This window comes from Scyliorhinus canicula, chromosome 9 (genome assembly GCF_902713615.1).
Source record: "Scyliorhinus canicula chromosome 9, sScyCan1.1, whole genome shotgun sequence".
Taxonomy (NCBI): domain Eukaryota; kingdom Metazoa; phylum Chordata; class Chondrichthyes; order Carcharhiniformes; family Scyliorhinidae; genus Scyliorhinus; species Scyliorhinus canicula.
The window spans coordinates 26,312,170-26,600,527 of NC_052154.1; positions in this window are offsets into that span (position 1 = coordinate 26,312,170).

Here is a 288,358-nt window from a genome sequence, read left to right on the forward strand (position 1 = left end):
GGCTTTGCATCACAGTTGCGTGTGCCAAAGGCACTTAATACATAGAAAATAAGAGAAGGAGGAGGCCAGCTGGCTCTTCAAACCTGCTCTGCCATTCATTATGATCATGGCTGATCATCCAAATCAATAGCCTGATCCTACCTTCCCCCCCTTATCCTTTGAGCCCCTTCACTCCAAGTGCTAACTGCTTCTTGAAAAGAGATGGGCCAGGATTCACCAAAATCGCAGCTAAGTGTTGACCCCGGCGTAATCACCGGAGTGTTTCACGCCGGCATCAATGGGCCTCTTGGCCCAGCGATTCTGTAGCCCACAGGGGGCCAGCACGGCACCAGAGTGCTCCATGCTGCTCCAGCTGCCGTACGCGGCTCTGCGTCAGCACAGTGCAACATGAGGGAGCCACTCAGCAGTCCGGCAGGGAAGTAGGTAGGCCCCCCAGATCGCGCGCTCCCACCGATCGGTAACCCCCGATCGTGGGCCTGGCCATCGTGGAGGCCCACCCCGGAGTCTGATCCCCCGCCCCCCCACCAGGACGGACACCATGGCCGTGGGTCCGAGCTCCAGCGCGGTGGAACTATGTTAGAACCATGCTGGCGGGAACTCGGCTGGTTGGCTGCGGAGAATCTCTGCAGACGCCTCTTTCAACGGCCCCAACCGGCACCGTGTCAACCGTGCGCACGCGACTGGCACTGATTCTCCGGTGGCCGGAGAATCGCGTCCCGGTGTTGGACCCGATCGCGGGTCTGACGCCCCATTCTCTGCCCCGTGCCGAGCGCCATTTCGGTGTAGAGGCTCGGAGAATCCTGGCCATGTTTTGGCCTCAACTCCTTTATGTGGTACTTCCTTAACTCTGTTCTCCTCAATGTCCAACATTGCTTGATGACAGAGACTTCTTCATTTGGATCTGTGCAACGTTGTTTTTCCTCATGTATTGGGATCCAGTTTGCAAACCCTGAAGTTGGCTATCAGATTATCTTTATATCTAAGCTTGGACGGTTCTGTGGTGTGGGCTTCCATGCTCAGCTGGCTACAGAACACTGATTTAGGTATGCAGGACTGCTCCATGTGAACCACATGACTGGCCCAATGAAGCTGAGCATGCTCTCAACATCAGGTATGCAGCACTAGTAGCTCGGTTTGCGGGATTTTGCAGATTGATCTCGGACAGCAAAGACACAGGCTGAATTCTCCAAGTCAGTGGCTAAGTGCCTGCACTAGCGGAGCATGTGTGGTCTTTGATGACCGAAAAATCGGCATGCATCCCTCACCGGCACCGGTGAAGAGCTAGCACTGGCGCTGACAGAAACCCCCGCTGCCCACGCCGGAAACGGTCAGACAATGGCCAGGTCCCGGACCGTGCAAGCTGACGACCTGCACTGGTCACATCGCACAGCATGGCACCAGCAATGCGTGACCCCCCCCACCCACCAACCGCAGCCCCACAGCCCGCACCCTGGCCACACCCCACCACTCCCCCTAGCCCTTGCAGAAGCCCCCCCCCCCCGCCCCGACCAGCGGCACAGATCCCAGCCAAGTGTGGTGGCACTGGACACAGACCACAGCTGGCACGCCGGATTCCAGCACGATTGGGACCACACGTGTCCCGTGCCGGAACTCGGCCCATCGGGAGCGGAGCATCACGGGTGAGTAACACCGCAATGACGCACCACTGCTATTGAAATGGCGCACGGCGCGTGTTACGATGACGCCAGTTTAGAGGGGGCGGGGAATGGCAGACCAGCGTCAAACCAGTGCCAGCCCCGGTTTCAGCATGAAAATCCATTCTCCGCCCAATCGCCAAACACGATTTCGGCTCGGGCTACAGAGCATCCAGCGCAACATGTTTCTCGTTGTTTAATGTGATGCCAGTCCAACCTCGCACCCATAAAGAAGAACCACCACAGAAATTAGGGTTAGGGTTAGGGTTAGGGTTAACCTGGATCTTTGTTGTAAGGCAAGTTACAAGTCTGTGAGCAAGCCTTCCAAACGCTGAGTTTGTTTTTGCCAGCAGTGGGTGATTTAATAATAATAATAATTTTTAAAAATAATTTTTATACATGTTGCAAATAGCTTTACAGTAACACCGCAATAAAGTTACTACGAAAATTCCCTAGTCACCACACTCAGGCGCTTTTTCGGTACACTGTCACCTTCCAGCGTTGTATCCTTGGAGAGAATATTCCCAAGGTAGAAGGATTTCTGTACTGAACAGGGAGGTGTGTGTTGCTGATGGTGACTGTGGGGTCATAGAATATGTGGCCAGATCTCTGTCCTCTTAGGCTTATTGTCAAACCTAAGTGTTCTGAGGCACGGGCAAAATGATCAACAAGCAGCTGAATGTTCTCCGGGGTATGTGCTGTGGGAGCACAGTTGCCTGAAGGGTTTTCAAGTATCTGTCAGTAACCTTTGTACAAGCCGTTGCAAGTTGAAGGGGTTGCCGTCCAACCCGAATTGAGTGTGTACTCCTGTGTCAAGACTTTTGAGTGCAACCTGGAACATGGTGGAGAAGTAAATGGCAAACAGCTGAAGCCAATACAGGGTCCTGCTTGGTGCAGTTGCTGACGGGAAAGTCATCTGATGATGATACGATTACACAGCAAAATAGCTCTGAAGACTCACCCAGCCCCATAATCTCTGACATCGAAAGTATTTTCATGATTTATTTGTTCCCCCCCAAAAAAACAAATGTTTTGCACCCCTGAAATCAGAAATCAATTTACTGGCAACCCCCCTGCCCATGTACTTTTCTCAGGAACAAATAGCATTGTGTGAAAGGAGTTTATCATTTGGACATTGTTAGGTATATCTTCAACCAGTGTGTATAAAGTCAGATAACCAAGAGAACATGCTCCTCAGCATGGCAGTAACAAAAGCATCCCAAGAAGTTGTCCAGGAAGAGGAAACGCAATTGACCTACAGGCAGGTGTACTGCCCCAGGCTGATATTCCTGAATCAGTCAGAGGCTCAGATCTTGCAGAGATTATCAACAAGCTAAGCAATCTGTGCTTGGCTTGCGCACAGCACTCTGAGTGGATTTGAAGAGAGCCCCACAGTCAAGAGCAGTGTACAACATCCGGTAATTCACCTTCTGCAGTACCGACTTCTTCAACATATTAAACAGCAACAGAAATGTTCTAAATCCAAATGAACCACAACGTGGTTTAGAAAAAAAATTTGTTTTACGCTCTAGATGGATTTTCCAATGTTTCTTGGAGAAATTGAACATTATCCACATTCCAGTGAATATTTATTTAGCTGGTTCTGTTGTTGTCACTGGAACAGCAAATTTCAGAATGCAAGGTTGCTGAACACAGCAGTATGGAGTCAATAAAATCCTACCCAATTTCCATGTTTCAAATTGTATCCTCTTGCCTGTAGTCTGTACAGATGTGGGCGGAATCTTACAAAAAATAGCAGTGTCAGTTCCGGTGAGAAAAATGGTGTCAATGCTGCTGACGACGTTGGCGTGGAAACGCAAGGAATATTGAGCCTCTTAAACAAAACCCTTTTTCTTCCCGTGAATCGCGCTGCGCTTGAGGCAGCCTCCCACTTATTCATTCGCCCTGGGGAAACGTAATCACTGCAATCACTGGGGAAATCCATTTAGTGCCTCTTCAGCACTGCCCGCCACTTGTTCAAGACCCAATGAAGGGGATGGCTGCCAGGAAGTCGGCTCCACAATTCTTGGAGGGAGACTCCTGGCTGGAGTTCAGCAGAAGCGGGACTTCCTGGACAGGATAATCCGATCCCCCCGCCGGGTTGGGGAATCCTCGGGGCGGCGCGAATCCCGCCCCGCCCCGACGACGCCGGCTGCTGTATTCTCCGGCGCCATTTTTCGGGCGGAGTCGGGATTCACGCCACGGCAGTTGGAGGCCGTTGTCTGCGACCCCTGCCCCCCCCCCCCCTCCCCCGCCCCCAGCAGTTTTCCGGTCCCCGATGGGCCAAGCCGTCCGTTCTGGCCTTCCCGCTAGTGTGGGTTACCCATGGTCCGACATGGCGGGACCTGGCAGGTACGTTGGTGGGGACAGTCCTCGGGGGGGTGGATCCAACCCGGGCGAGCGGATCCAACCCGGGCGAGCCCCCACGGTGGCCTGGCCTGCGATCGGGGTCACCGATCTGCGGGCGGGCCTGTGCCGTGGGGGCACTTCTTCTTTCCGCGCCGGCCCCTGCAGGGCTCCACCATGGCTGGCGCAGAGAAGAGAACCCCATGCATGTGGCAAAATGTAGTCTACTCAGAATGTAGTCGTGCTTCCCTAAGTGAGAAGGTCTTCGCTCCTCATGAGGCAGGGATACAACCCATTCCTGAGTCGTCTGCTCTGCCCTTACAACCTGGCCTCACATGTAACCTCATCCAGGAAACTCCTAGTCACTCCCAGCCCTGACCCTCTGTGTTCACCTCCTTCCACCCACTTTCTGATGTGTTATATACTCTGGGATAACACAGGCTGCAACTGGATGCAGCTTTGACCAGAAGATACTCCAGACATTGAAGTTAGTTCAATCTGATTTATTGAACCAGTAGCACAGTTCTCTGAGTTCGACTCTCTGCTAACCTAAGTGTGGTTACGCTGTCTGACTGAACCAGACTAGCTCTTAGCCAGGTGCTGGAGGTGTGATACTGTACATACACCCTGACTCACTCTGTAGATGTTCATCAGTGGAAAGAGGCGGAGTGTGAATGCCTCATGCCTTTTATAGTGAGATGCCACCCCTGAGTGTCCTGCCTGCTCATTGGTCAAGTCTTGTTCTCTGTGTTCATTAGCTGCCTGTCTGTATATCATTATCTACATGTTTGCATATCATGACACTTTCCAGCTCCCACTAAAGATGGGCACTCGCTCAGCAGCATTTGAGCAAATGCCCAGCAGGGACACACAGGCAGCGATGCCTGCATGCCGGCCACTCTTGAAGCAAGGGGAACACCAAAACTAAGGGACGGTAAGGTCTGCTGGCAACCTTCCCCCCAAATTGAGAGACTGAACGCCAGTCCCGGCCCCGAGTTGAACTTACATGTGTCCCCCACGTCCTCTCTGATGCATCCTGATCATTGACGATCCTGGGGAATCATGGCTGCCTTAGTGCTCAACCCTGATACCCCTCCCTGCGCTGAGGTGGCCAGTTTCACGATTATGTAGCCCTGTTGTAAATGGTGCCAGCGTGAAATCAGTCCAGTGGCCCAATAAATATTCCATGAGGGAGTAAGGTCATACTAATGGCAAAAAATGAGATGACCGCATCGTAGTTCGTAGTAATCCACCAGAGGGGGGGGGGGGGGGGGGGGGTGCAAATTGCAAATCCTAATCATGCTGGAGAGAATCACATTTTTCCATTCTCTCCGGATTTGAACCTGCATTGGTCTCTCACCAATGGCTAATGTGGGCTTCAAATCACTCCCGTAGCATTTCTCATATATTTCTTTTTTTTGTCTGAGTCTTTCAAGCCCAAAGTGATTCTCTCCCCAGGTACCCCAGGTGAAACTGAAACTTGGGTGGAAAGTGAAAAAGGAAAGTCTGCCTTCTCTGCATGGGGAGCATGCAATAAGACTTCTGGGGCTGGGAGCATTCTGATTGCAGTTTTTGGACGATCAGGAATTCCTCGTCCGTGCTCCCCCCCCCCCCCCCCCCCCCCCCCCCGCCCCGCCGCCCACCAGAGTCGAGAGACAATACATTTCCTCTCTGAAGCTGGTTAAATTCACACCCTCATTTTCAGGAACAAACCTCTATCTGTAGGATGGCCCGCAATTCGGGTTTCCAACTGTGATTAAATGTATTGCTGGAGGTTTCATGACATGACTAGCCTCCAAGCTGCAACTATTAGTCGGTCAACATATCTATTCTTGTGACATGCTACCTTCCTGAGCTATTTGGAAAACAACAAGATCCTTTACCCAATTGGATGATGCTTGGCTGTCAGCCAATCTCTCTCCCCCCCCCCCCCCATTTTTAATATTTTTATGTCTGTTCAAGAGAAAAGCTCAAAGAAAATTAAAACAAAAACAATCTTTTTTAATGTCCCGGTGCTTTTTTTTTCGAGGGTTGCACACAGCAGTGTCCTGGAGGTTGATCTTTAATTCCTGGAAACTCCAGGCCAATCCTGCAGGGTTGGCATCCTTACTCGCAGTGGAGGACTTCAGATTATTTCAAGTGATCTAAAATCCAGAAATACAAGCTGGTTCAGTTCACGTATAGGAGGGGTGCACTTTGCATGCCTTGTTTTACTTTTTGGGGTTAGATTAACAAGTTGTCTCATGTGAGCACAGCATGTCCCTTGCTTCTGAATCATTACTACATTTGTTGCTTCAGGGTTAACTTTGTCCTCCCTTCACTGCACAGCTCAACCTTGTGATTTCCTCAGGCATTTCTGAGGAGATACCATCATAATGAGGCATAGTAGCAAAAGCTCATCTGTCACAGAAAATAACAAGTAATTGGAAAAGGTAAGTATCTGTACATTTTGGTACACTTCCCAATTACTATCACTGGAGCTCAGGAAATGCTTTACCTCCATGAGATATGTAAAGAAGAATGAATATAACTGCAACATTTCTTTATATTTCACTCATAACTTAGGAGTAGCAAAATTGCAAGCTTAAATGTAAATGCCAATTGCTTATGGAATGTAAATTCTTGGAATATGTGTGCTGGAAATACTAATGGAAACTGTACCTTCATGGGATATAAAGGAAAACAGCAAATATGACATTAAACCAAAGATTCTTGCAAATATACGCGACTAATAAGGTATAGATAGACTGACATAGGTGTTACCCTTCTGTTCTGCTGATGCCACATGCCTGAAACAATTTAATATACCTGCACAAAGATGTCTTTGGATTTAGGAGAGAATTGGGCTGGAAGCTTTTTTCTTACCCAAATGCGCCAACTCACATTTACTGACCTTGAATTCCATCTGTCACTTTTTAACTCAGATTCCCCATTCCTTTGCAGTTTGCTTTGGTCTTTGAAAGAATTAACAATGCTTCCAATTTTGCGATTGTCTGCAAATTTTGCAGCCACTCCCTCCAGGCCGATATCCACACCCTGGCTAGTTTCCAGAATTGAAGTCTGAAGGAATACCACTGCCCATTTCCAACCACACTGAAACAAAAATACCTTGTGCTTCCCCTATGCACGGTTGTCTCCCTTATAATCAATTTTCAGCCAGTTTGCTATCCGCTCCCTGATTCTATAATTGTTAATCTTCTTAAGTAACCTCCGTTTTAATACCTTGTGAAAGGTTTTCCCAAAGTCCAAATACAGTACATCCACTGTGTATCTTCCATGTACCATATACTTGCCTCCTCAAGGATGAGGTTTGTTAAGCGATTGTACCATTTGAAATTTATATTGGTCACCTCCCTACCTCAACATGTAGCAACGCCAACGCCAACGCAGGGGCTGTTTAGCACAGGGCTAAATCGCTGGCTTTGAAAGCAGACTAAAGCAGGCCAGCAGCACGGTTCGATTCCCGTAACAGCCTCCCCGAACAGGCGCCGGAATGTGGCGACTAGGGGCTTTTCACAGTAACTTCATTTGAAGCCTACCTGTGACAATAAGCGATTTTCATTTCATTCATTTCAATTAAAGAGTCAAATTCTGCCAACCATGAATGTTAAACTAACTAACCTGGGATTATTTGGTTGAGTTTTGTCTCCCTCGACAAAAATCCCTAAAATACTATTTCCAGGACCTCTGGAATTTCCTCCCTCAATTTCTTCATCATTCTGGAACGCCCTGTAAGGCCCTGATGCCTTCGGTGCCTTCAGCTTTACTAATTTATCTATATTTTCCTTTGACCCATCCCCATTTTGCTTATCGTTCCCTCAACACTTCCTGGCTCACTTTCCCTCTGAACTCCTCTGGACCCTGAAGGGAAGAACTTATTAAATATCACTTTTTGATCATCCTCCACAAACTGACAATCCTTGCCTTTCTGCAATCCCACCTGGGGCCTTTAGCAATTCTCTTTTTACGTATGTATGCACCAGCAAAATTAGATTGTAAGGATTCCAAAGTTCTTTTGGAACCGTGGTACACATTCTTCGGAGCTTAAGAAAAGGCCAAAGAATATAACTACGTTTTTAAGAAAAATAACAGTTGCTAAAAAAACATATTGAATAGAATTGGTGACATTAATTATTTCGAAGGCCACATTATATTGATATAATTGTCAGTCTTGGTAGAGCAAAGGTTCCAAAAGCTTGAAGAAAAGGTGGAAAATTTAACAGACTTCTGTACAAATGATGGAACAACACACATTAGCTTAGGAATGATTGTATGCGATGGCAATAGACAAATACTTGACAGGTTAGAATGATACTCGCCTATCTGCTGTTTCAACTGAGGAGTTAGGCCATTTGACACCCATCATACAAACTCATTCAACATTCATTTTCTAATATTGTGAACAATAATTTCTGCTGTTATCTCATTTAAACTGGTATTCATGCACACGCACACATATATATGTGAATGTATATCCAGTATCGTGGCAAAAGTTCTGTATCTCCTGCTTTATTTTGTTCTGTGAAAATTAGCATAATTTTCCAATGACCTTTCACAAATTTTAGTACTTGGTATAAATTGAAGGATGTCTGATCAAGTGAAGATCAACTTTTTTTTAATGATCTTCATAACAGCTTAAAAGTGTAACATTGTTCCACCAATTGATTTAATTTTATTTTAAATTTACCAAATCTGAGTCTAACCCCTTGAGCTATCATATGTGGAATTAAGACCTGTTTCCTGGAAAAAAAGAAACCGTGTTCAATGAATGGAGTCATGTGTGGATACTCCCCCGGCACTTGCTGCTTATAGCAATCAATTTTATATGTAATCCCAAAAGATGTAAACAGTCAGTTCCTCACAAAACACGGCTGTAAATATTTGTATCTCTTCCACTTAGGTTTAGAGAACTTTGCTTTTTCTTTTAATAAGTGGGGCGGTCAATTTTGAAAGCATTGAAATTGCACATAGAGGGGAGGACTTGCTATATTCTGATGTTATTTTGCATCTTCAAACATCATTTTCATATTTTTTCTCCATACTTCAAAATCCTCAAGAGTAGTCATCTGCAACCTTGCCATCTTCCTCAGCTCATAATGTACAGATTCCTGTCTATTTCTTAACTTCCCAACATTGCAGCCAACATTGGCATCCCTTAACCACTATATAAACCCACTGAGCCTGATGAGGAGTGGGTGGAATATATGTTGGGTTTGGCTGGGGAGTGGGGGGCAGTTGCGAGGCTGTTAAAATAGGGGTGACAGCTTGCTTCAACATCAGTGTTGCACTCCCTCCGGCCAATATTGCTACTCCAAATGTTATTAAAACATAGAAACTAGGAGCAGGAGTAGATGATTCGAACCTTTGAGCCTGCTCCACCATTCAATATGATCATGACTGATCCTTGATCTCGATGCAAAATTCTCCCTTTCTCCCCATACCCTTTGATGCCATTAAAATCAAAAAAGATGACCTATCTCTTTCTTGAATACATTCAGTGACTTGGCCTGCAGCACCTTCTGTGATCGAGAGTTCCACAAGTTCACCAACCTTTGACTGAAGACATTTTACATGGAAATGTTACATTTGGTTCCCTCATCCAGGTCATTGCAGTACCCCTTTGTCACTGCCTGGGACTCTGACGAAGACTCATTTATTCCCACTCTCTGTTTCCTGTCTGGCAAACAATTCTCCATCCTGCCAATACTTTACCCCTATCCTATGTGCTTAGATTTTGCCCACTAACCTCTTATTTTGGACCTAGTTGAAAGCCTTCTGAAAGACCAAATACACCATTTCCACTGGTTCTCCCTTATCTATTCTACTCGTTACATCCTCAAAAAACTGCAGTAGACTTGGTAAGCATGATTTGCTTTTCATAAACCCATGCTGGCTTTGTCCAATCCCGCGAGTATCACATATTTTACAATAGCTTCCAGCATCTTCCCCACCACTGTTGTCATTCACATTCTGACAAAAATGTAACCACGGGATGCATGCACAATGCACAATGCCAAACTTGTTGATGAAAGCTGAAGCCAGTTGGCCAGCATTGTAAGTGTTATTACATTTTTATAACAGCGTCCTTGTCGGTCAGGAGGTGTACACCCACCTGACCACAAGCAGTATAACGTAATACTGGAGGCTATTTTCTCTATTCCAGGATACTACTCCTGCTCACTTGTCACCCCATGTCTCCACACCAAACCATAATGGTGTTCCCAAATTGAATTGAAGCTTGTAAATAAAAAAGTCCAGGCATCGTGCAGTTACGCTCACTCCTCCTGCCACATGCCCTCAGTTAACACACAAGACTTGGCGTGTTAAGGAAAGCCTTCCAAATGTGGGGAGTTTTTTACTTGAGCCACCACTGACTTAATTGAGAAGGAAATACCCGTTGCTTGTGCGGGTTTATCTGTTGAATCCCGTGCTCAGATACAAGTCTTATGCACCGCAGCAATGTTGCCGTTCAAGCATTCTTTACAATTGGGGCCACTTTAGCTCAGGTGGTTGGACAGCCGGTTCTTGATGGAGAACGAGACCAGCAGCGTAGATTAAATTCCCATACCGGATGAGATTATTCATGAGATTATTCTCCTCAACCTTGCCCCTCGCCTGAGGTGTGGTGATCTTCAGGTTAAATCACCACCAGTCAGCTCTCCCCTTCACAGGAGAAATAAGCCTATGGTCATGTTGGACTAAGGCGACTTTGCTTACTTACAACTGGGAAGAATGCTTGGGACAGAGCACGTCAGGTTTTCATCGACAAAAACCTGGCTTGAATCGAGTACAGCAATCTCAGCTTGAGTGAATCGTACAGATTTCACTTGCACCTTTTACACTCAGTTCTCTGATGTGTTTTCTTCCCCCTCATCTTTCTGATTATTTTCTATCAACTGGTAGAGATGTCATTACTTTATGTCATTTTCTTCTGATGTTTTACTGGTTTTCTTCATATGAAGGTACTCTCATGTGAAGAAATAAGAAATCTGATTAAATTGCCGCAAGACACTGCTCCTTCTGCTGTAGTGAGAACATTCAGATAGATAAAGAGGGAGGGGGGAATACATCAAAGGAATTGAGACGAAAGGTACTGTACAAATTAATTCTGAACGGTTTTGATGGGCTTTGCTCATCCCTAATCACATCATCCCAACTTGGAGGATGACCAGGGCCTTAAATATTTCTGGGATTCAGCAGAATAGGAGTTAATATTGTGAGCATAAGGTTTGAATGGATAGTTATTGTTTGGTCCAGCTCTTTGAGGTATCACACTTAACACTGAGCTATGACTGTGATTATTGTACAGGGTTTACAGGGTTTGATTTGATTTATTATTGTCACATGTATTAGTATACAGTGAAAAGTATTGTTTCTTACATGCTGTGCAAACAATGCATACCGTACATGGGGAGGAAGGAGAAACTGCAGAATATAATGTTACAGTTATAGCAAGGTGTAGAGAAAAGATCAACTTAATACGAGGTAGGTCCATTCAAACGTCTGATGGCAGCAGGGAAGAAGCTGTTCTTGAGTCGGTTGGTATGTGACCTCAAACTTTAGTATCTTTTTCCTGATGGAAGAAGGTGGAAGAGAGTATGTCCGGGGTGCGTGGGGTCCTTAATTATGCTGGCTGCCTTTCTGAGGCAGCGGGAATTGTAGACAGAGTCAATGGATGGGAGGCTGGATTGCGTGATGGACTGGGCTACATTCAGGGCCTTTTGTAGTTTCCTGCAGTCTTGGGCAGAGCAGGCTCCATACCAAGCTGTGATACAACCAGAAAGAATGCTTTCTATGGTACATCTGGAGAAGCTGGTGAGGGTTGTAGCTGACATGCCAAATTTCCTTCGTCTGCTGAGAAAGTAGAGTCGTTGGTTGGCTTTTTTAGCTATAGTGTCGGCATGGGGGGACCAGGACAGGCTGTTGGTGATCTGTACTCCTAAAAACTTGAAGCTCTCTACCCTTTCTACTTCATTCCCATTGATGTAGGCAGGGGCATGTTCTCCACTACGCTTCCTGAAGTCGATGACAATCTCCTTCGTTTTGTTGACATTGAGGGAGAGATTATTGTCGTTGCACCAGTTCACCAGATTCTCTATCTCATTCCTGTACTCTGTCTCATCATTGTTTGAAATCTGACCCACTACGGTGGTGTCATCAGCAAATTTTAAAATCGAGTTGGAGGGGAATTTGGCCACACAATCATAGTGTATAAAGAGTATAGTAGGGGGCTGAGGACACAGTCTTGTGGGGCACCGGTGTTGAGAATGATCGTGGAGGAGGTGTTGTTGCCTATCTTTACTGATTGTGGCCTGTGGGTTAGAAAGTTCAGGATCCAGTCACAGAGGGAGGAGCTGAGGACAAGGCCATGGAATTTGGAGATGAGTTTCGTAGGAATGATGGTGTCGAAGGCTGAACTGTAGTCAATAAATTGGACTCTAACATAGGCGTCTTTGTTATCTAGGTGTTCCAGCGTAGAGTGCAGGGCCATGGAGATGGCATCTGCTGTGGACCTGTTGCAGCGGTAGGCGAACTGTAGTGGATCAAGGCAATCCGGGAGGCTGGAGTTGATTTGTGCAATGACTAACCTTTCGAAGCACTTCATGATGATGGATGCCAGAGCCACTGGACGATAGTCATTAAGGCATGCCGCTTGACTTTTTTGGTACATGGATGATGGTCGTCTTATTGGAGCAGATAGGGACCTCAGATTGTTGCAAAGAGAGGTTGAAGATGTCTGCGAATACCTCCGCCATCTGATCCGCGCAAGACCTTTGTGATCGTCCAGGTACCCCACCCGGGCCAGTGGCTTTCCATGGGTTGACCTTCGAGAAGGCTGCTCTGACATCTGCAATGGTGATCTCAGATACAAGTTCATCCGTGCTTCTGGGGTGGAGGGTTTGCTCTTGCTGACCTCTTGCTCAAAGCGGGTATAGAATGCGTGAGCTCATCAGGGAGGGGTGCGTTGGAGCCGACGAGTTTACATGCCTTCATCTTGTAGCCCATTATGTCTTGCAGACCTTGCCATAGCCGGCGGGGATCCGTGTGGCTAGGCTGGGACTCGAGCTTGGTCCAGTACTGTCTTTTGGCATCTTTGATGGATTTCTTCAGATCATATCTGGCTTTCTTGTCAGGATCGCCGCAGACCTAGACATCAGCAAGCAGTGGATATCCCTGTTCATCCAGGGTTTCCAGTTCGGAAACACGCGGATTTGCTTCTTTGGCACACACTTACTAATGAAGTCAGTTACTGTAGTAACGTACTCGTTCAGGCTGGTCGCAGAGTTTTTAAATACTGACCAGTCCACTGACTCGAAGCAGTCCTGTAGGAGATCATCCGCTTCCTCAGACCAACACTGCATGACATTCTTTGACGGATTCTTCCGCTTCAGTTTTTGCTTATAAGCCGGAAGCAGGAGCACAGCCTTGAGGTCAGATTTGCCGAAGTGTGGGCGGGCGATAGAGCGGTCGGCATGTTTGATATTTGTGTAGCAGTGGCCCAGGATATTTGGGCCTCTGGTGGAACAGGTGACGTGTTGGTGGTAATTTGGTAGTATGCTCTTGAGCTTGTCCTGATTGAAGTTCTCAGCTGCAAGGCCTCGGGATGTTTTGTTTCAAGGCTTTTTGCGGTGGTGAATATTTTGTCCAGTGCGATTTTCATGTTCACATGGGGTGGGATGTAAACTGCCGTCAGGATAACGGAGCTGAACTCCCGCGGAAGGTAGTAGAATCGGCATTTTAGCGCTAGGTATTCTAGGTCTGGGGAGCAGAAACGTGCCAGTGTTGCTACATCTAGGCACCAGGAGGTGTTGATTAGGAGGCAGACCCCACCTCCCCTTGCCTTGACTAAGGCCCCCAGTCGGTCAATTCGCTGGATTGAGAAGCCCTCTAGTTGTAGGGCACAGTCCGGTGAAGCAGGAGTGAGCCATGTCTCCGTGAAACAGAGCACACAGCAGTCCCTTAGTTCTCTTTGAAAAGTGAGTCTGGCTTTAAGTTCGTCTAGCTTGTTTTCTAGAGATTGGACATTAGCTAGGAGTAACGACCTTCAGGGGGCCTCACGGTTGCATGGTGGTTAGCATCAATGCTTCACAGCTCCAGGGTCCCAGGTTCGATTCCCGGCTGGGTCACTGTCTGTGTGGAGTCTGCACGTCCTCCCCGTGTGTGCGTGGGTTTCCTCCGGGTGCTCCGGTTTCCTCCCACAGTCCAAAGATGTGCGGGTTAGGTGGATTGGCCATGCTAAATTGCCCGTAGTGTAAGGTTAATGGGGGGATTGTTGGGTTACGGGTATACGGGTTACGTGGGTTTAAAGTAGGGTGATCATTGCTCGGCACAACATCGAGGGCCGAAGGGCCTGTTCTGTGCTGTACTGTTCTATGTCTATGTCTAAGCTAGGCAGAAGGGCTTTGGGGCCGCGTTGTTTATCTCTGACCTGCAGGTCTGCACGTTTTCCACACTTCCTGGAGTGACTGCCTCTTTTCGAGCCTGGGAGACGGTGAGAGTATGCAGTGTTAAGGGGAATAGCTGTGTCCAATGAGGTTCTTCACTCTGGTCGGTGTGTGGATGGAGGATTTGTTGCCTTGCTTGCGGTTCCTGCGTTGGTAGGTGGGTCTGCGCGATCGAGCGTTCCGGGTTGCTGTTGGGCTGTGGTTTGTCTTCACAGGTTGGTGGATGGGGTGAAGGCCAGTACGTGTATGACGTCTCTGGGATCGTGGTTGCGGACGAGGTGATGGCCGGGTCCCTGTGTTGGGTCCTTTCCAGATTGCGGTCTTCCTTCAGAGGACGGAGGATTTTGAGACCTGCAATTAAATTTAAAAGAGCAGCATTAGTGATTGTTAGGCTGTGGGAGTTGATTTTTAGAAGTGTGGGGAGACTGTCGAGGGGAGGAGTGGAAGGAGTGCTTGGGGCCTGCAGGGGGTCGCAGCTCTCCAGGTCAGTGGGGGTGGAAGCTGGGGGAAGGGGGGGCGGCCGGGTTGGGGGGGGGGGTTGCTGCAGCTTCTGCAATGGGGGTCTGGTCGTTGGAGAGCAGCAGAGTGCACGTCCCGGCTTCTGTGGTGTTTTCCAGGTCTCTGGGAGCCTGTAGAGTGAAGGCCCTGGCTTCTAGGGTGTTTTCCTGGTCTCTGGCAGCCGCTGTAGGGGAATTCACAGGCCTGGGACTGCAGCTCCAGCAGCCGCTCACATGTGGTCGGCTGGTCCGGGTCGATTTCAGGTCGTCAGTTTCAGGTGTCTCCAGGATCCTAAAGATCGCTACATGAAATGAAAAACGCTTATTGTCACGAGTAGGCTTCAATGAAGTTACTGTGAAAAGCCCCTAGTCGCCACATTCTGGCGCCTGTTCGGGGAGGCTGGTACGGGCTGTAACTAGCTGTAACTAATTGAATTAGAACATTGTTGGAGAGTTTAAAAGAGTTAGAATGAAGTTTTAGAACGAGAGTAAAAGATAGAATTAGAGGGTATGCTGGGCTCACCCGCGCCATATTTCTTGCCGAAGCGCTAGCATTTTAGCTGATTTGCTGGATGCAGCTACAACCATCTTTTAAAAGTGGTGGACAAACCAAATCAATATTCATTGAAAGAGAAGGAACTGTCAGAAGCAGATTTTGTGGCATCTGTAAATAAATTGGTTAGTTTTGCTATGTTCTGTCAGAGAGGAAACATTAGCCTGAGATTTTTGCTTTTTAGATGCTGACTGATTTGGCACGCATTCCCAACAATTTCTCTTCTGATTTCAAAATTCTAGTATTTCCAATTTCTTTTATCACTTTTGTCTGTTTTATAACGTTTTGAAATTCGTTCTTTTGCTAAACAATGAAGTGGACTTCAAAGTTTCGACTAAAAATGTGTTGATATCACCTTTTTCTTTGTTTGTTATGAGTTTTGCAAGACACCTTAGCAAGCTAGCTGAACATCAGATTTTAGCATTTCAATCAAAATGACTGCAGGAAAGAAATGCAAATTCCGAGAACTAATTCCTGTTGGGATAAGCGTTCATAATAATCTGAGTAACGGAGGGGTGGTAGTGGTATAAGAACAGCTACCAGTACTTAACCTGGAGGCTTGGCCTGTCTCCTGCGTGACATTTCCCTTCTGATCCATAGCTCGCAATGGAGCACAGGGCCACACCAGATAGGAAAACAATAACATAATTGCTGAGAGGCCAAGGTAAATCAAAAGATGCTAAAATATAAATTTAACTCATGACTCAGTACAGACGCGAACAGTGAATCTAAATTGAGTCTCAGGGCGCAATTTAAATAAAGGAGAACAAAGTCCCATAATGAGCTCGTTTAGCTGTGTGTTTCCTGGCACTCGCACAGCTGAGAAACACATGGCTATACCACGCCACACACGTTAAATGAAGGGCATCAGCGGGGAATGTACGGCTGAGGCGCACACAGTCCCGTTTTCTACACCAAGGAACTCAGCTCGCTGGAACGCCTCAGTACGGTGAGAGATTGGGACGCCATTTTTAAATGGCATCCTGATCTCCGAGACCCCAATGTGACCCCCCCCCCCGCCCCCCCACACACACACACACCAGCCCCATTTCACCGTGGGAGGGTCCCCAGCTGGCTCCCAACACCTGGGTACCCTCAGCCCAATCACCAGCACACAAAGAAATCCCAGCTTGGCAGTGCCCTTGCCAGCACCACCTGGGTACCTTGGCAATGCCAGACTAGCACCCATGTGGTATTGTCAGGGTGCCAGGCTGGCATTGCAAGGGTGTTTGGGTTGAACCAGTGTCAGGGTACCACCCTGCCCAAAAGACATGCACCTGGGAGCCTCTGATCCCTTGGAGATGCCCACAAGTGCCATTCTATCTGGTCCCTGCTTGAAATTCTCCCCTACCCTGCGGGGCGGGGGGTCCCGGCGTGTTGGAGTGGCGTGAACCATTCCGGTGCCGGGCCGCCCCAAAGGTACGGAATTCTCCACACATTTAGGGGCCAAGCCCTCACATTGAGGGGCTAGGCCCGCGCTGGAGTGGTTCCCACTCCGCCGGCTGGCGTGAATGGCCTTTGGCGCCATGCCACCTGGGGCCGAAAGGACTTTGGCGGCCGGCGTAAGTCCGCGCATGCGCCGGAGCGTCACCGGCTGCTGACATCATACCGGCGCATGCGCAGGGAAGTGGGTCTCTTCCGCCTCCGCCATGGTGAAGACCATGGCGAAGGCAGAAGAAAAAGAGTGCCACCACGGCACAGGCCCGCCCGCCGATTGGTGGGCCCCGATCGCGGGCCAACCCACCGTGGGGGCACCCCCCGGGGTCAGATCGCCCCGCGACCTCCGCCCCCCCCCGCAGGACCCTGGAGCCCGCCTACACCGCCAGTCCCACCGGTCAGGTGGGTGGTTTAATCCACGCCGGCGGGAGAGGCCTGTCAGCGGCAGGACTTAGGCCCATTGCGTTCCGGAGAATCGCCGCGGGGGCCCGCCGAATCTCGGGGGGCGGAGAATTCGGGACACGGCGGGGGCGGGATTGACGCCGGCCCGAGCGATTCTCTGACCCAGCGGGGGGTCGGAGAATCCCCCCCCAGTTTTTTTTTCAAAAAATATACTTTATTCATTAAATCTATAATAAACATGACAGAACATTTTGAATTGTCTTGACTGTACATTTCCATCAAAGTTCACATTCACTTGACTTTCTTCCATTCAATTGGGATGACATTACACACATATCAATCTTTACGTTACAATTTAAAAAAAAATATTTACATCGTCATGTTTCTTTTATACATTGGAGTGTTAATGACCCAGACCGAGGGGTTTTACACTGTTACTCACCCCTCGGTGTACATTTCCTGGGAAGACCTTACACAGTGGTCTTTCCCCATTGCGCCTTGGCGGCAGCTGCCCCAAGCTTGAGTGCGTCCCTCAGCACGTAGTCCTGGATCTTGGAATGTGCCAGTCTGCAACACTCGGTCGAGGACAATTCTTTGCACTGGAAGATCAGCAATTTACGGGCAGACCAAAGAGCGTCTTTCACCGAGTTGATGACCTTCCAGCAGCAGTTGATGTTTGTTTCGGTGTGTGTCCCTGGAAACAGTCCGTAGAGCAGAGACCTGTGTCACAGAGCTTCCCGGGATGAACCTTGACAAATACCACTGCATCTCTCTCCAGACCTTCTTTGCAAAGGCACATTCCACAAGGAGGTGGGTAACCGTCTCATTTCCTCCACAGCCACTCCGAGGGCAGCGTGCAACGGGGCTGAGCCTTCGGGTGTACATGAAAACTCTGACGGGGAGGGCCCTTCTCACCACCAGCTAAGCTAGGTCTTGGTGCTTATTTGTAAGTTCTCGAGATAAGGGTTTCTGCCAGATGACTCTGACAGTCTGATCAGGGAACCATCCAACGTCCTCCACAGTCTCCTTTTCCCTGAGGGCCTCGAGGACTGTGGTAGTATGACTAGGGGTATTACAGTACCTGGGAGTGTGAGCTGCCATTGGTGCAGAGGACTCGCTGCCCATTCGCCCAGGTATCGGGTGCCTCTTAGCCCAATTGGCTAAGAGGAAGGTAGCTCCGCCTACGAGGTGGGGTATAAGAACCCGTGTACCCCGGCAGCCAGCCATTCTCCTTTACGTCTGCTGCCGGGTTCACTTCTTGCTCATTAAAGCCTTTCGTTTGGACTTCACCTACGTTTCGTGTCCATTGATTGTGCATCAATTTAATTAGCAAGATTTTAAAGGATGGAGCTTCGCATCGAGCCAGAGTGTCTTCGACTCAGCCCGCACGCAGCAGATGCAACAGCCGCATTTAAGCATTGGCTGGCTTGCTTCAATAGTTACCTGAGCACAGCCGAAAACGTCCCGACGAGGGAATAGATATTGCACATCCTCCACTCGTGCGTCGGCCCCGCGATGTACAAGCTCATACAGGACACGACAGACTACGACACGGCTATGGACTTACTTAAAGGACATTTCATACGGCCGGTGAACCAAGTCTACGCTTGGCAGTTACTAGCCACGAGGCAGCAGGTACCTGGTGAGTCCCTGGACGGATTTTACCGTGCCCTCCTCGTGCTGGGGAGGAACTGCGGCTGCCCACAGGTGTCTGCTGCTCAGCATACTGAACTTCTGATCCAAGACGCCTTCGTTGCAGGTATGCAGTCCTCGCAGATCCACCAAAGACTGTTGGAGAGAGAGACTTTAAGCCTCATGGAGGCACGGGCCCTCGCCTCCTCCCTAGACGTTGCAAATCGTAATGCTCACGTGTACGCCCCCGACCACGCGGCAGCCCCCTGGGCAGCGTGGAACGCGACCTCTCTCACCCCCACGGACTCGGACACCCCCCAGGCCTGCACCACAGGGCGCCCCGAAAAACCCGCGGGGCCCCGCTGCTATTTCTGCAGCCAGGCAAAGCACCCCCATCAGCGCTGCCCGGCCCATTCCGCAACCTGCAAGGGCTGTGGCAAGAAGGGCCACTTTGTGGCTGTTTGCCAGTCTAAAGCGGTCGCTGCGGTCCCGAGGCCACGTGTGATCCCCGGGCGGCGCCATTTTTGACCCCCGAATCCACGTGCGGGGAACGGGCGCCACCATTTTGTCCACCCCCCACCATGTGCGGCCAACGGGTGCTGCCATCTTGGATCGGCACCGAGGACCCCGCAGGTGTCTACTCCCTGCCTGATGATGACTCTGAGTTTCTGCCACGACTCTCCTCAGTCACATTGGACTAGTCGCGGCCTCGCACCCTATCCACAGCGACCACGAAGATCCTCCTCAACGGCCACGAGACAAGCTGCCTGCTGGACTCCGGGAGCACAGAGAGTTTTGTCCACCCCACCACAGTAAGACGCTGCGCTCTTCCTGTTTACCCGGTTAAACAAAAAATCGCTCTGGCCTCCGGGAGTTCTCACTCAGTACAGACCACGGGGTGGTGCATAGCGGACCTCACGGTGCAGGGGAGGGAGTTTAAAAACTACAAGCTATTCAACCTCCCTCACCTCTGCGTGGCAGCACTCCTGGGGTTAGACTTCCCGTGTTCCCCGGCAGCCAGCCATTCTCCTGTACGTGTGCTGCCGGGTTCACGTCTTGCTAATTAAAGCCTTTCGTTCGGACTTCACCTACGTTTCGTGTCCATTGATTGTGCATCAAGGACATTATGTGCTGACCACTGCTTCATTGCCTTGTGGTCAAAGGTGTTTTTCTTCGAAAATGTTTCTACGAGGGACAGGTGGTACGGCACGGTCGAACTACTTGGAGCGTTTTTTAGAACAGTACAGCACAGAACAGGCCCTTCGGCCCTCGATGTTGTGCCGAGCAATGATCACCCTACTCAATCCCACGTATCCACCCTATACCCATAACCCAACCACCCCTTAACCTTACTTTTTAGGACACTACGGGTAATTTAGCATGGCCAATCCACCTAACCCGCACATCTTTGGACTGTGGGAGGAAACCGGAGCACCCGGAGGAAACCCACGCACACACGGGGAGGACATGCAGACTCCGCACAGACAGTGACCCAGCCGGGAATCGAACCTGGGACCCTGTAGCTGTGAAGCATTTATGCTAACCACCATGCTACCGTGCCTGTGACCAGTTCAAACTGGTCACAGGCATTCAACAGCCTGCGTACATACGCGGGATCCGAGCAGAAGACGGCGACATCGTCCATGTACAGGGAGGCCTTGACTTGCACGCCTCCGCTGCCTGGGATCGTCACTCCTCTTATACCCGGATCCTTGCTGATGGACTCGGCAAAAGGTTCTATGCAGCACACAAACAGGGCCGAGGAGAATGGGTGATGTACCATCAATTGAACGCGAGACGAGTTGCTGAACAAAAGTATGTCTTTAATCTACTAGATGTTAGCCCTGCGGTCGATTACAGTAGAAGGACGACCACCGGGCATACTGGGTATTTATTCCCGGCCTTGGAGGCGGGGTTAACTCAGCCTCTCGACCAATCGGGGAGCCGGCACATGACTGGTCTCAACCAACCGGTTGAGAGGCACATGACCGACCAGGGCCAATGGTAAGCCGGTGTTCTGCACCAATGGCAGGCAGCTATGCTAATCATACCACCACAGTGGGCAGCCCTGCCTGACTCCAGATTTGATCTGGAACTTTTCTGATTCCCACCCATTGATTGAGACTGCGCTATAGATGTTTGTATAGAGCAGTTTGATCCAATTGCGAATTCCCTCCCCAAACCCCATTTTGGAGAGCACATCCATCATATAGGTCAAAAGTCAAAAGCCTTCTCCTGGTCAAGGCTGATGAGGCAGGTGTCCACCCTCCTGTCCTGCACTTAGGCGATCGTATCCCTGAGCAGCGCGAGGCTATGAGAGATCTTCCTGCCGGGTACAGCACAGGTCTGGTCAGGGTGGATCACCGACTCCAGGGCAGACCTGACCCGATTGGCGATGACCGTGGCGAGAATTTTACAATCCACATTCAACAGTGAAATGGGTCGCCAATTTCAAATTTCTTCCCTTTCCCCCTTCTGCTTGTAGATGAGGATGATAATGCCTTCCCTCATGGATTCTGACATGCTGCCATCCCGAAGCATACTTGTAGGGACCAGCACTGAACAGTGCTCGTCTGAGGTCTCCAAGGTGAAGGAGATGAATCCAAAGCCTTGGGTACCTCGGGAATTTGCACATTAAAGTGAGACTAGCTACCTGGCTCTAATATGCAAATTGGCTAAAAAGTGATCCCGCCCACAATGGGCAAGAGATACATTGCAACGTCTCGTGAGATCGCGTTAGACCTTGCGAGGCGTTTCGAGCTGTGTAGACCCCGGGAGAATGTGAATCGCATTGGATCACAGCCATATATGCACAACAACAGTTTGGTTATGTATAAACATTAAGTTAATGCACGCATATCCCTGTGACCTTCGGATAAACATTTCCCTGATCATTATTTGTAATAAAACCATAAATGTGATTCTTAGAAATGTGATCCATTTACAATTGTTTCAGGAATACTGAACAAAGGAAATCCTTTCCCTTTAACTCTGGAGCAATTCAGGATAAGATTCTGTGACAACCCCATCGGCGAACATTCATCTGGAGAATACCCCTTATTTAACTGACTATTTATTTATTGATAAATCACGAGTGAAAGTCTTAAGGCGCGATTCAACAAAAACCTTTCAGAGGTTGGTTTTGGGCATCTTTCGCGGGGTGTTCCCCAATGGCACGTTGCTGGGTTTCTTTGGCCTCAACGAGGAATGCCCCTTCAAGGCCGCACTTTAATCATTTCCTGCACTGCTCAGCTCGCCAGTGCAAGATGATTACTCGCAGATCAATGCCTCATTTTTATAGGCAGCGCCGATCCTTCGTCATTCCTCAGTGACCCCACCGACCCCATCAAAGCACCACTTCACCCAATTTACCTCTTCCGAGGAGCTTGGGCCTCTCTGACCCCACTTCTTAGGGCTTATTTTGTGTCCCCACTACCATTTTGCTCGTGTCAAAGCATCCCTCCCCCGCATGTCGCGGCCTTGCAGCACATTTGAGGCAACCTCCCTGCATGGGAGGCTGGGAAAGTTCATCATGATATTATCATGCAGGGTTAGTGAGGAGGGCTGTGGTAATGGGATGAAAGTCCTTTTCCTGCTTTTTTACTTTCTTAAGTTTTCAGTCAAAGTCCAATCACTTAAATGTGACTTACTGTCAACTGATCCCAGATAAAAATGCCGGATAGGGTGGGGTTTGGGGGGGTTGCGGATGGGCACAATCAGAGCTGGAACCCAACTGCCGTAAAGGGGGTGGGGGGGGGGGGGGGGGGGCATAGAAAGCCATGGCCCTAGCCGACACCAGTCGAATGAAAAGGTTTCTCCTCCATCCATAGGATCCGACCAATTTGAGTTCAGTCATGGAGGCCACCAAGTCTCGAAGAGCTGTATGGTCTCTGACCATCTCCCTCTGATTGTGTCAGCAGCACCATGAGCCTGCCAGTCCACTGTGCTTAATAGGATAGAAAGCACGCAGATAGCCAGTTACTGGGCCATCTTCAGGAAGATTGCCGAATTAGTCTCACTGCCAGAAAAGACGGACTCAGCAGGGCCTCCATTTCCTCCTGGCCTCAATGTCCCTAAGCTTGAAGAAAAATCCAAACCGTGGCCTCCAAACAACCCTTCTATGACACCACCCCCATGTCATCAGGTGGAAACCAATGATCAACAGAAGTTGCTGAGAGCCATGCTTGCATGACAGGATGTAGTCGTTAGCCAATGACCTCAGAATTTTAATGAAGGTGTCAGTGCCCCACATTCAATGTCCCATTACTTCAAACAATTTTTAACCTTGTTTTTGTAAGGCTGTCAACACAGGACTAGATTTCAGAAAGTAGAGGATAAACAAGTAGCTTGGCCGGAGAGAGCTCTTTGTCAATATTTTATACAGGGGTGGTGAATAGGGCTGTCTTGATAGACTGAATGCCCTTTTCTCGATTTCTGACTTCCTCGTGCCTTCACTTGAATTCCAATCAGCGGCCACTCGAATAGGACCTCCTGTCAGCTGATCCCAGTGTGGTGAATCACAGTCCGTGTTATTCACACTGTTATTATATATGATGTACTGTATCTGTGTAAGCTCGGTATACGAGCAGTTGGCCGGCTCTGCCCGGTTAGTGGGCGGAGCCAAGGGTGGAGCCCAGTACAAACTCCTCATCTCCCCCTAGGGGCAGAGCTGCGCAACTGCTCATATACCGAGCTTACACAGACACAGTACATCATATATAATAACAGTGTGAATAACACGGACTGTGATTCACCACACCCAGATAAAATGCTGATTGGCCAGAACTATTTGTATAGGAACGAACAAGCTCACTGAACACGTTAGCCTTCGTACAGACATTATGGTGAAAAGTCATAAAATGTGAGGAAAATACCATTTTCATTGAGCAAGAAGCAGAAAGTTCTTACCGGCAGTAAATTCGTTTCTCATCAGTACAGAAAGGATTTTGTTTAGCTTATCTGTTCCATTGCTATTTTCATCTCACGCTGAAGAACTCTGCAATGACATGGGAGCTTATTCTGCTCACCATACAAGTGTTAATTAGAAGTAAATTACCAAGCAACAGTTCAATCAACTGCATTAATTCAACATAAAGTGAATTATTGTGGCAGAAAATTTTAAAATGTGACTGAATTTTCAATACATACCTCTAATTTTAAATAAGCACCAAGCCGCATTATGCAGAGAAATCATTTACACCCATGGTTTGAGAGGGTTTTTAAAATGTATTCGGTCACAGGATGTGGGTGTCACTGGCTCGGCCATCATTTATTCCCCATCGCTAATTGCTCTTGAGAAGGTGGTGGTGAGCTGCCTCCTTGAACCGCTGCAGTCCGTGGTGCTGTAGGTACACTCATGGTGCTGATAGCAAGGGAATTCCAAGATTTTGACCCAGCAACAGTGAAGGAATGGCGATATAGTTCCAACTGAGGAATGTGTGGGACTTGGAGGGGAACATGCAGGTGGTGGTGTTCCCATGCACCTACCATCCTTGTTCCTCCAGGTGGTAGAGGTTGTGGGTTTGGAAGGTGCTGCTTAAGCAGCCTTGGTGAACTGCTGCAGTTTATCTTGTAGTGGTACACATTTCTGCCGCAGTAAGATCAGTGCTGAAGGGAATTAATACTGAAGGTGGTGGTGGATGGGGTGCCAGTCAAGTGGACTGCTTTGTCCTGGATCGTATTGAGCTTCTTGAGTGTTTTTGGAGCTGCACTCATCCGGCAAGTGAAGAGTATTCTATCACACTCCTGACATGTGTCTCGAAGATGGTGGATAACATTTGGAGTATCAGGAGATAAGTTGCACATTACAGCATTCCTAACCTCTAACCTGTTCTTGTAGCCACAGGATTTAAATGGCTGGTCCAGTTCAGTTTCTGGCCAATGATAACCCTCAGCATGTTGTTTGTGGGGGATTCAGCAATGGTAGTGCCATTGAATGTCAAGGAAAGATGCTCAGATTTTCTCTTGTTGGAGATGGCCCTTGTGTGATACTTGTGTGGCATGAACACTGCTTGTTACTTATTAACTCAAGCCTAAATGTTGTACAAGTCTTGCTGCATATGGACATAGGATGTTCCGGAACTGAGGAGTTGGGAATGGTGCTGAACATTATGGAGGGAAGTTGTTTGATGAAGTGCTGAAGATGGTTGGGCCTAGAACACTACCCCGAGGAACTCCTGCTGTGATGTCCTGGGACTGATATGATTGACTTTCAACAGCCACAACCATCTTCCGTTGTGCTACGTATGACTACAATCAATGGAGAACTTTCCCTCTGATTCACATTAACTTCAGTTTGCTAGGGCTCCTTGATGCTGCATTTGGTCAAATGTTGCCTTGATGTCAAGGGCTGTCACTCTCACCTTATGGTTTCAGTTTTTTTTTCCATATTTGGACCAAGGTCAGGAGATGAGTGTTCCCGATGGAACCCAAACTGAATATCACTGATCGGGTTATTACTGAACAAGTGCTTAGAAGGGTTGTGCAGAGGTCACTCCTACCAATACTGTCACAGACAGATATATCTGCAAAAGATTGGTAAGGCTGAGGTCAAGTTGATTTGTCCCTCTTGTTTATTCCCTTATCATCTGCCGAAGACCCAGTCTAGCAGCCATGACCTTCAGGACCCGGCCAGCTCGGCCAGCAGTAGGTGGTTTTAAAATTAAGTCTGCAAGCCTCAGAGGCTTAAACAAACAAAGAGCTTTATTCAGGCGATGATAACACTACAGGCTGCTATGTTACTGTGGTGGCTCAAGGCAATATCAGGGAGACGGTAGTAATGAAGAACAAAATGTTTATTGCCAACTAACAAGGGTAACTTATGTACAGGCACAGAGTCTCTGTGGTGGGTGTTAATGCTCTGCCTCCTGGGTTCACTTTGACCAGAACCCTGCTCTATGGTCCCAGTACTTTATCCTAATTGGTTGGGGTTCATGCGCTCCCGCATGATAGGCCCCGAGTCCGTCACATGGACCACGAGTGCAGGCACCTTAAAGGGGCCGAGCTACCACATCCTTCCCCCCTTAAGTCCCTCAATAACATTTGTTCAATGATTATATACAATATAAGGCTGAGGAACAAAATAAAAGAGCATCCAAACACTCCATCACAGCATTAAGCTCACCAGGAGACTTCCTGCATCCCGTGGACTGCCTTAATCCCCCAACTGCCTCCTTCAACTCTGAGGTAACGATGTCGTCACTCTTAGCACAATGTTTTCTGAGAGTCAGCCAACCCCACGGGGTTATTTCCTTCTGTAGCTTGTTCCTGGATCATCGACGATACTTGATTGCGTATGTGGGTGCCGACAAGAGCAATGCCCACCTCTGCTCCTGCCCTCTGTCATTGATAAAATCCGAGTATGAAGTCCAAGAATCATTGTTAATGGACGATGGTCCATCACTAAAGTCAATTTCTTTCCTTACAGGTATTGGGTGAACTGTTTAATGTCAAAAAATGATTCCTGGAGCATCTTTCTCCCTCTGTGCATAATTGCTTTTGGCCTTATTCAAAGCCCTGGATGCAAAGGCCATCAACTTCTCGTCACCTGTGAGCATAATATGAGAAACCACTACCTTAACTCCATAAGGTGATGTGTCACAGTTGCAGGGGGAAATTTGGATCAAATTGTGTCAGGATTTCATATTTGAGTAGGGCCTCCTTGGCTTTCATGAATGCTGTCACATTGATCCACCCAAATACACTTTATATTTTGACAGAATAAATTGTAAATTGTGTAAGGGTTTTAGAATAATAGCCAGGTTAGGGACAAGCCTTCTGGAGTGATTTAATAAGCATTCTGAGCTGTGGATGCCTCCATGATGGATTTGACTTTTGAAGACGACTTTTGCAGTCTCCTGGTGTCAATGACATGTCCCAGATATTCAACTGAAGATTCAAAAAATACACTTTAAAGATTCCTAATCCATAATGTTCTAATCTCTGGAATGTGGCATCTAGAGTGTGGAGATGTTCTGTTTTGGCAGACATCCTGTGAATTCTTGTTTTTGAACTCAACTGTTGAGTTTCTTTGGCTGCTAATTCCATGGATACAACAACTTGCAAAGTTTTCTTTCAAGTCAGGTTGCTTTCGGTTAACAATCGCTTTTGAATAGCTTTGCTCCTTAAACCACAGACTAATCTATCCCTGATGGTATCATTTAACACATCCCCAAATTTGCAGTGTTTAGTCAGTCTTTTCAGGGTAGCTGCAAACTGTGCAATTGGTTTACCTTCTTTGTTGTGCTTATGAAACCAAAACAATTCTGCAATGACTAAAGGTTTTGTTGAATCTTGGTCCTGCAATATTTCCACTATTTCATCATAGGTTTTTGTGCTTGGCCTTTCTGGCCGTACCAAACTCCTCAGGAGCTCAAATGTTTTCCCTCCATTACGCTCAGGAAAGTTGGAACTGTTACATCTGCCTCTATCTAGTTCGCTTGAACAAAATAATCAAATTGCTCTGTAAGTGAGCTCCAGAGCAAGGCTAGCAACATGGGTTCAATTCCTGTACCGGCTGAGGTTATCCATAACGCCCCCACCCCCCCCCCCCCCTTTCTCAACCTTGCCCCTAGCCTGAGGTGTGGTGACCCTCAGGTTAAATCACCACCAGTCAGCTCTCTCCCTCAAAGGAGAAAGCTGCCTATGGTCATCTGGGACTATGGTGATAAAGAACAAAGAACAAGCAATAAAGAAAAGTACAGCACAGGAACAGGCCCTTCAGCCCTCCAAGCTTGCGCAGACCATGCTGCCCGTCTAAACTAAAATCTTCTACACTTCCGGGGTCCATATCCCTCTATTCCCATCCTATTCATATATTTGTCAAGACGCCCTTTAAACGCCACTATTGTCCCTGCTTCCACCACCTCCTCCGGCAGCGAGTTCTAGGCATCCACTACCCTGTGTTTAAAAACTTGCCTCGTACATCTCCTCCAAACCTAGCACATTACAGCTATGCCCCCTAATAATTGACCCCTCTCCCCTGGGAAAAAGCCTATGACTGTCCACTCTGTCTATGCCCCTCATAATTTTGTAAACCTCGATCAAGTCGCCCATCAACCTCCGACGTTCCCGTGAGAACACACCGAGTTTATTCAACCTCCCCTCATAGCTAATAAAAGTGACTTTCCCTTTATTCTCATCAAACGGTCCTACAGCACCAACCACCCCCCCCTGTACAGATACAGATACTGCCTGTATCTCACCCTTGGGTTGAGGGTGAGCACGATTTAACATAAACATTTCCAAGTGGCATTTCGGCTGGGTTTGGCGGGGTGTTTTACGCCAGCTCTTTCGGTGAGATCCACACTGGTATTTACCCACAAACTTTAACACAAAATAAACAGGGTCCTGTTTTGGGCCGGTTTAGCGGGGATGTTCCTGGGTTTGTAGTGCCGTGAATTATCCTGCTATCAGCAGGGAATGCACCGTCGAGGCTGCACTTTGTTGCATTTCTGGCACTGAGGAGCTCCGTTTGCTAGTGCAGGAAGAGAATGGCATCCCTATCTCTCAGCCCTCGCTGACACGACCTCTGGACACCCCCAACTTAACTGTCGGGGGTCCTCAAGCCCCCCTCTGCATCCCCCCCTCACACAGGCAGGGCACCCCCAGGCCCGATCCCTAGCATGGACAAAATGCCACCTGGGCACCTTGACACTGTCAGCCTGCCACCCTGGAGGTGCCCCTGTCAGCCTGACAGTGCCACGGTGTCCAGGTAGCATCACCAGTGCAAGGGTACACCTTGCTCAGAGGCCAACCACCCGCAGGCCTCTGATTGTCTGGGGGGCCCCTTCCCCCACATCTGCCATTCTGCTTTGTCCCAGTTTTTTTTTTCTTTGTTTTTAAATTTAGAGTACCCAATTAATTTTTTCCAATTAAGGGGCAATTTAGCGTGTTCAATCCACCTACCCTTCACATTTTGGGTTGTGGGGGCGAAACCCATGTAAACATGGGGAGAATGTGCAAACTCCACACGGACAGTGACCCAGAGCCAGGATCGAACCTGGGACCTCGGTGCTGTGAGACTGCAGTGCTACCACTGCGCCACCGTGCTGCCCTGCTTTGTCCCAGTTTTGTGGAGAATGGTGCTAAACGGTGCCTGGGCTGGGGTCTCCTCAGCAAAGCTGGTTAGATCAGGTGTAGACATAGGTAAGTGAGCAGTTAAGCTCACTTAAATATGCAAGTCTGGATCGTCGCATTTTGCGAGGTCCCGTCACATCTCACAGGGCATAATGACCATTGGGTATATCAGAAGAGGCCTCTCGCGGGATTTACTGGCCAAGTCCCATCCCAATTCAGGCGGGATGCGGCCAGTAAATCGCACCCTTACTTATTTTATTGGGCCCGGTCTAGCCCACACTTCGGGCACAATCCACCGGCTGTTTTTTTCACCGGAATGGGAGTAGGATGCTACAGATAAATGCTAAGGACCAAGTCTTACACGGTTAAGTGGGTTTAAATAGGTGTCAGACTGGCACTTTGCCCACATCAGGATCGGACCCAAGGTGCTCTGCCCGTGTGAGGTAGGGTTCAGCGGGCTTGCAGATCCCCTTATAGGTGATTTGGGGGCATTAGGGGCACCTGGGGTTGCATTAGGGCTATTAAAAAAAACAAGGGCTGGTAGATAGTGGGGTAGCACCGGAAAAAAAAACACTAACCTTGTCCAGAAGGGACACTAGTTTTTTTATCAAGATCACTTTTTCTAAGTGTGGGCTAGCCTGGACAAAACCTCTCCAGGGCTTGAAAAAGTGACTGTCTGGTTGGATAGTGGCGGGGAATTTGCCTTCAGAGCCGGGGAGATACTCCCAGTCAAACCCGCCTGCAATGACACTCAGTAACATTTCCAATAAAGATTTTTTCAGCAGTAGGGAGCTGAACTCTCCGCCGAGACTGTTTCCTCAGAGATCAGGCCGCCATTTGCACTCTCTAAGTGGGTTTTGAGGGTCTCCCAGAATCCTCACCCATGGACAATGTCAGCCCCCGCACATACGCATTACCCCACACCACCCAAGTGACGACACCCCACTAAGGGGTCGCTGAGGGGTGCCCCATTTCAGGCCTGTCCACCCCCTCTTTTGGACCCTCCCCTTTCAGGACCCCCACACTTCACCCGACTAACCTTTAGGAGGCCCCATCATAGCCCCGCCCATTTACCATCCCCACCCCTCATAATGCCCTCATTCCCCCCTTTCTGAGGCATCCCCCCCATAAGTCCCGGCCCGTGGCTTTGCCACCCTGGTATTGTCACTCTGGCAGTGCCACTGGGGCATCCTGGCAGTGTCAGGGTGGCAGTGCCAAGGTGCCACCCTGGCCGTGCCCAGGTGCCAGATGGAGAGCCAGTATGCCACCCTGCCCTGTCCTTGACCACCCAGGTGTATTCAGTGGCCTAGAAGACCCCCCTGCCCAGGTGCCGTTACGTCTGGTCTACATTTGTGTGGAGCAGTGCTAAACGGCACCAAGCCGATGTCTCCCAGACACGGGCGTTAGTTCCTGGGCACTGGGATGATCTGGCGTAGAGATATTTAAATGAGCCTGATGGCTCAGTTAAATATATATATCTGGATCTCGTCCAGCGAGGGTGAAATCCAGATCGCGACGTCTCCCGAGATCCATTAGATCTCACAAGGCGTTCTGAGTGTCCCACATCTCGTGAGAGGCCTCCCGTGAGATTTAACGACCCTCATCGCGTCACTGAATCGGGCTGAACAAGGCTGTTTGATCGCACCCTATGTTTTTCCCTGTGTGGTTCTGGAGAAAACCATTAATATTCTGAAATGGCTAGTTCACATGCTGTGAGAATTGGTCTGTTTTGGTTGCTGTATCATTGTTACTATGCCATACTATATTCAGTTGTTGTAGTACATCTTCAGCTACAATATGTGTATCATTATTTTCTCCCAAATCAATAAAGAATGTTTAAATATGTGCTGCAGACCTTTTTTCAATATATTTTATAGAATAACAAGCAGACAGCTTATTCAAAGGTGAAATTGCATCACAGGCATTTATTAAACTCCTCATTTGCAAGGTTTATGACATCATAGGAATCGTTGGATTGAATTGCCACCTTCAAATTCTCAGCCAGCCATCCATTATCCTGTATTTAAACATTCCAGATATATATATTTCAAAATCCAATTTATTGATATTGACCAGTATTTACAGCCCCTTTAGAAAGAGGCAGCAGATGTAAGCGTAAACATTCAAAGTGGCTTCATTCATTCACAGCGATGGTAAAGTCAATAACCATCACGGAATGTTTCAGGAGCTTGGGTTGCATTTAGGAAGAGTTCCCTAAATCGGAACAAATACTGTTGCTCGACCCAAACCACAAAAGAACCTTGCGGTAGATGCAATAAAGCAATCTCCCCACTACAATTGCATCAACCTTATTTAATTTGTGTGGAACAAAACGTGACATATCATCAGAATCGGCACAGAAATGTGTTGAAGTCCTCTATAACTTTTAATGTGCTTCAGTTTATTCTTGAAATGACAAACACGTTTCCGGGCAAGAAAGATAGCAAAATACATGCTGCTCAAACAACAGAAGAACTGCTTCAAAACTGTGAGGCTTGAAAAACATATTAAAATAGGTGCATTATTTGAAAAAATAATGAAACTCTCTGAAAAATTCTAATCTGCTAATGGTTCGAGCTGCTAATCTGTAAATGTATGCAGTCGTTGATGCTATTCCGTAAAAAGGTGACCTTGGGGATTAAAATGGCTTCAGGACAGTAGTTCTAGCTGCAAGTCTTATGAAAAGAATGATAATGCCAGAGAGACAGTCAGGTCTATTGTGGATAAAATGGAGGGTTAAACGGGTGACCTCATAGACAGGTGCGGTGAAAACAATAAGTTAGTCCTGTAATATTCCTGTAACAAAACTGGGTTTTGCTTACGTACAATATTATCTAGCTGCCGCAGGGATTTTTTTAAAAAATGAGTAAATAGATAAATGAGCTTATACCATAATAAAACATGAGACGTGAGAGTGAGAAAATAGTGCAAGCACTAGTGAAATCAGCACATATATTTCTGACAAGGTGGACCATATTGTGGCACAGGCTCATGCTGCTGAGGCCTGTGACACAGAGAAAATGCACAGCATTCTGAGAATATAGAACAGGTGTGAGACACTGCATGGCCTCGCTCCTGTTTCCACCCACTGAACTTGTGCTTGAATCCGTCCCAGACGATGACACTGTCGCTGTGATTATTTTCAAGGAGGGGCAAGTTAAATACATTTTGTCAAGCTTAATCATGCTCCCAGTGGACGTAAGTGCACAACACAGCGCTGTTCCGAATTTTGACATTAATTGGTATTAATTCAACAGACGTGCTATGAGAGGCCCGAGAACAGAAAGAATGCAAAATTGTGCATCATTGTCAAGACAAAAGAGAGGAAGCCTGGTGCTGCAATCAGCATGTGTCACACCCAGCGCCATCTGAAATCCAACAACATTTGAGACAAAATCCTTGGAGAGTCTACCCCAAAATCCATGGAGATCTGAGTGGCATTTGAATACTAGTTTTACTGATAATCAAGTTGTTTTCATTGCATCTCTCCAAAAGAAATATGTGCTTGGGGAATTGGCGTAAAGGAAACAATTTTTTTTAACGAGTTTTCAAACTTCAGACGCAAACGTTAATGTCATTGGTATGAGTGCACGAGCCAGTCGGAGACACCAATCAAGTGTAACTAATTTACAAAAGTAGAGAAAGAAACACAATAATGTTTGTGCAAGAAACACTTGCAGCACATTCATTTTGGGATCGAACCACCCACCTTCACTTCTAATTGTACCAATCAGAGGAGGTTTGGCCCTCTCAGGGAAGTTCTCTGAGGGAGGTATCAAGTGACCCGCTGAACCAATCATGGGCAAGAGTTGGGATTTCACTGGGATATGTTGGGACTTGTCCCAGTAGTTGGACCCTAGAGCTGAGTATGGAAAGACCATTTTAAAGCATTCTGTAAATAGTTGTTCGTAGTCGGAATAAAAAGTTTTTTCTTATAAATTAACTGGTGGAGCCAATTCTTGAAGTTATTACAGTAGGTGTTCCAGATGAGGATACTGGAATTTATAGCTGCAATGAAAATCACCACGGATTTATATGTCAACTAGGATTACAGACTACAGTATCTACTATGCAAAACAGACCATTTGGCTGGTGCCGATTCCCCATGCAAGCTCTCTCCCATTCCTTCACATTTAGCTATCTATATCACTGTATCCTTCTGTTCACAACTGAATTCTCAGCATTTAGCCTACTCTTGTACCCACAGTATTAATGTGGCTTTTCCAGTTAAGTTTCTGGTCAATGGTAAGCCCCCAGAATGTTGATAGTGGGGGATTTAAAGATTGTAATGCTTTTGAATGTCAAGAGGAAATGGCTAGATTCTCTCTTATTGGCTACGGTCATTGACATTTTTATGTCACACATATTACTCACCACTTATCGGCACAAGCCTGACTGTTGTTCTGATGGGTTCTGAGGTGGTGGGGACATATAAAATAGCAAGGACCAATTCCCTCCGGAACCCACCGGCCCCGATCCAGACATGATTTTATGAAAGCCTGTTCCCAGGTTTTGTTTTTTGAGAGGAGAAGCCAGACTCCTTGGCACCAGGTAGGCCTTAGGAACCATGTTTGTTGGTTCTTGCGTGATGCTGTCTGAGGGAACTGGGCAGAATTGCTTAGACCTTAGAAGTGAAAGAAATGCTCTCTTTCTCTCTCTCTCTCCTGCTTGCTAAAGTGAAAGAACTGCTTTGTTGTTCTAAAAGCAGAGAGTACCTTGCACATTTTTGCTGTGAACTTGAAATGATACTGAGTCTGCAGAGAAGGTAGACAACCTTGCCAGAGAAACCCATCTCAAGCATAGAAGGAAGAAGTACCAAAACGAAAGCTGAACCTCGGAGACACTAACTGGAAATCAACCCAGTTCATCAAGATCTTTATCTTATTGTTTTGTGTGTATATAGAGAGTAGGGGCAGTTAGGAACAGGGGGTTGGGAAAGGGGTATTAGATAGTCAGTTACATTTTCTGTCAGTTTAATTATAATGCTGTACATAATAAAAGTTTATTTGTTTTAAAGCTATAAACCTGGTGACTGTAGTTTATAGGGCTCAACCAATGACCTTGGGTATTTTAAATAAAATCTAATTTCACCAGGTCATGTGTGGCTGGAATTGACCGCGCACTAGCCCAGGGTGTCGTGACAGTACATAATGTTCATAACATTCAATCAGGGTTCGAAGATATGTGTTCAACGCGCTCAAAATCTCTGCCATCTGTTTTCTTTGTTTATCAGTTAGATTTAGGGCAGTATACTCTTTGTAGTAGTCCCTCTCCAGCAGTGTTAGGAATGTGGCTACTTTTAAATGAAAATGAAATGAAAATCGCTTATTGTCATGAGTAGGCTTCAATTAAGTTACTGTGAAAATCCCCTAGTCACCACATTCCGGCGCCTGCTCGGGGAGGCTGGTACGGGAATTGAACCGTGCTGCTGGCCTGCCTTGGTCTGCTTTAAAAGCCAACGATTTAGCCCAGTGTGCTAAACCAGCCCCTTAAAATAGCTTATTGTTACAAGTAGGCTTCAAACGAAGTTACTGTGAAAAGCCCCTAGTCGCCACATTCCGGCGCCTGCTCGGGGAAGTTGGTATGTGAATTGAACCGTGCTGCTGGCCTGCCTTGGTCTGCTTTCAAAGCCAGTGATTTAGCCCTGTGCTAAACCATCAGCTTATCCATTCAGGCTTGTTAATTAAGTTTATTGCGAACTCATTGTTTTGCCACTGGAAGTGGAATAACTCCGGCGAGGGACTCACCTCCTGACCCTGAAAGGCCTGTCCAAGGCAGCAGTGCCATGGAATATTTTCCTGGATGAGTGCAGCTCCAAAAACACTCAAGGTGCTCGTCACCATCCAGAACAAAGCAGCCTACTTGATTGGCGTCCCTTCCACAATCAATCCCCCCACCACTGACGAACAGTGGCAGCCATGTTTACCATCTGCAAGATGCACTGCAGGAACTCACCAAGGTTCTTTAGGCAGCACCTTCCAATCCACCACCACTACCATCTAGAGGAAAAAAGGCAGCAGATACATGGGAACGCCACCACCTGGAGGTTTCCCTTCAAGTCACTCACCATCCTGACTTGGAAATATATCACCATTCCCTCAACGTCGCTGGGTTAAAATCCTCGAATTCCCTCCCTAACAGCCCTCTGGGCATACCTGCACCTCAGGAACTGCAACAGTTCAAAAAGGCAGCTCACCACCACCATTTCAAGGGCAACTAGGAATGGGCTATAAAAGCTGGTCAAACCAGCAAAGCCCACATTCTGTAAATTAATTTTAAAAATATTTTGATGTACAAGAAAAGCAGATGGCAGTCTGCAGTGAGCTTGCCTCATAGCAGTCACATGACTACAGCAAGCCAGATAGAACATGTAGTACTGCTGCATTTCAAAACCCCAACACACCACCAGCTTCTTAACAGCAACTACGGAAGGGCAATGAATGGCAACTTTTCCAGCAACGCCCATATCCCATGAAAAAATTAACAAAAAGGAAAATAACTCCTGTGCTCATCAAACTTCTCACAGAGCTTTCAATTGGGGACTTATATTTTCAATTGATGTAAATCATAGAACAATTACTGTGTACAGCACTGAGGACTTAAAATGTCAACCGCTACAGTGGTCAGGTTTGATTTAAGGGATTGTTCTATTTCCGGTATACCAGCCAAAACAGGATCATAATTAGCACTGCTGCCTCACAGCCCCAGGGACCTGGGTTCGATTCCGGCCTTGGGTGACTGTGTAGAGTTTGCACATTCTCTCCGTGTTTGCGTGGGTTTCCTCCAAGTGCGCCAGTTTCCTCCCACAGTCCAAAGATGTAAAGGTTAGGTGGACTGGCCATGCTACATTGCCCCTAAGTGGCCAAAGGTTAGGTGGGGTTACAGGGATAGAGCGGGGATTGGGTCTGTGTAGGATGGTCTTTCAAATGGTCGGTGCAGACCCGATGGGCTGAATGGCCACCTTCTGCATTGCAGGGATTATATGATTCTTCTATGATAATAGTGCAAAGATAGTGGTATTTTCCATCCTATTCTCATCTGCCACACTTTTCCCGAAGCCTCCATAAGGATACAAATATTTCCATACTGCTGACAAATCCTAACTAGGGCAGCACGGTAGCATGGTGGTTAGCATAAATGCTTCACAGCTCCAGGGTCCCAGGTTCGATTCCTGGCTGGGTCACTGTCTGTGCGGAGTCTGCACGTCCTCCCCGTGTGTGCGTGGGTTTCCTCCGGGTGCTCCGGTTTCCTCCCACAGTCCAAAGATGTGCGGGTTAGGTGGATTGGCCATGCTAAATTGCCCGTAGTGTCCTAAAAAGTAAGGTTAAGGAGGGGGTTGTTGGGTTACGGGTATAGGGTGGATACGTGGGTTTGAGTAGGGTGATCATGGCTCGGCACAACATCGAGGGCCGAAGAGCCTGTTCTGTGCTGTACTGTTCTATGTTCTATGTGTTCTATTAACAGCCATGAATGGGGTGAATTAATCCATGATTAGTTTGCCAAATGTTACCTATCTCTGTTGTGAGGGAATAGAGTCAGCCTCATGCTACATCTCTAAACTCACTCCTGGGGACCTTGAGACCGTACTTTTAAAACAGATTGATGTGACTATTGATCAGTTAGTTTGTTAAGACCCTCCATATCTTACAAACTTACAGGTGAAGATCTGCACTTGTCGATGTCATTTTGCAGTTGGCTGCAAGGAAAACACATGTTAGCTGGCCAGTGGGAGTGACCATCTGATTTCCCTCACCCCTCTGTGGAGCAGTGTTTGGTGTGTGCTCAATGCATCCTTACAGTGCGATGATTGAAGACAGAATTTAATGTATGGAGAATTGCTTGTACTACTCTGTTTTATATTATTCCGTTGCACCTAATTACCGAAGAACTGTATAAATTTAGAGAAAAGTTCTTGGTGATTGCCAATTAGTTCCTGTAAATAATTAATTCCATCTCCATACTCTGCTAAGGGTCTCAGATTTAAAATGTACTATCTGGAATAGCCATTGGACTGACTAATGAGGATAATGAATGGTACTGCCACTTTTGACTAAGCACCACAACAAGATGTGAGTCCAGAAGAAGACTTTTAGTGGCAATTGCATTCTATATTGTATACTCGACACTACAGAGTGATCAACACACCTGGAGGAGATCCTGCAGGTGACATTCTATTTACATGAGATAAAACCTGCAGTAGGAGAATTGGTATTCCAATGGGAGTAGACCTTTGACCTGCCCTAAGCAACCCCTATTAGACGACTGGTCACTGCTGACATGAATCCAGAATAAGTGACTTGAAGTGTGTGCTGGTTGTACAGGACCACAACATCACTCGTTAATAATTGTGCCACATGAAACAGAAGGAAATATCAACATATTAGCCGCCCTGCTAATGACTTGACATAGTGGAAGTCATTTAAAGTGAACTTTAATTTAGTGAAACTCTGCTCAGAACGAAAATATTACTGTCCTATCTAACTGAAGAGAATGGCACTCTGCAGTTGGGAAAATGCTTTTCACTTATAAGGATAATCGAGCTATTAACATTTCATCATTAAGTCCTTGTGGACCAAAATGCACTCATAGATCAGTGAAAACTGATCCAATCATAAATTGTTTTCTTTGTGCCTGAGTGTTCTGTTCGTTACAATATTAAGGTAGCTTGAATTGAAAAACCTCCAGGATCCCTGCCAGTTTCCAGTATTTTATGTTTTAATTTTAGATTCCCAGCATTTGTATGGATGACCCACCGTTCCTGCAAAGAATATAGAGCGTTTCAGGTAAACGCCCATTCTGAGAATCAATGGATGCAGTGTCTGCATTGAATTGCCTTTTGGTCACCCTTTTGCATCAATGTTCAAATTGCAGCTTTTTCAAACTTGCAGCGTTCTCCAGGAATGCTCCGTTAAAGAAGGTGCCACTGGAAAATAGTTATCACAATAAACACAAGTTGGCAACAAATCAGTTGTTGCTTTTTAAATCAACATTACAAGTCTAGTCACTAATCTAGTGGTTTGTTGTCAGCATTTTGTTCTCTTTCTCCTTCGCTCCCAAAGTCAGGAACTTAGATTTTCAGACTATGATGCTCATGGTAATTAATTTATTTTAATGGATTGCCGTTGGCGTTGTGATTGGAAAACCTCACCCTTTGACATATTTTTGAGGTAAAGTTCTGCAGTTGCTGGTTATGGTATCTCACCCAACTGGATTTCCTGCACAGCGAGAGTTGGGCTATTAACAGTGAGCCTATTAACAGCAGATACATCAACCAAATTTGTGTCTGCGTTCACCCGATCTTCATATAGGTGCACTTCCCTGTTTGGTCACTGAATCACAACAAGGAACTGGAAGTTTAATTGTTTATCCAATCCTTAACTCGGATCAATGAGATTTGTCACATGTTATTGCCACTCCAGCTGAATTTAGAAAACTCATAAGACCTTCCTTACATGCATGATTCAGTTTTTCACACTTATGGGAAGAGGATGAGTCATTTATTTTCCATCTCTGCCTCTCACTTGTAGTGCACTGTAAATCACTTTGTGCTGAAAGCAATATACCAATCATTGTCAGGAATTTTAATTTCGATCTAATAAACACTTGGAACAAAATTTGGATCTGTAACAGCTGTTTATTGGTGTTACCAGCGGCCTCAGAAGTACAAAATGGCATACACAGCACACACACTTCTGCTGTATCATGCCAGCCATCACTGTAATCTTCTTCTTCAATGTAAATGTACTCATCGTAGGGCAGCACGGTGGCACAGTGGGTTAGCCCTGCTGCGTCACGGCGCCAAGGTCCCACTTTCGCTCCCAGCTCTGGGTCACTGTCCGTGTGGAGTTTGCACATTCTCCCCGTGTCTGTGTGGGTTTCGCCCTCACAACCCAAAGATGTGCAGGGTAGGTGGATTGGCCACGCTAAATTGCCCCTTAATTGGAATAAAATGAATTGGGTACTCAAAATGTATATTTTTTTTTAATGTACTAATAATATACAAGGATTTGTGAAATATTGATGTGGGTTCTTTATTGTGAAGGGAAGACTATCTGCAGATAAAGTTAACTGGGATACTGTAATAACCCTCACAAAACCCACGGGGATGACCCGATGATCTCCACGTGGGGCTCGTGGAATACGAGATCCCCCGCTGATGGTCAGAGGCCTATCAGCTGGGACTCATGGAATCAACTCTTAAAAGTCGTCCTGGATTGGGACCGGCATGACCAGCAGTCCCGGTTGTGACCCATGTGCTGTGCAATGTGTTGAGGCCTCTTCGTTTGGTTGGAAATAAACTTCCATTTTGAATCACGTTCTCGGGTCTATTGAGCTTACAGATAATAAGCAGAGTACATCTGATTCCCACCCTGCTGCTTGCAAATTGACGACAAGTCATGTGGCTACTACATCATATCCTGTCAAGGTGGTAATGATTGTCAGCAATTTAAGATACCTTTCTTAAAAGTACATGCATATCATATCACAACGACCATAATGCCGAGGGTGCTTACACTTGTGCAGTGAGCAACTGCTGGAGGTATGCAATGTGGATTGATCATAGCATCAGTCATTACGTCAAGCAACATGTGAAGCAAACTTGATGCAAGTGCTTCTTTTTGGAGGTCAACTCTCCATCTAATGCCCCCTCATGATCGCACATGGCTGAACAGGCATTCAACGGCAGGAAGGACCCATCCCCCTCCCCCTCTCCTCAGCAGTGTTATTTAAAGGAATTGGCAATTACTTAAAGGTTTGTTGCAAATTAATTTCTACTGTCTACTGCTGTAATTGTACAAGTGCTTGGCCATTTATAGAGCTGTTTAATGATGCTAAAGTCAATAGGGAGTGGTATGTCAGATGCTGAAGAATTCTGTCCTGAATTCAAGGCTTCTGTACAAATCTGCTGCTACCAGCCATGGGAGCTGTAGTAGGCATATCTGCCTTTGGAATACCACATGACTGAGCCAATGAATCGAGGACAGGCAGATCAGGGCAGGTTGCTAGTACTGCGAGGAGGAGCAGAGGGAGAAGGATTCTCAGAAAGCAGCTTGGGTGTTCAGGAAATAAATCTTCTACTTGAGCCTCTGTGAGGAACAATGTGTGAGGCATCTGCACTACTCAGGAAGGCCTCATTGACTGCACTGACTGCTGTGGTAACTGCAACCTCAGGGTAGGGCAAGGACCATATTGTCAGTGACAGTGCAGGTGGCTATTGTGGTGATATGCATCACTGTATATACACAAGGGGTTCATATAAATACACTACAACTAAGTAAACACTAGAGGGAGCACCAGAGATGTCATGACACGCAGACATACAGCCAATGGTCCTTGGACAATATGGTCCTTGCCCTACCCTGAGGTTGCAGTTACCACAGCAGTCAGTGCAGTCAATGAGGCCTTCCTGAGTAAAGTGCAGATGCCTCACACATTGTTCCTCACAGAAGCTCAAGTAGAAGATTGTGGCAGCACGGTAGCATTGTGGATAGCACAATCGCTTCACAGCTCCAGGGTCCCAGGCTCGATTCCGGCTTGTGTCACTGTCTGCACATCCTCCCCATGTGTGCGTGGGTTTCCTCCGGGTGCTCCGGTTTCCTCCCACAGTCCAAAGATGTGCAGGTTAGGTGGATTGGCCATGATAAATTGCCCTTAGTGTCCAAAATTGCCCTTAGTGTTGGGTGGGGTTACTGGGTTATGGGGATAGGGTGGAGTTGTTGACCTTGGGTAGGGTGCTCTTTCCAAGAGCCGGTGCAGACTCGATGGGCTGAATGGCCTCCTTCTGCACTGTAAATTCTATGATCAATGGGTCATTACAACAGGACACAACCAATGCGTAATCAGGACACTCAGAGGTGGCATTACCACAAGGGGGCACTTCCAGCGCCGGCCCTAGGGTTGCTGGCGCCCTGGGCAATGGCGCCCTTCGGGGGGGGGGGGGGGCGGGGGGGGGGGGAGGAGGGGGCCGGGGGGGGGGAGGAGGGGGCCGGGGGGGGAGGGCCAGAGGGGGGGAGGCGGGGGGCCGGAGGGGGGGAGGCGGGGGGCCGGAGGGGGGGGGGGCGGGGGGGGGGGCAGAGGGGGGAGGCGGGGGGCCTGAGGGGGGGAGGCGGGGGGCCGGAGGGGGGGGGCGGGGGGGGGGGGCAGGAGGGGGGGGAGGCGGGGGGCCGGAGAGGGGGAGGCGGGGGGCCGGAGGGGGGGGAGGCGGGGGGCCAGAGGGGGGGAGGCAGACATCTAGAGAGTACATCAGGGTTGATCAACAGCATCACACCCAGCACGTGGCTTAGAGCAGGCTGGTAAAGATAGACTGAGTTACTACAGCTAGATTAGCAGAGAGCCAAACTCATTTAAGAACTGTGTTGATAGTTCGATAAACAAGTTGAACTCATTTCATAGTCTGGAGCTTCCTTTGTCAAAGCATACATCAAGGAAGTAGCTTATGTTACACGAAGCAGCATAACACAACAGCCATATCATGAATCTTTGTTACAGGCTCTATCCAGGCTGGAGCTGGCGGTATTTACAACATCACATTGATTGCCACCAACTGTTGCAACAGTTGATGGCAAACCTTACCAAGCCACACCTCACCTTCTCTCTGTTACCGACCATCGCAGCATCCTTTGGTCACAAAAAAAGCATTCCAAACCAACTTTATAAAGCAAACCATCCAATATTCTATCCAAAATCACACAAATCACACAATCATTCTGTGCATTCTGTGCATCCATGTCTGTCCCTGTGCTCCGACACAGTGCAATGTCAGAGTCTGCAGGATGGATATTTGAAAGCTGTTGGTAAGAAAACTCTCTGACCTTGACCACGTGTGTGAAGCACTTCATCCAAGTCCTTGTGACTATTTTACTTGCCGTGACTACCACAGCCAGCTGCTCCCATTGCCTTCAGAGAGTTTATGCGGACGGTTTACTTACCCCTGTGAAGATAGCTCACCTCCCCTTCAGCCCCTGCACCAAGGCCTCCGGTGCTGTGTCAGGGAACCTTGGAACATGCTCATTGCTTAGTTTTGCCATTTAACCTTCCTGCTCAGAACATCTTCCCCAATCACCTTAAGCTCCTGCTCTGGCTAGAATAAACGTGTCCATTTAAAAATTGCAAGCTGGCATTAAGTAGGGCAGCTTAGTTTTAAGTATGCTTGCTTCGAGCAAACTTGGGCCCCTGCTAAGGCTTACTCAATAGCACGTTTAACACTGGGCTGCACGCGGGAATCGTGTAACTTCGTTGCCAGCAGCAAGTTCATGTCTTGCCTGCATTTGAAGGAACAAGAATGGGTTTGTCTGCATTTTTGGATGCTAGCAGATTTTGTTCTGGGTGTTGAATCTCTGTAAATTGAAGTCCAGCACCCCCAAAACAAGGGCTATAACCCCAATTTTAACTCTGAACTCAAGGTGGATGGGCACTGAGATTGGTATTAAACTGCCTGGCTTTGTGTCCCTGAACGGAAGAGCTCGTATCGTAGATCAATCAGGTTATCCCCGTGGGTTTCATGGGGGTTATTACATCCCTTCCCTCCAAAATCCGCAAGCCCCATAGAGGGTGCAGGAACCAATCCTCATCAGCAGTATTATAATCACAGGAGTCCCGACTGAGAAGGATTTAAACTCAGTGGTTTATTTGGCAAATAAATGCAAAGCAGCAGGCAGTACATCCAGTCCCAGCCAGGACCATCCCAATACCCTGGCTTTATTGTTGCTCAATAAAGTCCAAAGATGTGCAGGTTAACCTGGGTAGCAGGGTAGCATGGTGGTTAGCATAAATGCTTCACAGCTCCAGGGTCCCAGGTTCGATTCCCGGCTGGGTCACTGTCTGTGTGGAGTCTGCACGTCCTCCCCCTGTGTGCGTGGGTTTCCTCCGGGTGCTCCGGTTTCCTCCCACAGTCCAAAGATGTGCGGGTTAGGTGGATTGGCCATGCTAAATTGCCCGTAGTGTCCTAATAAAAGTAAGGTTAAGGGGGGGGGGTTGTTGGGTTACGGGTATAGGGTGGATACGTGGGTTTGAGTAGGGTGATCATGGCTCGGCACAACATTGAGGGCCGCAGGGCCTGTTCTGTGCTGTACTGTTCTATGTTCTATGTTAGGTGGATTGGCTATGCTAACTTTCCCTTCATGTCCAAAAAACGGTTAGGTGGGTTACGGGGATAGGGTAGAGGTGTGGGCTTGGGTGGGGTGCTCTTTCCAAGGGCTGGTGCAGACTCGATGGGCCGAATGGCCTCCTTCTGCACTGTAAATTCTATGATGATTCTATGATAAAATTTGCCCGTGATACAAAATTGGTGGGGTGGGAATTAGTGAGGAGCATTGCCTTCGATTACAAGGGGATGTAAACGGGCTGGTCAGATGGGCTGATCAGTGACAAATGAAATTTAATTTGTATATGTGTGAGGTGATGCACTTGAGCAGGACAAATAAGGCAAGGGGCATATATGATAAACGACAGGACCCTGGGAAGCACCGAAAATCAGAAGGACATTGTACAGTGCATGTGCACTGGTCCCTTAAGGTAGCAGGGCAGGTCGATACAATGGTTAAGAAAGCATATGGTATACTTGCCTTCATTAGTCGAGGTATAGAGTTTAAGAGCAGTGTGGTTATGCTTTAACTGTATAAAACATTGGTTAGGCCACAGTTAGAGTATTGTGTGCAGTTCTGGAATCCACATTAGAGGAGGGATGTGATAGCACTGGAAAGGTACAGAGGAGATTTACCAGGATGTTACCTGGGCTGGAGGGTTTTAGTTATGAAGAGAGATTGGATAGACTGAGGTGGTTTGCTTAGAGCAGAGGAGACTGAGGGGGTATATGATTTTGAGGGGCATAGATAAAATAGAGAGGACGAAATCTTTCCCCTTGGTGGAAAGATAAATGACCAGGGGGCACAGGTTTAAGGTAAGGGGCAGAGGGGATTTCAGGGAAGACCTTTTCATCCAGATTGTGGTGGGAGTTTGCAACTCGCTGCCTGACAGGGTGGTGGAGGCAGAGACCCTCATAACATTTAAGAAGTATTTAGAGGTGTACTTCCGATGCCAAGTCATACAAGGCCATGAGCCAAGTGCTGAAAATGTGATTTGAATACTTAGGTGGCTGTTTTTGACCAGCACAGATGTGATGGGCTGAAGGGTATTTTCAGTGCTGAAGACCTCTGTGACCCTATGAATCTATGACCTCCAACAACTACACCCCCCCCCCCCCTCCCCCCCCCTCGATCTCTCAACACAAGGCTCATGTAATTGTAACGCTCAGGTCTGATAGGTATATTTGCCGTGAGTGTCCTGCCTGAATCCAGTTGATAACCGTGGCTGACTGGAGGGCGAGAATGAGGTTTTGGGTGACCTAAATGAACAGTCCTTGGTTGAGAAGAAGAGAAGAAATAGTGACCGAGGATTTGGAGAAGAAACTCAGAGTTTCTTTCAGGGGCTCGGTGGAGCATTCCTGCTTCTCCGGGTTCTTCAAGCGAACCAATGAAACATTAAAATCATTTACTTTATTGGGTTCCTAAAGTCGCCTTAGAATGGTATCTGCATTCACATAGAATCCTTAAAGTGGAGAAAGAGGCCATTCGGCCCAACGGGTCAGCACCGACCCTCCAAAAGAGCACCCTATCTAGGCCCACTCACCCACCCTATCCCCATAACACCAACTACCCTTTTGGACTAAGGGGCAATTTAACATGGCCAATCCAACTAACCTGCACATTTTATGGACTGCGAGGGGAAACCGGAGCAGTCGGAGGAAACCCACGCAGACATGGGGAGAAAGTGCAAACTTCACACAGATAGTCACCCAAGGTTGAAATTGAACCCGGTCTCTGGCACTGTGAGGCAGCAGTACTAACCACCGTTCCACTGTGCTGCCCAAATCTGGGGTTAAAATTTCAGGTGAGCCCTGATGTTGCCAGTGAAGTCCAATATGCCTATCTAAAGCAGCATACTGCTTCCTTCAGGTAAGTGTCCTGTGTGCCAGATCAAAATGACACCTTGTAAAGCAGCACGATTGACAAGCATCAGTCACTGCCCCGGTTTTAACCACCCTGAAAATGGGTTTCCACCAGACAAGTAAAAATAATAACATCTCGAAGATTCATTTTTTTTTCAAGAATCTGCGTGTTAGCAACTTATGGAAACAAGGAAAGAAACACATGGAAATTAAGGACAATCTGCTGTTTTAAAAAAAAAACATATAGACCATGATTGAAGAAGATTATTCTTGTCAACTCACCGCAGGATTTGTTGGCGTTTCCTCTGGGAGTGTGTTTGATTTTTGTATTACATATTAAAGCTGCCATCCACATGACATCTCAGGTGAAACACTGGTTTAATTTAATGCTTAACTTTGACATTAAAGAGTGTCTGATTTTTTTTATTAGCTGTGAGGATATTCAGCTTCTGTGTGTAGCAAAGCAGATAAAATACATGCAGGCAAGCAACTTCAGAAAGGTCAAATTGTTTTCCCCATCTCAATGCCATCTTAGTACTTTTTGTAATTTAAGGCCCACTAATACATGGACATTTTTCACTCAGACCTTGAAATGCTTTTACGTATTACAATCCCAGACCAGACCCCAACAGTTGCTAGGACACTGGATTGAAATTCTAGTATTTTAGTTTATTTGTGGGACTATGCAGAGAGAATGATTCCTCCAGACGTGATTGCATGAAGTAATTGGTATTTTAAAACTAAACTTCATTATGAATACAATATTAAACTCCTTAACTTCAGACCTGAAAATAATAGCTTACAATTACCCCTTAAACACTATTACTCAATTCCCCATTGAACAATAAATGAAGCATACCGCTCTCAATCCATCTTCAAATCAGCACGGCATAGAGTAATACATGTCTTACAGAACAGATTTGGCTCCGGTTAGAATCTCTTCAGACTCTGGCTGAATATCTTCAAAAAGCTAGTTCACTTGGCGTGTTCCAATGTCTTCCTTGTCAGACTGCTCTGCTTTAAATAAGATTACCCTTTTTCAAAATATCCTACTGTGAGAGAATTATGTTAGACGGATCAGTCATCAATTCCTCTCCAAAGCTTTTCCAAAACGTCTCTCTGCATCCCTTGCTCCACCCAGCAATGATATCAACTCCCCAAGCTGAAAAACAAATGAACTCTGCAGACTGAAGGCACATTAACTCCCCAGGGATTTACCCCAGTCTAATCAATGTGCATTGGTCCAGGTTGAAAACCACATTCCTCTGGTCAATTTCATCTTGTGGCTCCTAAAGGTCCCCCGGGCCTGCAAAACAAAATCCTTTCTCTAACAAAATGCAGTCAAACACACTATAAACACAGGCTTTTAACCCTTAGTACCGGGAGAAATTTTATGTAATTGCTGGTTGAAGCCAAGGGATGCAGAAAGACAATGGGCGAGATTCTCCCATACCCGGCGGGGCGGGGGGGGGGGGGGGGTCCCAGTGGGATGGAGTGGCGTGAACCACTCCTGCGTCGGGCCGTCCAAAGGTGCGGAATCCTCTGCACCTTTAGGGGCTAGGCCCGCCCCGGTGTAGTTAGCGCCACGCCGGCCTGCGGGATAGGGGCCTGGCCTCACGCCAACCGCCGCCGAAGGGCCTCCGCGAGTCGGCGCATGCGCGGGAGCATCAGCGTGTGCTGGCGTCATCCCCGCACATGCACACAGGGATTTACTTCCACATCAGCCATCGCGGAGGCCCACAATGGCCAATGCGGAAGGAATAGAGTGCCCCCAGGGCACAGACCCGCCCACGGATCGGTGGGCCCCAACCATGGGCCAGGCCACCGTGGGAGCACCTCCTGGTGCAAGATCCCCTCGCGACCCCCCCCCCCCCCCCAGGAACCCGGAGCCCGCCCGCGCCGCCAGGTCCCGCCGGTAAGGGACGTACTCTGATTTACGCCGGCTACAGGCGGGTGGGATGTCTGCCCATCGGGGGTCGGAGAATTCGGGGGCCCTGGCGCCCATTGAGTCGCACCGGACCCCGCCATTCTCCGAGGCGGGCGGCGCGACTCACGCTGGGCAGGTTTTTGGGGGGCAGGAGAATTGGGAGGACAGCGGGGGCGTGATTCATGTCGACCCCCGGCGATTCTCCCACCCAGCGGGGGGTCGGAGAATCCCGCCCAAAATATAGAAGCCAAAATTCCTAAAAATATTCGATTTGTCACATTTGCTCTATGCACAGTGCTATTTTAATACATTTAGAGGAAAGGTGATCATATGTGATACCCAAATACACTGGGAGAGATTGAAACTTTCAGGTAGCCAATGATAGAGTATCTCAGCAGCTCCTCTCAGGAGCAAGGTGGTTGGAACCATTTTGACGCCTGGTCCTTGCTTAAAAAGGAAGTGGGCCAGCTGCTCACACCAAATCCGCCAGATTTGGACTGGCCGGTTTGGCGGCCCGGTAGCTGCCCAGCATTGTAGCAAGGCTAAGACTTCGGATTCCTGATGGGGCGACTTCTGAACTTGTGACCACCTGGGAGGTTGGAAGAGCCTGGGTTGATAGCTGGCAATTTAGTTTGATCAGGCCCAATAGAACACTCCCACTCTTCCTGGCTCCAGATATATGATTTAAACTTTAACTGGCGGGGGCCGGGTGGAAGAGGGGGTTGGGGTTGTGTGGTGGTGGGCCTCTTCTCCTGAATTTCCATAAAACTAGACAAAACTCCCCCCCCCCCCCCCCCCACCGGCACTGGTTGTCTCTGAAAACGGCAGTCACGGTCCTGTGTACATCATAGCAAAAGGATCTATGATTCATACCCCAGCCAGATTTAAAAATGGGATGTAATTGTCTCAGGAAATGTAAAGACCTTCGAGTAATCAGAGCTGCCATCCTACACTAACACTGCAAAGTCATCCATTACTACCCAAAATCACCAGGCTAATGATTTAATGCCCGTTACTATGGTACGCACACCATTGGTGTTTGGTTTGTTTTCGCAGTGTAATCAAGTTAGATTGTTTTTTTCACTGAACACTTTACCACAGAGTGTCCAAGCATTATTTGCACCAACAGCTGCTGAGTGCTTACCATGGAGCTTTGTAGGCCACACGTATGCATATACCTGAGGCCGAAAATTCCAGCAGAACTCAGGTATATGGTATATCCATCAAAGGTGTAATTGTTGAAGAACACCCCCTTTCCAAGCCTGAGTACCATGAGATCCATCCAAGATAAACCACCAGTGAGAAGTATAAGATAAAATAGAATTGAATAGGCACTGGAAACCTGGAAATCCAACTTTAACTGCATCGGCCAAACTGGCAGGTTGTTCAGTCGAATGAGGCCCACAGGTTGTAATTCGTGTTACCAACTCTCCAGGGCTGTCCTGGAGCAATACCTGGATTTTCCTTCTCTTTTCTTTGAACATTAGTTAGCAAAATCTTGGCGATTTGGACTAAAGGTTCTTTAACTGGATTGGGAGGAAGTTTTGTGATAAACCTCCAGGAATAGTCCAACCAAAGTTGACAGCCCCAGCTGTATTACGGAATCCTCTGTTTCAAGAGTTTAGCGAAAGCGTGCCACTACAGATGCTTGATACTCTGCTAAAACCCTTTCCAATCTGTGCACTTTCCTTTACAGTAAGAAGTCTTACAACACCAAGGTTAAAGTCCAACAGGTTTGTTTCAAATCACTAGTTTTCGGAGCACTGCTCCTTCCTCAGGTGAAAGGAGCATAGAACATAGAACAGTACAGCACAGAACAGGCCCTTCGGCCCTCGATGTTGTGCCGAGCAATGATCACCCTACTTAAACCCACGTAACCCGTATACCCGTAACCCAACAATCCCCCCATTAACCTTACACTACTGGCAATTTAACATGGCCAATCCACCTAACCCGCACATCTTTGGACTGTGGGAGGAAACCGGAGCACCCGGAGGAAACCCATGCACACACAGGGAGGACGTGCAGACTCCACACAGACAGTGACCCAGCCGGGAATCGAACCTGGGACCCTGGAGCTGTGAAGCATTGATGCTAACCACCATGCTACCGTGAGGCCCCTAAGGAGCAGTGCTCTGAAAGCTAGTGATTTGAAACAAACCTGTTGGGCTTTAACCTGGTGTTGTAAGACTTCTTACTGTGCTCACCCCAGTCCAACGCCGGCATCTCCACATCGCACTTTCTTTTAGTCATTGGAGGCAAAGGCGCTCCATGTTTTGACTCACTCTGCTTTTCTCCGTCCAACCTGCACACTCAATCCAGTCAACCTGTTCAATTAGAATGCATTTTGACCATATGTAAGATGGAAACTTACCAATATGAACTTGTCTTGCAATTCTGCCCTCTTTGTCAATGAAGCCACTTCAATGTCATTACTGGAAGGAAGATGCAATCATAGCAAGACAAGTTTACATTGGCAGTTTCGATTATGTTAATATAGCAGGCTAGAAATTAGTCTATTTTTTGTGAGCAGGAGTGATGATCCGTGGTCTACATACACTCATTGATGTTGACATAGGCAATGTGCTTAAGTTTAACTATAAAGTATGACTTTCAGTCACATCTTCCATCTTCCGATGTACATTCAACTTTGGAAAATTCTAGAGTCTAGGTACACATTACATTAATGTTTGATGAGTCAGCTCCGAGAAGTCAAATAGAAACTGAGATCCAATATGTGAGGAATGGAGCTAACTTCTTTCCTCATGCAGCAAATAAACGTTTTGATATTCTCATTAAGATGAAGTCCATCACCAGGGGCTGGTTTAGCTCACTGGGCTAAAACGTTGGCTTTTAAAGCACACCAAGCAGGTCAGCAGCACGGTTCGATTCCCGTACCAACCTTCCCGGACAGGCGCCGGTATGTGGCGACTTGGGGCTTTTCAAGTAACTTCATTGAAGCCTACTCGTGACAATAAGGGTTTTCATTTTTCATTTTCAATGAACAAATCATCACCTTCATTTATTCTAATCCAAAGAAAAGAATGAATAGCAATAACTTACAAAGTACAAAGAAGATTGACAAGATCTCATGGAGATGATGAGGGAAGATAAATTTGCTCTTGTGCGAATGGGGCTGAACGAGGCTGGGGAGGAAGAGGAAAGGAAAGGCTCCCTATTCTGTGGGAATGGAGGAGGAGCAAAATTATTTTGAGCAGGGGATTGATAAATTGAGAGAAAGAACCTACCTTGGATCAGAAAATAAAGCTTCTCCATGGTGGAGAAAGAAAGCCTCTGGAAAGGAGTTAAAAACAGGATACTTCTGATTTATTGAGTCACCTAATAGGATAGATCAACTAGTTTGAGGAATAGCTGTACGACATGGCGGAGAATCAACATTTGGGAAAGTAGATTGGTAGATGTGGACCCTATTCAGAAATGAGGGCCGGGATTCTCACCCAACCGGCGGTGCGGGCTGTACCGGCGCCAAAGAGTGGCGTGAACCACTCCGGCGTTGGACTGCCTGGAAGTTGAAAAACACTTCCACACTTCGGCTAGGCCGGCGTTGGAGTGGTTGGCGCCGCGCCAACTGGCGCCGAAGAGCCTCCGCCGGCCGGTGCGAGTTGATGCATACGCAGGAGTGCCAGCGTGTTCTGGCGCATGTGCAGAACTGCTGCCGTGATTCCTGCGCATGCACAGCGGGTTTCTTCTCCGCGCCGGCCATTGCGGAGCTTTACACAGGCCGGCGCGGAGGGAAAGAGTGACCCCACAGCACAGGCCCGCCCACAGGTCGGTGGGCCCCGATCGCGGACCAGGCACTGTGTTGATCCCCCCGCACCCCCCCCACACACCCCCCCTCCCCCCCCCCCCCCCCCACACCCCCGAGGACTCCGCAGGCCGCCCTCAAAGCCAGGTCCTGCCAGTATGGACCTTGTCCATTTCATCCAGCGGGAGTGGCTGAAAACGGGTGGCCGCTCAGCCCATTGCCCATTGGGGCAAAGAGAATTGCCGGGGAGGCCAACTGGCCCCCGACTGGCACGGCGCAATCCCCGCCCCTGGCAAAAAAACGGCACCGGAGAATTCGGCAGCTGGCGTCGGAGCAGCGGGGCGGGATTCACGCCACCCCCCGGCGAGTATCCGACCCAGCGGGTATCCGACCCGGCGGGGGGGTCAGAGAATCCCGCCCGAGGAGCCTCTATTGACCAATGATAAGTGAGAAGAGAAGAGAGAATTAACTTGCTTTGTGAGCGAGACAGAAAGAAACCTTGTCATTTAAAAAAATTATGGGGATATGGACTTCACTGGGAAGTCAGCATTTGATTCCCATCCCAAGTTGCTCTTGAACTGAATAGCTTTCTTGGTCATTTCAGAGACCAGTTATAAGTCAACACATTGCTGTGGGCCTGGATGGTAAGGGCATTGGTGCTTAACCTAATGCCGAAAGGGTATTGTTTTTGTTGTTTGATATATTCATGTTCAAAATTTCGGAGACTAGCTCTTGATTCCTGTGGGGCGATACTCTAAAATGGAGCGTAAGTGTTCGTGCCGTCAAGGGGACGACCGATTCTGTCCCGGACAGGGGCCAGCACAGCGCTGGAGCGGTTCACGCTGCACCAGCCTCCCTCCCTGGCGCCAAATGGGTGCCACGCCAACCCGTGCTTGCACAGTTGGGTGCGCAAACCTGCGCATGCGCGGGGGACTTCTGCACGCCGGACCTGACTCAACATGGCGTCAGTGTTCAGGGACTGGCCACGCAGGAAAGTAGGCCTGGGGAGGGTGGGGAGAGGACGGCCCGCCGATCAGTGGGCCCCGATCGTGGGCCAGACCGCATCAGAGGCCTCCCTCGGTGAAGGATCATTTTCCCTGCCCCACAGGCCGCCCCCCCCCCCCCCCCCCCCTTCGTGCAGAGTTCCCGCCGGCAGCGACTAGGGGTGAACAGCGCCAGTGGGACTCTGTTGTATCCGCGCCCCGCCGATTCCAGCGGCCTGCGGCCGGCGCCACATCAAATGCGCCGGCGCAAATGGCGCCGATTCTCCACACCTCGGAGAATCGCACGCCGGTGTTGTGGCATCGTGGCGCGGTTGTGGCGATTCTCCGGCCCGGCGCTGGGTTCGGAGAATCGCCCCCCCAGATTTATTCATTGAATTTAAATTCCACCAGCTGCCGTGATAGGATTTGAACCCATGGTCACAGGTCCTCTGGATTACTGGTCCAGTGACATTTACCACTACAGCACCAGCTCCCTTTGGCTTCACATGACTTTGGGGCAGAAGCTGCCATAACAGCTTTAATGTCAAGTTCCCTAATGAGTCCAATGTTCTACTCAACAGTAAGTATAATTCCAGGGTATCACCCTCAAACTTGAGTCAGGGCAAAATATTATTAAGTACTCTGTGATTTGGTCTGAGTTTTCACGGTCACACACAGGCAATGGTTTGAGGTGCCATTTGTACATCAGGGGGCCATCGGCCATCGCCAATCCATATACTACTGAGGGTTGTCCACATGCTCTGGGGAGACAGAAGTCTGGTTGTTGAGATAGATCTTGGTTCGAAGGCAATGGGCAATCTTCTGATGTCACCGATGGCGACCCTCCGCCCAATGTGTTTATTTAAGAGTATGCTTTTTGTCCAAGCTTTCCTCCAAGTTTCATCTGAGTTATGGAGTAAGTGAGATTCAATTCATATTCAGAAGAGTTTCGTAGAGCCATGTGGTGAGATCATGGGGGGCTTGAATGTCTCTATGGATAGGAGGGTCCAGGTTACTGCAGCTACGAGTTATTTCTCTGCATGTTCTTGTGTCCTGTTCAATGGAGGGAGGGGCAACATTGAGGGCTTGAGGTCCATACATGGCTGTCGAGAAGACCAGAGCTATAACAGAAGTATAAATGATGTTGGTTTTGAACCTGAGCTTCTGCTGGTAAGATAACGCAAGATGTCCACTTGTGCCTTAGTCTTATTAATGATCTTTTAGAGGTGGTGATGGAAGCTAGAGAATGGTCAAGGGTAACTCCAAGATAGGCGTGTATTTTTCTCCACCGCGGGTGACATTTCGGGTATTGCATGTCTTGCGATTTTCAAGTTGGATTGCAGAGATGATGGACCTGGTTGGGTTTATTCACACCTTTAACAGCAATATCTGCCTAATGTGAGCAGAGCATTAGTGTGGCTTACTGGACCCATGTCATTAACGATCCCATTGTCTGTCCAGAGAAACACCACCGGGAATGCATTAGTATTTTTAGTTTTGAAAGCAGTGTCAGTAAGGAGATAGGCATGTAGGAAGGTGTTTGTTTCATATTTCGAACATTTATCTTCAATTCAACACACTGAAATAGATGAACAATGTACAGAAATACTAACGCAGGTATCAAGGAATTACAAGAGTGAGATCCACAGACAAGAATATTTGAATACAGCGTTTATTAGGACAGGCAATATTTTCCAAAATATTCATATTTTTTGGATACCTCGGGAATAGTTGTACAGAAGCAATAAAAAAATGCTTTAATTGATTCTGAACTTTAAATGATTTTTTGATTGGATGGTGATTGTACTCACTCCACTATAATTCATGTTTTGTGATGCAGTTGGCCGAGACTGGATCATACTTTAAAAGCTGATCTTGACAGCATTTAAAGGCTTTATTTAATTTTTGCAATCAATCACAGTTTGCAGACTTGAGGCTAAGCGCCATTTAGGGTCCCTGGGGAGAGTCTACACAGAGGACATGACATTTTTTGGCGCCTCTTCTTACCTGAATGATACTGTTGTCTCAATGCCAAAAATCCTGGGACAAGTAATGAACGAGTTAAAGAGTGAGAATAACAAATCAGATTTTTATTACTGCTTTATATATTGCACCATTGCTCCAATGGGTGCAATATAAAATGTGCCTATACAGCTGTGCAGCTCATTATAAGATCGTTTTACATCACTCAGAGAGAGTGCTAGCAGTAACACGGGTAGACATAGGTTCCTGAGTCACGCAGTAAAGGAGCTAAACATCTTGTCTTACCATTGCCTTCAGAAGCTTCTTTTATGTTGAATCAGTGCTTTGTAAATAGGATAGATTAGAGCAGTCTGGAATACATCCAGCATTAAAACTCGCCACTCCATCTGCTTACCCAATCCAAATAGAATATGTTTTCAATTTCAATTGTGTCTGTTTATTACCTGAACACATGCCTAAACTTGTGAATTAAACAACAGCCTGGCCATGTATATTTATAATTAACCGTTGCCAATATATATCACACACTTATCACCCATTATCAATCTGATGCCACAGTCAAAAACAAAGTTAGAGATTGATTTTGAAGACTGTTTCAGGTTTTCTAGCACAGTATAAATTGCTGCTGTTTGCTGGCTGCTACACATCTGGTCACTGTTGGGGGCTGGGAGGGGTGGGGGGTTGATTTTGAGCCCACACTAACCATCCGTGAGAAATGTGGCGCGGGCCCAAGTCTGGAGAGAATCGGAAAACGCGATTCCTTCCGACGTAATTGTGACTTGTGACTTCCGTTCCCCCCTCTCCTATGTGGAGTTCGAATCATGTCGTGGGAGCCCAGGAACCCATCAGCATGTGATTAGCGAGTACTCACTCCACCGGACCTCCCCCGCATGGAATATTCACGCCGCCGCCTTTTACAACAAGTTTACATAAACGTGAACCTGGCTGCCTCACCTCAACCGAGGGGGATAACAGAGGTGAGAGCGCAGGCAGCCATGAATCTCCAGTGCCTTCAATTCTCAGGGTGCACCAGAGAGGAGGTGGGAGACACAGCTAGGTTCAACTCGGGGCTGGAGTTCAGTCCCTCAATCTTGGGGGAAGGGGTCGCTAGCAGGTTGCACATTCCCTTCATTTCGGGGGGACCCCTTGCTGTAAGCTGGCATGCAGGCATTGCGTCCTGTGCCTTTCTTACTGGGTTTGTGCTCACATTGCCACTGAGAGTGTGCCCATTCTTAGTGGGAGCTGGAAAGTGAGTGGGAGGAGGAGAATACAGAGGTTCAGCCCTGGGGTTTGACTGTGAGGTTCTTGGGTGAGGTTCCATGAGAGGTCGGAGTGCAAGGGCAGAGTGGAGGACTCAGGAATAGGTTATATCCTTGCCTCATGAGGAATGAAGACTGTCTCACTTGGGGAAGCATGACTGCAGTGTGAGTAGAACCAAACACTCAGGCAGCACTGTGAGGACAAGCGAGATGAGTTGTATGGAATTTCAGTTCCACTTGTCTGGCAAATGTGACTGTCAGGAATTAGTGTTGGGCTGTGAACTAGGAGAATGAGGGTGCCCTCCAGGCATGTGCTTGTAATGCTCGCTTCAGGTTTAATTTTAATATGCTGTGTCTTGTCTCCCAGAAGAAGCAATCATTTTCCTGATATTCCATTCCTGATATTCCATTCATTGACCAGTCAAATGTGCCAATGAAATCTAAAGATTAAAAAGAAGTGTCACTGATTGGAGTCCCAAGCATGGAACTCCAATGCTCATACAAGTGTTAACCTTACACATATTACAGTGAAATGTACTCCAATGCAAGGATTCATGGTTAAGTCTGTCATCACTCACTCTGTTCTATGTCATGATGGTAGGTGTCGGGCAGTACGGTGGCGCAGTGGTTAGCACTCTGCCTCACGACGCCGAGGTCCCAGGTTCGGTCCTGGCTCTGGGTCACTGTCCATGTGGAGTTTGCTCATTCTCCCCGTGTTTGCGTGGGATTCACCCCCACAATCCAAAGATGTGCAGGCTAGGTGGATTGGTCATGCTAAATTGCCCCTTCATTGGAAAAAATGAATTGGGTACTCTAAGTTTATTTTTAAAAAATGATGGGGGGTGTCTTTGAGGTAACCCGGGTGGATGCTGATGCTGGTCTCATGCGTCCACTCAACTGCCCTGTCATCTAACGCAAAGTCTGGAGGGGGGGGGGGGGGGGGGGGGGGGGGGGGGGAGGGGGGGAGTGTTGGGAAAAGGTCAGGAGAAATGTGCCATTGAAACTCTAGAGGATCCGGGCCCCTAGTCCTGGTGGAGTTGAGAGTGACAGCTGTGAGGATTTTCCAGTGTGACAGGAGGATGTGAGACCAGGCAGAGAGGCACTCATGAAGGATGAAGCGCATGGGTGGAGGTCCCAATGGAATGGAGGGCTGAGGGACAGGGAACTGTCAGGAATGCTCACTGCTCACTTTAGCGTTCTCTTCTTTTCAGTGCATGATTCTGGAGAATCATGGTGCCTGTCAAGTATTTCTACACATAGCGATCGAGCAGCAGCAGAGATATTAACGAGCCGCTGCACATGGCAGGGACCAGTGCCCTGTAGAGTAGGGGGCGGCTGGGCCTGTAGCTATTCTGGGAGCAGCACCATATTTGGTGGAGCCTCATAGTAGACACTACCGGCAAAGGGACCTCCGACGGCAGACATCCTATCTACAGATGTCAGAGAAGATTGCATCTATAGTCCATTCCAGCAGACGGTGGACCACCTTTGCCATGTCTGCAACAGCTGTCAGCACATGGGATGGGAGGACACCCACTGCCCTTGGCCGTTAAAGTTACCACCATTTTTAACTTCTATGCAAGCGGTTCGTTTTAGGGCAGCACCGATGATCTTTGTGACATTTCCCAGTCAGCCACACACAAATGCAATAGGGGGGCAACAGATGCCCTTTATGTGTGAGGGCCCACATGCATTTAAACTTGGACCAGGACCAGGAAAGCCAGGACGCCTGGGCCATGGGCATCACCTGATAGCAGGCATGCCTCAGATGCAGGGTATGATTGACTGCAACCATACGGCCCTGCAGTCTCCAAGGCTTGACAAGGCACCATTCATGAACCACAAGGGATGCCACTCCCTCAATGTCCAACTCATTTGTGACCACACAATGCACACAATGTAGGCGTGTGCCTGTTCCCTGGGAGCGTCCATGGCAGTTACATCTTAGAGCACTCTCAGATCCCAGATATTTTTGAGGGAGAGTAGAGGCTCCTCGGGACAGGGGGGTACCCAATTAGGAAATGGCTGATGTCACCAGTGCAGAGGCCACAGACACCTGTGGAGGTTTGCGACAGTGAGGTTCATGCATCAAAATGCGTGCTGGTGGAGCAGGCGATAGAACCGTTCAAGATGTGGTTCTGGTACCTCGACTAGTTGGCGGGGGTGTGTGCCCTCCAGTACAGCCTCCAAAGGGTATCTTGCATAATTGTGATTTGAAGAGCCCCCACAACTTGTTGCTGCAGAGCAGAGAGCAGCTGGACCAGGAGATGGAGGAGTGCCACATCTTCTCAGTTGAGTCAGGGAGGGCAGCGAGGCACTTCTCATGGAGGACGAGGAAGGACCTCGGGCGAATGAGCTAAGTACACCTTCATAGCCTCACGGTTTGGGGACAAGTAGAACTGGGGAGTGAGGATCTCTCCCAGTGTAGGGAATGACACTCATCATAGCTGTGGTGTCAGCAGTAGGTTTTCGTGATGGTGCCCAAGTTCATGGGCAGGGCGCTAAAACCATGGGCTGGACTCTGCGGGAGAATGATGAGGACAGAATGCTGCTCTTCTCATTCTCAGTGATATGTCTGACTCCTGCCTGACAGGGAGCTGAACCCGTCTTGCCAATGAACAGGCTTATTATGGAGTCTTGAAATGCTGGGTGAGCTTTCATCTGCTACAGCCCCCTTTGAAGTCAGGGGTCCTAGTGTGTTCCTTCAACTAACCTCCAGGGTAGGTTAGCCTCTCTGCACTTTCTCAGCAATGGCCACCTCATCACTGGAAATGAGAGGCCTTAGTATTGATGCGGGAGTGGGGTGTGGCAGGGAGGGGCACATGGGAGCACGACAAGCTGCAGTGCATCTTTACTAAGCCATCATTGTGGGGGGTGGGAGAGACATTGCGCTGCCATTCGCACACTACACTTAGTCAAGCACAGAGTGTGCATGGGGGCTTGTGGAGCATGGTGCCAGGAAATAACAGGGAGGAGGATCTGCTGGTGAACAAATGCTGTTTATTCACAAGTGCTATATTACAGTGGTGATCTATCTTAACTAGTGCCTATGTTCACTATGCCCACTAGGTGCCTCCAGTTTCCTACTCTTCCTCACCCTCCCGCTATGTTCAGGTGTATCCCTGAGATCCACAGCTGAGCTTGAGGCAGTCTGCTTTCTTCCATGCCCTGTTGCCTGAGATGAACTTGGAGGGCGAACCCTGTGGGGTCTGGACCAAGAGGGTCTGGGCCCATTTTTGGGCAGCACGGATGTTGCGCTGCTACCCTGTGCAATATGCGGGACTGGAGTTGTGTCGCATTCAGGGAGGAGGGTGTCAGATGGGCTGTACACCCTAGGATCTGCTGTGTGGAAGGCCCCGGGCAGCGTTCCTGACAATCCTCTTCTCTTCGAGTACCCGGGGCCCATGGTGCCCCTCCTCTGGGATAGAGGGCCAGCTAGAGTGAGGTCCAGAAACCCTGCTACCCTCTGGCGCTGACACTCGTGGTTTCCCACCAGTGCTTGCACGATGCAGTTGGAGCATGGCACCATGAAACTCATTCCCTCAGCCATCGGGGTCATGAACTGAATCATGGAGCAGACATTCCCCGCCACAGGGTGCACGTCCTGCACCAAACTCTCCACTACTGATACCACCGTTGCAATGTTGGCTTTGTTGTGTTGGAGTAATGACACCATCTCCTCAGACAGAAGGCGATGGGACTCCTCCAGTTGGCCTTGCACTTCGAGGCGGGATGCTGCCATCCCTTCCTGATTCTATCAGCACTGGGAAGACTGGACCAAGGGGCACATCATTGGCCTGGAGCTCTGCAGTGTCCTGGGCTCCAGCATCCCTCTATGTGCCAGATCCTGGGGACGTCCCTGTTCTGCCTCCTATAGGTCGTCAGCTGTGAAATGCCCGCCAGTAAGAGACCCAGAAGCCTACCTATTGCTTAATCCCACCGAGATGTGAGAATCTGCGCTGGTGGAGTGATGCCTCTTTAATGTGATGTCTGAGAATTTCTCCTTTGAGCGTCTCTGGTCTGTGGTACCCAGGGGACGCGAGGATGGTACAAGCTGCTCTTTTGTTGCCTTGCAAGGGAAGGGAGATGTCATCAGTACATCACGAGAATAAATGAAGCGAGCTGTTTAGTCACATGAGACTAAAGGAATGCCTGTGTGTTCTTAGCGTTCTCACTTTTGCTCACTGCCCTGACTTCGCCATCCGCACAGACGAGGTCCCGCTCCACCCCAGCCAGCTCAAGTGCGATTTCCTCAGCGCTGGGTGGTTGTGCCCTCTCACACCTGTTGTGCTCTATTTTGTCCTGCAGAGAGACAGATGGGGGACTGTAGGCTTGAGTCCTGCCATTTCAGATCGTTGAGGAGTGGCAAGTGTGGGACTGGCATTGGTGTGGGGATGTGAGGAGCAGAGTACAGGCGGGGGTGGAAGAGGTGACAGGTGGGCAACCCACTATGTGGCTGGGTGAGAGGTTACTTTGGAGGTGGAAGGGATGGGTGAGGGGGTGGAGTGAGAAACTGGAGGTGGCAGACTTACACTGGCTGCACAAAGAAGGTCATTCTTTTTTCCCCCCACGCTGCTGCCTTGTCCACTTCTGGAGGAAGCTGGCACTTGCTAATGCAGCCATAGCTTCCCAGAAAGGTGTGGTCACCTTGCGAGGGGAACGCTTTCTGGAATACGAGCACAGGAGGTCCCGCCTCTGCTGGACTCTATCCAGTAGTCTGGAGAGGGCCCCCGCCGAGAATTTTGGTGCAGGGTTTCTGGCTGGCAAACCCTCTCATAGATCTGAAATAAGTGCTGGTGAGTGTGTGGGGGGGGGGGGGGGGGGGGGGGTTTCAATGGAGCTCCCAGTGATTGCAGTCATTAAGTTTCCGAAGGGCGAGTGAATCAGTGTGAAGGACCGGGAGCGCGGCGTGATTCACGGGAAGAAAAAAACATTTGCTTGAGAGGCTCAAAATTCCACGAGTATTCCCGTCAACATGGTAGCATGGTGGTTAGCATAAATGCTTCACAGCTCCAGGGTCCCAGGTTTGATTCCCAGCTTGGGTCACTGTCTGTGCGGAGTCGGCACGTCCTCCCCGTGTGTGCGTGGGTTTCCTCCGGATGCTCCGGTTTCCTACCACAGTCCAAAGATGTGCGGGTTAGGTGGATTGGCCATGGTAAATTGCCCGTAGTAAGGTTAAGGGGGGGGGGGGTTGTTGGGTTATGGGTATAGGGTGGATACGTGGGTTTGAGTAGGGTGATCATTGCTTGGCACAACATGAAGGGCCTGTGCTGTGCTGTACTGTTCTATGTTCTAACACCGCCAGCAGGATTCACACCGTTTTTCTCACCGGAACTGATACTTCTGCCATTTTTTAGTCAGATTCCATCCTGGGCCCAACTAATTTGTTAACCTGTTGCAATGGTCTATTTACATTTGAACAAAGAAATTGTGATCACCATTTTCAATTTACTTATTGGCTTACTTTGTATCCTTATTTATCTTTGGATCACATGGGCCATAACAGATTTTTTTCTTAATATAATGCCTTTTATATAGATGTTTCTCATTTCTTCCCACCTTCCTCCTATTCTTTAATCAGCTGAACCAGTTAACATTTTGGAACGAAGATTGCATAAGATTACATAGAATGTGCAACATCAGTTGTGGGTTCAACTTCCACACCAGCATAGAAATCTAGGTTTACACTCCAGTGCGATACTGAGGGAGTGCTGCACCGTCAGAGGCACTGCTTTTCAGAAGAGCCATGAAATCGAGGCCCCTTTCTCCCCAAGTGCATTTAAAAGCTCTCATGGCACTATTACGGGGTTATGGGGATAGGGTGGAGATGTGGGCCTCAGTAGGGTGCTCTTTCAGGGGCCGATGCAGACTTGATGGGCCGAATGGCCTCCTTCTGCACTGTAAATTCTATGATTCTATAATTCTGAAAAAGGGCTGTGAACTTATACCTGATGTCTTGGCCAATATTCATCCCTCAATCAACACATGAAAACAGATTATCTGCTTATTATAATGTTAATATTTGTGGGAGTTTACAGCACGCACATTAGGCTTCTGCTTTTCTTACATTGCAAAAGTAGCTATATTCCAAAAGTACTTCACCTGCTTAAAGTGCTTTAGGATATCTGCTAGTTGCAAAAGGCATTATATAGCTGCAAGTCTTTTTTCAAAGAAATAGGCCATTCAGCTCAATAGTTTTATGGCAGTATTTATACTCCAAATGAGCTGCTTCATCTGACCAAATCAGCATATCCCTCATTCCTTTCTGCCTTGTTTTTGGCCAGCTTCCCCTTTAATGCACCTATGCTGTTCACCTCGACTATTTCTTGTGGAGTTGAGTTCCACCTCCTCACCACTCTATGAGTAAAGTAGTTTCTCCAATTGGATTTAATTGTGAGTATCTTAGACTTACAACCTCTTTCTTGAGAGACAACGCACTGTTCATGCTCCCGACCCTCCTCCCCAGTGACCCCCATCTTGCAACACTCCCTCCTACCAGTACTCACCTGAGGCCCAGGATCCAGTGCTGATTCTCAGTCTCAAGCGGATGCGGTACTGTCAGCAGCCACTGCCCCCTATGATTGGTCAGCAGTTCTCAGTGGGTGGGACATATTCTCTTGATGTCCAATGCCAGTTAATATCTGAGTGGCCCTTATGTCAGCAGGCCTTTTTCAAAGGAGTAGATGTGAGACTCATATCCACTCTTTAGCTGAAGGGCAAGAACCCCTTCATCCCTATTAAATCCAGCCCAATTACAGTTATATAGTAAGCTGAATGATGCCTGTTTAGGTTTTTGCTTAGCTTCGGAAAGTACTGCTAGGTGGCTGGTGATCCATTGAATTTGCAACCTGATGAGGTGGAAGGAGTTTATGAGAATTGCTACAGAAAACAGACATGCTGTCAAAGCTTTTCATCTTACACTTACCAGGACAGATGCATGAATGCCAAATTTCAAACAGAGCAACAATTTATACTGCATGAGATGCATTCTACTTCACAGCCCAATCAGAGGGGGACAGTCCCATTGAACAGCAGCACCACCAGGGAGGCAGTGGCTGATGATGTTATGACACCCATCTGACACCTAGAATTGGTGCTGGGACCCAGGCCAGAGGTGAGTGATGGCAGGAGGAGTGAATCATTGGCTGGGGGTCATGACAAAGGGTTGTCACAAGCAGGAACAGGGATTGGGCCCTCCTTTAATTAAACAGGAGAGTGGGAGACAAAATGCCTCGGTGCATTCACTCCGGCAACATCTCAACCAACAAGAGTCCACTTGTCAACCACAGCACCCTTTTCTCGTGCTGCATAAATTGTTGCTCCCCCAGAAATTTGGCATTTTTGCATCAGTCCTGTTGAGTCAATGACAAAAAGCTTTGACAGCAGGTTCTGTTGTCAAGTGACAATTAGTTTATGAACATGCATACCCATGTTTAGTCCAGTTATTCTGCCTCCCATCTTTCAGTTTCATCAGGAAAGAGCATTTGGGGACCTGCAGGATGGCAAAGGGAGGAAAATAAACTTTAACTCTCGTCAGTTCTGATGAAAGATCATCAACCTGAAATGTTATCACTGCTTAACTTTCTATAGATGTTGGCAGACTTGTTGAGTATTCCTCGTATTTTCTGTTTTCATTTCAGATTTCCAGCATCTGCAGCATTTTGCTTTTTTACGCAAAGGAAGATGGTTTGTTCAGGAAGTTTACAGCAATTATCATTAAATTCCAGACATCCAGTTGGGAAGTAGGAGACCAGAAACCAGGCTTTACTCAGTTCAGGATTTAATCCCATTACACATGTATAACCCCTACCTTGACTCCCACCCCAGTGTTAGTAAGCATCTCTTTATATTATTTTGAGGAGATGAGGTAATTAACAAATTAACTAACAAACAAATTAACAGCCCCTTAAAGGGGGGGGGGGGGGGAGTGGCAAGGTGTCCCTTTAAATGTACTCGAGAAGCATCCAATCAGTGCCCTCTACCTGCACATATTTAACCTTAATTTGTACAGTTAACAATTATGGTTGATTAGGTGTATTTAAGATGATATTAATGGCTAAGGAAATAGTTGGTGAGATAGGAAATCAAAGATAATCATTGGCTAATACTTGTTGCTTGGAGAGACAACCAACTGAAATGTATGTCTGAGAAATCCCTTGTTGGGAATTTTATTGATATTTGATTAGTGAGGTATGCCTTTGGAAAGCTAAAGCTGTGCAGATAGATTTGTTGTTTGAGAAAATACTCATTAAGAACACCATTAAGGTTGGGAAGGAATAGTGAGAGAGGGAATGTACGTAAAACTATTCGGATGATGTTCAGTTTGTGAATGATATTGCTGGCACTTATACTGCACATTATCATGGTAAAATCTTTCCAAACATTTCCAACAAACCCATGTTTGAAGTGCAATGGCTGTAATTATGTGAACATCACAGGTGGTGACCTGTGTCAACAAAACCACACTGGTAAAATCCAGAAGCAGCTCATCTTTTTTTTTGTTTGAAAATAGAAAAAAGTATAGCCAGGGCACAGGAATAAGATTTGAATGACATCAAAAATGCCATAGGAATTATCAGAAGGGACAGGTGGGCTTAATGTCTCATTCTGGGAACACCCTTTCCCACACCCGCAATGCAGCGGCAGTGCTAAGCATGAGTGCAAACCTCCAGACATTTGATCCAGATGTGACAAAGGAAATACGGTTGCAGAAACAGGCTTTGAGGCCTAACCAGCCCAGGCTGGGTTCGGTGTAGGTATCCCAACAAAACAGCCTCGCTGCATCTCTAGAAGAAAAATCTTTCAATTCACAGGTTCTAATTTGCACAATAACTTCAACTCATTTTTCGATAACCTGCCGTGCTCCAAATTGGTGCCTTTTGGTTCATCGTGAAATTGTGAAGTTATTTCGGATACCAGTGACAATTCTTTCCCTTACTTAGCTTCCTCATCCCGTCCTTTGGTGTGTTGTTTGAGCAAAATAAAAAGTCAAAAAATGCGCTGAGTTCAGCCTCAGTTTAGAGTTTTATTTGTACACTAACTTGACATTTTTGGGCCAGCAACATGCATGCTTGAGTTATCTTATTTGCGTGGATCTACATCTTCAGACACCTCAGCTAAATAGTTATTGTATGAGCTCGATCATGTTTGACATTTTCTGTGTCAGCTCTCCAGAAAGTCTGAACCGTTCTTTGAAGACAACTGCAGTTTTCCTGACTATTAAGCTACTTTTTTTTTAGCTTATTCAAAACACACATTTTAAACAAAACATATAGAACTCAAATAAAATACATTCAGAACAGTTACGTGTTTCTCCAAAGGCCAACATTTTATTTACAACAGCAAAGTACGTGTTGTAATTGTTCTAATACCAGAGAAATCCCCAATTTCTAAACAAGTGACAAGCCTTGGACCCTGCTTAACTGACGTCATGGCGTTGACTTTTGTTTTTAGGGCAGCTAATGGGAAAATTGATGGGACATCCACCCTGCCCACCTGATAACATCAGTGAGGGGCCTGATTCAGTTTGGTAATCGGGCCCCATTTACATAGAGTGGAGCATAGGTGTGAGTGTTGATTTTTTAAGGCGTAAGGCGGAGAATTATTTAACACATTTCCTGTGAGGATTTTGGAGCTAGCTCTAGCCAGTTCCCGTTAGAACCATTAGTTAGGCCGCTCCATCCATTGATACTTCTAGTTTTCATATTGATGTCACAGCAGAACCCGGGTTGCCAGAAGGGAAAAGACAGTTGAAACTTGGGAATGACTGGTACTGGTCTGAACTGGCATTTCATTTTGAGGTATACCAGACCAAACCGGACCAGAACCAAGGTTACTGACCACAGATGGGTCTGAGGCAAGTGGGTAAAGAGAAACTAGTTTTACCAAAAAGTAATAATGTGTGCAATGTTCATCAGATTCCAGCCGGGTCTGAGATGTCGGTTCCAAGTCTGGCTGACTTTTCAACCAAAGTCTACTATCCTGTCCAAGGGCTTCCCACCCCTCAGTGGGGGAGCCCTTACTCAGCAATTTGCACAGGGAGACTAATTGTTTTAACCCCGTGTGTCTCTTGTGATGTTATAACATCCCTCCCCTCCAAAATTCGAAGACTCTTTTGATGACGATGGAGTTGGAGGATGTTTGAATCGTTTCACCTTCTGGGTCACCTGCTGGACTGGGCCAGGTGGCATAGACCTGGACGGCCGTTTCCACACTGAACACCCCAGAGGAGGAACTGTTAGAGGCTGCTGAATAGCTTGTTCCCCATTGGAAACTTCCGAAGCCTGGGTCTTCATGTTGGAATCCGAATCAACGACCTCTCTCATCTCGTTATCCTAATCCTTTGCGGAAATGTTTTCGAATCCAGGGGAGTCAGAGTTGGCTGGGCAGTAACTGGCTCCTCCCAAGGAGCTCAGTGCATCACTGGTCCCCTGTTCCTGACATGGTCAACATATTTTTTCATGATGCGACCCTGTGCTTGAACCGGTACGATATCGGCCATGTCTGGCGAAGAACAGTCCTGTGATCCACTGGGTGTCATCTGTGAAGTTCCTAATGTAGGTCGCGTCACCTGGTACAAAGTGTCTGGTCTGCTTATGCTGTTTGGACTACGCCCTTGCTGTTCTTGACTGCATTGTACTTTCCTGCAATATCTGGGAACGCGAGACTGACATTCAACGGCCCATTAACAATTCTGTTGGTGCTACCCCGGTCATGGCATGTGGTTTGGTTCGATAACAGAATACTAATCTGACCAGCTGAGTGTCCATTGACCCTGAGCTTGCTTTTTCAGCCCTCTCTTAAATGTTTGCACCACCTTTCTGTCAATCCATTGGAAGCCGGTGATATGGGGCAATACGGATGTGCCATACTCAGTTTGTCTTCATAAATCCCATGAATTCCTCGGTGGTAAAGGGTGTCACATTGTTGGTGACCAACACCTTTGGAATACCGTGCATGCTGAATGACAGCCGCAATTTTTTACTGGTTGCATTTGAGGTAGGACGTTTAGCCTTTACTTTAATCCAGCCATCTACTTTAATCAAGAAAATAGATCCCAGGAAAGGGCCGGCAAAGTCAACATGTAGCCACACACAAGGCCGCCCGGCCAGTCCCAAGGGTGAGGCGATGTAGCGGGCAGAAGTTTTGGCTGCTCTTGACAAACCCTGCATTGTTGGGCCAGAATGGAACATAGCTGCGGGCGAGGATCTTTATTTTTGACACCTCTGTGTGTCCGTTATGCAGAACACGCAAGATAGAGTCCTGGCCTTTGTTTAGGATAGCGACGCACAACCCCCACGGAAGGATGCCGCCTTCAACATTTGGATATTTTGGTTAAAAATGTTTGTAAGTCATTGGGGGTAGTTTCCGATGCTGGTCACCGTGCAGTACAATGTGGTGGAGTTTGGACAGTATAGGATCCATCTGCATCCACTCCCTTATCTGGGACACTGTAACCAGCAGTGTGGCCATAACATTTAGAATGGTTAGTACTTCCTTGGACCTGGGAGGAGACAGAGGGTGCATCGGCAATGTCAGTCCGCTTGACGCATCCGAGTTCGTGATTTGAGTACCTGATCGATGCTCGACTGAATACTCATATACCGCCAGCAAAAGGGCCAATCTGTGTATCCTTGCAGAGGTGATAGTGGGATTGCTTTATCCTCTTTGAAAAGTCCCAGTAGCTGTATGTGGTCCATAAGGATCATGAACCGATGAATTTACAGATACGGGAGAATTTTTTTATGGCAAATGTGACAGCCAACCCCTTTTCCTCGATCTGCGCATAATTGCGCTCTGACATGGCCAATGTTCTTCAGGCAAAGGCGATCGACCTCTCTCCACCATCATCCATGCACTGTGACAATATGGAGCCACTGTCATATGGCAAGGTGTCACATGTGACTAGGAGTGGTTTGGCGGGGTCGTAACGCATGAGCAAGTCTGATGAGGTCAACTGCTGTTTGACTTGAGTAAACGTCCTTTTGTGCTCTCCATACCCACACCTGTTTTTTTTTCAGTAAGAGGTGTGGGGGGGGGGGGGTTCAATATAGTTGCGAGATCAGGGATGAACTTCCCATAGTAGGTTACTAACCCTAGGAAGGAACGCAGCTCAGTCATGTTCTCTGGTGTAGGTACCTGTTAAATAGACCACACTTTCTCCACGGCAGGGTGCAGTCCCTCCCGATCTACACGGTAATCTAGATAAACCACCTCCTAAACATGGAACACACATTTTTCCCTTTTGAGTCAAACGCCCACTTCCGATAAATAGCAGAGAACCTCGTCCAAATATCTCGAGTGTTCCAGTTCTCATGCCCAGTGACCAAAACATCGTTGAGTTAAACTGCCACACGCGGCAATCCATTCAACATATTCTCCATGACTCTCTGGAAAATTGCACAAGCCGACAATACTCCAAAGGGCAGCCTTGCATATTCATAGAAGCCCCTGTGCGTATTGGTAATGACATATTGCCGCGATTCAGGGTCCTGATTGAGCTGTAGGTATGCATGGCTCATGTTGAGTTTTGTGAATTGATGACCAACAGCTAGCTTTGCATATAAGTCGTCGATGTGTGTCATTGGGTATGTGTACAGTCTGGAAGCTCTATATTTACTGTCAGCTTGTAGTCACCACAAGAATCTAACTGTTGTGTCCTGTTTAAGCATGGGAACCACTGGTGTCACCCATTCAGCGAACAACACTGGCCTGATAATCCTGAGGCCCTCCAGCCAGCTTAATTCAGCTTTGAACTTTTCCAATAGCAGGCCCTCAAATATTTTGGCTGCACGTCTGGATCCACCTGTATCTTCATCATGGCCTCCTTAATTTTTCCTAATCATGGCTGGAAGACCTCTGGGTAATTCCCCAACACCTCATGAAGGCCTCCAGTCCCCATCAGAAAAATCTGTTGCCAGTTCAGGTGGAGGTGCTTCAACCAGTCACGGCCTGATAAGCTGGGGCCGCCTCCCTTTACTCCAATCAGTGGGAGTCTTACCAACTGCTGCACATAAATCAATAGGGTTATTGTGGTCCCCGCAATGGCGAGTGGTTCACTCATATATGTTGCCACCCTCGCCTCTAGATTCTGCAGATTCAGTTGTTGTACCTCAGTTTTTATGTTATCTGTTGGTCTGTCTTCCAATGACTGAAAATGTGGCTTCCGTGCCCAGTTCCATCTCTAAAGGGTGATCGTTGACTCATACAGGAATCCTGCTCAGGGCCACTCTGGGACCGCGATGCAACTTAATTTCATGCATTCCTCATCCTGTTGGTCTATGTGAAAGGCATTGGCTCTGGGCTGGCGCATGCCTCTGTTGGGGTGGCAGGGTTGTTGGCTACATTGGGATTTGCATTCCCTGCAGTTTCTACGTCCGCATGTCCCACATCGCCCAGGCTCCCCTTCTATAGACTTAGGGGAGGTGTCATGTCTGGCTGACTCCGCCCACACCAACGGACAGGGCCTCTACTGTATTCGGTCCAGGGAAGGGGTTTCCATTCCAGGGGTGCTGCTCCCCGGGAGGGGGCGCGTCCTACAGTGTGCACCTCCGTTCATTGGAGTTCTTTCAACCCCTATTCTGCGCTTTCTCTCGAGGGCAAAATCGGTACGGCCTGTTGAAGGTCTAAAGATGGCTTGGCCAACAACTTTCTTTGGGTTACTATAGTATTAACACCGCAGACCAACAGTCCAATTGCATCTGAGAGAGTGAATTGCCATACTCACAAAACCTGGCTAGTTTTCTCAACCGTGTTAGGAATTTGGTCAGAGAGTCTCCTGGGGTCGTCTTAGCCATGTTTAAATTGTATCCCTGCATAATTACTGATGTTCTGGGGTTATAATGCTGTGCTACCAGGGTCACCAGCTCATCAAAGGACTTGGTGTCTGGGGCTGCGGGATACGGCAGGCTCATTATCACCCCATACGTGTTGGCCCCACACGTAGTTAAAAATATTACCATCTGTTGGTCTTCAACAGTGATAGCAATTTGCCTGAAAAAAGTAATGCCTACATCCTGCACATTGCATTCAATCCTCGATGCTCACATCGAACGTGTCTAGTCTGCCGAATAGTGGCCTTGTGGAAAAGAAAATTCCAACCGTAGTCTAGTAGTGCAGAGAAGTTCATCCAACTGTCAGCAGCATCGACTGTAGCTTCACTTTTATTCTCGTCGCCAGTTCTGTGACCACAGGTGAGTCCGAGGCAGGTGGATAAAGAGAAACTAGTTTTATTGCAAAATAATAAAATGTACAATACTCATCAGATCCCAGCTGGGTCTGAGGTGTCGGTTCCATGTCTGGCCGACTTTTCTATCAATGACTATTTCCCTGTCCCTGTGCTCCCTGCCCCTCAACGGGGGAGCATGTACTCAACGAGGTTCACGGGGAGAGTAATTGCTCTAACCCCATAGGTCTCATGAGGGTTATAACACCAGGTTTCACAGGTTTTTTTCTTCTGGGAAAAACATTCTTCTAATTAACTTGCCCTACCCTAGACTTCCATTTGAACAGGCTACTTCCATTAGTAGCCTCACGGTAGCATGGTGGTTAGCATCAATGCTTCACAGCTCCAGGGTCCCAGGTTCGATTCCCGGCTGGGTCACTGTCTGTGTGGAGTCTGCATGTCCTCCCCGTGTGTGCGTGGGTTTCCTCCGGGTGCTCCGGTTTCCTCCCACAGTCCAAAGATGTGCGGGTTAGGTGGATTGGCCATGCTAAATTGCCCGTAGTGTAAGGTTAATGGGGGGATTGTTGGGTTACGGGGTTACGGGTATACGGGTTACGTGGGTTTAAGTAGGGTGATCATTGCTCGGCACAACATCGAGGGCCGAAGGGCCTGTTCTGTGCTGTACTGTTCTATGTTCTATGTTCTAATACCTAACCAATATAGCACCAGCTGGAGCAGGAGCACAGTGGTAAGAGCTAAGTGCCGTATCTTGCAACATATCTGCTGTCAGATTCCTGCCCAAGACTGAATCTGGCCCTAATGATTCAGGAAATTCCATAAATCCAGTCGATAAATGTGGTTCCCACATGTTTAATCTGCACTCTAGTGTACTTGGACATTCATGTCAAACCAATAATCAAATCTATTTTCTAATCAAAACCATTATGGGCCAAGTGGCATGAACACTATTTATGCATGGACAAATTCAATTTGTAACCAATAGAAGCCCAACGTATTTCCTTCTATTTCAATCACATAGATCTACTGCGGAGAACTGGATTCTGGGCAAGCACCCAACTATTTTCCTCTATTGGACGTTTAGAAAACAAATGGCAATTTGTGGAGGAAACATTCTAGTTGAAGATTTTTGTGAGAGTGAAAACCATTCTACCTGTGAAATTCTTGAGGATAGATACCATGAAACAAAAAAAACAGGCCACTTCTAAACATAGCTTCTCTGTTTTCACCATGAAACGCTTTCTCCCATTAGAGTATAAGAAATAGGAGCAGGAGTGGGCCAATTGGCCTATCAAGCCTTCTGCATCATTCAGTAAGATCACGACTTATCTGATCCTGGCCTCAACTCCACTTTCCTGCCGCGCCATAACCCTTAACTCACTCGTAGATCAAAAACCTGTCTAACTCGGCTTTGAATATACTCAATGACCCAACCTCCACAGCTCTCTGGGGTAAAGAATTCCAAAGAAGCTTCTGGGTGAAGAAATTTCTCATCACCTCAGTCTTAAATGGGAGACCCTTTATTATGAAACTGTGCCCGCTAGTTCTAGATTCCCCACGAGAGGAAACATTCTCTCAGCACCTACCCTGTCAAATTCCCTCAGATTCTTATATGTTTCAATAAGATCACCTTTCATTCTTCTAACCTCTACTGAGTATGGGCCCAACTTGCTCAACCTTTTTTTTCATTAGATGACCCCTTCATCCCACTGATAAATCTAGTGAACTTCTCTGAACTTTCTCCGATGCAAGTATATCTGTCTGAAGTAAGGAGACCAAAACTTTATATAGTACCTTACATGCTGTCCCACACAATGCCCTTTGTCGTTGTGTAAGACTTCCCTACTTTATACTCCATCCTCCTTGCAATACAGGCCAACATTCCATTTGCTTTCCTAATCACTTGATTTGCCTGCATGGTAATTTTTTTGTGATCCATGTACAAGGACAACCTGATACTTCTGTACTGCAGGATTCTGCAAGCTCTCTTAATTTAAATAATATTCTGAGTTTCTATTTTTCCCATCAAAATGGACAACCTTACATTTTCCCACATTCTCCACCTGCCAGATTGTGCCCAATCACTTACCTACCTATATATTTTTGCAGACTGAGGATTATGATTGACCAGAAACTGAATTGGACTAGCCATATAAATACTATGGCTACAAGAGCAGGTCAGAGGCTAGGAATCCTGAAGCGAGGAACTCACCTCCTGACTCCCCAAAGCCTGTTTACCATCTACATGGCACAGGTCCGGAGTACAATGAAATAATCTGCACTTGCTTGGATGAGAGCTGTTCCAACAATGCTCAAGAAGCTTGTCACCATCCAGGACAAAGCAGCTTGGTATCCGTTCCACAACATTCATTCCCTCCACCACCGATGCGCAGTGGCAGTAGTGTGTGCCATCTACAAAGTGCACTGCTGGAACTCGCCAAGGCTCCTTAGGCAGCAACTTAAACCCATGACTTCAACCATCTAGACGGACAGGGGCAGCAGAGACATGGGACCACATGGAGGTTCCCCTCCAAGTTACTCACCATGTTGACTTGGAAATATATCCCAACTGTCGCTGAGTCAAAATACTGGAATTCCCTTCCTAACAGCACTGTGGGTGTACTATCCCTCAGGAATTGCAATGGTTCAAGAAGGCCCCTCACCACAACTTTCTCAAGGGCAACTAGAGATGGGCAATAAGGTCTGGCATTGACAGTGATGCTCACATGCTGTAAATACATTTTCAAAACCTCTTTGTGTTCTTCTCACAACTTGCTTCCCTACCTTTGTTCATATTGTCAGCAGATTTGGCTGCAATTCATTAAGTCCCTTGATCTAAGGCATTAACATAGATTGTAAATCGTTGATGCCTCAGCACACATCACTGTGACACTCCATTACTTACAGTTTGCCTACTTGAATAACATCAATTTATCCTGACTCTGTCTCCTGTCCATTAGCCTATCCTCTATCCATGCTAATATATGAGCTCTTGGGCTGGATTCCCCAGACCCCAGCTGTGTGTTTCTCAGTGGCACGCTGGGGGAGAGATTCTCCACTCCTGCCCCTTGTCAATGGGATTTCCCATTGATGCCATCCCACGCCATTGGGAAACCCATGGGTGGGGGTGCGTTGCCGGCGGGAACAGGGAATTCCAATGGAGAATTCCGGCCCTTATCTTTATGTGGCACCTCATCAAATGCCTTTTTTACAATCAAATACATATATCTGCTGGTTCTCCTTTATCTACTTGGCTTATTACATCCTCAAAGAACTCTAGCAAATTTGTCAAACAATTTTTATTTCATAAAAGCATGTTGACTCTGCCTGATTGTTTGTGACTTTATAAATATCTGGGCACTGCTTCTTAATCATCAATTCCACCATATTGTCAACAACACTTACTAACTGGCCTGTAGTTTCCTGCTTTCTGTCTCCCTCCCTTCTTGAATAGAGTATTGCAGTTGCAGGTTTCCAATCCGCTGGGACATCTTCCTTTTCCTCTTCCTTTTAGAATTTTGTATGAAGGCTGCGATGGGAGTTAGTTTCATGGTATTGTAAAATTGTGGTAAAGCCTAGCCATTATTTATGGATTCATTTTGTTCTCGAACTTCCTTTATTCGGTAGGAATGGTCGGGTGGTGAAAAAACATATTTTCTGAAGATTAATAAGCAACAAAATATTGAAGTCTATCCCGGTGCACATTTTTATAGTTTCGAAACTTGCAATTCCCAATCGATATTGTATACTTCTCTATAGTTATGTTTTGAAATATTGATCCCATATGCCATTTGAATTATTACATTCAAATTAATCAACCATGAAAAGTAAGGCACTGTTACAAATTGACACGAGACATTGAAAAAAAGCCTTTTTTGGTCAAGAAATTTGCTTTGAAATTCTACTGTGTGTGCAAGCGAAGTTTCCAAGTCACACCTTTGTGCCTTCAAATTGTAAAAATCCAGCTAGTGGAAAGCACATTTTGCCAGTTCTCAATAAAGGATTTCATGAGACTTAGTCGGCTAAGTTAAATGATGCGGTTTCACCAAAGATTCCAGGAAATATGCAGAGTAGTTGCACTGAACAATGATTGGGTGTCAAGCGCTATTGCCTTGATGTATCCCATTTGCTGAAGCTAGCTCACTTGCCTAATTTTAGTCTGTCTTCTGTGGATGTCTGATTGATGGTTTTACATCTCACAGGATGCATGTCTTTGTTAGGCAGAATGCTTCTGTGTGCACATGTATGTGTGTATTTGTTTGTGTGCATTCATGTGTGTGTGCATGCATGTGTGTGCATACATGTGTGTGTGTATGCATGTGCGTGTGTGTAAGAGACCTGATAACATTGGAGAAAGTGGATTCCTCAGTAGCAATCCTGTCATTTTTCAATTGGACAAAGAAGCCACCATTAGGAATAACACACCTGCTATCCTTCTCACTACTGAGAAACCTTTGTGAATCAAATAATATTATGAAGTGTTTCAGTGCAACAAAAATCAAATGTAAGAATGAGAAATATCATCTACAATAGTTTTTGATTAATTTAATTGCAACGTATAAGGGAAGATTCATCTAAGATTAAAACTGCAGCTTCTTTTCCAGCTAAGGCACCATAAGACTTCATTATTTATTTTCCCTATGCTTTCACTTTATTGTAATCTAGACCTTTTTCAAAGAAGTTTTGTGATGCAGGTTTGCATCTGACTTTCCAGCTAGCTATTCTCTGTTCAATTTGCCCTCTCATAGTCAAAGGTCTCCGAGGCACAGTAACTCTAGACCAAGTCATTACGTTCCCTGCAGTTTGTGCCTAACTGGCCAATTTTCACTCACCACAGATTTATAATTATTTGTCATCAAAATGACTAAGGGAGCTTGATTAACAGTATGCAACAGCATTGGTAATAGTCCTAAGTTGGTCCTGCATAATATAGAAACTAGACGGCAAAAAAATCAATAAGTTCTAATATGATCAGGAACAATCACTTACAAGAGAACATCAATCAGACAAAATAATAGCATCTAGATGTGACAGGTTTCAGTATGGGCCCCAGAATTTCATAACTGATGTCTGTCAGTCAGCTGCTGCTACTAGGATTTTATCAATTTTGCTTTGCGTCCGATTAGCTGAACCTGTAATTAGATGCCTCTGGAGCGGTAATAACTGGGGTTACTATATGTGCTGATAGTCGGCGAGTGATCAGCTTTTCCATTAGGTGAACAGCAACCATGCGGATTCTGCTTTATCGTTTAAGCCAATGCCGGCTCGTGTTGAATACTAATGAAGGCAGTGCAGACACATGAAGGTGCACACTGTATGACTGTCTATTCTAGTGTGCAAAACTAATGCAGTATGACACTGCATCAAAGTTTATGTAGTCTGAGGCTTTTTCTGTTGCAATGCGGTACCTTGTACCATTTCAGCGGCAGAACTGAGGTATACAAAAACCCATTTAAATGCATTGAGTTACTGGTCTATGTTTCTGAATGGTGGTGAAAGCATTGAGCAATGCATGTACCGCATGTGACTGGAAAGCCCACCATATATTTTAATTATTTTATTAGATACATGTAAGGTGCTCTTTAAAAAAAAAATTATGACGCTGAACAATTTTTTGAAACTTCACATAAAAAAAATCAACAGAGAAGCAGAGTCCAGTGCATTTTTCATATATGTCCTTGTCTAATTCAGATATATAGCAATCCGCCCAGCAGCTTTGTCATACTTGACTGCAATGTCATGACTGCGACAGGTAATGTACTAAGACAAACCATTCGCCGGCAACCCGTCCTTTTTTTTTCTTGTGGTGGCATGATGAAAATTGAATTAAGACTTAAAACACAAACTTGTAGCTTTGTCACGTTGATGTATTTAGGGGACTTGATTCCAAACTCAACTGAAGCATCAGTTTGGCTCATTGTTCCTATTATTTACAGGTGTGATGGTTTAAATAGTGTCCATTGAATCGCAACATTTCCTCCCAAGATTATTGGAGAGGTGCTCTAATTAATTAGCTCTAATGGAACTGGGGTCTTCTTTCCCTCTCAGTAAAGCGCCGTGTGTAATTAATACGGCTGCAAGAAAGCAAAACGCCAGGCAAATAGTTCAAGGTCAGCATGTGTGCCAATGACCCGGGGTCAGTGGGGAGTGGGAAGCTGGAATTTATATGGGTCCCTGAAGGCCTACATTACACCCACAGGATTAGACTCGCCATATTCCCCATGATTAAATCACTTCACTTGTATATTAAAAAAAATCACCTTTAACAAATAAAATGTTGGGAACTGTCCTGCAGCGTCATTACTTTTATTTATTGTGTTTTACTTTCTTTGCTTTTTAATTTTAATGAAAAAAGTCACCACAGCCCTTGAATTCAAGCTTGCATTGTGCAGGATTATTAGCTCACCCATGGACAGTTAAGGTTATGTTACAGCCTCATACTCCAAGGTCATAGATGGCAAGGCATACATATGCAGAGTGATAAGCATTATTTGATTAATGTGGGGGACAGATTGCAAGCACAGCTTTAACTGCATGATGGTGTGGGTTTTGCCCCGAGAAGTCTTAATGTCCTGGCTAATGCATAACATGGTGCAGACCTGCTGTCACACACTATTCATGCTTGGTGTAAGCCATCGTACACCAGTTAATTTATAGCAAAATTGGCTCTGGAATCAGAATGAAAATGCCAAAAAATATTTATCCCATCTTGTCTGTAGTTTACCTCAAAATAATTACAATGTCTCTTATTCCACACATTTCAAGATACGAAAACAGTCCTGTAAGGGTTTGAAGTATGCTTACAGGAATCTATTACATTTTGTGGTAAAAATCCTGCTCAGTTTATATTTGTTTTGTCGGTGAAAATGTGGGAATATTTCAATTGGATATCACAGAGGAATTTTTAGTAAGTATTAAAAAATCCACAAACTATGAGAATCAAATTGAACTACGCTCTAGATCTCTACACTTTTAGTTTTATAAATAATTCATATTATTCATAATATCTTAAGTGAACTGGAGCATAATTGTGATTTGGGTATTAATAGCAAGTATTGTCCCAGAAACAGGAAAACAGATTTTTTGCAGAAACTAGGAAAGCTGAGAAGCATGTATCTTATAGTCACACCATTGCGACAGTTTCCACTGGCCTCATTTGGTCTGGCTGAGACAGTCTTTGCCCATCTGACAGACCTGGTGTCATTATTATCCAGAAATGACTTGCCTGACCTCTAAAAGCATCCATACATTTTACATGGGTTTGGTTCCGTTTATATGCATGTCCCTTCATCCCTAGGTAGCCCAGGAGCTCAAAGGGTTCAGTGCATGACTACCAACAAGAAGATTCTGAGTGCAAGTCCCAAAGCGACCTGTCACTCAAACTGGTTTGAATACGGTTTTGTCAGTTCTCAAACAAGCTGTTAAATGGCGTACCATATCATGATCAGTTGTCCCATCTCAAGGGGGAGGAGGAATTAAGACTATCCAGCTCACCTTTCTTGAATTATATCTCTGATGTCAATGCAGTGATTATGGTGAAGTCCAAAGTGTGTTACGTTTTAGCTGGAGGAGGTTGTGTGGGAATAAAACATATATGGTCTGGAAGACTCAAGGGCATTTTGAATGAAATGCTGTCTACTTGTTTCCTGCCTTATAATGAGAATATTAAAAGAACACCTGAATGTGAAATGCACCCAGAGTAGTTCAGTGCTTATAATAGCCTCAAAAAAGGTTTAAAAGAAGACAGTGAGACTGTGGACCTTGCTACCACAGCGGGGGTACTTTAGGAAAATAGTACAGTTAAGAGGAAGCTAAATGTGAGTGAGGAAAAGAAATAGAGAATTATACTGATAAACTTAGATGAGGATGGATGGAAGAGTGCTAGAGTGGAGCATCAACACCACTGTGGTCCAGCTGGGCCAATGATTGGTTTTAGTGCCGTATATTCTATGTAGCTCTGTGTCTAAACCGATTGACTCCCATCTTTTCTCTCTGGTGGATTATGCACTTTCCGCAATTTCTGTTTTTCTTTTGGACATTCAGAATTCATAGATTTAATCATTTTTGATTTGTTGAACCAACTTGTAATGGGGGGGGGGGGGGGGGGGGTCTGGTGGGAAGGAGCGGAGGTACTAAAGCCAGGGAATCTAGATCCAGCAAGCAACTAGAGATTGACCTTTCATCTCTGACACCTGAGGTAAAATCAGCTCAGGTTGTCTGACTAAAGTAGCTGTAAGGATCATGTGCGAAATGAGTTCAGGCAGTTTCTGATAGACATGCACACTAGCTTGGGCTGTTGACTCTGAATGGAGCCAATTTCTTGTCTCACACACACTTAAACCTTTATAATATTGCCACCTGCATCCAGACTGACAATGAAAATTTGTTTAAAAAATATCCAGATATAATTGTGAAAAATATCTCGAAGGATTACCGTAGAAGAGGCAAATAATTAAATATTGAGAGATACAGCAATTAAAAGGTAACAAAATTACAGAATTGTTAAAGCATAGATGGAGGCCATTCAGCCCACCAAATCTGCTCCCGTTCTCTGAATGAGCAATTCATCTAGTGCCATTCCCCGGCCTTCTCCTATATCCCCCCCACACCCTGCACATTTTTCCTTTTCAGATAAGAAATCAATTCCCTCTTGAATGTCTCGATTGAGCCTGCCTCCACCACGCCCTCAGGCAGCACACGCTGAGTGAAAAAAAACTCTTCTCATTTGTCCATTGCTTTTTTTACAAATTACTTTCAATCTGTGCCCTCGCATTCTCTTTTATTTTTGAAAATGTTTTTATTGAGTTGTCATATTTTGCATCCAACAATTTACAAATTGCAAAACAGCAGCAAGAAGCCAATGCATATATTCACAAGTGAGTATCTTCACAACAACTGGGGCCGTGACCCGCCTTTAGTCGGCAAACATATTTAACATTTCCCATTATGGCCAGTGCCCTCTCATTCTCGATCCTTCCACCAGTGGGAACAGATTTTCACTACCTTTTCTGTCCAGCCCCCTCATGACTTTGAATACTTGTATCAAATCCACTCTCAGTCTTCTCTTCTCCAAGAAAAACAATCCATCTACATAACTGAAGTTCCTCATTTCTGGAGCCATTCCAGTGAATCTTTTCTACATTCTCTCTCATACCTTCACATCTTTCCCAAAGAGTAGCATCCAGAACTGGACACAATATTCCAGCGGAGGTCAATTCAATGTTTTAATATAAGTTTAATATTACTTCCTTGCTCTTGTATTCTATGCCTCTGTTAAGAAAGTTGAAGATACCGTATGCTTCAGTAACAGGTCTCTCAACCTGTCCCGCCATCTTGAATTATTCATGCACATATGCAAAGAGGTCCCTCTGTTTCTCCAGTCCCTTTACAATTGTACCCTTTATTTTATGTTCTCTTTCCACATTTTTCTGACCAAAGTGAATCACTTCGCATTTATTTGCATTGAATTTCATCTACTACTTGATTGCCCGTTCCACCTATTTGTCTATATCCTTTTGGAGTTCTATACCATCCCCCTCACAGTTCACAATACTTCCAAGTTCTGTATCCACCTGCAACTTTGAAATTGTGTCTTGTACATCAAGCTCAAAGTCAAGCTTCTTCGTCTTCTTAGGCAGTTCCTCAGCAGTGAAGAATATTTTCTTCCATTCCATTTCAATGGGCTCTGGAATGGCTGAGAAGTTAAATATGTAATCTCTGCTACACGTAGGGCAGGTGGCGCTCGAAGGGTTGAGTAAATGGTCCGTTGAGCCGTTTATGTGTTCCCTTCAATGCCTTGACTTTGCATCTCCACATTCCTGGTGAAATCGCTCGATATGTTTGGAGTCTTCTCCATTTTGGTCAGTCATAAGCCAATCGGTCATGAGCCGGTGGTTACTGATTGATTTCTTCAGGGATGGATTGAGAATATCTCTAAAGTATTTCCACTGCCCTGCTGGGAGTCTGCAGCTATGACCGAGATCCATGCAGAGCAATTGCTTCGGGAGTTTGGTGTCAGACATACCCGAGGTCATTTATATATGCCAGGAAGAGCAAGGGTCCCAACAACGCCTGGGGAAATCCGCTACAAACCTTCTTCCAGCCTGAAAAACATCTGTTAACCATTATTCTCTGTTTCCTACCACTCAGTTAATTTTGTAGGTTGCTGCAGTCCATTATATTTCATGAACTATAACGTTGCTCACAAGTCTGTTGTGTGACACTGTATAAAATGTGTTTTGGAAGTCTATGTACACCACATCAACAGCATTGCCCTCATCCACTCTCTCTGTTACCTCTTCAAATAACTCTTCCCTTAACATGCTGGCTTTCGTTAATTAACCCACATTTGCCCAAGTGACTATTATTTTTTTCCTGAATGATTGTTCTTAGAAACATCCCCATCACTAAAGTAAAATTGTCAGGCCTCTAGTTCCTGGCCTTATCTTTAATTGATTGATATTTATTGTCACATGTATTGAAGTACAGTGAAAAGTATTTTTCTGCAGCCAAGGGAACGTACATAGTACGAACATAGTAGACAAAAGATAATCGACAGATAGCATCAACAAATAGTGATTGGTTACAGTGCGGAACAAGGCCAAGCAAGAGCAGCATAGGGTGTCGTGAATAGTGTTCTTACAGGGAACAGACACAATTACACCCAATTTTGAACAAGGTTGTAACAGCTGGTCAGTAAGTATTTTCTTCCATGATAATGTACAGAAATCTGGGGCTGGATTCTCCGACTCCCTGCCGGGTCAAAGAATCGGCGGGGGCCGGCGTGAATCCCGCCCCCGGCGTCTCCCGAAGTCTCCAGCACCAGAGATTCGGTGGGGGTGGGAATCGCGCCGCGCCTGTCGGTGAGCCACCCCCCCCCCAGCGATTCTCAGGCCCACGATGGGCCGAAGTCCCGCTGCTGTCATGCCGGTCCTGCTGGCGGGAATCAAAACACCTACCTTACCGGCGGGACTGGTGGTGTGGGTGGGCTCCGGGGTCCTGGGGGGGTGGCGCGGGGCGGTCTGGCCCTGGGGGTTGCCCCCACAGTGGCCTGGCCCACGATCGGGACCCACCGATCGGCGGGCGGGCCTGCGCCCTGGGGGCACTCTTTTCCTTCTGCGTTGACCATAGCATTCACGATGGCGGACGCGGAAGTGACCCCCTCCCCAGCGCATGCGCGGGGATGACGTCAGCAGCCACTGACGCTCCGGCGCATGCACAGACTTCCGCCGGCCGGCAAAGTCCCTTCGGCCCCGGCTGGCATGGCACCAAAGACCTTTCTCGCCAGCCGGCAAGGCGCCAACCACTCCGGCGTGGGCCCAGCCCCTCAAAGTTAGGGCTTGGCCCCTAAAGGTGCGGAGAAATCCGCACCTTTGGGGCGGCCCGACGCCGGAGAAGGTTCACGCCACTCCATCCCGCCGAGACCCCCCGCCCCGCCGGGTAGAGGAGAATCCCGGCCCTGATCTGCCACTGTTTAGCACAGTAAGGTAAAGCACTCCGAATTATTTTATTTCATTTTATTTTTTAATTATTGTAATTTGTGATATTCTCCTCAGCAGGAGGGGAATATGAATACAAAATATTAAGCAAGATCTAGACAAATGATCTGGGTGGCACAGTGGCACACGGTTAGCACTGCTGCCTCACAGTGCCAGGGACCCAGGTTCAATTCCGGCCTTGTCAGTGCGGAGTTTGCACATTCTCCACGTGTTTGCGTGGGTTCGCTCCGAGTGCTTCCGGTTTCCTACCACAGTCCAAAGATGTGCAAGTTATCTGGATTGGCCCTGCTAAATTGCCCCTTGGTGTCCAGGGATGTGATGGTTAGGTTAAGGAACAGGATGGGGTGGGCAGGGGAGTGGGCCTATGTAGAGTGCTTGTTTGGAGGGTCGGTGCAGACTCGATGGGCCGGATGGCATCCTTCTGTACTGCAGGGATTCTATGAAAACCATCTCCCCTCCAAAATAAATCCATCATACCTGAACAATTTGAGACAACGTTAACAGTTGCTTGGGCAAATGTTGATTAATTAAGGGTAAATCCAGGACACATTTGTTAACATTAGTTAAGCAAGTCATGCTTAACTAACTTGCTTGAGTTTGTTGATGATGTAACAGAAAGGGTTAATGAGGGTAATGCAGTTGGTGTGATGTACATGGACTTCCAAAACGCGTTTGATTAATTGCCATATAACAGGCTTGTCAGTTGGGCTTGAGGCCATGAAATAAAAAGGAGGACAGCAGCATGGATACAAAATTGGCAAGGAACAAAATGTAGTTTCAAACAGTTGTTTATTAAACTGGAGCGAGGTTGAGAGTAGAGTTTCCCAGGCTATGATGTTACTGCTAGTAACAACTCCAGTTAGGTGATCCACTGTCATGATATAACACACTTGTCTGGCTTGCACCATCCTCAAACATCCACTTTTGCTCATCTGCAACCATTCTGTGATGTCCATCACCTAACTAAACTCAAGTTGATCCATCTTTCTGCTACCCTTGGTGTTGTTTTTCAGCTCTGATAAAGTGGCCAAAGTACTGACCCTTCTATTCTGGATGCCACTTTTTAAGACTACTTGTGCTCTTGCTATTTCATGCACCTCTTCATTGGTATTATGGCCGAGATATGGAATTTTTAACAAATGTCTTCGCATCCACATTTCAAAGGTCTCTATTTTCTTCCACAGAACTTAATTTATCATCCAGGTTTCTGAGGAAAATGGATGGAATGTAGCATCTTATGAGTTTTCTCTTTGTTACAAGCATGAGTTTATTTGTTGTTGACACATCCTTCATCTTCACAAAATTACTTTTGGCTATCTCTACCATTTTATTCTTGTCTCAACACTTGTTCCAGTGTGACTCCATCTTCATTTTAGTTTCTTATAATGTGTTAATTCTAACTACCATTGTTTTTGCGCTTTTGATATTCATGCTCAACCATGCGTGATGTCTGGATCACTTCTTTTCTTAATTTTTATAATGACAAAGACTTGGGTATGCAGAGCACATTTTCACAATTTGTGGACGATTTATGGAAGTATTGTGAACTGCAAAGCAGCCAGTACTAAACTTCTAAAGAACATCAGCAGGCTGGTAGAAAGGATTAGCAAGAGGTCGATAACATTTAATGCAGCGAAATGTGAAGTAATTCATTTTAGTAGGAAGAATGAGGATAAACATTACAATATATAGCATACAATTCTAAAAGGGGTGCAAGAGCAGAGGAAAATGGGGGTACATATACACTATCATTGAAGATGCCAGGGCAGGTTAATAAAGCATACAGGATCCTGGGCTTTATAAATAGTATACTTAAAAAAGTCAAGGAAGTTATGCTAAACCTGGATGAGCAGGGATTCGGCCTTAGTTGAAACATTGTATTCATTTCTGCGCAACACACTTTCGGAATGATGTTAAGGCATTAAAGAGGGTTGAGAAAGGATCAATTGGAATGATTCCAGAGAGGAGGAACTTCAGTTACGTGGAAAGATTGGAGAAGCTGGGGCCGTTCTCCTTGAAGAGAAGATTGAGAGAAGATTTGATGGCATTGTACAAAACCATGAGGGGTCTGAACAGAGTAGATAGGGAGAAACCTGTTTCCACTGATGGAAGGATTGAGAACCAGAGTTTAACGATAAAGGTGATTGGCAAAAGAGGCAACAACAGCATGAGAAAGTTATTATTGTGGTTAGGGTCTACAATGCACTGCTTGAGGGCGTGGTGGAGGTAGATTCAATTGAGGCCTTCAAAAATGAATTGGATAATTATCCGAATAGAAAGCATTTGCAGGGATAGAGGGAAAAGGTACCAGAGCGGAACTAGATGAGCGTCTACTGCAGAGCGCTGGCTCAGAACTCAGGGCTCAATGGCCTCCTTCTGAGCTGCAAGCATTCATTATTCTACAGTTCCCACACCGGCCAACGCAGCATCAACCAAGGTCATTGATGGACACTTTACAAGCCTTGGCACGGGGACAATTCCTACTTGAGTCTTCATCTAGCCGATTTAATGCTGGAGAACTGTTAGAGGATTCAGAGAGAACTTGCATTTATGGAAGCACTTTTACAGTATGCCCTCAGCATTTTACAGTGTGACAACACCTTGGCAAGTGCACGGTCAATTTCCCAAAAGAGTCTTTGTTCCAGATGATGGTTCTTAGCAGACGTTTCTCCAGTAAATTTGCAGATTAAAGTCTTTGGTTTGCAGGCTGCAATGGCCTTCTCTGTAGATTCTTCCATTCACATTCTCGGTGGTTTAGAGATGCAGTACTCACAACTTCCCTGGAGAGGCAGCTTACTTATCTTCAAACCTTGCTTTCAGTTTGTGGTTTGTATTCAGGTCTCTGTAGTTTCAGGAATACAGCCCCCACAGACTTTCTGGAGAGAGAGTTTGTGCTCGCAGCAGAGCTCTGGAGAGAGTTAGCGGGATCTTTTCTCCATGCTGTCAGAATCATAACTGAAACCTTGGGACTCTGAATTGCATACCAGTGGGATAAGATCCAATCATCCCTCTGTTACTGGGCAGAGCACAGCTTTTTGGGTCAATTCATTGGCCACCAGCCAATCAATCAAATTGAGTCCCAACCCATCTCTTGCACTGGTGCCTAAAAGTTTGTAGCTTCAGTTTAAACCAAGAAGTGATCTCTCCTTAAACCTCTGGATTCTTCTGCTTGAATTAAAGAAACAGGCTGACTGCGTTAAAGAGTCCATTAATCATCCATGGATCAAAAATTAAAGAAAGGGGAAATAAGGGAAATAAACAGGAAGGACCCTTACAACAGCCAATGAATTAATTTGAAGTGTAGTCACTTAATATTAAAAAATGCAGCATTTGATTGCATGTAACAATGTGCCACAAACGGCAATTAAATTATCGACTGGCTAATTTGAGTTCAGAACTATTGGTTGAGATATCATCCAGGAAACCAGATAAACCAGAGAAATTCTCCTCTCTTCCTTAACTAGACAGTGCCAAAATTAAGGATTTCAACTGAAAAACATCACCTCCAATAATACTGTGGCACACAGAAGTATTGGCCTAGATTATATGTTGGAAGACCTGTCATGGCGTTTAAATCCATGACTTTTTGTTTCTAAGGCAAAACTGCTACCTCTGAGCCAAGCTCATAACACAATATTCTCGGCAGCATCTAAGCCAAGGACTCTTCTTTGTAGTTTTTGCCAACCTACTTAAACAATTTCCATGACAAATGAACCAACAAAAAATGTCATATTGTAGTACCTGCATATCATGAGAGTTGGTCATTGCCATACCAAAAGCATGGCATTAATAATAGGGACGACTGGAGTCTTGGCTGGTGTTATCTTCTCTTCCAGAGGCACAGGAGCCAACTGGGTTCTGCACATTGATGTCCCATTGAGATAAGAAAAACCCAGGGCAATATGAGAATTGACCCAGAAGTTGCCTGCCCTGTGTGTTTCAGTTACAACCCAAATAAACTTTCTGAACGAGGGATTGCCTTGAGTTTTACTGCTAAGTTAGACAAGGGGCTAGAGTCTCCGCTCCCACATGTTTCTCGGCAGCGCACCATTCACTAGTGGCGGGGTTCTACACTCCTTCCGCTAGTCAATGGGATTTCCCATTGAAACCACCCCACACCGCTGGGAAACCCATGGGCGGGGGTGCTCTGCTGGCGAGAAAAGTGGCCGGAGAGGTCTGGCCCAGATGCTCCAGCCTCCAGGTTGTTCGAGACAAACAGGCCCCGGAACAGTTGCGTGAATGGCTCCCATGTTCTGTGGAAGCCGTCGTCTGACCCTCGGATGGCAAATTTGATTTTCTCCATTTGGAGAGATTCCGAGAGGTCGGACAGCCAGTTTGCAGCTCTGGGTGGTGCTGCTGACTGCCAGCCAAACAGGATTCTACGGTGGGCGATCAGGGAGGCAAAGGCAAGGGCGTCCGCCCTCCTCCCCAGGAATAGATCTGGCTGGTCCGAGACCTCGAAGACCGCCACTTTCGGGCATGGCTCCACCCTCACCCCCACCACTTTGGACATGGCCTCGAAGAAGGCTGTCCAGTACTCCACGAGTCTGGGGCAAGACCAGAACATGTGGGCGTGGTTGGCCGGGCCTCTTTGGCACCGTTCACATCTGTCCTCCATCTCCGGGAAGAACGTACTCATACGGGTTCTTGTTAAATAGGCTCTATGTACCACTTTTAGCTGCGTCAGGCTGAGCCTTGCGCACGTGGCGGTGGAGTTGACCCTATGCAGTGCCTCGTTCCAGAGTCCCCACCCTATCTCAATCCCCAGGTCCTCCTCCCATTTCTTTATTGTTGCGTCCAGTACGGTGTTGGCCCTTTCTACCAGTCAGTCATACATGTTGCTACAGTTCCCTTTATCTAGGATACTTGCGTCCAGTAGGTCTTGTCTGTTGTGGCGGTTGTGGGTACGTCCTTGTCTCCTTTCGTAAGACGTTTTTGAGCTTCAGATACCTTAGCTCGTTCCCCCTGGCTAGCCGAAATTCCTCTGTCAGTTCGTCCAGTGTTGCGATCCTGCCGTCCGTGTATAGGTCCCTGACTGTCAGTGTCCCTCCATCCTGCCTCCACCTTTTGAAGGTGGCGTCAGTCAGTGCTGGTGTGAACCTATGGTTGTTGCAGATGGGAGCTTTGTCCAACATTTTGGTCAGGCCAAATTGCCGCCGCAGTTGGTTCCAGGATTGGAGGGTGGCTGTCACCACTGGGCTGCTGGAGTGTTTTTTGGGTGGGGATCGGAGTGCTGCCGTGGCGAGGGCCCGGAGGGAGGTCCCCACACAGGAGGCCTTCTCTGCGCGCACCCATTCGGCCTCTGGCTCCTGGATCCATCCCCTTACTCGCTCGGCTGTTGCCGCCCAGTGGTAGAATTGTAGGTTTGGGAGGGCTAGCCCCCCCCTGGATTTTGTTTTTTGTAGGACCTTCTTTGGGATCCTAGCATTTTTACCCCCCCCCATACGAATGCCATGATTAGTTTGTCCAGCGCTTTGAAAAAGGCCTTGGGGATGTCGATCGGGATGGATCTAAACAGGAAGAGGAACCTGGGCAGTACGTTCATTTTGATCATCTGGACTCTCCCCGCGAGGGAGAGTGGGAGTGTGTTCCATCTTTGCTGGTCCTTTTTTACTTCCTCCGTCAGACTAGTGAGGTTCCATTTGTGGATCCCTTTCCAGTCATGGGCTATTTGGATCCCCAGGTAGCGGAATTTTTGTCGGGCTTGTTTGAACGGCAGCCCCTTTAGTGCTGCCACCCCCCTTGCGGGTGTACTGGGAAGATCTCGCTTTTGCTCATGTTGAGTTTGTAGCCCGAGAAGGCTCCAAACTCTTTCAGGAGCGCAATGATTCCGTCCATGCTGCTCTGTGGGTCCGAAATGTAGAGTAGCAGGTTTTCTGAATAGCACAGAGTGAGACTCGGTGCACTCTGCCTCCCCTTCGGATCCCCCTCCAACGTTTTGCTGCCCTGAGCGCGATTGCTAGTGGTTCGATCGTTAGGGCAAACAGCAGTGGGGACAGTGGGCATCCTTGTCTGGTGCCCCTGTGCAGCTAGAAGTATTGGGAGTTGGTATTATTGGTCCATACGCTAGCCATGGGAGCGTTGTATAGGAGCTTTACCCAGGAGGTGAACCCTGTTCCAAGCCCAAACCGCTCCAGTACCTCTATGAGGTATTTCCATTCGACTCTGTCGAAGGACTTTTCTGCGTCCAGGGAGACGATCACCTCTTGTGTTCTCTCCCCGGAGGGGATCATTATCATGTTCAGCTGGCGCCTGATGTTCGAGGTAAGCTGTCTACCTTTGACGAAGCCTGTCTGGTCCTCTGTGACCACCTCAGGTACACAGTCTTCTAGCCTTTTGGCTAGGATTTTGGCCAGTATTTTAGCCTCGGCGTTCAGCAGTGAGATGGGTCTGTATGACCCACATTCCGTTGGGTCTTTCTCTTTCTTAGGTATCAGCGAGATTGAGGCCTGTGCTAGCGTGGGTGGCAGTGTGCCCCTAGCTAGCGAGTCTGTGAACATCTCCCGCAGGTGCGGGGCCAGCGCTGTCGCAAATTTTTTGTAGAAGTCCGCCGGGAATCCGTCCGGTCCCGGCGCTTTCCCCGTCTGCATGGAGCTAATGCTGTCCATGATCTCTCCCAGTGCTAGTGGTGCTTCCAGGGCCGGTTTTCTGCCCTCCCTCACGACTGGAATGTCCAGTCCATCAAGGAACCGTTTCATCCCAGCATCCCCCCTTGGGGGCTCTGAGGTGTACAGCTCTTGGTAGAAGGCCTTGAAGGTTTTGTTAATCTTCTCTGGTTCTGTTTCCAATGTGCCTCCGGTACCCCTGATTTGCGCAATTTCTCAGGTGGCTGCCTGCTTTCTCAGCTGGTGTGCCAATAGGCGGCTGGCTTTGTCTCCGTGTTCGTACAGGGTCCCGCGCGCCTGGCAGAGTTGGTGCACTGCTTTCCTGGTGGAGAGCGGGTCAAAGTTCCTTTGTAGTTCTTTCCTCTCCGCCAGGTGCTCTACGGTCGGGGCCTCGGAGTATTTACGGTCTACCTCCAGTATGGAGTCGATCAGCTGCTGCCTTGCCACTCTTTCCTCCCTATCTCTTTGCGCTTTGAAGGCGATGATTTCCCCTCTTAGTACGGCCTTTAGCGCTTCCCAGAACGTGGAGGGTGAGACCTCCCCGTTTTGATTGTTCTCCGTGTACTCTGCTATGGCCCGCACTATCCTTTCGCTGAAGGCCTTGTCAGCTAGTAAGGCACCGTGCAACCTCCATGTGGGGCACTGGGCCCTTCCCGTCTCTAGCCGCACGTCCCTGTAATGTGGAGCATGGTCTGATACCACAATTGCGGAGTATTCCACTTTGTCTATCCCTGGAAGCACCGTTTTCCCCACCACAAAGAAGTCAATTCTGGTGTACACATTGTGTACTGGGGAGAAGAAGGAGAGTTCCTTCTCCCCCGGGTGGGCGAACCTCCAGGGGTCCATTGCTCCCATCTGCTCCATAAAGTGACTGAGTTCCCTTGCCATGCTTGAGGTTTTCCCCGTTTTGGGGTTTGATCTGTCCATCTTTGGATCCTGTACACAGTTGAAGTCCCCCCCCCCATGATTAGTCGATGCGTCGCTATGTCCGGGATTTCTGCCATGGTCTTTTTGATGAAACTCCTGTCGTCCCAGTTGGGTGCGTACACATTGACTGGAACTACCGGTGCCCCATCCAGGGCCCCGCTGACCATGACGTACCGCCCCCCCCCCCGGGTCTGTAACCGTCTTTGTCGCCCTAAACATCGACCTCTTGCCGATCAAGATCGCCACCCCCCTGGCCCTTGTCCCATAGCAGGAATGGTAGGTTTGTCCCACAGAACCCTTTCTTACTCGCAGTTGGTCCTGCTCCCTCAGGTGCGTCTCTTGGAGGAAGACTATGTCGGCCCTCATATTTCTGAGGTGGGTGAGGACTCTGGATCTCTTCACTGGGTCGTTAAGTCCCCTTACGTTCCAGGTGACTACCCCCCCCCCCCCCCCCCCCCCCCCCCTCGCTCCTGTGGGATTAACCATACTTATCTGGTGGACGCGCCCTCCGGGGTTTCCCTTTGGTAGGGGGCCGACCAGGATGGCCGCTGTCGCTGCTCTCCCCATGCGGTCGGGTCTCTGCGCTCCGGGGTTTCCTCTTGTCCCGGGGGCACCTGCCATGGCCGTTCACTGTGTGTCTGCCACGCGGATAGTCCCCTGCACTCTGGGGTCTCCCTTCACCCAAAGACCGTACTGGGTGGGTGCTTGCAGCGGTTCCTTGTTTCGAGCCCTTGGTTGTGGCACTTTGTAACCCTGTTCCTTTTCTAGCCTCTTTTGTCCCTCCTTCCCTGCATCCCCCCCCCCCCCCCCCCCCCCCCCCCCCCCCGGGTCTCTCGCTCCCTGTGTGCCCCACCCACCACCCCCCGGTCTCTCCCTTTTCCCTCCTCCCCTGTATACCCCTCCTTTGCCCCTCTTTCCCCTATTCCTGTCCCTGTTTGCTCTCCCGACTTTGATGGGTGATCCCCCCCCCTCCCCTGCCTGGCGCCTTCCCCCCTGTTGGGGGTGCGCTGCGGCCCTGCTTTGTTGCGTGCCCCCCGCGCTAGCTTTCCTGCTAGTACGGTGGCCCCCCTCTCGGGGGTTATTGTCTCGCTTCTCCTCTGCCTGGCCTCTACGGTTTTCTGCCCGCTCTTCCCCCATCCTACCCTGCACCCCTCGCGCTTGCTGTCCCTTCTCCATTGCTCTCGTTCCCTCGTGCTGGGGCCTGGCCTCCCACCTAGAGCGGTCCCTTGGGCAGTGGTTTGTTCTTTGTTCTGGGTGTTCTTGCCGGGGCGGGGTGTCCTGGCATTGCCTCGCCCCTCCTCACCCCCCCGTCGGCGTGTCATTGCCCCTTGCCAGGGGCCCCTTGTCCCTACCCTCGCTGGTTGTTTTCCAGCCCGTGTTCCTCGACGAACCTATTTGCCTCAGCAGGGGCTGTAAAGAAATATTCCCTGTTTCGGTATGTGACCCAGAGTTTCGCTGGGTACGGCATACCAAAACGCACTCTGCTCCTGTGGAGAGCTGCTTTCGCTCTATTAAACTCAGCCCGTCCCCTAGTTATATCTGCCCCAAGATCCTCATAGATTCGAATTGCGTGGCCTTCCCATTTGCAGGCTCTATTTTTCCTGGCCCAGCGCAGGATTGTCTCCCTATCCTGGTACCGGTGCAGTTTAGCGATAACGGCTCTCGGGTGTTCCCCTGCCTTGGGCTTCGGGCGCAGCGACCGATGTGCTCTGTCCATTTCCGGTGCGTTGGGGAAAGTGTCCCTCCCCACTACGTTGCCCAGCATCTCAGCCACGTATGCTGTGGGGTTTCTACCCTCACTCCCCTCTGGCAGGCCCACTATCCTGGCATTTTACCTTCTCGAGCGGTTTTCCTGGTCATCTACTCTGCCCTTCAGGCTCCCTTGTGTTGCGCCCAGTCTCGTCACCTCCTTCTCCAGGGCCGTGACCCAGTCGCTCATGTCAGTCGCTGCTTTCTCCAGCTTCTTAATGGTCGCCTCCTGGGCTTCCAGTTTCTCTCCTTGGGCATCCAATTTCTCCTCTAGTCTGGTCAGGGCCTGCTGCACCCCTGACATGGCCCTGGCCACTGCTGCCTGCACTGCGGCCTCTATTTCTGCTTTCACCTCTGCCTTGTGTACCTGCAGATGCTCCCTCAGCACCTCGGTAAAGGCTGCCTTCCAGTTCCCGCTCCCCCCTGGCCCCGGGGGAGAGGGCACCAGTCGGTCCGACTCTTTTGGATGCGGCAATACTTCCGTTTTGCCACTTTGTGAGCTGATTCGCTCGCCAGAGCTGGCCCGCCCCTTGCCCCGTCTGTCTCTGGTGGCCCTTCGCCCTCTGCTTTGGCTCCCTTCTAGCATTTTCTCCTCCCCCTTCCCTTTCTTCTTTTCTTCTCCCCTTGTTTTTCTTTTTCCCCCCTTTTCCGCACCCTATTTTTATTTTTTGTCTCTTCCCTTTTTCTTCCCTCCTCCCTCCTTTCCTTTGCTACTTTATTTTCCCCCTTTTATACAACTCCTCTCAGGTGGGCTTGTTTTGGATGGGAAAAGAGAGTGCAAAAAGAGAGAAAAATATATATATATATATATATTTCCCCCCTCCCCTCTTTTTAACAGTTTTCTTTTGGGTTTTGTTTTTGTAAAAGTTCTTTTTTTCTTCCTTTCCCCTCACTCACCCAGGGTAGAGAGAGAGAGAGAAAGGCTTCTGGTTCAGAGTCTCTTTGTCCCTGCCTCGTGGTGGTCACTGCCGGTTGGCGGGGGGGGGGTTGGGTCGGTCCCCGCTGCTGTGCCCGCTGCTCCGTCCGGATCGCCGCTCGTCGCACCGGTAGGGGTGGTTAGGTCGCTGGTCGCTCCTCCGTTCCCTCCTCTCCGCAGGCTCAGCCCCGCTTCGGACCGGGCCGCTGCCACTCCTGGCCTGCGTTCTGATTCTGATGCCGCTGGGGGGCGGGGGGAGGGGGGGGGGGTGGACCTGCCGCTGCCACTGCCGCTGCTGCTACCGCCAACGCCGCCGGACCGCTCCGCCGCTGAGGATCCTCTGTCGGCAGTATTGTTGGGGGGGGTGGGGGGGGAGGGTTTCCTTTCCTGCCCTGCTCTGCTCTCCCCGCTGCCGAGATAAAGGCCCCGACCTCGCCACCTTGCGGGAGCCCCTTTCCGTGTGACCGCTCCGCTCGCCGCCCGGAAGTCCTATCTTGCTTTCCTTCTTTAAGGCAGTCTTTCAAATCTACCTCTTTACCCAGCTCTTGGTCACCTGGCCTCCTTATGTGGCCTCAGTGTCTGTCTTTGCTTTATAATGTGCCTGTGAAGTGCCTTGGCAGACTCATTGTGTTCAAGGTGTTATATAAATACCAAAAACAAGTTAATTTTTGTTGAATTGCTTTAATGTGTGCCTGTCTCACCATTGTTGGCATGAGAGGGAAATATTCATCATTAGAATTTGTCATTCCTTTCCTCCGTAGAACTAGGGAAATTCAAGAAGACAAAACAGAAAAGAATTCCCCTTCTTATCATATTCTCAACCTTTATCATGTAACCCTAATCCTTTGCACGTTGGATATATCTCCCACAGCATCTCATTTTACCTCTTTCCTCTTATCTTCTGTTTTGTAAAATCAAGGTTGTCAGGGTCTAGGTTGAGAAAATATGGATTCAGGAAACCCTGGAAAGATAGCAATGGACTGATGTAAGCGATTATTGCCTGATCCCCTTCACTGATACAATTCCATTTGCCTTATTGAATTCAGCTAGGAACTGGACATCTGTGGAGAGCCCTTGAAATATACTTTCTTCCAATTAATATTAATTACGTACATTATATCTGAAATACATATTTCGTAAATGGTTTTTATTCAGAGTGTTTACTTATGGATTATCCTTTTCGTTGATTGTCACAGTGATCATTATAATCAGTGGCAATAACCAATAATCTTCAATGAAGACAATGGCTAACACCCATGACCTGATGAAGCAAAGGTATATTGTTCCAGCAAAATCAAGCAAAGAAACAATTGTTTCAGCAGTGAGGGGGGGGAGGGAGGGGGGGGGGGGGGGGGGGGGTGGTTGGGAGGTGGCGTGGTCGGGAGGTGGGGGGGAAGGAGGGGAGGAGGTGAAGAAACAACCCAACCTAGCAGACATCAATTTCATTTTATAATAAAACTCTTTTATATTTATTATCTTCCACCTTCCATTAAGTGAGATTGGTACCCTAGGCTTTGAGGCATTTCAGAATTTAATATCACTATAATACAGCAGCATCTCATTCTACCTTTTGATTTACTATATGCTGTAACCAGGTGTAAAAAAGCCACTTTCAGACTTTGTCAAGACTAAATCAGTTTCAATAACTTAAAACTTGGATTAAAAAAAGATCAACAGAGATCCCAGAACCCTTTAACGTAGAATGTTACAGAAAAGAAACAGGCCCTTCAGTCCATCATAGTCTCTGCTGCAGTTTCTTTCCACATGAGCCACTTAGTCAAATCTCACTTTCCTTGTTCCCTATGCCTTTTAATATTCCTCTTTCTTAAGGATCATCTAAAATAGTTTATTAACTTTATTTCAACAATTGTATTCTGAAGATTGACATTTAGGCTTTATACAAAATATAGTTAAGAGCTGCCAACATAGCTACCCCTCAGGAACTTCATGCAAATTTTGCGATCAGTAGTTGGCCAACTTAATATTGCGGTTAGAACCTTATAGGGAGCACTATGCACATTTTCTGCTGTTTGAGCACTCCAATCAAATTACTCTCATGACTATCTCAAGGTACCCATCAGATCTGCAGTCTGAAGACTAACCACATGCGTTACATAGACGTACATAGAATATACAGTGCAGAAGGAGGCCATTCGGCCCATCGAGTCTGCACCGACCCACTTAAGCCCTGACTTCCACCCCAACCCCATAACCCAGTAACTCTCCTAACCTTTTTGGACACTAAGGGCAATTCAGCATGGCCAATCCACCTGCACTGTGGGAGGAAACCGGAGCACCCGGAGGAAACCCACGCAGACACGGTGAGAACGTGCAGACTGCGCACAGACAGTGACCCAGCTGGAAATCAAACCTGGAACCCTGGCGCTGTGAAGCCACAGTACTAATCACTTGTGCTACCGTGCTGCCCTAAATGTTACACATGTGGGTGAAATAAAACACAAGAAATATTTCAGAATGTACAGACCCAAATGACAGAAATATTATTCAGTAGCAAATTGCTATTAGATGATAGCTGTAAAAAAAAAGGCTTGATTCCTTGTTTGTAGCATTAACTTCTGATGAACTAGTTTTACATTAGTATAGGTTGATGGGATGTTTGCAGAATAGTAACGGTAATTAACAGCGGTGATTACATATTACGGCATTTCTGAATATTCGTGAATTGTGTTTTATGGCATTCATTTTATCACAGATGTGAACCTGGCTATACACTAATCAATTTAGAAAGCTGCTCTGTTTCTGATATGGTACATGCAGTACGTATATAAGAGGTATCTTACAGAAAAGTATTGGCAAACAAAAGCTTGAGGAAAAATACACCATTTAAGAAGAAGAATATATGAAGCATAGTTTTCCAAGGGGCAGAGGGCATTTGAATGGAGGTTAATCTTTGGGGTGGACATCTGACCAAACATTTACCACAGGCTGACCGAACTGATGCTTGGCCTAGCGTTACAATGATATATTATATATATACCTTGAGCATGTCATCAATATATTTACAAATAGTCATTGGAGCTGCGTAAAGTGCTACATAAATTATCAGTTCAACTCGCAGGTACTTCAAACAGTATAGCAATGAGCTACAGGTTAAACAATTTCTTCATTAATGATATTCTTGCAATAAGCTGAAATAAATTCTCGTCTTGTCTTTTGAACAACATCCTTCAAAAATTCCACTCCAAGTCTCAAAGGATCATAAATAAACTGAAAAACTATTTTTTATTTAATTGCTTCCTCATGTACGATACAAAGAGGATTTGGTTTGTATAAGCCCTTTTCCTTCCTGGTGGAATACTGCTGTAAGATCACTTACTTTCTCACATTTATTTTTGATGTTCAGTAGAAAGAATCGTGAATTTTATATCTCTGAACAATTCAGACAAAGTAACAATACACACTGCCTACAGGGGCTTAAAAAAGAAGCATTCCTAGCCTTTACTAGGTTGAATTCCTCAAACCATGCAGAATAAGCCACATTTATTTGCTTTTATTAGTGTCTGGTCTGGCTCACTGTCCATAGGAGTAAGTTGAATTTGCAAGTCAGATGGAAAGGTCACGTTTTGCTGCATCTACTTATACATCTGGGACTCTTGAAAATTGGGAAGTGAATGTTCACAGCAAAGGCAGCCCGAAGAAGCGTTATTAGAATCCTCATTTTGAAATTTGTGAAGCTGTCTCTTTGGAATATAAGTCTGGGGTTGCATGGCAGAATTTAAGCAACTCTGACATCTGTTGTTTGCTTGATGGATTTTACAGTATGTAGATTTTATGGCAAAATTAATGGTCGTACTGAGTTAGCTGATTTGTACTCCGATGCAATGAGACAGTTGAAGTAAAGTGTTTGTCAGCAACATTGATTAAAGGTAGAGGTCTTGAAAATAAGTGGTTGAGTGGGAAACTTTTGTTGGGCCAACGTGTAGCTGAACCTTCCAGACTGAGATGACCCCAGTTTCAATATTCAGTTCGTACTGAGCTAATTGATCTTAATAAAGGCAGAATGCGGCAAAATGGTTTTGATTCCCTGAATTATGCAGGGAAAGGTTAACCAATGCTGCTGCTTCTGCTGGCAGTGCAGACATGTAAACATTGCATGAGGACAGGATTAGGCCTGTGTTTAAGCCTGGCAACAATTGGTGTCAAAAGAGGTGGTGGGGCAGGAATCAGAAGATAAGCAACGCAAAAAAAAACAAATCCCCAGCAAGGAGTCAACTGCCACCAAAATTAAGCTTTGTAATACCCACTGCTAGGAGACTACGGGTACTGCTTTGGTTACAAAATGGTGACTGCTGAGTGCACACACTACTCTAGTACGGCTCGTGCCAGACACCACTTTGGACAGGATGTGAGCACTCGTGCAGGAAACAAGTACTCAGAGCTAGCAGACAGTGATGTCAATCAGCATGCAAAACGGATCTGACACCGTCATTGCCATTTTGGAGTTCATCACTCCAGCTAACACCTTCTCCCAACACTGCACATCTGAACATGCATTCAGCAACGGGAAGGTTACACACCAGCGCTATTGAAAGGAATCATCAACCACTTTCACGTTAGTTCTCAATTGATTCCTGCTGGCTGCTGCTGAGTTTTGTGTAAGAGCTTGGTTATTTCTCGACTTATTTAAAATTGCTGAACTCTACAGGGGATGGTGTATCAGATACCGAAGGAATTTGGCCTGACTTTGTCTTTTTCACAAAACATTTGCTGCCAGACACTGGTGCAGTAAGCTGTACCCGCCTTGGCCTAAAAAAGTACAGGGAGAATAGGAAAAGGTGAAACAGAGCAGGACCAACCGCTGGATGAGGGAGTCAGAGGACGGGGAGAAAGGTTCTCTGCAAGAGGCTATATTTAGTCAAGGGAGCAATTCTCTGACCTGAACCTCAGTGAGGAACAAATGTGTGAGATATTTTCACTCCAATAAGAATATTCTTACTAAGATTTGCCACCTACTGCAGCTTGAACGGTAATCTCCAAGCAGGGCAAGGATGGTATTGTCAGTGGCTGTGGAGGTAATGGGGTTCATGATCTTACTTGCATCTGGCTTCTTCCATATTGGATCAGGCAATATTTCTAACATCTCCTATTGCACAAAGGCAGTCACTGAGGCTCCCAATGCAAAGAGAGCTGAATGTATTTAATTCTCTCTTTCCAGAGAGGAACAGTCAGAGTGAGCACACAGCTTTATCATGGTTACAGTAGTAGTTAATTAGCTAACTGGTTGAATTTGATTTTTCTGGCCCTAATTCAGTTTCCTAGAAATACAGGGTTCTTTAGTGCAATTGGCTCAGGGCTGGAGGGGGATGTGCAGTGAGAGTGGGACAATCCAGTTGTTGTGGTCCATGTAGGTTCCAATGACATAGGTAGGACTATGAAGGGGTTTCTGCATAGAGAATATGAGGAGCTAGGCACTAAATTAAAAAGCAAAACCTCTAGTCTCTGGATTATTATCTGAGTCACACGCAAATTGGCACAGGGTACATTAAATAGAGAGATGAATATGTGGCTCAGAGATTGAAATGGGGGGGAAGTAGAGTCCGGTTTGTGGCATCAGTATTGGGGAAAGTGAGGGCTGTACCATCTGGGGTGGTCATCACCTGAATTGTACTGGGACCCGTGTTCCTGTGAATCGGGTAACTTGGGAACTAGAAAGATTTAAACTAAATAGTAGGGGACAACAGATCAAATTTGGGAAGCTATGGTAAATCAAAATGAGTAAGAAAATGAAAGAGATGAAAGCATTAATATGGTATTAATATGCTGACAGAAAGAGACAGAGAGTACAAGTCTAAGTGTAAATCAACAGATAAGGCTCAAGGTTACAAAAATAATAGAAGGACAAAAGTAAGGGCAGCACGGTGGCCTAGTGGTTAGCACAACCGCCTCACGGCGCTGAGGTCCCAGGTTCGATCCCGGCTCTGGGTCACTGTCTGTGTGGAGTTTGCACATTCTCCCCGTGTCTGCGTGGGTTTCGCCCCCACAACCCAAAAATGTGCAGAGTAGGTGGATTGGCCACGCTAAATTGCCCCTTAATTGGAAAAAATAATTGGGTAATCTAAATTTTAAAAAAAAAGAAAAGAAAAAAAAAAAAAGGACAAAAGTAAAGGCTCTGTATCTGAACGCACATTGTTTTTGAAACAGGAGAGATGAACCGATAGTGCAAATAGAAATGAATAAGTATGAACTAATAGCAATTACAGAGACATGACTGCTGAATGGCATATTGAAAGGTATGTGACTTTTAGGAAGGATAGTTAAGTAACTTGAGGAAGTCAGCGGTAGTTGAACAGAGATTTATTTAACTTTATACAAGATCCTGATCTCTCCCAGTCTAGTCCTCGATGGGAGAACTAACTACACCAGACCCTGCTTTTGGCTGGCTTTTATGTATGTTTGTAACAAGCTCCAGCTGGCAAGCTCATACTTCACGAGTCCTACAGGGAGGTCAATGATGGGTTCCTGTGGTCCTCATGGCGGTTATAACACCTCTCCTCCCCCCAAAGTCCAAAGGTTCCCCTTCAGTCGTCAATGGTGAGGGCCTTCCGCGCCGCTTTGCCCGAAGTTGTGCTTCCGCCAGCAACGGCTCTGGGTCTGGCAGTGTGTTTTTGTTCATCAACCGCCATTTTCAAGCCAACCTTTGAAGTGTTATCGCCAGGACCTTGGTGCTCGACAAGATGTCATCTGTAGGCATAGACACTTCCTGTCAATTTCCAAGCTGAAGTCATCCTCCTCCTGGTGGACCGGACGCTGGGATCTAAATGTTTGAGGGGTGGTTCTAGGCAGGGAGGATACGTCAATGATGCCAGCTGGGCATTGAGAAGCATGGGTTCCCGCTTCTTCAGGTGGTCCAAATGTTTCTTTAAACTCTCCCCAAATCCAAACTAGATCCGTTCTCTCCCACATGACACCTGGGAGCCAAAGTGCCCCGTCTGCAGAATTGCGGGCATAGACCGCATCCCCAGAGGGAAATTGCCGTCTTGGTGTCTTCAAATCATAGTGCTATTTTTGTACCTCTTGCCGCACCTCCACTTACCTGCAAAGGCTCGGAAATATGAGACTCAACCGGGTTTTAAGCCGTCGGCTCATTAACAATTCTGCAGGGGCGCTTCCCGTCAATCACGTGTGCCGTTGTATGGGAGTTAAAAAGGAACCACAACAGTCGCGTGTCCATGGAACATTTGGCTTATTTTTAATGCCCCTTTTGAAATTATGGACCACGCTTTCCACCAGGTCGTTGGAGGAGGGATGATACAGTGCGATTCCAATATGCCGGATGCTGTTTCACTTTGTAAACACGGAAAACTCTTCACTCGTAAAGGGCGTCCCATTATCTGTCACCAGGACCTCAGGGATCCCATGGGTGCTAAACGAATACCGAAGCTTTTCTACCATGGCCCTTGAGGCTCTCTCAGAACATTATCGAAGTCATCTTGTACACATCTAGCCACTTTGAGTGGGCACCTATGATGACAAGGAACATGAAAGGTCCTGCAAAATCCACATGTAGGCGCACCCATGCACATCCTGGCCATTCCTAAGGGAGGCTGCCAGCGGGAGCTTCGGAAGTTCCTGACAGCTGCGCATGACCCTATCAATGTCCCCATCGATGCTGGGCCAATAGACAAAACTACAGGCATCATCTTCACCTTAGAGGTGCAGGGTGCTCATTGTGCAGGTCCTTCAGAAGGGACAACTGACCTGAGGCAGGATTACCATGCGAGCTCCCCACAATATGACACTGTCTGCCACACTGAGTTCCAAGTAGTTCTGGGCGAAAGGTCGGAGGGCTATTGAAAGGATCCCCGACTCCATGAGGCAAAGTTTCGCTAGTCCTGGATCACGCTGCGTCCATGGGCGTACCTGAGTGGCTGTCACCAGCAAGGTATCCATAAAGCTGAGAGTTGCAACCACTCCATCTGCCACTGATGGGGATGGGGCACTTACAGGCAATTATAGACGAAAGGCATGGGCAATCTGTGTAACCGGGCAGTGTCAAGGCGAATATTCATAAGCGCTGAGTTGAAGCACCCAATGCTAAATTCTAGCTCATGCGACGAGTGGGATTCTCTTATCCTCCCTAGAAAGGCTGAGCAATGGCATGTGGTCTGTCACAATGACACCCATAAACATATTGGTGGAATTTCTTGATTCCAAATATTACCGCCAAGCCTTCCTTCTTGAATCGAATGCAATGGGGCATTCCATGCCATCTTCCCATCTGTTGGCCGGCACCACCCCAATGCCATAGGGGGAGGCATTGCATGTCTGGATTAGTGGCCAGGCTGGATCATAGTGTGTGAGGAACTGTGTGGACAAGGGATGCTTTTTCACTTTGCTGAATGTTTTGTCTTGTGAGGCACCCAGAACCACTTCTCGTCCTTTTTCAACAGAACGTGGAGTGGAGCTAGTAAAGTGGTCAGGTTTGAAACAAACTTCCCACAATAATTAACCAGGCCTGAATGACCGGAGTTTAGTGGCGTTCTTTGGGGTCAGGGCCCCTTTTTTGGCCCAAACCTCATCTTCCACCAGGTATGGACCATCCCTTTCCACCCTGAACCTAAATAGGTCACTGCACTAGCGCAGAACACACACTTTCTCCCCTTTAGCTGGGGGCCTTCTTGGGAAAACTGTCGGAGTATTTCTTGCAGGTTGTCCATATGCTCCTTCTCCGTGCTGCCCATGATGAACACATCATCCAATCATCCAGCTGGATGGCCACCATTGGCAGACACTGCAAGATATTCTCCATTACTCACTGGAAAATCGCCGGGGCTGATGAAACACCAAACGGGAAACGGGTGTATTCAAATAACCCACTATGGGTGTTGCCTGGACTCAGGATCTAGCTCCACCTGTAAATAAGCATGGTTCATATCAAGCTTCATGAAGGAACATCCTCTAGCCAGTTCTACGTACAAATCCTCCACTCTAATCATTGGGTATTTGTCGAGGCATGAAACTCTGTTTACCGTGAGCTTAAAATCCCCGCAGAGTCGGACAGATTTGCTGAGCTTCATTACTGGCACCACGGGCATGGCTGATTCTGCAAATTGTACAGGATGCATGTCCCCCAGCTCCTGCAGGCGCTGAAGCTCCATGTCCACTTTGGCAAACAATGTATAGGGGACAGGCCTTGTTCTAAACCCCTGGGCCTGAGCATCAGGAGCCACGTAAAATTTGGCCCTTCGCTGATGGAACGCTAGCTCTAGTATCCATTTCCATCACTGTGGGGTGACCATTGACTTGTAACATGAGCGAGATCGGTGATAGATGGGCCATGATGCAGTTCAGCTGCATCAAATAGTCCTCATCCGGGGCCTCTGCAAGGCTCTGGCTCACGGTGATCTCGGTGGCTGCCGTGGTCACACAGTCACTCAAGTCACAGCATACTCCACACAGTCACTCAAGGTTGGAGTCGAACCCGGGTCCCTGGTTCTGTGAGGCAGCATGGCTAACCAATGTGCTGCCTGATGGGGTCATGAATTTAATTTCACATATTTCCAATCAGTTGGAGTGAGCGCCAACGATAAACAAGAACATGCAGCCCACAAATGGGCCAGTGAATTCAATGTTAATCTTACCGAGGGGTAAGCCACTTACCTGGCCACTCCCAAGGGTGCATAAGGGCCGCAAACAGCTGCATTTGACACTGGCCACACTGTTTGACCAGATTCTCTATGTCAATGTCCATTCCAACCACCACATGCAAGCGTCTTCATTTTCATCATCCCAGGATGGGTACAGTGTAGCTCCTGTAACAATAACTTCCTAGCGGGGGTAGGAACGACCACCCCAGCTCCCCACAATAAAACACCGGGTGGGATTCTCCGTGTCTCCGCGCTGAAATCGCGCTCACCGCGGGGGCAGAGAATGGGGCGTCAGACCCGCGATCCTGTTCACAATAAAACAATCGCGGGTCTGACGCCTTCCCGCGATTCTCCGCGGACTGGAGAATCGGTACCAGTTGCGCATGTGCGGTCGACGTGGCGCCGGCCAGAGGCCATTGAAAGAGGCCCCCACGGCAATTGTCCGTCGGCAACTGGCTGAGTTCCCGCCAGCGTGGTTCACTCATGGTTCCACCCGGCGGGCATTCAGAGTGGCTGCTGTGGACACAGTCCGCTGCCTCCCTGGTGTGGAGAGGGGGGGATCCGTCACCAGGGGCTGGGGGGGGCATCCAGGCTCATGTTTGGGGGCCACTGATCGGCGGACCGGCGCGATCTGAGGGGGGGTCCTAAATTGTGGGGGCCGGCCCGCTGTGTGGGTCCGCCATGTCACGCGGCGCCGCCGCCACAAGCGACCACCACGCGCGTGTGCATACACACGGCCGGAAGTGCCCCCTTCAAAACGGAGAATCACTCTGAACTTTCTAGAAAAAAATCCAGAGTGATTTGTGCCCGTTTTCTTGTGGGTGTGAGGTCATAGTCCCATTATCAGAGAATTCCGCCCACCACCTTCACAACTTATCTCATCTTTTCTTATCTGAAAGACCCGTAGCAATTCAGACATGTTACCATAATACCAGCCATGTGCTTGACTCAAGATGATAAGGTATCCTTTTTGCTCCAAAGCTTGACACATCGTGCCAACATTGGCAATGAATCAAGGCAAAGGAAGAATGATCTCCTATGGTACGGTGGAGGCGGTACACTCTGAGGTAGAGGAAGACGGCTCACAGTGTCTGTGAGTGGGTCCCGGCCTATATTGTAATGTGTACTTATAGGTTGGTCACAATGAGCCCAGCATTGTGCCTTGGTTGAACCTATGGGGGGAGGGAGGCATGGCCTTATCCTCCCTAAATAAACCCAACAGGGATTTGTGGGCGGTAACAACAATGAAATCTCATCTACCGACTGGTATTGGTGGAACTTTCTGACTCCAAACATGTTATGGGTCAAAAACACCCCTATTCCATAAGGTAAGGATCTCTTTCAATGGGTCAAAATGGAGTAAGAGATGGTCGTAAGGCTAATTTAGCCAGTACAAAGGCTTCATTCTGATGCTGTTTCCAATACCATCTCTGGTGCTTCTTGAGTAGGGCATATAACGGTACCAACAACATGGAAAGCTTGGGAATAAATCTACCGTAATTGTTCACCACTACTAAAAAGGATTTAAATTCTGACATATGTTTGGGGGACAGTGCACCTTTAATCGCTGTGATCGTCTCCCCCTTTGGGTGCAGCCCTTTGGCATCTAACCTGATTCCTAAGTATGTTACTTCCTGAGCTTGTAAGGTACAATTTTCTCATTTCAACCTTTCTCTAACCTTCTTAAGTCTATTTAAGACTTCTTTGAGATTTGCTGGGTAGTCCTCTTCAGATGCTCCTGTAATGAGTGCACCACCTTGGATTGGATTTGTTTATTGTCACGTGTACCGAGGTACAGTGAAAAGTATTTTTCTGCGAGCAGCTCAACAGATCATTAAGTACATGAAAAGAAAAGGAAATAAAGGAAAATACATAATAGCGTAACACAAGGTACACAATGTAATTAGATAACACAGGCATTGGATGAAGCATACAGGGGTGTAGTGTTAATGAGGTCAGTCCATAAGAGGGTCTAGATAGACAACCATCTTGGTGGTCCTCTAGTAAACTTTCCATCGTGCGCTGGAATATAGAATTTGCAGTGCAGAAGGAGGCCATTCGGCCCACCGCGTCTGCACCGGCTCTTGGAAAGAGCACCCTATCCAAGCCCACACCTCCACCCTATCCCCCTAACCCAGTAACCTCACCCAACACTTAAGGGCAATTTTGGACACTGAGGGCAATTTACCATGGCCAATCCACCTAACCTGCACATCTTTGGACTGTGGGAGGAAACCGGAGCACGTGGAGGAAACCCACACAGACACGGGGAGAACGTGCAGACTCCGCACAGACAGTGACCCAAGCCGGGAATCGAACCTGGGACCCTGGAGCTGTGATGCAATTGTGCTAACCACTATGCTACCGTGCTGCCCTTTATATTACACAGGCAGCTGAGATTCCGAAGGATATTCAGATATATTGGTGCAACTTTTTGTTGGTCTTTATGGTAATAAATTCCCTGATGGTTTCATCGAACTCTAATTGTTGGTACGCATGACTCATTTCAAATTTGGTATAAGTTAGACCTTCTGCTATATTGGCGTTTAATTCTTCAATTCTTGGTATTGGGTACTGGCCAGTTAGTTTGTAGTCCCTGCATATTCTGATGGTTCCATTTGGCTTCACCACTGGCACGATTAGATAATACACGTTTGATAATACCCAATTCTTCTAGTGGCTTGAGTCCAGACTCAATCTTCTTATTGAAGGCAAGGGTGATAGGTCAAGCTCTGAAAAACCTGGGCGTGGCCTCTAGATCAACATAAATCTTTACTTTAAGGCCCTGTATCTTCCCTAACTCATTTTGGAAAACCTCTTGATAACTTTTTAAGATGTCATGAAGGCCTCCTTCGTTAAGTTGAAAGATCTCCAACTAATTAAATTTAATTTGATAGATCCAATCCTGGCCCATCAGATTTGGTGCTTGGCCCCCTCTCTACTACTAGCAGTCAGCTAGTCAGTCAGTCAGGCGGCGGTAGATCGTTCCTAGGATTCTTACAGCTTCAGGGGCGGCACGATGGCGCAGTGGTTAGGTTGGCACTGCTGCCTCACGGTGCTGAGGACCCAGGTTCGATCCCAGTCCCGGGTCGCTGTCCGTGTGGAGTTTGCACATTCCCTGTGATTGCAAGATGTGTGATACCCACACAGCCCAAAGATGTGGATTGGTCATGCTAAATTGCCCCTTAATTGGGAAAAAAGAATTGGGTGCACTAAATTTAAAAAAAACAATGTTGCAATCAAAATATTGAAAAGAAATAAAAATAATTCTTATAGCCTCCCCAGTATATGTGGCTAGTCGAGCTGATGTGCTTCTTAACCTCAGGAGCTGGACCCCACCTTGCAAATAACAATGTGTTGATTCACCTACAACTATAGTGGAGGCCCCCATGTCCACCTCCTTTCGAAGTGGCTGGCCATTTACCATTAGTACAATCATAATTGCGGGAGTCTTGCCTACTTTATGTTGCTTAAACTGTTTACTCCAGATCTGTTTCCAGGGTTATTCTCAATACAGTACTGGAGTTGGGTTTTTTTTTTGATGGCCCCCTGTGGGCTCTGCCTAGTCTTGCATTTCCTCCTCATGTGCCCCTTCTTATTGCAGACATAACATATAGCATCCCTCAATCTATATCTTTCCTTGGGATGATCTCCCCCACATCGGTAGCTCCTTGTCTTCGAACCAAATTCTTTGTGTCTTGGCATTCACTCCCTCTCTGATCCTCTTTGCACATTACTTTCTGCACCTTCACGCTTGGCGTCGTAACTACCTGTGGCTTCCTATCAAACCTTGTGGACCTCCCACTGCTTGCAAATTCTGTAACTCCATCGCCCACAGCTCAGCACTTTCCATAGCTTGGGCAAACTCTATTGCATTCTTTAAGGTAATCTCTGCCTCTACTAACAATTATTTTTGTCTGGCCGTGTCACTAACACCACAGATCAGCCTGTCCCTCAACATGTTGTTTAGTGCAGACCCAAACTCGCATTATTCAGTTGTTTATTTTAGGCGTGCTACGAACACTGCAAATATCTCCCCTAGTTGTCAAATTGAACTTGTAATGCTGCATTACTATCAAGGGCTCGGGTGGTAATGACCCTTGATTAACTGCACCAGCTCCTCGAATGTTTTGGTGTCGGCCATCTGGAGACTTCAAATTAGGTTGTAAGTGGGAGTCCTGCAGGCCATTATACCCACTGATTTTCCTCCCCCTTGATTTAATTTGCCTTGAAAAAGTAATGGAGATGCTTTACGCATAGCACCCATTGCTCCCGATGGGGGTTGAATAGTTCTAGTTTACTAAAAAGGTGCATTGTCATTCACCGACTGTAAAATGAGTTTGTTTTGATGGAGAGGTTTTCACATGTGTCTGCCCTTCCGAGATTCACAACAGCAGGAAGGCATTCTGGTTGATCCTCATTGCCAATGTAACATCCTGACAGGTCTGGTGGGTGACCATCAGATGGATTAATATATGAATGATTTATTAAAGTAAGGAACTAGACACAGAAAGTGAGATCGAAAATACCATTTTCCAAGACTCCAAACTTCTAACTGACTGGGAACTCATGCTCTGGCCCCATTGGCTGATTGAGTCACATGACCCTCCGGGACCTGCCCCATTAAAGGGCCACACTATTGCAGTAGGGTTGTGGTGAAGGGAGGGTGGAAAGCAAGAGTTACAAGGTTGCACCATGTGCAATTAGTACATCAGAAGAGAGTGGGAGTTTAGAAGGAAGTGGGATATGAGAAGGAGGATTAGTTATGAGCACATCATCAGTGTCAATATTTTCAGCAGCACCGCTGACCTTGACCTCGACCTCCGTCACGGTCACTCCTATAATGACAAGCACCATCTGCTCTACTGAGGTAAGGCCATGCAGTCTTGTTTATCTCTCACCAGTTAAATATGATTATCACATATTACATGCCACCTTTTCCTACAAGAAAGGGAAGTGAGTTAGTGAGTGTGGTGCAATAAGTTTGAATTTGTTTTTTTTTATATATATGTTTTTATTCAGTTTTCATATTTTATATTGAACAAATTACAAATTGTTAGGAGAAAAAAAAAAGAAAAAAAACAAACACGCAAAAATTAACATACATATTTACAGGTAAGCATCTTCGTAGTAGTAACTGCGCCCCCCCCCCCCCCCCCCAACATGTTTATTTAGTTTGGTTTTGGGCCTTAGCTAGCCATCGAACCCCCGTAACGAACCTGTAGCCCCCCCCCCTCCCGCTACCTTTCCCCGACTATTCTTCCTCTTGTACATTGGCCACAAATAGGTCCCGGAACAGTTGCATGAATGGCTCCCACGTTCTGTGGAAGCCGTCGTCCGACCCTCGGATGGCAAATTTGATTTTCTCCATTTGGAGAGATTCCGAGAGGTCGGACAGCCAGTCCGCAGCTCTGGGCGGTGCTGCTGACCGCCAGCCAAACAGGATTCTACGGCGGGCGATCAGGGAGGCAAAGGCAAGGGCGTCTGCCCTCCTCCCCAGGAATAGATCTGGCTGTTCTGAAACCCCGAAGACCGCCACTATCGGGCATGGCTCCACCCTCACTCCCACCACTTTGGACATTACCTCGAAGAAGGCTGTCCAGTACTCCACGAGTCTGGGGCAAGACCAGAACATGTGGGCGTGGTTGGCCGGGCCTCTTTGGCACCGTTCACATCTGTCTTCCACCTCCGGGAAGAACCTACTCATACGGGTTCTTGTTAAGTGGGCTCTATGTACCACTTTTAGTTGCGTCAGGCTGAGCCTTGCGCACGTGGAGGTGGAGTTGTCCCTATGCAGTGCTTCACTCCAGAGTCCCCACCCGATCTCCATCCCCAGGTCGTCCTCCCATTTCCTCCTTGTTGCGTCCAGTACGGTGTCGTCCCTATCTACCAGTCGGTCATACATGTCACTACAGTTCCCTTTCTCTAGGATACTTGCGTCCAGTAGGTCTTCCAGTAGTGTCTGTCGTGGCGGTTGTGGGTACGTCCTTGTCTCCTTTCGTAGGAAGTTTTTGAGCTGCAGGTACCGTAGCTCGTTCCCCCCAGCTAGCTGAAATTTCTCTGTCAGTTCGTCCAGTGTTGCGATCCTGTCGTCCGTGTGTAGGTCCCTGACTGGCAGTGTCCCCCCGTCCTGCCTCCACCTTTTGAAGGTGGCGTCGGTCAGTGCTGGTTTGAACCTATGGTTGTTGCAGATGGGAGCCCTGTTCGACATTTTGGTCAGGCCAAGTTGCTGCCGCAGTTGGTTCCAGGATTGGAGGGTGGCTGTCACCACTGGGCTGCTGGAGTGTTTTTTGGGTGGGGATGGGAGTGCTGCCGTGGCGAGGGCCCGGAGGGAGGTTCCCATGCAGGAGGCCTCCTCCGCACGCACCCACTCAGCTTCTGGCTCCTGGATCCATCCCCTTACTCGCTCGGCTGTTGCTGCCCAGTGGTAGAATTGTAGATTCGGGAGGGCTAACCCTCCCCTGGTTTTTGTTTTTTGTAAGACCTTCTTTGGGATCCTTGCATTTTTACCCCCCCATACGAACGCCATGATGAGTTTGTCCAGCGCTTTGAAAAAGGCCTTGGGGATGTAGATCGGAATGGATCTAAACAGGAAGAGGAACCTGGGCAGTACGTTCATTTTGATCGTCTGAACTCTCCCCGCGAGGGAGAGCGGGAGTGTGTTCCATCTTTGCAGGTCCTTTTTAACTTCCTCCGTCAGGCTGGTGAGGTTCCATTTGTGGATCCCTTTCCAGTCATGGGCTATTTGGATCCCCAGGTAGCGGAATTTATGTCGGGCTTGTTTGAACGGCAGCCCCTTTAGTGCTGCCCCCCCCCCCTTGCGGGTGTACTGGGAAGATCTCACTTTTGCTCATGTTGAGTTTGTAGCCCGAGAAGGCTCCAAACTCTTTCAGGAGCGCGATGATTCCGTCCATGCTGCTTTGTGGGTCCGAGATATAGAGGAGCAGATCATCCGCATAGAGTGAGACTCTGTGCTCTCTACCTCCCCTTCGGATCCCCCTCCAATTTTTTGCTGCCCTGAGCGCGATTGCTAGCGGTTCAATTGCTAGTGCGAACAGCAGCGGGGACAGTGGGCATCCTTGTCTGGTGCCCCTGTGCAGCTGGAAGTATTGGGAGTTGGTATTGTTGGTCTGTACACTCGCCATGGGAGCGTTGTACAGGAGCTTTACCCAAGCGGTGAACCCTGTTCCAAGCCCGAACTGCTCCAGTACCTCTATGAGGTATTTCCACTCGACTCTGTCGAAGGCCTTTTCTGCGTCCAGGGAGACGATCACCTCTTGTGTTCTCTCCCCGGAGGGGGTCATTATCACGTTCAGCAGGCGCCTGATGTTCGCGGTCAGCTGTCTACCTTTGACAAAGCCCGTCTGGTCCTCTGTGACCACCTCAGGTACACAGTCTTCTAGCCTTTTGGCTAGGATTTTGGCCAGTATTTTAGCCTCGGCGTTCAGCAGTGAGATGGGTCTGTATGACCCACATTCCGTTGGGTCTTTGTCTTTCTTAGGTATCAGCGAGATTGAGGCCTGTGCTAACGTGGGTGGCAACGTGCCCCTAGCTAGCGAGTCTGTGAACATCTCCCGCAGGTGCGGGGCCAGCGCTGCCGCAAATTTTTTGTAGAAGTCCGCCGGGAATCCGTCCGGTCCCGGCGCCTTCCCCGCCTGCATGGAGCTAATGCTCTCCATGATCTCTCCCAGTGCTAGTGGTGCTTCCAGATCCCGTTTTCTGCCCTCCCCCATAACTGGGAATTTGTTTTTATGTGGCTAGGATAATTGATTTGTTGGCTGTTAGATGTTGGTGTGAGGTTTCCAGCAGTGCTAAGTCTGTGATGGTATGGTGAAGCATATGAATGTTAGCGGTGAGTCGTAATTGATTGAGATGATGATAGATAAGTGATGTGATGCATTGAGCAGTGTGTGAGGCTAGTGGTGGAGTTGGTGGGATATGGTATTGGTAATTACATCCCCCTGGCTGAGACCCAGTCTCAGGATAAGGCGCAGACCACTTAGGACTGAGAGGAGGATGAATTTCTTCACTCAGAGGGTGGGGAATCTTTGGAATTCTCTGCCCCAGGGGAGTATGGAGGCTCAGCCATTGAGTGTGTCCAAGGCAGGGATTGATAGATTTCTAGATATTAAAAACTTTGAGAAATACGGGATAGCTTGTCATTATAGGACTTACAATGTCTGAGGTCGACGTCAAGGTCAACGGTGGTGCTGAAAACATTGACGTTGATGGTTGATGAGATATGGGATAGTGCAGGAAAGTGGCGTTGAAGGAGATTAGCCATGATCTCACCAAATGACGGAGTGGGATCTAAGGGCGGAATGGCCTCCTCCTGCTCCTATTTCTTATGTTCACTGACCTTTACCATTCATGTGAGGTCATTGATCTTCCTGCAGCTGCATCCAGGTCCAAAGGACCAGACTGTGACGGCTAATTGAAAAGTTTGTCTCTAGACCCTCCTGCTCCGCGTGAATGGACTACATCTCTCCTCCTCTCCACCTCCTGCATCAAGGCCTCCAGTGTAGTGTTTGGGAACAATGGAGCATGTGCTCTCCTCTGTGACAGCATCAGAGACACTTCCTTCAGGTCATGCGCTCTTTCCCAGCTTCCGACAACACTTTCTCCAGTCCCAATGCATCTCCCTATAAGAGATACAGACTGGCTTTAAGTGGGGCAAGCCAGCTTTTGGTAGTGCCAAACTCACACAAGCTTGGGCCCCCTTGCGAGACATGCAGCCACCCAACTGCATGTCATTGGGCTGCACGCTGTAATCGTTGAAATGAAACTGGTATAGGTAAATTGTGCATTTCAATCCTCCAATCCATTTCCAGGGGTATTTTGCCTGTCAGGGAGGTAAGAAAGTTAGAGTAAATGTAAGTGAGAAAAAATATAGTAATTAGAGAGGGTTGGGGGTAGCGTGGGAGGAGGGGTGTTGGAACAGTCCAGGCTGTATATTTATTTGTTTCTGATTTGCCCATAGAATTTTACAGCACAACTGGAGACGATTGCTCATTTTGCCTTTGCTGGTATTCTCAAAGAATTATTCAATTAGTCCTATTCCCCTGTCCTTTTCTTGTACCTGTTTATTTTTTCTCTTTTCAAATATTTATCTGTTTCCCTTTTAAGAGCCATTATAGATTCCGTTTTCACCACTGTTTCTTGGAGGGCATTCCATATTCTAATAACCTTTTGTCTAAAAAGCATTTCTTCCCTTGTTCTTTTGGTAATAATCACGCACATGACAGTTTCTTTTCAGTTTACCTCATGATAACCCCTCATAATGTTCTGCACCTTTATCAGATCTCGGACCACCACTTTTGTCCGAATGAAATGAGCTCCAGTGCCTTCTCATTACTAACGTCTCTAATCTTTGCTGCTTCTCAGTGAATCTGTTATTCAGCTTCTCACTCGGCCTTCACATCTCTCTGAATCTAAGTAGGCCAATGCAGGCACGGTCTCCCTGGGGATCGAGGACACGCTGGATTTCAGATCTTGCCAGATTTCGGGTCGGCTAAGATGAGGTTCGGGCCATGGGCGGTTCGGGTCAAGCCAAGTCAGGTGGGGTCAAAGGTCACTTGGAGCATGGGAATACTCCGGCACGCAAAGTCCCAAGGTCAACAACCAGCCAAGCCCCACTCTACGTCAATGCAGCATCTAGCCGAATTGGCCAAGTAAGTTTTTTTTTCAACTAAAATTGAAACATGATACATGATAAAAATGTTCAGTTTTCAAACCGGTCCGGTTTTTGAACAACCATGTTTGGGAGATTGTACTGCAGTGGGCCCAATATTCTAAGTGCAGCTTGGCCAAACATTTGGATAGGTTTAGCATAAATACTTTCAACTCTTATTCTGTTCCCCTCTTTATGAAACCTCGGATACCACAGATTTTTTTGAAACAGCTTTATCCAATTTGGTGTCCCACTTGCACCGATTCCTGCATCTGGACGTCTGCATTTCTCTGCTCCTCTAACTCGTAAACATTTTATCACTCACAACCGTCGAAAGCAAATCCGTTCATGACAAGTGCTCGCAAACTTTGTGTGCAAACTTTTAAAATTAAAATTCAATGCGTAAGAATTCATGCTGTTGTCTCTGACATTCGCTCCCGTGCAGTCCGTTTCTTTGTGTGACCATTTAACAAACAAAGATGGCTTTCTCCTGCCAGGTGACACTTGAGCCTCAGTGTCACTGCTAAAATGGCAAATTACACTTCTCGTCGCAAGCACTGAGGGATGTGGAAGCACATATGTGATCACTGTCAAGGGTCAAACAAATAAATAAGTAAATAACTTATGCACGGTTCACTTTAAATAAAATATAAATTCCAATGATTTAGCTTTACCTGTGGAAGTGGAAGTGCATGCAGGAAAAATGTTCTCCATCCCATTTTTTAACAAAAGCTAACTTTACTGCTGCATCATTTTGCTATTATGTTACTGCAATTTTTTTAACATAAATTATTTGGAGGCACATTGTGATCACTCATCAACGCACTCCAATTCATTACAAGACAAAGGGTACCATGTAATGTGCAAAAAACAGAGTCCCGTTTTGGATGTTTCCCGTGTCTGCAGCGCCGAGAATGAGCCGGCTGTTTAACGGGACTCTGCCATTTTCTTTGGCCTCGGTTGGGAATTCCCCGCCGAGGTTGCATTTTCCTCATTTCCTGCACCGATGAGCTGAGCTTGTCCATTCAGGAAGATGACTCGTGGATTGGGGCTCCAATTTTAAATGCGGCCCCGACTTTTCAACTGCCCACCCCCCTTCTCCCACACCCCGGCCCTGAACACCCCCAAATTCCCCAACTTACCTCACAAGGAGTCCTCAAGCCCTCCTCACCCCTCCTCTTAAGGGCTGTCACCCCCCGGACCAGATCCCTGGCATGGGCAGCCTGGCACCTGGGCACCTTGGCACTGTGAGCCTGGCATCCTTGCAGTGCCCCTGCCAGCCAAGCAGTGCCACCCAGGTAGCCAGGGTGGCACTGCTAGGGTATCTGGGTGCCAGTGCACCCACCCTACCTACCCTACCTCGAGCCCAACCATCCAGGGGCCTCCAATGGCTTAGGAGACCTCCCCAGGTCCCTTTGTGCCTGGCCCATGCTTGTGAGGACCAGTGCTAAATGGCACCGTGTCGAGGTCTCCCAGATGAGGCTGTTAGCTCTGAGGCCTCGGGAGAATACGGCACATGGCTCACTTAAGTATGTTAATCTGGATCACATCCAGTGAGGTGAGATCCAGATTGCAATGTCTTGTGAGATCTCGTTAGATCTCATGAGGCAATCCAAACATTGCGAATCTCATGAGGGATCTCTTGTGAGTTTAATCGGCCTGGTCACGTCACCAAGTCAGCCGCGAAGAGGCCATTAGATCACGCCCAAACTGGGGAAGCCAAGAAATTTGCTCTTTCAAATTAGGTACATGTTATAATGAGTATCCCATAACATTACAAAATAAATGTAACATGGCAAGTGGAAAACAATGGCATTTATGAATGAGATAATGGGATAGCCCCAAGACCTACAATGAACTTTAATTTTCTACATGCATTTGAAGAACTGTGTTCTTGATGCGACTGCATTTTAACATGGCTTGAGGAAGATACTGGCAGAATGTTTGCATTCTTCAATTGACAATACTCTCCCATCTCCGACACTCAGTCCATATCTGTTTTTCACGCATTCACCTTTAGGTTTCTTTCCTTGATTTCTTTGATTCCGACTAACCTGCTAAATAGACGGCCCCCTGAGAGGATGTGTGCGAGTACCAAGGAAAAGTTGCATTCTGCTTTCCCCTCCCTCCTGGTGGGAAGATACCCAGCTTCTGCGGACAGTTCCCCCAATAGCATAGGAATCATAACTTGATGTGATGGCTATTGTGAATTTAATCTTACATCCCAGTATTTCATGGTTTAATGCAGCATCGAGACACAGAGCTACCACACTGTCTTCTACTGACTGATATAATCAAATGTTCGACATAATCTCTGAATGTAGGCCTTCCAATTTATCCATGCTAATCACACAATTAGTCATGAGTTAGCAGAAACAATCAAATTTAAGGATTACATTTGGCAACAAAGCACTTCCAAACTAACTGAAAACCAAATATGTTGAAAGGGCTCTTAACTGTTTTAAAGTTGCAAATGAGATCTTAAGTTGAAATAAGTCTAAATTTTATAGATTTAAGTTTGAAGTGAGATTTTAACTAAATTGCAGTCAAAGGACGCGAATCTCCAGAAAGATTTTGAAGTGGGATAGTGAGTGGGAACTGCTGCGGGCTTCCCGGCACTTGGCCGAGCAAGACCGCCAACGCTATTCAACGTTCATTGGTCCACTTAACGAGGCCCCACAGGCTTCTCGCTGCAAATGAAGCCATGCCGGCACCGTGCTCGCCAGCGCCCCACCCCCCCGCGCGAGCACAGTCAAGCAGCACTTAAGCAGAACTTGCTCAGCCAACCTCAGCCAGCGACCAGGAGACCAGTTCAAGATTCGGGGATGCAGATCCGGGGAGGCTCCTGGTTGCAGTGGAGGCCAGGAGAGATGCCCTGTTCCCCCAAGGGTTCTGGAGGGTCAGCCATAGGGTGGATAGTGGTGCCTGGGATGAGGTGGCAGCAGCTGTGGGTACTGGGAGTGTGACCAGGAGGACTGGATTCCAGTGCCGGGAAAAGGTCAACAACCTACAGCATGAGTGAGTAGACACCAACGCCCACCACCACCGCCCCCCCCCCCCCGACCCGTGGCACCTTTCCGCCCCCATGCGAGTATCCACCCCCGAACTCTCCATGCGATCCCCAACCCTCCCTACACCCCCTCCCTTCACCCCCTCACCCCTCCCGTCACAGTCCCACCTCCCATCACTGTGAACCACGCGTGTGGATAATGATGCCCTCTCTGTGTCTCCTCAGGAAAAGCTCTTGCACAATCGCCGGGTGATGGCCCAGACTGGCGGTGGTGTGCCGGCCATAAGGATCCTCACCACCTTCGAGGACCGTGCCCTGGAGGTGACTGGGGTGGTTGAGGATAGAACGGTCACCAATATGGTGGTTGGCGGATGCCGCAGAGGTGAGGATCCGCTGGGCCACAGCGAAAGGACCTGTCAAACGTGAGTTGTTATTGCCTTTCTGACCAACCCATCCCTCCCACTGACCACATGTCCATTCTCCTGCAAGTCCTCCAGGTGACGTCACCGGCCTATCCCGGGCGGCACCCTCTCCAACCTCCCAGGACAACACCTCAGAGGAGAGGAGAGCTCTGAGGATGCCACCAAAATAGTCATGGCGCTGCTGTCATCCCAAGCCTCCACCAGATTGGTAGGAAGTTTTCATGGTCAGGCTTCTGGGGCACAATCTGATGAGCACCACACTGCTGCTGATGCAGATCAAAAGGAGGCAGGAACCCCCAGGTGAGGCAGCAGTCGGGGGTCTGCTGGATCCCAGGACCCAGCTGGGTCCAGCCTGATGCTGAGTGTGTGGAAGAGGTCATCCTGGAGCTGATGGAGACATTAGGGTGAGGCCAGAGGGAGATGTCAGCGTCACTCCAGCAGGTCCATAGCTGCTTGGAAGAGTTGCAGAGACTATGGTTCAGGAGATGGTGCCAGCAATGTATGGCACTGAGGCCAACACTGCTAGGTGGTGACTGCAGTGGAGATCCTGGTGCACAACATCGGCACCGTTAGTGAAGGTGTCCAAGGCGTTGTGCAGTCAGTGATGGCCATGGCTGAGGGTCTCTGTTGAATGCCTGACTTGCTGGGGGAATGTGACCCAGTACCAGGCTGCCCTTGATGATGTTCGGCGGCACATGTCCCGCTCTCAGAGGGGAATGGCTGAGGTGCTGTGGAGCATGTCCCAGTCGCAGGTGGGAGATTCTGCAGAGCATGACCCAATCACTGAAGAGCATTGCCGAGGGCATCAACATGATGGTGCATGTTGTGTTATGCTTCTTCATGTAGCATAAGCTTTGATGTATACTCTGACAAAGGAAGGTTCACGCTTGGAGATAGGTTTAACACATTTATTGAACAGTTAACAATTCTCCTACTTGAGGTCAACTCTCCTGCTGATCTTCCTATAGTAACTCAATCTAGCTAACCAGTCTGCTCTAATCCATGTGGTGGGTGTGATGCTTCCTGATCTGCCTCTGTCTTCTGAGTGTCGCCTATGGAAAGAGAAAGAGCATGTGTGCCCTGTCCTTTTATATGGGTAGCCACCTTTTGGTAGTGTCACCTCTGGGTGTGTCTTGACTGCCCATTGGCCGTGTCCTATCTTACTGACCTATTGGTTGAATGGCTGTGTGTCATGATGATGTCTCTGGTGCTCCCTTTAGTGTTTATTTAGTCTTAGTGTATTTGCATTAACCCCTTGTATTTACAGTGATGCATATCACCACAGTGCAGACAATGGGGAACCACCATAGCCAGATGATGCAGTGGCAGCCGGTGCTTGAACCAGCTGCACCCCCCACTGCCCCATTGTGAATCCCAGGGCACTATGGGCACCGACTGGGAGGAAGGGGTACTAAGTGTCAACCCAGACCCATCCCATTGAATGGCAACGGTGGCCATCAGCTCCCCCGAGGTCCACCATTCTGATGAGGCTGCGTTTCACAGCCAGCACACAGCCAGCACATGTAACAGGGTGCATGCACGGCTGACAAGTGCACCGGGGCCCTCCAGCCCCAGAGCCCCCGGAGGATGCCTGCCAGGGGCATGAAGGCCACGGGACAAGGTAAACAGCTGGCTGCCTCCGTCTCTGATGTGCATCCTGGGGACACACCTAAACGTATAAGTAGAGCTAGGAGGGCCAAGTACATTGAGAATCAGTTATGGCACCGGGGGAGGAGGGAGGGGAAATAGGTGGGGGTGAGGGGGAGTGGGTGGGAGGTGGGGGGGAAGCACCATTGGGAGAGTGGGGAATTGGTACACACAATAAACACCCATGTGCACAACCGGTATTATCCTCTGTCACTTTCTTCTGCAATGCGGGCTGACCTCCGAACTTTTGGTTGATCTCTCCAGCCATCTCCCCCTCCCGTGGCACTCACCCACCCTCCGGTTGCCAGAGCTGTGTCCCATCCCCTGGGTGCTCTGATGTTGGCTGTTGCGTGTGTGGTGTAGCCTCCCGCAGCGGACAGACACAGTGTCCAGGCATCGACATGTGATTGGGATGCTAGGTAATGATTTCCACAAGCTACATGGCCCGCCTATCCGTGGGAATCCACTTGGGTTGTGTGAAGTGCTCACTTAACCATGTTTGCCAATTCCCCATTAGCAATAGCCTTCAGCTGCATGGCCAGAGGCCTCAGCCGTTGATGAGGGTTATGGGTGGTTTATGGGGCAGATGAACAGAGACAGGGGTTCTCCCTGGAATGGGTACACATGATCCAGAAGTTGGCATGGTAGTGCCGCGCGCAGTTGCTCAGGGCCCCCGGACTCTTTCCCTGAGAGCAAAAATGGCTACTCACCTCCTCAGCTCCCTAAAGAAGCTCTTACGCCAGGTTCACGTTTTTCAAAAGGAGTACTAATCGGCATCAGCATGACCACTTGCTGGGAGGCCGGTAATGACAGGAGGCCATTGGATATGGAGTGGCTCTCGTTAATTGTATGGAAATAGGGCTGAAGTGGTGATAATTAGTTTCTTGCCACGCCACGATGAGATCCCAATTTCACCCATGGGAGTGGGCCAGTTGCATCGCAAACTGTTTGGTGCGGTTCCCGTTTTTGCAATGTTCCGCTATTCACCGGCCTTGTTTCGCTCGAGAGAGAGTATAACATGGCTGGAGTATCGCGCCCAAACTCTGTTCGCTGAACAACGCGGACTTCAATTTATAATCGAGACAAATCAGACAAAATAATAATAATAATCTTTATTAGTGTCACAAGTAGGCTTACATTAACACTGCAATGAGGTTACTGTGAAAATCCCTCGTCACCATACCCCGACGGCTGTTCGGGTACACAGAGGGTGAATTCAGAATGTCCAATTCACCTAGCAAGCACGCCTTTGGGACTTGTGGGAGGAAACCGGAGCACTCGGAAGAAAGCCACGCAGACAAGGGGAGAACGTGCAGACTCCACACAGACAGTGACCCAAGCTGGGAATCGAACCCGGGTCCCTGGTGCTGTGAAGCAACAGTGAAAAGAGCTGACAAGGTCTCCTCAGTCTAGTTTTTCTTTGTTAATCTATCTCCACAGGTAATACTGTAGGACATGAGTTAATAGTTTTATAATACAATCAGAAGAAGAGCCATGGTGAGAACATGCACTATGTTGGAAAACCCATGGGCTGCGCACATAGTCATAAACAAATTCAGTTACCCCACTCCAGCGAGTTCACGTTTGAACAATGCAGAAAGACACCAAACATTGTGCAAGAGCAAGGTGCTTTCTCATAGAGAAGGGTCAACAATGAAAAGCAGAGTTTTCTTCAGGCTGCTCTCTTGTACATGTGTAGACTTAATGCAGAGTGGCAGCTGGGCCCACGAACAGGTCGTATAACAACAAGCCAAAAAAACCATGGCAAAATGGTCAAGTGAATCATAGCTGGCAGGATTGATGTCACTGGAAACAAATGCATTACAGGCTCTGCTACACATAGAGAAGCTCTTCGGTGAGTTCACAGAGAAAATTAACCAGCTGAAATGACAATCATAAAACATTCATCAAACAACATTGTACACTGGTAGAACCCAGTACATTCCAAAATATTTCTGCCTTCCCTTTCAAAACGATATGCTTTTAGCATCAAATTGTCATAGATAATAAAGTTAAGTTGGCTGTCAGACTCCTTTTTGAAGCTACATTTCAGCTTCCACTGTTCCTTATATCGTATATCTGACAAAAGTTAATAAGACAGCATAATTGTTATTGATGAACAGTGGTATGTTAATTAGATATAGTAAGTTGTATTCTTTTGTTTAAACCTCCTCATGAGCTACAGCAGAATTGTGTCCCATGTTCAAAATACCGTAGTAAATTGTTAATTTTTTGTACTTTATACAAAGTGACTTTTTAAAGCCTTGGCAAGAATAGTAGCCTGTTTTTGCCACTGTGGGATTTTTCCTGACAATATAAATGGAGAAATTCTCCATTTTTCCCTTTATGATTCCTCACATGGTAAGTTCTGATCTCAGACAGAATAGAAAAACATTCCTCTGAGAAAGAGAGGAAAATCATAGGTAGAGAAGTTTTGTGGTGCATCTGTGCACATCCTAAGTCCAATTAAGGATTTTTGTCCAGTAGTGTTTTTAATGCTGACTTACAACAGTCCAGCAAATGCAACTGTAAGACTAATCTCATTAAGGCACATATTGAAGCTAGCTCTCTTTTTTCCAACATGGGGTTTAAAAGCTAGCAAAGCATTTTTCGCAATAGGTTGAAAATAACGATTAAACTGATTATTTTCTCGTCCAACCCATGGAGCTGCATTTTCTGGATATTCATGTTACATAGAAGTACTCGTCACACTTGGAGCAGGGACAAGTGGGATACACCAAACAACAGACCCAGCAGAAGCACAGCAAGATTCCACTTGCCCCAAATGTTGGGGGTCATTATTATCTCATCAAGGCAGCAAGGCAAATGGAAAGCCTGAGCACACAAACAGGGAGAAGTATTGGGAAAAGTAAGTAGTTGAGATGTCATGTATGGAGACGCAACACTATTTGGAGCCGATACAAGAACATGGTGGGGTGCAGTGCGACCACTTGTTGGTCCGAGAGATAGCAGCATTCAATAGTGACAGGGCCTTTTTATCTTTTCATTCCTTCAATCCATTGTGGGGTACATGTTGTCTACAACATTGTGAATATTTCTCTGTTTATCCGGAATTGTCACTTTCAAGGCGAGCTCACTGACCTCCATAGGTACCCACCATCTTCTTTAAGCTACAGGACCAAGAAGAGAATGACTTGCCCTGCGTTCTAGTCAGAAAGTGTTGTGTGGAGTGGCAGGACTGAAAGAGTAGCCTCACTGTGGGGTATTTATTCTTTTATTATTTCACATATTCTGACAGATGAAAAAAGCCTAGAATTCATTGTTATAGGTGAGCTGTATTTATTGCTCGGGTGACAGATTCTGGTCAAATCATAAAACCAATTATTTCTCCAATGCCTTGTGCTACCAATGACCAAGAAGAGTAAATTCATGGGTGTGTATTGCTGTTCAATATTCGTTCAATATTAATGATCGTTTGCACTTGAATAGCATGATTGACAATTGTAACCACATCTTAAATTAGAAATATTGCTTTGTAACATAACTGTTGTTCCAACATGAGGTGGAAAATGAAGAGGCTTTATTTCCTGAGGCTATATGGTAGCTCTTGCAGGCTATTTACAACACCGCATTTGACACTCAACGTCAACACTTGAAATATTATAAGTGACATTAGGAAATAGATGGAGGCTAAAGTCCATCTCCTAACAACAGCTTCCTGTACTGTAACAGAAGTTTAAATGTTTGCATTGCACTATATTCTGTAAGGAATTAAAAATTATCTGAAAAAGATTATGATTATATCTCTGCCCTTTGTCTGATTGTAGACAGTCATGTTCCATAGTGTAAGGAAACAGAATGGACAAAAAGGAAAGAGAGAGCTGGATAAACCAGGTGCTTGATCATGATACTGACTTGATCAAGATACTGATTACTTTAGCAGAAGGCAAAATCCTTAGTATGCACATTCCTCCTCATTCATAATTACTATTCCATTGTATGTACAATAAAAATTGAAATCATTTACACATCCAATGCCTTGAAGAAAAAATGGATTTGCATTTACAAAGCATCATATCACATCTTCAGAAATTTCTCCAACTGTTGCACACAATGTGACGTGGCAACTTCGAAAAGTGGAGCAGCCATGTTGTGCTCAGCCAGATCCCACAAGTAGGAATCACATGAGCAACCAGACAATCTGTGTTTCTGTTGCCGTTTGTGTTGAAGGAGCATTGTTGTTCAGGTTGATGTTTTTCAAATGATACCATGGATCTCCGACATCCACTTGAAGAGCCAGACCCGGCAAATAGAACCTCGGTTTAATAATTCCCAAAAGAACATTCAATGGAAGAAATAAAATTGGAATGGCTGAAAACCGATTGCAGCGCCTGAATGAGAAAAAACAAATTAATGCTTTAAATCCTCAGTTGAAGGCTTTCCGCCTGAAAAAAATAATATGTCTCACTTTTGCAGACATTTGGCTGTGTATTTCCAGCATTTTCCACCTTGGTTACAATTTCAAACTTTTTTTTAGTTTTTTAAATAGATGGGTGTTAACATTTGAATTTATATTATAATATAGTGGGTGAGATTCACCAGCATGCTGTTCCCCATTGAGATTAATATTACTGAGATCTAATGATATTTCTGAATGAATTTTGCTAATTTTATTGTGAGATTTGAAATGTGACACCACATTTGGTTTGAAGATTATGCTGTTTAGTATTTTGCTTAATTTTCGATAAACTTTATTTCAAGGAACAGAAGTGCATGACTGAGCCTAATGACAATGGATTGATAGTTTAAATTGTACAGATGAACCTGGTAATCAATTCTACAAAGTATTACATGAAAGCCACTGCATTTTACAAAAAATGCTATGAAATTAATATATTCATTCAAGGCTGCACTAGCTTCCATCATTAATATAGGTGTGGCTCTTTTTATGGGTGCGTTATAGGTATGACTCAGCAAGCTCTGCGTGCTTTTATTATTGTAGCTAATCCATGGGCTAAGGGTCGACATGAAATGTAATCAGGATCTTACTATGAAATTTACCAATAGCTCCTATGCAAAACATTACAGTAAAGTTTTAAGAGGTCCTTTTAACAGTGTTTTACCTCAGTTCTCATTGTGTCTTGCATTTCCGACCCTAATTTTTCCCTTAATGCTTTCAGGGAGATTTCAATTGTCTGTATTTATGAATCACTAAATAAGTTAAATAGAAGTTCAAATTTCAAGGAGACATTCAATTTTCATTCTATTAGCAAGTCATGTTTGGCAAAGCTTAGCAACTGCCTACTGCAAAAAATACTACAAAGCTTCCATAATGTTGAGGATGCATCCAGGTTAGAAATGACAGGATGGTGTAGAGTACCAGTCACTTAATGAATCCCCCTGGGATCGGCCTTGGTTACTAACAATTCATATCTAACTCATCAGTCAGGCTGCAGCCTCTGCAGTTGACTCCATTACTTCTAATATGGCCTCTTCTAGAAGGCTGCAGATTCTCCATGCTGCATAAACAACCAATTATGGTGAAAGATATAAATTGCGTACCTTTCTGGAAATGTTCTTTTCCTACCTAAAACACCGGAATGAAGAATTTTCATATAAAAAATAATGCTTTAAAATACTGACCTTCTACCTAAGGCTGTTTTCTTGTCTCGCCTAATTGCTGGGCTGTCCATATAAAGGAGTCACACTCCTTGCTTGTGTCATGAGGCAGTTCTGTAATTTAGTGCACGGTGATGCCTAACCTCTTGATGTGCAACAAAAAAAAAGTTTTTGGTTCTAGCATGCTTTGTGAACATTTAGAGCTTATTAGTGTCATTCACAATGTCATCCATTTTACCATCGATCGCAGACTTTCCAGCTCAAACCAGCTTTGAAACACCAGATGTTCCAAGGCACATCTCCTAACCCTTGTGGCAATCATTTTTTCTTTATTAAATCAGTTACTGATAGGCAGTTTTAAAAATAGGTTCAGAAAGAGCATAAATAAAAATGTAAACTCTTATTTTATTCATTGCAGCTTTTGGGAGCATAGTATTCCTTTGCAGTTATCGGATTTAATGAGTTCCAAACAAAATGGTGAACCAGTTATCAAAAAGGACAGACCAGGAATTAATCTCCATAATAAGCCAAATTGGGATTTGATGCCCGGCACTATGTAACACATGCATTTTTTTCCTTGTATCTGCAACACATAAAAGCGAATTTGTATTTAATCAGTCAACTTCCAACTGAATTTTTGTGCAATTCTATGTTTCTGGGGATGTTTAGTAGTTTCAGTTGCATGCGTAAACCCATGTGTGATGTGTGCAGTTTCATAATTACATGCAATTCCCCATTCTATGGTAAATGGCTTCAATTCAAAAAGTATAGGTTTCCCCCTGCAGTATCTGTTTCTGTTGGCCTGCTTCAAGAATCCCGCCTACAATACATTCTTTTCTGTACTGTTGCACTTAACTACTTCACTGCTGAACTGGGAAGAACTTCATAATTTCCATCGTTTCTTGTCTAAATTGTCACATTATTCACTTTATAATATCTGCAGCATTGTAGCCAAAGAGTCTTGCCAGACAGCTATCCCTTGGAATTGAATCAGAAGTATCCAATATGGTGGCAGCAGTCATTTGGAACACCATCTACCACGTGATTTGGAGGCATTTTATAATCCTGTAAACCTGCCCTCTCCCACCAATTTTAGACATGGCCACCAGAATTTGCCAGGGGTGGTTTCCTGGTGATTGGGAGAGAAAAATTCGGAGAGAGGCCAGAATCCCACCACCAGAAAACCAGTTTGTAATTTTCCTCCTACCACTTTCATGGCGGGTTTGATGATGGATCAGGTTTCCCACTGAGCTATGTCAGGAATTCTATTTGCATACATTACCATGCCATAAGTGCTCATTAAAAATGCTACTCGATGGAACCATGTTCCCTTCCCAATTACGTGCCACGCTAGTGGAAAATTAGACCAGTCTAAAACACGATCGGATGGAGATGGCTTGCAAGGCTCTGCAGCCCAGTACTGAGCCAGACAATCCCATCACCGCCAACTGTAAGACCATGACCATGTCTTGCACACCAAGCTGTGCCTTATTCCCATTGAGCCCACAGGCCGTGCCCCTCCCTCAAGTGAGATCCAGGATTACTGGGGGAAACTGTAGAATAACTGGAGGAAGCTTGGCCTGCACATCAAGCTGAGTACAACAGGCAAAACCTACCTGCAAACAGCGCTGCTCCAGTTCCTCACCAAGTGCAGTGAGATACTACACTGGTGGGGGTGCATAACTAGCCTGCTCACTGCATCCCTCTGAATTCCGAGATCATGTGTTCAGTGGGTCTCATGCATTCTGAAACAGAGACAAGCATTGCAACTGGGTGGGTGTGAGGATGACGGAGACAAAGGGCTATGGTGGGATTAGAGATGGAAGGGATGATGGCAGACAGACAGGAAAGGAGACCAAGTGTGGGGAAGCTGGGACACAGTCTGGAACGCAGTCACAGAGGGTGGATTGGAATTGAATTGTACGAATGGAAGGTTACATATGCAGACTCTGGAATATGAGGTGGGGGGGGGGGGGTTGTGTTTGTGTGGCAGAAGAGGGATGGGTTGCACAGAGAATCGTGAAGCTGGTGGAAATCTTACACTTGAGGGATGGGTTGTACAGAGGTCAGAGGGAGAAGGTACATTGTGGTGTGATCTGTCTTGAATGAATGGGATAACTCATTGAAAGACAGAGCCAAAAAGTTAGGGTGAGAGATTAAAGGCAGTACGTGGGCATTATTGGCTTCATAGTCAGGCTGAGAGATTAAAGGCATTCTGAGTTTTTATGGGCCATGCTGTAGGGCTCTGCGTGGCACACACATCATAGTATCACTTGAGGGAGGGGCACGGCCTGTGGGCTCAATGGGAATAAGGCACAGCTTGGTGTGCAAGACATGGTCATGCTCTTACAGTTGGCGGTGATGGGATTATCTGGCTCGGAACTGGGCTGCAGATGGGATAGTCAAGGCCAGGGGACGCATCTGCAGCATGTAAATGAGGGTTTCACTTCTGTAAGTGACTGTACACACAGCCTTGAGATGGGGAGGATTGAGGTCCACATGGACAATGGGGACGTCAACATTAATAGGTTCAGTATGGAATGTCCACAAGAATTACAATGAGATCCAGGATTACTGGGGGAAACTGGAGAATAACAGGAGGAAGCTCGGCCTGCACATCATGAGGTTCCAGAAAGATTGGAGGGACCCGAATACTGACAGGGAGAGGGTCAAAGCAAGTCTAAATAAAAAAATGCCGCACCACCTTCTTGAAAGCCGGAAGTTGTTGTGCAATTTGAAATCAAAACTGGAAAATAATCTTCATAGGAGGAGTCTGCAGTGTGGGAAGGGCTCACAGCTTGATGAAAGGGCCCTTTCAGGGCCCCCCTCAAGCTTCTTACAGTCACAACATTGAAATTGAGTCAAAGCTGAGAGAAAAGAGGAATACATCCTTAAGCTGGTATCAGCAAAAAACAGATAGTGCCGACACCACTCAAGAGTGTGACAGTGGCTTTCTGTTTGCGATTGGAAAGTCCACTGTATTTTCCCAGTGTTCATTAATCTGTTGCATCTATCAGTCCACAGGGAGAAGGAGGATTGGATAATGGAGCCTGGGCTCAATTGTGCCTTCTTGATGCCAGTGGTCTAATTGAGGAGTGATGAAGTCCAGTGTCATTTAGCCCTGATTTGAGATGAGATCTGGTCAGAGGACCATGGCCCAGGGGAGCCTCAGCAGCACCCAGTGGATGAGGAAGTCAGACCTATCTAACAGAGGCAACTTCCATGACCAAGGATCTACCAAAGAAAATTTTCCTCTCAAGAAATGGAAAAAGACAATGCCATGCACCTCAGCACTCGTCAAGGGGAGGTGGATCATATTTGTCGCGTTCTGCGGGAGGATCATGGACTGGGAGAACAATGATTGCCAGTGGCCCTGAAGATTACTGCCATACTCGATTTAATTGCTGATTTATTTATTTGTGGATCATTCCAGGATCCACAGGGGACCGATGCAGCATCTCACAGGCCTCAACACATAAATGTATCAAGTTGTTGGAGTCCCTCTGATTAAGGTTCATCAGTATGTGAAGTTCACACTCGATGGCGGTAGTCAGGCTGCCAGATTCCTGGGGTTTGTAGCTACCTCAGGCTTCCCTAGAGTACAGGGCGCAATTGATTGCATACATGTGGCTTTGAGAGTTCCATGGAAGCAGTTCCTGGGGCGGGATTCTCCGACCCCCCCCGCCGGGTCGGAGAATCTCCCGGGGCCGGCGTCAACCCTGCCGTGTCCCGAATTCTCTGCCCCCCGAGATTCGGCGGGGGCGGGAATTGTACTGCGCTGGTCGGCGGGCCAAAGTCCCGCCACTGATGAGCCTCTCCCGCCGGCGTGGATTAAACCACCTCTCTTACCGGCGGGATTGGCGGCGCAGGTGGGCGCCGGGGTCCTGGGGGGGGGGGGGGGGGCGCGGGCCGATATGACCCATGGGGTGACCCCACGGTGGCCTGCCCCGTGATCAGGGCCCACCGATCAGCGGGCAGGCCTGTGCCGTGGAGGCACTCTTTTTCTTCCGCCTTCGCCATGGTCTTCACCATGGCGGAGGCAGAAGAGACCCCCTCCCCTGCGCATGCGCCGGCATGACGTCAGCAGCCGTTGACACTCCAGCGCATGCACGGACTTACGCCGGCCGGCGAAGTCCTTTCGGCCCCGGCTGGCGTGGCGCCAAAGGCCGTTCACGCCAGCCGGTGGAGTGGAAACCCCTCCGGCGTGGGCCTAGCCCCTCAATGTGAGGGCTTGGCCCCAAAAGTGCGGAGACTTCCGCACCTTTGGGGCGGCACGACGCCGGAGTGGTTCACGCCACTCCAACACGCTGGGACCCCCCGCCCCGCCGGGTAGGGGAGAATCCCGGCCCTAATGTTCATTAACAGGAAAGGGTTCAACTTCTTGAAGATTCAACTGATGGGTGATCATCAGAAGGTCATGCACGTTGGTGCCAGCTACCTTGAGAGTTCCCATGACTCATAATCGTGAATCACACCCAGGTGCCTCAAATATTTGAAGAGCCTCAGCGATTACAGGGCTTGCTGTTTGGGAATAAGGGTACCCACTCAAACAATGGCTCATGACAAAGATGCATCATCCTTAGAGTGACTTTGAAGAGAGATACAACATAATGCATAAACTGACCCGATCCAGCATTGAGCAGACAATTGACATCCTGAAGATGCACTTCTATTGTTTGGACCACTCAGGCGGGGCTCGGCAGCACTCTCCACAGACGGAATCCGGCATCATCATTGTCTGTTGTGCTATTCTCTAGCTGACGATTTAAAAGAGGGGAATCCCTTGTCAGAGGTTGATGATGATGAACATGAAGGGTAGGAATCTAAAGAGGGAAATGAGGGTCTGCTTCCAGAGTGAGGATGCTATCAAAGGAGCAAAGTGCCACACTGACAACCACAAGATTTCAGAAGGGGTAAAATACAAACATTGAGACACAGCCACATCCCATCTATTCCTTTGTGCCATGCCAGTGAACTTAAAGACCATTACAACTAGTAAGATCGGGAGCAGGTTTGGCCTTGCCCTTTCAATCCTCATAATTCACCAGGCCCTAATTATTAAGAAGATCAGCGGCAAACCCAAGCGCTCTGGGAAGTGAAAGTCGGAATAAGACCCCAAACGCTACATCAGAAGACTTGATGCAGTTGTTACGATGTTAATGAGATAACATTTAATGGACAGGGAGATGAACGTAGGGCTGGTGAGACCATAATGGCTGTAGGGCTTGTGCATTGTCACTACCAATGAAGACAACCGTCTCATTTTGAGGACTATTCACAGGTTTTGAGCACTCCTAACTCCATGTTGTGTTGTAAGGAGTAGAGGGATTCCCCCTGAGGCCTAGTGATATAGCCCACCAAAATGGTAATCCACAAACCTAGAGTAATGCTCGAGGGTCCTGGGCTCGAATCCCATCACAGGCATGGCTAGCTGAAAAACATGTAAGGAGTAGAGATTACTAACTGGTGACTCACGGCAATAACAGGTAGACTCACTAAGGGAATTGTTTCTTGGCAATTAACTAGGGTAACCTATATACAGGCATAGAGTTTCTACACACAGATGCAGGGTTCCCTGGGCCACATGCTTTCTCCTCATTGATCTGATTTAGCGCGCTCCCCCACGACCAAGCCAGTTACATAGACTGTGATGGCATGCCTTAAAGGAGCCATGCTACCACATCCCTCCCTCCCTTAAGTCCCTCAATAACATTTGCACAAACAAGCTATCTAAAATAATTATATACAGCACAAGGCTGAGGAACAAAAGGGAAGAGAGTCCAAACAGTCCATCACAGCGTTAACCTATCAGTAGATTTCCTGGGTCTTGTGGACCGCCTTAATCCCTCAACTGGTTCCTCCAACTCAGAGATAACAACATCGTCTTCATTAACAGAATGTCTGTGAGAGTCAGCCAATCCAACAGGGTTATTCCCTTCTGTTGCTTGTTCCTGGATCATTGATAGGTCCTCTTCAAGACTCCTGGATCCACTTTGTTCCGGTTCAACGGTACTGCCAGCGGGCTCCAACTGTTCCAATATTGGGCTTGTGATCCCCTGGTTTCTTGAGTGGTCAACATATTTCCTTACTGTCCTGCCGTTCAAATCAATCATGCATGAGACTGGACCTGACTTGGACACAAGTTGGCCTGGCAACCATAGTGGGCCTGAGGCAAAGTTCCTGACAAGGGCCAGGTCACCCACTTGTAAATATCTGTCCCCTTTTTGTGAAGTTTGCTGTTTCCCCTGGGAGGCCTTCCATGCCTCCACCCTCCCTGCCTGCAAAATTTGGGAAAACATAGTCCAACTGGACCCTTAGAAGACGGCCTATCAGTAATTCTGCCCGCGAGATGCCCATAGTCGCATGGGGGTAGTATTAGAAGACAAAAAGAAAGTTGGCCAACCAAAGAGGTAGTTGTCTGCTGGATTTGTTGTTCAAAGCTGCCTAGAACATTTGCACAGCCCTCACTGCTAACCTGTTTGAGGCAGGGTGATAGGTGACTGTCCTGATATGGCAAATGGCATTCTTTCTGACAACATGCTGAAAGTGTCATTGTCAGACACTCCGGGAGGCCATGCGTAGCAAACACCCGCCTCAAAGCCTTTACTGTAGCCGCCAAGGCCGTCGTTCCCATCTCTTGAACCTCCAACCACTTTGAATAGACATCGACCAAAATGAGGAATATCTTGCCCAAGATGGGATCCTCGTCAATGGGCATCTAGGCCATTGCCAAGGGTGGAGGTTGGCTGTAGTGGGCAGTGCCTGCTGTGTTTGGCAAGAGTTGCACTGGCGCACCATGTGCTCAATGTACTTGTCTATGCCAGGCGACCAAAGGTATCTATGAGCGAACACTTTTATTTTTGTCTAGTCCAGATGGCCACTATGTAATACTTGCAACAACAGCTCTCGGGCTGGGGGTGGTACTGTCACCCGGGATCTCCAGAGAATGATTCCTTCCTCACAATTGAATTTGTCTTTAATATCAGGAACATCACATGAGAAACACCTGGTAATCTTTGAAGAGGTATTGAGATGATTCAGGGACACGGGAATCACTGAAATGTGAGGAGTGCACTTTCCAAGCTAGTGAGGTCCACACCCTAGGGTTCAAAGTGAACTCAAAAGTCCTGCACCAACTTGAAGACAAAGTTAGAGCCATACCAGCAAATAAGGTACGGTAGTAATTAGTCAGATTTATCATAATGTCACTCGGTTAAGATCACTTTGGACAGGGCAGGGTCCCATTTCTTTACCTGGCCAGATGGAACTGGCAGGGTGCTCCAGAAGCTCAATAATTGAGGTACCATAACTTGAGGTACTAGAATCATAGAATCCCTATAGTTCAGAAGGAGGCCTTTCGGCCCATAGAATCTGCACCGACTCTCTGAAAGTGTACACCACCTAGGCCCAAACACCCACCCTATCCCCATAACCCCACCTAGGGACAATTTAACATGGCCAATCCACCTAACTTGCAAAACTTTGGATTGTGGGAGGAAACCGGAGTACCCGGAGGAAACCCACATAGAATGTGCAAACTCCACCAAGACGTCGGAATTGAACCCGGGTCTCTGGAGTTTTGAGGCAGTAATGCTAACCACTGTGCCGCCCCAGCAGGGCTGCCAGTTTTTTTCCGAAGTGGGAGCGGATTCAATGCATCAGCATGTGTACCTGGCCTATGCTGAAAGGTGTAGACATAGGCCTCCAGCAACAAGACCCATTATTGTACACTGAAGAGCTGATTGGTGGTGTCAGCTTACCTTGACGAAGAAGCCCCAGCAGGGGCTTGTGGTCCATTATTCTTGTGAAATGTGGCCCATATCATACTGGTGAAATTTCCAATGCCGTAATTTACAGCAAGGCTTTGATTCTCAATTTGTGCGTATTTATGCTCAGCATCAGAAAGCATTCTGGAGGCGAAGGCAATTGGCCTCTTTGAACCGTCCTCCATTGTATGGGATAGAACTGCCCAATCCCTTACAGTGATGTGTCACTCGTCAAAATGATGGTTTTTCTCGGGTCAATGACTGTAAGACATGTTGAACATTTTGGAAGTGGTTCCTTCCAAGGCAAAGCTGGTGTTTTCATAAGAGTATGTGAAGTGGTGCCAATGTCATTGCTAGGTTGGGAATAAAATGACCTGAATAGTTCATCATCCCTAAGACAGTCTTTAATTCTGCCATTTTCGTCGGTGCTGGGACTTCTTTTTTGGCTCTAACTTTGTCTTTAAGTCGGTGCAAGACTTTTGAGTTCACTTTGAACACTAGGTTAGTGACCTCACTAGCTTGGAAAGTGCACTTCTCATGTTTCAGTGATTCCCATGCCCCTGAATCTTCTCAATACCTCTTCAAAGATTGCCAGGTGTTCCTCATATGATGTTCCTGATATTAAGATGTCATCCAAATAGATCACAACCTTCTTGAAGCACTGAAGAAGATTCTCCATTGTGCACTGGCATATTGCACAGGCCAAGGAGATGTCAAATGGTAATCTGGTGTATTGAAACGGGCCTTCATACATATTAATCATCACAAACTTTCGAGAATCTCCATCCAATTCCAGCCGGAAGTAAGCACAACTGAGGTTGAGCTTGGTGTATGTGAGTCGCCCCTCGCCAACTTTGCATAAAGGTCTTTGATTCATGAAATTGACTATTTTTCTACTTGGGCCGCCTGGTTGACTGTAAGCTGTTAGTCCCCGCATATCCTAACGGAACGATCCAGCTTCAATACAGGGGTGATGGGGGCTGCCCATTCTGAAAACTGCAGAGTTCTTATAATTCCCAGCTCTTCCAGGTGTTTAGGGTTGGTTTCCACTTTTTGGTGTAATACGTAGCCGGTCTTGCTCTAAAACACTTTGGTGTTGAATCTGACTTGACATAACTTTCGGCCTTTACTACCTTTATTTGACCCAACCCATTCCAGAACACATCTTTGTATCTGCATAAGGTACACGATATGTTGTCTGAGATTTAAAAAAATCTTTGAACTAGTTCACCTTGACTTGGTGCACCCAATCCCACCCCATCCGGCTTGGTTGATGTCCCTCGACAATGATCATAGGTAATTGGCACTGATTATAACAGTGAAGTCATAGTTATTCCCAAAATTTTCGGGGTCTCACTGGTATATGTCTCAACTTGGCTGTTATCTCACTCAAGTTCAAAGGCTGAACATCTCCTCGAAGATATTTAAACATTTGTTCATCCACAACTGAGGCCCTTGTTCCGGTATTGACCTCCATCTTTACCGGTCCTCCATTTAAAAAAAAATTGTTTGTGGGATGTGGGCGTCGCTGGCTGGGCCAGCATTTATTGCCCATCCCTGAGGGCAATTCAGAGTCAATCATATTGCTCTGGGTATGAAGTCACATGTAGACAAAGCAGTTAAGGCCAATAAATTTCATAGATTTTGTAGAATTTACAGTGTGGAAGGAGGCTATTCGGCCCATCTAGTATGCACCAGCTCTTGGAAAAGGCACCCTACTTACATCCACACTTCCACCCTATCCCCATAACCCAGTAACCCCAGCTAAACCTTTTGGACAGTAAGAGCAATTTATCATGGCCAATCCACCTAACCTGCACATCTTTGAATGGTGGGAGGAAACCGGAGCACCCGGAGAAAACCCCCGCAGACACGGGGAGAACATGCAGACTCCACACAGTCAGTGACCCAGCCGGGAATCGAACCTGGGACCCTGGAGCTGTGAAGCAACTGTGCTAACCACTGTGCTACCGTGCCGCCCCTGTGCTACCATGCTGCCCTAAAGAACAATAGTGAACCAGATGGGTTTTTACGACAATCAACAATGGTCATCATTAGACTTTTAATTCCAGATTTTTGCTGAATACAAATTTCACCCTCTGCCATGGTGGGATTTGAACCCTCCAGATCTCCAGATTATTAGTCCAGTAACAATACCACTACTCCACTGCTTCCCCATTTACTGTGAGGACTATCTCAACTGTTATTCTCAATCACACCATGTTTAATCTGCATATTTCTGGTTCTTCATCTGATTTCATCTCCACTTTGTTCAACTGAGCTGTGGTTTGCTGTTATTTTATAAATTGGCACATTCTGATGGGTGCAGCAACATACATGGATTAACTCCCTGCAGCTGCACGATTTCTGGGGATGATCTCCCCCACACCGGTAGCAGTCATCCTGCCTTCTGAGGTAACGGCCCGATTTCTTCTCTGGCCACTGACTATAATCCCGTTACCGGGATCGTGGCTGACCTTCCTCTGTTCCTGTCAACCACGCTGCGCCTCCTGTAGCCAGACTGTTCCACAACTGGTTCATCTCATCCGTTTGCGTGCTTTGAGGTTCTGACGCATCCCTCTCAGGGCACTTGGTTGCCTGGGTGATATCAATCACCTTGTCTAGGGTCATCTTCGTTTCAGCAGTAAGTTTCTTTTGCACACTTATGTTGTTAATACCGCAGCCTAAATGATCACGCAGCATGTCATCAAGTATTGCACCAAACTCGCAATGCTCGGCCATTTGCCTTAGTCTGGCAACAAAGGTGGAGATAGTTTCTCCTGGATCCCTGACAACCATCAAATGAGTTTGTGTCAGGAGCCTCCGAGGATGTCAAATTTCTGATACAGTTGTATGTTTTTGGCCTACAAACTGTGAATAGGATAATTCTAAGTTTACCCTCCCTCGTTATTTCATTTGCTGTGAAGAATTAACGGAGCCGCTCAACTGGCTCCACCCTTCAGTCCCCTCGTCAAATGGATCAAAATTTCCCAATCCTGGGCATCTTTCACTCACTGTTCTCTGGTATCATTGACACTTTCCAACTTTGCATTCATCCTGGAGGCTCTTCCTTCCCCCTCGAATTCAACAACTGCGGGTTTACGGGCAGTACGGCGACACAGTGGTTAGCACTGCTGCCTCACAGCGCCGAGGTCCCAGGTTCGATCCCGGCTCTGGATTCGATTGGATTGGATTTGTTTATTGTCACGTGTACCAAGGTACAGTGAAAAGTACTTTTCTGCGAGCAGCTCAACAGATCATCAAGTATACAAAAAGAAAAGGAAATAAAAGAAAATACAGAATAGGGCAACAGAAGGTACACAATGTAACTACGTAAGCACCGGCATCGGGTGAAGCACACAGGAGTGTAGTGTTAATGAGGTCAGTCCATAAGAGGGTCATTTAGGAGTCTGGTATCAGCGGGGAAGAAGCTGTTTTTGAATCTGTTTATGCGTGTTCTCAGACTTCGGTATCTCCTGCCCGATAGAAGAAGTTGGAAGTGTGAGTAAGCCAGGTGGGAGGAGTCTTTGATTATGCTGTCCGCTTTCCCGAGGCAGCGGGAGGTGTAGATGAGTCAATGGATGGGAGGAAGGTTCGTGTGATGGACTGGGCGGTGTTCACGACTCTCTGAAGTTTCTTGAAGTCCTGGGCCAAGCAGTTGCCATACCAGGCTGTGATGCAGCCAGATAAGATGCTTTCTATGGTGCATCTGTAAAAGTTGGTCAGAGTTAATGTGGACGTGCCGAATTTCCTTAGTTTCCTAAGAAAGTATAGGTGCTGTTGTATTTTCTTGGTGGTAGCGTCGACGTGGGTGGACCAGGACAGATATTTGGTGATGTGTACCCTTAGGAATTTGAAACTGCTAACCATCTCCACCTTGGCCCCGTTGATGCTGACAGGGCTGTGTACAGTACTTTGCTTCCTGAAGTCAATGACCAACTCTTTTGTTTTGCTGGCATTGAGGGAGAGATTGTTGTTGCTGCACCAGTCCACTAGGTTCTCTATCTCCCTCTTGTATTCTGACTCATCATTATTTGAGATCCGGCTCACTATGGTCGTATCATCAGCTAACTTGTAGATGGAGTTGGAACCAAATTTTGCCATGCAGTCGTGTGTGCACAGGGAGTAGAGTAGGGGGCTAAGTACGCAGCCTTGTGGAGCCCCGGTATTGAGGACTATTGTGGAGGAGGTGTTGTTTATTCTTACTGATTGTGGTCTGTTGGTCAGAAAGTCGAGGATCCAGTTGCAGAGTGAGGAGCTATGTCCTAGGTTTTGGAGCATCGATATGAGCTTGGCTGGGATTATGGCGATGAAGGCGGAGCTGTCGTCGATAAATAGGAGTCTGATGTCCTTGTTGTCGAGATGCTCCAGGGATGAGTGTAGGGCCAGGGGAATGGACCAGTTGTGGCGTTATGCGAATTGCTGTAGATCAAGGCATTCTGGGAGTGTGGAGGTGATGCGCTTCATGACCAATATCTCAAAGCACTTCATTACAACTGAAGTCAGGGCCTCCGGACGGTAGTCATTGAGGCGCGTTGCCTGGTTCTTCTTTGACAACTGTCACTGTCCTTGTGGAGTTTGCACATTCTCCCCATGTTTGAGTGGGTTTCGTCCCCACAACCCAAAGATGTGCAGACTAGGTGGATTGGTCACGCTAAATTGCCCCTTAATTGGAAATAAAACAACCGCGAGCTTACAACCAAGCTGATTTGTACTTGTTGCCAATGTGATGGCTCAAGGCAATATCAGGTAGACATTAGTAAGGAATTGTTTATTGGCAACTAACTAGCATAACTTATATACAGACTCAGAGTTTCTGTACAGGTGTTAGCGCTCTGGCTCCCTATTTCGCACTGACTAGCAGCCCACTCGCCCGACCCTTCACTTTCTCCTCATCAGAGAGAAGCCAAACAGACAGCCCCGACCTTTGCTCTAGTTTGCCAACTGTGTCTTGCGACATTACCTTATTTGCCACCACTCCAGAGGCTCATGATCTGACTCAGACTCAGTGGATGCCTAATCTCCAGTCGCCAAAGTCCTGGGTTGTCACTGCCTCCAACTGCTGGAGAGACGTTTCTGTGAGGTGTAACCCAAAACGTGACCCTCAGCCTAATCTAAAATCATGCCCCACTGGTGTGTGTATCTCTCTGCTGGTGGAGGGTGCAGGTGAATGCAGTGATGGGTCTTCAACTGTTGCATCCCCATCATCCTCCTCCGAGGTGTCCTGAGGCCTGAGGCTTATGTTGGCTCAAGATGTCTGCTTGGGCCTGCTGGTGCCTGTAGGAGAGAGAAGATAGACTTAGTTCATGAGTAGACAGATTAAAACATTGTGGGTGACTCACTGCAGTATCAAGATGTGATCATGGAGGTTTCATCAATACTGGTTTTCTGGGAGAGGCAGATCTTGCCTTCTCCACAGGATCTTTGTCTTTCCCTGCCAGCTCGACGGCATCCTCCTTAAATTGGGTCAACTCCTGAACGTCTGCTGTCCAACCTTCCATCTAGGATGTCCCCCTGTGATTGTGGGTAATAATGGCCTGCATGGAGATAAATGGAATGGAATGTGATGAGAAGAGATCGTGGGGAGGTTGGGAACCATGTATATCTGCTGTGGGTGCTGAGTTCTCCATAGTAAGGGCTGAGTGTGAATTTTGTGCAGCATGATACTTGAGATGCTGGTGATGTTAATGTGCCTGTGAGACAATCAGTGCTGATTCTCCCCTGATAATGTTGTGTGAGAAACTTGATCAGTGTAACCCTATGATTGCATGATACCATTATGAGATTGAGACTGGAGTGAGGTAGAGGACGTACCCTGGCCGAGCGGATGAAATCATTCATCCTCGTCCTGTACTTGATGGCATTTCTTGGGTGGCTGCCCGACTAGCTGACCTTCCTAACAACCACTTCCCAGGCCAGCGATGTGAGGCTGGTGGACCTCCTGGAGACATCCCATGGATAGAGAACATCCAAGTACTGGCAGTCTCTCAGAATGAGGGCTTCAAGGGATGTAGGAACAGCTTTTTCCTTTGGTGCAACCATTCCAAGTTATTCCCTGCACACAGCTGGCCTGCTAGAGTAATTAGTTCGGATAGCATTAAAATATGGTGCCTAGATCTTTGACCCCATTAGATGATGGTGGGGTGGATGAATCAGGGCCTTCCCCGCCATGTGATTCAGAAGGCTACTCACCGATGCATAATTAATGAGCTTCTGAGCATGAAATTTCCCATAACACCACCCAGCCAGAAACACACCACGTACTCTGCCTGCGCCTGCACTGAGTCTCCAGAAGGAAAAATTCTGCTCAACATTACTGTTGTGCAAGGTAGTTGTAGCAGAACACAGACAGCCCTTTAATTGCACAAAAAGCCTGTCATTTAAAAGAATCCTGAGCTCACAAGGGGCTGGTTTAGCACTCTGGGCTAAATAGCTGGCTTTTAAGCAGACCAAGTCAGGCCAGCGGCGCGGTTCAATTCCCGTACCAGCCTCCCCGAACAGGCGCCGGAATATGGCGACTAGGGGCTTTTCCCAGTAACTTCATTGAAGCTTACTTGTGACAATAAGCATTTTTCATTTAATTTCATTCATTTCAACACAGTTTATAAATATTACGCACTTGATAATATCATTAAGTATTTTGTAGGCTACAAACGAATTCAAACTAAGCTGGTAAAAAGAAAACTTGTTTTTTTGCCAATATCTGATGTATATTTACAATATACATCAGATCCCAGCCGGGTCCAATTTTTCGATTCCAAACATGGCCGACTTTACACAGACCTCAATCATGAATGTTCTCAGGCTCCCCGCCCCTTAACAGCAGAGTTTGTATTCAGCGAGACTCACGGGGAGACTGATTCCTCCAGGTCTAAAGGGATGAAGCGATATGGGGAAGGCGGGTTCAGGGTATTGAACTTGATGATTAGCCAGGATCATAATGATTGGCGGAGCAGGCTCGGAGGGCCAAATGGCCTCCCCCTGCTTCTATTTTCTATGTTTCTAAGCAGGTCTGGAGCAGGTGATAACAATGTACTCAGTTATGTCATTGTCACTATGCTTTTTCAGCCTACATTTACAAAACAAATTAAATTAGAAGATGTGAAGTGATGGTCACCAGGAAAAAGTTTGTACTCCCATTAGTTAGTCAAATTTTCCCCATTATTATGATGGCTGTTTTTTGCAACATTTCTTTTGTTCTTGACTAATTAATATAGAAACATTGAAAAAAGGAGCAGGAGGAGGCCATTTGGCCCTTTGAGCATGCTCCGCCATTCATTATGGTCAAGATGCCAAGCAGGCATTTTTTGCGCACGCGTGATCGGGCCAGGAGGTGCCCTGCATGGATGTTGGGGTGGGGGGGGGGGAGGGGGGAAGGGGTGCTGTGGTCCCTCCCATAGTGTGTCCAGGCCCGGGGGGGGGGGGGGGGGGGGGGGTGGTCAGAGATCACTTCGGGCGTCCCGATCTCTCGCTACAGTGGAGGAGTTCTGGCGAGCGGACCTCCCCAGTGTACAAAACGGGGTTATGTGCTGCCTCAGCGCACATTCCCTGCTGAGGATCTTTACACAACATGAGTCACGTTGAATAGCCATGTGTTTCCCAGCAGTGTGAGCACCTGGAAACACCTAGCTAAATGTGCTCGCTATGGGTCTTTATTTCCATTTGGGTGAATCGCATCCAATATTCCAAGTGTGGTCTCACCAAGGCCCTGTATAACTGCAGCAAGACATCACTGCTCCTGTAATCAAATCCTCTCACTACGGAGGCTAGCACACCATTTGCCTTCTTTACCACCTGCTTACCTCCAGTGATTCCAACAGCACTAAATTTTCTCCTGAATTCCCCAACTTGATGAAAATGCTTCTTAGCATAATCCATAGATTTTTTTAAATGCCCAAAATATACAAGAACTTAATCAGTTTGTATTTGCTCTTCCTGCATTACTTACGTGTATCCATTGAAATGTTATGAACAGTTTATTTTAAAGCCCCTTCAGCTGATGCCGTGGGCAAAGTTCATAGTTATGCTCATTGGTTCGATCCTGTTTATCTAACAAGGGTTTTTGCTGAATTATAATTAGATTCTACTCTTCTCAAATCTGAAATTATCATTGATTCTTTCCAATCATGTATAACATGTATGGGATGTTAATCTAACCGATAGTTCAATTGCTAAACTCAGCAAAGTTTAACAAAAATCTTTGGTAAATTTTAATCATGCACTGTCAATACAAGAGGAGGGAGGGTTAAAATATTATTACTCTACTTTTCCGTTTCAAATTCTTGGCCTACTGGCATTCAATAAAGATGTCACCTGTATTGAAACAATCACAGAATTTAAACAGAGAAAGCCAATTAACAGTGGTATTAATTTTTTGTGAGCGTTGCCCTAAAACTACAAGTCTCCCGAGTCAATATACAATTAAATATTTTCCACAAATAGACAGGGGCAAAAAACCTCAGGGAAATGGGGAAAATAGTATGTCCATGCTATTTCTTCTGGGTTACAGTACATTTTTGAAACTGTTCTGAATGCAACTACCATGGACCACTGATCGATGCGAAGATCTTCAACTGAATCCTGTGTATGCAACTGACAGGAACCACAGGCATGGGGTCAGAGGCATTCATGTATAAACAAAACGTTACCTATATTAACCAATATCCAACGGAAAGTCACAAGTTTTTTAAAAAGCAGCCCCTGAAAAAGTAGGCATCATAAACTCATAGCTAAGGAAGAGGAAAGTTCAATCATGTGGGGCACCAGAATGTTAAAATATGCAGTCTCATAAAATAATGGCTATGAAGGGCTTCGTAAATGAAAGTAGAATTGTTTAACAGTTGGAATAAACATTCAGAATTTCAGATTATGGAATAATGGACAGAATTTAGAGTTAAAGGGCTCCGAAGCACTTCTAAAGTTGTAAAATGTGCCAATGTGGTAGAAGCAAGCACACCTCGCAAACTCGAAACAGTCCGATGTAGAGTACTATACAGAGAACAAAGCAAAAATTAGTTTTCTGCCCACATTTATTGTGCAGTTAAAATGATGCCATTGCAAATGACTTTAAAAAAAAAATCATTTTCCAAATAATATCTCGTGACATGGTGGCACAGTGGTCATCATGCCAGAGACCCGGGTTCAATTCCGGCCTTGGCTGACTGTGTTGAGTTTGCTCTTTCTCCCCATGTCTGAGTGGATTTCCTCCGGCTGCTCCAATTCCCTCCCACAATCCAAAGATGTGCAGGTTAAATGGATTGACCAAGCTAAATTGTGTCCAAAGAAGTGCAGGTTAGGTGGGGTTATGGGGATTGGGCAGGCAACTGGCCCTGGGTAGGATGCTCTTTCAGTGTGTCAGTGCAGACTTGATGGACCGAATGGCCTTGTTCTGCATTGTAGGGATTTTATGGTTCTATGGACAGTGAAGTTAAAAGATGTGAACTTAGCAATAGCAGCTCAAACAGTAGAAGCAGCAGGACAAAAAAAATACAAAGATACAAGATGCCTTGTAAATTCATTCTTGGATGAGAAGTGTTGAAATGCGAGAGATAACAATCACAACAGTTTTACAACATAAGAGAAACCTGAAGATAAAAACTGTCATCAAGAAAACTAGGAACATGACTTGTTGACAGTCTGTTAGCCCCACAATTACTTTTGCTAGTCTGAAGCCAGTACTTCCTGGACATGGTCCAGTTTTGCAGTCTTACTGTCATCTTCATCTTCGAGCCATATCATGTAGATGAAGGAAATGTTAAATTTCAAAGTTATGGCTCTGTTAATAAACTGGAAGCATTCCCATTGTTGGGAACATAGTCTGCCTGTTTTTGAATTATGTATCATAGGTAAGTCTCTAAATTACATAACTCAACATGAACCCTGTCACAGAGTTGAAATTATTGGTTGAATTAAGGCTCCTTCTTACTTGCCTGTGAAAATGATTGTTTTTGAAACATTGAAATAACAGGCTTTTCCGAATGTAGAATGATGTTTCAACTTCTTTTCAAAGAATATTTTCATTCTCATGCCCTTGCTTTACATTTTCTCAAGCGACTCATCATTCTCTGGTCAGAAGGGCCAGAATAATCATTTGTCATCTGGTCAGTGTTGCTGCTGCCTGAGATACGTTAAGAAAAAAGTGCAAGCTACCCAACTTGCACCTCCCTCTCAATGCTGTCAGCTGTCTCCTCATTGCCATATGGCTAAGATTACAAATTCGATATGTGGGCATTTGAGGCACGTAATCCATGAGATTGCAGTACAATTTACAAGGATACCAAGAGGTTGTACCTCAATGTCAAAGGAGAGAGAAAATGACCATTTAGAAGTGTCTTTGTCAACACTTCAAATTAGAGCTACAATTGCATTCTAACACTTGCAAAGAGTTCCTTTTCTCAGTAAAATCATTTATTTTCTTTGTTACAGAGTATAGATTAAGAAAAACAAATCAGTTTCTCTTATTCACATTTTGACAGATCCAATTTACACGGATGAAGAGGTAGGTCTTTTATTGATCCACCTCTTAAATGCCATTGAGTGCTGTAAACAGTTATTACATTTAGTTTGGTTTAACAAACAGTATTTATCGGAATTATTAAAAGTATTAGCAGCGAGAGTGGTGTGGAGAATGGAGTGATGGAGCTCAGGTGTGTTTCACAATTCTCTACATGTAAAAAGCCCCATCGACGAGGAGGCACCTTAATAGTGAACAGGACCTTCTTCCCCGAGCTGGAGGGAGATTATACCAGATTGCCGTGACAGATTTTCTTCCAGTTTGAGAGTACTGCTGATGAAGGTCGGGACTAAATATCCCAATTTCAGGGTTGGCTTTGAATGCAATAGGAGGAGAATGTTATGGCCTCCACCAGCATGTTTACTAGGTAGCTAGCCCACTGCCTCCCAATCCAACCTTGGGCAGCCCTTATATTACATATATATTATATAGTCGGGTAAAGCAATAGCCAGCTTGCCCACCAGTAGGCTTATTGAGGCCCTCAGGTTGACACTTAAAAATCACTTAAGGTTCCTTTTCAAACTCCGCTGCCATAATACCATGGGCAGGGGAAGGTGGAAGGAAGGTGGCCCACCTGCCACTCCCTGAACTCAAAGTAAAAGGTGGGATGGAATGGAGAATACCTCTTTTGGGGTATTCTCCCTTTCCTCTGTGCCCATTAGGAGAAAACCCCCAAGATGGTATCACCCCTTTGTCCCTCCCCCGAACCCCCCCACTCCCCCCCACCCCCCCACCCCACCCCCCCCACCCCCCCCACCCACCCCCCCCACCCCCCCACCCCCCCCCACCCCCCTCCCCCCACCCCCCCTCCCACCCCCACCCCCCATACACTACTCTACTCTCCTCACTAGGGTTGCCTGTCCTCCCTGTCCAAAAGCCCAGGACTGGCTCTGAAGTCTGGAATCTGTGGATCGTCTTCTTGGGACTCCCTTGTAGTCCCTGTCGCGGCCATTATCGTTTTTATGGTGCTGCTGGGACTACTCGGCTGTCAGCCAATTAGTCTGGCTGGCAACTCTCAAGGGTGGAACTTCCTGCCCCGAAAGAGCTGATGTCCCACTTGCACTTTCTTAAGGCCACCGCCAGCATTTTATCGCTGTGCAGCAGCTCTTTCTAAATTTGGCAGGCCCCGACATTTCTACTTGAGCGGCAGGAGGTGTGGAGGGGGGGGGACAATGGGGGAGCGGTGGGTTGTGGAAGGCGGTGGTGCGAGCTATTGTCTCTCCCATAAAATTCACTCCATGGTGTTGGAAAACCAAATGTTGGGGAAAATACCTTAAAAAGGGAGTCTTATTCCCGAAAATATCATACTGTTCTTTCAGCATATATTTCTCCGTGCAGTAAACAACTACTGATGTTTCCTAACCTGATGCATTCATGTCACTTTTATCGTATTATGCCCTGGATGTTGTCACCCTTGAAAAAGTTAACCTGCAGGTACAGCTAATTACTTAAGGAGGAATATACTTGATTTGGAAACAGTTTAGAGAAGGTTCACTAGGCTGCTTCCTGGTGTCATGTTAATCACCCTGGGGTAACACGGACTGAAACTGGATGTAGTTGTACTTGAAAGTAGACTCCAAACTTTGATGTTAGTTCAATACGCTTTATTGAACTGTTAAGCGGTGCACACAGTTCACTGTGGGTTTGACAATCTACTAATCTAAGTGTGTTTACTATAACTAACTAGACCAGACTAGCTCTGAGCCACGTGTAGAAGGTGCGAACTGATATATACACCCTGACTGTTACTACAGTTGTCACCAGTGGAAAGAGGCAGAGTGCTGATGCCTCGTGTGTTTTATAGTTGGAGACCACCCTCTGGTGTTCTGCTTGGTGATTGGCTGTGTTCAGTCCTGTGTGTTGATTGGCTGTACTGTGTGTCTGTCACTGTCTGACTGTATCTCAGCATGTACATGATGGATATCATGACACCTGGGATGAATGGAGTTTAGAAGGATGAGAGGTGATCTTACCGAAATAGATCAGGCGCGATTCTCCGCTCCCCCCACTAGGTGGGAGAATCGCGGGAGGGCCCCCTGACAAATTTCACACCCACATGGCTCTCTCCGCGATTCTTCCCCCCCCCCCTCCCAGCTCGGAAGAATCGCCGCTCGCCGTTTTTCACGGCGAACGGCGATTCTCCGACCTGGATGGGCCGAGCGGCCTGCCGTTCGCGGCCGTTTCACGACGGCGGCAAACACACCTGGTCGCTGCCGTCGTGAAATGGGAGTGAGAAGCCCGTTTGGGGCTTGTAGGTGGCCTAGCAAGGAAAGAGCACCAGGACTGTGCTCGGGAGGGGACAGGCCCGTGATTGGTGCCCACCAATCGTCGGGCCGGCGTCCAAATCGGACGCACTATTTCCCCTCCGCCGCCCCGCAAGATCAAGCCGCCATGTCTTGCGGGGCGGCTGAGGGGAAAGACGGCCACCGCGCATGTGCGGGTTTGTGCCGTCAGCGTCATGACGTCAGCCGCGCATGCGTGGGTTGGAGCCGGCCAACCTGCGCATGCGCAGATGACGTCATTAGGCGCTCCGGCCGCGTCATTCTTGGTGCGACGCCCCCGCGGCCGAGAGCTATGGAGCGCTGCTCCTAGCCCCGCTAGGAGGGGAGAATAGGGGGCGAGGAGTGGCCTCCGAGGCCGTCGTGAAACTCAGCCGAGTTCACGACAGCCCTCCCGATTTTTCCCGGGAGTGGAGAATTCTGCCCATCATATTCTGAGGAGATTTTGACAAGGCAGAAACTGAGAGGATTTTCCCCTCATTGGACAATCTATTAGTGGTGGGCCCAGTTTGAAATAAGGGGTCTCCAACTTTGGACATTTCTTCTCTTAGAGAATAATTATAGTTTGCAATTCTCTTCCCCAGAGAGCAATGGATGCTGGGTCATTGAATATATTCAAGGCAGGGTTAGGCAGATTTTTGATCCACGAGAATCAAAGGTCATGGTGTAGAATGGAGGAAAAGCCGCAATCAGATTAGCCAGTGAATTGCAGAACAGGCTCGCTGGGACAAATGGCCTACCCTTGCATCTATTTTTTATGTTTTTGCATCCTTGTGTACAGCATTTATTGTATGATGGATAGCTAATTACTGTGGCAGGTGGATTACCTTACAAGCAGGAAAGGTATTTAACTTGTAGAAAGCATACTTCTGAATGAACAATGAGGTTTCCGCTCAAGTGGAATTACCTTGACAATTCAGTGTCACAGTCGTATTGAAAGTGTTTTCTGCTAAATAAGCAGCAAATAGAGGATAATTAATGGGAATTGATGAGATGTGGGTTATATTATATAACTGTAGGAAACTCAGAGATTCTTATTGAGAGGGTCGTGGGACCATTCAGCCCCTCAAGCCTATTCAGCCATTCAATGAGATCATAGCTGATATCTCAACTCCCACATGCATTGGCTCCCTATCGTTTATACCATTATCGAGCAAACATGATGATGCGCAATGAGTTACACAGGTACATACATGAGTGCCATACAACTTTAATTTGGTGTAGCAAAGATTTCATGTTAACTTTGCTTTGAGAAATGGGTTGCACCTGTTTGCAAAAATGTTAGAAATTGTTGTGCCGTGTTTTAACTGCACGTCCCCACTTCAAAACTTGATGCTCACAGGGTCAGTTATCTCAGTGCGTGGTCCGAGACCATCGCTGTCTAGTAGTTTTGAGACTGTAAACTTTAAATAATACTGTCAAAGGAAATAACGTAGTGTGACCAACAATTTTTGGACTGGGAGAAAGTGTCAGGTCAACTGATCATGATAGATGCACCTTGTTACACTAACCAGTTACCATAATCAATGCTCTAAACTTAATTGGTATATTTGGATGTTGTTTGCACATGGTTCTGGAAATTTACAGCAAGATGCATTCCCTCTACAATTTCACTTATGCTGAAGTGTCACAGACACGCAGAGCACTAAGGGCTGGAGTGTACAGCCCTCACTGGGTGTGTTTTATGTAGAGGAGGCAGGTAAAATAAGTGCCCACCCACCCCTGAGCTGTCTCCCATACTACAGTAGGGGGGTGGGTGCCAAAATGAGCGATCCACCCACCACTTTTAATTAACTAATTAATGATCAGCGGAACTTTTCACCAAGCCAATTGATGTGAATAATACACTGTCCAAACTATAAAATGGTTGGAGTGGGCAGGTGAGCAGGAGTGGGCAGGCCATTTATTTTTAAGGAAATTACTTCAAAGGCGGGAAGGAATGGGGGGCATGTATATCCTTCAGTGAAGGCAGAGAGGGGGTCTGTGCACTTTGAGGTCAAAGCAACTCCCCCCACCATGATTACACCTCCCTTTTCATCTCTGCCTTGGCATCCAAAAGCCCCCTCACACCAACTTTGACCTCTGCCTAGACGTGCCCTACCCCTTTCCACCCCAAAAGCCCAGGACTAACCTCACTCTGGTCACCATTGCTCTTCTTTGTGGAGATGCTTGCAGTCCCAACGGTACCCACAATTGAATTCTGGCACTGCGGGGGTGGCTAGAGCTGCCAGCCAATCAGGAGGCCAGCAGCTCTCAAGGGCAGGACTTCTTCCCACTAAAGTCCCATTCTCTGCTCTTCTAGCTGCCAACAGCACATGATGGATATGGGTAGGCTTCTTTCAGACGCATTGGCTGCTGACGGATTCTTGCAATGGGGTGACGAGCAATACATCCCTTCAAATCCAACCTCATGTATGTGAGATTAATATTTTAATAAAGCTAACCAAAACTATCAAAAAGCTGAAGAGATTTCAGTGCAGATTCAGAGATTCTAAATTCTTCACCTTCATCAGGTTTAAATAATAAGAGTCATTTTAAACATCCATTTGTCCTCACTCTGAATTAGGTTGACAATTTTGTGTTGCTGATTCATGTTCATGAGTATCTGACTAAAACTGTTCAAACACTACTTCAGATCACATAATTTGTCGCCTCCCAAACTCTTGACAGCTTTGTTGACATTATAATGACGAGTTGTATGTATACCATAGTCACTATTAGTTATTGTATGAATTGCACTGACAAATGACTCGTTGAGGTAGAAATTCTGACCAGTAAAGTTCACGCATGGTCACTTAGTGCTTTCTTGCCACTTTCTTGTGTGCACTATTTGCATCTAGTCATTAACCCATTGATGTTAAAGAACGAGTGCCTGATTCAAAGTTGCACAAGCAGGATTGCAGCACTTAGGTGATCATTCCTGAACTTCATGCATCAACATTTCAAATTTGTTTGCTATAAGAGTTTCCATGACTGGCACTATGACACTCAGGCTTGATCTTTTGTGCAGTCAGAGAGACTCCCTGAAATCCTGCCCCTGAACCCAGCCCCACCATTTTTGCATGGGAGAGGGCAATGGAGGTGGGTTGTACTTCACACATCCATGGATCAGGGAGGCAACTGCATATATTATAGGGCAGCTACCTTCAGTCAGATTTAATTTTTCCTAGTTGGGCATCCAAAACATGATTTATCTGCTTTTGACTTATCAGAAGAAAGTCTAGTTAGTGGAGTTCTTTGGAAACATAGGTTACACTTTTGAAGAGATAAGGTACCCTTTTCAATAGGTCCAGGGAACGTTGGGAAGAGGTAAGATGTCCCTTTAGAGAGGTCAAGTGTCCCTTGGGATTATTAAAAGTAGACATGAATGTGCATAGAAGTGGATAGTATTATTAGAACTGTCAAATCCATTGGAACTGTTAATGGAAATTTCAAAGGGAATTGTCAAGGTCTCAAGAAATTTAAATCACCTGCCTTTTAAACATTGGAAAAAACTGTCTGTAATGTTTTTAAAATCAGGGCTTGCTACTTCATTCTGTTTATAGGCATAAGACTGATTGTTATTGTATGATTAGTGCTGTATGATTGATTTAACAACTATCATTATCACATTGGGATGCCTGTCAATTCACAGCATGGTAGTCAGTTCTACGAATACAAACACTTGTTTTTATGAGAGATTAAGGGATTGACGGAATTTAAATCTGGCAAATTAATATTTATAAGTGAGAGTTTAAAAAAAATAGAGTTTTCATTAATAGACATGTAGAACTTTATTTTACTTCCTCTCAGCATGGGTTCTGAGGTCTGTGCATGGTGGATACCAGGTGAGTTGACATGGTTGGTTTAAGGATAAAGGGTGGGAGATGGGGGCATAGGATGACATGCATTGGCACTAAGTTGGAATAGGAGTTATAAAATGCCATGGGAATGGGTGGAGGGGACAGTTTGGCGGAGAGGTTATGATTGGCCAATTCATTGGGTGGACAGATGGGGTGGCAGTGGGTGATATGGATGGGGCATGGGGAGGGTGTGGGGTGGGGGAGTGAAAGTATGTGAGATTATGTGGGCTATAGGGCTGTGTTGTGTTTTAATATTTTTTTAATAGCTGGGAGAGTGTACTAGATCACCGAGACTGATCCTGCCCCCAGCCTGCCTCTCCACTTGGCAGCCCCTGTACTGTCTTTGAGTTGTTTCCAGTGTTGGTGGGCATGACTCCCTTCTCACCGTGCCCACCACAGAATGAAAATTGAAACATCCAAGGCTGTTTTTCAGGTGTTGGATTTGAGGAGCTGGGAATTCTCCCGACTCTGCGCTCTCAACTCGAGAGTGATAATTCAGGTCTAAATATATCTGTGCAGGATGTCTTTCAGTGCACGTTTGATCATTATATGTGAAACACGTGCACAATTTCCAGGCGCATGAAATCATTAAACTCAAAAGTCACAACATGTCCAGCATATGTTTTACATGGGCCATTGGAGAGAGTGATCTTTGGATGGATGTTTGCATGCCTGATATCCAGCTTTGGCTTTTATTTCCCATTGCCTTAGATGGAAGGCATACAGCTAGGTGGTCTGACCAAATTCTTTAAATATGTCATCTCCTGCATCTGTTATTTGTTCTGGTAAATACTGCAAACGCTGTCCAGCTTGGCCATTTCCTCCTACCAGCATGGTACACCGCTGTCTTTTGGGGGGAGAAAATACCGTACAGTGCAAACTGGGGTAACCCTGCTGACACCTAGTATAAACTGCAACATGTTTGCTTCATCAGCCATCAATCCCGGACCCCCGTTCTGCATTTTGTTTCCAAAGAGTCTTGCTCCACTTTTTCCTTGTTTGTCACCTGTCCCACCATAGCACATTTTTCACACTATTCAGACTCCTGTTTAAACTTTTATTCAGACTTCTAGAGTATTTGCTTCTAGGTTGCCAGAGACCTTTAAGTGACCAAACCCGTTTAAGAGTTAATTGGATATTCTACCTGTAGTAATCCACGGGAGGCAGGAGTTCCGTCACCACACCAATATTTATTTACAATAACGATATTACAAGAGCAGCTACAAACAGTGCTGCTAGCAGTCCAGTCAACTAAAGACTGGTTCACAAAGCCTACACAGGTGATTATATGGGCCCCCTCAATGAGCTATCATTGAGGGAGCTCATACTCCAAATGTCCAACCAATAAAGCCAATTGGAGTTCATTACACTACCCATCCGCAAAGAAAACTATTTCTACCTGGGCCAATGTGGGAAAGAGGCAGCTGCAGATTATTTCAATGAGCTGACTGTTAACAAACTTCTTGTCTGAACTAGATATTCATTTATGAGATATAGGAGCAGAATTAGGCCATTTGGCCCATTGAGTCTGCTCCGTCATTCGATCATGGCTGATCTCAACCTAGCCTTAACTCCACCGTCCTGCCTGTTCTCCATAACCCTTCAACCCATTACCAATTACAAATCTGTCTAACTCCTCCTTAAATTTATTCACTGCCCCAGCATCCCTGGGGTAGTGAATTCCACAGGTTCACAATCCTTTGGGAGAAGTACTTTTTCTTCAACTCCATTTTAAATTTTTTCCCTCTTATCCTAAGACTATGGCCTCTCATTCTAGAATGTCCCACAAGAGGAAGCATCTGCTCCATGTCTACTTTATCCATACCTTTTATCATCTTGTATACCTCAATTTGATCTCCCCTTATTCTTCCAAACTCTTGAGAGAGAGAGAGAGTATAGTCCAAAACTGTTCAATCTCTCTTCATACGACAAACCCATCATCTCTGGAATCAATCTAGCGAACCTCCTCTGAACTGCCTCCAGTGGCACTACATCTCTCCTCAAATAATGGGACATAAACTGTGCACAATACGCCAGCTGTGGTCTCACCAATGCCTGTGTGGTTACAACAACACACCTTTACATTTATACTCCATTCCTTTAGCTATAAATGCCAACATTCCATTTGCTTTCTTTATTATCTGCTGTTGAGTACAGGATCAATGGTCACTCATGTAAGTACACCTTGTTTCTCCCATTATCTGGTGGGTACATTTGCTGACTTCCATTTCTCTGAAACACCCCTTCTTCTGCCTTCCGACCTATCTCCTTCTACCAACTTGACACTTGCACAGAGAGAGAGAGACTGTGAGGTTATCCATTTTGGTAGGAATAACAGCAAACGGGATTATTATTTAAGCAATAAAATATTAAAGCATGCAGCTGTGCAGAGAGACTTGGATGTGCTAGTGCATGAGTCACAGAAGGTTGGTTTACAGGTGCAACAGGTGATTAAGAAGGCAAATGGAATGTTGTCCTTCATTGCTAGAGGGATGGAGTTTAAGACTAGGGAGGTTATGTTGCAATTGTATAAGGTGTTAGTGAGGCTACACCTGGAGTATTGTGTTCAGTTTTGGTCTCCTTACTTGAGAAAGAACGTACTGGCACTGGAGGGTGTGCAGAGGAGATTCACTAGGTTAATCCCAGAGCTGAAGGGGTTGGATTATGAGGAGAGGTTGAGTAGACTGGGACTGTACTCGTTGGAATTTAGAAGGACGAGGGGGGATCTTATAGAAACATTTAAAATTATGAAGGGAATAGATAGGATAGATGCGGGCAGGTTGTTTCCACTGGTGGGTGAAAGCAGAACTAGGGGACATAGCCTCAAAATAAGGGGAAGTAGATTTAGGACTGAGTTTAGGAGGAACTTCTTCACCCAAAGGGTTGTGAATCTATGGAATTCCTTGCCCAGTGAAGCAGTTGAGGCTCCTTCATTACATGTTTTTAAGGTAAAGATAGATAGTTTTTTGAAGAATAAAGGGATTAAGGGTTATGGTGTTCGGGCCGGAAAGTGGAGCTGAGTCCACAAAAGATCAGCCATGATCTCATTGAATGGCGGAGCAGGCTCGAGGGGCCAGATGGCCTACTCCTGCTCCTAGTTCTTATGTTCTTATGAGACAGAAAATCACAAAGGCCTAATAACTGACTGCTCTATTACCTCGTCATCTTGTAAATTTTCTTGCTGAACGACCAAACAAAACTTAAATGAGAAACTTCCATCTCCACTCCTCGAAGTAGAAACTGGGGCAACTACCAAAGCTGTTTAGTTAAGTTTCCGACTAAATGAAAACAATTTCAAAAGAAAATATACTCTTGTTTAGCCCATTAAATGGAAGAATGAAGAATTCTGAGAAAGCAGGTATTCCAACTAATTTGTCCTAAATAGCATTGACGATAGCTCATCGCATTCTGGAAGTTACTTACTTGCAAACTGAATCTATCTTCATAGCAGTACCAAATTAGAAGTTATATCTAAATCTCTCCTGGTACAAACAGATAAGAATTTCAAAATATGATACTGAGCTTCCATAAACTTGAAATCCTGCCTAAAGGTTAGTGCATTGCCTTGGTAACATATGAACTATAATTTTTATGTATTTTGCTTCCACTTCATTTTACTAATATTGAAGCAGGAAGCATCACCACAGAAGACCAAGAGTAGAATCAAATTTAGGAATTTAAAAAAAGGTGATAGCTACATCGTTAGGAAGTGAGGCTATTAGGGAGAAGGGTATGTCATTGGACCCCCAAAAATAAAATATGCTTTAATTCTTGGATGTGAACACTGCAGGCAATGTGACCTCAACAGCCCATTCTTAGTTCTCCTTGAGAATGTCGTGGTGGATCTTATTCTTGAACTCCTTCAGTACATGTGACGAAGGTGTCCAGCAATGCTGATAGGTAGCACACTCTAGGATTTTGTCCCAGTTACATTGAAGGAATAGTGATATATGTACAATTCAGAATAGTGTGCGGTCTTGAGGAGAATTGGAGTCGATGGTATTTTCCTGTTGCCTGAAATGATGGAGAAGTGGGTTTGGAAGCTGCTGCTGAAAAAAGTTGGTGGGTTTCTGCGATGCATCCGGCAGATAGCACACACTGCAGCCACTGTCCACTGGTAAAGGACAGGGGTGTATGTTTAGACACATGAATGAATTGTCAATCAAGCAGACTGCTTTGTCTTGGATGGTATTGAGCTCCTTGATTAGTGTTGCTGCTGCACCCATCACTCTCTTGACTTAGAACATAGAACATACAGTGCAGAAGGATGCCATTCGGCCCATTGAGTCTGCACTGACCTACTCAAGCCCTCACTTCAACCCTATCCCTGTAACCCAATAACCCCTCCTAACCTTTTTGGACACTAAGGGCAATTTAGCACGGCCAATCCACCTAACCTGCATGCCTTTGGACTGTGGGAGGAAACCGGAGCACCCGGAGGAAACACACGCACACACTGGGAGAACATGCAGACTCCTCACAGACAGTGAGGAATCAAACCTGGGACCCTGGCGCTGTGAAGCCACAGTGCTAGCCACTTGTGCTGCTGTGCTGCTGTGCTGCCATGGCTTGGACCCTGTAGATAGTGGAGACATTCTAATCAGGAGTTGAGCCACTCACCACAGAATATCCAGATTCTAAATGGTCTACTCTGATTCCCAAAAAGTGATTTCATTACAAGAAGTACTTTTAGATGCTTCAATGTGATGAGTTATTATATAAATTAAAATTTTAGAGTTGTCAGATGAATTAATCATTACAGTTGTGCAAAGCTCACAGCTATGTATTATTCCATGACAACAATTTTACCTTTTAACAACAATTTTACAATTTAATTAATAGTATTATATGAGACTGAATGTTCTGTGTTCAATGGACATGCAGATTTTTCCCATTGTGTGGATATGTTCAATAAAGTGAAGGATAACAATACTAAACATATTTCCTGCCAAACTATCTACTATCAAGTGCTTTTAGTTCAAATGCATTGTATCTGTGTTCTATATTATGCAAAAAATATGTGGATGATGCCAAATTGTAGAAGAAGTGTGACATTCCTATTCCTCTTTCCAACACTCCTCTTTTTAAGTCTTAGGTAGAATTGTTTGAAGATGCCAGTCAATGACCAATAATGGGTTAATTTGTGTTGTAGATTTGAATTTGCTCGAAACCTGATGGAGGCCACTCAAATTCATTTCAGTTTCCACTGGATCACCCTCTCACTTCATCTATTTCCGATTAACACCTAACTGTTAACTCCTAACAAGCCAAATGGCTGGGATTTCTTGAAACGCCACAAATTAAGATCATCAGGGGTTACCTTTCAGCTCGATGATCACAGGCATCTAAGCTTTCGGTCTCATGACAAGCAAGGAGCAAAATTGGTTAGCTATTCATCCATTAAATATCAGAGGCAAAGTTATAATCCATTTATAGTTGTCACACCAACAAGTGCAACCCATCATCACATGGTGTAAATTAACAGCAAGCATGAAACAAAAGCATCTTGTGGTCGAACAGCATTTCAAAGTTTTGACATTGAGATTTATTTGAACGAGCTGAGGGTTAAATTCAATATCTCTCCCCCCCCCCCCCCCCCCCCCCCCCACACCTCCCGCCAAAGCAGGTGAGAGGATTGTGAAGTGCCGTTGACCTACAACAGATGCAGGACACCTTTGTGTTACCTGCAGATTAGCTTCATTGCAGCGTACAGCCAGTTGCTAACTGTGCCTCATGAGTGCCTGCATGCCACAGCAGGGGTCCAAAATCACAAGAGGTTAGCACCAGTAAAGATCAGCCTGTATTACTTAAAGCCCGTCCACACCTCTTAAAGTGGAGGTACATTATAGCTGGAGTGGATGCTGAAAATGATTCTACAACTGACTCTGATGCGGGAAGCATTCAGTAATGGCGTGACATGGTGGAGAACGTGCTCCAAGGTTTTCCTGCAGCTTTGATAAAGTTTAATATCAGTTCATTTATTTTCAAATGCTACATACCGCCTATTGTGCCACTAACCTCTCACACTCACTGCATCAACCCCATTACCCCATCAGCCCTCTCCCAACCTCTTTGCCTGGACTCATACCTAACAGTATTTAGCTTCACCCCATCCTCACATGCTTGCTAATATTTCATTGCTTCCAGACGCCATGACAGCCACATTAACCAAACACATTGCACCACACTCACTGATGCACTTACTTCTCTCTTGTAGGACATTAGGTGCATGAGTTAGCATGGATGGGCCACGGGGAGTGGGTGGGTAGGTGAGAGGGCATGATGAATGACTGCTAAAGGGCCTAACTACTTTTATCACAGTAAGAAGTCTTACAACACCAGGTTAAAGCCTAACAGGTTTGTTTGGAGTCACTAGCTTTCGGATCACAGCTCCTTCATCACTCACTTGGCTTTATATGAATAGAATGCCTTGGCCTTTCTCTCAGACACTTGTCACAGATCAAAGAATGGTTACCACACAGAATGAGGCTATTCAACTCAGCAAGTCCGCACTGGATGCTCCAGTTTCCTCCCACAGTCCAAAGCAGTGCAGGTTAGGTAACAGGCCAGGCGAAGTTGCCCCTAAGTGTCCAAAGGTTAGGTGGGGTTACAGGGATAGGGCAGTGGTTTGGGCCTAGGTGAGGTGCTCGTTCAGAGGGTCGGTACATTCTTGATGAGCTGAATGGCCTCCTTCTGTACTTTAGGGATTCTATGTTATCTGTGTGTATGAATATATTTAGGTTGTTGCTTGACTGTGGGGCAGCTCTCTAATGTTGGCACAAGCGTCCAGATGATAAGAAGGAGCACTTTGCAGGGTCGACAGAGCTGGGTGGGCCCTTGTCCTTTTTGGTGCGTAGTTAGGTGCTGGATGGTCTTTCTGTTTTCAGCCCTACTGTACTTTTCTGATACACTGAGTGGTTTGTTGGACCATTTCAGAGGGCAATTAAGAGTCAACCACATTGCAGTGGGCCTGTAGTTGCATGTCGGCCAGGCCAGGTAGGGACAACAGATTTCATGCCTGAAAGGGCATTGGTGAACCAGATTGTATTTTACAACAATTGTCAATGGTTTTATGGTGGAAGAAATAGAAAAGAATAATGAACCAAAAAGAAAAGCCACGGAACCTGCCTCAGCTATGAAATCTTTCTTTTTGAAAATGTTTTAATTAAGTTTTGAACATTTTATACAAAATTACCAAACATACAAGCAAATACCTTTCAAAGAAAAGAACAAGAGAAAGACCAGAAACCACCCCACCCCTGCCACTAACAGCTAAGAGTGACCGGTTGTCCGAAGCCGTGGGGTAGCTTCAATGGGAAATGGAGGGAAGCGAGAACCTTGCCACCAATGAATGGCGCGCCGCAGAGAAACACGTGGCTGGAGGACCAGAGAATTCCGGCCCGTTATTTCTAATGTCTATCAATGCAAATCCAGTTCCCATAAAACTTCCCTTGTTTTCCTAAAGTCTAGCACAAGATCCTTTAAAGACTAAATTTACAAGATGTAAACCTACCAGATTTGTATACTCTTATTATCCATGGTACCTCTTGGCCTCCTTGATGGCTATTCATTTTGAAGAAGATATGAGACCTGTGACGCGATTCTCCGACCCCCACGCCAGGTGGAATAATCGCGGGAGTGCCGGGCGATTCACGCCACGCCGCCCTGGCACCCGCACGTGATTCTCTCACCACCCCCCCCCCCCCCTCCCCCCCAAAACGGCGTGTCGTGTTTTACGACAGGCCGCTCGGAGAATCGCCGTTTCTAACGGTCGAGCGGCGATTCTCCGGCCAGGATGGGCCGAGCAGCCTGTCCAATACGACCAGTTCATGCCAGCGCCAACCACACCTGGTCGCTGCCGGCGTGAACAGCGCGCGAACACTGCGTGTGGGGCCTGTGGGGGAGGGGAGGGAGAGTTGAGCACCAGGGGGGTGCACAGGAGGGGTTTGGCCCGTGATCGTTGCCCACCGTTCGTCGGGCCGGCGTCTCTAAAGGACACACTCTTTTCCCTCCGCCGCCCCGCAAGATCAATCCTCCATGTCTTGCGGGCGCCCACAAGGAGGACGGCAACCGCGCATGCGCAGGTAGGTGCCGGCCAACCTGCGCATGCGCAGGAACGTCATTTAAGCGCTGCCGGCCGCGTCATTTACACGGCGCCGCTTTGACGCAGGCGGCAAGGTCCGGCGCGCGTAATTGACGCTCCTAGACCCCTGGGGCTGGAGGAATAGGGGGCGAGGAGAGGCCTCCGCCGCCGGAGTGAAACACTCCGGTTTTCACTCCGGCGTCGGCACTTTGTCTCCCTTTGGGAGAATTGCGCCCCTGATTTTACGAAATTGTGTACCTGACTGGGAACATTGCCCTCCAAAACCACGGGCGGGATTCTCCCGTACACGGCGGGGCGGAGGTCCCGGTAGGACGGAGTGGCGTGAACCACTCCGGCGTCGGCCGGCCCCAAAAGGTGCGGAATCCTCTGCACCTTCAGGGGCTAGGCCGGCGCCAGAGTGGTTTGCAACCTGCCAGCCGGCGTGGAAGGCCTTTGGCGCCACGCCAGCTGGGGACAAAGGGACTCCGCCGGCCGGCGAGAGTCCGCGCATGCGCAGGTGCATCAGCGGCTGCTGACGTCATCCCCGCGCATGCGCTGGGCAGGGGTCACCTACGCGTCGGCCATCGTGGAGGCTGACACGGCCGACGCATAGTAAAAGAGTGCCCCCACGGCACAGGCCCGCCTGCGGATCGGTGGGCCGATCGCGGGCCAGGCCACCATGGGGGCACTCCCCCCAGGATCCCGGAGCCCGCCCACGCCGCCAGGTCCCGCCGGTAAGGGACCTAGTCTGATCCACGCCGGCGGGACTGGCAAAAAACTAGCGGGACTTCGGCCCATTGCGCCCACTTCAGGCAGCCCCGGGGCCCATTGAGTCGCGCCGGTCCCCGCCATTCTCCGCGGCGGGCGGTGCAACTCATGCCTCGCCGACTTTTGGAGGGTCGGAAAATTCGGCGGCCAGCGGGGGCGGGATTCACGCCGACCCCCGGCGAATCTCCGACCCGTCGGTGGGTCGGAGAATCCCGCCCCACATGTCCCAAAATGGAAGACAAACTCCCCATAATTTTCTGTCCATTGTTATTTCAGGAAATCAGCTAATTTTTCATAATCTTTGGCAAGGAAGTTTTGTTGTGCATTTTGCAAACTCATAGTGATGTCAGTAAGACATATTTTCAGGTAAAACCCACAGGACGGTGTCTTGTTATGCTTTTGGCGTAGCATAAGCAATTCCTTGATGTGCACTCTGACAAAGGAAGGTTCAGACGTGGAGATAACTTCAACACATTTATTGACCTATGTACAATTCTCCTACTTAGGTTTGCCTCTACTGTTAATCCTTCTATAGCTACTCAGACTGACGAACCAGTCTGCTACAATCCATGTGGTGGGTGTGATATTGAATCAACCCTGAGTCTGTACTCACTGAGTGTCTCCACTGGAAAGAGGAAGATCATGTGTGCTGTGTCCTTTATATATCGATTGGTGTAATGCCTCCTGTGGTGGTGTCACCTCTGTGTGTATCATGAATGCCCTTTGGTCGTGTCCTATCTGACTGACCTATTGGTTGAGTGTCTGTGTGTCATGTCTCTGGTGCTCCCTCTAGTGTCTAGCTAGTCTACGTGTACTTACAATAACCCCTTGTGTATCTACAGTGATGCATGTCACCACATCCCTCCTTTTTCGTGTTACATGTTTTCTGTACACTTAAAGAAAATTGAACAAAAAAAACAGGGTCCGGGATTCTCCCCTACCCGGTGGGACGGGGGGTCCCGGCGTGATGGAGTGGCGTGAACCACTCCGGCGTCGGGCCGCCCCAAAGGTGTGGAAGTCTCCGCACCTTTAGGGGCCAAGCCCTCACCTTGAGGGCTAGGCCCACGCTGGAGTGGTTGGCTCTCCACCGGCTGGCGTGGACGGCCTTTGGCGCCATGCCAGCTGGGGCCGAAGTGACTTCGGCAGCCAGTGTAAGTCTGCGCATGCGGCGGAGGGTCACTTCCGCCTCCGCCTTGGCGGGGGGTCGGAGAATCCCGCCCAGGTAGATAAGCGATGCTCTGTACAAGTTATGAGAACAGTGGTCATTAAACATTAAGTCCAACTCATATGTATGAGTCCAAAACCCAGCAATTATCATGGTCGAATGTCTTTCTCATTGGGTTGGTGAGTTGGTGATTTTAATGTTGGCATGTCCATTTGAACGCCATCAGTGTCCCTTGGCTATACTTAAAATTGATTTTACAACCAGGATCTGATGAATTCAAGGATGCTGAAGGAAGTAAGGGTGGAAACTGTGGAATTTATGGCCATTATCTTCCTTAGATACAGGGCTGGTGCCAGAGGACTGGAAAAATCCAAATGTCATACTCTTGTTCAAAAAGAGTGTAACGATAAATCTAACAATGATGGACCAGCCAGATTAGTGCTGGGGAAGGTTTTAGCAACAATAATACAGAACAAAATTCATTGACCCTTGGACAAGCATGAATTAATTAAGAAAAACCAGCACAGTTAAAGGCAAATTGCATTTGATCAAAGTGAGTTTCTTTGATGAGGTAACATCTCTGAACTGTCTACATTCAGCATGGTTCTCACTTGTGTTGTTAACCTCTCATCTGTCAACTGCACTTTTTTTTCATCTCCATCTTACTTTCTATTACTCCCATCATTCAGAACATTCTGACTTTGACTCCCCTACCTTCCCCACCCCTCCATGGGAATGGATCACAACGCTAACGAAACCATCTCCCCTTTAAAGGTAGCCCCAGTCACAGTTTTGCCGGCTAATATTTTAATCCAATTTACCTGGGATAGGTCTGTTCTCAACCCACAGAAATTGGCCCTTTGTTTATTCTACATTGCTCCTTGTCTTTTTCCATAACTATTCTAAACCTTCTGATATTATGATCACTGTTCCCTAAATATTTCCCTAATTTGATCAATTTGACCCATCTCATTCCCCAGAATCAGGTTCAGCAATGCTTCCTTCCCCCTTGGGTTGAAATAGCACTGATCAAGAAAATTCTCCTCAACATATTTCAGACTCTTTTCTCTTTTCCCTACCAATTACATTATGCTAACCCAGTTTATATTAGGATAATTAAAGTCCCACACACAAGGGGCTGCCTAAGAAGAAAAAGTCCTTCTTCTCCTTCGATGGTCTCTTGACAGGACTTGTTTCCTCTTTGGTTCAGTGGGTTCTGAGATAGTTGATAAGTCCAATGTGCGATCTGCAGACTTTGCAACTTGTAGCACAGCTGCTACTTGAAGTGTCAGGTTAATGAATTATTGGGAAGTTTGGCTACTCTTTCCGATGCCTCAACCTCACATCTGCGCTTTCCCACTAATGTCCTCTCAATGTTTTCATGTAAATATGTAAAAGGATATAAATATAATAGGGATAAATACTTGGAGGGAGTTGTAGAGTAAGGGTTAACATGAGAAGCATATGTTGCTGATGTAATGATAACGTAACATCACATGATTGAGTTAAAGAGATCTGTAGGGAGAAGAAGGTCTAACCTCGTGCAGAGTTCTCCATAAGTAGATGTAAATGAAGTGCCATTGTTTTTTAACAAACAACAGTCTTAAGCAGCTTACTTTGGGAGAATAGACAAACCCCAAGAAAAATTATCCAGGCCCCAAACACACGACGAAACAGTACCTCCTCAAAAGAACCTTCTACATTTTGGTCACTTACAAGTCAAGGACTCCCATGAGTCACTGGGGATTTTTGACCTCTTCAGCAGTGTTTTGAGGTCCTCTCTAAAGTGTTTCTGCTGTCCTCTTGGGAGCCTCCTGCCACAACTGGGTTCTGAGCGGAGCAGTTGCTCCAGGAGTCTGGTGCTAGGCGTACAAACGATGTATCCTTCCCAGTTTTCAGTGATTATTACCTGGATGCTGGGCATGTTCGCTTCAGAGAGGACACTGATGTTGGACCACATAAATCGCTATGATCACAATTCTTTACTTCCTGCACCTCTCTGTAATTTCCTGACAAATTTACTTCTCCATATCTTTCCTCTTAGTTAGGCCAGCATTCTCTGTTGCAAGTCTGCCCTGCCTACCGCTTCTGGTGAACACGGAGAATTTGGCACTCGGCTAAATCTCCCATTCACTGCAGCAGGACTGAAGAATGGCGCTGCTGTGAACAGACTGAGAACCCTGTACTTAGAATACATCCAGTAATGGTACATCTTGGGCTGGATTCTCTGGTCGCTTATGCCAAAATCGCGTTAGGCAATCAGCCGGAGAATCAAAGTTTCTGAACAGATTGGAGGCAGTGTCATTTTCACGATACTCCGCCCCCTCTAAAGCGCCGTACACTGCGAGTACGCTGCGCGATGTATCAACGATTGTTTTTGCTCAGCAAAATTGCTGAGCAAAAACTTATAGCTAAGTTCCGCACGCATGAATGCGGACTCAACCGGGATCTGGGATTCATGTCGCATTACATTCGGCCCCCACCAACAAGCCTGGACTTGCAGAGGCCTACCGACTGAACTGGCTTGGGACAATTCACACCTCTTTAACCTGGAGTTACCTCTCTCTCTGCATCTTTGATGATTTGATTGCCTGCAGGTGCTCGCATTCCGGGGCATCTCTGACTGTGTCTATATAAACATTTCTGGAACAAGCCTTTCCATTCACCTGAAGAAGGAGCCGTGCTCCGAAAGCTCGTGTTTGAAACAAACCTGTTGGACTTTAACCTGGTGTTGTAAGACTTCTTACGATGTATCAACGACCTCAGGACATTGCCTGAGGCCCGCTCCCCCCTCCCCGATGTTCCGCCCCCGGCCGGCTGAGTCCCTGATGACGCGGGACACATGTGGTCTCATCCGCCGGGAACTTGGCGTGGCTGCTGCGGACGCAGTCCAGCGTCGCCGCAGTTGGTGGAGGGTTTATCCGCGGGCAGGGGGAGACTTCATCAGTTGCTGGGGGTACTGTGGGTAGGTAGTTTGGGGCACACGAGCAGCTGAAGGGGGGGAACTATTTTGCGGGCCGGGTCTGTGAGCGGCCGCCCCCATGCAGCCGCTGCAGGCCGCCGCCATGCCCATGCGTGACCACGTACCCGGCAGTTCTCCAGGCTACAGCTCTACGCTGCCTTCCTGCTAGACAGGGAATCCGTGGACATTGTACGCCATTCTCTCTGGCGTAAAATGCCATCATTCCCACGTCGGCATGGGGACAAAGCCCCAGAATCGGAGAATCCAGCCGCTCTTATCTCAAAACAAAACAGATTCTGTCCTTGACCGTCCCAGGACACGCTCTCTCTCCAACACTGTAAAATGCTCCTCAATCAATACCCCATCCCTCCTCCTTTCTTTCGTTCCCTATCTTTCCTGAAGACCTATCTCCAGAGACACTTTACCCCGCCCTGTCCCTCCTTTGAGCCAGGCCTCTATTATCACTGCATCGTTTTGTTCCCATGTGGCCATTTGTACCAGCAGCTCAGCAACCTTAAACTAGCCTCCATGCATTGGTGTGCATACACTATAAACCTGAATTAGATCTTACTGTATTTCCTCTAAGTCTGACCCCGACTAACATGTAATACTTCCTTTGGGGCTATTCTGTATCAGAGAAAACTGGGCCATTTTCTGTGAGTGAACATTTGTTTTTAAGCCCCTTTATGTTACTCCGCTGCACAGCTGTTTATTACTCCCTGCCCTCCAATTGTCTTATCTGTGAGTGCCACAGGCATCTCTTTGACATCCATCAACACTGGCTTGCAATCACCAAATGGTATACATGCTCATAGCAGGGAAGCTGGCTATGTCAATTCTGTAGTTCTCTCTCTCCCTTCCACTCCCAATACTACCCCCAGAGACAGAACATGTGCTCAACTTCGCAACTCGTAACAAAATTAGCAAAATGCAACCCGACTGGAAGAAGCAGTACAAGCAATAGGTAACCCAAGCAGCATGGTAGCACAAGTGGATAGCACTGTGGCTTCACAGCGCCAGGGTCCCAGGTTTGATTCCCCGCCTGGTCACTGTCTTTGCAGAGTCTGCACGTTCTCCCCGTGTCTGCGTGGGTTTCTTCCGGGTGCTCTGGTTTCCTCCCACAGTCCAAAGACATGCAGGTTAGGTGGATTGGCCATGATAAATTGTCCTTAGTGACCAAAAAAGGCTAGGGGGGGTTATCAGGGGCTGTTTAGCACAGGGCTAAATCGCTGGCTTTGAAAGCGGACCAAGGCAGGCCAGCAGCACGGTGCGATTCACGTAACAGTCTTCCCAAACAGGCGCCGGAATGTGGTGACGAGGGGCTTTTCACAGTAACTTCATTTGAAGCCTACTTGTGACAATAAGCCATTTTCATTTCATTTCATTTCATTGGGTTAAGGTGGTTAGGGTGGAAGTGAGGGCTTAAGTGGGTTGGTGCAGACTCGATGGGCCAAATGGCCTCCTTCTGCACTGTATGTTCTAAGTAGTTGAAACTGGGATCATCTCATCGGGAGCCAACATTACAGATCATTGCAACAAGTAAAATTATTTTAAAGCACTAATTTACTTTGGTGCTTAAAGAACTATTAAACCTTTTGAAAGACACCCATTAAAAAATTTATGCCATCATAATATCTCATTACCTGAGAGATTTTTAAGAAAATGTTATTTTGGCTAAGTAACTAATTTCAAAATCTGTTTCTGTAAATTGCTATTGAAGACAATCGCAGATGTAAGCTAGTTGATAAAAGGCACAAATTTAATGGAAGATTTTTCTAACAGCTGAACATTTGTAATAGCTCCACTTTATTGTCACTTCAAAGAATTTGCTTTGAATTTCATTTTCTCTCCCCTATATAGCTGGTTTATAAAACAAAATAGCAATTTGGTTAATTTTTCATCTAAGTAGCCTTTATTTCATCTGACTTTCAATGACAGTACATTGTAAAAATGCAAAATGTAATAGATCCCAATATAATTGGAAGAGAGTCCCATAATACAAGATGTTGGCTTATTTCATTCAGGAAGTCAAGTGCTCCAACCTAAATACAAAATATTTTGATGAAAGACCTAATTCTAAGCAGCTATTGTGCTGAAATATTTTTTGCTTATTATGAGTTTTAGAAAGCAGACACAGCAGCATTTCGAAGGACAAAATGTGTCACTGTATTCTTGATATATAATTGCATGACCATCGAATTCTGGTATTAAGAAAGTACTATCAAATTATATACATTTTACAACACATTGCTGTACAATGCACGTTGCTTCCTGGGTTTGATTTAAGCAGTACTGACAACTTACTCTAATGAATAAATGTGTGCACGGCCAGATTTTAGTAAAATTACTAAAACGTAGGATGTATAAACCTGGACATGGACACAGCTTTGGACTTTTTTATAATTTATTTTTAAATTAAAGCAAGGTAATTTCATTTCACCGTTGCAAATATTTTGCCAGTTTAGAAATATATTGCTGCAGGCTCACAACACAACCATTTCTCAACTGCCTCATAACATAGGCTTCCTTCCACTAGGCCATCATTTTGATGATGTATTACCTCAAAGAAAATGTAAGCATATTCTGCACAGTTATTACACCCATGAATAAAAGCAAACACCTCTCTCTCTCTCTTTCTCTCGCTCGCCATTTTCTTTATTAACTGCTGCCTCCCCTGTATGCCTACCATCTTGTTGCATACAGCACAATTGTAAGGACATGGTCTGCAGCGCAGTCATGCACTGATTTTGCCAATCATTGCGAACCAGAACTCCGGTTGCAGAATCCGAGCAAATGACGAGCATGCCCTGCATTCTAAGTGGTGGTGGTCTTCCAGGCAGCTCCACAGAATGACATAAAAAAATGGCAGCTTGCAACATTCTTTGAGGAGCTGTTGACCTTTATGCATAAGATAGCAGTGTCAGCATAGAATTATAATAAACAGTTCTGCAATATGGAAACAGAGCATTAGTTTTAAAGTTTGTACTTGGTGGCAATAACATTTGCCATTTTTTCCTGATAGTTATTTTTTTGATCGCAACGAGGCATATTCTTTCATTTTCCTTTTAATCTGTGTTTCTACTGCAAGTGTGTTTTTTCATATTTTTCTTCCGGGCAATATTTGGTTGTTTTAGTGATTTGCCGTTCATTGTGTAAGATTTGCTTCATTCATGTACAGAGTAATGAATGTTCAATCAGTGAGGATTGAAAGTGGGAGTACCCTTCTTATATGCCAATCTCTCCTGTTCTCTTGTCCACGTCTCTTTGATTATTTGCCCAAGACTCCCATTTGTGTGCGGTGATGGTAATGCAGGAAACAATTGAGACTGTGGAACTCGGGGGTGACCAAGTGGGCATCCTACATCAGGGTCACAGAATTTTCCCAGGATTTTGGCTGGGTTGCTTTCTGTCCGTTGTATCCGAGATGTGCAGCTTTTGTGCTTTCGGCTGATTTCATACTCAAAATCACTCCCTCTCACCTCAAAATAATCTTCAGTTGCATTGATAGATAATAAGGTTTGAAAGCATACTCAGGATGATATACAGATAGCTTTTATTTAGATTTATTTAGCTATTCTATTCTGTGCCTCCTTCTTTCCAAAAGTGGCAGAATAACAGTAACGACAAATAGATAACCAAGTGAATAAATAACAGTAATATGATATTGACATTTTTGCAGAAGATGTTGGACTACGCTAGCTCTTGAATAGGAAAAATAATAGTTCACATCCATAAGTTACATAGAATACACTGTAATGTACAATAGTTATTCTTTCCTTACAACTTTAGCAAACATGGGATCTAATTGGTCTGCCAAGCCAACTCTTTTGATTTGAGCAATCCAGGCTAATTAGCAATCCCACAAAATAGTTACTATTGCTCCATTGGTTGGATAATTGTCAGGTAAATTCAGACGAAATGACCAATTACGTACATAACAACAATTGCATGGCATATTTTAATTTCACTTCGAGCCCTCAAGTCAACAGCCTTGCAGACAACCGAAACAATGTTTATATCATTAGGCTTGGAACACAATTCTAACTGCAGTAGTTTTTGATTTCTCTTGAATTGTCTATGAACTAAGAGACTCACTACTACGCTAAAATTAGACAAAATGGGTTCATTCGTGTGATAGTCACATTCAACATGGATCATTTTATACATTCGCATTCATTAGATCACAGGACTTAGAGTTAAGTGTGCAAAGACTGCGTGTATGTTTTACTCACCCGACTTTCATTAAAACAAGGCTGATATGGCTTATCTGCTTGACAATGTTCATCCCAGTGAAGATTTTTAAAAGACAAGAATCGTCTTAATTCACATGAAGCAAGATTTCCACGTTTATTTATAATGTTAGATGATCAGATTATCACATTCCTAATCTCAACCTCGACCGGCATTTCCATACAGTCACCTAGAAAATGCAAGTTTAATATTCCTCAGGCACCTCATCAGTGTGAGGACAGATGAAGTGTTGAGGTTGGTTCCTTTCTGCAACGGTTATGAATGTAGCCTACTGCTGCAATCAGTGAGTAATACAGATGGCAGATCTGTGGGTATGCCTAGCGTTTTACCAACTGAGAGGACTGGCATGAATGGGAGATGCAGTTGGAGAGACCAAGGTGTTAGTTGAACGAGAGGAAGGAAGTGAAGTGAAAAATTTAAGGCAATGAAAGTCCTTGAAATACATAACATTGGTGATGTTGTAACACCTCATGTCTTATGGTTGACAAAGCTCCTCTGCTACATAATTGCCTGGTAATCACTGAAAATCACTTTCTCAGAGAAACATCTGAAACTGTTAGACAAGAAAAACAAGCCACATCTAGTCTCCCATCTACCATCCTGATACAACAGTATTGAAGTCATTGATTTGTCAGGGACACCCAATCTGCAACAACCCTTAATATGAAACAAGGAAAAGTCTCAGTGGAGGTAAGTTTTTGGATGCACAGGTCCAAAGCAATCTGTCCCTCCCAAGCCAGTTGTATTTAACATAGGTCATGAAAAATTTGCATGTATAAAATGTTTTTTCACTAACTCGGGACATCTCAAAGTATTCTACAGTCAAATAAGGACTTCCAAGTGTCTGAAGTAGTCATTGTCATATGTAGGAATAATCCATAGCAATGCTGTCCACATGTAAAACCATTATTTCTGTGAGCAAAATGGTAAAAACATCACAAAGTGTTGACAAAAACAATCCTAGATCAGCCTTTCAAAGCGACGCAACCTTAAAGCATTAAATGTTAAACAGAAGTTCACAGGTTAGAGAGCACTCATTGGAATGCGCTTCTATTTTGACAGCTATAGGAAGATCCCATTTTGATCAAAAAATGCTTGATCTTAAAAAATAATATGGTTCAGTGGTGGACGAGTATCGCTCCCTCCTCTCCTCCCTCCCTTTCTGAGAAAAATCTAAGAATAAATAAGTGCTGCTTGATTTAGGGAGTTCTGAAAGCCCAGTAATTAAGGAATGGCATTTATTTGATTTTTAGAGACTTCTTTTGCAGATCCAGGTAGGACTGCTCCTTTAATGACAGCTCCCATTGTGACAGTTCTATGGAGCATTCAGACCATTTGTGTCATCAAGAAATTTACATTTAATTCCATAAAAGCTCATGTCAGTTTTCCATATGACACAGAGGGCCATTATGACATAAACAAGTAGCACAATGCAACAATGTACACTGGGTTTTAAAAATACTAAAATAATACTCTTATCTGACAAATTAAGTCACTATGGATGTTTCGTAAATAAGTTAATGTATCAGTTTGTGGCACAAGGCTCCAAAATTCACATTTGGTCAATATCCTATAAATGAATCCCTGTACACATGCATTTGTTAATGTTGTTGTAATTTATTTACACAGTGCCTCATTTAAACAAATAGTTCAAAATACGGTAGCATGGTGGTTAGCATAAATGCTTCACAGCTCCAGGGTCCCAGGTTCAGTTCCCGGCTGGGTCACTGTCTGTGCGGAGTCTGCACGTCCTCCCCGTGTTTGCGTGGGTTTCCTCCGGGTGCTCCGGTTTCCTCCCACAGTCCAAAGATGTGCGGGTTAGGTGGATTGGCCATGCTAAATTGCCCGTAGTGTCCTAAAAAGTAAGGTTAAGGGGGGGGTTGTTGGGTTACGGGTATAGGGTGGATACGTGGGTTTGAGTAGGGTGATCATTGCTCGGCACAACATCGAGGGCCGAAGGGCCTGTTCTGTGCTGTACTGTTCTATGTTCTATGTTCTATATGGATTCCCAAACAACTTACACTGAATTCAGGGCACATATACTTAATAAATGCATTCTTATTTATCCAACAGTTGTGGTTGATACAGGAAATGAAAGAATAAATCTCAGTCTGTTCACTCTTTATGAAAGTTACAGAGTATTTTTATTGCTGTTTGTATGACCTGCAAGAATTTTGACAAGCAGTTTTCAGTCCATAATCAGTCCATTCTGTATAAATCTATTTTAATATTTTTCTTCTCTCTGAACCCTCCCCATCAAACGTAACCTCCAAGTATGACCACAGTAACAATTCTTGTGTGCCTCGTTGCATTACCAGCTGGAATAACACTGCTCCATAATAAGGCCTATCTTTGCAGTTCCTGCCTCATGTTCTCTCTGTCTGTCTGTCTCTCCCTCTTCTTTTTACAGAAGTTGGAATAAAGCCAGTCTATAGAGAGGTTTGTCCCTGTGGTGCTCACTTGGCTTGTCTGCCAATCTGTTTCTCATTCTCACTTTTTTCTCTTCTTCCACTGAATTAACATAGGTCCGTGGTGGACTAATTTACTTTCTGTAACAAACTAAACTACCTAACGAGGAGGCAGAATAAAAACTTACTGTTCCTTAATAATGAAACAGGACCTTTCCTTTAAGGAAAATGCTCTTGGTTCTTTATTCAACTGTTTGAATCTTCCCTTCTCGTGGTTGGCATAGATTCTAATTACTTAGGGATTCTTAACATCATCAAAATCACAACCATTATCTACAGTGAGATAATTTTTCAAGTGTTTATTTTAATTTGAAACTTAATTAGAAATAATGATAGACCTGACACGGTACAAAAAAAAAATTTGATTGGGACACTGTTCGCACAGGAAGTGAAGAAGTGAACATTAATTGCACATGGTACTTCATACATTTTAACCCTCTTAGAGTCGCCATTTTGAAGTCCACCCCCCCCCCCCCCCAACCCCCTCCTGTCAGGCTGAACAGAACTGGAATCAGTCCTCAGGTCTTCATTTATTCAAAGGCTAATTCTATTCTACTGGGTATTAAGCACAATGCTGGATTCCTCACACATTTTTGCTTCCAGAGGTACTTATATTGAACCTCTTATTTCTGAATGAATTGGATATTAACAGCACAGTTAAACCCACTGCAGTACATTTGCACATCCTTGCTCTCAAATTGGATGTACGCTGCATCCTTTATGTTGTAAACATCAATCTTTATCTTTGTGGTATGTTGCACCTTTGACAAGAATAATTATTCCAAAAATACTCTTTTTATAATGATCGTCATCAGAGCATTGTGCACAATGTAAGTGATGGTCACTGGGAGATTCCTGTTGCTATGTACCACAATAACCTTAGTATGTTATAGCTTTTTTTTAAAACCTAATTTAGCAATCTAAATCAGATTTTCTTTTTGTTAAACGCAAACAGCCGCAATATTAACCGGAAGAAATTTGACCATAACTTGAGATTTTTTTCTCTCTTTGAATGCAGGGCACATACCCCTCAGCTTTCCTCTGTGAATGTTTAGGTCCAGAACCTCTGGTGTTTCCAGACCACACATGATGCAATGGTTGCCTGGCAATAGCAGCACCATCTAATTATTCTTCTCCCTACCACTTCTCTGTCCCTGCTCAGCATGGTGAGGATTGAGAACTGATGGGAATGAATAATCAAGCTTGCCTTCCTCCACTCTTGTGAGCTGGTGCTCCAGCATGCAATGTGATTGTTTTGTTCCCATCAATCAAAGTGTTTATGTTACTACTGGAGGTATTGGGCTGGAGGTAAGCAGGAGGCAACCAGGCAAACTGGCTCAGGTCTCCACTGACAGAATTTCGGGAAAGGTTTGGGAAAAGACCATCTCCAACACAATTGAAAGTTTTAGATTGGTTCATGGACAATAAATGTGTCAGTAAACGACATCAGTTGAGAGCAGGATCCTGGTTTTTGAGGTTGGTTAGTCTGCCAAACTACAATCATTATCAAAGTCCGCACACAACATAAATGTTGCCCGCTTACCTGGTCAGACAGTGGAAGGTGACCATCCTTGGCGTAGAATCATCGCCCAGCATGGTCAACGCTGTCAAGAAAAGAGAGGAGGGAATGAAATTGGTTGCTTAAATGAAAATGAGAGAAGGACAAATTGGACTGGACCACTGATCTGGCCTCTGGACATCAATTCAGAACAATGTGATGTGAAGTTATACCAGGTAAGTGTAATGTGATTTGTTTCAACATCCTTGGCTGGTGCACAGTCAATTCCAGCCCCACTTGACCCAGAGTCACAACGCAAGTAAATTATCCAATAATTCTTTGAAAAATACCTGAAGCCTTTGGTCCGTGCCTGCCCAATAATTACAGTCACCAGTTTTGCAAATTTAAACACAATTACTGCTCATTTATAACAAGACCAAAATATGCAGCAAGTACAACTGGTTAACTATGATCTAATTCCCAATTCCACACTTTAACTTGCCCCTCTTCCTCTACACACACACAAGACAGACAAACATAGAGGGGTGGAAAGATGTAAAAAAGCATAAGTAAAAGGAATGAGAGACTTTGTTTCAGCTGGTAGTTTTTAGCACACCTTAACATGCTTGCAGGTTAAAGTCTCTGGTTGCAACCTGTACTAGTCTACTCTGTAGAATCATTCATTCAGGTCTCGGTAGTTTCAGAAATACAGCAGTCACAACCCTTCTGGAGAGAGAGTAGCAGGGCTTGCTTCTGTTCTGCAAAGATCAAAACTGACACTCCTTTGGCCTCTAAATATCATGCCACTGGGATAGGATCCAATCAACTCCTGTTACTGGCAGATTCCAGCCTTTTGGGCCAATTCAGTGGCCACCAGCCAATCAATTAAACAAAGTCTCACCCCCATCTCTCTATCCCTCTGGTGCTGACAAGTCTGCGGCCTCCTGTACAAACCAACAGAGACTAACAGAGGTCTCTCCTGCAGCCGCTGAATTCTGCTGCTCGCCTTAAAGAAACATGTACATTAATCCTGCTTCACTTAAAGATACATATCCATTAATCTTCCATGGATCAAAAATAATAACAGCTAAATAAAAGAAAGGGAAAATAAGGGAATAAACAGGAAAGACCCATACAGATTGCCTACAACGTGAGAGAGAAAGGAAGGGGAGTCAGCTGGACTGTTTTCATACATGTCAATGACGCTGACTGTAGCTCAACATTCATAAAAGGTAGGAGCAGGCCATCTGGGCATTAGCTGGAGAATAATGCTTGGAAAAAGTAATAACAAGAAAGGATTTAAAAATAAATTCACACTGTTTGGTCTTCTTTTGTGATGCAGAAGTAGCGAGTTACAGATTGTGATAATTAAACCACCACTTATTTCTCAAAGCAGGGTGGCAGGAGGTGATACCTCTTGTGTATATTGTTTAATCACTTTGCTGCTGAATTTGTAGGAATTTCATTCTTTTAGTACCACAGTCTTTCAAAGTAAATCCCCAAGCTAAGTCATTAACAGTACACTTTTATATTATGGCAACTAATTGGTCCCTCATGAAAACCTATGGTGGCAGGTAAAGAATGCATTTGAATGGCTCTGCTATAAGATGGTAAAATCACAATTTTAACTTTTTATTGTGTCAGCAACCTCCACAAAATTAGCAAAATTGTTCACTTTACATCATCACCAAAGCAAACGGCCTTGTCTTGACTGTTGCCAAGTCCCTCAAACTATTTTGCCAATTGAAAGAAACGTGTCTTTTATATGCTCTTGAAGCATATTGTGGGACCACATGAAAGGTATGTAGTTATATGGAAATGATCCACTCCCATTTACTTAAATTAAGTTCCGTTAAAGGAAAACAATCACCATTAAAGGTGTTCGGCAAACCCTTGGACATTTGTCCTTTGAATGAAAATGGTGCACAAATTTCTTGTTACACTGCAATGCAAAATTCTTATCTTCATATTCCGAGACCCCTCTCCTCAGCTTCCAGCAGTCGTAGAATTTTCAAAGTTATAGGGCGGGATTCTCCATCAGCTGATGTTGGAATTTGTAAAAGTGATCTGGCGGAGAATGGCGCGTGAGGCGTAAATCATGGCCGGCGCAGGGCGCCCGACAGAATGTCATGCTCCAGTACCTCAACAGCGTTGTTAATTCGTTCAACTCCCCACATACATTAAACTTCGTTGGGATATAATTAGCGGACCCGACCTGGTATTCTCCAGGGCCTATGCGATGCTCCACCTCCTTCAGGGGGAATTATGGATGGGAAGTTTCACTTGTGGTTTCACAAATCGGGAAACAGGCGCTGTGGCTGATGAGGAAATGAAAAATGAAATGAAAATCGCTTATTGTCACGAGTAGGCTTCAATGAAGTTACTGTGAAAAGCCCCTAGTCGCCACATTCCGGCGCCTGTCCGGGGAGGCTGGTACGGGAATTGAACCGTGCTGCTGGCCTGCTTGATCTGCTTTAAAAGCCAGCAATTTAGGCCAAGGAGGTAGGACATGCAGAGGCACGACTGTGGGTGAGGGGCGTCTGCCAGGCCCGGTGCGGGGGGTGGCAGTGGGGAGTGGAGGGATTGACCTGGAGATGGGTCGTGGGATCAGGGGGATCCCCCACAGGATGGACATGGGGATGGAGGATGGGAGGGAGGGGGCATGCGGGTGCTGGGGCTGTGGTGCAGACTGGGGCCACCGTGTAGCCCTGTGAACCTGGTTGGGCATGGGGGTATGCACCATGCTAACATGTCTTCCGTTCACCTCCTGCAGATAATGGCTGTCAGAATGCAACCAGGAATAATGCCCTTCACCCTGGCTGCCGAAGCCCTGAGGGATGCACTGAAGCTCAGCGAGCTGGAGCTGCTCGAGGAGGACCCTGCAGCAGCGGAGCCTGCCCCAGAGGAACAGGAGCTGGCTGCTGAGGACAGAGAGCCGGCCACCCAACAGGCTGAGGAGGAGGTGCAAAGGAGGCACCCATCAGGCCTTGTGAGTGCCGGCAGCGCCTTACATTTGAGGACCTGCCAGACCGGGCATGCCTTCGAAGACTCTGGCTGAGCACTGGGACCATCAGTCACATCTGCCGGATGATGGTGCACCTGGCACGCAGGTATTCGGGGGAGGATACGTGCTCCTGGTGGTCATCAAGGTGACCTGTCTGGGATCTTGCAGACTTCAGTGGACAGGTGCATCCGCTCCATCATGGAGGACCTGTCGCCCGGTCAGCACAATATATCAAATTCAAAGTGGACCGATGTCAGGCAACTGGGTTCGCCGTCATCGCTGGGACGCCCTCGGTACAGGGAGTGATCGATGGGATGTATGTTACCCTACGGGCCCCGGCCCATGATAGGCAGATCTTCACAAACCGAATGGGGTGCAACTTGATGAACATGCAGCTGATGTGTGACCATCATGTTTGTGCCCAACACGTGGACAGTTTGCACAACGTCTTCATCCTGGCACACTCGATGGGTCCTGGCATCTTCAATGCGCACCCCCAGGTGAGGGGTTGGCTCCTGGGTGACAAAGGTTATCTGCTGCGTTTGTGGCTGATGACACCTATCCGGAGGCCACAGACTGACACGGAGATCCACTACGACGCTAGCCATGTAGCGACCAAAGGCGTGATCGAACGGTGCTTCAGCATCCTGAAGATGTAGTTCAGGTATCTGGACCACTCTGGAGGCACCGCCCAATATAGCGTTAGGAAGGTCTCCCAAATTGTGGTGCACTGCTGTGTCCTCCACAACATCACGCAGCAGACGGGCAATGTGCTGGAGGAAGCGGATGAATGCCAAGCCTCATCCTACAAGGAGGATGCGAGCCACGACAATGATGAGCAGGACATGGTGCCTAGGCAGCGCGTAAAGCCGCACAACATGTGCGCCAGGGCCAACGCGCATGGCACAATCTAATCACCTCCAGGTTCATCAACTCGGGAGCCTGGCCAGCGGCATGGGCATTCCATCCCCCCTCCACTGCCCCCATCACCAGCTGGGCATACCCTGCCATGAACAACACCCCTGTGCCCCCGGCCCCCTTGAAACCCCCTCCGTGATTCCTACCTGCCTCACTATGGAGTCCAGCCCTGAGTTGGAAATAACAGATGGTCTGGTCCATGTGATGGAGAATGATGATGACACCGTAGCCTCTGTGACTGTGCTACATCAGCCAGTGACTGTGCCACCACCCTCTGGGACTGTGCTACATCAGCCAGTGACTGTGCCACCACCCTCTGGGACTGTGCTACATCAGCCAGTGACTGTGCCACCTTCCTCTGTGACTGTGCTACATCAGCCAGTGACTGTGCCACCTTCCTCTGTGACACGCTCAGGTCAGCCAGTGCCTGGGCAATGCCACCGCCGCTCTCTGGGTCTAGCTCCGGAGTGTCGCTGCAATGTCCAGCTGACCCTGATACATGGTTGCCTGTGACAGGACAACCCTGCCCTGTGCCTCAGCCACCACCTGCAAAGAGTGCCCCAGGCCTTGGACATAGTGACCCATGGCTGATACCATTGTCCCAAAACTTCCACCCATGCGGTGTTAGCCTGGATGGCATGCTTGCATCTGCAGGCAGTTGGACTGCTCCAACTGCACCTGCAGGCGCTGGATGGTTGGTAACAACCCATCATGCAGTCCCTGACTCTGTGACTGCATCTCGACTATCGATGGGACCACCCAATCCAGAAGGCAGACAGAAAGCGCACAGTATTAGGCAGTTGGATGCATGCAGCGCACTGGGTGCATAGCTGGTGCCTTTCATGGCCAGGTCACCCAGTCTTGGCGGCCAGCATGGGTGTTGGCATGTGGTTCAGGGTGGGGTGGGCACACTGCTGGAGGGTGGGGTCCAGTCAGCCTCTGGGTGTGGGGAAGATTACGGGTGTGTGAGACGGGGGCTAGTACCAAGGGCACAGTGGTGCCTACTCACCATGGCCGCCCTGAGGAGGCCATGCAGCTTCTTCCTGCACTGCTGTCCGGTCATGGCGCTGCGGCCCACAGTGCTCACGGCCTCTGCCACCTGCGCCCAGGCCGGGTGTTCAACGGCTGGTGGCAGCCTCCTTTCCATCTGGGGTAAAGGGTAGCCCATCTATCCTCCACAGCGTTCAGCAAGGCCTCCAGCTCCGTGTCGGCAAACCAGGGTGCTGCTCACCGTGCTGCCATCTTGTCGGCAGGGATGAGTGTGTGTGGAGAGTGGAGTGTTGATATGCGGCTGCGGTTTGTCAGCCTCTCGAGTGTAAATCCAGACCCTCCGCGAATCAGGCATCATTTTTCAATGGAATTGCTATTGTTCAACATGGCGCCGGTGCTGACCCGTTAACAATTGATGAATTGCTCCAGGACCGGAGCCAATTTTGCTGAAGTAGAAGTCCACTGATTCTGTCCCGGTGTCAGCAGACTCTGAAACAGAGATTCCTGCCCAGAATTGCCATCTGTTTTTAGGTCCTCCCCATCCCTCCATTTCCCAGCTAAGAATGCAGGTGAATGACATTGCACTGGGCCTTTCCCATGTCTCTCTCTTTCCAACCAGCTAATATGATTGACTGAGGTTGATCTGCCTTTTAATTCCCACCTTCTCGGAAGAGAAATATTTCCACTCAATATCAACACCACTGAAATCCACCCTCGCCACCTTGCCCCTGAGCAGGCCATCTGATTGTCTGGGGGTTCCTGATAAATTTACATCCTGCACAGCCAAATGTAAGAAACACTTTACCGTCTGCTGCTAACAATATTTAATGTCACTATTACTTTAATCACCAAAGTAGCAAAAATCACTTAATGCTGCAGCCAAAAAATCTTCAAAACTCTGAACATAGATTCAAATCATAGAATCGACAGTGCAGAAGGAGGCCATTCGGCCCATCGAATCTGCACCAGCCTTTGGAAAGAGAACCCCATTTAAGCCCACACTTCCAACCTATCCTCACAACCCAGTAACCCTACCTAAACTTTTTTGGACACTAAGGCAATTTAGCATGACCACTCCATCTAACCTGCAGATCTTTGGACTGTGGGAGGAAACCGGAGCACCCGGAGGAAACCCAGGCAGACACAGGGAGAACTCAACTTTCGTCCACTTTAATATCATTTCCTCTTGTTCTTAGCTGGCCTGTTTCCCTGGATGATATCATTAGTCGAAGAAATTAATGGGGAGGTAGTGGTGTAGTGGATTAGTAATCCAGAGGGCTAGGTTAATGCTTCGGGGGCACGGGTTCAAATCCCACCATGGCAGCTGGTGGAATTCAAATTCAGTTAATAAAATCTGGAATTGATAGCTGGTCTCAGTAATGGTGGCCACATCTTCATCTTTGTCGCTACCATCCTTCACCTTGTCAAGAATGGGCTTCTCAGTGGAGTGGACATCGTCTACAGGATGGACGGAAAACCTTTCAACCTCAACTGGTTTAAATCCAGGAAAAGAAACAACACTGACATTGCTCATGGAACTTCATTAGGCGGATGACAACGCCATCTCCGCTCTCTCAGAAGACAATCTCCAAACTATGTTTGGCGCCTTCGCGAAGCATATTAAAGAATGGATCTCAACCCCAACCTCAAGAAGAATCTAGTTCTTTATCAACTTACCCCAGGGTAAGATCCGACCTCTCCCTCCACCAAGATCAACGGAGAAACCCTTCCAAATGTGGAACATTCCCCCTATCTGGGTAGCACCCTCATCTAAGGCTGACATCAATGCGGACATCCAATATCGTATACAAACTGCAAACAGCGCCTCCAGAAGCCTATGGACAAGAGTCTTGACAGCCGCAACATCTGTGCTGATACCAAGATCCTCGTGCACAAGGCAGGTGTCCTTTCAACTCTTCTACACGGCACAGAAACTTGGACTACATACAGATGCCACGTCAAGGCCCTGAACTGGCACCATCAATGCTGTCTGATATGGACTCTCCACTTCAGCTGGGAGGACATCAGCATCCTTGAAGGAATCAAGAGCACCAGCATCGAGGCCACAATCATCCAAAACCAACTCTGCTGGGCTGATCACGTGCTTAGGAAGCAGGGGCGGAATTTTCCGACCCCCGCAGGGTCGGAGAATCATCCGGGGCTGGTGTAAATCCCGCCCCCACCGTGGCCAGAATTCTCCGCCACCTGGGAATCAGCGGGGGCTGGAATCATGCCGTGCCAATCGGCGGGCCCCACGCGACAGTCAGTGGGCCCCCGCGGCGATTCTCCAGCCCGCGATGGGCCAAAGTACCACCGCTGTCAGGCCTCTCCCGCCGACGTTGTTTAAACCACCTCTGCGGCCGGCGGGAGCAGGCGGCGCAACCGGGCCCCGGGGTCCTGGGGGGGCGCAGGGTGCTCTGACCCCAGGGGGTGCCCCCACGGAGGCCTGGCCCGCGCTCGTGGCCGCTGACGTCACCCCGGCGCATGCGCTGACTCACGCCGGCCAGCAAAGGCCTTTCAGCCAGCCGTGGCGCCGGTCGGCGGGGCGCTAAAGGCTGTTTGCGCCTGTCAGCGGAGCGGGACCCACTCCGGCACGGGCCTAGCCCCTAAAGGTTCAGAGAATTCTCGCCACTCCGGTACGCCGGGACCCCCTGTCCCGCCGGGTAGGGGAGAATCCCGGCCCAGATTCCTGACTGCCAAAGTAAATCTTCTTCACCCAGATCAAGGAAGGCTCCCGAACAAGAGGAGGACAAAGGAAGCAACGTAGACATCAATGCCTGGGAGACCCTAGCTCAGAAGAGACCTACTTAGAGGAATATCCTGATTGAGGGGACACAATTCTTTGAGATCACCCGAGGAGGTTTGGAAAAGGAGCCTAAGAAAGGAATACCAGTGATCTCGAGTCCAAATTCCAATGCCACAAAGGACAAAGAACAAAGAGAACAAAGAACAATACAGCACAGGAACAGGCCCATCAGTTCTCCAAGCCTGTATTGGTCATGATACTAACCTTGGCCAAACCCTTCAGCACTTCCTTGTGCCATATCTCTCTATAGCCATCCTATCCATGTATTTGTCAAGATGTCTTTTGAACGTGGTTAATGTATCTGCTTCCACGACCTTCCCTGGCAATGTGTTCCAGGCACTCACCACCCTCTGTGTAAAAAACATGCCTCGCACATCTTCACTAAACGTTGCCCCACGGACCTTAAACCTATGCCCCCTGGTGACTGACCCCTCCACCCTAGGAAAGAGTGCCTGCCCATCCACTCTATCCATGCCCCTCATAATCTTGTAGACCTCTATCAGGTCACCCCTCAATCTCCGTCGTCCTAATGAAAACAGTTTAAATCTATTCAGCCTCTCCACATAGCTAACACCCTCCAGACCAGGCAACATCCTGGTAAACTTCCTCTGCGTCCTCTACAAAACCTCCACATCCTTCTGGTAGTGTGGCGACCAGAATTGTGCGCAATATTCCAAGTACGGCCTTACCAAGGTTCAATACAACTGCAGCATGACTTGCCAGTTTTTATATTCTATGTCCCGTCCAATGAAGGCAAGCATTCCGTGCTTTCATGACTACCTTGTCCACTTGTGTTGCCACTTTCAAAGATCTGTGGCTCTGCACGCCCAGAACCTTTAACTTTCTATATTCCTATGAGTTTTGCCATTTACGGTATATTTCCTCTCTATGTTAGACCTACCAAAATGCATTACCTCACAATTTTTTGCCACCTTCTGAAAGTGGGAGGGATCATGTTTGGTTATAGAGTAGAAAGAGGTTACAGAGATAACAAACGATGAAGCCATGCTAGTATTTGGATACTATTATAGAAATGTTAAATTTGAGTCATGGGGAGCTAGAGCTATTGCAAATGAATGTAATGGGTGCACAATAATTGATGTGGGTTAGGTTCAAAGCAGCAGAGTTTTTGATTAAATGGAATTTAGGGAGGATAGTGCCTGGCAAACCAGTGAAATAGTTAAGACAGAAGATCTTAGAGAAGTGTTGGTCGATGGCGTGGTATGGGTTAAGAAGTTCATCTTGGGGTCAATTAGGATTCCAGGATTGTGGACCATCTAGTTTAACCTAAGATAATGGTTGGCAAGGGGGCGTTAATCAATGGTGAGGGCACTGTTTCGGCATGGAGCGAAGACGATCAGCGGGATTCTCCATTGGCAGGTTCCTCTGCTTCGCCGGCAGCGTACCCACGCCAGCGGGTTTCCTGAAAGTGTGGGATGGCCACAATGGGAAACCCCATTGGCCCACTGCCGGAACGGAGGATCCCGCTGCTGGCGGGGGCGCGCTGCACCGGAAACGGGGCTGGTGGGACGGAGAATCCCGCCCAATGCGTTTATCCTTTTCAATATTTATTAACTTGAGGAGATTGAATGGTGAACAAGTTGTCTGAAAATATACAGGGAATGAAGGGGTCAAAGAAGCGGTGTTGAGGTGGGGCTGGGCATTGCCAATGTGATGCTGTACCTGGCCCACCTTCAGACGATATTGCCAAGAGTTAGCCTGTAACTGCAGAAGAATAGGGAACTAAGAATAGATCCTCGGAGGCTTCCAATGGTTATTATACAGGGGCGCGAGAAGCAGAAATGTGCTGCAGTTGCTGTGGTTACGGTTTGATAGGGAAGAGCGGAACTAAAAAGAGGCAGTCTCAGAGATCTGGACATTAGAGGAGGGTGTGGGAGGAGAGTGGTATGGTCAACCGTCTTAAAAGCTGCAGTCAGATTAAGAAGGATTTGGTAGGATACCGCTGCACAGTCACAGTCAAAGTGAATGTAATTTATGACTTTGATTAGAGCCATTTCAGTGCTCTGGTAGGCATTGTGATTCATGTGATTGTCATGATGTTTTCACAATCCCATGTTGTTAGATTATCCCCAACTGCACACATGAATTTGGTAGCTTGCATTTGGCTATCATTTTTCTTCACTCACATTTTGATGAAGGCTGAATCTCAGCATTATGGAGCTAAGCAATGATCATCAGCCTATTAGCCAGGCAAAAACCCAGAGTTAACCCAAAGCTATCGATCCATCACCATTCAGAGTATTTGCTAAAGGTCTTCCAACAGAGATCTCCAATAATCTATAACGGCACAACATAAATGCTGAAGAAAAAGGAGCAGGTCCCCTGAGCCTGTTCCGCCTTATAATACAGTCATGGTTGATTTTCTGCCCCAACTCGGCTTTCCCGCCTGCTCCCCATATCCCTTGATTCTCTGAGTAGGCAAAAAATTGTCTGTCACAGCCTTCAATTCTAAACAATGGAGCACCCAAAGCCCTCTGGGGGTTCAAAGATTCACAAGCCTTTAAGTTAAGAAATTCGCCCTCATCTCAGTGCTGGATGATCAAAGCTCTCTCTTGAGACCTTGCCCCCTTGCTCTAAATTTCCAAGCACAGGTAAACAACCTCTCAATGTCTATCTTGTCAAGCCTTTCTCAATCTGTTTCAATTAAGTCACCTCTCATTCTTCGGAATTCCAAAGATCATTGGCCCAATTTACTAATGTTATGTTGAACTCAGATCAAGCCGGTTTCTGCATCTGACGCACCTTTGATTCGTTCAACTTCAATTTTCGGAGGACAGCCAGAATTCTAACATCTGTGGAACAGATGAATCAGAGAAAATGTTTTAATCCATGTCAACATGTGTTGAGATCTCTCTGCGTGAGGGTGCATCGACATGTAAATTGTTCTTTGAACTTAAACTTTAATTTTCTTAGTTACTTTATGATGTTCGCAAATTCATTCTTTTTGATGTACGGTTATGGTTGGTGGCCCTCCTCTGAAAGTCTTTGCAGCGAATGGAGTGCTTTTGAAGGGCAGTCACTGCTCGGGTAGCCACATTTTCAAAAATCTAAATTGGGACACATTTAAAAGTATTGGAGAGGCAGGATTCCATGATGATGCACATTTTGGCTGACCAATGGCTTAGTTTGCCACAATGTCCCAGAATCCTCTATTCTACTCGAACCTTGAAAATGAAATGAAATGAAAATCGCTTATTGTCACGGTGCAACCCACTGGTAAGACCAGTTTCCATTCAAAAACTTTGCTTATTTTTATTTGTGCACTGGGTTCTAACAATAGATTTTTTCAGTCAGAAAATGAATTTTAGTAAACCAACATAAAAGATACCTCAAGTGTGGGAGATTGTGTTTGCATCCAGAGCCGCAAGCATAAAACACGCAATCTTTCAATGAGAGGCTTGATTGAATATGCCAGGGCTCAACAAAACTTGCCTGAAGCCTTCCTCAGTGCTTATTGGTGTTTTACCGGTGAATGACATCCAATTGCATCATTGAGGTTGATTGGTGGTTGGTAGAAACCACTGTTAATTGTCTGTCATCACCCAGAGACTGAATGCCTCCCAGCTCCAGATGCCAGTGAGAAGGATCTCCGCACATGGGGAGCATCTGGGCACAGCTACTTAATAGTCGGTGTAATAATTTCAGGAGGTGCAGAGTGAAAGGCCAAACTGGTTTATTTTAAACTAAAAGTTCAGCCGCTATCGCGGCTCACAAAACAAATGTTCCAGACCAGGACTCTCCGGTGCTATTGGTCCAGGTCTGGAAGCTACATGTAATGAGCCCCAGCTGGGTGAAGCTCCGCCTGCTCACCGTGGGAACTCACATTCTACGAAGGCCATGGGGAGATCTAACAGCAATCCCCCATGGTCCTCGTGAGGGCTATCATAACCCTCCCCTCTCAAGTTTAAATCATCCCCCTCACTCCCCAGGCCCCTTTCCTCGTTTGGCACAAGGCTCCAAGTGGGCGGAAGGCAGAGCCAGAATCTGGCGGGCGTGGAGCAGACTGGGGATTGCTAATTCTTTGTTCAGCTCCGAAGGGCCACAGACAGAGGCTTCTCTTTGGTGCTGATCTCTGATGGAGGGTCAATCGCCTCAGCCTCCATTTCGGACTCCTAATCTTTATTGTCGGGGAAACGACTCTCGGGTCCCTCATAGGCTGAGTCCCCTTGCCGGAGGTAGTCGCAGCGGGCATCAAGGACATCACCTCTGTTGAAATCACTTCTGCTGAAGTGGGTTCCCTGATTCTCAGGTGGTCCAGGTGTTTTTTCACGGCCTTCTCTTGGACTGTGATTTTGTAAGACACCGGACCAGTCTTTTCCAGCCCGACTACGGGGATCTATTGGGGAGCTTCTCCAAAGCTCCGCACATAGATGCCACCTCCTGTACTGAAGAACCTTTGGGGTCCTCTGGTGTCGTAGTTCTGTTTTTTGGGTCTCCTATTTTGATTCCACCTTCACTCTCCAAGTTGGGAAACAGCAGCCTGAGCCTCTTGCACACTCATCATCCCATTAACAATTCCACTGGTGCTAATCCCCTTGTCGTGTGCGGCGTGGTTCAATAATCAAAGGTGAACCAGGCCAATTTCATATCCAAGGAACAAGCAGCTGTTTCATCTTTCCAGTTTTGAATGTTTTAATTGCCTGTTCGGCCAGATTATTGGGCAATGGATGGGTAGCGTGCCATTTGGATGCGTTTAATGCCATTTGACTTCATGAATGGCTGAAATATTCCACTGGTAAAGGGGGTACCATTACCAGATACGAGGGCCTCTGGCATGTCGTGGGTGCAGAAACTTTGCCGGCATTTTTCTATTTTTGTACGAGAGGCAATGGAGGACATGCAATGTATTTTTAAACACTTCGATTGGCGTCAACCATAATAACCAACATCGATCCCAAGAACGGATCAATGAAGTCCACACGCACTTGTACCCATGCTCTTCCTGGCCATTCCCTTGGATGCAAAGAGGCCAAAGGTGGGAACTTTTGATTCTCCTGGCACAAGGAGCACTGTTTCACCAGATTTTCTATATATATATATCGAGCCTGGGCCACCAGACGCATCTCTTTGCGAACATTTTGATCTTAGATACCCCAGAGTGTGCATTATGTAATTACGTTAGTTTGGGCGCTGGCCTGGGCTCTTTGGTTAATGTATTGCTACTGCAATTCACCACTGTATTGTACTGTACTACGTTGATGCCCCTGTGGGCTCTGCCTGTGGCTCCGCCCCTCGGGGGTGGTATATAAACTTGCAGCCTGTAGGCGGCACCCAGTACAGAGCAGTCGCAGGCAGGTACAGGTCTAGCTTATTGAAACCACTGTTCACTTCTTCTAATGGTCTCGTGTGAATTGATGGTCACATCAGGCTCCCCATAGGATGACGCCATCTTATACACTCAGGTCGTGTTGTTTCATGAAGAAGGACTTCATGTCATCCATGTGCTATCCTAGGATTCCGCCACTGAGGGTCATATGCAGTGTGGGGCCCTTCTAGGTAAGGCATCTAAGAAGTTCAAATCATAATGGCTTCTTCCAAACCTTGCAGAGGGGCCAAGCTTGTGCGCAGTTGGAGGTGACTCAGGGCATCCATGTTGGCAATGTGTGTTTCTGAGTGGTGTTCAAGAGAGTATCCATAGGCCGCTTTTAATAATGTCCAGTGTTGGATCCGAGCTGAAGCGGTGGGGGAATCGATTTATCCAATTTGAAAATGCCCAACCAGGGTTTATGATCTGTTGTAATTGTGAAATGTCAGCCATAGACATGAGGGTGGAATTTCTTCACCCCAAAACAAAACAGACAATCCTTCCTTTTCAATCTGAGAATAGTGTCTTTCTGCATGCACCAAAGGTCTGCATGCGCATGCTATTGGTCTCTCTGTGCCATTGTCCCATCGATGGGAAAGGACTGCCCATACTTCATATGGAGAGGTATCACATGTTAATACCAGTTCTCTCTTGGGGTCGTAATGAGCCAGGGTGTTTGATGATGGTAACTGCTCCTTCCTTCATCCTGTGGCACCTTCCAGGACCACTTCTGGTGATTTTTAACAGTGCGTGCTGGGGTGACAATAATGTGGTCGAGTTTGGGATAAATTTCCAATAGTAGTTTATGAGACCTGTCGTGAACCAGTGTTGGTCACCACTGATTCTTCCAAACCATTTAAAATGGCCACGGATTCCAGTCACTGTCTGTGCGGAGTCTGCACGTTCTCCCCACGTCTGTGTGGGTTTCTTCCGGGTGCTCCGGTTTCCTCCCATAAGTCCTGAAAGACGTGCTTGTTAAGTGAATTGGACATTCTGAATTCTCTCTGTGTACCCGAATAGGCACCGGAATGTGGCGACTAGGGGATTTTCACAGTAACTTCATTGCACTGTTAATGTAAGCCTGCTTGTGACAATAATAAAGATTATTATTATAATAAACCGTTTATTCGTTAATGTACTTGATGGTCACCAGTCTTTAAAGATACAACCGGCAGGTTTGAAAGGAAGGGAAGTCAGGGGAGCTGAAAACCAGAACATGTGAGCAATTTGGAGAAAACTCGAGAAACCAGGACATACACCTAAAAATCAAGCATATCTGGTCACCCTAGTCACTGTGGTAATGTAGTAAACATGGCAGCCATAATGTTGTTATAATGACTAGATAATCTGACCTTTTTTCAGTGATATCGATTGAAGGATAACCATTGGCTTGGGCACTCGAGCTGACCTCTTGCCCTTCTTCAAAATAATATCATTGAATCTTCTACACCCTCCTGACAGCGAGAGGGAGGGACACAGCCTCATTTTAACATTTCATCCGAAGACTGTACCTGTAACAGTGCAACAATCCCTCAGCACTCTGAGCATCAGCCTAAATTACTGTGATCAAATCTTCTGACCCCCAAGGCCTCTCAGTCTAAGTTGTGGTGCTGTAGCTTTCGTGGTAGCTTTTGTGGCTTTGAGTTGGATTGCAAGGTTGAGTTCCACATGCACCAAAAGCTTGTTTTTCTGCAGCCTGAGAAATTATGCTGTTATTACAATCGTTTTACCAGTACAGTACAAGGTACACGTACATTGATACAACAAAGGGTATTATGCAGTTACACTGTCATGCAGTAAAATGTGGAAGAGCTCTATGCAATGAGCGGGCTTCATACTGCCTGCTACTAATACTGCTACAAAAATTGAATAAGACCACCAGCATGCTGGTCCCTTCAAGCTGAAATCCCTGTTGTTGAACTGGTGCTAACGGTATTGCATTGTGGCAGCATAAAAGAGATTTTCTTTTAAAGAAATGCAAAAATATAAAACTTCCCCCTTCCTTCCCCTCCTATTAACTTAAAACATTGTGTACTGCAATTATTCCCTTGGCAAACAGCAACAATGAAATCTTCGAGGACCAACAGTAAATCAGGAGAAAAACCATTTGGAGTTTAAATCAATTCTTCCAACATACTTTGTGTAATGGAATCACCTTTGGTAAGATCCAGTCAAGTTGGTAATGCCCATGTTCAGTCTGTAGACTGTATAACAGAGCAGCAATATGAAATAATTCCAAAATTCCACCATTAGTAAGATTTTAATTTGTTTTGTAAAACAGAATTTTCTGGACGATTTTTCATCGTCACAGAGGTAGAAGGCAATTAGTATAATCCAATACCTGTAATTTTTCCAAAATTGTTGGTGAACCACCTGATCCATCTAACAGTTCAGAGGCTCTACTTTTTTTTAAATCACAAAAGTCACCTGTTTTCTGTATCAGAATTGGCATGATTTGAAATTATCTTGCAAAATCCTACCCGTTTCAACCAGGCAAATCGTTTCTGATGAAAGCTTCCACCCAAAATGTTAACCGAGTCCTTCCATTTCAGACACTGATTGATCTGCTATGTATTCCCAGCACTTTGTACGTTTTGTCTTCCTTGCAATTTTCCTTCAACTTTCTGGGACCTTATAGTTGCACTCTTTGAAGGATGCACAAAATAATTTCTCTGAGTTCCAAGTTACAAGCTTCAATGCTGATAGATAACTTAAAGATAAGCGATGAAACTGAGGATATGGAGCATGAAAACAAATAACTGTTCAATTTGTACTTTCCATTTACTGCAGCTTAATGTCACACCAGTCTTCAATGGAGTGAAAATACCAAAATAGGAACTACCTCAACAATGCCGTCAATTCTTAGTGATGCTTCAGCATTTTTGTTTATTCTTGTTCACTGGCTTATTTATTTTCATTTTTCTTCCAGTTGCACAGACAAATAAGAATATATGGTTGCCATTGAATTCTGCCTTTCAGTTCACCTGGGAGACCAGCTTTAGCAATTCCCTCCTGAAGTAAAGTCAGGTTACACTATTAACCACACGTCTGTTGTCTATTGAAAACTTATTTGTTGGGTTCTCCCACAGCTGAATACATAGGTTTTCTTTTTCATTTGTTAGCACTAAATTCAGTTCCTGCAGTTATGTTTATCAGGCAAAGTACACCGACGTACTCAAATAAAAGATCCTTTTCATGAATTTTGTATTGTAATCCTTCACACTGGATAATTCTGCTTACCTCCGATTCTAAAAATCGCCTACTTCGTGAAACCTTTTTGAAAATAAAATCTTTTCTCTGCATCTTTTTTATTTTGTTGGCTCCATGTATGGGAGCCCCGGTAAGATTAAGATGTTAATAAAGTGTTAGCTGATTTATTAAACACTTACATCCTATTTCTGAAACCTCATCTTGGGAGTTATGAAATGTTGACTGCGCCAGTAATCTAGAATTCATTTTCTTTGTGAATTGTTTTCTTTTATATTCTCATTAAGGTGAGTTTTTATTAGCCGCTACTGTCACAGTGCAAATCCGTGCATATTTCTTTCATTAATTTGTCGGTTGAATCACAAAGACATCACCCCTCTCTCATGTATCATGCAACAATTATCTGTATCTCGGCTGTCAGAGGACTGTGGCAGCCATGCTGAGCAAAGCAGTGCTTCACATCTCTCTCCTGAAACAATTTTCAGGGTGAAACAAATGCTGGAGGGCAGGCACGTCTATTCAACTGTAATGCATTTCCAACTGCAATTACCCTCATAGTCTGTCATGAAGCCAATTTCCTTCATAATGCGCAATCGGAACATCTGTTAACGGCACAAAAGAGCAAAAATGTTCGGTAAAGCGTCGTGAGATGAGTCCACTAATAAACTTTCATCGCAAACTTAATGACAATTTGCAAATTTAAAAAGAAGCTACACAAGTAGAATTGATCAGCAAAGCTGAAATCAATGTCAGTTTAGCATTAATCAATATTGATAATGATCAGCTTATTTTATTTTTAAGAACAACTCGAAAATATCAATAACTTGTTTTCTGCTACCCAAACATTTACGTGTAAATTTTTATTGTTTTAATGGCAACGCATCTATTCATTTTTGCGGTTATCACTGGACACCAAGTTTATGTCGTAGTACCTGGCAACGTGATGATTAGAAGTAGTGTACTTGTTTTAACATTATCGACTGTAAGGAAATTTCCATAACTCTTGTAGAAATCTTTCCCAGAGGTGGACTGGTTGCATCGTAGTAAAGATCAAGACTCCAAGCCCTCATGATCATGTGTTTTGAATCAAGAGCTCGATAACTAGGGCAGCACGGTAGCATGGTGGTTAGCATAAATGCTTCACAGCTCCAGGGTCCCAGGTTCGATTCCCGGCTGGGTCACTGTCTGTGCGGAGTCTGCACGTCCTCCCCGTGTGTGCGTGGGTTTCCTCCGGGTGCTCCGGTTTCCTCCCACAGTCCAAAGATGTGCGGGTTAGGTGGATTGGCCATGCTAAATTGCCCGTAGTGTCCTAAAAAAAGTAAGGTTAAGGGGTGGGGGGTTGTTGGGTTACGGGTATAGGGTGGATACGTGGGTTTGAGTCGGGTGATCATGGCTCGGCACAACATCAAGGGCCGAAGGGCCTGTTCTGTGCTGTACTGTTCTATGTTCTATGTTCTAACTGCATTCAGTCAGATATAAGTGAAGGGAAAAACTTGGGTTGCCCCCAGAAATGGGCATGGGGATCACAATGTGCTATTAACCTGCTCCTGTTCCTTCAGATGCATCAAATTGGTGCTGCATTCTGATTTACATTTTAGCGGCGTGCAGCCCAGCGCTGAATGCATAGCTGAGTGACTGCATGTTTCAGTAGAAGGCATACTGAAGTTCATGTGAAATTAACCCGACTGACATTGAAGGAGCATTCTGGCTGGAGGAGGTGCTATTAAAAACAAATACAAAACAGAACTCCCGGAGGCCTTGTTCATCATGGCCGGGGACTTCAACAAGGCCAACATCAAGAGTGTATGCCAAAATTCCACCAGCATATCTCCTGTCCAACCAGTGGTGACAACACTCTTGACCACTGCTACTCAAAAATCAAGGGCGCCTACTGTTCCATCCCCTGACCGCACTTTGGGAAATCAGACCAGAAGACGGTGCTCCTTGTCCCAGGATACAAGCAGAAACTTAAGTGGGAGAATCCAGCTACGAAAGTTGCGCAGTGCTGGTCTGAGGAAACAGAAGAGCTCCTACGTAACTGCTTGGAAACAGTGGACTGGTCCATATTTAAACACATACGTTCCTCAACCGGAAACCATGGCTCAATTGCGAGATTGACTCCCTACTGAAGGACAGGTCTGAGGCATTCAAGTCAGGCGATCCTGACCTATACAAGAAATCCAGGTACGACCTCCGCAAAACCATCCGAGAGGCCAAGAGAGAATATAAGACCAAGCTAGACTCATAGACTAGCTTTATAGACTCTCAGCGGTTGTGGCAAGGCCTAAACAACATAACGGGCTACAACGCCAAGCCAAGCAGTATCTCCAACAGCAGCACAACCCTCCCTGATAAACTCAATGCATTCTATGCTCGGTTTGAGCAGGAAACCAACGATCTGCTGTCGAGTGCCCCAGCAGCCCAAAACACCATCACAGCTTCCGAAGACAGATCGGTTTTCCTGAAAGTGAACCCTCGGAAGGTGACAGATCCGGACGGGATCCCTGGTCGTGCACTCGGAGCCTGCGCAGACCAGCTGAAAGATGTGTTCGTGGACATCTTTAACCTGTCCCTACTCCGCTCTGAGGTCCCCACCTGCTTCAAGAAGACCAGCATCATACCGGTGCCAAAGAAGAACCAGGCAACGTGCCTCAATGACTACTGTCCGGTGGCCCTGACTTCAGTTGTAATGTAGTGCTTCGAGAGGTTGGTCATGAAGCGCATCACCTCCATACTCCTAGAAGGCCTTGATCCACTGCAATTTGCATACCGCCACAACCGGTCCACAGCAGACGCCATCTCCCTGGCCCTACACTCATCCCTAGAGCATCTCGACAACAAGGACTCCTACATCAGATTCCTATTTATTGACTATAGCTCCACCTTCAACACCATAATCCCAGCCAAGCTCATATCAAAGCTCCAAAACCTAGGACTTGGCTCCTCACTCTGCAACTGGATCCTCGACTTACTAACCCACAGACCACAATCAGTAAGAATAAACAACACCTCCTCCACAATGGTCCTCAACACCAGGGCCCCACAAGGCTGCGTACTTGGCCCCCTACTATACTCCCTGTACACACACGACTGCATGGCAAAATTTGTGTCCAACTCCATCTACAAGTTTGCTGACGATACGACCATAGTGGGCCAGACCTCGAATAACAACGAGTCAGAATACAAGAGGGAGATAGAGAACCTAGTGGAGTGGTGCAGCGACAACAATCTCTCACTCAATGCCAACAAAACTAAAGAGCTGATCATTGACTTCAGAAAGCAAAGTACTGTAAACACCCCTGTTGGCATCAATGTGGCTGAGGTGGAGATGGTCAGCAGTGTCAAATTCTTTGGGATACACATATCCAAAAATCTGTCCAGCCAACGTCAATGCTACCACCAAGAAAACACAACAGTGCCTATACTTCCTCAAGAAATGAATAAATGTTGTCATGTCCACATCAACTCCCATCAACTTTTGCAGATGCACCATAGAAAGCATCCTATTTGGTGCATCACAGCCTGGTATGGCAACTGCTCGGCCCAAGACTGCACGAGACTTCAGAGAGTCGTGGACACCGCCCAGTCCATCACACAAACCTGCCTCCCATCCATTGACTCCATCTAGACCTCCCGCTGCCTGAGGAAAGCGGGCAGCATAATCAAAGACCCCTCCCACCCTGCTTACTCACTCTTCCAACTTCTTTCATCGGGCAGGAGATAAAGAAGTCTGAGAACACGCACAAACAGATTCAAAAACAGCTTCTTCTCTGCTGTTCCAGACTCCTAAATGACCCTCTTGTGGACTGACTGATTAACACCACATCCTTGTATGCTTCATCCTATGCCAGTGTTATGAAGTTACATTTATGTACCTTGTGTTATCCTATTATGCATTTTCTTTTATTTCCTTTTCTTTTCATGTACTTAATGATCTGTTGAGCTGCTCGCAGAAACATATTTTTCACTGTACCTTGGTACACATGACAATAAACAAAATCCAAATCTAAATCAAAAATGGCAGGGGAGAACATGCTGAGCAGGATGAAGAGTGACGAATGGTGCAATATGGGAACAAATGTGCTCCAAGGTTCTCAGACACGGCAAGGTGTCATGCGGAGCAGAAATGCCCTCTATCCACAGGGAGTCAGGCCCCCCTCCCTCCCACACCAAACAAAGTCAGGATCGGTAATGGGAGCAATTAGTCAGTGGAAGCGGTCCAGCCCTAGTGAGCTGGATACAGTCCCACAAGAAGTTCAATGATCTCATGCAAGTGGTTAAGCTCAGTGAATTAATCTTCAAATGCCATATCCTTACAACTGAAACAGAAGCACCACACACTGTTCAATTCACCACAGCCCATCCCTCAACTTGCAATGTTCTTTTTCAACCCTGACTCATACCTCACGTTCACCTCCACTTCACCCTCACACAGTCATCACTGCTGCAAGTCTCACAGCTACATCTCACAGCTTGCTCACTGTCACAGCTATTCAACCATGGCAGGCACATCGCCCAAACACATTGCAGCATACAATTACACACATCCCTCTCTCTAGTAGGGCTAAGTGGCGTATAATTGGAGACAGCAGCAACTAACTGGCAGGAGCAGGCATGACTGCATGTCCTTACCCATGTAGAGATGGTATTTTCCATCATTGGTGCAAGAAGACAGTCATGAAGGGTGTAAGGGTCCTTCCTGTTTGTTCCCTATTTATTCCCTTATTTCCACTTTTTTTTTTATTTTACTGTTGCACTTTGATCTATGGATGATTAATGAACATGCTACTTTAAGACAAGCAGGCTGTAAGAAGCCAGAAGCTTTAATTCAAACAGAAGACCAAAAGGCTAGTTTAAACTGACGATGCAGACTGGCCGGCATCATTGACAACTCTGTTTGATTGATTGGATGGTGACCAATGAATTGGCCCAAAAGGCTGTGCTCTGCCCAGTAAGAGGTGGTGATTGGATCTGATTCCACTGATCTGTTTTTCAGAGTCCCAAGGCTTGAGCTTGCTTTCAGTTTCAATTCTGATGGCCCAATAAAGAGATCTAACTAACTCTCTCCAAACAGTTCCAGCTAATTCTCTCCAGAAGGTAACTGTATTGAGCTGACACTCTTTCCAGCAAGTTTGGGTGTTGTTCTCATGGGTCTGCAGAAGCCTGAAGTAAAACCACGAGCTGAAAGCAAAGTTTGATACAAAATGAAGTGTGTTAGAGGCCTGAATGCCAACCTCAAGCTCAAGGCCCAGTTTGATCACAAATGAGTACCACAGGGCTCCTTCAGAGCAGTCCATGCAACGGAAGTGTTTAAGGGCTCTGGTGCTCTGTGTGATGATATTTTGTGGTGAAGCATGGCTTCCCTTATTTTTGTGCTGCCCATGTATGCATAAGTCATGCATTGGCGTCTTCAATCAGGTGATCAGTGGATAGCCCTTATTTCCCTGTAGTCACTTCCTGGCCTATCGTGGAGGCTCAAAACGCAGATTGTTCACTAGACTGCTGCAGAATGAAGGTGTTGTGACTGCTGCAGGGACATTGGGCATTTACCTGCATGAGTATAGAACATAGAACATACAGTGCAGAAGGAGGCCATTAGGCCCATCGAGTCTGCCCACTTAAGCCCTCACTTCCACCCTATCCCCATCACCCAACGACCCCTCCTAACCGTTTTGGTCACTAAGGGGTATCATCAAACACCAGGTAGACATTGAAGGAATGGAGTCTCTTTCAGCTTTGTTGCACCTCAAAATATACATGTGACACCGTAATGTGCTGTATGGGCAGGCAGTGGCACCCTGGACCATAGGGAAAGCTTCAATCCCGGTGAAGTTACATTCTCACTCTTCCTGCTGTTCTCTGGCAAGTGAGAATGAAGTTAATTCAGCTGTTTGCACACACAATCTCAGTGGCCTTGCCCATACCACAGGGCACGGTGAACTTGGAGAAATTACAAATGATGGCTACCCTAGTCATAGAATACAAGTAGAATCATAGAACCCCTACAGTGCAAAAGGAAGCTATTTGACCCATTGAATCTACACTGACTTTCTGAAAGAGCGCACTACCCATGCTCACTCCTTCATCCTATCCCCGTAACCCCATAACCCCACCAAACCTTTTTTTTTGTTTTGTATACTAGGGGGCAATTTATCATGGCCAATCCACCTAACCTGCACATCTTTGGACTGTGGGAGAAAACCGGAGCACCCGGAGGAAACCCGCGTAGACACGGAGAGAACGTGCAGACTCCGCACAGACTGTCACCCAATGCCAGAATTGAACCTGGGTCCCTGGTGTTGAGGCAGCAGTGCTAACCACTGTGCTACCGGCAGTGCCGCCCCCTGTCTGCAAGGAATGAGGCACAATAAACATAAAGGTCATGTAGGGTGATCACTGCTCGGCACAACATCGAGGGCCGAAGGGCCTGTTCTGTGCTGTACTGTTCTATGTTCTATGTCATCTTAACAGGCACTTAAAATGCTGTCCTTGCCGGCTCTAAGGATGCAGCATGGGCTACACCATTTGGCAGATTTCAGTGAGTATCTCCTTAGTGAAGTGGAAATGTTCGACGCACTATTGTTCCTCACTGAGGTTGAGGTAGGAGACTAATTCCCCAAAGGCCCTGGGTGGGTCTGCCCTCCTGCTGGAAGCCCTTCTCCCCTTCGTCCTCCAGCCTCTTCAAACAGCTTGTCCTCTCTGTTGCTTCTGCTCATTCTTGTTCTGTTGCAGGCCGAGGGCGAAGCAAACTACGGTACCCCTGTCAGGGAGCAGGCAGTCTGAACAAAGTCAGGACCAAGGTCTTCACCACTTCCTGTAGAATTCAGCAACTTTAAAAAACAGCACAAATTACCAAACACTGCAACAAACTCAGCAATAGTCAGAGAGTGGTGAATGAACACTTTATATAGTGTGGTTGGGGGTCTCCTTCCTGCTGCTGAGCGCATGTTCTGCTGTGTAACATGAGGGTGCTGCTGTTAGTTGGAGTGTTCAGGTTGAAAATGGTACTGCTGGCAGGATCAGTATTACACACTCACAGATCTCAGATCGGCCTGATCAACCTACTTCAGTGCATGCTCACTGTGCACACTATCTCTCTTACCACCGGTGCCATTTTGGGTCTGAAACAGGCCTGATAACCTTAAAAATACAGGCGCCACACAAGCACATGTTTCAGTCTTCATGTTTTTAATCCAGCTGATGGGCACAATGACTCAAAGCCTGTCGCATCAGTGGACGATCTGATGGAAACCGCTTCCAAACCTGCAATCCAAGTTTTGCAATGAGATGAGGGTCCGTGCCAGAGGTCATAGAGAATTATTAGGCCTGTTCTCCAGAAGCCTTTGGCCTGTTGACTCCTTTCAGATGAAGAAAGCTATATGTGGAAGTGAGATATCAGTGTGCCAGGAAAAGGGAAGTGAGAAAATATAACACAAGACAACAAATTAAATTCAGTATTGAATCAATATAACCATCATAATCCTCTGTTTCAGAGAACGGTCAAAGTAAATCCACGTTTGATCAATTTGGGAGTGGGTGAACAACACTCAGACCTTCACAACGTCATTTTATCAAGTTGTATGAAGGAAATTTGCCACTAATCGAGATATGCAAATTATATTTTCGGGCTGGATTTTCACTGAGCCAATTCCAGGATTCCAAATTCCATTTCTCAGGGGTGGAATTCTCCGAACCTCCCATCGGGTCGGAGAATTGGCGCCGGCGTGGTCGGTGCGGCGCAGGTTGGGGTATGCGCCAATTCTCCGGCCCAGGCCGGCACGGACCGGTGCACCGTTTCTCCGGGCCGGATGGATAGAGCAGCCGTCAACAAAAAGCCAAGTCCCGCCTGCGGCGTTCTAACATCCTCTGGGCCGGCGGGACCTTGGCGTTGAAGGGGGGGGGCTTCCGTAGTGGCCTGACCCGTGCTCTGGGCCCACCATAGCGCCGGCCTTGCGAGACCTAACCCGCAAACCATGACCCCACAGCCCACCCCCTGGCCACACCCTATCAGTCCCCTCAGCCATAGCAGACACTTCCTGGCCTGCGGCATTGATCCCGGCTGAGTGTAGCAGCACTGGTCACAGTCTGCAGCTGGCTCGCCGGCCCAGTCCACATGTGTCCCACACCTTCGGAACTCGATCCATCGGGGGCAGCGCATCACGTGTGAGCTGGCCATTGACGCACCAAACGGCACTGAAATGGCACATGGCGCGCAAAATGATGACGCCCTTTTGGAGTGGGGCGGAGTACGGCAGACTCTCGTCAAACCGGCACCAAACCCAATTGTGGTGAATGTGTAACCACTATAAATTCACACTGTACATTACTGTGTCCCTGTGGGCTCCATCTGTGAGCCGTTGCACGGCTCTGCCCACAGGGGTAGATGAGGAGCATGTACAGGGCTCTGCCCTTGGCTCCGCCCCCAGCAGGAAGTATAAGTGCTGTGGTCCTACGAGCCCGCCCTCAGTTAAGTATAGTCGCAGGCAGGCTCAGTTGTAAGCCGATTAAAGCCACAGTTTACTTCAACTCGTGTCTCTGAATGAATTGATGGTCGCATCAATTTAATCGGCTTAAAAACTACTATGGAATCAGCCCTCAAACCTGACCGACTGGAACTCGATCCACAGGCTGCAGAAGCAAAATACATTTTTTTGCATTGGCTTTGGTGCTTCAAGGCCTACCTGGCTGCGTTGACTACCTCTTCTGTTACAGAAGAACAGAAACTCAGTCTTCTCCATGCACGGGTGAGCCATCGTATTTCAACTTAACTTGATGTAACTGACTCTTATACTGAGGCCCTTGCGATACTCGACCGCCTGTACGTGTGGCCCGTGAATGAAGTCTACACGCGGCACATCTTTACAACTCGCCGCAAGCGCCCTGCAGAGTCGCTAGAAGACTACCTGCGTGACCTTAAAGCTCTAGCACGAGAATGTGACTTCCAGGCCGTGACAGCCTCCCAGCACATGGAACTCGCCATCCGAGACGTGTATGTTGCAGGGTCCGATCCAATTATGTGCGGCAGCGACTTCTTGAGAAAGGAGCCCAGGACCTGGAGGACACAGTAAAATAACGAGGTCGCTTTCCAAAATTTAAATGCGTTCCCGGCCGACCACGCGACCCCATCGTGGCCGCACGACCAGAGACTGCCCCAGGCCTGCGCCGCGCGGCCACCCGCCCACCACGGAGGGCTATCGTGCCACTTTTGCGGCCAGTCCCAACACTCCCGGCAGCACTGCCCAGCCCGCAACGCGTCCTGCAGCAGCTGCGGGTGGAAAGGGCACTTTGCTAAGGTCTGCCTGGCCAAAGCTAAAAACTCTAACTCGAACCCTAACCCGAACACTCGCTCCTCCAACTCACAGGCCCGCAGACCCCGCAATGTGGCAGCGTGTCTGCCGATATGCCACTCGACGATTACGACCTCCGCGGACAGTCATCATGGGGCTGCTCAAGCACCGCCGACCATGGCACTGACTACCCGCAGCTCAGTGCAGTCACTTTGGACCAGTCGCGGCCAAAGCACCTTAAGAGCTCCATGATGTCCGTCCAAATCAACGGATACGAGACACTGTGCCTCTTAGACTCCAGGAGCACCGAGAGCTTCGTTCACCCAGATCTGGTAAGGCACTGCTCACTCCCGATATTTCCGACACAGCAAACTATCTCCCTCACCTCAGGGTCGCACTCCGTTCAGATACAAGGGCGCACTATTGCGACGTTAACAATACAGGGCGCCAACTACACCAACTTCCAACTGTATGTACTCCCAGACCTCTGCACCCCCCCCTCCTAGGACTGGATTTCCAGTGCAACCTCAGGAGCCTAATACTCAGCTTCGGCGGACCCCTTCCCCCACTTACTATATGCAGTCTAACAAGTCTGAAAATTGACTCCTCCCCACTCTTCGCTAATCACACCGCCAACTGCAAACCAGTGGCCCCTCGCAGCAGGAGGTATAGCCTGCAGGACAGGGTGTTTATTAGATCCGAAGTCCGGCGTCTCTTACGTGAAGGAGTCATAGAGGCCAGTAATAGCCCCTAGGTGGTGGTCGTCAAGACTGGGGAAAAGTTCCGGATGGTGGTCGATTACAGCCAGACCATTAACCGGTTCATGCACCTCGATGCGTACCCACTTCCCCGGATTGCAGACATGGTAAATCAGATCGCCCAGTACCGCATATTCTCCACAGTGGATCTGAAGTCTGAATACCACCAGCTCCCAATCCGCCTGGAGGACCGCCACTACATGGCGTTCGAGGCAGACGGCCACCTCGTCCATTTCCTCTGGGTTCCCTTTGGCGTCACGAACGGGGTTTCGGTGTTCCAACGAGCAATGGACCGAATGGTGGACCAGTACGGGCTTGTGGTGATATGAGTGGGAGCACTGCCATTGGTGCAGAGCATTGGTTTCCCATTGGCTCTGGCTGGTCATGTGCCTATCGTCTGATTGGCTGGGACTAGTCATGTGACTGCTCACCAATTGGTCGAGAGGCAAGTAGACCCCGCCTCCGAGGCGGTATAAGTACCCAGAGTTCCCGGCGGCCGGCCTTTCTCTGTAGTCGACCACCGGGCTAACAACTAGCTGATTAAAGCCACAGTTTGGATCTTCATCATGTCTCGCGTCCAATTGATGGTTCATCAATTTAATCAGCTAGAATTTTGGAATGGAGCTACGCATCAAGCCTGACTGTCTCCGCACCAGCCCGCATGCCTCAAATGCGTCTGCAATCTTTAAACATTGGCAGGCGTGTTTCAACAGTTACCTGACAACTGCAGCCAGCAAACCCACCAAGGAGCAGAAACTCCACATCCTCCACTCGTGCGTGGGCACAGCGGTATATTCAATGATTGAGGACAAAAGCGATTATGATGCGGCCATGGATATCCTGAAAGGACACTTTCTCCGCCCGGTCAACGAAGTATATGCACGGCATCTCCTGATGATTAGACAGCAGTTCCCTGGTGAGTCACTCGACGAATTCTACCAGGCCCTCACAGCTCTAGGGAGAATGTGCGCCTGTCCCCAAGTTTCGGCGACTGAGCACATGGAACTTTTAATTAGAGACGCTTATGTTGCCGACATGCAATCCTCCTCTATCCGCCAACGAATGCTGGAGAAGAACGCCCTCAGCCTAGCTGAGGCACGGACCCTTGCAACCTCCCTGGAGGTCGCCGACCTGAACGCCCGCACAACTAATGACAAGCTAACGGGGCCCCGCTACTATTTTTGTGGCCTCTCCAAACACCCCTGCCCGCGCTGCCCAGCCCGCTCCGCTCTGTGTAAGAGCTGCGGGAAGAAGGGCCACTACGCGGTGGTCTGCCAGACCAAGTCGGTCGCTGCTGTTCCGCGCAGCGACTGCGGATCGCCCCTCCCGGGGCCCCCCGGGGCCCCGCGCCGCGCACTGACCTCTCCGGCCCGTGCACCGGCCCCCGCAACAGGCCCATGGTCCTCCCGACCCCCGCTCCCGGCTTCCCAGACCGACCCGCAGACGCCACTGACACTGCCCCCAGCCGCCACGTGGTTCCCACGGGCGCCGCCCTCTTGGGCCCCGGACGCCACATGCGGGTCATGGGCGCTGCCATTTTGGACCCTGATTCCACGTGCGGGTCCTGGGCACCGCCATCTTGGGCCAACACGGGAGATGGACCGAATGGTCGACAAGCACGGGTTACGGGCTACCTTGCCGTTCCTCGATAATGTCACCATCTGCGGCCATGACCAGCAGGACCATGACATCAACCTTCAAAAATTCCTCCGAACCGCGAAATTCCTTAATTTAACATACAATAAGGATAAGTGCATGTTTAGCACCGACCGTCTAGCCATCCTCGGCTATGTAGTGCGTAACGGAGTGATAGGCCCCGACCCCGAACGCATGCGCTCCCTGCTGGAACTCCCTCTCCCCAACTACCTCAAATCCCTCAAACGCTGCCTGGGCTTCTTCTCCTATTACGCCGAGTGGGTCCCCAACTACGCCGACAAAGCCCGCCCCCTCATCCAGTCCACCCCCTTTCCCTGTAGATGGAGGCCCGCCAGGCCTTTAGCCGCATCAAAGCGGATATCGCAAAGGCCACGATGCATGCTATCAACGAGTCCCTCCCATTCCAGGTCGAGAGCGACGCGTCTGACGTAGCCCTGGCGGCCACCCTGAACCAAGCGGGCAGACCCGTGGCCTTCTTCTCACGAACCCTCCACGCTTCGAAATCCGCCACTCCTCGGTGGAAAAGGAGGCACAGGCCATAGTCGAAGCTGTGCGATATTGGAGGCACTATCTGGCCGGCAGGAGGTTTACCCTCCTCACAGACCAACGGTCAGTAGCTTTCATGTTCGATAATGCGCTGAGGGGCAAGATCAAGAACGACAAGATCTTGCGGTGGCGGATCGAGTTGTTCACGTACAACTACGATATCTTGTATCGTCCTGGGAAGCTCAACGAACCTTCCGATACCCTATCCCGTGGTACCTGCGCCAGCGCGCAGATTGACCGCCTCGCTCCCTCCACACGGACCTCTGCCATCCAGGGGTCACCCGTTTTTACCATTTTATTAAGACCCGCAACCTGCCCTACTCCGTTGAGGAAGTCAGGACCGTCACCAGGACTGCCACGTCTGCGCCGAGTGCAAACTGCACTTCTACCGCCCCGAACGAGCACATCTGATCAAGGCATCCCGCCCCTTTGAACGTCTCAGTATAGACTTCAAGGGTCCCCTCCCCTCCAACAACCGGAACACATAGCATGGCCTCACGGTATGGTGGTTAGCATCAATGCTTCACAGCTCCAGGGTCCCAGGTTCGATTCCCGGCTGGGTCACTGTCTGTGTGGAGTCTGCACGTCCTCCCCGTGTGTGCGTGGGTTTCCTCCGGGTGCTCCGGTTTCCTCCCACAGTCCAAAGATGTGCGGGTTAGGTGGATTGGCCATGCTAAATTGCCTGTAGTGTAAGGTTAATGGGGGGATTGTTGGGTTACGGGTATACGGGTTACGTGGGTTTAAGTAGGGTGATCATGGCTCGGCACAACATCGAGGGCCGAAGGGCCTGTTCTGTGCTGTACTGTTCTATGTTCTATATTTCTTGAGTGTTATCGACGAGTACTCCCGCTTCCCTTTCGCCATTCCCTGTCCTGACATGACCACAACAACCGTCATAAAGCCCCTCCTATCCATCTTCTCCCTGTTCGGTTACCCCGCGTACATCCACAGCGACCGGGGGTCCTCCTTTATGAGTGACGAACTGCGTCAATTCCTGCTCAGCAGGGGCATAGCCTCTAGCAGGACGACCAGTTATAACCCCCGGGGTAACGGTAAGGTCGAGCGGGATAATGGCACCATTTGGAAGACCATCCTGCTGGCCCTACGGTCCAGAGATCTCCCTATCCCCCGTTGGCAAGAGGTCATCCCCGACGCCCTTCACTCAATCCGGCCTCTCTTCTGTACTACCACCAATCAAACACCTCATGAACGTCTTCTTGTTTTCCCCAGGAAGTCATCCTCAGGATACCCTCTCCCGACCTGGCTGGCCACCCCCGGGCCCATCTTGCTCCGGAAGCATGTGAGGGTGCACAAGTCCGACCCGTTGGTTGAGCGAGTCCAGTTCCTCCACGCCAACCCGCAGTATACGTACGTGGAGTATCCCGATGGTCGGCAGGATACGGTCTCGCTCCGGGACCTGGCACCCGCCGGCGTGCGGCCTTCTCCCCCTCCATCAACAACCCCCCCAACCCCAATTCCCCCCAGCGTCCCCCGCGTCCCCACGACCCAGCGCATATACCCCCCCTTCCCCGATTACAGCGTCTCCACCACCGGCCCGGGGTACGGAGACACATCTATGACCGACGCTCCCGGAGGCAAGGACGTCCATCGGCCCAACGTCACCGGCTCCACTGCGACGGTCCACCAGAACATCACGGGCACCCGACAGGCTGATCGTGACCATCTGATGCAACCATGGGACTTTATTGGACTCTATTGTAATTCTTTTTGCATCCTAATATAGTATGTAGTAGCACTGCCATTGGCGCAGAGCATTGGTTTCCCATTGGCTCTGGCTGGTCATGTGCCTCTCGTCTGATTGGCTGGGACTAGTCATGTGACTGCTCACCAATTGGTCGAGAGGCAAGTAGACCCAGCCTCCGAGGTGGTATAAGTACCCAGGATTCCCGGCGGTCGGTCTTTCTCTGTAGTCGACCACCGGGCCAACAACTAGCTGATTAAAGCCACAGTTTGGATCTTCATCGTGTCTCGCGTCCAATTGATGGTACATCAGGGCTGCGGGCCACGTTTCCGTACTTGGATAACGTCACCATCTGCGGCCATGACCAGCAGGACCACGACGCCAATCTCCATCGATTTCTCCAAACTGCCCAAAATCTCAACCTCACCTATAGGAGAATTGCGTTTTCCGCACAACCAGACTAGCCATCCTCGGCTACGTCGTGGAAAACGAGGTCCTAGGACCCGCCCTGACCGTATGCGCCCCCTCTTACAACTCCCTCTCCCTCACTGTTCCAGGGCCCTCAAGAGGTGCCTCGGAGTTTTCTCATACTACTCCTAGTGGGTCCCCCAGTATGCGGACAAAGCCCGCCCACTATTTAAGGCTACACTCTTCCACTGTCAACCGAGGCTCGCCAGGCCTTCAACTGCATCAAGGCGGACATCGCCAAAGCCGCCATGCGGGCGGTAGATGAATCCGTCCCATTCCAGGTGGAGAGCGACGCCTCAGAGGTCGCTCTCGCTGCCACTCTGAACCAAGCAGGTAGGCCAGTAGCGTTCTTTTCCCAAACCCTCTCTGCTTCGGAACTTCGACACTCCCCAGTCGAAAAGGAAGCTCAAGCCATTGTGGAAGCCGTACGGCACTGGAGGCACGACCTTGCTGGTAGGCGGTTTACCCTCATCACCGACCAGAGATTGGTTGCCTTTATGTTTGATAACTCGCAGTGGGGCAAAATCAAGAATGACAAAATCTTGCGGTGGAGGATCGAACTCTCCACCTATAATTATGATATTGTACACCATCCTGGGAAGCACAACGAGCCCCCAGATGCCCTGTCCCGCGGCATATGCGCCAGCGCGCAAGATAACCGACTACAGGCTATCCACAATGACCTCTGCCACCCGGGGGTCACCCGGCTCGCCCGCTACATCAAGGCCCGCAATCTGCCTTTCTCCACCGAGGAGGTTAATGCTGTCACCAGGAATTGCCCGATCTGCGCAAAGTGTAAACCGCACTTCTATAGACCAGACAAGGCCCACCTGATAAAGGCATCCCAGCCCTTTGAACAACTGAGTATTGATTTCAAAGGGCCCCTCCCCTCGACCAATCGTAACATCTTCTTTCTCAATATTATAGATGAATTCTCCCGTTTCCCATTTGCCATCCCATGCCCCGATATGACCTCCCATACAGGCATCAGAGCCCTGCACCGTGTCTTCACCCTGTTCGGTTTCCCCAGCTACGTCTACAGTGACAGGGCTTCGTCCTTCATGAGCGACAAACTGCGTCAGTACCTGCTCGGCAAGGGCATCGCCTCGAGCAGGACAACCAGCTATAACCCCAGGGGAAACGGGCAGGTGGAGAGGGAGAACGTGACGGTCTGGAAGACCGTCCTACTGACCCTACGGTCCAGGAATCTCCCGACCTCCCACTGGCAGGAGGTCCTCCCCGACATGCTCCATGCAATTAGGTCCCTTCTTTGTACGGCCACAAATCAGACTCCTCACGATCGATTATTTGCCTTTCCTAGGGGCACTACCACGGGGGCCTCGCTTCCATCCTGGTTGAGGACACCGGGCCCTGTCCTCCTTTGAAAGCACGTCTGGACACATAAAACAGACCCCCTGGTAGAGAGGGTCCTGCTCCTGCACTCAAACCCCCACTACGCATTTGTCGAACACCCCGATGGCCGACAGGACACCGTTTCCCTCCGGAATCTGGCACCTGCAGGATCTACTACTACTACCACTACCGCCGAGGTACCCCCCACACTACACCCCACCCAACCTCCCATGCCCTGCGCCCCTGCACCTACTTGCTTCCCGCAACCCCTTCCACCTGTCACACCGGTCCGCAGGAACGAAGCTCTGGAAGAACCACCCCTGGAGTCCACCCTCGGATTCGCACCGAACATCTGTCCACAGCAATCCGAAGCGGCTGCAACTCCATTGCTCCGTCGGTCTCAACGCACGATTCGAGCGCCGGACCGACTGAACTTATAGACCCGTCACCCCCGCCGGACTTGATTTTTTAACAGGGGGTGAATGTGGTGAATATGTAACCACTATAAATTCACACTGTACATTACTGTGTCCCTGTGGGCTCCATCTGTGAGCCATTGCATGGCTCTGCCCACAGCGGGAGATGAGGAGCATGTACAGGGCTCTGCTCTTGGCTCCGCCCCATCAGAAAGTATAAGTGCTACGGCCCTCAGTTCAGTATAGTTGCAGGCAGGCTCAGTTGTAAGCCGATTAAAGCCACAGTTTACTTCAACTCGTGTCTCTGAATGAATTGATGGTCGCATCACCAATCTCGGCATCAGAGTCCTTTCTCTGCCCGATCGCCGAACACGGTGCGAACCCGTGGTGTTTCAGCAAATCGACTTGATCCCCTCAGCAATTCCGGTACGGGTGAGGGGCCAGCACCGGCGCTGCATGAAATGCCCGCGGATCACAGGCGAAAAGGCTGGAGAATGGTCTGGTGCTGGGCCCTGCGTGCACACAGCTGATTACCTGCACCGGTCGCCCCATACAACATACGCTGGCCATGCGTGAACCCAACCTGCCAACCGTGACCCCACAGCCTATGCCCTGACCACCCCCACACCTGTCCGCCCAGCCCTTGCAGAAGCCCCCCCCCGGCCAGCGGCATGGATCCCGGCCGAGTGTGGCAGCCCTGGGCACAGTCCACAGCCATCATGCCAGGTTCCCGCACGGTTGGGACCACACATGGCCTTTGCCATCGGGAACTCGGCCCATCAGGAGTGGAGCATCGTGGGTGGGCTGGCTGATGACGCGCCTAAGCTGTTGAAACGGCATACGGCGCGCATCACGATGACACCAGTTTGGAGGTGGAAGAGCATAACAGACTGGCGTCAAACCGGCCCCGATTTCGGCGTGGAAATCCCGCCCAAGTGTTGACGCCAACAGAGAATCCATGGACTCAGCGCTGCACCTGGGCCGATTCCACTCACATTGAGGGGCTGGAACAGTGCCACGTGGAACACAATTGAATCCAATGAAAAGCGGTGCGGGATTCACCGGGTCCATGATCGACAATCGGGAGGCTGACAAGCTGCAGAGCTGCAGCAGGACATATACATTATACTCCCTGCATACACTTAGCCCAGCCAAAAAGATGGTACTGGTAGTGCTGGAGCATGCCGATACAACTGATAGATCGGCTGGGGTGAGAGGGCATCCAGGGCGTGCCCTGGGGGGACACCTATATGACCCGTCGCCCTAAGTTCAAAGTGGGCTTTTAGCAGTGTGCTCAGTGCCCGTCCACCCCGACACCACAGCCCACCTCCTGCCAACCCCTAATACTCCCCCCAGCCTTGGCAGAAGCCCCCCAGCCAGCGGCACAACTGTCAGCAAACTATGACGATGTTGTCCACCTTCCGTACCCCCTCTCTCTCCCTCAGCAGCCCCCACGGCGGTTTCACGATTTAAAAAAAAAAAAATTTAGAGCACCCAATTAATCTTTTACAATTATGGGGCAATTTAGCGTGGCCAATCCACCTATCCTGCACATCTTTTGAGTTGTGGGGGCGAAACACATGGAAACACAGGGAGAATGTGCAAACTCCACACGGACTGTGACCCAGAGCCAGGATCGAATCTGGGACCTCGGCGACATGAGGCAAATGTGCTAACCACTGCGCCACCGTGCTGTCCGGTTTCCCGATTTTCAAAAGTACAAGTGAACCATGCCGTGGGAACTTGGCCCATCGGAGGCGGAGCATCGCGGAGGCCCTGGAGAATACCGGGTCGGGCCCACTAATGATATGCAAACTGTGCCGACTGTACGTGCTGAGTGAAACACGTCGGTGTCGTTTTTGAGGTGACGGAGCATCGCAATTTGGCGTCAAATCAGCGCCTGCCACAATTTTGGCGTCGCAAGCTATTCTCCGCCCAATTGCATTTCCCGATTTCACTCTCGGCTAACGGAGAATTCTACCCATGGGCTGGTTTGGATCAAAGAAACCAAAAGTCACGATTGGAGTCATTGTTTCTGTACAGTGTGGAGTGGATCACAGCTTGGCATGGGGGCATGAAGGTACATTGAGGGGGTGGGTGAATTGTGTAACTTGGAGTCGGGAGCATGAGGGCCATGGGGGTGAGCTAGGGCAACATATCTTGGTTTAACAGGTGTTGCTTGGGAGCATACGTTGGCATGGGGTCATGAGGGACCAGAAAGGGTGGATGGGGTCACGAGGTGGCATGACTGAGACATGCAAAGTGTTTTTAATTTAACTGGGCTGAAATTCCACAGCACCAACATTAGCAACCAGCAGCCCCTGTGACTGCCTCCCACCTTTTTCCCAGATTAGCTGGCTTGACTGCAGCCATAACCACCCTTGAACAATAAAACTCTCATCTTTGAGGGCACTTTCTCAAAGGGTGTGCGGGCCAGGGCATGAATTTCGCTGACTCCGGCCTTGAGGATCAAAATCCTGGCCGTAATATTTTCCACCTACAGGATCAGTGTCCACAAACTGCTAAATAGTCAGCTCTGCAATATTTCTTTATTCCGATGGGAGCCCACAAGTAAAAGCCCAGGGAAAATAAGAACTGTGTATACACGGTTCAAGACTACAAAAGTCCTTGATTTGTCCCTGAAATCAATTCTGAACTGTATGAAGAAAGGTTTATTCTGAAATATAAATTTTTATATACAAATAGTTTGCTGTACATTTTGGAAAATACCGAGGTCCAAATTGAAGCTATCCTCACATCAAGGCATTTAGCTCAATAGAAATACAAAGTAGGTGCGATGGAAAATGGGCAGTCGATTCACTGTCACCGCTTTACGCTAACTTAAAATTACACCCCTTGGGTTTCACTGTATATTTTGCATCAGAAACCCACAGTTCAATCACAGCCTTGTAGCTCACTCCTGGATGTTACAATGCAGCAGTTAGAGTTTACTGAAACCTGCCACATATTTGTGCTGTTTATTTTGATGTGATTTATCAATCTGGCTACATCTGTGGAAGGCAAACTTTGATGGACTAATATAGCTGTTCCATAAAGAGCCAAATTTAAATTAAATGGCTCATATGGGCTCTAAAATTATGCAGAATCATCAGACTTTCTGCATTACAGCGATGCATGAAAGGCCTGGTCCTGACAGGCCTACTTGAATTTTTCTTTTTAACCTATTTGTGCACAAGACAATTAGACTGTCAGTATTCTTTTTTTTTTACAACTTCATACTTCTGCTACTTGTAATGTGAACTTGGACAAGAAATATTCAGACACACAAACACAGAACAAAATCAAGCACGGTTAACTCCCCTTCTAGGGGCCTACCAAATCCAAACCTCATTCTCATCCCGACTGTCAAAGGATATTCTTCCCATTCTGATTAGCTGAAACAGAAATCATGAGCCACTGTGTCCCATCAATTGTTGGTACGTGCCTGGATCTTCTCATTCTGCACAGTTTTGTAAATGCATAAGCCAGCATAACGGCAGTTTCCCCCCTTCACATCATATTAACAATTTCTGGTAATTCTGCGTGTGCTGTTTTTTTCCCGAAGCTCGAGAATATTGTGAGATGGTGTGATAATGGAGTGAGGAGGTCTCGAGTAACAACAGCGAGAGACTGTATCTAATTCACACCTCAACACAGACACCTCGGCACTGACACGTCAGATTTACTGCTATATTGTTTGACAGGTGTCAGGACTCAACATTTACAAAATACACAGAAGATTCCGCAAATGAGAAACCCTGGCCAAGATATAATTGCCAAACAATTAACACCCACCCTCCAGGTCCTCGCAGCAACATCGGCAAAAGTGATCATTAGAAAAATCTTTTGTGAGTCTCTGCTTTTCCTGTCTTCCGCCATTATTATGATCCTGAGAACTATAGAATGCAGGGGCAGTCGTGAGCATAACATAGCTAGCTCGTTTTCAAACAATGAACACACTGCAACGTGTGAGCAACATTTTCACATCTACAGAAAATTAAATCTCTCTCCTGAAATCGTCCCAGTTTGATCAATAAGTTTTGTTTAACATATCATGGCGAGGAATTCCTAACCACCATAATACTTTCCCAGCAGACAGATTTTTTTTCAATTGCGGAAAGCAGGCTGTATTCAATAAAAAGATATTTGCCATGAAATTGTGTTGATGAAATGAAAATGAAAATCGCTTATTGTCACGAGTAGGCTTCATGAAGTTACTGTGAAAAGCCCCTAGTCACCACATTCCGGCGCCTGTCCGGGGAGGCTGGTACGGGAATCGAACCATGCTACTGGCCTGCTTGGTGTGCTTTGAATGCCAGCAATTTAGCCGAGTGAGCTAAACCAGCCCCTTTAAGAATATATGAAGGAGGGGCAGCACGGGGTGCACTGGTTAGCACTGCTGCCTCACGGTGCCGAGGTCCCAGGTTTGATCCCGACCCTGGGTCACTGTCCGTGTGGAGTTTGCACATTCTCCCCATGTTTACGTGGGTTTCGCCCCCACAACCCAAAGATGTGCAGGTTAGGTGGATTGAACACGCTAAATTGCCCCTTAATTGGAAAAAATTAATTGGGTACTCTAAATTTATTTTAAAAAAAGAATGTAAGAAGGACTCGCAGCTTTTAATTTGGGATGGTCATGCTCACGAGCGCATTATGACAGGTGTATATGAAGTCAGTGTGCAAGTGCAGTGAGTTCTACATATACCGAATCTGACACCTGTGTGTCCCAAGTTCCGTTTTAATCTTCGTTTAATCTGGAGGTGTTCACATTGTCTCCTTTGTCACAATTTATCGCACATGGTTGGGCTCTGTCTGGCCAACAAGACAAAAGCTGTCCAAACAGTGGCCTGGCGATTCAACCTTGCTTCACCCATTCCACGGGAGTAAAATGGATGCCTAAAGCTCCAAAGTGGCGGGTGGCAAGTGCGGAGTCATTCTGGCCCAAATGGAGATTCAGCTCTTCCTTTGGCATCCAGGGTACACGTTGGAATCAATGTGTAAATCTTATTATCATATCTAAATAAGGGTCCTATACTAGTGTGGAACTGGGTTGCCTGAGTGTCTAATTTGTTAAGTGCTAAAGTCACTCAGAAATCATGATGCTGACACAGCAAGGACGGGTTACAGTCTTATCTGCTGCATACACGTTGATTTTGTTGAGATTACAGCTTTGAAATGAGTTGACACTGTGTCCATTTTGCAGGTGTAAAACAGGCACCAAATAAATCAATATTTGTTGGTTTGCCCTGTTAGATGCATTTGTTTTGCCTATTTTTTGCCTGACTCACCTGACTATGTTGCCGGGGTGCCCAATGTAAGGTTAAAAGTGCGCCTACCTTTGACATTTTTCAATCTCACTAATGAGTAAGGCACAATGATTTGCTTTGTCTTTCACAACTATAGCTCTGCGTAATATCAAATGCATGAAACGTGACAACAGTTCAAATACACTGGCCTCGTGTGTTGGCGTTGCTTTGTACAATGCTTTGAAATGATGAGACATTCCCTGAAACTAGAAGCCCCTCTCACACATCTTCCGTAATCAGTCACAGAATGGATCCAGAAGATCCATAAGGGCCTCACGGTAGCATGGTGGTTAGCATCAATGCTTCACAGCTCCAGGGTCCCAGGTTCGATTCCCGGCTGGGTCACTGTCTGTGTGGAGTCTGCACGTCCTCCCCGTGTGTGCGTGGGTTTCCTCCGGGTGCTCCGGTTTCCTCCCACAGTCCAAAGATGTGCGGGTTAGGTGGATTGGCCATGCTAAATTGCCCGTAGTGTAAGGTTAATGGGGGGATTGTTGGGTTACAGGTTATGTGGGTTTAAGTAGGGTGATCATTGCTCGGCACAACATCGAGGGCCGAAGGGCCTGTTCTGTGCTGTACTGTTCTATGGATTCTATAAGAGGCCATCAACTTTTCAAAGCTGAAGTACCTGGAGCCAAATGAGAGGGAAGAGAGAAAATATTAAATACTTTCAAAAAATTAAAAGGGCTGAAAGATGAGAAAAATACGTGATAAACTTTGAATCCAAAGTCAACACTTTCAGAATAATTGAGAATATTGAAGTATCACCCTTGATGTTCAAATTATGCAGTCGCTAGAACCTGTGGCCAGATTTTTTGTAAACAATTGAAATGTCCCAAGCAATCCATGGGATCTGCTGATGAGAATAAGTGTCCTCTTGAGAGTGAGTAAAAATGTTGCTGCCTTTGCCCTTCCAGCATCTCAAGAGTTGTTTTTTATAAGAGGCTTTTGTTCCTGAAAATGCAAATTAAGGTATTAGCTGTTGATCAGCAGAAGTCAGGGGGCTGATTGTGCCTTGACTAGAGTTTTTCAGTCCTTTGGAAATATAAGCCAAACATTCAACATTGAGGCTGCTATTGATGGTTTGCAATTCCAATTGTCTGGAAATGAAGTGTTCTCTGAGGATTTTCTCAGCATTCTTGTTAACCAATATTGAAAGAATCATTTGGAACCAGAGATGTGTGAGGAAGAAAAACAAATGTAAGAATTTCTGAGGTGCGCACGCATCCCCGTGAGAATTGGTGACAACTGATTGAATTCGGAGAAATTAAGAAACATGGATAAGCTATGTCCCATTATCTTAATTACAATTATTTTGTACCATTTATTTTCTGGCATTGTGGTGATAAACATTTCTTTAATTTTCTACTTTTTTATTGGGGGTGCATTTTTGTGCTGGTCGAGCTGAAAGATTAAATTGCTGGAAATAGAATACTTTTCCACATTAGTGCAGGAAAATGGACCATCTACAGAAGAGTACAGGTGCATCTGCAGTACAGGTAGTAAAGTTTCATGTTCCATTCTACTGCGATATCTATTAGTGAGATAACGGCCTAGAAATTAGTTGACACTGCTCCAATTTCCAGCTGTAAATCAGGCACCAATATGTGCATCTGCATGCACACGTTTTACATCCGTATCATATTGTGTCCAAATAAGATGCCTGACACCTGTTTGCAGACTCATCTCCAAAAATGGTCTCCTTTGAATGCAGGTAACGTCAAACCAGATATGTTTAGTAAAACCAGGTCTACATCAGGTATCATCACTATGGGGCTTGATTCTCCATCGTGCGACGCCAAGAGCGTGTTTCCCGATGGGAAGGAGAGTCGGGCTTCGGGGAAAACCGAGATCGGCTCCTCACCACGATGCTCCAAGCCCCTGCTGGCACCTGGATTGAGGTTCACTACCGCGCAACAGCGGGATGATGTAAATTAATGTAAATGGTCTTAATGACCCATTTGAACCCATTAGCGCTCCCGTCACCAGAGTCTCCTGCCTTCCGTGATTCTCCAGTTCCCTGGGCCGGGAATCATGTGGCCGCTGATTACTTCTGGTATTTGCCAGCATGGCCCTGATATGGTGGACCTCGCAGTGGCCCAAGGGAGTAACCCCTTAGGAGAGTTGCCCCCAAAGGACCATCTGAGGGCCAGCCTCAGCCCACACAATGCATTACCAATCCACCCCTCCTCTCCCAGACCCCCCTAAATTCCCCCCGCAGGGCCAGCATGAATATAGAGAGCCCCCAGGTACCCTTTAACAGGAGACCCCCCCCCCCCCCCCAGGGACCTGATGAATAGGAAGACCCTCCTGGGACTCCATAAATAGGGAAACCCCTCCCCCCAGGGACCCATGAGTAGGGATAATCCACCCCCCCCCCCCCACTCGACAGAAAAGAGACCCCGGTTTGAAAGCTAAAGATAAGTCCAGGCATGGGCAGTGAAAATAAATTCAGCTGTAACATTTACCTGAAGGCTCCACGTGTCCATTCCTCAAAGTGGAATGGCTATACCCTGTGTTTCACCCCGCCAGATCCATTAAATGCAAACCATTCATTCCTTCTAGTAGTGGGCAGTGATTGACAGCTTCCGCAAACCAGCTGCAGCCTTGATTATTCATCTCCCTTCATGAATGAGGGAATCTAAGTGGTGGCACTCCAATATTTACAAACATTAACCACATCAAAGAGTGGTAAATGCATTGCAATCACATTGCTTGAGCGATTGGAAAGCAGTTACCTCTCTTGGATGTGTTTGGTGTTTGTAAACATCGGGGTTTCATAAAGTCTGGCATGATGAGCACATTAAATCATGTCCAATATCTAAAGATTTCAAGCTCCATAGCTCCACAACTCCTCTACCGATCTTAACTCCTCCAGCATCTCTGTACTGTCTCTGGTATCGAGCCGAAGATTAGCTGCAATTTCCTCCATCTGAACTTTGGGAAGAATGAAGCCATTTTCTTCAAACCCTGGCAGAAAAACTATACTATTGCCAACATTTTCCCAGCTATTGTATCAGACTCAACAAGACTATTTACAACCTCAACATAGTTTCAAACCTGTAACCTCTCCATCTCTCCTTTTGAGCTTTTTTATTTAACCTTGCCTGCCTCTGCATTTACCTCAGTTCCTCTGTAATTGAAACCTTCATTTCTGTTTCAGTGTGCAATTCGACTCAACTAATCCAACAATCTGAACACCTCCCACTCTTTAGAAACTTCAACTCATACGACACACTGCCACCCAAAATCTAACCTGCAAAAAGCCTCATTCACTCTAAAATCAAAATGAAAATTCTCATCCTTGTCTTCAAATCCCAGCATGGACTGGTTATTCCCTATCTCTTTATCTTCCTCTTGCCCCACAATCCCGCCACACCAAGCTCACTAGCTGTCTCAGTCTAATATGCAGATTTGCAAAATAGTGATGGACGAGATTCAGATCGCGACGTCTCGGGTGAAGTCGTTAGATCCCACAAGACATGGCGAGCCGGGTAGATCCTGGAAGAGGCCTCTCCTGGCATCAACCAGCTGCACTGCTTTTCCGGTACAACATGGCCAGTAGATCGCGCCAAAGGTTTTGATCCCCCCTTTGAACTTATTATTATTTAAAGCCAGTATATAATGGATGCGATTCAGCTGCCTCATCATGCCTGACTTGGGGTCAGGACAAGGCCGTTGAATCTTGCAAGAGTCCTTCATTGAGAATTGTGACGCTTGCAACGTCTCGCAAGATTCAACGGAATGTCACGTTGCGATCTGGATCTTGCTCACTTGCTGGACAAGATCAGTGTGCATACTTAAATGAAATATTTAAATGAACCAGCCATGATGGCACCTTGGGAGGGGTGGGTGGGGGGGTTCTCGCTGGGGAGTTGAAGCTCTGGGTAGTCGGGGTCAGTGCAGGGTAGCACCCTGGTACCCCTGTGGCACTTGGGCACCACAACACTGCCAACCTGGCACCTTAGCACTGCCAGAGTTCCCAGGTGGCACCACCAGGCCAGCAGGGGCACTGCCAGGGTGCCAAGCTGGCAGCACCAAGGTGCCCAGGTGCCAGCTTACCTGTGCCGGGGGGAGGGAGCCTTTTCCATAATAATAATCTTTATTGTCACTAGTAGGCTTACATCAACACTGCAATGAAGTTACTGTGAAAAGCCCCGAGTCGCCACATTCCGGTGCCTGTTTGGATACACAGGGCGGAATTCTCCGGGAATCGGCGGGGCGGGCAGAAACGGTGCAGTGGAGTGGCCGGAACCACTCCAGCGTCGGGCCACCCCAAAGGTGCGGAACCCTCCACACCTTCAGGGGCTAGGCCGCCGGCGGAATGGTTTGCGCCCCGCCAGCTGGGGCTGAAGGGACTCCGCTGGCCGACGCGGGTCCGCGCATGTGCGGGAGCATCAGCGGCTGCTGATGTCATCCCCATGCATGCGCAGGGGGGGATTCACCTTCGCGCCAGCCATCGCGGAGGCTTACACGGCCAGCGCGTAGGGATAGAGTGCCCCATGGCACAGGCCTGCCCACGGATCAGTGGGCCCCGATCGCGGGCCAGGCCACCATGGGGCACCCCCCGGGGCCAGATCGCCCCGCGCCCCCAGAGGACTCCAGAGCCCGCCCGCGTCACCAGATCCCGCCGGTAAGGGACCAACCCCAATTTAAGCCGGCGGGACCTGCATAGAACGGGCGGGACTTCGGCCCATCGCGGGCCGGAAAATCACCGGGGGGGGGGGCCGCCGAACACTCAGACACAGGGAGAACAGGCAGACTCCACACAGATTCCCAAGCCAGGAATCGAACGTGGGACACTGGAGCTGTGAAGTAACAGGGCTAATAACACTGCTACCGTGCCGCCCATCAGAGGTGAACTGAGGGATGGCTCAAGGACCCGGAAGAGGTACGTTGGGTAAAGTAGGTGGGGTCCCCAAAGCTGCACTGGGGGCAGAGAGGGGGGGAGGGGGGTGGCGAAAGATCGGGCTTGCTTTTAAAAATGGTGCCCTGACCCACGAGTAGTCTTCCTGCTCAGCTCGCCAGGGCAAGAAATGACTTAAAGAGTGGCCTCGACGGGGAGTTCCTCGCCAAGGCCAAAGAAAACAGCCGTTGAAGGTGCCCTTGAATAGCGGGGTCTTTCTTACTGCTGCAGGCGATGAGAAACACCACGCTAACACACCATTCAGCTGACTTTAACTTCAGCCCGCTGAATCGCGCCCAATATTTCAGTTCTTTTGATTATTTGCACAGGAGACAATCTGAAATGTTTTCGACTCAGTGGATCAGCTTACTGTTGGGACATCCTTCCTACAACCCACTTTCATTTGACACAACCTCTGCCACCTCTTTGTACTAAGGACATACATATGGGGTTCAGTGGTAGGGGGTGATGAGATATTTTTCTTTTGAACCTACAGTACCCTTTTCTGTCACATTACCAACAGGAAGGAGGAATCCGCGCACTCTCCTGTAATTTCTTTTCGCAAATAAATGCGATTGCATGAGTGCTTGATGGTGAACTAGTTAACTGCAGCTGTACAACCTGCAAAGTTTATTTTAGACTAGCATTGGGACAAAAGGCAAAGCAAGCTTGCAGCGATTCATGCTTGGCTTGTCATACATGTACTCTTGTAATATCTTTGTAATAAATATGTAGTTCGAGCTTTGACAAAAAAAATGTAACTTGAACCACAATCTTTAAGATGTTGACATAGAGGAGTTAATTACTGAAGCTGGAAAGAATAAAAACATTTATAAAGAGAAAGAAAAAACGGCATACCAAGTCCGCTGCTAATCGCATTAACATTTGGAAGAGTTTAATACCGTTCTTGTTAATGTCGGCAAAATAAACTATAAAAACATTGATTTTGGCAAGGACATAATTATCAGCTGGTAAAGAACACAGTAAAAAGAACCTTCTTCAGAAGAAGTGAAAGAGATTCCCTGTTCAAGCTTTCTTCAGAAACTGAATGTGCTATTGTTTGCATCCTTTAAAATTGTTTCATCAGCTCGAAGATGTTTATTTTTCAACTGAAAATAATTCATGCAGTACAGTACTTGTAGGTAACCGAACCTCATAATCCCTTGAAAAAGCCTGCAAATATCACTGCGTGTTTAGACCTCTTGGAATAGATCCAATAGGATAACTGGCTCATAACGGAATGAATTGGTTTGGGCCCTGGTTCTGAAGAGTGCGCTGGGTTATCCTGAAAGGTTTATGTCCTATTGAAACTGTGTGGAAAACAGATACTGGCCATTCACTTCAAATCCAACTCCGACTGTTGCAATAAACATCTGTTCGTTCTGTTGGCCGTGAGGGTCCAATGTAAATTGAGGCTGTAATACGTGCCTGATTAGCACTAAATTAGGAACTTCTCTGAGAGAGGTCACAAATAGGATGCGGAAAAATGCGGTGGAGTGGGGGGCATTGGCACTGCTTGGGCAAAACTTCGGACTGCATCTAACCTGTGGACAGCTGATGTTGATTTTGGCTGCCAAAAATTGAGCCTGTTCCATTCCCCAAAATTAGCATCATCATTTATCAGTGCTAAATTCGCAAAAAGAAAGCATCTGTGACGCTATAGAAATCATTCTTGCATATTTCTTGCAAAATCAACTTTTTCTTAAGTATAACAGTCCTATGTTATGAATATGCATGTGCACTCAGAAAAATCTGTTTCCCATTAAAGGGGTCAATAATATGAAATCGAACATATATTTTCCTCAATTATTAACAGGGAATTGATATTTAATTTAAATAAGCCACTGCAAAACATAATTCAGAAACTTTGTCTTTCTCCTCAATCGTTGTCGAACTATTCATGTTTTAGATTGATACTGGAGCTTATTTGGGCTGGAATATATGCGATTGGGATTGATTCTTTAAGATGTCTACCACACGAACTCAGATGGCAAACAGGGACAAGAAAAAATGAATTGAGTGCTTTCAGATGTTCTTATATGAGGGAGGGGCAGGAAATCACACTGAAAACTCAGTTGACCATTTTGAGTTTCATAAATACCTAAAGCTGGCTTAGTTCCAACTGTAGTAGAGCTGAATGTCTCCATCCGTTTCAAACATTTACTACCCTAACTGGAAATGGCAGTAGGCTCCTGTTGCTTGTAACTGAAGCCATGGCAATACAAAGTGGTTGGTGAGTCAGCTGGGGGTGCATGATCTTTGACAGTCAAAACAAATGGGTCAGCCCCTGATAGTCTTGCAGAAGGAGTACAATTCCTGTTGGTATTTTATTAGCTACATCAGTTTTGAACAGAGTAAGTTTGCTCTTGCAAATCGCCTTGGGAGTGATATTAATCCCTGCCTTTTGCCAATGAAGCCAATCTAGGTGCTCTGCACGAATGTTGGGAGATATGTGTCCAATCCTTGGTGACACAATTGGGCAAGTTCTCTGGGCGCGATTCTCCGCCCCCCTCGACGGGTCGGAGAATAGCGGGAGGGCCTTCCCGACATTTTTCCCGCCCTCCCGCTATTCTCCCCCCCCCCCCCCCCCCCCCCCCGCCCAACTCCCAACACGAATCGCTGCCGCCGTTTTTTTACGGCCGGCAGCGATTCACAGCTGATAGATGGGCCGAAGTCCCAGCCCTTTACGCTGTTTTTACGAACGGCAAACACACCTGGTCTGGCCGTTCGTAAAAACGGCGGGAACAACTCGCTTTTTATAACCATGGCACCGATTGGCACGGCAGTACCACGGCCGTGCCAAGGGTGCCATGGGCCCGATGCCCGCGCACTATTTCTCCTTCCGCCGCCCCGCAGTATCCATTCGCAGGGCGGCTGAGGGGCATCCCGGCCCGCGCATGCGCGGGTTTCGCACAAATACGCGATGACGTCATCCGCGCATGCGCGGGTTGGAGTCTTCCAATCCGCGCATGCGCGGCTGACGTCATATGACGCGTCAGCCGGTGCTAACTCCGGCAAGCAGGCTTAACGAAATTCGTTAAGCCCGTGATGCCGGAGCTTACGGCGTCAGGCTGCTAGCCCCGACCGGGAACCAGAATCGGTTCCCGGTCGGGAAGGGAGAGGCTGGCATCAAACCCGCCCGGGTTTGACGCCAGCCTTACGATTTCTCCCGTTTTGGGAGAATCGCGCCCTCTATTTCGCGCAATGGATTTTGATGCAATGAAGTTCATACATCAGCTGCTTTAGTGACATTAGGCAACATCAGAAATATTAAATATAATTGAGATCTGCAAACTGGATTGTTTTTCTATTGTCAGTATTTTTACGCACTTACATTTTTGGATCAATTACATGAAGTTTTAGTGTTTTATAAGAATGTCACTTCAATTATAATTGGGAATTGTAAAGGCTGCCGTCTAGATTTTGACTTATGTTGCCTTGAAAATCAATTACAGCATCATGATGCTACATAATGCATGCATGTAAAAAGATGTCAAATGTAAGTATGTGCCATTAACTGTTCCCATGCAGCACTCAATTATTCTGTGTTTAATTTTGTGAGTCTGGTAACTGATCTAGGCTCATTGTGCTTGATTGGTTAAGACTGGGTGTGGACTGAGAGAAAAGTAAACATACTGTAGAAGTTATTGGAAAGCTGGAAATTGAAGCATGGAATAGCCATTTTTAAAGCACTATGAATAAACATGTTACACAGATAGAAACTTGTGTGCATTGTGTACTGAGATACATTAAGAATATGCCCTATTGCTACTGTTTTTATGAAGAGCATTCAAATAACAGTCAATAACTATGAAAAATCATATACAGCCTTGCCACTCATCCTACAGCCTGTGTTGCCTCCATTTTAAAAGATCAGCTCTGTGAGTAAAATATTCTATTCATGCACTCCACCGTCTCCAGATTGGAAAGCTGCTTGTCTGACATCCAGGGTTGGATGAGGAAAATTGTCTTCGGTCCCCGCTCCCTAGCCACTCCCTCCATCCCATTTCTGGCAGACAGTTTATTTCACAGAATTTACAGTGCAGAAGGAAGCCATTCGGCCCATCGAGTCTGCACCAGCCCTTGGAAAGAGCACCCTACTTAAGCCCACGCCTTCGCCCTATCCCCAGTAACCCCACCTGAGCTGTTTTGGACACTAAGGGCAATTTTGCATGGCCAATCCATCTAACCTGCACATCCTTGGACTGTGGGAAGAAACTGGATCACTGGGAGGAAAACCACACCGATACTGAGAGAAGGTGCATACTCTGCTCAGACAGTGACCCAAACCGCAAATCAAACCTGGGACTCTGGGGCTGTGAAGCAACTGTGCTAACCACTGTGCTACTGTACCGCCCATATTTGCCGTCAGATTTAAGCCTGAAATAAGTGTACCTATTTCTATCTCGGTAACATCACCTGACACCACTCATGCCTCAGCCCATCTTCTGACCATGCTTGCTACCTCCAGGTTAACTATTCTTATAGGTTTTTGGCTGCATCCCAAATTCCACTGTCTGTAAACTTGAGACTATCCAAATCCTTGCTGCTAATGTTTTAACTCACACCAAATCCCATTCACACACAACCTCTCTGCTCACTGACCTACAAGGGTTTCTGGTTAAGCAGTATCTCAAATTTTAAATTGTCATCCTTGCCAAATCCATCCATAGCCTTAGATAAATGCAAGTTAATGGGGAAGCTGGAACCTGAAACAAAAACAGAAAATACTGGACAATCTCAGCAGGTCTGACAGTATCTGTGGAGAGAGAAGGGAACTAACGTTTTGAATCTGGGTGACTTTGTCAAAGCTGGAGAGAGCTGGAGATAGGATCAGATTTATGCTGTTGTGGTGGCGGGGGGGAGGGGGGTGCGGCGATGTGGAGTGGTGGGGCTGGATGGGGGCCAGCGATAGGTGGAGTTGACTAAGATGTTCTGGACGAGTAGCCAGGTTTTCAGTTGCCTAGGCCTTAAGTTCCAGAATTCCCTCTTTAAACCTCTCCGACTTCTGCACTGTAAATTCTATGGTTCTATGACCCTCTCTACCCCACTATCGTCTTTTAAGACACTCTTTGAGACGTACCTCTTACAATCTGCCCCATTATTCCCTTTAGGTGGCTGAATGTCAGCTTTTGTCTGACAACCTCCACTGCGAAATGCCTTAGGAAGTTTTATTATGTTCAGGGTTTTATGCACAAAGTTGCTGACGTTGTTTTGAGGTGTTGAACACACGACCACTGGAGGTGGTGGGAGCTAATTTTATCAGAAAGCCCAAGAGAGAGAAGCTTACGTGATTGTACAATTTTCATTCAAGGCAATCTGATGAAAGATTTAACGCTGGGTATGTGAGGTAGCGTTGAAACTGAGACTGATCATGAGGCTCCTAATAGTCTCTTCTAAAAATTCATACATTTATACGGGATGGATATCTCTCTTCAGTCGCACTGTAAACATGCTGTGTTTTTTGTTCACAGGAAACCAGTTGAGAACTAATCACATGTGAAACAATAAAAATATTTTTAAAATGCGACCCGCTTATTGTTACTTATTCCACAGAAAGCTTTTTATTCAATTTAAAACGCATTCTGTCGAGGTTAAGTCTAGGGCTCGAATAAATGAAATTTACTAACCATTGTTGGTTCCCCAGTGCAGTCTTTGGATGTTGCTTTTGTCCTGGATCTGTCAAGCACATTGGGGTAAATAAACCAGCTTTATTTATTGGACAACCTTGTCTAAACAACTCGGTAAATACAGCAAGCTGACCATAAATCTACATGTTCAAGGAAAGACAAAAATTAAAGGAATGTTTCAGAAATGATCAAACACAATCCATGGAAAAATTCAAAATAACGACAAACTGGGTTTCTATATTATCAGATCAATTTGAAATTGCAGTGTTCGTCACACGTGAATTATTTTAAACCTTTCCTACATATCTGAAGCTATCGGTCCAGCAAGATGTTGGATGGCTGATTGCATTCATTATTTAAATATTTTCACAATCCTTTAAACGGCAACTTGGTTCAGTGGGTAGCAACCTTCTTTCTGAACCTTCTTTCAGAGTCCAACAATTGTGCGTTTAGGTCCCATCCAGGGTTTCAGCAGATAGTTGGCAGAATAGTGTGTAACCATGGGATCTGTAAAGACTTTATTACCAGCAAATGCTCGCATTCGAAGCATTGTCTGACATCTTTGAATTTGCCTATATATATGTTTCTGGAACATACCTCTTCATTCACCTGAGGAAGGAGCAGTGCTCAGAAAGCTAGTGTTTGAAACAAACATGTTGGACTTTAACTTGGTGCTGTAAGACTTCTTACCGTGCTCACCCCAGTCCAATGCCAGCATCTCCACATCATGGGAGTACTAAATTGCTACCTTTTTCAAAAAGGTATTGAAACAAGACGCCATTTGGCTATTCAGTCTGACATTAAAAAAATGCCAATAACACAATCTCAAGGAGAGCACAGTGTTTCTCCTGGTGTCCTGGACAACATTGTATCTCCGGCCAATTTTTGCCAAAAGCAGATAAGTTACACATTCGCCCCACATTTGCTGATTGTGAGTGACATTAGCTCAAGTCAGTCTCACCAATTGACTGCCAACAAATGGGCACCCTGTTTCATAACATGCTTTCTGGAGTCAATGGAAAAGAAAATTAGGCCAGTTGTCATAAACACTTTTAATGATAGAAAATGGTTCATCTACACTGACTCAGAAAATTCTGGAAGAATTCAGGCACAAGATGTCCCTTTAAAGGGTGCTGGTTGCTGCTGTTCCTGGGAAAGACAGCGGGCTGGATTCTCCACTGTCAGGATTCTCCGTTCCACCGGCAGTGCACCCATGCCCAGGGATTTCCCTGCGGCGTGGGACTGTCCACAACGGGAAATGCCATCGACAGGCTGGTGAGACAGAGAATCGCACCGCAAGCGGGGGCACGCAGCACCCGAAAACTGGATGGAGAAACTCGCCCAGCATTTTGCAAGGAAAGGTAATTAAGCAGTTTTAAGGAAGCTGGAACCCTCTTGCTCCCGGTGGACTGTTTATCATAGAATTTACAGTGCAGAAGGAGGCCATTCAGCCCATCGAGTCTGCACCGGCTGTTGGAAAGAGCACCCTACCCAAGGTCAACACCTCCACCCCATCCCCATAACCCAGTAACCCCACCCAACACTAAGGGCAATTTTGGACACTAAGGGCAATTTATCATGGCCAATCCACCTAACCTGCACATCTTTGGACTGTGGGAGGAAACCGGAGCACCCGGAGGAAACCCACGCACACACGGGGAGGATGTGCAGACTCCGCACAGACAGTGACCCAAGCTGGAATGGAACCTGGGACCCTGGAGCTGTGAAGCGATTGTGCTATCCACAATGCTACCGTGCTGCCCATATTTACAAATGGGTCACATGGTGGATTATGGCTTTGAAAAAAAACCATGCCTGGAAATCAGTGTTTTGAAAACAGGTAGGGTAGTTTTGCTTTTGGGAATAAAACAAGAAGGATCACCTGATTGGGTAAAGAGGACAATAGCACATGAAGCCCCAGACCCAGTTGAAAGGAAAAGTGAATGGAAGTTGCTCCAAAATCGCTCCATGTTCTGAATTTGGGTTTTCCGCAAGGTGCGCCTGAAAAGCAGCACAAGAGGCACAAATCGTTTTGCAGGCCATTGCTGCGAGGCCAGTCGTGAAACCGCGGACGCCATTTCAAAGACTCCGTAATCTATCCTTTTCCCTTCAACCATTGACTTTTAATCGTTTGGCATAATTCCTCTACTTTATTTGTTTTTAACACGAGCTTTCGGAGCACGGCTCCTTCTTCAGGTGAATGGAAAGGCTTGTTCCAGAAATGTTTATATAGACACAGTCAGAGATGCCCCGGAATGCGAGCACCTGCAGGCAATCAAATCATCAAAGATGCAGAGAGAGAGGTAACTCCAGGTTAAAGAGGTGTGAATTGTCCCAAGCCAGTTCAGTCAGTAGGCCTCTGCAAGTCCAGGCTTGTTGGTGGGGGCCGAATGTAATGCGACATGAATCCCAGATCCCGGTTGAGTCCGCATTCATGCGTGCGGAACTTAGCTATAAGTGTTTGCTCAGCAATTTTGCGTTGTCGCGTCTCCTGAAGGCCTCCTTGTAGAATGCTGACCCGGAGATCAGAGGCTGAATGTCCTTGAATCAAGGACATTCAGCCTCTGATCTCCGGGTCAGCATTCTACAAGGAGGCCTTCAGGAGACGCGACAACGCAAAATTGCTGAGCAAAAACTTATAGCTAAGTTCCGCACGCATGAATGCGGACTCAACCGGGATCTGGGATTCATGTCGCATTACATTCGGCCCCCACCAACAAGCCTGGACTTGCAGAGGCCTACCGACTGAACTGGCTTGGGACAATTCACACCTCTTTAACCTGGAGTTACCTCTCTCTCTGCATCTTTGATGATTTGATTGCCTGCAGGTGCTCGCATTCCGGGGCATCTCTGACTGTGTCTATATAAACATTTCTGGAACAAGCCTTTCCATTCACCTGAAGAAGGAGCCGTGCTCCGAAAGCTCGTGTTTGAAACAAACCTGTTGGACTTTAACCTGGTGTTGTAAGACTTCTTACTGTGCTCACCCCAGTCCAACGCCGGCATCTCCACATTATTTGTTTTTGTTTTGGAGTGTGGGTACATCTGTGACCTAGAGTAATCAGAAAGAGTAATTATTACACTTACACATTTTATTCTAATAAACATTGCCTTCTACTTGACAAGTCTGGTTTTATTATAAATGAATAATTTTGTTGTTTTTGAAGAAATCTGCACTCTGGGCACAATCAACCTGGATGGAGAGAGTCCCGCAGAGCGCACAATTAACCAGGTGCTCAGAGCTCCCCTGAACCCCAACTCACTCACTGTAAGGGTGTCGTCGGGGCTACCCACATGCAGGGCCTGATACCCAGCGCAGGGATCCTGCCAGCTGGCCGTGCCACCTGGGCACTTTCAGTGCAAAGTGGCCAGTAGATCTCGTCCATTTAGTGGGCGTTCTGAAATTCAGAGATAAGGCACACATATTTGACCTATAGCTAGCAGGAGAAAACATTTATCTATGTGTTGTGACCTGTGGAATAGTGGAACTAGAGACAGATAGTTCATTCCTCCCAATCCCCGTTGTAACACAGCGAAACCAAGCTGCCAATTTCCGATCTGCCTATTTTGTGCTGCCAGTGTTAAGAGGGCAGTGATCAATGACTCAATTGTTTGGTGTTTGATTATATTTGTCTATTGACTGTTAGTTGTTCACTGTGCATGATTGGTTAAGCTTGGGTGTGATCAATTAGAGAGAGAGAGAGACTGAACCGGGGCTAGTTACTGTCGCTTTGTGACTAAAGTCCCCGCACACTTCGAGGGTGAGATTCTCTGGCCTTCCGCAGCATGTTTCTCTGTGGCAGGAGGTGGCGCGCTGTTGACCGGCAGCTGGATCTTCTGGCCCTGTTGCCGTCAATGGGTTTCCCATTGAATCCACCCAACGCTGCCAGGAAACCCAGAAGGGGGTGCGCCGTTAGCATGACCGGACAACTTCGTTGACGTGAACAGACAAAAGATCTCGCATATCTCCAAGATGTGAAGCGCAAAAGAAAGATTTCACCCCATTGTCACAGCAGGTAGTTAACTTTTTACAGAGAACACGTGTGCTTCAAGATTCTTATTATAGTAGTCAATAGTCCTGCAGCATATTTTTCATGAATCAAGGCCAAGTATAGTCTTCAGGTGAAGTCGGGTTTGAGTGCCGACATTACCTGAACTTGTGTTTCTAGATTTTTCTATTTGGATTCAGTGAAGTGTCAGACTTGATGATTGTGTCCTGAAGCAGGCCTTGAACTCAGAACATTCTTGTTATATCTCGGAGTCTGCCACAAAGAGAAAAAGTATGGAGGTGCCACAGTCTGGATTTTTACAAACACGATGAGAGATTTTATTGAGAAATGTTGCTCATACAATATAAGATGGAAAACTGAAGTCCATGAAATCATACATAAGCAGGGATGTATACCCTGATATATCTTCAAGTTTTCCTGTTTACTCAAACCAGTGATGAGAATGTCATCTAAATAACATTGTACCCTATTTTGCCCACTCAGAATTTGATCCATGGATCTCTGAAAAAGAGCAGGAACAGATGTTGTTCTTAAAGGGAATCTTCTGTAACGTAACAAACCTTTGGGTGTCATGATAGTGAATATTGGCTATGATTTTGCAGCCATATTCATTTGCAAATACGCATGTGACAGATTAGGTTTTCTAAATTTCAGTCCTCCAGAAAGTTCAGCAAACAAGTCTTCAATTAATGACAGTGGATGGTGATCTGCACACAATACCAGGTTAATAGCTGTTTTAAAATCTCCTCAGATTCCCTCTCAGCAAATTCGCGATCAGTGGGAGATACAGGTGGTTCGTGTGGCAGGTAGGATGGGGATGCCCCCGGAATGGTTCAGGAGTTGGCATGGCGGATCTGCGGCCGCTGAGACACCTATCTCCCCCCCCCCCCCACCCCACCGAAACCATGGGCGGCCACCCGCCCTGCTCCACAACCCCCAACGCCTGATGGCCGCCCACCCCGACTCTTTGCCTGGCACGGGCTCTTTGCCTGGGAACGAAGATGGCTACTCACTCCTTTGGATCCCCGCAGCAACCCTTCCAGCTTCACGGGACGGCACGGTAGCATAGTTGCTTCACAGCTACAAGGTCCCAGGTTCGATTCCTGGCTTGGGTCTCTGTCTGTGCGGAGTCTGCACGTTCTCCCCGTGTCTGCGAGAGTTTCCTCCAGGTGCTCCGGTCTCTTCCCACAGTCCAAAGATGTGCAGGTTAGGTGGATTGGCCATACCAAAATGCCCTTAGGTTAGGTGGGGTTGCTGGGTTACGGGGTAGGTTGGAGTTGTGGGCTTAGGTAGGGTGCTCTTTCCAAGAGCCGGTGCAAACTCAATGGGCCGAATGGCCTCCTTCGGCACTGTAAATACTATGATTCTATGATTCACATTTTTAAAAAGATGTACCAGTTGGCGCCTGCGTCACCACTTGCTGGGGAGGCCGTTAGATCACGGGAGACTGTTAGATAGGGGGTCGCTCCCGTTAATTGTACGGAGATTGAGCTTAAGCGGTGATTATTGGTTTCTCATTATTCTACGGCAAAATCTTGATTTCACCAGCGGGAGCGGGCATTGCAAATAGATCAGCGCCTGGGGCGGTTCTCGATTTTAGCCTCTGCCGCAATTTAATGGCCTTGTCGCGATCTCGCTTGAGCGCAACGCAGTCATTACAACGCATACTTATTATCTCATTGCCAACATAGTGGTCACATTACATGCATTATGTATGCACTGATATATTTTCCCTATCCATACCTTTAGATCTGATGCCAGTAATATCTTTCATTCTTGCTGTGCCACCTCTGCTATCTGGGAACGACACCAATCACATAATGGCAAATGTGGTAGAAAACAAATTTTGGTGTTTTTTTTTATGACAACTGCTCAGTCTATATTGCATCCAGCATGAATAACTGTCTGTGAAATCCAGGCCATAATTCAATATTGGGGTTCTGCCGTTGTTCATAAACGGCTCAAGCTTCACTTGTCATTTATAACATCTCACAACTTCTCGATTGAATTACAGCCTTGTAACTCGCTGCATGCTATCTATTATCAAACAAGTAATGCTATTTGGTGAGCATTATGATCCAACATAAGTTTTATCAATATTATTTTTTTGTTTAAGTATTTTTCTCTGCTTGATGGGACAGCTCGGGCTTTGAGGTTGTCAATAGCAGTCAACTGCTTGCTTTAGTCCTTGGGCAGTAGAAGCTTTGGGCCTTGGTCGCTTTAACGGGCTTTTCTTGTTATTCAGGCTCTCTTACCTGGGCCGGCGGTCCATTAGAGAACCAATCCCTGACAGCCTACTCTCTCCTCCATACCCTGCATCTTCCCATGCTCCAAATCTTTTCTTAAATAGTAGGCTGGTTCAAAACAGGAAAGTTATAACCACTGATGACTTGTGGGTTTCTGTGGCAAATTAGACTATTCAAATAGTTTCCAAACCAGGAAGCATTCAGCCCACCCAACACAGGTGTTTCAGTTTACCAAAAAAAGTTGTACTACTGCCAAAGTCATATCGTTTTTCAAAAGTTCTAATACTTGTAATTAATTTTCCATCTGACATGGATAATTAGACCTAATTTGTTTTTAACATTTCTTCACACGTTTTTGTTTCCCTTTGGGGGAGTAGATTAAGTGAACCGTGTTATGAACACCCCTTCCATAGCCAAAAGGTCCCGGCATTGGACTGGAACCTGGAGCTTCTTATCCGCAGGTAGGCACCCGACCACGGTGCCACAATGAGATTAATAAGCTGAGAAAACGCAAGTGTTTGTCATCCCTTTGAAAAGCAGGAACGCTATATTGGATAACCTTTAATAATAGACGGGGGAATTGCATTGTGCGATAAACCTTGCCCGTTCAATGCAATGAAGGAGAAGTGACAATGTTATGTATAAATAGCAGCCACCCCTTGTCTGCGTGCAAGTTGGGACTGCTGCCACCATGGCCATGGATTACAATGTGCAAAGGGAATTGGAGGGTGCACAGCAATCCTTCCTCCACAGGGTTCTAGGATTTCTGATGTGATTTGGATGAGTGGCAATGGCCCCATGGAGCACAAAACTGCTGAGCCCCCTCAGAATGACAGCATTTTTGTCCCCAACACTGTATTTCTTTATTTTTAATAAACAATTTTATTGAGGTAGTTTTTGGCTTTATAAACAGTTACAGACATCATCAGAAAGGAAGCAAAAAAGGCAAAAATGTGCAAACATCCACGTACTTTCAATACTTCAACCGTAACATATTGCACAAGCCCGCTCCCCTCCCACCGGTACTACCCGCCATATTTCCCCTCCTACTCTACTCTACCCCCCCCCCCTCCCCCCACCCCCCTGCTGACGCTCACTCTCCCGCAAAGAAGTCAATAAATGGTTGCCACCTCCGGGTGAACCCCTGCACAGATCCCCTCAAGGCGAACTTAATTTTTTCCATCCCCAGGAAACTCGACATGTCCGCAAGCCACCACTCCGTCTTCGGGGGCTTTGAGTCCCTCCACGCCAATAATATTAGTCGCCGGGCTATCAGGGAAGCAAAGGCCAAAACATTGGCCTCTTTCTCCCCCTGGACTCCCGGGTCTTCCGAAACCCCAAAAATTGCCACCCCTGGATTCATCCCCAGTCTTGTTTTTAGCACCTGGGACATGACCCCCGCAAATCCCTCCCAGTACCCCCTCAGCTCAGGGCATGCCCAAAACATGTGAACATGGTTCGCTGGTCCTCCCGCGCACCTAGCGCATTTGTCCTCTATCCCGAAAAATTTGCTCATCCGAGCCACCGTCATATGGGCCCGGTGAACGACCTTAAATTGGATCAGCCCGAGCCTAGCACATGTCGCGGTCGAGTTTACTCTACTCAGGGCCTCTGCCCACAGCCCATCCTCCATTTCCCCGCCAATCTCCTCCCATTTAAGTTTCAGTTCCTCTGTCTGGGACCCTTCCTCCCTCATGAGCACCTTATAAATACCCGAGACTCTACCCTCCCCTTCGTCCCTCCCAGAGACTATTCTGTCTAGGATCCCCATTGGCGGGAGGCGCGGGAAAGATGGGACCTGTCTACGAACAAAGTCCCGCAACTGTAGGTATCTAAAATCATTTCCCCTTACCAACCCAAATTTCTCCTCCAAGCTCCTCAAACTCGCGAAGCTCCCTACCAGGAACATATCACCCACCCTTCCCGCCCCTGCTCGCCGCCATACTCGGAACCCCCCATCCATTCTGCCAGGGGCAAACCGATGGTTGTCGCAGATTGGCGCCCAGACAGACGCCCCCATCTCCCCCACATGCCTCCTCCACTGGCTCCATATCCGCAGATCGCCACCACTACCGGGCTGGTGGTGTACTTGGCCGGCGGCAGCGGTAGAGGAGCCGTGACCAGGGCTTCCAAACTGGAGCCCCTGCACGAAGCCGCCTCCACCCGCTCCCAAATAGACCCCGTACCCACCATCCACTTCCTTATCATAAGGATGTTGGCCGCCCAGTAATAATTGACCAGACTCGGCAAAGCCAGCTCTCCCTCGCTGCGGTTCCTCTCCAACATCGCCTTCTTCACCCGCGGAGATTTTCCCGCCCAGACAAAGCTCATGATCAGCCCGTTAACTCTTTTGAAGAAGGACTGTGGGATAAAGATCGGGAGGCACTGAAAAATAAACAAAAATCGAGGGAGGATTGTCATCTTTACAGTCTGCACCCTCCCTGCCAGCGACAGCGGGAGTGCATCCCATCTCCTAAACTCTCCCTTCATTTGCTCCACCACCCTGGCCAAATTTAACTTATGCAGTCTGCCCCAGTCTCGTGCCACCTGGATTCCCAAATACCGGAAATTTTCCTCAACTAGCCTAAACGGTAGCCCTCTCAATCTGTTCTCCTGGCCCCTTGCCTGGACCACAAACATTTCACTCTTGACCGTATTTAATTTGTATCCTGAGAACTGGCCGAACTCCCTCAGCATTCCCAGTATAGTTCCCATCCCGGCCACTGGGTCCGACACGTACAGGAGCAGGTCGTCTGCATAAAGAGAAACCCTGTGTTCTACCCCGCCCCTCACCATCCCCTTCCAACCCTCTGCGGCTCTCAGCGCAATCGCCAGCGGCTCTATGGCCAGCGCAAACAGCAGCGGGAAGAGCGGGCAGCCCTGCCTGGTCCCTCGGTACAACCTAAAGTACTCCGAAACTTCTCTGTTGGTCCTGACGCTGGCCCTCGGGGCCTGATATAATAATTTGATCCAATCCACCAATTCCTCCCCGAACCCAAACCGTCCGAGCACCTCCCATAGATAGTCCCACTCCACCCGGTCAAAGGCCTTCTCGGCATCCATTGCCACCACTACCTCCACCTCTCTACCCGCCGGGGGCATCATTATCACATTGAGCAATCTCCTCAGATTGGCCGCCAGCTGCCTACCTTTCACAAACCCCGTTTGATCCTCCCCAATCACCTCCGGTACACAGTCCTCCATTCTACCCGCCAGTACCTTTGCCAGGAGCTTGGCGTCTACATTAATCAGGGAGATTGGCCTGTAGGACCCGCACACCTCCGGGTCTTTACCCCGCTTCAATATCAGAGATATGGTGGCTTGTGACATTGTCGGCGGCAGGGTCCCTCTGTCCCTTGCCTCATTGAAAACCCTCGCCAAGACTGGGCCCACCAGCTCAGAGAACTTCCTATAAAACTCTACTGGGTATCCATCTGGCCCCGGGGACTTCCCCGACTGCATGGCCTTTAGGCCCCCCAATACCTCCTCTACTCTAATCGGGGCCCCCAGCTCTTCCACTCGCCCCCCCACCCCCAACTGTTGGGAATGTTAACCCGTCCAGAAACCTTTTCATCCCCTCCGGTTCTTCCGGCGGCTCCGAAGTATACAGCTTACGATAGAAGTCCCGGAATACCCTATTCAATTCTGCCGGATCCTCCACTTTGCGCCCCCCCTCGTCCCTCACTCTACCTATTTCCCTGGCCGCCTCCCTCCTCCTGAGTTGCTGCGCTAACAGTCTGCTAGCCTTTTCCCCATACTCGTACACCACTCCCCTCGCCTTCCTAAGCTGTTCCACGGCCCTGCTCGTGGATAGTGCCCCCAGTTCCGCCTGTAGCCTCTGCCTCTCCCTGAGTAAAACCTCCCCCGGGGACTCCGCGTGCTCTTCATCTATCCGACCCATTTCCCTGACCAATCTATCCATCTCTGCCCGGTCTGCCTTGGCTCTGTGGGCCCCAATTGAAATCAGCTCCTCTCGCACTACTGCCTTTAGCGCCTCCCACACGGTCGCCGCTGAGACCTCCCCAGTGTCATTCACCTGCAGGTAATTTTTTATACATTTCCGAAGCCTCTCGCAGATCCCCTCCTCCGACAGCAGTCCCACATCTAGCCTCCATTGCGGGCGTTGATAACTCGCTCCCCCGAACTGCAGATCCACCCAATGCGGGGCATGGTCTGAAATGGTAATTGCTGAGTATTCCGTGTTCTTTACCTCCCCCATACAGTCCCTGCTTAGTACAAATAAATCTATCCTGGAATATACTTTATGGACGTGCGAGTAAAACGAGTAGCCCCTTCCTGTTGGCTGTCCCTCTCTCCAGGGGTCCACTGCCCCCATTTGCTCCATAAACCCTTTCAGCTCCCTTGCCATTGCTGGGAGTCTACCCGTTCTGGGACACGACCGATCAAAAGCCGGGTCAAGGACCGTGTTAAAGTTCCCCCCCATTATTAGCTTGCGAGAATCCAAGTCCGGGATCTTCCCCAGCACTCTTTTAATGAAGTCCACGTCATCCCAGTTCGGGGCATATATATTCACCAGCACCACTCTTCTCCCCTCCAGTCTGCCCCGTACCATCAGGTATCTGCCCCCCCTGTCTGCGGCTATGCCCTCCGCCTCAAATTGCACCCGCTTGTAGATCATGATTGCCACCCCTCTGGACTTCGAGTCCAAGTCCGAGTGGAAGACCTGGCTAACCCAGCCCTTCCTTAGCCTGGTCTGGTCTGACACTTTCAGATGTGTCTCCTGCAACATAATTACGTCCGCCCTCAGAGCCCGCAAGTGCGCGAACACCCGCGCCCTCTTAACCGGCCCATTCAGTCCCTTGACGTTCCAGGTGATCAGCCTGGTCGGGGGGCACATCCCACCCCCCCCACCCCGCCGGTCAGCCATAGCCTTTCCAACACTGTATTTCTGACAGTGCCCTTGCTGTTGCCTGTCAGCCAGCCCATGCCAAAATGATGTAGTACGCAACTGGGTCTTCTATGCCGAGAGCTGCTTGAGATCACCCTCCAAGGCCATCAGCAGACTCCTCCACTGAAAGTCAGCGGCTTTCCACACGCCTTACGGCAGGCACTGGGGTAGCACTGCATTGGGCCTCCGGGTTGGTCAACTCACAGAAGACACGCATTAATGGAATAGAGCAAGGACCTCAGTTGACTTTTGCAGGCAATACAATTAACAGGAGCGATCCCCAATGTAATGCCCCCCCCCCCCCCGTGACCTGACGGCCTCCCCAGCAAGTGGTCACACGGGCGCTGATTAGTACACCTTTTTTAAAATGTGACGCTGGTGAAGGGGCTGCTGCGGGAACCCGAGGAGGTGAGTAACCACCTTTGCCCCCAGGAAAAGAGGACGGGGACACTGGGGTTGCTGCCCTTGTGTTTGAGGGGAGTTTTGTGGGGGTGGTCATCCATGGGCTGTGGTGGGCTGTAGGGGAGGGGATGCAGAAATGGGTGTCTCAGCATCCGCAGATCCACCATGCCAACCTCTTGATTGTGTGGTCCTGTTCCAGGGCAACCCCTGCCCGGATGCCCCACCATCTACCTATAAAGCTCCCATTAACCAGCGAGGTCTGTGGCCGTACGGCTGAAGGCTATTGCTAATTGGAATTTAGAATTGTTGTTCAGTCAGCACTTCACACATTCCAAGTGGATCCCTGTCGATAGGCGTGCCATGTAGCATGTGGGGGTTATTGCCTAGCATCCCAATCAGACCGTGATGCCTGAACACTGTGCTTAAAACTGCGGGAGACACCACGGACGCAGTGGCCAACGTCTGAACACCCAGGAGTTGGGCTCTAGCACCTGGGACATTTCCAGGACCAGAGCGTGGGTGGGTGCACTATGGAGGGGACCAGTCCAGGTAACATTACGTGCGGATATCTGATGTGCAGTGTATGGGCTCCAGTGAGCAGGGGCCCCTCTGCGGCTGGGGGTGCGTGGACAGGGTGTGCCGGGGTGGGGGGATCAATGGGGGAACTGGAGGGTCCTGGGGTGAAAGTCACCGCTGGTTGTCATTCTCTCACCCTCCCCCATTCCTTACACATATTACACAGTATGGATGATATCTTGGACCCTGCAGAAGCTCCCCTCGTGGTTCTGCTGCCAGGCCAGGGAGCCAGATGCCGGAGGAGTTGGGGGCAACAGCATTGATAGAGACTCAAGGCAGTAGTCCATGCGCAGTGCCCCAACCCACACCCTGAGGACCCGGCCACCCATCAGACCAGGGAGGGAACCAGAGGGGAAGGCCGGTGATGGCCCAAGGAGTAAAGGCATCGTTGGTCTTTCGAGCAGATGACGTACAGTTGTGCTGCAGGTGGCTCCGCATCAACAAGGGGACGGTGTGGCACCTTGTGGACTTGGCACCACGTGGAGGAGGAGGATACCTACTCCCGGTGGCCATCAAGGTCACTGCAGCCCTGAACCTCCCCACCTCAGGATCATTCCAGGGTTCGTGAGGCCAAAGATATCCTGTTTGCCTGGGCAGCGAAATATATAAATGTTGTCATGAACCAAGCATAACAGGATGGCTGGGCAGCTTGTTTCTCCACCACCGATGTGTTGCCCCAGGTCCAGGAGCTAATAGATGGCATGCATGTCGCCATGCGGTCACTGGACTATAAGGGCATGCCCTACATCAACAGGAAGGGGTTCCATTCCCTGAACATCCAGCTTATGTGTGACCACCACATGAAGATGGGGATAAAGGGTACCGGCTTAGGACCTGGCTAATGATGACACTCTGGAGACCAGTGACCGATGCGGAGACCCGATACAATGAGGCCCATACGGCCACCCGCTTTGGACTCCTTAAGATGCAGTTCCGATGCCTCAACTGCTCTGGTGGTGCAATGCAGAGCACCCTCCAGAGGGTCGCCCGCTTTGTGGTAGTCTGCTGTGTCCTCCACAACCTGACACAGCAGCAGGGCAACATGCTGGAGGTGGAGGGGGAGGAACATGGCCAGCTCCGAGAAGGAGGACAAAGACGCGCCAGACCCAGAGGAACTGGAGGACGACCCCCGGAAGGACCCACAGGACCAGTCGGTGGGTGGAGGACAGGCGGAAGCAGTAAGGGTCACTGACGAGGGCAGGGGGGGGGGGGGGGGTGATGATAACCCGCTGAGAGCTGGTGCTCCTCATTCCATGGCATAGTCTGAAATTTGCCTGTCTGCTGAGTGCTCGCGTACACCGATCACCTGCACATGGTGTGCCGGGATGGGGGTTGGGGCAGGGGTAGCTGGGATGAAGCATCTTGGACCTCGGTGTCCAGTGAGAGGGGGCATGGGATTGACGCTCACATTGCGCAGGAAAATGCCAGAGGCATCATATTAGTCGAGGTCAATCATTTTTATTAATTAACACATGTGTCCCTAACTGCCCAATATCCTGATGGTGCTGCCACCCCTTCCCCACCCCTCTCCCACCCCCCCCCCCCACAATGCACAAACCCCACCTTACCTCCTCTTAGCCCCTTCCTCTCCCCAGTGTCCGCTCAGTGATCCTCCACCTGCTTAGCATTCTGTGCTCTACTAATGCGTCTCGGTGTGTCCCCAGGATGCACAGCAGAGGAGGAAACAGCCTGCTGCCTACCACATCTGGTGGCCTTCCATGCCCTTAACGGACATCCTCTGGGGTTTCTGCCACCGGTGGGACCCGGCAAACTTGCCGGTGGCACATGCCCCTCCATGCCGCCCTGTTCCGGGTGCTGACTCCGAGACTTGCCGTTGTGAGTGAGGTGGGTCTCGGGGGAGTGGGCGGCCACTGTTGCCACTCCATAGGCTCCTGTGTCCTTCCTCCCGGTCGGTGCCTATAGGGCCAGTGGATTCACGTTGGGACGGAGGGCCAGGTGGATTGAGCCCCAGCTCCTGCATCATCTGGCTCTGCCTGCCCCGGCGGCTCCCCAATGTCTGCAGCATTCTGTCGGTGTCTTCAGCGATGCTCCTCAGTGACTGGGACATGCTCTGGAGTGCCTCAGCAATGCCCACATGCTACTGGGACATGTTCCCCAATGACCCGAACATGCTCTGCAGTGCCTTGGTTATGCCCACCTGAGACGGGGACATGGCCCGCCTTACCTCATCAAGGTCCGCCTGGACTGGGTCACGTCCCCCAGTGACAGGAGCACACTGTCGAGGCACTCAGCCATGGCTGTCACTGACTGCGCGGCATCTTGGCCACATCCATTCATGCTGCCGACGTTGTGCACCAGGCTCTCCACTGCGGTCACCAGCCTAGCAGTTTTGGCATCTGTGCCACGCATTGTTACACAATCTCCTGCGCCCGTGGCCTCTGGGACTCTTCTAATCGTCTATGGACCCGCTGGACGGTCGCTGAATCTCATGGCCACACCTTAACATCTGCATCAGCTCTGGGTAAACCTGGTCCAGAGGCTCAGCAACTGACTGGGACCCAGCTGGGTCCTGGGATCCACTGAAGTGTTTGTCTCTGGGCTGGTGGAGGGTGGGGATGACAGCTGTGACGCATCGATGGTGGCATCCTCAGAGCTCTCCTCCGAGGCCTTCTCATGGGAGGTGGGGCGGGGGCATCCTGTCTGACCTCGACCGCATCCAGTAATCTGCCCAGGTGGGCATCCCCGAATCATGGGACTGGTCTTCTCTGCGGCATGACTTTGAGATCAGCGGGGTTGACTATGCCAAAGTGGTTTACGGGCTGCTCGCCCCTCTTAACAGGGAGTTGGCAAGCGCGGTCCTGGTGAATCAACCGGTAGGACCATTATTTGTGACGTAAAGTCCATGGGGCCTCATTAACTGGACTAATTAACATTTTATTGTGGTAACGGCCTCACTGGCCAAGCTTCGGGAAGCTGGTAGCAGTTCCCGCTCACCACCACACTTCGAAACTGTTCCATTAAATCGTAAACCATGGTGTCAGATGAAATGTGCAATTACAATGTGAATGCCATTATTGAGCAATAAGGGAAAACGTAGTCCTCAGGTAATGGGTGCTAAAGAACCCAATTCCTCTCCCGAGACCAGTGCAATTCAGAGCAACTGCCCAACTTCAATTCTTCTCCTGTAGTCAACATCGACTGTGCCCATATTTCAGTTGGAAAATTTGCGTTACCCAGTTTGACTCAATGGCCGGAATTGTCCAACCATTGGGATTCTATTTTCCCACCGGAGTGCATCCCCGCCTGTTCGTTTCCCGGTGACATGGGGGTGGTTTCAATGGGAAATCCCATTGACCAGCGGCAGGAAGAGAGAATCATGCTATCAGCGAGGGGTGTGCTCTGCCAAGAAACACATGGCTGGGGAACAGAGAATCTGGCCCAATGGTCTTAACTTTAATATCTGTACTAACTCCTCCTCTAGCTATTGGTTGTCTGTCAGATAATCACTTTCTGCTTTATGAATTTGGGAAGGAAAGAAGCTCCCATTGATTTGAAGATTCGATTAGTCTCCCAAAAGACTAAAACTGCAACTCCTCTCAGAGTGAAGCACTGGATGCATCAAGTAGACCAATAGGTCTTTCTCATCCTATCCTCCCATGAAATAACTTTTGAAAAGTATCAGTAAAGATAAAGTCAGTCTTTGTTCCACATTGGAGACGTTCTTGATGGAATTATCCCAAACAGTCCCTCTTCAGTGATCTGTTTCAGAATTTCCCTCTACTTCATGCAAAGATCCATAGGTGTGCACAGGCACATCGGATAGTAAAGGAGGTGTGCTGTTGGCAGCATCCCAGGTTTCTGAAAGGGTCGATGTGGATGGGTTGGAGCTCCCAAATTCTAAGATTCTTAGCCTTGGAGAAGAGAGCGCCAAATCCAGCAGAAGTATTCAGTGCTAAGAGGGGTTTCGAGCAAGTGGGCAGAAAATTATTCCACTAGCAGAGGGTTAGTAACCAGATATTGCAGATTCAAAGTCATTGCCAAAAGAAACTAGAAGGGAAATTAAGAGAAATAGTTTCCACACATGATCTGGAACATATGACCTGAAAGAGCAATGAAGTAAATTCCATAGAAACATTTTAAAAGGAAATGCACTTGGAGGGGACTAATTGGCAGAGTTATGGGGAAATAGTTGGGATGAGGGATTAAATTGGACAGTGCTTTCAAAGAGCTGGCCACAGCTTGATGGGCAGAATGGCCTCCTTCTGTGCTGTGATGTCCTGTGATGTTCTCATCCCTCAACAATGCACACAGTCACTCAAGGATCACAGCTTGTGTGTACCTCAAATCTTTGCAGGCTGACTTTCTGTGAGATCTTCATAATTTGCCTAGTACTTGTCATATCTCTCAGATGGGTAGGTGGATCCGACCTTAAAAAGAAGTATTCTCAGTAATAAAAGAACAAAGAACAAAGAACACAGCCCTTTCATCCTCCAAGCTTGCGCCGACCATGCTGCCTAAAACCTCGATAGTTCCAGGGTCCATATCCCTCTATTCCCATTCTATTCATGTATTTGTCAAGGTACCCCTTAAACGTCACTATCGTACCCGCTTCCAACATCTCCTCCAGCAGTGAGTTCCAGGCACCCACTATCCTGTGTCTAAAACACTTCCCTCGCACATCTCCTCTAAACTTTGCCCCTCACATCTTAAACCTATGTCCCCCAGTAATTGACTCTTCCACTCTGGGAAAAAGCTTCTGACTATTCTAATAATGGGCAGCACGGTAGCATGGTGGTTAGCATAAATGTTTCACAGCTCCAGGGTTCCAGGTTCGGTTCCCAGCTGAGTCACTGTCTGTGTGGAGTCTGCACGTCCTCCCCGTGTGTGCGTGGGTTTCCTCCGGGTGCTCCGGTTTCCTCCCACAGTCCAAAGATGTGCGGGTTAGGTGGATTGGCCATGCTAAATTGCCCGTAGTGTCCTAAAAAGTAAGGTTAATGGGGGGGGGGGGGGGGGGGGGGGTGTTCGGGTTACGGGTATAGGGTGGATATGTGGGTTTGAGTAGGGTGATCATTGTTCGGCACAACATCGAGGGCCGAAGGGCCTGTTCTGTGCTGTACTGTTCTATGTTCTATAACTATTCACTCTGTCCATTCCCCTCATTGTCCCCTAATTTGTAGATTAAGCACAGATCACAGGTGGGATTGTCCATCCACCATCCCCATTTTCCGACACGGCACGCCCCCGCAAGCAGTGGAATTCTCCATTCCCGCAGCCAGCCAATGGGGTTTGCCACTGTAGACCACCCCATGCTGTTGGGAAATGTGCAAGCGTGGGTGGGCTGACGGCAGGTCAGCCCATGGAGGTCAGCCGCTGATGGAGAATCTTACAGCACATTTTGTAAAGGTGCCATTGAATGATTGAATTTTAAGTAGGATAACCTTTCTTTTGGGCCACACATCATCTGACACGAAGATGGAACAATCCTTAAAGTCATAAATAATAATAATAATCTTTATTATTGTCACAGGTGGGCTGATATTAACACTGCAGTTAAGTTATTGTGAAAATCTCTTAGTCGCCACACTATGGCACCTGTTCGGGTACACTGAGGGAGAGTTCAGAATGTCCAAATCACCTAATCTCACCTAACATGCGCGTCTTTCGGGACTTGTGGGAGGAAACCGGAGCGCCTGCAGGAAACGCACACACGGGGAGAACATATAGACTCCGGGAGATAGACAGTGACCCAAGCCAGGAATCGAACCTGGTCCGTGGTGCTGTGAAGTAATAGTACGAACCACTGTGAAAATGCTGCCTTGCTTTTGAGTTTGAAATCGAAATCCGAAACAGAATTAATCTTTCACCATAATGATCTAAAAATACCAATATATCAGCGTGTGGGGCGAAAAAATATTAAAATGCTGACTGAATTGTTTATTGCTAAAACGCCAAGCAATAAATGCTTGACTGACAAGTAGACTGCCAACTGGTTTCGAGAGTTCTGTATGGTGAAAATAAAGTAATGAGTAGTAACAATTATGTCAGGAATCTGCAAAGACGTTGTTGTGTATCCCAGTATTTTATAGCCACCTAATCTCAGACTTTAGTTGTGAAGAATGTTCTGGAAAGCCAAACCCACACTTACTATGAATAGCATACTCACGACAGGTCAGTTTATTCTTTGGTTGTGGGCATTATTAAGAAACTCCACACACAGTTACACAATTTATCTATTTACTCAAAGTGGATATATATTTTGTAGTAATCACGAAAGCGTGCTGCACCTTCTTTGAGTTGAGCAGTGACAGCTACTTTCTTTTACATTAGGTACATATCATTTGATGGGAGACATTCCAGTTACAATGGCATTGATTAAAAAAAAAAGAGTATGAATTAACTGTTTTATTTTACATCAAGTGAGATAAGTATGTCAGAAATATACTGAGCTCTACAGATATTGTGAGTGTAAATGTATGGAAACTGAAGGTTAAGCTGTTCATAACCAAATTGCTGGATGCTATCTCACAGCTTTGTATGCTTCACCCCATAACTGCAAAGTCAGCTGTCCCAGCAATGAGGGTTGATCTCCATGTCAGTTAATTTTTGTAATCAGGATTCATGTCAAGGTTTTCCTGAATCTTTATTGGAAAAATTAACACAATTTCTTATTCCTTCCACTCATTCCTGTTTAAACATTCAACATGTCCTTGCTAAATGTTATACCTGGGCAACATTCCCAGTGTTTATAATTAAGTGGGCAGCACTTAAAAAGCACCTAAAATTGTGAGAGATGGCATATCAGTCAAAGAAATTTGCGGCAAAGGCAGGAAATGCTGACTGTCGTTTTGTTTTGCTACACAGTAATCACAGATGAGAAGGACTAATGATACGACACAGCTTACAGTGATCAGAGGTGGATCAATCTGCTTTGAGGAGTAATTAACTATTTGCTAAACTTGCAGAATTGATTTCCAGTTAAAGTAAAGAGAGTGGCTCTAAATGAAGACCAATTTCATGGCTCTTATTAGAGGAGTGCAGAGCCAAAGTCAGTAGATACAGTGCATGATAAATTGGGAGCTTTTAATTGGGGAGGCAAAAAAAAAGGAACAAGAAATAGATATGTAAAATCCAGTTCTGCTTCCCACATCCGACATCTGATTGCTTGCTAATGTAATTATATACATAATACAGGCAAATTGATTCCTACTTTGGAGGGAAATAGATTCTCTGCAACGCAATAACTGAAAGCCACTAACCAGAAAAGCATTTTGAATTAAAGTCAGAACCAATGCGCCAAGCAAATGGCATAAACTCTGATCTCCCTTGAAGACCAGTGTGTAAATGTATCAGTTGAAGTAAGTGACTCATTGGTGGCGTAATTACGTTAGGGACCAATAAGGCTGGTTGAAAATCAATTCTAAGAGGCCAATGTATTTGGTAGAAATCCATGCAGCCAATTCAGTACTACATTAGGCGAGAGGGTCTCTCGCTGACCTCTGGGGGATTAGGGTTGACACTCCAGTAAGGGGTTCGTCCAGGAAAGGACAGAAGTAACAGAAGACTGTTATCTCTTCTAAATTGGATTACCACTATCCGCTATTTCAGTCTGAAGATTTTTTGTGGTCAAGCATTTCTTGTCCCTGTCTATCTCTCACTCTTTACCTTTTACCCAATACTTCCCATTGCTTGCTGCGCATACACTTTTAACCAATATCGCTTGGGCAAGTATATTTGTTAACAGTAATCATTAAGAGAAGGGAAACATTTACACAGGGTGGTTAATTTGGAATAAATCCAAAATATGCATAAATGTGCAGTGAAAGTAGTATCAGCAGCGTCAGTATAAATTGAGTTTGATTAATTCTGTAAGAACCACAATTTTTTTCACAAGAACCGAGGAAATATAACAAAGGTTACATTTTTCATTCACATAATATTATGACTGAAGAAATGTGCTGGGGCCTTGCGAGTAATGTAATATATCAAAAAGCTTTCAGATGTTAAAAACAGTGGGTACTTAAAACTTCCCAGAACACAATGAGTTCCGTATTGCAATGCTTTTGTTTACTGTTTACTGTGGCAGAGAGAAAAAAAGACTCGTGTGTACTTACTCTGCAATTGGGTGGCCTAATGGACAAAGAAGTTAGTTCTTTTGAACTGTGCCTGCACTTACATTTGAATTGCTTTTGCCATTGCTATATTAAAATATGCTAATTGAAGGGGGAAAATAGGATATGTTATAGAAACCATATTGATCTTTGTACAATGACTTTGGAGACACTGCTAAATTATGGAAAAACTTCACTATATTCAGCCCAAAGATCCTGCCTATCTCCATTTTTCTTTCAACTGTTCTTCGAATGTGAGCATCATTGGCAAGCCCAGCATTAAATGCCCATTCCTAATTGCCCTTGCGAAGGTGCGAAGGTGGACGTTACCTGCCTTACATAGAAACACTGGCATTTATTTCTCTATTACTTTTATAATATGCAGCATTTAAAGTTTATTCAGAAGACTCTCAGCTGACGTGAAGTAGAAAATGCAAATTGTTGGTAAGCTGCTACAATCTTTTACACAAACAGGATTAGATTAGATAAATGTATCCCACCAAAGCTACTTCAGTCTCCAAAATGGTCTAAATTGGACCAAACTGGTTTTCTTTACAATGAGCCAAATGTCCCTATTTCCAAGTTATTTGGACTCTGAAAGGCACATGCTACTGTCATGACAACATAGTTTAATTTTTCAGAAAGCAGTCCAAAAAATGGCAAGATCAATTTTGACAAAGGAGTCTGTCATAACCCCATGAGACCTACCGGGATGACACGATTAATATCCCATGAGCCTTGTGGAGTATGAACACATTCGCTGAGGCCCTCAGCGGCCTCGTAAATTCCACAGGATAAAACCTGCCCAGGGAGGAGCCAGGATTCTAGAAAGATTCCGGCTGCGACTTGGATTATTACTTGTGTAAACTTTTTCTAAACCAAGGGTTGAAAATAAATCCTTTTTGTCTCTCCTTTCCGGACTCCTCCTTGACTACTACATTGGTGACGAGGAAAAAAGCAGAACCACAGTCGGTGCTGCTGGCCATTTGGAATACAGCCACCTCTCTTCATGAAGGATTAAGGTTTGCACCATTTTGAAAATGCCGCTCTTCGACAGACTCGATGCATTCGATGCGGGCATAGTGGACTGGGCTCAGTATGTGGAACGTATGTGCTATTTTTGTAAGGTGAACGCTATTGTTGGGGATGATCGCCAGACGGTAATTCTTCTGACTGCCTATGGACCCCACATTTTGCATCATGAAGAACTCAAAGTACCATGCAGCTCCAGATTCTAAGACGTTCGAAGTGCTCATGACAAACCACTGCCAGCCCAAGCCATTGGTGATTGTGCAATGATACCAATATTATATGGCTGAGTCCGTTACCAAATTTCTGGGGCGGTTGTGCAAACTGGCAGAGTATTGCAATTATGGGCCATCTCTGCCCGAAACTATGGGACCACCTTGTATGTGGGGCAAATCATATGGTGACCCAGCAGAAATTTATGGCTGAGTCACGAGACCTAAACAAGTCCATCAAGACCTCCCTCTCTGGAGAGAGCGCAGAGAAGGGAATCCAGGTCTCCAGGAGATGTCAGGGAAGGAGGTAAACAGTGTCAGATGCCCCCCATTCAGGCGCACGGTGCCTCGTGGCATGGGACCCCTGGAACCCCACCCTGTTCCGAAGAACTCCATTGGGAGCAGGTCCGATCCCTGAGGGCCGCTATAACCAGGCAGGTCATCTCCCTGCAGGTAATGGAGAATGATTTGCAGCGGTGCAGCGCTTGTGGCTTGCGAAACTGCAGAGATAGGGAATCACAGGTCAGCCAGCTACCCGCCACTCCACCCGAGGGAGACATCAGCCCAGAACCAGAACCCTCACCTGTAACAGCCTGCTGAAGATGAGTGCATGCAATTAAATTACACTGAAGCATCACGGGTTTGCACAATCCAAATAACTGTCTAGTAAATGGCCACCCATTGGATATTGAGCTGGACACAGGGACTGTGGTTTCAGTAATAGGGAGACAGACATTTGAGAAAATTAGGATGGGGATTTAACAGCTGGATATTTAGAACACTGAGGCAAGACTAACAACCTAAATGGGGGAATCCCTAGCCATAGCAGGCATGACTATGGCCCCAGTCACCTATGGACAGCAGTCTGGTAGGCCACCATTAATAATAGTCTGGGAACCCGGACTGAGACTGCTGGGCCGCGATTGGCTACAAGGCCTCTGGCTGGACTGGCAACAAATCTCCCGGATGGGCACCGGAGGACTTTACGAAATCTTGGAGAAGTACCCGGAGGTTTTCCAGGATGGCGTGGGAAACATTAAGGGGACCGTGGCCAAGACACATGTAGACCCTGAGGCCTAGCCTAAATACTTCATGGCCAGCCCGGTCCCCGATGCATTGCTGGCAAAAGCCATGATTGGAAGGCCTCACGATCATCTGGCAAGTATGTTTGGCCAATTGGGCAGCACTGGTAATCTCGTTACTAAAACCTGACTATACTCTATGCCTGTGTGAGGATTAAAAATTGACCGTAAACAAGGCCTCTCGTCCAGCAGGTACCCATTGCCAATGACTGAAGACCTTTACGTCAAGCTGGGGTCATTTCTTTTCCAAGCTTGATATAAGTCACGCCTATCTCCAGTTGGAGTGAGACACCAATTCCAGACGCTATGTGACCATCAATATGCACAGGGGCCTTTATGAATATACGAGGTTGTCATTTGGATTGTCATTGGCTTGCGCAATTTTCCATCACGTCATACATAAAGAACATCCTCAGAGCTACCAGGTGTGGTGGTCTATTTGGTCGACATCACTGGAGCAATGGAAAGAGAACACCTGAGCAACCTGGAGAAAGTTATTTGTCGGTTTTCCAAGGCGGCGTCTGCTTCAAGAGGGGAAAGTGCGTTTTTCATACCAAGAAAGTCACCCACTTGGGGTATCAACTGGATCGTGACAGCCTACACCTGGTTGAGTTGAAGGTGTGAGCGATAAAATAAGCCCCCACTCCGGAAAACGCGAAAGAGCTGCGGTTGTTCTTAGGTCTCGCAAACTACTACGGGAAATTTATTCCGAACCTGGCGACCACCTCCGCCACCTGCACGTATTGCTGAAAAAGTGCCAAGCGTGGGCATGGAGAACACCTCAGGAGGAAGCTTTCATCAGGGTAAAGCTGCACCTAGCACCTAGCATCGTCAGGGCTGTTGACTCATTATGAACCTTCCAAGCCCCTTTAGTGACGTGCAATACCTCACCTTATAGCATCGGGCTAGTATTATCCCACCACCGTTAAATCTTGCAAAGGCCTCGCGTGAGATTTGAGATGCTCGGGATGCCTCATGAGATCTAACAAGATCTCACGAGACGGCGCGATCTGGATCTTGTCCTCACTGGGAGGGATCCAGATTTGCATATTTAAGTGAGCAGTTAGGCTCACTGGTTTAGCACTGGTCTACACAAACATGGACCAGGTGCTACAATACCTGAGGGAGTCCCCCAGGCTATCGGAGATCCCCCGGGTGGTCGGGCTCTGGGCAGGGTGGTACCCTGGCACTCTGAGTGCCACCTGGGCACCTTGACACTGCCAGAACGGCACCTTGACACTGTTACCTGGACACCTGGCAGTGCCACCCTGGGTTCCCCAGGGGGGCACTGCCAGACTGGAAAGGCACTGCCAGGGTGCCAGGTGCACTGCGAGGGTGCTAGGCTGGCAGTGCCAAGGTGCCCAGGTGTCCAGTTCGGACAACGTAACAGATAAGTTGGAGTATTGGAGGGGTCCAGAGGCCACAGTGGGAGTCCAAAGATTGGAAAGATCGGGGCGGAATTTAACAGTGGAGCCCCAATCTCTTCCTCCACTGTGACCTGAGCTTGCCAGTGCAGTAAATGAAGATAAGTGTGGTCTTGGCAAGGTGTTCCTCATTGAGGCCAAGAACAAAAACAGAGTCCTGTTTGGTAGCCGATGTCCTGGCACCGAGGAATACCCGCCAAATGCGCCCAAGACTGTACTCTGTTTTTCCCCGTTAAATCGTGCCCTGTGACTTTGCATTGCTCTCCTGGAAATAAACCTGTTTTAAGATACAGGTTAGTTTTGGACTCATTCCTCCACAGCATACAGTTGTTGGAAAAAAACACCAAATATTCCTTTAATGCTTGTACTGATCACTATAGTTCGGTCATTTATTGTTCCCTTGTTCAGCCTGTCAGACATATAAAGCTGACACCAACAATAAAGAGATACTTCCAAACAAAAAAGGGTTCAAAGAAACTGGGGGAATTCTTTTTAAGGCAAAGAACTAAAAAGAAGCTAAAAAGTGTGGGTGTTGAAATGTTTGAGCACATAAGAAAAGGAAGTTAAGGATTAAGTCAAAAGTCAGGGCTATTCACAGCAGTAGTGTTGCCATTACTCCATTCAGACTGTGGCTTTCTCTGATACACTTGGTGTGTTTGCTGTCCTCTTTATATTGCAGAAACACTTCAGCTACAAGTGATTCTGAAATACTCAACAGCTCCAGAACCTGCCCACTTATATCGTGGTGTACATTCCAAAGCACCAGCAGCAACAGATAAATAATTGTGTGCAATCTGAAGTTGGATGGACTATTATTCACAACCCTGTAATGTAAAGTGATCATTAATATCAACTTAGTTGTGGTTGGGCGCAGTATTTCAAAATTGAATTTGTAAGGTATCAGATATGGGCCGTGATTCTCCAGCCTTCCAGCCACATGTTTCTCGGTAGTGGGAGGGGGCGTGCCGTTCGCTGGTGACGGGATTCTTTGCTCCCTCCGCTGTCAATGGGAATTTCCATTGAAGCCATCCCATGACACCAGGAAACCCAGAGTGGGGGATGCACAGCCATCAGGACCAGAGAATTCCGCCACTAGGGAACGGCCGTGAATTCCGACCATGAATTCTGTTGTGGCTTCATATTGTTAGGATACCGGGCCGCACACCCAACATTTATTGGGATGCAAGAACCCCAAACAATGTTTTTGGAATTTGCAAAACTGTGAGGAAAGGATACCTCACCCCGGGAGTGATGACTCTGACCAAGAGGTATATTTTATGTTAAAACAAACTTTAATAGAACTAACCACATTAATATCAAAGAAATAGCTTTATGATTATCAGTTAAACAGTTCTCAAATAAAAGGAAAAGCTCAAACTGACTATCTATACCTGTCACTAATTCTTATTTAGCAAGCCAATACAGTTCAAATGCCATCTTCAAATAAAGTTAACAAAACAGGTTACTTGCTTATTTATACAGACCTTTGGAGAGAGTTCCTTTCAAGAGCAGATCCAGTACACTTCCATTCAACCTAACAGCATTTGGCAAAACTGTTTTTCAACTTAAAATATTCTGGCAGACTGCAATATTACAGACAGACCTGGATCCTCTCATTAATTACATCATCTGTATCACACTGAGTTCCATGACCAGCTCAGCTAGGACTAAACACCACTCCCTCATAAATTATCTACACTCCAGGGAATCTCCAGCAATCAAAACACAATTCCAGTTGCCCTTTATCTGTAACTAAGTAAGTGGTTGGAATCAATTATTACCTTACCTTCTACAGCTCTTTAATTACAGCTTTAGTAGACACACTGCCTCCGTGTATTTTAAACCAGGGTTTTAATAACATTACTGCCACAAATATGAAATATAATGTAAAACTATTTCTGCATTCATCACAATATTGGAATTTAGATATTTGGTACAAATATGGGTACAAAGAAATATTTCCGAGAATTGTTTAAATCAGACATGGCACGAAGTAATGAAGACATCCATTGTACTTAATTGTCCATATTTGATTGGCACTTTATGCCAACTTTGTTTAAAGCACACCACTAGTGTGGCATCTTGTTCCCAGTTTCAGCCACATGTGCTGTGTGTAAAGGGGAACCGATGGATGTACTGTGCTTAAATTTCCAGAGGACATTTGATAAGGTGCTGCATCAAAGGTTTTTGCAGAACATAAAAACTCATGGTGCAGGGTGTAAAATATTGACATGGATTAAAGATTGGCTAGCTGACAGGAGAGTTGGCATTAATAGGTATTTTTCTGGTTGGCAGAATATGATGAATGGTGTGCCACAGGGGTCAATGCTGGAGCCTCAACGTTTTGTAATTTATAAAAAATGACCTGGATGAAGGGATTGAAGGAATATTTGCTAACGTTTCTGATGACACAAAGATAGGTAGAAAAGCCAATTGCAAAGACATACTATCCATGCATGCACGCGGGCCCACCTATGGTGGCGGCCCCGTGCAACATGGCCGGCCCCCACAATATAGGCCCCCCCAGACCGCGCGCGCCTTCCGATTGGGGGCCCCTAATCACGAGCCTGGCCATCCTGAAGGCCCCTCCCCCCCAATGACGGACCCCCCTGCCCCCCACCAGGGCGAACGCAGATTGAGTCCGCAGCCGCCACTCCGAATGCTCGCCGTGTGGAACCATGAGTGAACCACGCTGGTGGGAACTCGGCCAGCTGTCGGCGGAGAATCGCCGCGGGGGCTTCTTTCAACAGCCCCCGACCGACGCTGCGCGGAAGCATGGTCAATCACAACCCCTATATTTGAATGATGTCAGCACTTCAACTCCTTTTGTTTCCAGTTTGTATTATACAATTGAATCCTCGGCAGCCAAAATATTTATTGGGTGGGATTTTCTGTCGGTTGACACCAAAATCGGGAAGGGTGATTGGACGGAGAATCGGTTTTGGAGCGAAAAGCATTGCTGGCACTGGGTTCATCTAAATCACAATTCTGCAGTGCTTTGACAGCGGGGTCAATGCTCTCTACTCCGCACGTACAGTAAACAGCATTTGCATGTCATTAGCGGGCCTGATCCGTGGCCTCTGAGATTCTCCACCTCCACTGGTGGGAATTCCCGACAGTGAGGTTCACTTGTGCTTTCAAAAATCGTGAAACAGGTGTCCTGGCTGCTGAGGGGGAGAGAGTAGGTACGGAAAGTGGCCAACGTCACTGTAGTGTGTTTACAGTTGTGCTGCTGGCCTGGGTGCTTCTGCCAGGACCAGAGGGAGTAACGGGAGTGCGGCCAGGATTGCTGCCCACTGTGAATCTAGCACCATGGGCCGCATGGGTGCTCCCCCAGGCACCCCTCCTCGGTACCCTCTGGCCCCAGCTGACCCACCAACTGGATGGCCGTGCTCCACACCAAGCAGTGATATCTTTTTGGCTGGGATGACTGTTTGTGGGGGGTGGTCTGCTTATATACGGCTGCAGCTTGTCAGCCTCTCCAGTGTCAATCCCGACCCCGGCGAATCCAACAGTTTTCCATTGGAATCTATCGTGTTCCATGTGGCGCTGGTGCTAGCTATTCAACGGTCGGTGAATCGGTCCAGGTGCGACACCAGTTTTGCTGACATAGAAATCCACGAATCTTGCCCCTGCGTCAAGACTTAGGGTGAGATTCTCAAAATTTACGGCTAAGTGCCGACGCCGGCATGGAAACAGTGGCGTTTTACGATGCCAAAATCGGCACCAAACCCTCACCGATTTTGGAACCGGTGAGGGGCTAGCAGTGGTGCCGGGTAAAACACCTGGCACCTGCGCCAAAAATGACCAGAGAATGGCTGGGTCTGTGGCTGCCCATGCGCACGGTGGCACCCTGCAGCGGTCGTGCAATACAACATGGAGCCGGCCGCATGAGGGCCCGACCTGCCAGACATCAGCAACAAAGCTGTGTGGGTTTGCTCTGCTCGAAGACAAAAGCTATCCCTTAAAGGCACATTACAAAATCCCCCTTTATATTTAAAGCTATTTTACCCCTTCTGAATAAATATATCTATTTATAATACATGCCCGTGTTTAGTTACAATTAATTAAGTGTATAGAGCGGATGAATCTATGAATTTCTAAAGCATAGTGATAATCTGCTGGTCCACCCAGATTTTGTAATGGTAACCCAGTCTGGAGGTTTCTTTAACTGCTCACAGTGATGTGTATCGTTGTCATTCTTGGATGTTGTTCCTGGTTGTATCTGGAATTTACGCCTCAATGCAATAAGACTGCATGGTGGGTGAGGAGCTGGAATGGATTTAATTTGCCCCACCTTTGCACCTTTGTGTACAATGACTTTATAGAACCTTACTTCCAAAAAAACACTTGTCACTGCAGCTGGTTGCAATATACCTGCTGTGGGATCCAGGATGTGACCTTGCTGTCCCAACTCTAAACTTGGCAATTCTACACTTGCATTTTTAATAATAATAATAATCAGCTTGATTATCACAAGTAAGCTTACATTAACACTGCAATGAAGTTACCTTGAAAAGCCCCAGTCGCGACATTCGGGTACACAAAGGGAGAATTCAGAATTTCCAACTTACCTCACAAGCACGCCTTTCAGGACTTGTGGGAGAAAACCGGAGCACCCGGAGGAAACCCACGCAGACACGGGGAGAATGTGCAGACTCCGCACAGACAGTGATCCAAGTCGGGAATCGAACCTGGGACTCAGGCGCTGTGAAGTAAGTGGTTGGTCTTATAGAGGAGAATCATGCTCAGTGAGTTTGTCTCTCCATGGTCACCATCTGCACACTGTAGCACTGATGACTGGTCCACAGGTCTCCTTCCAGCGATATCCCAGCAAGGTCGAGAGCTGGAGAAGCATGCATGCTGAAGTCGGGAGGAATGGAAGGAGGGAGGTAAGTTGGCAGCAGCACGAGCTCTCAGAACGCATAGGAGGGTTGGTATGCAGGAAGGACATTGGACCATGCAGTGAACTCCAATATAGGAAGTATATAGTCCAGAATGACTGTGGGAAGAGCTAGGGGCATACTAGGAATGGTATTCCCGAGGTCCTGAAGCTTGAGAGTAAATAAATTCTAAGTTTTATTTTTTGTTTCGATACGTGGATGAATAGGGTCACAGGACTGCCAATCAACTTTTAACAAAATAACAAATCATTTATTAAACAAGAAAAGATTAACTATAATACACTACTCATTCACTCCAAATGTACCTTTACAGATAAATGCAGATTTGTAGGCATAACACAAGTTACAAAATCTAGCTTGTACTCTGATGTTCTCAGCAAGTACTCATCAATGTAAACCAATAGACAAAATGTGGTCAGATACCCCACACTCCGAAACCTGATCATAGAGCCACTTAATGCAACTCCCACAAATTTCTCATCAGCTCCCCACAGATGCTTGTCACATTGAGAGCTAACTGGCCTCACTGGAACTCTGACTTTCACATAAAGGCTTCTAAACTCTGCTCTTGAAAAACACACCTTGGAATCGTCTCCCAAACAATGCTTTCACTTGGATACATTCACCGAAGATCCAGCTCCAGGATTTAAATCTCTCCTTTCAGTATTTATTTTCCTTGGGTCATTCAAGCATTCACGCAATCTCTCAGGTACTCAACCACTTCAACAGAACACCACTGATTTACAGGCTGTATTAATGTGCCACCAATCTTTTTTGCCTTGGATATTTGGCTTCTTGCTCACCAATGTCTCCAGGTCTGAAGTTTGCAGCCTTCTCTTTAACTGGAAGCCTCTCTCTACTCCTTACTTTAACTTTCATTGCCTTCTAAGTCTTCCTGAGACTATCCTCTATAGTTTCTGGGACTTTCCATTTTTTAGCTTGAGACAGGCTTTTTGTCTCTGCTTGCTCTGGCAGTTTTTGTGGAATAGTTCTTGCCTCTGAGTTACCTGTTTCCAAACTGAAACTCAAGTGCCTCTGCTTTTCAATGTGGACCTCTAGTTGCTGAGCAACAACTTAGTTTTTAAAAATTTATTTCATGCCGTAAAATCTTCATTACAATTCAGGCAAAGTTTCAAGTGAAACTAAACATACAAACTTGCAGGCACCTTTGTTTGTCATGAAGCTAAACATAAGTTTTAACCCTTTCTTAGCACACAAATGCAAATTAAGCTTATTTAAACTTATGCAGATTCCTAACACACACGATGCAGACATAAATTACTTGAACCGTCTCTATTTCCTAACATTGGTCATGGCTGAAAAGGGAGTCAATGAAACTTACCTGCGGTCAAGGCAAGGGTGTGTTGAACAGTGGCTCAAGGATGATGGACGGAAGCTCAGCAGTGATAGGAGGGTGGTTATGACTTCCAATCCCAGTGTTAATGCTCCAGTTTCCATTCACATGGCTGCATCAATACCGAGATATCTCGCTATTGATCCTCCAGGATGGGTTTGATCAAGGTGGAGTGGTTGGAGGCCGGAGTTTGCCTGATGCTACGTATAGATATTTCCATTGGGTAGAAATGTTCAGGAGGGAGGGCCTCAATGAATATGCTGATCAGATCAATCTCTGCTTTTTTTCCACAGGTAACCTCAGGAATGATGTGCAGCACTCTTAAATGCATGCCACCATTGCAGCAACTAGCAATAAATTAAAGGACAGTATACATGCATAAAGTGCAATTAAACATTTATTTACAATGTGTCTCCTAAATACAGTGATATACCCTGTGCCCCCATTGTGCCGCTATAGTTTCTTAATCTACCTTTTCCTATAACTATGCCTAGATGCAGCCCTGGTATCCACAGTTGAAGTGGAGCCTGCTGACTGCTATGCCCCATAGCTTGAGATACCATGGCAACATCCTCTAGTGGTCCAAGGCCTATTGGGCCCCAGCTTGCTAAGGGTCTCCTGTGCAGGTGCAGCCTCTCGGCCTGATCTGCTCAAGGGGATTACTGGATAAGGGGTGGTGGAGTGGTAGAGCGCCCTTGGGATGTCCTGGGATGAAGCTCAGGGGGTGCCCTGCTGGCATTTCTCCTCCCTGCTCCTGCACGATGGAACCTTCCTGACCCTTTGACGTGAAGGAGCACCTGGAGGGAGGTCAAAGTGCCTCTTTTCTCCTCTCGCCTCGAAGTTGTTGCACTGCACCAATACCTAACATGATGGAATGCAGGTTTGAATGCATATCTGGAAGCCACTGAATCCTCTGCCAGACCAGGCTCCATGGTAGTTTTCACCCTCTCCATGGAGGAAGCCAAGTACTCATATGCCAGAGCCATGGCAGTGCATAATGTGGAAGGACTTTCCAGCCTTCACGTCTGTGCATGGCTTCGGGAATCACTGATTGTTCCCCTGCCTGTCTCTGCAACTCCAATGGGTCTCTTCTGGCCAAATCCAGCCACTTGACACCTGCCCGGGTCCCAACATAGTCCTGGTCTCCAGCAGTCCTCCGAGTGCCAGGAGCTCTGAATGTCACATCCTCCACCAGCTGTGGAAATGTGCCCGTGATGTGCTTTGCAGATTGTGACCCGAAGTGCCCATCCAGAATGTGAACACACTGAGGTGAAGGTCCCAGTAACTGGTGGAGGGTGCAAGGAATGCGGTCAGCATCATCATCCTCAGAGGTGGCTGTGAAGCTGGAGCTAGAGAAGAGAGAAAATAGTCTCCTCTTTTCGGATTTTGACTTACAATGAGAACCTACAGTGGAGAACAAAAATAATTAGCTGATGGTTATGCCGCAAACTGTAGGCTTCCTCACTGGATCACTGTGACACCCCAGTCTCTTCATCTGTGCGGGCTCAATCCTGATCCTCCCAGGTAATTCCACTGCCTCACCTTCAAACAAGTTCAGCATTCTAATATTGGGGACAACCCCCACCCATCTTTGGTTGCTCCCGGTGATTCGAAGCATTTTTCTACTCCAGACAGACAGACGGAATGATTGAGATGTCATGCACCAAGACAAAGGGAATGGTGCGATGGATGAATGCTGATGCTGGTAGTGGCATGTCAGAATTTGCTCAATCTTGAGTCCAGAAGGTTGTAAAGTCTCTAATCAGAAGATGAGAGGCGGTATTCTCCCCTACACGGCGGGGCGGGGGGTCCCGGCATACTGGAGTGACGCCAAAGACTCTGGCGTCGGGCCTCCCCAAAGGTGCGGAATTCTCCGCTCCTTTAGGGGCTAGGCCCGCGCCAGAGGCGTTGGCATCCCACCGACCGGAGCGAGCGGCCTTTGGCTCCCCGCTAGCCACCGCAAACGGCTGGCCGAAAGGCCTTCGCGGGCCGGCATGAGGCCGTGCATGCGCCGGAGCGTCAGCGGCCGCTGACGTCATCCCGGCGCATGCGCAGTAGGGGGTCTCTTCCGCCTCTGCCATGGTGGAGACCGTGGCAGCGGCGGAAGAAAAAGAGTGCCCCGATGGCACAGGCCCGCCCGCCGATCGGTGGGCCCTTATCGCAGGCAAGGCCACCATGGGGGCACCCCTTGGGGTCCGATCGCCCAGCGCGCCCCCACCCCCCTAGGACCCCGGGGCCCGCTTGCGCCGCCTACTCCCGCCAGCACCAGAGGTGCTCCAATTCCCGCCAGCGGGAGAGGCCTGTCAGCGGCGGGACTTCGGGCCATCGCGGGCTGGAGAATCGCCGCAGGGAGCCCGCCGATTCCCGGATGGCGGAGAATTCCGGCAACGGCGGGGGCAGGATTGACGCCGGCCCCGGGCAATTCCCCGACCCTGCGGGGGGTCGGAGAATTCCGCCCGAGGTGCTGCTCCTCCTGTTTTCACTGGAACATTACAGCAGGCCGAGGACAGAGATGTGTGCATGAGAAGAAGATTGTGAGTGGGAATGCCCAGCAACAGGAAGGTTGAGGTCATGCTTGCAGACTGAGCTGAAGTATTTTGCAAAGTGATCATCCCGTCTGCGTTTGGTCTCCCCAATGTAGAGGAGATCGTATTGTGATCATTCAATGCAATAGACTAAATTGAAAGAAGTGCAAGTGATAGCGCTTCTTCTGGGAGGGGCTCTGAAGAAGAGTCATAGGACTCACATGTGAATCTATTTCTCACCCCACAGACCCTGCCAACCTGCTGAGGTCTTCCAGCACTTTCTCTTTTTATTTCAGATTTACAGAAACTGCAATATTTTGCTTTTATATCAGAATGATTGTGTCATCCCAATGGGCACAGGGTAGCTTCTGAGTCCTATCCAGTAAGTGCTTGCCTCTCGCGCATTCAGTGCCGATGTCCAATCTAATACTAATGTCAGCAATGTAAACTGCCCTCTGACATGCCCCAGGTACTGTCATTTGCAGTGACTACACGTCACTTACCCTGGGAGAGCGCAGCAGATCATTTGACGTTTTTCTGCACGGCATCCAGTTTCTGGAGTGGAACCCACAGGTGCTAATCCTCCACTAAGGCCACCTTGGCCAGAGGGCCTCATGCTGTGATCCCTGGAAATAAGGACTGCCGGTCTTCCCCAGGTGGGCTGGAAGAGAACCTGTAGGGCATCAAGCAGTGGAAGGGTATGAGTGCAGAGGGATGCCAGATGGGAGTTTACATTGCAGACGTCAGCGATAGGACATGGGCACTGAATGTGTGGGAGCCACTTGATCCTGCAAATGTTACACCAGTTACAGGCCAGTGTGGGTGTCAAGCACTTACTGGGCAGGGCTCGGAAACTATAATAGCTAAGACTGCTCATAAAGCGACCATGTACCCATTGCTGAACAGTGGGACCATTCATCGTCTGCTCTGCGACATGCTGGTCACAGCAGTGATAAAGAGGTAAAAAAATGTGAACGCCTCCAGGCTGTCAGCCAGACTGATGCACCTGGCTTGCAGGAAATGAATGCTGTCTGGGTGCCCTTTAAGTACATTGCCTGGACCAGGTGGAACAGAACCTGTGCAAGCAAAATCCCTTTGCATCAACCCAAAAAACGGACATATAACTTCACCCAAAAAGTTGTGCTCAAATCAGCTTCAGCAACTAAATGGTGGCACTAGAATGGTTCCACTGTTCAGCAATGGGTGCATGGTCACTTTATGAGCAGGCCTTAGCTATTACAGTTTCTAACTCTGGGTTTCACAACAGCTTGGTGCAAGTATTGATGCTGGATCTGCTCTAATAAGTCTATTTATCAATGGTCCCCATTCCAATCGTGAACTTCATAAGCGCTAAAATCATAAACCCGAGTTTGCGTGATGGTAGAAATGTGACAAGCTGCCAAGGTGATCATGCTGCACCAGTTAAATTAAATAAAGCTATACCATGCGAAATGGCAGCAATTGATCTGCCTGAAGAATGCCTTTTTTATGCTGATGACATCACTACTCCTCCGGCAGAATTCCCAACCTCATTCCATAGGTGGTAAACCTCATAGGATACTATTCTCATCGGTACAGTATCTGCAGCAACCAATTATTGCTGTATATTGACTCTATGAGATAACTGAACGGAATTACTTAAAACTATATGGTAACTGTACTGAATAGGCACATGTGGGCCTTTTATTATGTTTTGGGCAGTCAGGTTGTGGCCTGGGTTAGGAGAGAACTGACATCCTTCAACCATTTTCCTTACTGTCCTTAATAAGTGTGTTTTTGGAAAGGGAGGTGTGTGTGTTTCTCAACCTGTGAGAGTGAGGTCGATGTTTAAATAATCAGCAGTAAGCTTTTGTGGGTTTAAATAAAGAGGAATATTTATTTATGCATTGACCAAGAAACTCTAAATGCTACATGACTCACACAAATGCTAAAAAGATACAGTTCAAGAGGGTTGTATGTTTTCACAAGTTGTAAACAAAATAATAAGTTCATCATTCACACGGTTGGCTCATTGTGGGAAAATAGTCATTGTGGGCCCGGTGAATGTGGCATTTTCGCATCAAAAGGGTAGTTTATCTGAGTTCAATGGCCGTTAGTTCTGTTCTGCAGCAGGCATTCTGTAGTGGGTGTTCTTTGAAAACTGCCCAGGTTCTCCCTAGTTTTTGGGATAATAGATTTGTTATCTATCACCAGTTTCAGTCACATAATGTAAAGTTTCAGTGCCTTCCATTATCCAAATAATGGGTTGGAGCCAGGATGATGGATGCACAAAGGCTAGTGATTTGTATCACATCAACATACCAGCTAGAATTAGCTCCCTGAACATTCCATCCTCATGGCTCCAATGCAGTAATTATTTGTAAGACCCCTTCCATTGAGCTGGTAAGGATATGGTTCCTTTGCACCCGAGATGAGAGCTTCCCAGAGGGATTTCAGACATGAATTAATCCTCTGTTTGTGCAGAAATTGCAAATGTCACCTGATATTTGGTCACCATCTTAGTAGCCTGTCTAGTGTCCATTTTTTAAAAGAAAGGTAATTCCAGAAAGATAAGTATTGGATACAATCCACATTTAAAATTACAAACAGGACATTTCCTTCAACTGGGCATGACACAATTCTATCACAATAACACTCCAGTCCATTCTCCCTCGTCTGCATCCTCTTAAATGTATCTATACTGTAGGCCTCAATTGCTTCCTTTGGCAGTGGGTTCCACATTCTCTTGACTCCCTGGATAAAAAAAAGGTTCTTCTGAATTCTCTATCTTATATTGATGGGCTATAGTTTTGTTCTTCCCCACAAGGTGGGGCACACTCCGATACTGTATCTATTCCATTAAAACATTCCATAATTTCAGAGAAGTCTTTTAGGTCATCACTCAGAAAAGAGACTGAGCCATTTTCTCTTTTCCTGATAACCTTGCAGTTTTGGTATCATCCTTGTAAATCTTCCTTTCATCATCTCCAGTACCTCGATAGCCTTTAGATGATATGGCGCCTAGAACTGTACTTAGTCTCCAAGTGTGATCTAACCAAGATTTGATACAAGTTTAGCATAACTTTGCTATTTTTCAATTCTACTCCTCTTGTAATAAACTTTGTGCTTGGTTTGCTTTATTTATGGACTTATTAACCTGTGCTGGTGCTTTAAGTGATTTGTGTATTTGCACTCTCCAACTCCTTTGCTTCTCTACCTCATTTAGATTCTTACTTCCTAAATGACATATGGCCTCCTTACTTTTCTTAGCAAAACATACATAAGACTTCACACTTATTGATGCAGAAATTAATTTATCAATTATATACCCATTCTTCAAGTTCATTAATGTCTTTTTGCAAGTTGTCGCAGGTCCTCCTTCCAATTCTGTTTTTGATTCGAAAGTCTAACTCATTATTATAAATTGTAAACACCAGTGAACCCAGGTCTGATCCTTATGGATTCCACTTCCCAATTCCTTTACCTTAACTCTCTGCCTTTCAGCCACCCAGCTGTCATTCAGTTACTAGTACTGACTCTCTGGTCATTATTCATTCGGGATGCTTTACAGGTCTTTTGGAGATCTAGATAATAATAATCTTTCTTATTGTCACAAGTAGGCTTACATTAACACTGCAATTAAGTTACTGTGCAAAGTCCCCTAGGAAGCACAGTGGTTAGCACTGTTGCTTCACAGCTCCAGGGTCCCAAGTTCGATTCCCGGCTTGGGTCACTGTCTGTGTGGAGTCTGCACGTTCTCTCCGTGTCTGATTGGGTTTCCTTCGAGTGCTCTGGTTTCCTCCCATAAGTCCTAAAAGATGTGCTGTTAGGTGAATTGGACATTCTGAGTTCTCCCTCAGTGTACCCGAACAGGCGCAGGAGTGTGGCGATATATTACTTTGCTACATTAGCCTTGCCTCCTCCCGCTGTTGTCTCAACAAACCTAATGAGGCTGTTCAGGCAAGGCTTTCCCTTTTTGAATCTACGTTGACTATTCATTATTATATTTTTGGTTTCCAAATTACTTTGTGTTTTTTTCTTCAGTGAGGATTTCATTAATTTTCCAATTACTGATGTTAAGCTGACTGATTTATAGTTCCCTGGACAAGTTATATCTCCCTTCTTAAATATAGGTGTAATGTGAACAATTCACCAATCCTATATGACACGACACATGTTCCCAATGAATTATTGAATATGCATATTAGTGCCTATGCCAACTCTTCCCTAGATTCCTTTAGAATGTGCAAATGCAAATTGGCCAGACCAGGGGTTTTATTCTTTTTGAAAATGATGCAGGATGCATCCCTGTAACACTAACCTTTGCAATTTGTAACTTACTCCCTGATTTGATTTAAGATTTGCAGTGTGCATTTTTATTAATCATTATCTATAAAATGATTTCCTTCTCTAGTGTGATATTTTTAAGGTATATAATCTTCAGATATTCGAATTCTGTAGCATAGATCACTGCAACGTGGGCAAAAAGATGGCTGGGGCTTTAATTGTTTGCCAAGCAAATACCTTTCTATGTGTTTTCTAGATTCTGGAAGCTGGGCTTCATTCTATTTATTTAGGCTGCTGTATCTTCAAGTCTGATCACTTTTCGATTTTTCTGCTCACTCACAACTTGTTTTCTCATTTTAACGTTTACTTTATTGATCTCATTAACTTCTATTATCATTATATTATAATTCCTATCAGAATGGCAGCAGAGGAGCCCAGGCTCTTATGACACGGCCAACTTGGGAACACCATTGAAGACGAGCATTTAAACAACAGATTTAGATCGGAAACACCAGGCAGCTATTTTATCAAATATTTTAAAAGTATGTCGAATTTTTTTTTCAACAATTCTTTTGCTTTTTCTTTTAAACAGGCATTGTTGTTTATTCTTTTAAATAATTTTTATTTTGTTTTATGGATAAAGGTGATTATTTATCAGCGATATAGGTTTGGTTATTAGTTTTAATTCTGTGAAAGTATTTAAATCTGCACTTAATTATGATATAACTTTACAATGGCATGCTTAAAAATGTTAGTTTGTTTTAATTAAGATTATGGTAGTAAGATTTTAAAAGTGTCCCATGGCTTTTTGCTGTCGCTGTCCTTGCAGCATCTGATTTTTTAAATTTGTGTTCATAGAATCACTGCTGTGCAGAAGAAAGCCATTCAGCCCATCAAGTTTGCACTGGCACTCCGAAAGAGCAGCCTACCCAGGCACATGCACTCAGCCTATCCCCATAAACCCACCTAAACTTTGGACACTTAGGGACAATTCAGCAAAGGTTAATCCACCCATCCTTGGACTGTAGGATAAAATGGAAGTATCCAGAGGAAAACAGCTGCAGCACACTGACACAGTGATCAGCATGCTGCCTCACAGTGCCAGGGATCCAAGTTCAATTCTGGCCTTGGGTTACTGCTTGCGTGGAGTTTGCACTTTCTCCTCATGTCTGCGTGGGTTTCCTCCGGGCGCCCCGCTTTCCTCCCATAGTCCAAAGATGTGCAGGCTAGATGGATTAGCCATGACGATAAATTGTCCTCAATGTCCAGAAAGGTTAGGTGGGGTTACTGAGTTATGGGGATGGGGTGACTTAAGTGGGGTGCTCTTTCCAAGGGCCGGTGCAGACTCGATGGGCTGAATGGCCTCCTTCTGCACAGTAACTTCTATGATTCAATGAATGCAGTGATCACTTGTTAACGAGTATGATTGTCCACCTTAGATATTTAGTGTTACTGGCCACAGGTTCTGTGGATCCCTGTGTGACTGATGAACCCCATCCTAAAGCCGCATCCTCAATGACTCATTTGGCAGGAGCTTACCAAAGCTAGGATCGGTCCTTGGGCACTCAGTCGCGGATATTCCTTTCTCAGTCTCCTTTTCTGGATCTCCTCTTGCCATCGAGTATTCTTAAAGAATTGTGACCCTTCAATCAAGAGGTTCCTCCAAGTAAGTCTCTTCTGAGCAAAGGCCTCCCAGGCATTGACATCTATGTTCCATTTCTTGAGGTAAACCTACAAGGTGTCTGTGAAGAGCTTCCTTTGTCCTCCTCGTGTTCAGAGGAGATGTGTGCTAGGACTCTGCACTTCATCAACTGCTGCTTTCTGACATTGAGCATGTCAATTAACAATTGTCAAAACCCTCCTCTTCCCTCCCTCCTTTCTCTTGCCTCCATCTCCTCCCCCCCCCCGCCCTCTTCCCTCCCTGTGCTCTTTCCCTCTTCCTTCCATCACGTTCCTCCCCTTCCCTCCCTCCCTTTACAATTAGAATGGACCGTTGTGTTTAAGTGAGAAAATATATTATATTACAATAAATTTGTAAAAGTTGAGGCAGTCTTATGTCAATATTCAGCTGATAAAGTGAAACATTGAGTTAAATGTTAACTGGTGCCAAAGTTTTGTATTTCTAAAATGATTTTTGTTAATAAAAGATTTACATTAAATTTTACAAGCTTCTATGAATGTCTTACTGAAACATCAGAACACAACATTTAATTGAGATAATTATAAATGAATAGGATAATTGAAGTAAACAAGACAGAAACATATTTAACACATTGGCACACTAGTTAGCACTGCTGCCTCACAACACCAGGGACCAAATTGGTTTCAATTCGGACTTTGGTGACTGTGTGGTGTTTGTACATTTTTACTGTGTCTGCATGTGTTTCCTAGAATCATGGAATAGAACCATAGAATTCCTACAGAACAGAAGGACTGCACTAACCCTCTGAAAAAGAACTCTACCTGGGTCGACTCCCCCGTCCTATCCCGAAAACTAACCAGCCCTGGAGATTAGCACGGCCAATCCACCCAACCCGCACATCTTTTTAAACTGTGGGTGGAAACCAGGGCACCCAGAGGAAACCCATGCAGACACGGGGAAAATGTACAAAGTCCACTCAGACAGTCACCCAAGACCAGAATTGAACCTGGGCCCCTGGTGCTGTGACGCAGCAGTGCTAACCACTGGGCCATTGTGCTGGTGCCGTTTCCTCTGGGTGCTTCGGTTTCCTCCCACAGTCCAAAGATGTGCAGGTTAGGTGGATTGGCCATGCTAAATTGTCCCTTAATTGGTAAAAAATAATTGGATACGCTACATTTTCAAAAAGGAAACAAAACTCTACTGTTTAAATGCCTGCCTTCAATGGAAGTTCCCACGCTGGCTACATCATAAGGGGGCGGGGCTGTACTCCTTCTGCGCTGCACTGGAGCCTGAACAGACTGGGGCGCTGGAGACTCATGGCTGCCAAAGGAAAAGAGCAGTTCCAGGTAACATCAGAGAGCGGGTAAGTGCGCACATTTCTATTTCAAAATCGGCGGCCGGTGGCTTCCTGCCGCAAGGAGTTATGGGCCAAAGTTTAACTTTATCTTTGGGCCTCACGGTAGCATGGTGGTTAGCATCAATGCTTCACAGCTCCAGGGTCCCAGGTTCAATTCCCGGCTGGGTCACTGTCTGTGTGGAGTCTGCACGTCCTCCCTGTTTGTGCGTGGGTTTCCTCCGGGTGCTCCGGTTTCCTCCCACAGTCCAAAGATGTGCGGGTTAGGTGGATTGGCCATGCTAAATTGCCCGTAGTGTAAGGTTAATGGGGGGATTGTTGGGTTACGGGTATACGGGTTACGTGGGTTTAAGTAGGGTGATCATTGCTCGGCACAACATTGAGGGCCGAAGGGCCTGTTCTGTGCTGTACTGTTCTAAATTAGTTTAATTATATAAAAATACCACAACATTTACAAATTTCTCACTTAATACAACAATCAATAAAATATATTTTTCCACATTAACGCAATGGCTCTGTCTATTTGTAAAGAAGAGCGAAGGAACAGCGGAGGGAGGGAGGAAAGAGGGGAGAAAGGGAAGAGGGGAGGGAGGGGAGAGTTTTGACATATATCAATTGTTAATATTACAAGCTGAACGTCCAAAAGCAGCAGCTGCTGAAGCGCAGTTTCCCGGCACACATCCCCTAACATTATTTTGGGATGTCCTTTTGCAGTACACTCTTAGAGGTGATTGATTGGCTCACTGCAAACCTGTCAGATAGATAGTTCACATTAGCTTACAGGAGGCTTACATATATCAACTAAGGCATTAAACTTTGTTAAACCATGTGAAGTAATCACTGAGTCTTCTAAGGAGGAACATTACATCAGGGAGACTCGTAAACAACTCAGCTGAAAATACATTGCAAAATCCAAATGTACTTCAGCTCTGAATCAGCTAGGAGGATAGGCATGCTAACATTGGTGTTCATGAAGGAGTCAATAACACCAGTATCAATGCCATGATCATTCGAAACCACTCCATGGTTAGGATGTCAGAGTCCTGACTGGCAAAGCAAATCTTCTTCGCCCAGGTCAAAGAAGGATCTCGAACAAGCAGAGAACAAAGGAAGCTCTTCAAAGCTATCTTGTAGGCTTACCTCAAGAAATGGAACATAGACATCAATGCCTGGGAGACCTTTTCTCAGAAGAGACCTACTTGGAGGAACCTCCTGATTGAAGTGTTACAATTCTTCGAATGCACCCGGCAGCAAGAGGAGGGCCGGGAAAGCAGCCTGAGAAAGGAATATCTGCTACTTAGCGTCCAAGGACCAATCCCACCTTTAGGAAACTCCTGCCACGTGAGTGATTGAAGATTTGGCGCTGTGATCAGGCTCACCACGCAAGGACGCTCAGAATCTGTGACCAGTAACACAGAGTATCTTAGGTGGACAATCATACCCATTAAGCGAGTGATCACCACATTCTATCTAATATCGTTGCTTTAATGCCATTAACTTATTTATGACAAATCGAAGTTAAAAATAAATAATTCTTTCACCTTTTGTGACGCCAAACTCACTTTATGCAGTAAAGTGCACGGTTAATGGAATTAACAGACTCATGACAAACCAAAGTTAAAAAAAATAAAAATGTATCTTCCTTTCACTTTATTTCCACTTTAAGCATTTTTATAAATGCTATACACGAATAATATAAAACATTAACCTACCAAAAAAATGTCTCCTGCTTCAGCTAGACTGGAAAATAAAAGTGCAAGTACAAATGCGTTAAAACTCACCTTAAATCCGGGTAAGTGGCTGACCCTGGATTTCGCATTCAGCAGCTCCAGCTTCACTCTTGTAAAAATAAAGCTGACCGGGAGTTTGAACGCTGCGCGCTTCCAACGCACATGCCTGGGTGCCTGCATTTCCGGGTCATCACACCGTGCATGTGCGACGCAATAGTGACTTAAGTCACGAATCCTACAGGAAGCTACGGGCCATTATGTTTTACTGGTGCATAATTTCCTCATGCCAATAAGTGAATTGTTTTCAATGAAAGATATATCTGATTTTTCTTTTATGTAATCCGGTAGCTTTTTGTACACAGGGAAAATGGCAAATGTGTGTTTTTGTTTATTTGATTTTTTAAAAATCCCACGCGCGCAATATCCAAGAGATTGTCCATGAAATCAGAATGCCTAATGTGGACTGTCAGCTCGCCCTCAATAATAGGGTTTTGCCTTTAAATTCATTCAGCTCTGACCTGAAGGTTTAGTTGATGCTCTATTCTTAACATTCAGATATGTTGTGCGGCTTGTTTTGGATGCAAGTTGCTCCAATCTAAGGTTGTTAATTCTATATTTAAAACATGTATGTAAACAAGGCCACTTTTCCCATTGTCCTTTTGTACCTATTTAGTGTAGCTTTACAGTCCAATCTTGTAGGATTACAAGAAGCCAAGGAGTCATTAATTTTTATCTGCGACTGTCTGTAGGTTTTAATGCATCCTCACTGCTTATGGTGCTACCAATTACATGTCATAAGTGGTTGTATATGCTGGAACAGCAGTGGGGCTGATGAATCACTGCTGCACCCATGATTAGTATGCACAAGGCTACACACCACTAAAACATCTGGCATTCCAATGACCCTGAGCCTGCCTGGTCAAGAGGACTGGACAAGAATTCAATATGGATTGCTTTAATTAAGCGCCTAAGCACACAAATGCCAAGAAACAACTCCATCATTTAGACAAACTCTGAATAAAATGAAGTCTGTATGGCAAGAAGCATTGAAAAATAGAAATTGAGTGAGAGAGAGACAGAAGGAAAATAATTTCATAGGCAATTCTCTTTGAACTCTTCGGGTCTATTTTAATACAGGCCTCGTTACTTCCTTTGATGGTTACAGCTGTAATCCCTTTAACTAGGAACAAACTAAATTATTTAAGCAGACAACGCTATTTCTATAGCATCTTGTACATATTTACAATACATATGATTAAGCTTGTTTCCTTAAATGCTTTGAAACGTTATGATATTTAAGGCTGAGAAAACAAAAGTCAGACTCTACAGCCTGGATTTCTGGGAGTTCGATTTTCTCCTGTACATCTGAATTTAGCGTCTGTCAGTTACAAAGGCAGTGAACTTGTCTTTAAACATGGGTAGAATCCAGTTAGTGGGTAATACACTATAATAGGCTGATCAATACTCATTATGACCTAAATGTCTGACCAAAGATACAACTGTATATATTGGGAATACAGCGGCCAAGGCTAGGTGGCTTATTTCACCTGCTATTCTTTATTTTGTGCTGCAGGTCCCCATCAATGAATGGTCATTCTTCATTAACTCATTACTAACGTACAGCATTTGGGTTGCCTGTGTACCTCTGCAACCACTGCCTATCCTCGAATGGAGCCAGTTCCATATTTTCATATGGTCTGAAGTGTCTGCCTGTTCCATCTGTAGCCCATTTAAGTGTATCGATTTTTAAAAGCCAAAATATCCCCTGTTCATTGCTGTGGAAGCCTGTTCTGTTAAGTGCGTCACAAAAGGATCATCTTGATTTAAGTGTATAGTTTTGCAGTAAATACACACAATGCACATTCAAGCAGCAGATTAATGGACCACATTCCCACCTTTGCAAACACTAATCCTCTTATTGTTTGTCAAAATACGTCACTTTCCCAACGCTTATGTCATTTAACCCTAGAGGCTATGCAATGTTAAATTCTTTAATACCCTGCGTATGCTTGTACTGAAAATTTGCATTTGTTTTGAATATCCAGCAGGGTTCCAACAACTGTAGAAAAATAAACACTGGGGACTTATTTACTCTCAGTATATTTCAGAGTAGCGCATCCTACTCTTCCCCCTCAGCCATGGATTGGGTGCTGTGAAAGAAAGAAGTTTGCATAATTCTTGCATGGAAATAAATTATATAAATCTTGTGGGTTTAAACCAGAGATTAAAATTCAGTATATGCTTCAAGTGGACAATTCAATAAATTGTAATATCTCCCCACACATAAGCATAGGGCTCGAAGCAAAACTCATAGACCAAATTGAATGCAATCTCTAGGGTTTGCAAAGTTTAAACAAGAAAATGCCTAAAAAGTGGAATATTTAAAAATAATCAACATGTTTTTTCTTTGGTGGGGGGGGGACGGGTTACAAAACATTCTTGGTCGATACTCAAGCATATGCCATTCTTTTTTTTCTTCAAATTTTAGAGAAGCCAATTATTTTGCTTTTCCAATTAAGGGGCAATTTAGCGTGGCCAATCTACCTAACCAGCACATCTTTGGGTTGTGGGGGTGAAACCCATGCAGACATGGGGAGAATGGGCAAACTCCACACGGACAGTGACCCAGGGCCGGGATTCGAACCCGGGTCCTCAGCGCCGCAGTCCCAGTGCTAACCACTGCGCTACATGCCGCCCCTAAGCATACTCTATTCTAACAACTAAACATGGAGTCACACACAGTCTCTGGGCCCTATAATTGACCCTCTAAGCTTAGTTCTATTGCACCCAAAGCTATTATTCACTGGTTGGTCCTGGATGAATATAGTGAACACGGAGATTCGGAAAGCACTGGAAATGAAATTGGTGAATGAAACCTCAGATGAAAACCGTGACTTATTGATATTAACATTGTGAGATATGTGCAAATTAATGGGACATAGATTGAACTTCCAAAACGGTCCCATGGTCTTCATGAGACATGTGTAGCCAACAACACCAATCTTTGTTTATATAGTGCCTTTAATGCAAAAAAAAGCCAAGGCATTTTACAAGATTGTTAGCAGATAACATTGACTACATAAGGAGATATAAGGATAGGTCATCAAAAGCTTGGTCAAAGAGGCAGGTTTTAAGGAGCATCTGGAAAGAGAAGCAGAGTGGTTAAGGGAGGGATTTCTTAAAGGAACAGAGGCAAAAGGTTTGGAAACTCCAACATAAAATACCTCCTTTTGCTTCTGGAGCATTCCTTTGCTAAGTGCATAAAACAAAAGGAACATTCTGTGATATACTTAAGGACAGCTCATAGATAGATCCATGGTGCAGCATGGTGCTCAAACAGACAATCCAGCAAGATCATTGATTTATCCCTGGTTTCTGATGAGTTTGTTGATCTTTCACGTACAGGAAACTTCAACACCTCTGACTATAGGATTGAGCAATGGTTCCTGGACTTGATAATTATCAATTGAATCCTCCTCCAAAGAAAATTATGCATGTGTAGACATTGAGAGAGACCAGAATTTGGTTCTTCGACGATGGTCCATGTAGTCAAATAGTCTGAAGACACTGGCTATGCAGACTCTTGCATGAAGAATTATTTTTGGATACTAGCAGGATGCCATTATCTGTGGAATTTGTTCCCAGTGAGAGAGTCAGGAAAAAAAAAGACAGAATGCACTATCTTTTAAAGATTCAAACAAAAAACCAGGAATAAGATTGAAAATGTAACAATGTTTATTTTCTATGATCTATCGCCCGATGTATTGCCAGAGATGCTACTAGTATTCTTAAATCTGTCTTTATAAAATGGGGGAGGGGAATGCCTTGCCGACATTTATTATGTATGAGGACAGTATCTCATCAAATTCCATAATGTGCTTTTACATTTTCTATATGGAAGTCACATTTCCATACACTGAGTTATTGGTGACAGGGCACTGTTTTAATAAAACATTCCCCATGTGCTGCAAAATTCAACTGGTCACCTTCAAGAAAGCTGTTAGCGGCGACGCTGAAATGTCCTAATTCTGCACAGAGGTATAAGGATATCATAGCACTGTATCGGAAACCGAGAAGATAGAACCTTTCACTAAAACTGCTGTGTATTTATCTTATTCCACTTTTGCCTTGGTTATTACAGCATTACTGCTCCTTAATGAGGGTACTTTCCTCTAAAAGATACACGGAACAATGGCTATTATAGGATTCTTTCTGCAGCTATTTCATTAGTATTAAAAACATGGAGGGTTACTGGTTGGGAACCCTTTTATCCCTAATACAGTCAGGTATATACAGGATAATCTGCATGAGGAGTTCAGTGACAAACAGGAACTGATTGAAAGGAGCAGCCTACGTGTCGCTGTAGCAGCATACTGGCTGTATCCTAATTGCAGGGTATCACGTGCCTTATACCAGGGCATCACACAGTTTAAGATTAGTGTCTATTATTGAGGTATAGAATGCCTTGGGTGTATGATGTGAAATTCAATTTCTGCTTTCTGTCTTGATTAACCTATTATAGGAACATAACTTTCCTGTTTTCTTTGGCAATTTTCAGAACAACCCTCCAAAACGAATTAAAATTTCAATAAACAATTCTCTTGTTTATTTTCAAAAGAAAATCTTTCAGATTGCTAATATTTCATTTGTGCAGTTTTTCCCCAAAAATGCAAAAATCCCGCTGTGAATAAAAGTCATTGGCAGCATTCGACGGAGAAAACATTATTCCCATATTTTAAGATGGCATTGAAAAGAACCCCATGAAAACAGTCCCAAAAGAAGTATTAGCATTTAAATCTATGCAGCCCGGTGCGGATGTAAGACATATGGTAAAAATTGACAGAAAAAAGGCCGTATGAGAGGAAGCTTACACAAACACTATGAGGGATTAAGCGTTGAAGGGCGGGGTGGAGTTGTAGGTCAACCGTGAAACATGCCAATGTTTTTATGCCAAAAGATTTTGTTGGATGCAGCATTTGTATGTTGAGGTGCACTCAAACAAGTTAACCTCGCCTGTCATTTCAATAGATGTTTTATTTTAAAATTAAGCTGATACATGCTCTTTTGTTCAAATATGTGGAATACATGGGACATATTGCATGTTATGTGGGGGAATCTGGAATTTATTTCACTCATGAGTGCCTGTAGTCTTTCTGGCTCGTGAAGTAAATGCAGATTTGACTGTTTAATGTGCAATTTCGTATAGCTATAGTTATTCAAGAGGGATCTGTACATTCTCCTGCATTAGCTCTCAGAGGACAATAAGAGGGGACAATTTGGGACGCACAATTAGTAGATTCATCAAAGAGATGCAAGATCAATCACAACCAAGATTCTGAGTAACAATTCAATCTTTGCCTATTTATTTGATTCTTTGTTGGCAAATTGAAAGCGGTGTCCTATTTGATTTTAAATTCTTGTGCAAATAGTTTTGTTGGCCGTCCTAAATTGCTGAAATTAATTTGGTCTACATTCTTAAAAAGATTCTAAGGTTATGTCAGAGCAGGCCCATGCCTTCCACTAGCTTGAAGTGTGACATTCACAGTGCATTCCAGTTCACAGTCATCATTTTAATAGTGGACCTGAGATATGTTTCCATGTGAACCGACCATCACGTTTCTATAGCAACAGAGAAGTAGCACTACATGGATGAATTTTACAGCAAAGCCTTGCACCTAAGCACTAATGATAAGATTCAGCAGTTTTATTGCATAAAATTAATGTAAACAAGCATCAAATAACCCAAGACACTTTCATAATTGATTAATGCAGCCTGCAGAAAGTTCCATTACCTTTTGCTTAGCTCAGGGGATCTGACTAGCTGGAATCCATTGCTGAAACTAATTACAACATATAATTAAACTGTGACATGAAGATATTATACCGTTAGTTTACTAATGACACTAGTAAACCATACAGCAGCTCAGGACAGTAATTATGCCTCATATATTATTTATCCTTTTGCTAAATGAGACCCTGACATTTTCAAAAATTACTTTAGGTTTGTTAATTGCCAGAAGCCACCCGTATGCTAAGAGTCGCACAGTTATTTACTCCCTAAAAAAAATCTCATAAGCTTTCAGAGACTTGCAAAGCCTACCTTTTTCCTAATTAAGTTCACACTTGCACTAAATAGTCATTTTAACATTCCTTTTATATGACTAAGTTCTTTTTCATTCACCCATAATTTCCGTTCATTACAACAGGTGCAGTTCACCCAGGGTAGAGCCGTAACCTTTCAATAACCCCGATGGTAATGTTATCGTCTGACAATCATCAGATACATTGGAAGTCCACTTGAGAAGTATTTTAATTTCTTATGAGCGAAACGGCATCCAGGTTTCATAATTATGTTTTGTTCCTGTCATGATCAAATACAGCCTGAACAGCTTCCTGATGAATATTCTAACGTGGAATGCTCGGCCAAACTCTGCAACAATAGAAGAGGACAAAGAGCCAATATCATCAAGTGAGATTGGAAACTTTCCTTGTTTTTATAGGGTGCTAAGGATGTTTGCAGTGGGGGGGGGGGGGGGGGGGGGGGGTTCCTTTAGTGTGTTTTTTTCACCTCAAGTTGCAATAAACAAAACCAAAAGATAGCAATACCTTTACCCACGTGTATTAACTGCATTGAAATCATTGGGAAGCTATGGTGTGTAGGTCTGCTATATTTGTCATACCTACACAGCCTGGAGGAGGGGCATGATCATGAAACCTGCTTAACAATTCTATCCTCTCCCTCGACATATAAATCTGAATTCTGTTCTTAAGAACAGGTAATTCTCAACGGCACTAATATTTTTGATGGTAAACTAACCCCTTTGTATTATTTGTAATCTGCTTCTGTTTGGTTCATATTGTCTTGCTTGATCTTCAGACACGTAATCATGTACAGCAACTCCTGGTTCAGCCGAATTGCATAAATCTCTGCTGTGTGAACCTTGCAAGAAGGTTGATTTTGGAAGACATGCATTGTTCACACAGAGTGCTCCATATAGCTGTGGGCAGAGGCATAATCAAACTTAACAGTAAGAAAAAATGCAGGGAGATGGGAAGCGGGAATAAAAGGCAGGGATGTTTAAATTATAAGTTATTGTTAGGTATACAGTCGTTGCTTTTTTTTTTAATAAGCTTTGCTTCTCATTCAATTGAATGGAAAGTGGAGGCTCATCAGTTTTCAAGTAGCGGTGTCTTGCTGATGTGACAAGCACACGGAATTCACATTTCAACCAGCATATATTTACAGCCATTTGTGACCAGTGATTTGTAATGTATAGACTCTGGAAAGTCTATGTAGCAATAACCTATTACAATCATTTCAAGCTAGCTCAAAAATAAAAGCTCTTTGCTTCTTGTTGAAAAGTAGGAAGAATGGAATCTCATAACAAACAGCAGTGGCATACTGATATCAGCAGTTTAGTGAAGGGCAGGAATATCTCTTACTCAGAAATGTTGTCATTATCTTATGAGTTCAGACGTGCAGTGTTACTTACTAGTAAAATGAACTATCTTGGTTCATATGTTCTATTGAGTTGAAAACAGAATATCTTAAACCCCATTGAACCAAATGTTAAAACCAAGTCATCAACATGCCTTTTTCTTTTGTTTATGAAATGAAAGGGGAAATGATAGGTTTTTACAGATAGCAAGATGATGCCAGTGCTTGTTTAAAAGACATTGTTGTCCACCCCCGCCTCCCACCCACCCCTATATTCTTCGTACGGCACCTTCCATCAATTACAGCAGTTTTTGATCACTAGTCATAAAGCATCCCAGCTAACACTTGAGTAATGGCGCTGAAATGAAGAAAACTGCAGAATAGAGCTACAATATTACAGGAGGGTTATCGATTGCGGAAAATACATACCAGACAAAGGATAACCTGTGCTCAATAACATGGAGAAACAATTCATTTTCAAATGATACCGTGAATGGCACTGTTAGTTATGAGCAGGGCGAAAACATCATCTGATAATGGTTAATGGGAATAGCATATTGTAGAATGGCACATCAAAAAGGAGCAATATTACCAGCAAACCAAGAAAGCACATAAACATAGAGCTAACATATATTAGCTACGTAGGAAAATGTTTTACGGGGCCATGATAAGCTATATTGGCATCTATTTGACAACAGCCAATGGACATTGGTGAAGAATAGAATATTGAACACTAATTTCAATCTTATCCTTTAGCACAATGGTTAGCACCATTGCTTCATAGCGCCAGGGACCTGGGTTCAATTCCCGGCTTGGGTCACTGTCTGTGTGGGGACTGCACGCTCTTCCCGTGTCTGCGTGAGTTTCCTCCGGGTGCTCCGACTTCCTCCCACAGTCCATAGATGGATTAGCTAGATTGGCCATGCTATATTTGAGTGTCCAAAAACGTTAGATGGGGGTCACTGGATTCAGGGGACAGGGTGGAGGTGTGGGCTTAAGTAGGGTGCTCTTTCCAAGGGCCGGTGCAGATTCGATAGGCTGAATGGCCTCCTTCTGCACTGTAAATTCTATGATTCTTTATGTATTAAACCTTCTTTTACACATTCAGGCACTATTGCATTTGAGCAACTACTTAGCAGTAGGCCATTCAGGCCCTCAAGCCTGCTCTGCCATTCTCACTATGTTAACTACGTATGATACTGAGTGGCAGTGGCTCTGTGATCAGCTCCTGTTCCCCATTTCAGAATATTTCATGGTATCCTCCTCAACAACTTTAAGCAAGGAAGATAGCAACATAAGCTGAGCATTTTTAATTCAATGTAGCAATAGGCTTGTACGGAGCATAAACATTGTACGGACCATTTCGGCCAAATTAGCTATTTCTATGTAATCACTAATGAGAAGTTACAGGACAACAGATAGTTATAAAACATGATTCATAGCCAGCATTCTTCACTGAAGGTACATTGGAAAACAGTAGTTATCAACTCATGTTGTCATGAGAGAAGGAGAAATGGTCTTTGTTACAGTATTAGTGGTAATAATGGCAGAGAGGATGGTAGCAGTGAATATCGCTGAGGAAGAAGAGCAGTTTCATAGTCAGAGGAGGAAGTTTGGAATATAAAGAGTAGCAACCTGACAGATGACAATGTTATTGATTCAGGTAAAATGCTCAGGAGATAAAGCGCAAGTATCCATGGAAGAAATAGTAACAAACACACAACCGTATTGCCGCATTACTTTGGGATTTTGATAGTACTAGCCTTAGGATCATCAGTAGTGGAAGTAATTTTTGAAGTCAGTCTGCAATTGCATTTTTGATTGAAAAAAGATTTATGAGAAGGTGGACCTGGCAGATGTACTATTTTTCTTAGTGGAGCTGGAGGGGTTGGGTGGGAGTAGCAGTGGAATTGGGACATTTTGATCTTTATAGGCGAGGTTAAGGGATTTTGTCTTTAACTATATGACCTGCTCTGTTCTATGCCCCGTTGGCTGGTTTCAGGATTGTAGATTCATCAATATGCTGCTTAGAGAGGGAAAGGGGGAGACAGTTGGGTAGCTGTTGCGTGCCTCTTACTTATTTGTCAGTGTTTGCATTAAATAAAATGCAAAGTCTGCACTTCATAAGGCTTTGGCTAGCTAACCAAGTGATTTAAATAAAATCCAAGCAGCTTTCGTTTCATAGCCAGGCGGGTTAAAACAAACTAAATTTAAAATAAGTACAAGCTGCTCAGATTTAGTGTCAGTCAAGCTAAATAACACTACTGTTCTAGCAAAACCCATATAGCTGTACCCAGAACTCAGCCAAGCAAAAACACACTCATTTTAAAATAAAATCCAAGTAGTTCTTACTTATCTGTAAGTCAGGATGAAGCATACTATCTCCATCTAAAAATCCTGCACTTTACACCAAATCCACTTAAAAAACAGAAGGGGAAATTTTAATTCCTTCTGATGAAAGAAGTGGCACCGCAGGGACGCTAAAATCAAGGCGATGTGCTTACTATCCTCTCTATTTCTATCTACTCCAGGCCACGCCCCCACCACACCCTCCCCCCACTGCCTCCACCACCCTTGGCCTGTTTCATTAATCTATGCAAATCAGAGTCCTATGATAGGAATGTAGGGACCAGAAGTAGGCCATTCAGCCCCTCAAGCCTGCTCTGCCATTTAATGAGATTGTGGCTTATCTGTATTCTACCTTCAGCTACCTGCTCTGGATTGTTATCCCTTGTACTCATGGTAATCTCAGGTTTAAAATTATTCATTGAGCTTGTAATGTACGTGGGCTTCTAATGCATTTTTAACAGCCTACAGCAACTACTGTGGATGCTTCACTCAGTACACCTGGCAAGATAGATGAAGATGCCGAATTATGTATCGCAACTGCTTTTGTCGGAGCAGAATGAGGAGGGTTGCTCATACAGGCTTCACAAAAATGGGAGCTGCTGCTTCCGCCCGCCCAAACCATCTTCCAAACAACTGAAATGAATGAAAATCGCTTATTGTCACGAGTAGGCTTCAATGAAGTTACTGTGAAAAGCCCCTAGTCGCCACATTCCGGCCCCTGTCCGGGGAGGCTGATACGAACCGTGCTGCTGGCCTGCTTGGTTTGCTTTAAAAGCCAGCGATTTAGCCCAGTGAGCCCCAGCAACTGATGCCTGAGGTTGTGCCATCTGGAACCAGGGAGCTGCAATGAGGTGCCAGCTTGCTAGACCCTGATATGTTTTTTTTTTAAGTGCAATGAGAGGCTAGTGTTTATGTGGCTAGGCCTGTGAAGTAGAGCCGGCTTCCCATTGACAGGATTAGTCGCACAATAGTTAAAATTGACTCTTTTTTATGCACTCAACTGGAATCGCCAGTAACTTTCAGAATAAGGAAACTCATCCGTTTTGTACTCAGGACAGCAGAATTGGCTCTATTTTTCCTTTCAGGACAGGTCTGATTTGCCAGTCTTAGGTTTATTCAAAAATCATCTTTAAAAAAACCAGGACAATCTTGTGAACAGTTGAAGAGTGTCAAGAATGTACACTAACTGATTACAACGCGCAATAGTAGAAAAGAAAGATTAACTGTCAACACAAGATTCCATGGCACTGTATCTAGGGTGCGGATTGTGGGAATTAGGGAAATAGAACACTTTTCTAAGAGAAATAAAGATTGAAAATTTAGTTTCTGTAGTGCAGATGCCAGTTTTTATGGTTATTTTTATTATTATTCATTCTCCGGACATGAGTGTTGTCCAGCACGATGTGCGTTGAGAAGGTTGTGGTAGGTCCTCTTCTTGAACCATTGTTGGTTATTTGATACAACTGCAGGACTTGTTAGGTCACTACAGCGGACATTTTATAGCCAACCCACAGGATGAGACATATAGGTCAGATCAGGTAACGGTGGCACGTTTCCATCCTGTTACGATCAAGTAGATATTATAACTGGGGAGGCGGGGTAGGGCGGGGGGGGGGGGGGGGGGGGGGGAATCCCAGAATGGAACTCTGACTCAAAACACCGTAACCTTTACTAGTTTTGATCAAATGTGGAGGAACAGAGTCACAGGATGGCTAATTAATTTGAATAACAAGAAAAGAAACATTTATTAAACATGAAAAAAATGGATTATAGTACAAAACGCATTTACTGTCCACTTAGGTTAAAAATTGCACACAAATTTTAAGATTAAGACGGATGGTACAGTACATTTGAAGCTACAATAGTCTCATTGACATACAACGTCCCTTTGACTGTGTTCAAATATACACTCTGCTCTGAAACCAAGTTAGTGTGTGTGGATTTCTTCCTCAGAACCCCCCCCCCCCCCCCCCCCCCCCCGGATGTTTGCCATATGAGAGTTTCCAAATTTCAATTCCAAAACATGCTTTAAAACCGTCTCTCATAATCATGCTTTGCATTCTGAAATCCAGTCCATGTTTTCCAAAAGACACCTGTGAACAGAGCTTCCGTTCCACTTCTACTAAAGAATCCACTCCAGGTTTTACATGAACCCTTTTTAGGATTTCTCTACCTACACTGCTGTTATACACTCAAATTACAATATATAGCCACCGATTGCTCCACAATTATTTCAATTAACGTCTCATAAACTGTAGTAAGATATCACAAACCTTAGAACCACTTGAGATATCTTTCTGAATTCTCATTAGCCAGCTCTTTTACAGCTCTGTGACTTGATATTAACAGTACAATGTTCTCCTTGTTCCACTTTGTTCCTTTAACTTCAGACTGCCTGAAAACTCCTTTTCATTTCTCTATGTTTCCTTAAGTAGTTGGCCTTTATATTTTTTGCACTGATTTTCTTAACCATTCCTCCATTGTATGGCTTTTCTTTTAACAAAGCTGAGAGAAATGCTCCCTGTCTAGCTGCCTGTCACCAACTGCTGTAGCTTCCAGCTAAAAACTAAAGAATAAAATAAAGTTTTAACCCCTTATAAGGGCCTCTAGTTGCTAAGCAACTATAATTATTCTTCATGCCGTTGCTCTCTCTTCACAATAGAATCTCAGTTGGAATTGAAAGCAAACCCCACATACACAAACACCTTTGTCCAGTATTAAGCAGACTATAGGCTAGGCCCCTTCCAGGCACAGAAACATTAAAGTGAACCCGCCTAAACTTATACCTTATTTCTAATGTTGATCAATACAAATATGAATCCCTTAAATCTACCTTTGGTTTCTGAAGCAATTAATTTTTTCCAACAGGATCCTGGTCACTTTCACTGATACCAACATTTTATTTCGAGTTAAAAAAAAATGAATTCAAAGAAAGGATTCGAACCTTGTCTGGATTATTAATCCAATCTTGTGGATCACTAGTTTAATAATATAACTCTCATACTTTGCATGTAGCTAAATCCTCTGAAATGTATAATAAATAGAAACACAATAATTGGTTGTTGACATTCCTCTACCCTTAATCGCACTATGAGAATGATAAATTAGTCCAATCATGGCTAACTATAATGAAAGAAAATTAGGAGAATCTGATTGAAGAGGCATAATCTCAATCATCTGACTCTATCTGCCACTGCCACCCTTAACATGAACCATGGACAATCCAACCAAAAGCTATCCACAGCATCCAAGGAAAGGTTTGCTCCAATTAAACTTAGCTGTGACCCTGAAGAGGTGCATGTCACTTGTGAAACCAGATTACCCTCACTGTGCACAAAAACTGTTCTGGTTTGATCCAAATAAAAAAGATTGCCCCATTCACAGTCATTTATCATACCGTGCATCGTGTATGTTCCGACACATGTGCAGCTGGATTCCAATGTTTGTAGCAAACCCAACTGGGACTTTATGCTGTTATTGTTAATAGCGCAAGTAATTGACATTATGCCAATATTCATTTTGATGTAAACTGGGGAAGCTCAGAAAAATATAATTGGTTCAGATCAAGTCAGTTTTGCAGAGTCATTCCCAAACCTTTCAATTGGAATGTTTCTTCCTGGTTCTCTCCATGGATTCCCTTGGTGGAGGATTCATTGAGGAAGTAATGCAGAGGCCAAACTACAGAATGATCTAAACATCCTTTTTGTACACAATATTATTTCAAGATGATCCTAGAGGAACACTTAAGTTTACCAGATGCGATGTCATGAGCAATACTTTATAACTGACAGTTCATGGGTCTTTGGTGCTGTTGATTAAGCACCAGTCATGTTTTTTATGCTCCTGTTAGTCAGGCATTCCACTCCTCCCTTATGACTCTATTTCTCTGCTTTAGTCTTTCTCTCTTCAATGTGTCTCTATATTCTTCTTGTATGAAGCTTTCCAGCAGAACCAATTAAGGCAAATTGAGCTTGCAGGAAAGAATAACCACACTGCCAATGGGATCAGGCCATTTCTGAATAATGGTTATGAAAGAACAAACAAAGGAAACAAGTTAAACATTGCAAAACTGTATGACGTCTGGGGAGAACAGATTAGCAATGGAAAATGTCTTGGGAAAATTTCATTTATTATGGAGTCACTGCAATCAGATTTTCAGTGCTTGAAAGCTACCGGGTCTGTACTATTCAAGGGTGTATTTTCTGTGACTTACCCTTTCTCAATGTGTACAACAACTTGCATTGATATACTACCTTTAACACAGTCAAAGATCCTAAGGGTTTCAAACAAAAATCTGACAACAAACCACACAAGGAAATATTAGCAGAGGAGCTTGATCCAACAGATAGGTTTTAGAATGTCTTAGAAGGTTGAAAGAGAGAGAGGGCGAGCAATCTGGGAGGTAAATCTAGAGCTTGGCAACAAAAGACAATGGGGGCATGCTTAAAATAGAGAGTTGCACTAGAAGCCAGAATTGGGAGAGCAAAGAAATCTTGGAGGCTTGTAGGGCTGGAGGAAATTACAGAGATGTGAGGCTAAGGGTGGGAAAATGGGAAGAGAATTTGAAAATCAAGCAATGTTTTGACCGGGAGACACTGTGGGTCAGCGAGCACGGGGCTGATGAGTAAATGGCACTTGGTGCAAGTTAGGGTATATTTAGCAGAGCTTTGAATAAGACAAGTTTATGATGCACAGAAACTGAGGAGGCAGCCAGAAGAGCAGAGGAATAGTCGGAGATAGTAAAGGTGTGAATGAGAGTTTTAGCAGCAGATAAACTGAGATAGGAACAGACATCGGTGATGTTATGCAGATGGAAAGAGATGGTCTTGAAGATGTGGCTGGAGGTTTATCTCTGGCTCAATAGGATGGCAGATTTCTAAATAATCCAGCCACAGACAGTTGCCAATAGGAGGGATGGGCGTCCATGGCTAGGAAATTAAATTTGTGCTGGGGACCAAAGATAACGGGAGCGATTTAATGGGAAAAAACTGGAGACCCGTTTTGGGCGCGTTAGTGGGTTGTTTCTCAGTGCCTGCAGCGCCAAGAATTAACTATCTATCAAATTGGGTTGTTTTGATTTTGGCTTCAGCAAGGAACGCCCCACCGAGGCTGCATTTGCCTCACTTCCTGCACCGACTAGCTGAGCAATCAGAGCAGGAAGAGATCAGGGCCCCACTTTTAAATGCTGGCCTGATCTCTTGGCCCACTCGGACACCCCACCCCGGCCTCCAGATCCCCCCCCCCCCCCAAACCCCCCCACCTCATAAGGGCAGGGCACCCTCAGGCCTGATACCTGGAATGGACAACCTGGAGACCTGGCAGTACCCTTGCCAACCTGCCAGTGCCACCTGGGCAACCTGGCAGCCCAAGGTGGGAATGCCAGGGTGCCCTGGTGGCAGTGTGAATGTGCCAGTCTGGCAGCGCCAAGGTGTCAGTCTGGCAGCGCCAAGGTGTCAGGATGGCAGTGGGACTGCCAGGTTACGACTCTGCCCAGAGCCCGACAATCTGGAGGCCTCCAATGTCCTGGGAGACCACTCCAGGTGCTGTTACACTTGGTCCACATTTGTGTGGACCAGTGCTAAAGGGTGGCATGGCGAGGTCTCCTAGACTTGGGCATTCGTTCCAGGGACTCGGAAGCATCAAGAGCTGACATAACTACTCAGTAAAATATGTAAATTTTCATCTTACCCAGCGAGGGTGAGATCCAGATAGTAACATCTCGCCAAATCTCGTTAAATCTCACGAGGCGTTTCGAGCATCGCAAATCCCGTGAGAGGCCTCTTGTGAGATTTAACGGCCCCATTGCGTCACTGAGTCGGGCGTGATGAGACTGTTCAATCGCACCCAATAACTCTGGTCTTCCCAATATTTAATTGGCTGAACTCCCTTCTCATCCATTACAGAATGCTGGACAAGCAGCATGAGGTGGTGAAAGGTAGAAATGGGGAACGGAGAACTCACCCAAAGGGATATGGGAAAAGAGTGGGCGAGTGGGATTGACTGGATTGCTCTTCAAAATACCTGGTGTAAACTCAATGGGCCAGGTGGCCTCTTTCTGTGCTCCACATTCTATCTCTGATTCAAAATCTAGGAATCTAAGAATGTGTTTTCGATTGATGCTACCAAGTGGCATTATGCAGATGAGATATAGCAAGGGTCAAGAGATAGATTTGTGTAGGGCAGTAGAATTGGTGCAGGATCAGGAAAAAGGGAACCTTAAAGAAGATTTGGCTTATAGCTCTATTAGTAGAGACAGTAGTGCCAGAGAGAGCTGATCAGATGGTCACAGGGTTTGTGACAAAGAAGTACATGAGCTCCTCATATTTGGATGGGAGGGTGAGGAGATATGGAGAGGGGTTTAAGAATGCAGTTTGTAGTGGCAGAGAGAAGCTGGTGGCTATCTTTGCATTTCAGGGTGATTCCTGGGATAATGACTTGTTTCAGCAAAGGAAAACAGGAGCTGATAGTCCTCCAAATGGCCCAGCCAGATCTGGTTTCGAATGAGTAAATGTGTCACAAATTTTCAAGTCTTCATCCTTTGGGCATGGGGATTAGGACTAAGGGCTGTACCAGGGGGAAGACCAGGGGGAGGGAGAATAATCGTTTTAATGGCGACAAATGCATCAAAGGTTAGAATAGAGGTTAGAATGTGATTAACCAAATCACGAGCTACGAAAATGTCACAGTGAATGGAGAACCAAACGCCAGATCATTGAAAGTGCCATTTGAAAGTATCCGCCATATATTCTAATCTACCCTTTGAAAAGAAAATGGTTGACAGCCTGGTGGGGGCATGGTATTATCTTTATGGGGTCAAAATTCAGGAATTTCAGCATTGACAATAAAAACAAACCATTAAGATTGACATGCCTTTTGAGATCATGCATGTCATACAAATGCTTTAATCATTCCATGTAGCCATATTGCAGTTTGATTTCGAAGCCAAAGCACTATTTATTTGGCAGGTGAAAATTGACACCAGGGGGCCATGCCCAGACATCACCTGCCGAATGCTGGCAAGTTGCAGCAACTGAATGTGCTCTTACAGGAATTTAGCCAGATGGCAGGGCAGTGGGAAGTCCAGATGCTCCTATAAGGAGACAGAAAGGCAGTTTTAGGAGTGGATTATGGATGGAGACAGAAGCAGAGTGAGAAGCTTGATGGGGCCAGGAGCAGCATTAATGCCCCTCCCCCAGCCACATAAAAATGAAAAATAAAGAAGCACCTGCTTCATAGAGTCCCGACAGTGTATGAGGAGGCCATTCGGCCCGTCAAGTCCACACCGACCCTCTGAACAAGCACCTACTCTCCCACCCTATCCCTGTAACCCCATCTAACCTTTTGGACACTAAGGGCAATTTATCATGGCCAATCTACCTAACCTGCACATCTTTGGACTATGGGAGGAAACCAGAGCACCTGGAGGAAACCCACACAGACACGGGGAGAAAGTGCAAACTCCACACAGACAGTCACTCGAGGCTGGAATTGAACCCTGGTCCCTGGCGCTGTGACGCAGCAGTGCTAACCACTGTGCCACAGTGCCGTTCAGGCTGAAGCAACCTCCAGTCGCCCTTGGAGAACCCTGGGATATGTCACTTCATATTCAATATTGGGGAACCCAAATGGGAGAAAGAGGAACGCACGGTAATAAAATAATAAAACTATCACTCCTCTCCCCGAAGGACCATCCTGCCCGACCTGCACTCAGGTCAGGGTTTTTTACGGAGCTGTTTCCCCCAACCCCGCCCCCAATTATCAGGGAAATTCATACTCGGCTGTGTAAGGAGGGAAACATATGGGGCACAGTCCTTGGCACCCAAAGCGGTCGTAACACCTCTCCCCCCACACCACACGTCCAGAGAAACATCTTGAAGTTTGGTCTGTCTGGATCCATGAGGCTCTTGAGAGCGCATAAATGGGTCCCCCGACTGCAGTCATCAGGATAACAGTCTGTCGTTCATCCACAATGATGGCGTTCGACGAAAAGAAATATTACACCCACTCGACATACTGGGTCCAGTCATCGAAATCAAACTGCAATATGGCATCTCACCGTTTGGCGTGGCGGTCTCTGTGGGCCTGGACGAAGTGGGTCAGCGGTATAACGCACTTCACCCCCGTCGCCAGTGTAGAATCCGTCCCCAATTAGCGGGAAGTTCATACTCAGCTGTGTAAGGGGGTGATTCATATGGAGCACAGTCCTTGGCCCCCAATGCATTCCACCCATTGGTACACAAGAATGGTACTGAGGACCAAAAGTGGCAGAGGAACTCATAGGACGCTTGATGGAGCCCTGTTCGTCCCACCCACAGTTTACTCAGCAATCCAATCGGCTGGGTCTCACATCGGAACTTTTTTAAAAAACCATCTGCTGAGAACTACAATTTTCACCATGAACAGAGCAGTAAGTAGACAAGGAGTGTCCCCCAAATAGCAAATATACTGCTGCCTTTGTTCTTACCTCTCAACTGAAGGCTACAGATAAAATATCCACAGTTGACGTGAGAAAACCCTTCCTTCCCTGACCTGCATTTGAAGTCAGTGTGTCACAATTTAATTCAGCCTCTGGCTCTGTAAACCTTCCTGCTCACAGATTAAATCCAAGGCCCAGAACCCACAGCCAACTGATTGAGAGGTTATGAGAAAAAAGATTTGTAAATTTTGTGAAATATGATTAATACTAGACCTCGACGCAAACAAAACACATGCAAATTTAATGAAAGAATAGGCAAGTATCCTGAAATTGTGCAAAAGAGTGTGTTTCGAGCAACATAAAAGTGCAATTTAATAAAATGTGTTCTTTCTTTTTGTTTCAATCGATCCTTAAGAAAAGCTAAGATTATAATTGGCAGGGTTTGCACTGAGGTAGATTCCATGTTTCTGGTATTGGAATGTGGTGTGGCGGTCAGCTTTGTGTTGCAAGGGGCGGCACAGTGGCGCAGTGGTTAGCGCTGCTGCCTCACGGCATCGAGGACCTGGATTCAGTCCCGGCTCCGGGTCACTGCCCATGGGAAGTTTGCATGTTCTCCCCATGTCTGCGTGGGTCTCACCCGCACCCCAAAGATGTGCAGGGTAGGTACATTGGCCACACTAAATTGCCCCTTAATTGGGAAAAAAGGGAATCGGGTACTGTTTGGAAAAATAGGTTTGTGTCACAGACCACTGAGTTCCCATATTGATCCCAGGAACTGACCTTGTTAAAAAGACTTTAAACTGCCCCAGTGAGAAGCGCCTTGGTACTTTGGAGCACAATCAACGACATTTAGTTGCGTTCAAACCTGACCTCAGAGTAAATATATGCACAATAGCGATGCAAGCAAGTCATTGTTTTAGCATTCTAAAACTTATATCAATCCAGAGGGCAGGATTCTTCATTTCCGAGACTAAGTACTGATATGGGGACAGAATCAGTGGGTTTCTTCGCCAGCAAAATTGGCGCCGCACCCGGAGCAATTCCTCAGCTGTTAATGGGCCAGCACCGGCCCCACGTGGAACACAATCGATTCCAATGAAAAACGGAGTCAGATTCGCCGGAGTCGGGATTGACACTCGAGATGCTGACGAACTGCAGTCGCATATCAGCACTCCACTCCCAAACACACCCATCCCAGCCAACAAAATGGCAGAACGGAGAGCGGCACCCCGGTTTGCCGATGCAGACCTCGAGACCCTGGTCCTCACCGTGGAGGAGAGGCAGGCTGTCCTGTACCCTGGGATGGGGAAGGAGGCTGCCACCCGTCCGTACATTGGGCCTGGGCGCAGGTGGCAGCGGCCGCGAGTGCCGTGGGCCCCACCCGAGAACCGGCGAGCAATGCTGCAAAAAACTGCACAACCTCCTCATGGCGGCCAAGGTGAGTGGGCAGCACTGTGCCGCTAGCACCAACCCCTGTCCCACATACCTGTAACCCGCCCCCACCCGGTGGGTGACTGGACCCCACCCGCTGGCAGTGTGCATGCGCCCTACCCTGGAGCACATGCCATGGCCATGTGTCCTGGCCACAAGGGCCACCAGCTGCCCACCCCTGTGTTGCATGTGTCTGGCTGTCTAACACCGTGCGCTTTTTCTCTGCCTGCCCTCAGGAACAGGTGGCCCTCAAGCGCCAAGAGAGGGAAAAGACTGGAGGACGACTGCCGGAGCTGATGCCCCTCACCGAAGTGGAGCAGCAGGTGCAGGGCCTGGTTGGCAGGCCCGGAGAGAGGGCAGTAGCCGCGGCAGAGGTCGCCATCAGGCGAGCAAGTGAGACCCCGCTGAGCTTAAGTTTCCCATGGCATGTGTTGCCCCTCCAGCACCAGCCCCTCCCCCCCCCACACCGCTTCACACCCCCCCCCCCCCACAAACACCCCACACCTGCCTCTACCACCATCAACCCAACACCACAGACTCCACCATCACAACCCACACACCAGCCCAGCCTCCCACACCTCCCCAAGGCGGTGGACGGTCAGAAGGCGGCCCGACTCCAGGGATTAGACGGGGTTCGGGCTGGAATGGACAGTCCAATCGATAGTGGAGATGCAGTCACAGAGCCTGGAACGAGGGGATGTCGGCGAGCATCCAGCACCTGCAGGTGGAGGAGTCCAACCATGTGCAGGAGCAGGAGATGGTACTGGCCATGCGTGCCACCCAGGCCAATATCGCAGGGGTGATATGCGGAGTGGAGGCTTTGGGCACGACTATATCAGCTATGGGTCAGGATGTCCAAGGTCTGGGGCAATCTGTGCATGTGGTGGCCGAGGTACAGGACGGGGCTGCCCTATCACAGGCAGCCATGTGTCAGAGCCACCTAAACATTGCAGCAGTGCTTGTATGCGTGGATCAGTCACAGCGGGTCATTGCTGAGGGCGCCAAAAGCATTGCGAGGGAGGTGGCACAGTTACTGTTTGATGTGGCACAAACCCAGAGGGAGGTGGTCCACTCCTTGTGCTCCATGGCCGTGTGTATTAAGACACTGTTCAAAACGGAGCGGGCTCAAGGATTGGTAGTGCCAGATGGCGGAGGAGCCTCAGGGGTTAGCTCCACTTGCACACCTGCCCCAAGGAGAAACCTGGGAGCACCCTGCGGGAGGAGGAGGTGATGGGGCATGTGCCGGTGACTCTCGCAGAGGTGGTGCTGGAACAGCACAGTGCGGTGGACTCCCCCCCCGACCCTGGTGCATCTGATGGGCAGTGGGCAGAACAGGGCGACCCTACACCACCTGGGTTACTCAAGCAGCAGCCAGGCCCAGCCAGGCACGGTCACCCTAGAAGACGGCCACCAAAGGGGACCCAGGTCACAGAGGGGGCCATGGCAACCTGGACCTGGGACCCAGATCGCAGAGGGCCACCTCCACTCCTGATATCCCACGGGGGATCCACCTTGGCATAGTGTTAGGGCCCGTAAGGCCAGAAAGGTAGACACCAGTAAAGTTGGCAACATTCGGGGTATAACGTTAGGAGCTATGGCACAACCTTATACACATGTTCACCAGTTTACAATAAACACCTGTTCACAATGTTTAAACATGCCTTGGTGCTCTGTCAGAAGGATGTGAGGGGTGGGCTGGGCTGAATGCAGAGGGCCGGGGAGGAGGGTATGGGCAGGTGGTGAGGGTGGGCTTTAGCCAGGGAGCCAGTTAGGCCTGTGCTCACCGCTCCGGTGCCCCCATCCCCCCACCCATATGATGGAATGGCCAGCTCACATACACGGATGGTGGAAAATGTTACCATGGACAGGAGTCAGATGTTGTCAAAAGGTGCGGAGCACCAGAGCGGGCTGTCATCATCCTCCATCCCATGGAACACACCCGATGTTACTGCCAACCCAGGGCCTGCAACAGGCTACACGGTGGTACCGGTCTGCACTGCAGCCCCTGCCACCACATGTCCCTCTCCCCCCCCCCCCCCCCCCCCCCCCCCCCCCGCCCCCTTCTCCGATCCCCACCCCCAGCTGATCCCCCTGGGCAACCTGCCCTCTGAGTCTCTGGCCCCGCCAGTACCAGGCAGCATGGAGGCCACTAGCCCTGGTGCCCGTCCCTGCAGTCAGCTGCCAGGGGTACTGTTAGCTGGCATTACCCATGCCAGTGGTACGCTCTGCAGCCCACTTCTGGTGCCCTCCTGCAGGGGCTACTGTGGGCATTGCCCTAGGTGGCCACGTGCTGCTCCGCCGGCGAGTGTGATGGTTGGAGGGGGGGGGGGGGGTTCGTGGGGTGGGGGTGTGGAAGATGGAGGCTGAGATGCAGGGTGGTGGGGTGGGCACACCCAAACTGCCGGTGTCACTGCACAACCACAGGCCACGTGAGTGGTCAGTGGGTTGCGCAGCAAGGTGGCTGCCTTGCAGGCTATGGCAATGGTGGTCCTTGCCTGGACACACCAGTCCCGTGGGGGGCCACCATGACTACACGGCCCATCCCCTGGTCACCCGCCATTGTCCCCCACCCCCACCTCCAGGATTGACAGCGACCCCACCCACAGCCAGCCTTGCCAGTGGCAGTTCCGTCAGCCCACGCTTGCGCCTCTCCGTTTCTTACCTCCTCTCTCTTCCTCATCAGCCATGGCGTCTATCCCCGATTCTTTAAACCACAAATGAAACTCACTGTCGGTAATTGCTCCAAGCGCAGGTGGAGCATCATGGAGGCCCTGGAGAATACTGGGTCAGGCCCGTTGATGATATACGGATGGCGTTTACTGTACGTGTGGAGTAGAACCCTTTGACGCCACTGTCATGGCATTCTAGTGGGCGCCTGGCACGGCCCTGATTTTGGCCTCGCGCAACTGTCCGTCCAATCGCCTTTTCCGATTCCAACATCGGCCGACGGAGAATCCCGCCCATAAATTTTGAGGTCATTCTCTTCTGTTATGCAGCAATGTCGGTCTAAATTTGAAAACTTGTAAGGTAACTTTTAATGTGCTCGCCCCATTGGAAAAATAATCTTTTGGCTGGATCACGTTGGTCTTGTTCACAAGGTTCAGTACAACAAATGCAGCTTAGAAACATCACTGAATTTAATCTGAAGAGGAATCTTGGCAGGTGGAAGATGATATCTCCTCACTCACCCCCATCCTTGTCAGTGAGAGTGCCCTTATCATTGGGAGGGGTTTTAGGAAGTAGGAACCTCCGAACTGGCACCAAAGGAAGCCTCGCCAGCCTGAGGCTAATCCATACAAGGAGATTTTGGGAAGCTCTAGTAGGGGGTAAGGGGGGAACGTGGGCCAGCAGATACTGAAATTTAATTTGCTTGTGGGGCCTGCTCTTCCTGGCCTCAAAAAGGAAAAAAAGTCTGACTTGCTTTGTCCTCTCCGATCTTGGATCCTCTTCCTACCAGCCTCAGTTGATGGATGGATGGACCACAAGAGCGCCAGTTAGAGTTGGAGTTGTACCCCAATCTATAAGTTTAAGAAATGACGCCAGTTACTTCAGGCAGGGATCTGATCACAGAACAGAAGACAGCGGAATCTGGGCATGACGTTGGCGGCAAGTGTCCTTGGCTGATTTTCACTGCCCACCAAGCCAGTGTCCAGTAATTGAGTACAGTTAAAATTGCCCCTCACGTTGTCAAGAACGTAAATAACTTTCTCTGGCATTCCTCTCCAGTGAAAGGCAATATCCTTTCCCTGATTGAGACGAGGGCAGAGATGATGGACAATGTTGTTGGTGAAATAAATATGTAGCAATGAAGAGAACTAATTTCCTTATCCCTGTTGTTGTTAGGGCAACACATAGCCAACAGTCGATAGTACCAGTTAACAGTTTAGCTGTTCTCCACAGAATAAGGATGTCACTGCAGCTAATTTGGAACGCTTTTTTTTTTAGATATTCAGCAGGCAGCTTGCCCAGTTTCCAAATTAGTTTTCATGTGATATGACATGTAGTCTCACTTAATAAGATTGACATGGTGTCTGTGTTCGGAGATGCATTATTTAAAGTGTAGAGATATCAGAGATCTGTAACACTAATTACTTCCAAAGGTATATTAATCACATGACACTTTAATATGCAATCAATACATTAATTTGCCATTGACCTTGAAAAACCTTTTGACTTTAACCCTCGATATGCAGGAAGATTAGCAACACGGTTTGTAATGAGTAAAACCTGTAAAGAAGGGGTAACGTCATGCCCTGGTGATGTTACATCTATTGAGTTGCAGGCTTCAATCCAGGTGGGAAAATGTGCATACTTTACTGAACATGTTCAGTTAGTTTTCGGCCTGGTTGCTTATGGGAGGTTGCTAGTCTTGTTAACTTGAGAAAACTAAAGCAAGTTCAGCTGATCTACCGTTGGTTCTGTCCTTCTTTCAGTGAGGTTACAGTCAGGTAAGAGTAATGTTGTTCGGCAACTTTTGCAGATAGTTGCAAAACCATCTATTGTGGAAATCATACCCAACTGCTGAGATTTCACTGAATATTGACAATGGAGGTGGCAATATGGACCTGTAGATTGTGCTGTGCAAGTGTTATTCACTAAACTTTAACGATTGGCAAAGGGACACTTTGCGGAGAATCGAATTAAAGGAACTTCAACCTTCTTTTATTGACCCACAAACAGTATAAGTACCACAGTGCATTGCTATTGATTTCCTTTCGCACAGCATGGCTGTTCTTTCCTTAATGCCCACATGACAGCAAGTAGTGAGATGTCATTCCCCCTCCCCCACTTGACACAGAGTTCTATTTCGGGTTATTTTCCAAGGCCAGAAAGATACCTGTCCTGAGGAGGAAATGAGGATCAATAAAAGCAATAAGTTAGATCTGTACATACAAAGCTCCTGAGCTCAAAACTGCCAGAGGTGATGCTCTACATGTCCCTAAAACACTTCCCCTGGGAGCTTGCATCTATCTGCCACTTTTTTCTCTCATTCAACTGTATGGTGGACATCTTTGCATCAGTCAGTTCTTGGACTTTGCATTGGGCCTCTCATCAAATTATAGAACAGTCCACCCCGGATAGTCTGAGGAAGGAAAGGCCAAAGGGTTTGCCATGGTAACAGATGGGCTCAGGAGTTTGTATTCCCAATTTTCAAACAGTTTCTTACTGTTGCAAGTTTAGCCAATGAACTGTTGAGCTGTCCAGACTAGGGTACTCCCGGACTTGATTCTTGTTTTGTGTGGGAGACCTGTGGTCACTGAATTGAATCAGTAGGAGAAAGACGACATTTTATTACCAAGGCATAGCGAGGCCAGTAAGGCCGGGCTCCTGCTCCTGAATGCTGTCCAATGTGCTCTTCTCAAAGTGCGCAAGCCATGAATAACCAGCTATGACAAAAGATTGTACGGCGGGCTGTGATGCCTCTGCAGGTGAGTAGCTCAGGCATTCACAGTTAAGGTTTGCACGTGAATAACCACTTCAAGGCCATCAGTGCCCATGAAACTGTAGAACAGGGAAGGATTCAAGCCTTCAAGACAAAATAAAAACTGTTGGAGAAAATTGGCTATAAAAGAAGAAAGGAATGGGGGAGTGGGGGAGGGGGGAGATAGGTTTGAAAAAAGAGAACAGTTTGAATGATTTGTTTGCTTTGCGTTTCGGGTCCAGTCTTTTGGTGAAATATATTGCACGCTATGCTATAGATTTGGTTTTGCGAAATCTGAAGTGTTATGGTGATTTTGTCGAGTCACCAATCATGTCTGCCGCTACGAGGCTGGAGTAAGTGCTTAAATAAAAATCCACGGACAGCACTGCTGGTGCAATTAATGCATCAACTGCAACGTGGGCGCATTCCAGCAGCAAAGGTTCCGACATTTGAAATCAAATTTCGGAGCAGTTTAATTCTGGCTGCTATTCGGCAGAGCTCGCTCAATGCAAATGCTGTTTGCTCGTAACGAAAATCTTCAGATGTTTGACAGGTTTCAACATTTACAGCTTGGGAAACACTCACGTCAAAGACATGTTTGTAAAATTGAAAATGAGAACTTTAGAGCAAGATTGATGTTCTGCCATTTCTCATCAATAGGGCACTTAACGCATGCTTTGGCCATTTAATGGTGCTGAGCAGGGACAACATCTGCTGCGCATGGGTTGTGGCTTTAACAACACTAACACTCAGGATATCTGTTAAAATATTTTCCTGCCTTATTCCCATTCATTGGCATGTTAAATAAGTCATATTACAGGTCACCTTAATTATCTAACTTGTTTTCTTTTGGGAACAAAAGGCTTAAAAGGGTTTCATTTTATCTGTGCGCTGTGCAAGTTACTGTCTCACTACATTATGAGAGTGAGCCTTTGAAGGGGAGTGTTTTTAAAAAAAAATTATCATTGGCAACGTGAAAAAGGAAACACAATTTCAGCAGTCAGAAGATTCATCTTGCCAGCTATGTGTATTCATCTTACACGCTTTTCACTCTGATTGAACATACAAACAACCTCAGAAAGCCAGTCGAACAATAGAAAAAAATGGAAGCAAATCTGTGGTTTGAAGAACTGCGGCAACCATGATTAAATGTGACCTGTTCACAACGGAGGGTACTGATTGGTGGAGGGCTGTGGTAAAACCCCTGATAAATAGTTATCCTTCACACCTGCAGAGCTTTTGAACAAAGCTTAATATGCATTTTGATTGCAGTAATGGATGAGAAGGTTGTGCCTTGATTGTGGGATTTTGCCGCCTTTTCCAGTCTTTTTTCAATTTTGCCTCATAACACCGTTGTGCTTAAGCTCACAATTTGCACACCCTTGCAGTCATTAGTACCCTCATGTTTCAGCACCCTAGTATTTGTTCGTTTGTTGAACTTTATTTCTGCCGGGGGGGGGGGGGGGGGGGGGGGGGGGGCGAATCGTATAGCTCTCAGCACGAAAGCCATCAATTGCAAATAGTGCAGTGACAATAACTGCAGAGCTTCCTGATTTAGCTCAATTATCTCGTTTTCAGCAGGACCCTGTGGTGAGGTTAAACAACTGCTTAAATTTCCAGTAAAATTTATAATGTGACCGAGAGTATAGATACCTAAAATTAATACCTGCTATCTGGCTGTCATACATCTCATTTAGATATTCCTATTTTTCCTTCACTTAATGATCAGGCATTCATTTATTTGGCAAATGTTCTGCCATTGTTTCTCTTAAAATGGTAATTAAGGCAGTGCAGCGTCACAGTGCGTAAGTACAGCAAAAGTGGCAATGCCTGATCCTGGCTGTGGTGTGAAGCAGGGCTGAGAGAAGGCAATTTCTCAGAGCAAGATAGGGTATCTTGTGCAGTGGCACAAACCAGCAATCGTAAATCTGTCACCCGACTTACATTCCGCCAAATTTTGTTTCAATGGGAGCGATTCTGGCCCTTTTTTGCATGACCATCCAAAAAGGATTTACACCCTATCGGAACAGAGGGTAAAACACTCAGATTTAGGCTCTTGTGTGCCTCCTGGTGGATGTACTCAGAATAACAATGACTGAGGATTGCGATCGTATCTCCAGTCCGCCATCAGCAGCTAGAAAAAATACCTACTAAGGGAGGGGTTCAACGGGGGAGGTAAAATAGAAAATAGTTTAACATGGGGATGAGTGGAAGACTTTTCAATTAGATAGCAAATATTGCCCAACTTCTATCCATGTGGTTTCAGGAAAGTATTGTTCACACAGTTCAGATTTGACAAGAATTAATTTTTTAGTTTTTAGTCATTCACTGTTTTTTTAGACAATATTGATAAAAATAGCTATTGGGAGCTCATAACATTTCAAAGCAATCAAGGAGAAATCTAAATAGAGCTTCCTCCGAATAATGCTTTGGTTAAAAGCCCTTGGCAGCGGGATACTAAGCCACAAGGACTAGATTGGTCCAGGGTCAGTCTCTGTTGACTAAGGATTGGTTGGGAACCAGCTGGCTTATCACCATTTAATGCAGGGACTCCTTTTGGAAATGCACGTATGTAGACTTTCTAGGATGTCAAATATATCTTTGGAGGTAAGACAAAAACAGGTGATAGAGAATTGGATGCTCGTTTTACACCCTGCTCAATTTAATGGAAAAGAATGAGCCATCATTGGTTGTGCAACACTGGCTGGATTTCATCCTCAGGCAATTGAAGATGTTCTGTCACTGCAGCCTGCAAAGCGAACAGATAGACCTGGCTCTTGCAGGCAGTTGCCATCCTAGCTCACCTTTTGTAGCATACCAGTGATTCCTCCCATCCGAGGTTACCATATCCGCCACCATAACTGCTTTTAGTGTAAAATAATTAAAGAGTGGCAATTGAGAAAAATATATCCAATGTGGAACTCATTGCCGCATCTGTGGAACTCAATGCCACACAAGACTGTGGAGACAAATCACTGAGTGTCTTTAAGGCAAAGATAGGTTCTTGATTAATAAGAGGATCAGGGGTTCGGGGAGAAGGCAGGAGAATGGGGATGAGAAACATATCAACCATGATTGAATGATGGAGCAGGCTTATTGAGCTGAATGGCCTAATTCTGCTCCTATGTCTGATGGTCTTACGGGCTAATAAGTAATTAATTCTTCTTATTTTATTTATTTGGTAATATTAACAAATATTCTGTTGATCAGAAAAGAATGTCATGACTCATTGTAAATTTATAATTATTACTAATACTTTTCTGAAAAGTTTCCTTCTCCTTTTTTCTCTGCTATTGTTTTTGGGCAAAGTATCACAACCTGACTTATTTTTTTCTTATTCATTCACGGGACGTGGGTGTCACTGGCTCGGCCAACATTTTTTACACATTGCTAATTGCCCTTGTGAAGGTGGTGGGGAACCACCTAGTACATCCACAGTGCTGTTAGGAAGGAAGTTCCAGAATTCTGACCCAGTGATAGTAAAGGAACAACATATCATTCCTAGTCTAAATTGTTTGTGGCTTGGAGGGGAACGTGTAGGGTGATGGTTTTCCCAAACATCTGCTGTCCATGGCCTTCTAGGCGATAGAGGTCATGGGTTTGGATGGGGCTGTCTAAGGAACCGTGGCGAGTTGCTGCAGTGCATCTTGTAGATGGTACACACTGCTGCCATTGTGTGTCAGTGGTGGAGGGAGTGAACGCTGAAGGGTGGTGCATTGGCTGCCAATCAAGCAGGCTACTTTGTCCTGGGTGATTTTGGTCTTCTTCAGTGTTGTTGGAGCTGCATTTATCCAAGCAAATGGAGAGTATTCCATCACCCATTTGATGCCTTGTAGATGATGAACAGGCTTTGGGAAGTCAGGAGGTGAGTTATTCTCTGCTCTTGACCTGCTCTTGCAGTCTGTTAGGATACTGAACCAGACTCCACCTTTTGTTAGGATACCGGACAAGAAACCCAAAACAATCTTTCTATTTGTAAAACTGTGAGAATAGGATACTTCACCACAGGAGTGATGACTCTACTATAGATATAATTTATGTTTAAACAAACTTTAATTTAAACGCAGAATTAACCACATTAACATCAAAGAAATAGCTTTACAATTATCAGTTAAACAGTTAAGTAAAATGAAAACTTGAATGTACTAATTCCAATTAAGTAACCCAATACAGTTCAAATTCTACTTATAAATAAAGTTAACAAAACTCTTTACTTGCTTAGCTATGCAGATATTTTTTAGAGAGAGATCCTTTCAAGAGCAGATCCAGTGCACTTCTGTCTTGTCAGACACAAAACCTACAGCTAACTGCTGTTCAACTTAAAGTATTCTAGCAGATTGCAAAACCACAGACAGACATGACTCCCCCCATTAATTACATATCTGTATCCCACTAAGTTCAATGACCTGCTTAGCTAGGGCAAAATACAAATCGTCATAAATTATGTACACTCAAGGAAATCTCCAGCAATCAAAACATTAGCCCCTTAACTGTCACCAAGTAAGTGGTTGGAATGAATGATTACCCCACCTTTTACAACTCTTTAATTACAGCTTTAGAAGGCACACACTGCTTGTATGTATTTTAAATTAGGATTTTTAATAACATTACCGCAACAGAATATAGAATACAATACACAACAATTTTGATATTCATCACACAGCCACTGTATTTATATAGTTGGTTTCATACAGTTTTTGATCCATAGTAACCCCCAGATTGCTGGTAGAGGGGAATTCAGTGATGGTGATGCCATTGAATGTCAAGGGGAGATGCTTAGATTTTCTCTTGTTGGAGATGTTCGTTACCTGACATTCTTGCAATGCAAATGTTACTTGCCAGCTATTATCCCAAGCCTTAATGTTGCCCAGGTTTGCTGCATATGGGCACAGACTGCTCTGAAGAGTTGCAAATTGTGCCATCATCAGTGAACATCCGCACTTCTGACCTTATAATTAAGGAAGGGACATTGATGAAACAGTTGAAGGTGGTTGTGACTGGGACACTATCCTGAGGAACTCCTGCAGCGAAGGCCCTGGGACTGAGATGATTGACCTCCAACAAATACAACTATCTTTCCTTGTGTGAGGTATGACTCCAACCAGTTGAGTGTTTTCCCTCTGATTCCCTTAACTCCAGTTTAGCTAGGGCTCCTTGATGCTACACTCAGTCAAATGCTGCCTTGATGTCAAGGGCAGTCACTCTCATCTCACCGTTTGAGTTCAACTGTTTTTTCCCATGTTTGGGCCAAGGCTGTAATGAGGTCAGGAGCTGAGTGGCCCTGACGGAACCCAAATTGACCGTCAGTGAGTAGATGATTGCTGACAACATGCATGTACAATTTGTGATGTTCCTATGTTATTAATGCGCTTCCAGCTCTTTCCCTGTTTATTTGTCACAATGACCATCCTTTCCAAACAGCTGGCACATGCCATAAATGACGTGAATAAGTATTATGTGCCTGCCTTGAAGGTACTTGCGAACAAAAATAAAAAGCAAAAAATGTGTGAGAGTAACAGAAAGCACACGCCTATCCTTTTTGTTGTGATATTGGCAACACAATGTCACATGTACACTAAAGTTATGATCCAGGGAAAGGAGTCGCTCCTTTTGTGGTCCAGACAGACCTTTTTATTGAAGCACTTATGTGGGGGAAAAAAGATGATGATAATGGGCAAACACTGCAGCATTTTCATATGCTGCTGTCTCCGCAGAATTTAAATTGTCAACAAAATGGCTCGCTTCATTTAACCCTTTTTTGCCAGTGGTGGCATTTATGCATCAAAATGAAAAATGAAAGGGCATTGCATTATCTATCGCCAGTCAGCAAAGATATGATCTGTGGCTCCACAAGCCTGTTTAATTCATAAGACTTTTGCGACTATTCATCTTTCCTCCAGTTAAACATGATGGTTGGAAACTACCGTGTTTCGAATTCTACCGAGGAGCTTGGTGCTTAAAGCGTTAAATGGTGATTTATTCATGGGTGATTTTGTATGACACTTTTTAATGTTTTTAAAATTGGACTACGCAGGCTGCCAAAGAGAATTGCTACAGTTGTAATGAAATGCATAGAGTGCTTCATTTTGCAACCAGTACAAAATCAGGAAGACCTTCACAAGCTGCAGTTTATACCAATTGAAAATTTATACACAGCCGAGCCCCTCGTTTCCATGAGTTTGCCACCAGTTTATTTGTAATAAAATATACTTAATATGAGCCTGTAGTTAACATTATCCTCCAGTTAATTTTATTCCGCCAGCATTTTTGAGATTTCTGCAATTTCGCCCTTATTTCTGCCCTCACCATTCCTTTTATTCTTCCAAACTATCTGGGGATTGTACTTTGACGGGAGATGAGTACAGCATATATTAATGGTTGGTTGATTCTGAATTCATGAAATGGACAAACAGATCACTGGGGAGCAATACTCCAGCTTTAAGAAGAGGATATTTGAGCCAGTCGAGCCTTTGCATTTTTGTCACCAGCTATCATCATAAGATTATCATTTTTAGTTACATAACAGACAATCTCGAGCAGTGGATACTTTATTTTGCTCCACCGGAAACATGGTTTGAAAAGGAAATTTATTTTATCAGGGGATGTTGACATTTGATCTTAACTTATGTATATATGTAGATATATAAAATATTAAAAAATCCCACATCAGCTTTGGTCCACTCGGCTGGGATCAACAGATATTTGGAAAGAAACCAATAACAGAGGGAGTGCGATTGCTCCAATGACTTCATGAACATGTTCCAAAAACAAGACAGGTTCATAACATTCTGCTGCCATATGCAGTCAGCCTGATCAGCGGGGCATTTTCTTCGAACAAACTGCCTCAACAATGGCTTGTGCATCTATAAGGCACAGTAAGTGCATCATCGGTTTCTATTGTTTTTTGGACCACCGGTTTGTGCAACTAAAAACCTGTGACTCTTATCAGCAGGTACTAGTCCTACCGCTTAATGT